The 262,411-nt window shown below is 32.9% G+C and overlaps 8 protein-coding genes across 13 annotated transcripts in view; 3 read left to right on the forward strand and 5 right to left on the reverse strand.

Moving 5' to 3' along the window:
- The window catches only part of mah (solute carrier family member mahogany), a 25,872-nt gene extending 24,670 nt beyond the window's left edge, over nucleotides 1-1,202 (reverse strand). The window contains exons 1-3 of the mRNA XM_088266119.1: nucleotides 1,010-1,202; nucleotides 373-493; nucleotides 157-269 (exon numbers count right to left, since the gene is read on the reverse strand). Coding sequence (XP_088122245.1) covers nucleotides 157-269; nucleotides 373-493; nucleotides 1,010-1,202 — 427 coding nt within the window. The remainder of the gene's footprint in view (nucleotides 1-156; nucleotides 270-372; nucleotides 494-1,009) is intronic.
- A 7,782-nt stretch (nucleotides 1,203-8,984) lies between these two features.
- On the forward strand, nucleotides 8,985-31,406 carry Drat (Death resistor Adh domain containing target). Its single transcript, XM_088266087.1, has 5 exons — nucleotides 8,985-9,182; nucleotides 24,574-25,312; nucleotides 26,240-26,387; nucleotides 28,868-29,020; nucleotides 29,186-31,406. The coding sequence occupies exons 2-5, from the start codon at nucleotides 24,582-24,584 to the stop codon at nucleotides 29,303-29,305; spliced, it is 1,152 nt and encodes a 383-aa protein (XP_088122213.1). The 5' UTR covers nucleotides 8,985-9,182; nucleotides 24,574-24,581; the 3' UTR covers nucleotides 29,306-31,406.
- A 536-nt stretch (nucleotides 31,407-31,942) lies between these two features.
- On the reverse strand, nucleotides 31,943-33,915 carry LOC148305794 (enkurin). Its single transcript, XM_088266088.1, has 3 exons — nucleotides 33,728-33,915; nucleotides 32,791-33,292; nucleotides 31,943-32,223 (listed from the first exon to the last, which is right to left on the reverse strand). Exons 1-3 carry the CDS (start codon nucleotides 33,811-33,813, stop codon nucleotides 32,053-32,055), a joined length of 759 nt encoding a protein of 252 aa, XP_088122214.1. The 5' UTR covers nucleotides 33,814-33,915; the 3' UTR covers nucleotides 31,943-32,052.
- A 5,191-nt stretch (nucleotides 33,916-39,106) lies between these two features.
- On the forward strand, nucleotides 39,107-42,738 carry LOC148305795 (ADP/ATP translocase 1-like). The gene is made up of 4 exons (XM_088266116.1): nucleotides 39,107-39,405; nucleotides 40,269-40,530; nucleotides 41,349-41,580; nucleotides 42,442-42,738. Exons 1-4 carry the CDS (start codon nucleotides 39,216-39,218, stop codon nucleotides 42,682-42,684), a joined length of 927 nt encoding a protein of 308 aa, XP_088122242.1. The 5' UTR covers nucleotides 39,107-39,215; the 3' UTR covers nucleotides 42,685-42,738.
- An 837-nt stretch (nucleotides 42,739-43,575) lies between these two features.
- LOC148305796 (uncharacterized) lies at nucleotides 43,576-126,282 on the reverse strand. Of its 2 annotated transcripts, none has more exons than XM_088266106.1 (6): nucleotides 126,143-126,282; nucleotides 95,242-95,470; nucleotides 69,532-72,044; nucleotides 60,397-69,313; nucleotides 53,703-55,734; nucleotides 43,576-43,726 (listed from the first exon to the last, which is right to left on the reverse strand). In XM_088266106.1, exons 3-5 carry the CDS (start codon nucleotides 72,041-72,043, stop codon nucleotides 53,709-53,711), a joined length of 13,455 nt encoding a protein of 4,484 aa, XP_088122232.1. In that variant the 5' UTR covers nucleotide 72,044; nucleotides 95,242-95,470; nucleotides 126,143-126,282; the 3' UTR covers nucleotides 43,576-43,726; nucleotides 53,703-53,708. The 2 variants fall into 2 exon arrangements, with proteins under 2 accessions (XP_088122232.1, XP_088122231.1); XM_088266105.1 differs by lacking the exon at nucleotides 43,576-43,726 and adding an exon at nucleotides 50,753-51,096.
- A 2,619-nt stretch (nucleotides 126,283-128,901) lies between these two features.
- Nucleotides 128,902-144,498, forward strand: LOC148305797 (uncharacterized). Its single transcript, XM_088266080.1, has 12 exons — nucleotides 128,902-129,175; nucleotides 129,504-129,825; nucleotides 131,770-131,981; nucleotides 132,333-132,545; nucleotides 133,816-134,018; nucleotides 135,924-136,025; nucleotides 136,806-136,891; nucleotides 136,976-137,059; nucleotides 137,365-137,555; nucleotides 138,132-138,299; nucleotides 140,326-140,449; nucleotides 144,104-144,498. Exons 1-12 carry the CDS (start codon nucleotides 129,047-129,049, stop codon nucleotides 144,250-144,252), a joined length of 1,983 nt encoding a protein of 660 aa, XP_088122206.1. The 5' UTR covers nucleotides 128,902-129,046; the 3' UTR covers nucleotides 144,253-144,498.
- A 9,804-nt stretch (nucleotides 144,499-154,302) lies between these two features.
- Nucleotides 154,303-235,863, reverse strand: LOC148305798 (uncharacterized). Of its 4 annotated transcripts, none has more exons than XM_088266096.1 (11): nucleotides 235,728-235,863; nucleotides 231,816-231,994; nucleotides 224,707-224,790; nucleotides 207,123-207,231; nucleotides 176,213-176,456; nucleotides 168,931-169,241; nucleotides 167,010-167,193; nucleotides 162,271-162,409; nucleotides 158,770-158,836; nucleotides 157,531-157,656; nucleotides 154,303-155,421 (listed from the first exon to the last, which is right to left on the reverse strand). In XM_088266096.1, exons 2-11 carry the CDS (start codon nucleotides 231,885-231,887, stop codon nucleotides 155,354-155,356), a joined length of 1,404 nt encoding a protein of 467 aa, XP_088122222.1. In that variant the 5' UTR covers nucleotides 231,888-231,994; nucleotides 235,728-235,863; the 3' UTR covers nucleotides 154,303-155,353. The 4 variants fall into 4 exon arrangements, with proteins under 4 accessions (XP_088122222.1, XP_088122224.1, XP_088122225.1 ...); XM_088266098.1 differs by having other exon boundaries at nucleotides 157,523-157,656; XM_088266099.1 differs by lacking the exon at nucleotides 224,707-224,790 and having other exon boundaries at nucleotides 231,816-232,066; nucleotides 235,728-235,860.
- A 5,331-nt stretch (nucleotides 235,864-241,194) lies between these two features.
- On the reverse strand, nucleotides 241,195-255,229 carry meigo (Solute carrier family 35 member B1 homolog meigo). 2 transcript variants are annotated; one of them, XM_088266004.1, is made up of 8 exons: nucleotides 255,085-255,229; nucleotides 253,941-254,149; nucleotides 253,242-253,364; nucleotides 252,483-252,710; nucleotides 250,092-250,153; nucleotides 249,251-249,398; nucleotides 247,554-247,689; nucleotides 241,195-243,963 (listed from the first exon to the last, which is right to left on the reverse strand). In XM_088266004.1, the coding sequence occupies exons 2-8, from the start codon at nucleotides 254,127-254,129 to the stop codon at nucleotides 243,911-243,913; spliced, it is 939 nt and encodes a 312-aa protein (XP_088122130.1). In that variant the 5' UTR covers nucleotides 254,130-254,149; nucleotides 255,085-255,229; the 3' UTR covers nucleotides 241,195-243,910. The 2 variants fall into 2 exon arrangements, with proteins under 2 accessions (XP_088122130.1, XP_088122131.1); XM_088266005.1 differs by having other exon boundaries at nucleotides 254,941-255,229.
- Nucleotides 255,230-262,411: the final 7,182 nt, after the last annotated feature.

Here is a 262,411-nt window from a genome sequence, read left to right on the forward strand (position 1 = left end):
TTAACTCGGATAAACTTAGGTTTACCTTTTCTTTTATTGCATTATCCGTAACATATTCACAACACTCATTGTAAAGTACAACATGCATGAAATAGGTTTATAAAAAACGGCTTTGAAATTCTGATTTTAAGTATTAATTAAATATTAAAGACTTGCCCACTAGAAGATTTGGTATTCCGCCTCCGAATACTGTCGCATCCAAAAGTACTGTTACAAATTTTCCCATCCATGGACCAAACGTCATTTCCGCCAAAGCTGCATATGGATATCTGTAATAATTGTCTATCAATTGATGTTAACTAATTTCGTTCGGCCAAACTTGTTTTAACTGTTTTTCACTGTTTTTTTAAGAATGTATGAACTTTCTCTTACCTACTTTTGTGGGTGATTCCTGGCTCAATCTGGGAAGCTATTGTCCAACATCGTCCTAATAATATGGCGGTGTATATTTGCAAAGAAAACACGAGGATCACCACGGGAATTCCGTACATACCTGCAATGCATAAGTGGTGCTACAAGAACTTCATTGCAATACATACAATCCGTATTCCATCGCGTATATTCCCCTTTCGACCCTTTAATCTCGAACGCAGGACTGAGCACCTTGACTTCATATAATTGAAGATCAAGTCAACACTACGTCTAATCGAAGCGGTGACCTATTCACCATCGGATTAGTACAGATCTTACAAGATAGACATGTATATATATATATATATATATATATATGTAATGAAAATAAAATGGGATAGTTTACACAGTGCCATTTTCGTAAATTACTACCTTAAAGGTACTTAAACAATATCAATCCTTTACTACTCACACCACATCTGAAAGCCAGCAGTTTCCAATTTTCATGTTGGAATTGTGAGTAAAAAAAGCAGTAAGATCAATAGCGTGTAACATAGTGAGCTTGAAGGTAGTCAAACCCTCATCCTGCGTACTCACAGGTATCTGAGCCATAATATTTGGACGATACGAGTATTAATACCGTAGACTTTTTTCTTACCACAAGAAATGATAACTTTTGGAAGCGTGATAACGGGAAAAACCCCAAATAAATCGACAATACACAGGATAGTATAAAACAATGACAGTCCACTGGTCGTTTCACTTTTTTTATAACTTGAATATTTTCTTTCGTCTAATACTAACGAAACATTACTTCTAGTTTCTATAAGTGGGAGTTTTTCTTCTTCCATATCAGAAAATCCCTAACCACCACAAATGATCGGAATAAAGTCATGTGTTGGAGACTCCCGATTGCAAACGAACCGACTATCGACAACCGAGTCAAGCAGGTTGGTTTACGCATCAATGAACAATTTAACGTGCGTTAAAAAATATTAGATACAGGAAGACCCTCAACTCGATGATAATGAAACATAGCAAGATTTAGGGCTGATGATAGCCGTCTACCCTTCGGTGTAGGTGAATCTACAGATTTTTGAGTTAATTACTCGATGGCATCATTTACTAATGCGATTTATTAGCATTGATAAATTTAACTGTCAACATTTTATTTTCGTTTTATAGAAATAACCACTTATACGCAAAACTTATTGAGAATGTAAGTTCAAATATGACTGTTGAATCTTATTCGGTCAGCCAAACAATAATCAACGTTTGAATATGTTTTTTTTTGTTGCTAAAGACGCAACGCCTACAGGCTCCGGGGAAACACATCATAACTTGTCTTAATGAGGATTGCCGAGCGAATGAGGTCCGTTCGCCCGGCAATTTTATTATACGTCCGGGAAAGGGCAAGCGCCTCAATGGTGAGGAGGTAAAAATCAGTAATGGGTCGCCTTCCCATTGGGCGGAAGCGGACCTCCATGGTGTACATATCCCGGGTCATAAAAATAAATCAGTGAGACGGAATTATTTTTTAAAAGCTGGACCTCTCCTGTGGGCGCCCGACTGCCATTTCGTAACTACCGCCTACTTTACACCGCTGCCCAGCGAGCCGAGTGGACCTGCTGCAACCAACCCGCCATACACTGCCTGCCTATGGAGGAGGACTCCAGACGGAAGGCACTTCCTGATTGGGACTTGTCAACACGGAAGATCCAAACCTCACTCCCGATACGGAAGACTGGAGTAACGCGCAACGCCCCACCGTTGCTAAAGGAATCGGCCGGAGACCTATCTGAGCTCTGCGCTCGGAGATGCTGGTACGAACCAAGTACGTTACGCGATGCGAATATTACATTTTTCGAAGATGTTTGTACGCTAAACTACTGTTAGCATGGTAAAATAATATTATTTATGACCACCTTGCTGTCATTGCGATACACACTACCGTGGTTTATACAAATACATTCACGTTGTTACAAAGAAGCCATAAAAAATACGTTATGTGTAAGAAGTAGATGTATCAAATTTCTTTAGCGATCTACACGTATACTTATGCAAATCCCAGAGGACGTCCTTACCGAATACATATGTTTAATTTTATCTTTTAGAATATACAACAATTATTTTTAATTGAAAATTTATTAAATTTACTTGTGAGAACGGGGACTGCCCAGTAAGACAGGCAATGCAATAAGAAAATAAAAATACAAGTAGAGAAAATATACCTTCTTATGTTTTTCCTTGTTTATTAAAAAATAACAATAAAACAATATGCTTATGCGTAAACAATGAAACCTCTATCAATCGTTCCTCAAATAATCGTTTTCCCGGATGTGTCGTTTATTTCATCTACTCCGAATACATTTCATACAAAAATAGATCGCATTGATCGTTTCTCTATCACCGTTTTACCGCATTCATCGTTAGAATTACGCTGCAAATTTGATATATTTTGGCTGTTTTTTTACATTCTCCTCAATGTTGTTACATTCGATGACAATATTCTAGAAGAAACTATCGAAAGCCTATGTGACGCAAGGTTGACGGATACAGCAGGAGAGGTCAATATTGATGAAGAGGAGCTGCTGCCTTTACCTTTATTTTCAGAAGCATGCACACTCTTTGAAAGATTGAAAACATTCTTTTACGCACATTCAATGCCGAAAAAAAATTGCAAAGATGAAAACAAAATGTTGACTTACGGAAATAAAACAGTAAAAAAACAAATCGCTCACTCCTTTCAAGAACGTCATAAATCAAAAATCGTCAATTTTCAGTTGTACATGTTTTCGGAATGCCCAGAAAATGTACTATATCTCGGCAAAAGAGGCATATTTTTAACTTAACATCTATCCGCTACAGGCCAGAAAGTGTTGTTTATGCATTTTGAAGAAAAGGTATTGTTTAATTATTTTTTTTAATATAATAAATAATTTTTAAAAGGAGAAAAAACCTTCAGGTTTTACCTAAAAAGGTCTGTTGCACAGTAAAAAGTTCAATAAGTGGTTTGATATTTATTTTTAATACATTGTATTATATTTTTAAACTTTAAAATCACTCTCCTGAAAAATCAAGTTTTTTGATTTATGACGTTCTTGAAAGGAGTGGTCGAAATGTCCATCACAGATTATTTAAAATAAACAATAATTTTTAGTATTTTTTTGGTTCTGATCAACGTTGTATTTTTTTAAAAATAAATACATTTATTTACATCTAAACGTTCCTCTTAAAATTTGAACCTACCAATGGTTATTCCGATTGGGAGGACGGTCTCTATTCAATCGATAACATCTCCTTGTGTATAATCCCGCTTTCATAGTATATATCATTAGGTACCTTTAAAAACGATAGATAGAGGTTTCAGTGTATATATATATATATATATATATATATATATATATATATATATATATATATATATATATATATATATATATATATATATATATATATATATATATATATATATATATATATATATAACGTGGTAATATTTTCCTTTTGAAAATTAAGTGTAAATAATATGTAAAGTGGGTGTATAATAATAAAATAAACAATGTGTTGCTTTGTAATTAAAGTTTATTCTTAATTTATCTTTATAATAATTTTTATATCTATCTATCTATCTATCTATCTGATTCTGACAGTTAATAATATTATCGGAAGTCTTTTGTTTTATTGTGAGCGACGCATGCGGCATCTGGTGGTAGAACTGTTTTATGTAGGTACTTTTTGTAAGTACTTAATAAAATGTATAGGTAGGTACCTAGTTATTTTATTACATCTCCCCCCTTGGGGATGAAAATTCATAGTAAAATTTTCACTCGTCCTCCGGATCATCTTCTTGTAGTGAAGGGACTGGTATAAGTTTAGTGATATGATAAAGTTTTTTTTTTTTTTTTTCTTTCTTTCTTTTTTCCTTCTTTTTTTCTTTCTTTTTTTTTGTATTTTTTTTTTTCTTGACCCTTTTAAAGTAAACACAGTTTTTTTCAATCCATTTGTTTTTTTCTTTTGAATTCCTTCATTTTTATTCAGATCTCTTAAAGTATCTTCTAATATAACCAAATGTACAACTTTTAATTGTTCATCTGCATTTTCATTCGATTCTAAAACTGGATTCCTGCTTAGACAATCTACTTCTAAATTCTTCTTTCCTGGAGTATATTTTGTTTTATATTTTGTAGTATTTTTTTCTACTTTATTTTTATTTTCATTCTTCAAGCACTGTTTCTGTGTTATTTGTATGTCTTCATTTTTATTCTGATCTTTTGAAATATCTTCTAATTTAACCAAATTTACAACTTTTAATTGTTCATTTGCATTTTCCTTCGATTCTAATACTGGATTCCTGCCCACACAATCTGCTTCGAAATTCTTCTTTCCTGGAGTATATTTTATTTTATATTTTGTAGAAATTTTTTCCACATTATTTTTATTTTCATTCTTCAAGCACTGTTTCTGTGTAATTTGTAAATCTTCATTTTTATTATTAATCTTATCATCCTCCTTTGTTTTAAACCAGCACGTTGCTTCAGAGTGATATCGAGTTCCCTTATTTAAATTTTCACAAATCTTACATGGACTTTTATCTTTAATTTTATCACTAGTTCTTAGATTTCCATGTCTTCTTTGATTATCTTTTAATCGTTTTCTTTGATCATCTTCTAATTTTTCTCTCTCACTCCGAACATATTGTAGTAATTGTTTTAATACATCTAATGTTTCATAATCCATTTCCATATTAACAAAATTGTCGTTTTATAACGTGGTAATATTTTCCTTTTGAAAATTAAGTGTAAATAATATGTAAAGTGGGTGTATAATAATAAAATAAACAATGTGTTGCTTTGTAATTAAAGTTTATTCTTAATTTATCTTTATAATAATTTTTATATCTATCTATCTATCTATCTATCTGATTCTGACAGTTAATAATATTATCGGAAGTCTTTTGTTTTATTGTGAGCGACGCATGCGGCATCTGGTGGTAGAACTGTTTTATGTAGGTACTTTTTGTAAGTACTTAATAAAATGTATAGGTAGGTACCTAGTTATTTTATTACATATATATATATATATATATATATATATATATATATATATATATATATATATATATATATATATATATATATAAGCGTCGTGGTGGTAAGTTAGTTTCCTTGTTTCTTGGATAGGCTTATAAGTACTTCCTCCTTGCAAACCTACAAAGTCTGGCGACGTAGCGACGGCTTCTGCTTTTGATATTGTACTATAGGTACCTACGCAAGGAACTTAATTGGCGCACCCACACGCACCCACGAATCATGATAATATGTACTAGGCTTCTATCGACGCGCCGCGACGCTATTAGAGGAACCGGATGACGTAAATAGAGTCGCCGCCGCCTCAGGGTGGCAGTAATATCGATTGTTTTCTCTTCAGATGATAGTGGCAGTTTCAATTATTAAGATGCAAGTAACGTTGCGTTTCAGTAACTGACATTACATATATACCGTAAAACATAAATAATATTTATATGAGAATAAACTAGTATTGATGGAATTGTTATAGCTATTTTTCAAACTCATAATTGAAATATTCAAATAACGTAATTACGGCTTTAATTACGAAGTTTAGTAGTGCATAGCTAGTGTAGCTTTAGTAGTTTTTTAGTGCATAGCTAAAGATTCTAAGGCCACAGTGCCAAATACCTACGTCATAGTAGCGTTGCGAGGCGTTACCAAAATTCCTTATATTATTGTACAAATATGTGCAATGTCTATTCATTAGTATCTCAACATCCCTATTACTTCAATGTCTGTGTTAAGATATCAATAAAAATCTTGATAACAGCCACACTGTGGGGTAAAAACAAGCATTTTTGCCATCAATTAAAAAAAATATGTGTTTTTTGAAGTGAACTCCTTAGGCAGCGATTCGACAATAGATAATTGGACGAGAAATGAGAGTAAATTTTCAAAGATGCGTCACTTTTTAGGAACATTTCGCTACATAAGGTGAAAAGTGATTAGTCGGGCCCACTTTTGCAAGCCTACTAGGAGTGGTTGTAGCGCCATCTACACACGGCGAACGCAATTAACAGTAGCGATAGCGTATTAGAATAGTACGTTCGCAGTTTTAGTAACACAAATTTTAATAAAAAAGTAAATTACTTTGATAAACGAAGATATTATGTTAAACAAACGTATAAATTGAGAAATGGTTTATTTTTTTGAGTTTTGATTCCTTAATTTTATGATTTGTAAGTTCTCGAATGTCGAGTTTTAAATTAATTGTTTTTTGTCTGCCTACGTTGAGAAGGGGTAAGCGTGTTTAACAACCGTGATGGAGGTCCCGGGTTCTATTTCCGGAGGGGCAAAGAGAAATACGAGTGATTTTATAATACAATATTTTATCTGACTGTTTATCCTGCCGTCATGTTATTGAAGATAACACTGCGTCGGTGCATGCAGTGTCAAATTGTGCACAGTACAGGACTGCATTGGTGGTTTCGCCAGGTTACAACAACTCATAATAGACAACTCCCTTCCAATCCCACCAAACACTTAACATTATATTGTTAGCCGATAATCCAGGCTTTGAAGTCGTTTGTGGAGGATCACCAGCCTTTGACCATGATCACATGCATTTGATATTCTCGTATTTCACCCACTTTCTTATGGTCTTAAATGATTTGCTTAAAAAATGGTTCGATTTCGTTGCGTTTGAGCAGCATTTCGGCAATTTTTTCGACGTTTTAACCCTTTCATAGTAAAAAAAAAACAAATCGCATAGCGTATTTCTTCAAATATTTCACTCATTTTCAATTCTATATAACTTTTTACAAAAGCAATGAATTGGAAATCAATGATTCTCAAAAATGTAGACTAAAATGTCCTCTTTTTAGCACATGTTAATTTAAAACAATGGAGTGAGTGTTACCTGACATATCGCTCACTCCTTTCAAGAACGTCATAAATAAAACAAACATGATTTTTCAGGAGAACGTTTTTAAGGTTTAAAAATATAATAAATTATGTTAAAAATAAATATTAAGCCACGTATTTAAATTTTTACTGTGCAACAGATCTTTTTAGGTAAAACCTGAATGTTTTTTCTTCATTTGAAAAATATAAAATATATTTAAAAAAATAATTAAACAATACCTTTTCTTCAAAATGCAAAAACAACACTTTCTGCCCTGTAGCGGGTAAATATTAAGTTAAAAATATGCTGCTTTTGCTGCTTCTTATATGACCTATTATATTATTATCATAGTGTCGTGTATGCGCGCATTGTTGATGTATACGTCAAACACACTATGTATATACATTTATGAAAAACTGAGGTACTATGCGTTTTGTAAATAATGTTTATTATTGTGTTGTAACAAATTACGGACATATTGTATATCTCATATTCAAGTTAACTATTAATATCAGTATTGCCAAATGAAGCGGCAATCAATGCCAGCGTAAATATTTGATAAACATAAAATTTTTAAACAAATTTTGTATTGTTGTTTCTTTTGAGATGCTCTCTCTCTATCTGTCATTGAATCTCTTTTATTGTTTTTTTAAAGAAATTCACGTTTATAACGTGCACGGTGCTCTGCACGCGCAATTTTTATTTTATAGTTGCTCCTATGGAGGACACAATATGTGTAGACTTCATATGGGTTTAAGTTGTAAGAGAATTATGTAACAACTCGTTTCATAATTTTTTTATAGACTGTGGTGTATTTCAGATACGAAAAGATATTTGTTCTTATATTTTTTTGGAAACTTATGAAATAATCGGCGTGCTATTTTTATTTATGGGGACAGCAAAGCTGCATATTATTTTTACTATAAGGTCTTTACTTACGAATGATTAATAATTCCGAATATTAAAATATGAAAAAATGATAAAATTAATCAAAATTTGCTAATAAATAACTAAAAATAATTTCGAGGTACAATATATAAATAATGTTGAAAAGAAAAAATATTGTTTAAGTAAAGTGTAAGTAAATTATTAGTTTTAAGTAAATAATTAAAAAGTAAGTTAAAAATGTAGGTAAATGAAGTGTGATTTGCTTTATTGCAATTATTTTACAATTTTATTCTTTATTTTTACGAATATGTACATATAAGAGCCGTAAGTAAAAAATATACACACGAAAATACTACGTACGAAGCCCATAAAACCATTCACGACATTAATATTTGTGATCAGTGTTGCTGATCACATTAATATTTGTGATCAGTAATAAAAAGCATTATTGTAATGCATTTGTTGAGATTCTGATTCCCTGGAGAAAAATGTGTAGTCAAAATGCTTCATTTCACGTCGATGTGGGAGAAGTCTTTGCTCATAATATTATTGAGATAAACTCATTTCCTTAATTTTAATCCAAAACGACGTATTTTTATATTTTGAAGGTAAGATTAAAGTTTAAAAAGTAATTTTTATCTCCGAACATGAAGGATTTTAACCGATTCCGGTAGACGTACTAATATTTCGATGGAGTTGGGAAGTAGAAATTTCAATTTTGCGCAGATACAAGTGCGCAGTAGAAGCGCCCCTAGCGACCACATAGTAAAGCTTTATAATAATATAATTCGCGCGCACCATTCGTGCGATGTTCATTTCAATTTCAATCCAGTTGGAAACTAATTTGCGTGGGGGTGGACGCCTGCTGAAAATTACATATTTTAACTGTTCCAATATAAACATTACATATATTTAATAATACGTAGTTTAATTTTAAATATATAATAATACGTAATTTAAATATTATATTTTCTATCTTCAGTGTGATTATATGGACAATATTCAGTGTTAAGAATCGATAAATCTAGGTAAGTCCTATGTTATTCTGTCAATTTTTCTTTCCGAATATCTCTGCCAGCTATTTTTGAAATTTATGTATGACATTTTGTGTTTTGCGTTAAAATAATCGTATGTATCCCGTTTTGTCGACTGCTTACATAATTCCGTTAAGAAAATCTCGCAACTTTTAGTCATGTCTAATGTGTTGATATTTCCTTTGCACGATTACTACGCTCATCACGTAACTCGCGTTTATTGTGCACAATTGAATCTGCCTCGCGTTGGTTGTCTTCAGGCCGAGCTCCCATCTCGCTGGAGTGGCTAATAGAACACTCGCTGGCGAATGACCTTCACATGATCACTAAGGACAAACAGATCGAAACTGAAAATCTCTTACTCACACTACCCCTTTATGACTTCTCATCTCTAAGATTCTCTTTTGTTGTACTCTTCGCATTATTTTCACGATTATATAATTGCAAATTAAATTTTCGCTGGAGAGTACCTTTTCTTTATTTGAAATTTGTATTATTTATAGTTTTATTTCCTATCTTGTATATTATTAAATATGTATACTGATACAAATATCGATTTTGTGTCACAAAAATCGAATTCAAACATATTAATCAATGATTTTCAACTCCTTGATTGTATGGGTATAATGAGGTTGTGATATAAGCGCCGAATAGGTAATAAGACAAAAACAGTATATATTTAATATTTACTATCCACCTTTGAAAGCTCGCTTTGTTTATAATATTATTCGTTGGTCATCGATAAAATATCAAAAAGTATTTTTTTCCGATTATTTAGTACAATATATGTATTCATAAGAAACTGATACTAGAAATGGATAAAAATTTTAAAAGAAATATTTTTGAAAATACGAGAGAAAAACAACTATAACTCATTAGCCACCCGACTTTCATATTATGTGCAGAAAACATATCGCTCACTCCTTTCAAGAACGTCATAAATCAAAAATTGTCAATTTTGAGTAGTGCATGTTTTCGGAATGTCCAGAAAATGTACTATATCCCAGCAAAAGTGGCATATTTTCAACTAAATATTTACCCGCTACAGGGCAGAAAGTGTTGTTTTTGCATTTTGAAGAAAACGTATTGTTTAATTATTTTTTGAAATATACTAATTATTTTTCAAATGGAGAAAAAACCTTCAGGTTTTACCTTAAAAGATCTGTTGCACAGTAAAAAGTTCAAGAAGTGACTTGATATTTATTTTTAATACATTGCGTTATATTTTTAAACTTTAAAAAGGTTCTCCTGAAAAATCAAGTTTTTTGATTTATGACGTTCTTGAAAGGAGTGAGCGATATATGCATTTTTCAATTGATAAAGTGTGTCTCATATAATTGTTGCTACAATTATTCTTCTCATTAAACAAAACTAAACAAATCAATGCAATTATTCGCAAATATTAAACAAGAACATGAATCTTCTATCGTGTCGATAGATCATTGAAAAAAAATTTCTAGTACTGGAAAAACCATTTTTGTGGATAAATAAAAAAAATTGGGCACTCAAAAGCCAGAATTTTAATACGGAGTGACCAGTTGCTTCAAGACACCGGTAATTGAATATTTTCCTTACAGTTTTAATGGCCACATAGTAGAAATTTTGGAAATTATATTCCTCTTTTTTCAAATGGTGATCTCGTGGTTAGCGTTTCTGACTCTGATACTCCTTGTTTCATCCCCACTCTCAAGCAAAAACTGCTCAAGTTTACCTGAAAGCAGTATTGAATTGAAAATAAGTGTATATATCATAAGGACGTGGCATAACATCTATTACTTATACAGTTAAGTGTGTTCTATTAGTAAAAAGTGTAAAATCTTTAACATTCGTTTTGACCCTAGAATGCGCTAGGTGTGGCGAGACTTCTTGGCCAACCCTTGTTGTTGGAGTGATTCTGGTTCTCACGACATTTCTTTTAATTTCCGAAGCAATGTGTTTTGCTGATAATTTAATGTGGACCATGACACTGGGAGATTTTAAACATCTCATTAAATCTTTGTCGCGAAATTCCAGTGCGCTTGGATTTTTGAAAACATCATACTTATCATCTCCGGTGATATGATGGCAATATGATATGATGACTTGGAAACAGCGTATTTCAGATGGCTATGTGCACGCCGGTTTTTATTTTTAACTTTTGAAGTATATTCCTGAAAGGATTGTTTGCATTCATATTCAATATCGGCCAGTTTCATCTAATAACCGAAATTAAATACGGATACATCTGATATTAATAGTTAACAAAAGCCTTGATAATTATTGTTTCTAAATATTCACGCGAAAAAGTCGTTTACTTTACTTTCTTTCTTTGTAGTAGTCATAAAAATCAAAAATTCACCTTTTATGTATGGACGTGATCATTCTATTTGCATTACAGTTTTGTTCGCATTAGTCGCCTCCCGTTGTGTGTACTGTATGTATTTTCTTTTCCCTCATTTACAAGACAAAGACTGAAGTGAGTTCTTAAGTTCTTTGTCGCCGGAAGACAAAAACGTGTAGTGCAAAATAATATTTGGGCAAATTACTTTTCAGTCGAGACTCAACTTTATATTTTCAATTTACCATTTGTACATTTTTTAATATCTTCTTATAATTTCTGTAGTTAAAAATATACACAAAATAATAACCATTACTATAATAATCAGCAATCAATAATTCTTTTAAAACATAAAACGTTAAGTTGCGAACTAATCCGCAAATTCGCACAGAGCTGAGATTTTTTTTTGCTCTTATATATACAGTATCTACTCAATGAATTAGGGCCACGCAGAATTTCGCGCAATTTCTCAATTCAAACAGGAATAACTCAGAGAAAACCTTGAATAAAACAACATTGAATTTTATTTACACATGAACACTTTATTACGCTTAAATTATGCATATATTTTCATATAAATATAGTTAGTATTTAGTATTTCCACCTTTGGCAGAAATAACTGCCTCAATTCTTTTTGGCATACTTAAAATGCACTGTTTTATCATGTTTTTTATTTCTTCGTCTTCTGACCAAATTTTTTGAACATTTTTTTTAGACAGTCTACTGTCGGATTTGGAAATGAGTATACCTTATTTTTTAACATGCTCCATACGTTTTCTATAGGATTAAGGTCCGGAGAATTTCCAGGCCAGGGGAGCAAAGGCAGATTTTTGTTAGACAAAAATTTTATTATTGATTTAGCCCGGTGGCAAGGTGCCCCATCCTGCATGAAGGTGTATGGACCTTCTATTGGGTCGAGTGTATGGTAGAAGGGCAATAAAATTCGTTCGAGGACCTGCTTATAGGAATTTTGGTTCATTGTTCCTTCCACGAAAAACAACGGTCCAGGTAAATTGTTAATAATACATGACCATATCATTGTTGCCGGGGGTTGTTTGATAACTTTTACCACACAGGCCTCATTGTAACGTTCCATTGATGTTCTCCTGACGAATTGACGGCTCTCTGTCACGGCTTCTAACCGGCACTCATCACTAAAGATGACCTGAAAAATAATGAAAATTTAAGTTTAATTCAAATATATAAGTTTATTTACTAAAATGATATGTTGAAAATTCAATTTAAATAAATACCTTTTTCCAATCATCAACCGAGTAATTTCGATGTAGCCTGGCCCATTTTAATCGATCCGCTTTCATTCGTGGTGTCAATTTTGGTACTTTTACAGGGCGCCTGCATTTCAGATTTACTTCGTAAAGACGTCGCCTCAGTGTTGATACCGATATATTTATACCCTCTTCTTCCAATTTTATTTTTAATGTTTTTGCTGATGCACTACGGTTTTCTAAGGCACTTTGAACGATTTTTCAATCAGTCCTCGGTGTTGTTTTTCTAATCCTACGACAGTTCTTTCGCCGATTGCTGGTGGCGGGTGACTGATTTTTTATTGATTTTGAAATTATGTCCACTGTTTGACGAGAAACGTTTTCTTTTTTTGAAATTTCTCTATTAGATAGTATTCCTAATTTCAGTAGCACTATAACACTAGACTTTTTTTCCTCAGAAATGTCTTTACTTTTTCCCATTTTGTCCTTTTCAAAAAAAAAACACTTGTGTTTACAAAAAAATTTTATACTTTATGAACTAAAATTAAAAATTAAGTTTTTTTCACAAGACACGATAACTATATAACCTCTCTGAACAAAACAACAACCAGAACTCAAGAAACTTCACTAATAAATGAGATAGGACTATTATTTTAACTTTCAACTATCTGTCTACCTGTGCTAATTAGGGACCTTTCTCAGAAAAAGGGTTTGAAATTTTGTAAAGGCTTAAATAATCCAGGTATATTTTACATATTATTGAAGGTAATATACATGATATTAGATGTCAATAGAAAACTTAAAGTATTTATGTAAAATAAATATAATAATCCAAAAGATTTCAGAGTATTCAAAAAAATAATGGGTGGCCCTAATTCATTGAGTAGATACTGTATATATATATATATATATATATATATATATATATATAAGATATATATATATATATATATATATATATATATATATATATATATTATATATATATATATATATATATATATATATATATATATATATATATATATATATATATATATATATATATATATATATATTTTTTTTTATGTTTAATAAAATATGTATATTTAAAAAAAAATCCTAAAATGTTTGTAATAGTAAAGTAAAATATTTATATTGCTCCTATGTAAAATTGATCCTCAAAAACGTTAGTTCGAGGTTGAGATAGTTGCTAGGGGACAAATGACTCCGCCCACACCGGAGCCCGGAGAGGGGTGATCTGCTCGTCTTCATTTTAACCTTCATTTAGGGGCGCAAGGTCGAATTGAGTTTCACTATTATCTCTCTTCTTTTTGCGTTATATTTTTAATATATTCGTATTATGAATTCATTTCTAACTGTCAAAATTATTTAAATACATATTATATACTATATACATATATATATATATATATATATATATATATATATATATATATATATATATATATATATATATATATATATATATATATATATATATATATATATATATGTATATATGTATAAATGTATATATATATATATATATATATATATATATATATATATATATATATATATATATATATATATATATATATATATATATATATCTGGCGGTGTCAAAAGTCTGCGTAATCGGAGGGCATGTATGACTAGATGTATGGATGTGAAGGAGGCTAGTAGTGTATGTCAGGACAGAAGAGTGTGGCGTTCCATCCTCTCTGCCTACCCCTGCGGGGAAACGGCGTGATGGTAGTAGTAGTAGTAGTAGTAGTAGTATATATATATATATATATATATATATATATATATATATATATATATATATATATATATAATATATATATATACACAGTGAAACCTCTATCTATCGTTTCTCAAATAATCGTTTTCCCGGATGTGTCGTTTATTTCTTCTAGTCCAAATTCAATTTCATACAAAAATAGATCGCATCGATCGTTTCTCTATCACCATTTATCGTTCGAATTAAGCTGCATATTTGATACATTTTGTCTGTTTTTTACATTACTTCCAATTTACTTACATTCAACGGCAACTTGCAACAAATCGGAAGCTTGTGTAACCGATAGCAGAAGAGGTCGATATTGATGAAAAGAAGCCGCTGCCTGTACTTGCATTTCCAGAAGCGAGCACACTCTTTGAAAGAAAACTTTCTAAAACGCACATATTCAATAACCGATGATGAAAAAAGTACTATTTGCAAAGCCGAAAATATACTATTGACTTACGAAAATAAAACACTGAAAAAACAAAAATATTTTTTAAAATTATATTCAGGTTTTTATTTTTTTTAATAACATTTGCATTTAAATACATTTGCATCTGAAACATGTATTCTTCTTAGAATTTTAGCCTACGAATGGTAATGCAGATTGGGAGGACGGTATCTTTACTCGGTCGTGTTTTTTTGTTGTTTTCCCGCATTCATAGTTTATTTCAATAGGTCCCTTTAAAAACGATAGATAGAGGTTTCACTGTATATATATATATATATATATATATATATATATATATATATATATATATATATATATATATATATATATATATATATATATATATATATATATATATATATGTATATATATATATATATATATATATATATATATATATATATATATATATATATATATATATATATATATATATATATATATATATATATATATATATATATATATATATATATATATATATATATATATATATATTTATATATATATATATATATATACAAACACACATAGTAAAATCAAATTACCCCCAAGAAGACGGACTTTGCGATTATTTTTCCTTAGCCTTTATCATTTTATTGTTATTACTGATAAATCAAATAAGATCTTATGGAAGATTACTAAACGTGTAAACCCAATCAGGTATTGTCCCGTTACATTTATTTGATCAATCATTAGATTGGTAATATTAACCTTTCCGGGAGTATGGACGTAAATGAACGTTGGTTTGAATTTTCCTCAAAGGAGTATCGACGTTAATGAACGTCGAAGCGAAGTCCGTCTGTCAGTTGGTATGATGTAACTTGTATACCAATGACATATGAGGATATTTGTGTGTAATTTGTCATAATTCAAAAATATTTCAAAGAGGTGGTCAATTTTTTAAAATATTTTTTAAACATAATTTTTTTTATCTTCATAATACATCGATTTCGTGATTTTTTTTAATGTAAAAAGAACCCACTCCCCAGAGAAAGTCGAACATAAATTATTGTACTCGCGGAAAGGTTAAATTTGACATTGTTATAGTATCGAAACAAATCACTGTACAATTATGTCAGTACAGATAAGTATAATCTACTTTCCGATATACCCACCAATCGATAAGGACACGTGCCTATTATGGTATGTACACGTGCGGCTTTAATTTTAGCAAGCAAAGGGAACACTGTTTATTTCTGGAACAGATATATTATTTTACTAAGCTTCCACTCGTTTACGAGTGATTTCAACATATCTCGGAACAGTTATAACAGTTACTTTCATAATTATCCAACCCAGCCACGAAAACTCCTCAGAAGAAAACGGACTGTCAAATGTCGCAACAGACCTTTCATTCCAGAGGGTTCGGCATTTTGTGACCTAGCTTGGTTTATGTTACTAATATACTTCACTATTTTTATCATGCATGATACCACCACTCGTGAGAGTTCCTTATGATCTAACACGGTTCCGGTGTAGGATAGGTCCTCACCCAGGCACCTGCAACGCGCCTCCGGCTGTTGTCTTTAGAAATGGGGGCAAGGATCAACAGCGAGGGACATCTCGAGGTATCTCATCATCACACGTACAGCTGTCGATCTCGGAAAGCTTGAAACGATGTCTCCCGTCCGGGCATCGTTTCTGTTATATCTGGAGTTATGCAGCTAGCACTTCCGCAAGAAAATTCCTTATCTTCCAGAACAAGGTGTCCGCACTGCGTCGAAAGCCCTCTTCTGGGTGAGAATCACTCAACTTCGTAGAGTCCGATTTCCCACGTTTTTATGGCTGACCCCGCACACGTCAACCCCGCGATAAATTGACTTTCCTCTTACGAGGTTCCCTCACACCGCCGTTAAAAAACCAAGAGATGCTACTCAGTTCCTTAGAGCCGGCATCTACTCAGATGTTTTGCTGTAATTCGCTTCACGATATTCGCTAGCCCACTAGGGTCCGTGGACTTGATCAACTCGCGTCCGGACCGTCGCGTTTTTTGGGATTCGCTATTAGTAACAACACTTTCAGTGCTCTTAAAATATTGCCAGAGTATTCACGACCCGAGGACGAGAGGCAACTTAAGTAAAAACCTGCCCTGCAACCGAATGAGAGGGCTTTGGGATTTCAAAGACAGCAGAGCTACAAGCGGGAAGATTTGCCAACGCAATCGGCATTCCGAAGGCTTCTGCCAAAAAAAGTTATTCAATAAATTATATAATACGTTTGTACTTACCTATATCTATATTACTAAAAATGTAAATGTTATTATTATTTATTTAAAACACAGAGTCCACAAACTGTCTCCAAGCTTTTCTGTCGGCTGCCAGCTCCTTTGCATCCTCCCATATCAGATCCGCGTCCCGAAATTAGGCGAAAATGTGTCACAACATTATCATTGAATACATTTGTAGCACGAATAGCAACTCCTTATTAGGGTGATGCTTCTAAATGTACGATGCGACAGTTTTTCATGCTTTCAGCATTTCTCTTATTGTGCTAGAAAATTGCTGTTCTGCTACTTCCTACTCCTCTATTAACAAGCTCTTCTCCATAATTTATTGTGAAATACGATGCAACTCCATAAGCTCTTCGGCGGTCAGCTCTTGACTGTGCTCTTTCACAATCTCTTCAATATCGTTGTATCCATTTCGAGTCAAGGTCATTTCGAGAAAAAGGGACTTGCCCTTTCTCTGTTACTCATACGAAATGTCGCTCGTTAATTAAAAGGGAGGTTTATTAAAACGTATTCTATCTCTTTTCTTTCTTTTCCATCTAACCAGACTGAGACAAAGTAACGCGTGGCCGAAAAGCTGGTTTGAAATTATACATATATCTATATATATATATATATATATATATATATATATATATATATATATATATATATATATATATATATATATATATATATATATATATATATATATATATATATATATATATATATATATATATATATATATATATATATATATATATATATATATATATATATATATATATATATATATATATATATATACATATATATATATATATATATATATATATATATTTTTTTTTTTTTTAATTTCAAATTACTTTATGAATTTGTGTTGTTATTAACTTCTTGTTAAGTAAAAGTAATGATTTTTTCAGACATAAAATTATAATAAATTTTGAGAAAATCTATTTCGCATATTATTTTATCACGATGTAAACAACCTCGAAAAAAACATTCCCACATTACATTAGGTAATTGCGTAGCGGGCAATGTCAATGTCCAAAAACTCGTTTTGAATGGAGGTGTAAACCGATCCATGTATGAAAATATTGCGTAAATTGTGTTTACGCGTCTCGACCATTGGGATATTGATATTCGAAGATCCTCAATCTCTGCGATATTTTGCAATCAGACAATATTCGTAGCACATGGTAGATCTAATAGTATAAGCACACTGATGCTCCGTTCTAAGAGAGAGACTGTGTTTTTTTCATGATTTCAGAATAAAATTCGACTTGCCATTACAAGCACTGGGCAACTTTTCTCGATATTCGGCCAATGTACAAATACCGCATCACGTATCGTTCACTCGGTTCCACAGACCTTGGATGAAAAAGGTCACCTATTTGCACCTCAAGGGAACGACTAATTACCTTACTTTAGTGCAGTTTCCGGTCATAATTACCTAACTTTAGTGCAGTTCCGGTCATGATAACGTTGCGTTATCTACCGCAGTGCCTTGTGCACCGACAAGGAAATTGTTCAATGACTGTTGTTCTCCATTGTAAATACTTTTAACATAGGGTATATGGAAGTTTGGGTAGGGTTTAGGACCCGTCATTAGCTGTTTCAAGTTAACAATTCATTCACTGCAACATTATCGTTATACTCGCAGAGACCGCAAGATATGGTATCTGGGAATCTTTCTTTTTTTGTATAGTTTGCAGTAGTTTCAATGAGAATAGTGCCGATTGTCTCTGGATTTTAATTTATATGATAACAACAACAAAAACTTTCAAATAATAATCTTCTTTTGTACCTTCCCTCTTTGTGATTATAAACAACTCTCCTGAAACTTCACAATGCAGTATTACATTAAGCTATCTTATACTGACAAAGATGGTCGAACGTATCGTGGTCCCTATATTTATCATATTGTAAATAAATAATAGCGCAAAATACGGCTAGCGACAAATAAAGGAATGATTCGAACTCGTTCAATTTGTGGGAAGCGCCAGTGAGTCGGCTGCCCTGTTTGTTCGATAAATGTAAAGAGATATAACAAGACGACTGATGGAACGTTCTTGTCGTTGGTGACCTAAAACCGAAAATAATTATTTCATACGGAGTGGATGTCCCCTCGCTGATCGTTACGTGAAATGTACGAGTAGGCATGGCTATGCAGACCTTACGTATGTATGATAATACTTTTTCCGTCAGTGAAATGATAATAATTACTGTCATAACCGGCGACATTGGAAGAACATTATTCCAATTCTCGATTCATTTTCAATAACAAAACGCTGGCGCTGCTTGCTTCATTTGACTTGGCAGTCCTCGTGAATCTGTCTCGTGAACTATGAACGCCAATCAATTGTGAAAACATTTGAAGCAATTGAAGCAATCAGTCCTAATCATTTTCATTACTCGGAGAATTATTAAAGCCCCCTTTCGGTGTTTTACAATAAACATATAGAAATGCGCCTGTCTACTATTCATAAGGCATCGAAATGTCAAACAGGAAAAAAAACTATTTACAAAGGTTTTGAAATCTCCTAAATAATGTATAAAACCTTCGAATGAACTTTTTTTATATTTTGGTTTCATAACTAACAACTAACTAACTTTTAGTTAGTTAGTTAACTAACAACTTGTGCGGATTTGCAGCTACAGTTTAATTTGGATTTTCAAAATTTCAAACAATTGAAAATTGCAGCTCTGACGATTGATGGATGGGTCGAAGACGAATAAGTAAAGGGTTGCATTTTTACTGATTTTCATTAAAATTAAAATAATCGTAATAACTTTTATATAATAGGCCTTTTTGTCTCATACCTTTTCACCGTTTGACAGTTAAAGTGTTAAAACAGTTACCGTATCTGTTTTTAATAAATAATAGTTAAACCAGTATAAGAGTAATAGATTGTTGTCACTATGTTGGTTTATTGGCTAATAAATTAATATGAAAAACCACAAGACTACCGATAACATTCTTATTGAAATTTTAGATATTTGAATAAAACGAAAAACGTGCCTTCGCATACGTCATCAAATTTCCATCATCGAACGTTTTATGAAGTCATATAGTTTATTGTCTATGGTTTATAGGTCTAATAGTAATAGTGTAGATTGTTTGTTTACTACACTACCATTTGTGTTATATAAATATGAGGGAGGGGGGGGGTGGGAAGGTGGACCATAGACATCAATAAATAGAGCCGCCAATAATTTAGTAATGTTACCAATATTAAAATAAGTCCATCGTTTCTGTGACGTCATTCATTACCAACTACGAAAACAACGTATTTACGAAGGCGAATTTTCCAACAGAAAATTATGAATGAAAACATTGATTTTATCGGCTGTTATAAACACAAAACGAGGCTCATACAATAATTTATGGGTTAAGTATGTTAAATTAGATATTCCTCCCGTTTGACAATGATCCATTATTACATTTTTTGAACATAAAGAAAGATAAAATTAACCTTAAAAAAATACTGATCCCGAGAGCATAGTTGACATTTCAATGTAAATTAATGCAAATAAATACAAAAAATATTATACTGTTAAATTTTTACCAACCAATATACAATAGTAAGTTATGTTAGTTGGACGCAATTCCCATTATCCCTCAGCTCCCAAAATTTTATGTGAATCTAAAAACATTCGTTTGGGGGGGGGGCATTTTTGGTGTCAAAACTCTCGACGATGAATGGGGGGGGGGGGGAGAAAATCACACTCCATGTTTAAATTTTTTCATGAACTTTTAGTCCATCAATCAAAAATAATGGTTTTCTTTGTACGTAATTGATCATATCTTGCAACGATTCGTTCGCGATATGTTAACTAATTATCGGGACATTTTGGAACCGTCGCGACGAGACTATCGTGACCACATTTTCATCGATATTTTTTATAATAATAAATAAACAATATAAAAATAAAACACTTATCTTGTTATCTGATAGAAATCTAAATAGAACGCAAGTAAAATAATCAATTTAGTACGTATTATGTAAATGGAATTTTAATTAATTATCTAAGTCACTTCCAAGAATTCAAGGCTTTTCGGAGCTGTTTTGGTTCTAGTTATCGTTTGTTTAAAAAAAAAACTTTTGCAGTCCATAGATTTGTAGGCTAAAAATTAGGAATTAAAAAAAAAATTAAAATAATGTATCACTTAATTTTACTCGAAGTTAATTAATTTTAATCAAAAGATCGAGGTTTTTATTACTGTGCTACATTTAAATACTCCTTATCCGCACCCAATGGTGCATAGGGCACTGCATCGTACTGATGCAGTGTTATCTTGATCGTTACTTACATGACGGCAAGGTGCGCTTCAGGGACCAGTCCAGGATAATATTAACCCACTGTTATTAAATCACTGTTATAGGTCTGACAGACTCCCATCGTAAAAATAAATTGTTGGTATCTCGTTCTGTTGCACGTGAGATTGTTGTACGCTTAGATAGCTTCGAATTAGGTAGTGCTCCACGAGCTGTCAAGTGGAAAAGCCGTTCCGTGCATTTTTTCGGGTGGATCGATCTTTGAAAATTTTGTGTAGGTCTGACAGACCTATAACAGTGGATACGTGAGTGTTTTTGACCAATTCGTATTTCATTTTTATGATGGATTCTAAGCAACCGGGTTGTTCCTGCTCACTCCGATCACGCGCAACAAGGTTATCAGACTCTGCATTTACTTCGACATTAAAAGAGTGGCTTCAAACCGACAAAAATGATGACTTTAGATGCGCTTTGGATATTGACGAAAATTTCGTTTTGAAAACTATTGAGTCAGATTCCGACTTTGATAGCATAATAATGTAGCTTTAAAAATGAGATCGAAACTGTTCCCGAAGATTCCGAGGACCATGCACATGATGTTGCCATACTTCTATGGTAGACTTAATTCTGATGTCAGTCAACCAAGTACGCTACGGTAAAAATAACTTCAAATGGAATAAGCAAGAACCAATCAGAAATACGCGTACGGCAGCTCATAATCTAAATAATATGAATTCATAAAGAATATTGCAAAAGGATTATTTCACGACCACTTGGAAAACAGATTTCGCAATCCTCGCGTTGTAGTACACATCAAGAGCACAATTTCACAGATTTTTTAACAAACTCAAGAAACCCGAATTGTGAATCCGGAATCCGAGAAATTACCAAAGAAAAAGTACTGTAGCATGTGTGGGTATAAGAAAAAGAGAAAAACACAATGCGTATGCGTGTTTAGCAAAGATCTCATTTGTTTGCAATGCTCCAAGCCAATGTGCATAAATTGCATAAGCTAAAAATGAAGTGATACTTAACCGCTGTCTTTTTTTTCTATGATCTCAAAATAAGTAAAATGATACTAGCTTACAAAGATTAGTTAAATAAGATTTACTGTATGTTGATTTTAGGGTCAGTTCGATTTGTTTAATATTTTAATTTTAAGGAATAAAAAACTGCATTTGACTGATTGTGTTACAAAAAGTTCCTATAAATACTTATTTTTATTTTACATGTCTCTTAATTTCAGGTTTAAATGTCATTATGTACTTTGTTTAAAATTGAAATAAAACAATTTTGTTAAAAAAAAAGTGTTAAGTATATTTTTTTCCAGTTTTATTTTTGGGAGTCTCTGAGACCTTTAAAAGTGGTAACGTTGCAAAAACGTTTTACAGTGCTTAAGGGTTAAATAAATATTGTCTAAAAGCACTAAATATTTATTTTTATCCCCCCCCCCCAGGGAATCGAACCCGGGACCTCCTGCACGGTAGCTAAACACGCTTAACAGTTTACCACGGGGGCAGAAAAATAGATAATTAAATAAATGTAGGCCAGTTTAAAATAAGCCTTCTTCAATTTGATGTTCTCGGGTGCCCTAGAATGAGGTTTAGTCGAGTTTTTTAATACTAGGGCCGTTTTGAAGTTTTGTTAGAAGACACGGTTATAAAGTATTCTTTGAACTGGTTCCGGTGAAGAGGTAACGTGTTGACTACGTACTTGTAGTGTACACAACTTAAACATCATAAATTTCTCTTCGGTATCATTAACTACCTGAAAATAAAATAAAATCAATAACCGGTTTCAAAATAACAAAGTCGTTAGAAATAAAAGTCTAAAATTGAAGTTACGGTTATCTACACTACGTAGTTAGCGCGTTATCTTTTTGCTGTAATTCCAGCCAAGGTCAAATTTCTGCCATATGTTACGCGTTGTTTACGTTCTAAAGCTATTTGAAGTGACCAAGGTAGTAATGCATCATTTTCAGACGGGAGGAATATCTAATTTAACATACTCAATCTATAAAGGATTGTGTAAAACTCGTTTTGTGTTTATAACAGCCGATATAATCAATATTCTCTTTTGCGAAATTCGCCTTCTTAAAAACGTTGCTTTCGTAAGTTGGTAACGAATGACGTCAGAGAAACAAATCCACACGACTACTATTATAGCTCTATAAAGCAGATACATAAAGGGATACGCCCCATAACACACCCGATGACATAAAATTTTATGACGTATATGTCCGTTTTTCGTTTTATTCAAATATCTAAAGTTGAAACCTTCATATCTCCGATTGTCCGATTTGTATATGTTACCGATTGTCTTGTGATTTTAATATCAATTTATTAGCCAATAATAACACATCATGAAATTGATCCATTATTAAAATGTAATGAGCTTAAAAATAAATATAAAAATATGTTTTCTCCGAGTTATATGTTCTAAAAACAAACAAAAATATCCAATACTTACATGTTTAAATCAGGCGTGAACAGACATGTGACCTCTCCGGTAACATCACATAAATGCATCTTACCATAACTCGGCCCCTTGTTTTGCGATCGCGTAAACTATAATAGTTTTTCACTTATTCTTTTGGTCTGGCGCTGGTTGATCATAACCCCTTGTAGCTCTATCATTGCCCCCTTGTAACTTTCGTTTGTTGCCTTCTTGTTGTTGCCTTTTTATGTATTAAAAAACGGTCGCCCTGTGCGAGACTCGGAATATTTCTTGTAATATTTTATTCGTATTTAATTAACGAGACAATTTGATTTGTGAGAAAACAATAATATGACTGTATCGAAAAGTGAATTTTAATCTTCTCATATATGTATTTAACAACTTTAATACAATCTAATTTATACTGATTAAAATTATTGGTCGGGGCAGTCATGATGTAGTTTAGGCGTTAAGATGTATCACCGGCTCAGAGTACAAAACTGCTAGCTGCCGAATAATATGTAACAAGATGTTTAGTAACGTATCTCGATAGCAAGCGTTGTCCAAATATAAATAATGCACACATATTGGCGAACATGAATCCACTGTAGTAAATATTATATGTACACCGGGTATGTAGAGAAACACGGCTCGTTCGAGGTGCACGTAGTAACAGGGCGTTTGGTTTGCAGGCAGCGCCATGAACAAGCTGTGTCGCCAGGTGTCCATCGAGTCCCCGGGACCCACGATCCGGGAGAGCGTGTTCACGTTCGACGTGCCCGTGCCCGAGGTGCCGCCGCTGGGCGCGCGCCTGCGCGTGGTGTGCGCGGGCGCGTGCTACCGCGCCAGCCGCGGGCGCTCCATGTCCGTGTGCTCCGCGTCGTCCGTGTCCTCGCTCAGCAGCCTGTCGGAGCTGGCGGACTGCGCGCCCTCCTCGTGCACGCCCGCGCACGCCGGCGTCAAGGACGGCGCGCTCTTCCCGGGCTACGAGGTGGCCGGCACGGTGGACCAGCTGGGCGAGCTCGTGGATTCCAAGAACAACTGCGGCCTGGCGATCGGCTCGCGCATCGTGCTGTACCCGTACGAAGGCGTCCCGCACGGCTACGCCGACTACATCGTGGTGCCGGACCTCAAGTACCTGATCCCCGTGCCGGCCGAGCTCAAGCTGAGCGTGGCGGCCATGATGCCCACCGGAGCGCTGCTGGCGCTCAACGCCGTCATGGCGGCCACCGAGTGCGTCAAGCGCTGCCTGGAAGGCCCGCAGCGCCGGCCGGACTGCAAGATACTGCTGGTCGGCACGGGAGGCCTGGCCTTGTGGACCCTGCGCATCGCCGCGCACCACTTCGAGAACCTCCCATACCGCGATGATATCCGCATCACCGTTGCTTGCCTCAAGGACGAGGGTCTAGTTGTTGGCAAGGGATCGGAGGAGTGAGTATTTCTTAACCTTCGCTACTTTGGATATTTTTATATTCATGTATATTTCTATATATATATATATGTATATATATATATGTATATATATATATATATATATATATATATATATATATATAATATATATATATATATATATATATATATATATATATATATATATATATATATATATATATTTTTATATATCTAAATATATACATATCCCTAATTATTCTATTTTTTATGTTTTGTGCTTATTTTTCATTGTTTATATAATGTATACGAGTATATGTACTATATGAGAGATTTTTCATCCTGAAATTTCTTAGAACCATATTTTTGCAGTTTGTAGTATTAACCTAAACGAAGACAATAATGATTTTCTAAATGAGAAATAGAAATAACTCATCGGGAGTATTATATTTATAAATGACTTATGTATGTAATATGTTTACATTTTTTTTTTGAAAATTGTTGTTTACTTCAAAGAAGTCAATGGTTATGAAGGCACCAACATATTATATAATTTTAAAAATTCCAGTCCAGATCAAAAGATAAATACTGTTAAAACAGAAGCAGTCAAAGAAAACGTGTTTTTTCTTACGAGTATATATGACTTATCTGAGTATTGACTGACAAAAAGAATATGTAAAAAAAAACTGGGATATTTGCAAAAATATAGAAAAGATAATCACTTATTACCACTGTATTTGGTATGTTTGCGTGATTACTATGTATTTTATATTAAAATAGAATCCCTTCATTAGACTTAGTGGCAGATAGATGTTGTGCATATTCACAAATATCCATCTAAATCCGTATATGATAACGTCATAAGTACAAACATTTTGAACTTTGAACGTTGGCAATCTGACAAATATTCACCCATTTAATTTTGGCTGGCTGGCAAATGTTTGCTGGCTTGTTTACTATTTCCAGACTGAACGTGGTTCAGTGGTCTGAAGATCTGTATGAGAAGCAGTTGATTGAGAGGACACTAGATGCTTGCAAGGGGCCTGTGGACATTGTCTTCGATTTCGGATCAAACCATCGCAGCTTACTACGTTCCATGAAATGTTTGGCTAAGGTAATTACTACTATTTGATGGGTAATGCAACCGAAATCTCTGTACAATTATACTTTATTTGTTGCAAATATTGCGAATAACAACTTAGGAGAAACAATATAATTTTTTTATTTTGTGCTTTCACTGTGCCGAGTTAAGATATTTTCCATATTTGTATGTGAGAGGTGTTTTTTGGCGATTTTATAATAACATTTATATATATATATATATATATATATATATATATATATATATATATATATATATATATATATATATATATATATATATATATATTCTTCTCCGTCTTAATCCTCATTGCTGAGGGTTGTGACCCTTGCAGAAGCAATGACTCTTCTCCAGTTATCCCTTGACTGCGCTGCACGTAGCGCTCCAACCACTGAGGTGCCTGCTGCTGCCTTAATTTGATCGGTCCATCGTGTGGGGGATCTTCCTCTCCCTCTCTTTCCCTCCAGGCTACCGATCACAACTAGTCGTTCCAGGCTATCCTCGTTGCCACGCGCAACGTGTCCAAAGAACTGGAGAATCCGTCGGGTACAGATATTGGCCAGAGACAAGCCATCCAAGCGTAGTTCCTGGCGAATATATATATATATATATATATATATATATATATATATATATATATATAAATATATATATATATATAAATATATATATATATATATACATATATATATATATATATATATATATATATATATATATATATATAAGTCATATATATACATATATATATATAAGTCATATATATACATATATATATATATATATATATATATATATATATATATATATATATATATATATATATATATATATATATATATATATATATATATATATATATATATATATATATATATATATATATATATATATATATGTATATATAAATATATACATACAGTGAAGCTCTATGTATCGTTTTTAAAGGGACCTATTAAAATAAACTATGAATGCGGGATTAATAGGTCATTACACAAGGAGATACGATCGAGTAAGGATACCGTACTCCAAATCTGCATAACCATTGGTGGGTTGAAATTCTGGGTTAAAAAATCCAGAAAACAAGTTCTAGATGCAAATAAATAAGTTTATTTAAATAAATAAAAAACAAAGCTGAACAGAATTAAAAAAAAAATAAAGTTTATTGGATGGCAAATAAAATTTATTTCGGCATCAGTTATTGAATGTGTGCAGTACAATGTTTTTAATCTTACAAAGAGTGTGCATACTTCTAAAAATGTTCAGGCAGCGGCTCCTCTTCATCAATATCAACCTCTTCTGCTGTATCTGTCAACCTTGCGTCACAGAAGCTATCGATAGTTTCTATCCCACACATTGAAATACTGTTGTCGAATGTAACTAAACTGAGAAAATTGAAAAGAATTTTTAAAAAAAATCAGACAAAATATATCAAATATGCAGCGTAACTCAAATGATGAATGCGGTAAAATGGTGATAGAGAAACTATCAATGGGATCTATTTTTGTATGAAATAAATTCAGGTTAGAAGAGATAAACGACACATTCGGAAAAACGATTATTCGCGGAATGATAGATTGAGATTTCACTGTATGTCATACAAAAATCCTTTATTCAATAGGACTAAGAATTTACTATTTTTTCATCAGGTTGCTCATATAGGCATATGGGTGGGCTCAGAATCCCCTGTTAAAGTATGCATGATTAGCGACCCCCTTGTAACAAAAGCAGAAAAAAATCATGATAAAAATATTGTGAAATATTAATCCTTATGTACCACAAACTTCTTATTACAAACCTAATTTTATCCCTGCAAGCGACGTATAAATATGTTTTTATTATTTTTTCTTAAATAATCATTTTATTTATTTAATTTTATTATTCTAACAAAAACTATCATATTTTAAGATTTTACATTAACATATTACAAATATGTATATATGTATATTGGTTAGGTATTTGCTTGAATTATTATTGTGTTTTAAGTACTGAGATAAAAATTCTACCCCCCCCCCTTACCACTAATTTTGCATTCCCCTGCGAATTTTGTATTAGAAGTTTTTATCAAAGTATTTATTACTTTTTTTCAAAAGTTTGAAGTCAGCCATCCAAAAGCATCAATTTGGTATAACTGCAATACAGGTACTCCATATTTGAGGACGATATTAAAAATAATTGGTAGCAAATTACATATAAAAAATTTTCTCTACTCGTGTGGTCAATGTAACTTGAAAGAGCTAACATTCGTCTACTATGTTCCGCAAGTCCGTGTTAGCTACTAAGACCTTTCTCTACTTTTGTATTTAAATTGCGTGGTCATCTGTGAGACATGAGGAATTTTTGCGTTTGTGAGATCAATCAAAAATTCAACATTGAAATGGTCAACTTTCATGCTTATTTTTCTTATATAGGAATTGAAATATTATGTATGTTCTTGCGATGTATAAGTCTTTTTGTTATTTTTGTTAAATTATTTTTGTGTTTTATTATAGGGAGGCGTTATTCTTTTGCCACAAGATGTGGGTGAGAGGTTGATACCGAAGTACACCAAGAAATCTGAAGAAATGGGGGTTAGGATCCGAGAGATTCCAAAGGGAACCATTGAACAACTCAAGACTCTTGTCAAACTTGTCGCTTCCAAGGAGGTATGAATAATGTGCAATTGTTTATTTTATTACATTTTGTTTCCTCAGCTAAATAAATATGTATTTTAAAAATTTACTTTGATACTCATTTGCTTAGGACCCTGTATGACGCTATTGTAGGGGTGTTCAAATATGGCTAGTATGTATATAATAATTTTGTTTTAGATCGAGCCTCCTCCACACACTGTGTTTCCTGCAGAAGAAGCTCAAGAAGTGGTGAGGAAGCTATGCCAATCCGAGATCCAAGGGCGGGCTATTCTTCGTTTCCACGATGACGTGGATTGAATCCCTAAACATGTTTTCATAGCTGAATAGATAGCAACTATTGCATGATAGGTTAGGTAGCGCTTTAGTTCGTCCACAGTGCTAAGTGGATAACTTTGAGTTTATTATGTGCCATATTGTCTCAATGGCAGCTACTGGCTTGTGATTTGCTCGACAATTTGAGCTTCTAAACTAACTTCATAATTACAAATGAAGACCATTGAGTTTACATACATCACGGCAAATATTATCTGTTACACTAAAGACATTTTGTTACATCAATTAATAAATTTATAACCTCCGTAGTACATGAGCGCATTTTTTTTCTTTACTTGTTACATGATTTCATTATCTCCATTATGAATATGGTTTCCACCTAACTTCTAATATTAACTAAATTAAAAAATATATATATTTTCATCAAATCAAAGACTTATTATACTTTATTTATTATCATAATCGTGATAAAAAAAGTAAAAATTTATCAAGTCACAATTATGTAATTTATTATTCTAACACTTTAAAATTATTTAACGTCACTATGTCCTAAAAAGTGTGTATATATTTGTACAATTTGTAATATTGAGTTTGAATTATTTTACTAAACTTTATATTTATTAAGTCAACTTCCTGATTTTATTTTATTTTATGATAATATTTTTTTGATGTAACTGTTCTTTATACTAAATTAAATACATATCCATATCCAAATAATTTTTTTATAAATTCAAATAGTCAAAATTATTTATATTAAACCTTTCGATTTGCTTTGATTATAGCGTAAGAAAAAATATGTTGTAATTTAATTCTTTAAGAAGAGCATAAGTATGCATACTTTTTTTATACTCTTGCACTTTTGAGGATTATTAGATTATTAATACTATGAAGATATTTTAGTATGAAATTATTGTTAAAAAAATGAGGCATTAAAATTTACACTGTATTTTTAAGATAAATGTTACCTATTTTTGTCTTGTGTAATAAAATGTTTATCAAACTTATTCAAATATAAATGTGTTATATTATAATGTAAATACATATAAATCGAAAAAAAAGAGATAATGTTTAATGTGTACTTACTGTTTAACCTAGTTTATAAGGCAGTTTTACAGGGCATATCAAATCACGAACTACATATTTTTAGTTTTTCCATCAACTCATATTTAGCTGGTTACATCGCAAGGTACACATGTACCTATTTCCTATCATTTTTACTTCATAAAATTACCGTGTTTCATGATACTTTATCAGAATTTAGTGAATTAAATAATATAGGAATTGATCAATGATGTCTTATTTGCTGGAAAAGTACTTAGTCATATTGTCAGCATGTGAGTATGATTGACATGAGTGGTTTTTAAAATCAAACACATGAAATGCCCCCGTATATCTGAATTGATACGCAGTACGGTAAATGAGCACAAATAATGGGATTCAATTTTTAATTTGTACTATTTTATATTTATTTATTCCTTAAGGAAAATTTTTACATTATTTATAATATGTTGATATTCTATTGGTTGTAAAGAGTATCGGGATTTTGTGTTTGTTTTTGAGAATCCTTTATACATTTCCAAGCACATTTATTTTAGTTTTTTCTAAATTTTTGTAAGTTAATGTATGCTACATATTTATTTTTATTGATGTAGCACATCAAATTATTATAAATTTAAGAGTAGATGGTAAAAAATTTCCCAAATTATAAATGTTCTTGTTTCTACAAAGATATTGAATATAGTACAAAAAATATTTAAATCCCAGATCTTTGATAAAATACAAACGAATTAAAAAAATAAAGCACTTTGCAAAACTGTAAGTAAAAAATATATTTTTTAAAACGGGTTTCATTACATCATAAGCAATATTTTTGATAGTTTCAATGTCCTAAGTTTATTATCCCGAAAACCAATAATTAAATTTTTCCACATAACTTATTTTGATGGAATTACTGTTTATTAAAACATATTGATATATATATACATATGCTAATCCATCTCATATACTCATAAGTCTTATTTAAAATAAAATAAAATTCAATATTCATATGTACCCTTTTTTTCATTTACATTAAATAATACCCCATTCTGTATTTTTTTTATTAAATAAAGAGATCTCAAAAACATCCATTTCTTTTACTGAATATTATATACTATTCAAGGGAGAGATGAAAAAATGCTTACAGATGATTTTCTTACTTTTGGCTTGGCAAAAAAAAAATATTACCAAAGGATAGTAAATTTAGTCATGTTAAGAGTTAGGGTGAATGGGGTTTATTTTCAAACAACATTACACTTCGCCCTAAGTAAGAAAACCGCTTGAAAATATTTATTTATTTAGTATCCCTTCCAAACTTATTATGAAAAGGCTCAATAACTTATTATATACTTTTTTACTCAACAGAAATATCACAAACACGCTTTTTTCACCGCTAGCCACTACATTAAAAAACAAAAAAATACAAAGAAAGAGTTCACAATAAAAGCTATTGGGTGGTTGAAATGAAGAGGTGTCTAGTAAGCTAATCTAAAAGAATGAATCAATATGACAACTGACCCCTTCTGCCTAAATAATGGCAGATTTAAAACAAGTAGGGGCCAAACTATGCCCACATCTATGACAATTCTTCAACGAATCTTCACTTAACCAGAAATCAAACAATTATTGAAATCCAAAATGAGTATATTACTAAAAATAAAGCAATAAACAACACATATGTAAACACAAATTCACAAAGAATTTGCACACTTTCACAATACATATGAAATGCATTATTCGTAAATATAAATGAAAGGATTAGATTCCACCATTCGAATGTCTTTCTCCAGTTCCAGAAGCTGGTTCTCCATTTTCTTTTTCTTGATGACTTTGGGAATTGTATCAGTTAGCATTGGTAGCAGCAAGAAACCCTTCTGTAGCTTTGCCCAGTTTTCTTTTAGTCCCTGAATAGTAAATTGAAATAATGTCAAAATACTTATTTATTGTAACTGCAGACAGTTGGTAGAATTCCATATTTAATTGTTAAGTAATATATCCAAAATTAAACTAGGTTTATTGTGACGTGACGCATTTCGTCTTATTAAAACATTATCAAACACTGCAGTGTTTGATAATGTCAAAACTCGTCACGTATTAACATATACATAAATAATTGTAGAATTCAATCTAATAAACCTTGTTTAATTTTGGATATATTACCCAACAAGTCAAAATACAGTTTAAAAAAGTCTTAAGGCCCAGTATTCAATCAATAATAACTTAATTTTCCTCAAACCCAGGTATCATTTGACGTAGTTAATTTTTTTTCTTAAAACCGTTTTTGTATTATAAAAAAATTAGTACTTCTAGTTATTGAAAGGTTTTATATATATATATATATATATATATATATATATATATATATATATATATATATATATATATATATATATATATATATAGAGCAAAAATACACTTTTTTGTTTTGTTTTACGCATACATTAGTATATAAGAATACATTTTATACGTACATCCAAAAGATCCTGGCGTTCCTCGGGGCTTATGGCTTTGCAGAGAGGTTCCTTATTTTCCAGATATTTTTTATATTCATTTTCAGTTTTTAAAATCTCATTATTCTGTTTCACTAAATAGTTAGGCAAACTGCCAAACTTCTTATGATAAACACATTTCAATTTAGTGACTTCTGCATTGCTAGTGTGTCCTCTAGGAGAATCCACCAACTTAGGTTGTGGTTTGCGAGGAATTGAATGGATAACCTGTTTAATATTTTTTACGCGAAAATTTACAGTTTCCCTTTCATCCTTTTTTGTTTCGATGATATGTTTAGGAACGGATGGTCGGCAAACTGGATTCAAACATTGCCTTTTGTTTTGTTTTTGTTTTTGATGAATTCCGCATCCCTTTTTTAGAAAGTATTCAACTGAATTCAGAGGGACTTCGGCATAACCCATTGTTGCGTGGGTTTTAGGATTTTTTTGTTGCTTAAGTTTTTTTTCTCTTTCAGAAACATACCTTGTAGTACATATAAAAATATAGTCAGTATTTGAAGTGTGAAATTTATGATTATACATTTTATAACTTCTGATTACTATATTCAACATTTGATGGTTTCACTACCTATATATTATATGATAATAACTTATTATAATTATGATCCAATTTCAAACAAATCTACAACTTTCTTGATGCTCATTTGAGAAAGGGGTATGCATCTTTAAAACCAGTTAATGATTGTAATAAACTATGCAAAACATACATGGATTTAAAGCTTAGCAATTTAAATAAGTTATGAAATACATAGATCTTAATAATTGATTTAGAAATATCAAAGATTCAATAAAATATCAATGTCTATGAAACAATAATGACATAAGTTCAAAGATCAGCATTTAATACACATTTAGAATAAAAAAAACGTTTAAAAAATGTACAAAAATAAAAACTTACATAGGTGATTTTGGCCTTGGAGGGGGTGGTTGGTACAGAATATCGTAAATTCGCTCATCATGTTCAACCACATTAATAACGGACATTTCAAAAATACGTTAATTATATATATTTATAATTTAAAAAAAGAAAGTAAGGATGACTCCCTGCTAACGATATTATGTATTCTGTACGCTTAAGACTGACATATGTTTGGTATCCAGGCAACCATGGATGTATTTCAAAAACCCCGATACAAAATATTGATTTATATATTTGTGCAAGTCCATTTCAAACAAAAACATTATTTACAACATTTTTGAGTGTGTCCAAATACTTATATTATTTATTGATTCGGCATTAACTTGTGGAATGACATGATGATTATTTTTTTAAAATTAAACACTTGAATATACCACTTTAATGAGTTTTATTTTTTGACATAAATTCTTCTTCTTCTTCAAAATCTTACCTGCGATCCAATGGTGCATAGGGCACTAGATCATATAGACGAAGTGTTATCTTGATCATTAACATACGAAGGAAAGGTGATCAGCCCTCTGCTTCAGGTACCAGTCCAGGGTAATATTGAATAAAGTGAATAAATCACTTAAATTTATTTTACCCCCCCCCCTCCTTGGGAATCGAACCTAGGACCCCCAGAACGGTAGCCGAGCGTGCTGACCATTACACTACAGAGGCAGATAGATTATGTGAATACTGGCTGATACTTAATAATTCACAGACTGAGCATGGTATAAACTGTATTTCTTTCGGATTCAATTTCATAAGAGGAAAATGCTAGTTGAAAACTTATGTGCTAGCTGCGAAAAGTAAATTTGTCTGCTGAATCTGTTGGGTGTCTAACCCCATCGAGGTTTACCCAATAGAAAAGAGTAAAAACATTATATTTCAGCCACCACGAGGAATGTACATAATTGTACGTTTCAATGTTAACAGGGATACAATAAAGTAAATCATTTCGGTTAGAGCATACGAAGATTGAGTTCTGAAATTTGTTTCCTATTTCTCTTTGGATGCCGTGACATCTGACACAACTGCTGTTTCCACATATCCTAGAAAAAAGAACATGGAGTTATCTCGTCCCTTCATTACTTGCCATATTTGTACAGCTATGAGGAAACTAATATAGCGCAACAGAGTAAATATGAATAGATGGCCTTAGGAAAAAGAATGAAAAATCACCTGAGCCATACCTGCTTAAATAAAAACGGAGAATATTATTATAAAAAGTTTATTCAAAACGAAAAAGTTTTTACAATAAAATATTTTTGTTGTTGTTTCTGTTAGATACAAGATACAACATTTTGAGTGTATCCAAATACTTGTTCACAAATCTGGATTATCTCCAATTGTAGGAGTTATTTTTCATATTATTTTTTGACATTTCAACATAGATGAAGAAGAATATGGAAGTCTGGGCATTTACTGGGCTATTCTTCATCATCTATGTTGAGATGTCAAAAGTAACTATTGTATAAGATAATAACTCTTTATAACTCCTTGGTGCGAAGTAGACTCGAGAGTGGCTCGATGATTTGGGGGCCACACGAGCTTAAGTACTCTCTTATGGTAGAGAAAGTCCAAAAAAAGTTTTTGAGGTATCTCTACATGAGAGAGTACGGCTATTATCCTTGGCTCTACCCGACCCAGTTTCTCCAGGGTATGCTTGGGTACAATAGTTTAGAGACTAGAAGGAATGTGTATTTGATTACGCATTTTTATAGATTGTTGCGCGGTATGATCGATAATCCTGAAATTATCCGGAACATTGGTCTGTATGTTCCCGATAGTTACCTAAGACAGCGTCGACATAGATTGTTTCACATTCCTATACAAAGGATCAACCTACCGATGGTTATGCCTGTAGGAAGAGCTACCGCTATGTTAAACAATATCACATTGGATATTGATCTGTTCCATATGTCCGAAGGAGTTTTCCGAAGCGGGATTCTTCTACACCTTTAAGTCTTCTTGCTTACTTTTAATATATATGCCTTGAATATTGTTTGTTATATATGTATATATTAATTTTTTGTTGTTGAATAAATTGAAATTGAAATTGAAATTGTAACAAGTTTTTTTTAAAGCTTTTTGATTATTAATATGTACTGTTATTAATAATTAATAATAATATATAGGGGGTGGGCACTCGAAGTGTTACCAATTGCGAATTCTATAATGTTGTCAATTTTGCTTTATGTAAAAGCGGGAACACCGAAAAACCACTTGCAAAATGATGCTCACCAGGTACTAAATAAAATCATTTCTCCATTGAATTGTGATTAGCAATAAACAATTTAAATTTGGAGAATCCTAATTGTAAAAGATGATGGGTGATTCCGAAGAAACCAGCAATATTGACTGCAAGGCCAAATCACTATGGACAGAAGACGAAGAAGAGATCGCTCCGTTTGGTGGGATAGGAAGGGTGTTATCAATTATGAGCTACTCAAACATGAAGGAGGTCTATTTTGAGAGTAAAGACAATTTGTAATACTAAAAAAGGCATCAAAAAGTTAGAGGAGCATTGGAATGAATCTATCATTCATGAAGGAGAGAATGTTGATGAATTAAATTGAATTTCTAAAAATTTTTTTTTAGTTAAACTGTAAACTTATTGACAGAAACAGATTAACCTTGTTATTTGCCAGTGGTTGACATGTTTTATCAAACTAAAGCTAGCTCTTTCCTCACCTTTCTTTGAAATCTTTCCATGTCATTTAATAGGTCATGTAAAAAGTCTGTGCGGTTATTTGCCACTAGATGATGTTGATGCCCATATATCAAGCAATACTCACCCGATTGTTTTAAATGAACATGTGCTTAGAAGGGGACATTTTAGGGGAAATTTCGTGAAGTGTAATGGCGAGAATGCTTTGAGTAAACAAAGGACCCAGGAGTTATTTACTCGATCCCATTCCTGAAATTTCAATGTCAAAGATACATCTCCCTCTAGTCGGCTAGTTATAGAAAAAGTGGATGAAATTTTTAAACTGGTGGAGCAAGACTGACGACATGCAAGCTATCAAGAAATAGCGGAGACGCTAATTATCAACCACATGGCAGTTTGAAATCATTTGAAAAGAGCAAGCTACAAAAAGAAGGGCAATGTTTGGGCGCCACATAAATTAAAGCAAAGAAATTTTATTGACCGAATTACGATTAGTGAAATGCTGCTGAAACGGAACAAAATCTAATAATTTTTTAAGCAAATCATTAAAGATCACATCAAAGTGGGTGAAATACCAGAATACCAAATGTATGTAATCGTGGTCAAATGCTGGTGATCCTCCACAAACGACTTCAAAGCCTGGATTATCAGCAAACAATGTTAAGTTGAGTGTTTGGTGGGATTGGAAGGGAGTTGTCCATTATGAGTTATTGTAACCTGGTGAAACCATCAATGCAGTCCTGTACTGTGCACAACTTGACCGTTTGTTCGAAGTAATCCAGAAAGAACAACCAGAATTGGCCAACAGAATGGGAGTTGTGTTCCATCATGACAATGCCCGGCCACACACATCTTGAAAGACTCTGAACTAATTGATGGTACTTGGTGGTTGGAAAGTTTTGATGCATCGTATAGTCCGGATCTTGCACTGTCTGATTACCATTTGTTTCGGTCTCTGTAAAAATCTCTTGATGGTAAAAAATTAGTCGACCGAAAAGCCGCTGAAAATCACTTGGCCAAGTTTTTCCAAGATGAACCACAGAAGTTCTATTCCGATGGCAAAAGGTCACAATAACAGTGGTCAATACATATTTGATTAAATTTGATTTTCAATAAAGAAAATTTTTGTTCAAAGATTTACCAAAAAACCGCTGAGACTTTTTATATGACCCAATCTTAATGAATATATTAAGTCCTAAAGGACGAAGGAAGAGGGCTGGACGCGTGTTCACACTCAATTTTTCTTTTTAGAATATATTTTATGTATTGCAATTTGACTTTTATTTTAGAAAATATATTGAAAAAACATTTTTTGAACTACTTCCGTTTCAATAACTTTTTTCTTTTCATAACTGTATATTTATTTCAAAGAAAACCTTTTTTTATTCAAAAACGGTATTTTAATAATAATAAAAAACAATTACGTCAAATGTTACTTGGGTTAAAATAAAATAAAGTTGCAATTGAACGTTTATTAGGCTTTAAATCGGACATGCAGAAAACCAAGATATTTATCAATATATTTAAAATCATGATTACGAGGCGGTGTTTTAGGCGGCCTAACTTCGCCAATTCTGTTGCCAGACTCCTCGCACTAGTTTAGACCCCCTGAGACCCCAAGAAACGAAGAAATATCTCGTGGCGAAATCGAGACGCTCTCTCAGGAATACTTAAACACCGCACAAAGTTCATAAATAGTTACTTTTTTACCTGGTTTCCTTCTCAAATAAGAACCCGCCACTTTTTTCGTATTTGACAGAAGACAAATACAAAAAAATATACATGACGTACAAAATGTTGCCATTCTGTAGCAAATAAAATATCAATTCTGGACTATGATCAAAGATTATATTATGATGAGAGATAATGCCAAAGATTATATACTAGTATAATACTGTAGAACAACTACAATAATTTCCTTATTTACTTTATCATACTATATTTAATTTTTAATATGAGGTGGGGTTTGTTATTTTACTTGTTTTTATTTTCTGTATTATAATTAGCCATGAAAATATATTTAACCTAATTAATTAAAAATGCCCGAATAAAAGAAAGAACTCGACTTACATCTATGATGAAAAACGTGCGTGGACGAGAAAATGATGGTATAGAAATTAAGTTTGATTATGAAAGTTGAAATAATCCTTGCCCATACATCAAATGAATGTTGAAGAAGCGAGGTTTGTACAAACGACGTGTTTTATCATCTTTGCTTACCCTTGTGGAAAGAAAAATGCATTTATGGACAATATTCCGGGAACCTGGTTTAATTAAAGAGATGTGCATATTTATTTCCCGTATAAAATTAAAAGGATTTTTTTAAGGTAACTCAGAAAGATAAATTGTTATTATTTGTCAAAGCAATTTTTTACTTAAGAATTCCTACAGAAATATAATGACCCATAAGTAATGTTATTTTGTACAGAATTACTTTTAAAAATCACTGCGTTATCGTTACAAACAAAGACTAGGTGCACAGTAAAAGGTAAAATACCTGCTTGTTTTATAGGAAATACATTTTTTGTAATTGTGATTTATATTGAAAGACCCTAGTGCTAGTGACGACAAAAAAATTGGTAGGTACCTACGTACTAAAGATTATTATATACTAGCAGTACGTACTTACCAAGTAGATATATTAAAATGGGGCTAGAAGTTTATAGTATCTACAATTTTCTTTTTGACAGTATTCAAATTTTTTTAAATAAAAGCGATCTACAGAGAATCTTTAAATGATTAAATAAAACCGTGTAAGTCTGTTAGAAAATGTTTTGAAAAGAATATTAGCAGTGTTGAACAAATTAATTGAAAATGGGAGATGGAGAGTCAGGAGGGTCGGGAAAAGGTCCCAAGGATGCTATGTCCTTTTTCAAAGATTTTATGGCCGGAGGAATATCAGCGGCAGTCTCGAAAACAGCGGTAGCTCCTATTGAAAGAGTAAAATTATTACTTCAGGTTCAACATGTTTCGAAGCAAATTTCTGAAGACCAACGTTACAAAGGTTGGTGTAATTATGTATAACTATTGAAGTGTGTTTCGGGTTTGACTTTTTTTGTATTTAAAACCCGGGATTTCTTGGGTTAACTTGGTTGGTTCTGGGGGGGTCAATATCAAAGAACTAAAATAACAAATAGTTTATTAGAAGCATTTAATTTATTTCTCAATTTCAAATAAATATAAAAAAATAACAGTAAATAAATTTAATCTTAATAAATATACATATATGTATAACGTAAGTAAGAATGGTACAAATATCCCATTTTTTATAAAACTGCTTTATGACCATCATTGGACTCAAGGTATCATCATTGATTTGGCTTCTGAGTTTATTAGCAAAGAGATTACTTTATAAAATAAAAAAAGAATATAATATTTAAAATTAAAAAAAATCATTATGTTAATTAAATAATACATATTACATAAAGGGATGGTTTTTCCCGACCATCCCGGATAATAGATTATATTTTAGTGGCATACAATGATGCCAATATATCTCCATCTCACTTCGTCTCATTGTATTTTTTATTAATTTGTTTGAGATCTGTACCGAGTCGGGCTAGTTAAATTCAGGCTAGGTTAATGAATATAATTGGTATTCTACTGTATTGGGAAAATAACTTATTTCTCAGGTTTACACTGAAAATTCCCGGGTTTTTGGGCTCGTAAAATCTTTGAAAACCCTGGGTTTCCAGGTTTGGGGAAACCCTATATATATCCTATTAATTGGGCTTAGAGGGAATGCGAAAATGTACGAACATTATTATTTAAATAATTTTTTTATAATTTATTTTTCTGCATGTAATTTGCACGAATTTCACAACAAACTTTAACATTATTGGAATTTAATACTGACATCTTTTTTAGGGATGATTGACTGTTTTCGGCGGATTCCTAAAGAACAAGGTTTTGCTGCTTTCTGGAGGGGAAATTTAGCAAATGTGATAAGATATTTTCCAACTCAAGCATTAAACTTTGCATTCAAAGACATTTACAAGTCTATGTTCTTGGAGGGTGTCAACAAAAATACTCAGTTTTGGCGATACTTTGCGGGAAATTTAGCATCTGGTGGTGCTGCTGGAGCTACGTCTCTATTATTTGTCTATCCTTTGGACTATGGTAGAACTAGGTAAAAATATATTTCAAGAGATAACTTTATACATGAATTTACGTTGATTTAGTCCAGTCTAGTCCTGGGAAAATTACAATATGCATGTCGCTGTTCATTTTAGCAAATATTCATATTTCTCTGGTTGCAAAATCCTCCTAATGACTACAATGAATCTATTAATGAACAACTAATGTTTGCTAATGGATTGCAAAATTAAAATCTAGCTGTTTTTGATGTACATATACTAACAAATGCGCGTAGGGTCCAGTAGTGGCCCTCCAAGGATGTGACTTGGATTTCGAGCAAGTGTATCACAATTATAGAGATTGTGGATGGGGGTTTCGCTATCCTCCATACACAATCTGCAGACTAGGGAATCATACAGTCCAATTTTTTACATGTACTTCCTCAGTCTGCAGTACTTTCTTGTTAAGCTTTTGAGCTTCTGTGGTGAATCTCCGTGAGTACCCCGTAATCAGTTCCTTTACGTGTTTCACCCCTATATTGATGGACCAAATTATTAATTATAATTACAAATTAGTTAAATTCATAACTCATACATTTGTTTCACATAATATCTTTGCTTATTGAAATCGTCTACATTTTTTTATTATCAAAATTTGGGTTAGTAAACTGTGAGCGTACTAGAACATACGGCGTCTACACAGATGGCGCCATAATCATTCCCAGTACAGTTGCAAAAGTGTGCCCTGAATTGACTACACTGTAGTCAATTCAGCTATTTTCAATTGACAATGATCTAAGAAGTTTCACTTTACAAAAAATATTTAAACGAGTTCCTTTAAATTATTAACTGATTACAATAATTTGCATAGGTTGGGTGCTGACGTTGGGAAAAGTGGAAATCGTGAGTTTACAGGATTACTGGATTGCCTCGTTAAAACTGTGAAAAGCGATGGGCCTGTCGGCTTGTACAGGGGGTTCAGTGTCTCGGTCCAGGGAATCATCATCTACAGGGCGTCTTACTTTGGCTGCTTTGACACGGTTAAGGGTATGCTACCAGATCCCAAGAACACCTCATTCTTCGTTTCATGGGGCATTGCTCAGGTAATCCTACATTGTAATCCCAATTAATCAAAGTCTTTTAGTACCAATAATTCAAACATCGCGTGGTCACTTCGTACGATTCGTATGTGCCCACCACTATTTGACAGACACAGAATTTTTTCATAAATATTAATTAAAAATGTGAATTATTTTGATTTATTTGTTACGAGGTGGGGAATGTCAGATCAATTTTAGAGCAGGTCAGTAAAAACAAACCCTCGAATTATCAACATATCTTCTAATAATAAAAAGTGTTTCTCAATTCGTGAAAAGGCGGAAATTATTCGTGAAATAGAACATGGCGTGAAAAATGTTAAGTGAATAAGAAGCGAAAATGTATAAAAAGTTTTCATCATTCTCAGTGTCAATATTGTATTTTTATCTGCATTTAAAAAGAACATCACGGAATAGAAACTGTAATTGTACAAATTTTAATGAAACTGTTACAATGGTTTTGTACTCAAGCAGCACAGGATTTTCTAACTTGTATAGGAAAACTGGATTTACAGAAAAATATGACATGTGTGTAATGGGTGAATTGTGTGAATTTTCTTTCAATTCCGACATATTGTGTTATGTGGGCATTCCAGCTAACATATTTCATGTGATCAGTATGTTTAAAAAAAAAAACCTATTCTCGGATTTAACGAGGAATGGTTATAACAAGCCAATTCAGTTGGTCCCTTCATCCTCATTATAACCGAGTTCGATTGTATATTTTAATTAACAAAGATTATTATTACATGACATTCGTTTGTTTTTCAATATTTTAATTGAATGAAAATATTTTACTTGCTTTTGTTGAGTTGCAATAAAAATAAACTTTTTCACTATGATAATTTGGTGTAACCTTTTCTTTAGGTGGTCACTACGTTCTCCGGTATTGTGTCGTATCCTTTTGATACTGTAAGAAGACGAATGATGATGCAATCAGGAAAAAAGAAAAATGAAATGCAATATAAGAATACCCTCGACTGTTGGAAAAAAATTTTGGCAACTGAAGGTGCTGGGGCTTTCTTCAAGGGTGCATTTTCCAATATTATCAGGGGCACAGGAGGTGCATTAGTACTTGTTTTCTATGATGAAATTAAAAAATATATTTGAAATAATTTCACGGAGTTATTTTGACTGTTTTAATAAATATATTCAGAAATAAAATGGTTTTATTATTACATCAAATTCTCATTTTTTATAAACTCAATTGTTGTGTAATGTTTGCTTTTATAGATATTTGGATATTTGTAGGAATTGTTAACTAATTATTCTTATGTGAGGTGTAGTTTGGGAATGAATTACGAAGGTCAGTCAAAAACTATTGCCTCCTATTTTTTTTCTACTTCAATAAAGTATGTTACGCATAAAAAATTAATTTGCCACTTTTCCGCAAAACTTTTTGTACTTTCTACTGCTGTAGTAACTTTCTGGCAACAAGTGGCAAACACTATAGTCGCTTGCAAAATGGACGGCATCGGTGTTCGTATTAGACAGTATTCTATGGTTCTTGTATGCAGAGGGTGAATCACCCATTCGCATTCATTAAAAAATTGAAAAATGTGTGCGGCGATGCAACAGTGGAGGTCTTCAGCAAGTTCACCTAGCAAAAGCAATTGCGGGTGTTCTTCTTTTGCATGCAAGACCATACAACAGCAGTCATACTACTGAAGAGATTGTAAAAATCGGATAAGTAATCTTGCCACATCCTTCATACACCCCTGTTGGGCCGCAAAAAGAAGCTCATTGTGAGATTCACTCAAGATGAGAATATCAGTGAGTCAATGGCTTGGGAAGCCATGCTTTTTAGCACACTGGGATCCATACCCTTGTTAAAAGATGGACCAAAACTGTGAAAATAGACGGAAGATTATAAAAAAAAGACAAATTGATCGTCAATAGTGTGGTTTTCAACCATGTAATTGCATTTTAATTTCTTCAAAATAAAAATATGAGGCATTACTTTTTGACTGTCCTTTGTAATATAAATAAGGCTAATTTGTACATTTATAAAGTATTTATTTTCAATAAATTCTATATTCCATAAATGACACAAATATACAGATAAATAATTTTCAATTTATTATAGCTATTTACATTTTTTTATACAATTATCTTAACAGTTCTGGAATATAAACAAATCGGCATTTTGCACCTGCAACAAAATAAACAAAGGAATTAAATGGTATTCATAAACCACAATTCTTTTCAAAATATAATAATTATTATAAACTGTTATTGGAATATCGGTAAACCAGTTTTAATTGGGTAAAAGCAGATTGAAAGTTCGCACAAAACATATAACTTTCGATTTAAGTTCTTAATAAAGGGCATTGCAATTATTTTATAAAACAGTATATTTATAATACAGGGTGGTCCAACCAAAACGCACGATGTTAATTGTGAGTCACACACTAATGTCATATTTTTTGCCCAACTTTATTTGACATTTCTTTGTTTCAGTCTTTAACGAATTCAACCATTGAGAGGTACACAATTGAGCAGCGTTAAGATTGTTGAAGCGTTTTATGGAAATAGGCGTTCAAATCAAAATGCATTTTGTGCACTTTCTGATTTTTTTGCAGGAAGTAGAATTTTTGCAACAAGCAGAATTGCCGCATTTAGCCAAATAAGAATCCATAAGTGATTATTGAAAAGCCGATGCATTCTCAAAGAGTGACTGTTTGTTGCGGTTTATGGGGTGGCGGTGTCACCGTACTTCTTCAAAAATGAGGTCGGCCAAGCAGTTACCGTGAATGGTGTTTGCTATCGCAAGATGATAACAGACATTTTGTGGCCAGAAATTGAGAAAATGGAGGTGGACAATATGTGGTTCCAAAAGGACGGTGCTACTTGCTACACAGCCAACGAAACAATGGCTCTTTTGGGTGAGAAATTCAATGGCTGTGTTATCTCACGTGGTGGCGATGTCAATTGGCCGCCACGATTATGTGATTTCACACCGTTGGACTTCTTTCGTTGAGGATATTTAATAAATAGTGTACATCAATAAGGCAAAAACAATTCAAGAGCTAAAGCATGGGTGGCCAACCTTTTCAGCAGTCGGGCCAGATTTTAGAAATGACATTTTACACCGGGCCGTAAAACAAAATTTCTCCTATTATTCAAAGCAAACACACACACACACACATATATATATTATATATATATATATATATATATATATATATATATATATATATATATATATATATATATATATATATATATATATATATATATATATATATATATATATATATATATATATATATATATATATATATATATATATACGATACAACGAAAATGAGAATCAAACATATTTATTAAATTAGTGTTAGGCAATACAAAAATATCAGCTGAAATTGTCACGATAGTGAAATACTTCCATATATGGGATATGATACGAACTACGCACGGTGAAATTTTCTTTTGTTGGTTTTATGTACACTCAAAGAAAAAATATGTGAAATGCTCTGCGGGCTGCATATAGACACTCAGTGGGCCGCATGCGGCCCGCAGGCCGCGGGTTGGCCACCCTTGAGCTAAAGGATGAGTATGGACTATCGGATAGAGGTATGTCACCGAAGCCGTGGTGAGCATTTGGCCATATTATATTTCATACATAATTGTCATAGATCTTTCTATCATAATACAAAAAAATAAGAAAACTCTCTGAAAAGTTTTTATTTTTATTTACAATCAACATCGTGCATTATGGTTGGACCACCCTTTACAAACCTGTTATGTTTTTTTTTTAAAAGAGAAATATTTGTGTTTTTTTATTATTTTCAAAAATACTTCAATTTCATACTATTTCTGTGAGCCTAAGAGGCTCATTATTAGAAATAGGTATCAAATTGTGGTGAATGGGTTCGAACCGAGAAACTCTGACTCTAGAGTCCGCGTCACTAACCACAGGACCATAACCCGACACTTGTTGATATTTTGTTATAAATAGTCGCTGAAAAAATACAGAAAGCTAAACATTGTGTGCAGGGCTTAATTCAATATTCAACTATGAATAAAATAAAGTAAGTCCACTACACTACAATGGTACCGCAACCAGTTTTTATTTATTTTAAAATAAGTATATATTTTTTAAAATTGTTATATTTTAAATCAGTACTTAATTTTATTTTATTGATATATTTTTTAATTATAGCAATGCTCTATGAAATGCAAAAAAATACTAATGTACATTCTCAAGGGGTTTGTACACTCTCGCGGCAACTTTCGCAAGCTTGTATGAGTATAAATATGCAACCCCGAGTGCTCTACTTATTGCTGCCATTCTCCATCACCTAGTTTACTTCCTTTATTTAAGCAGTTTTCTGTTGGAAATCATACCTATTGGAGGTATTGTATACGGTTTTCAATAATTGAAATGTACCTCTCTAGAGATTTAAAAAAAAGTTGAACGATATATTTTTTTCTTCTTATTGTTAGGGATATCTCCATGAATTTTGACACACTCCCCCTGAAACACGGTGTATAGTAAGTTTCGGACTTGTTTTATTAAAAAATCTCCATGCAATTTCAGTGGAGATGAATAACTTGCAGTTATTCCAAAAAGGCCCTTGGCTTCAATTTGCGCAATTTTCTGGATTATTTTGCTATTGTACATGTCATTAACGCTTTTTGAGTTAATGGACACCGCGCTGTCCAGTCTAAATGATGTCCAAAACATAATAGCCCAGAAAAATAATATCACTCTCTGCATTACATAAAAAATGTAATATCTGGTTTAAAAGAAAAATGAAAAGTGTGAAAATGGTGTTGATCTATCCTCTTCCCTTCAAGCAACATTCTGTAAAAGAGATGATTTCGGATTAAATTCATACACACATACAGTTGTTAATCGCAAAGCTTGAAAAATATAAAACATTACAGACATAGGTCGCAAAATTACTTACAAAATTAGATGTTGCTGTCGCGCTGTTTGTAAAAATAAAAATTAAGCCATAAAAATAACTCGACTTTTAAAACTACCTTGTCACTGTAAGGTTAGGTTAAGTGCAATTTTTGATCATATTCACAATAATGTTATCAAACACTAGTCGCCTCGGCAACGTATCAGCATAGTCTCGGCACGGGGCAACATCGTCTCTTTGACGGCACGCCATCATCAGCATATCACCAGCATCTTGTGCCGAGCATTCTTTAGCTCTTTATGATACAATGGAATTATCACTGCAGTTCTTTTTCTATTACCAATAATTTGATTTGTCACATCACACCTTTTATTGCAAGGCTATGCACTATTATGCCATAGTTATGTGGATGGACAAGATATTATTGATTGCCATTATTGGCTATTGGTGATCCTTGAAATAATTATTAATACCAATAATATATATATGAATGAGATAAACAGACAAAAGGTTTTTTTTAAATCATTTTATTTATTTTTATTATATAGATAATATTTTAGTAGATACACAAAGTGACTTAAATATTCTATCAGCCAAATATCTATGCATACAATAAATGTTTATTTCCTTTTCTTAAAGTAGTACAATAATTATAAATGTATATTTACAAAAAAAAACAAATGGTGATCCTTGATAATAACAAAATAGAAGCACATGGAAAAATATAAATCATAGTATCGATCTGATTAAAATTGATGCAAGGTAAACTGATTTGCAGTTTTAATTTGAAATAGGAAAAACAATATTTTTTTTCTTAAATATGCATACATGTAAAAATAAATGTGGCAAAGTTAAACCACATTAGCATGTTTTGCAAATGATTTTAATATAATAGACACATGTCTAGTAACTAAGCCTATTAAAAAGAAATCCAGTACTAATTTGACCACATGAACTTGACAATGCAAATGTATTCAATATAGAAGTAGAAATGTTGTAACACAGTCAAAATTGCAAGTCACAATGAAATCTGCGGGATTATAAGAAAGAAAAATAGAGGATACACATTCAACTTTTAAGAGCAGTTCAACCAATTCCACCAAGAGTTGAGGTGCCCCCACCTACATATAAACTAGAATGTTATGAAAATATATTTAAAATTAAAATAATCAAAGCAAAATGTGGATTAAACACAACTTTACAATTTAATTCAAACACAATATGGCCAGATTTAAGAGATTTGACTTTCGTTTGCTGTAGATTCTTCTAGTTGACCATGGATCAGCCGCTAATTGAAATTGCACAATGCCAAAATAACTGCTTCGAGGTCACGATTCATTAACGAGTTTTAAGTTAGAGTTACTAGCAGTTTCAACACCATATGCCTAAATGAAGATATAGTGATACCGATGTGTCCCTAGATATGGCATTGTATTAAATTGTATCAAGAAATTTATTTTACATACATTAAAAAACTGCAGTGTGAAAATTGGCCGCCATTTTGGACATAACATTATCCATCAATACGAATTGATCACTACCAAGATGAATTCCCCATGTAAGTTTTAAATAAATAAAGATAATAACTATAAAACACAAAGGTTACATAAGCAACCATATAGCGGCATAAATATGATAATCATGAATATTTTATTTTACTTTTAAATCTGGGGTATATTTTGGGATTTTAAATAGTGGTAAAATAACATGACTACGTATTATTTCATTAACATCAACACGGATTCTCCGTATAAATCTAAAATGTAAACTAGATTTGTCAGGACATAATATTATATGGACATTGAGTTTGATTTTAATAAATATTTGGGGTATGGATTTGAGGGAGACAACATTTATAACACTTAATTTGATTTTCGCTTTAAATTGCAATATTTTACAAACATATTGCAGAAATTTCAGACATAATAAAACAAAACACACACTTAGCTCCATACCAATAATGTGAAATGGAGAAAATAAGAAGCTCTAATATAAGTATGTACAATTTGAAGGTAAATATATTAAACATTCCGACAATTTTACATAGAAAATTATTTCAATACAGTTTTAATTATTAATATTCAATAACATTTAACATTTAATTGAATTCCAATTCTTAGCTAAGTGATTATTATTCTTATTAAAGAAATAATAATACGAAGATCATAAAATAATAGGCAACTTGGCCAGTAAAAAAGGTATGCACATAAATTTTGAGAATCTGAAAAATGTATTGAATTAAATTTGATGTGCAATAATTTTTATTACAAGTCTGCTTCACATTGAAGCCATATTACTATTTGACAATTTATACATAGTTTACTTAACACTAAACACAAGTAAGATGCACCGAGTTAGGTTTTTGTGTAAATATAAGTCTTTATTTCAGTTAGGATTTCTTTCCACTTTTTTATGTATTAAAATGTCTCCTTGGTAAAATTACTTTTCCAGATATTACATTTATCTCAAAACCATTTTGGGGTAAAGTTCTCACAACACCACTTCGGCATAATCAAATTGTCATTATAACTGAGTATCACATGGGCTGATCGATGAGTATAGTAAAAGACTTATAAACTGTGTTAAGGAAAAAGATCTAAATATTTAGGTTTTCTATCTATTCTCAGTTCAAAGACCTTTCAATACATCACAATAAACATTTTTTATCAAAGATTTGTTGGGTAATATATCCATAATTAAACACGGTTATTGCATTGAATTCTACTTTTATTTACATATATGATATGTGACGCGTTTCAGCGTTTGATAATGTCTTAATAAGATGAAACCCGTCACATATCATATATGTAAATAAAAGTACAATACAATCTAATAACCGTGTTTAATTTTGGATATATTACCCAACAATTCAATATGGAATTCTACCAAGTATCTGCAATTACAATAAATTTATCAAAGACTGCAAAATACGCACACTCAAAAAGAAAACAAATTTTTAAAAGACGGTCATGTCTAAAAAATGGAGCGAGTGAAAAATGATTTCAAAGCCTATATTAGTTATCAAGATCGTCTACCTGTGATAGAAAGAAAGTCTTTGGATGCCAACATTTGCGTTCCTTTTGATCAGTCTGATAGTATTGAATGAAAATACCATGAAAAGGTCTTGTTATCAATTCTTCCTTTTTGAACAACTGGGTTGATTGGAGCCAATTCAGAGAATGACACATTTAACAACCGTGATGTCGTCAAATTGTGACATCATCTCGTAGTTTGTATACTAAACTTATCAATCCGCCCTTGTATTTTATTTGAGCTTAGAATTAAACAAAAAGAAGGAACAGAATCCCAATGAATATTTCGCAAAACAGATCTACTAACGAAGATACTATCAATAATGCCTGGGAAACACGGTAACATCACTTGATGTCAAAACGTGGAATAGCCAATTCCCGGTCCATCAATACACGTAGTAAACATGATTATTACATTACTTTCAATATTGATACGGAAGCATGGGATTATTTGACTGGCCACGGTTTGTCGGTAAGCAATGTTACCGTGGAGTGAGTGTGAATATCCAAGAGACAGATTTATGGTTATATTCATAAAGAGTAGTACACCACACAGGTTTAAGTATTTTGTAACATTTAGCAGATAGTAATTGGTCCATTGATAATTTAGACACAAATGTTAATCTTTGATGTTCACACACAGTAATTATTTGATAATATTCTTCTTGGATTTTAACCCACTTACGCTGACACAAGTATATCTATACAATTAGAAAAAGATTTTTTTTTAGTAAAACATCAAATAAACTTTTTATAGAACTGCAGAAATACAGTTTTATCCTTGAATTTATAGTATATCATATTTTACATATACCAGACATAAATGAGTAAATCTCGAGGCGTCTATTCCTGTGCTATATTTGCATTCCCATCTACACATTATTTCATTTTTGACAGATAATAAAAATAGTGAATCTTTCAAGGTGTCAGTGTAAATAATGTAAGGGTAACTGTCATTTTACTTTGAATAAGTGCATTATTGGACGTATACATATCTCGGTAAGGGCTCAATAAATAAGATAATGATTTTTAAAAAGAAATGTGTGTACTTCTGATATTTTAAATGAATAAATAAAAAAAATAACAAAAAGTAATGAAATAACAAAAAACATTACTTGAATGTTTTTTATGAAGCAATTTACAAAACTGAATTAAAAGATAAACAAAAATTGTATGATTCGAACAAAATAGAAGCAGTTCATTCAGAAAATAACTATGTAATATTTTTTTATATAATCAGTATAAATATTTTTCTACTATGACAGTAAAATATTTTTTTATTAACTTTTATTATATGTACATGTTGAACAAAAGGTTTATAAATCGATTTAAAAAATATTCATTACAGAATAATTTTAATCATAAAAAATAAAATGTAATAGAAAACTTGATAAATTTACAGTTTACTTTTAAACTATTTTAATCCTATATTACATAATACATGTATGTGATATTATAGATTATCTCTTACTTTCTATACTAGTATTGTACATTTACAAATGAAAGTAATATAATGTACATAATGAAAATACTACATAAAGTGACCAATTATTTGGTTTTAAAATCCATTTGCCGATAAAATCTTTTTTAGTCCAACTTGAGGAGAAACGCAGTACCTAAAAATAACATCCATTATTAGAACATAGAAATGCAAGAAACGCAATCGCTATAGCAGTCGAATCTCGTTCATTTGAAGTTGAAGGGTGAAAATATTTTTTTTTTTTTATTTTAATTTTACCAATTTTCTGCCTATTTCTTTTAATTTTATTTATAATTTCAGGTAAATCATTTCTTAATTTTGTGCAGAAAATTCATCAGAGACCAGGTTAATTTTTTATTTTATCATCCTTGTTCAAATTAATGAGATTTTACTGTATAAATTTGTACAAAAATCGATGCTTTAGAGCAGAGATCTTCGATCTTACATATTTGAATCCACTGCCAACTACATTAGAGAGGTATGCGTATTTGTTTTTTAATAGTTCCCTTTTTTTTTACTCACCGTGGCCCACGGCACACCAGTTACAGAGCACAGCTCTAAGACATCAAAATATATTTTATTATAAAAAATATAATATTTATTTTTCATGTACGCTAAATTAAAAATAAATATAATGAAGTACCAAGGCAGTCATAGAAGTACCCAACATTTTTCTGATTTATTTATTTGCCAACGTTGTCTGCTTTTATCTCGATACATTTTTCTCTGCAATGTTCAACAGTTAATAAGGCTGTTAACTCATTATAGCCGTTAACTACAACTAAAATTGTTGGTAAGTTGGTAATTTTTTTTCCACTGCAGCAGGCTGAAAACAATCCGGAGGGACTAAATCTGACAAATAGGGTGCATGGGGAAGCAATTGGAAGCGTATCTCTTTGATTTTGGCCATCGTGTTACGGATACGTGAACTGGTGCATTTCCTTGATGAAACGGCACATTCACTTTCTCCAAATGCGGCTGTCACTGTGGGCATTAGAGCAAGCTGGTGGATCGGACACTATATTTAGTGCTACCTTATATGCCCCGCTGACAATGATAGAGCTTCATCATCGACAATGAAGCATTCATTCACAAAATTCATTTTTATCTTTGCTTGTGAAATATGATCGAATACCGATAATAGATTTAATCAAATAAATAAATAGTACTAGTTATTGCATGTTTGAGGCTGTATGGAAGCTAAGAATTTCTATACTAGATTCGGGATAGTGGCAAGAGCTTCCACAGATACACACTTTTGCCGATTCTTTCCTTGCAGTCCATTGTTTTGGTTGTTTCTTCATCTCAAGTGGGAAGTGACACACCCACGTTTCATCTATGATTATGAATTGATCCAAAAACTCAGCTTTATTGCTGCAAAACATCGCCCAACACTATGGAAGCATCCTCACGAGTCTATTTTTGTTCCATTGTGAGAAAATATGACACTTATACCGCTTTTACACCATTTTCCCGATGCACAGCACTTTTTGAAATGCTTACATGTCCGCTAGTTCACACACTTTCAGTGTACGGTCATTCAATACCATTTTGTGATTTTTCTTGTCTTTCCTTGCTTATCTCATTGCTTGACCACTGCAGTGCTCTTCGTGGCAGCTTGAATGGCCTCGTTTAAACTCCGCCAATCAATATTTTAATTTTGCAAACAAAAGAGCGGACACTCTCAAAGTAGAATCTAGCTGGCCTTTGATTTTTTTTTTACTTATTTAGAAATTCACTGAGAGTGTTCACTAATGATGAAGTGTCTTAAAATCTTCAAGATTCAGCTGGGTTAAGGCCCAGTAAGTCGCAACTTAATTTTCTATAAATTCAGGTAACGTTTTGCATAATTGATTTTATTCTTAAAACACCGTTTTTGTATTGAAAAAATAAGTTTTTCTTCAAAATAATTATACAGTTTTCAAAAGAAAAGAGTTACTGAAAAGGAACAAGTAAAAAAAATTATAAATAATTTTTGTTTTATACATATATTCTAAAAAAATATACACTATGCATACATTCTGAAAAAAAAATTGAGCGTGAACACATGCCCAGCCCTGAGCGCATTTTGATTTGAACTCTTAAGATCTTGGCCTTAAGGCAGATATTTTCGACCATAGTAATTTTTCCAAACAAAAATTGCCATCTTTATGTCAAGTTGGGTACTTCTGGGACTACCCTCATACAAATGCATTTATGATTGTGTACTTCCAACATAATTTGAACTCACGTTTCATTCAAATCAAAATACTCAACTGACTTTATTGTAAATTAATGAGGAACTAATTCACACAACAAAATAAATGCGAGATTTTGGTTCCCATAGATATATGCAGAATTTCACAAGGTCAAATCGTAAGCATACTGTGAAAAGTTACCAACTCAATCCGTATTATTTGGGCAGAAGTTCATTCGTAAACTCCGAAAGCTTTGCTTCCCAAATTCTGTAATGTTTAAAGGTTTAAGCTATTTTACCTTACGATACACGATTCAGAAGTATTGAAGTATTTAATCATGTCTATTAATTGAAATGATTGTTTGCACTCGATCAGTTTTCGCAGTATGCTGACAATAGGTTTAGACAATGTGTACTAGGTTCAGAAGCACAATCGCAAGAATCGCACAGCAGCAAACTGTTCAAATAGTACATCGCATGTATATTATAGGCTTAATTTAGGTTTCAAAGAATGATTGACACGGAGTTGATAAGGAGAGATAAATGTATAGAAAAGGAATACTTACAGATATTTAGTTACAGGGGCGGGACCGTTTCTCCTTGACGGAAGAGCTGTCAACTTTGCGTCCCTTGGCATGCGCCAGCATGGTAACCAGCTTCTTGTGGGAGTCGCCGACGATCCAGCCATGCTGCTCGACGGGCTCAGGATCCCGGCTGTTGGTGTCCGCCGAGGCGCTCAGTGCGTCGTCGTCACTGCTCGACGACCAGTAGTACAGCATCTCCGAGGCAGCGCGCTTGTTGCGCTGCTGCATGCCCAGCGGCTCTGCTATCCGGGTGGGCTTGAACTCGTCGTCATAGTCAAACGGCTTCTGGGACTGGCGTCGCTTGCGCCGGGAGGCTCGTCCCTTGGTCGTGCAGTTTGCTGTATTGGAGGGCACGCGTTTGGTAGACGAACTCGACTGTTTATCCGAATTCTTGCTACGATTCTTGTCGTAAGATGTACTCGCTCTATTCAAATCAGGAATGGTTTCCTCGCACTCTTGAAATTTGATTTTTTTCCCACTTTCTACTGAATAAGGATTTTTACTTCGTTTTTTACTTGAAGTAACTGTTTCGCACAATTCGGGCTTGGTGTTTGGTTCTCCGGTCGGTTTTCCATCTTCTGAATTACGGTTGCGTCCACTCCTTCTGGGTTTCCTTTGATGACGCTGCGGACGAGGTATAGAAGAATATTCCTCGAATTGGCGAAAGTCCTCGAAATCAGATTCCGAACTCCAGCTTTCAACAAGGACATTTTGTTTTCCGGTTGTACATTTTCGCTGAGATTTATGACTCGCAACACCTATTTCTGTCTTGTCAGGCGCAGTGTCGTGGCATGAGTTCTTGTCGGGAGAAGTGTTTCTAGAAGTATCGTCGTCTGACGACCTCGCTTTTAGCCGAGGGACAATTTTCCGTTGTCCGACCCTTGGGTATGGCGGAATGTTTTTATCGTTGGACTCGTTGTCCGAGTAGTAATCTTCCCCGCTGGGGCTCCCTGCAGTGTCCTCTGGCTTGTCGCCGTCTGCGTAGTCAACATCCTCCGAGTCAGAAATATCTTGAGGAGACTCCATATTCTCCGCAATCTTTTTGTCGTTGGTGCTGATGGTTTCCTCTAACAGGCTGTCGAACAATTGGTCCATATTAGTATGTCCTGCTAAGGATACATTGGACGATCTATCCCCAGGACCGTGGGTAGAACTCTTTTGATCGTTTCTAATAGCATTATTTTTAAATATTTTGCCCATTATGGCATTCTTCTTTAAATTTGTTTGCACTTTGGAACCCTTTTTTGATTTCTTGTGTTTAGTTTGTAACATGTCCATGGAACCCAAGCTGTGGTTTGTTTCATCTTCAGTCTCATTGGCTATATCTGACATATAGGTAAAATCATCTCGATCTGAAAAACTTAAACTGGAGATTTGAGAATCCTCATTCAGAGTATCCAGACTGCCCTTGGTGGGAAAGGACACGGATGCCGTGGTTAATGTGTCTTTTTTGTTGGACTTCTCTTTGGAAGTAGTCGGTATTCGGAATGTTAATTTGTCAGATATATCAACACCATTTTCGTCATCATAAAATTCATATACATCATGATTATGTTTGCCAGAATTTGGTGCTGTAGATGAAGCAGAATTACCCATTTTATTTTTGCTACTATTTTCAGTAGGAGTTTTGTTTTTCTTCGTTTTGCTGCCGGTTCTCTTAGTATTTAGCTTTTTACTGATTTTAGGTACACTAGTCTCATTAGAATCTTCACATTTCTCCAAATCATCAGCAGGAGCTTCTGTTTTATCTTCCGAGGTATCCAAATCCTTTACGGATTGTTTATCACTATCTACGTCAGGACTATCACTGTCAGGACTATCAGATAAAACATTGTCCAAATTAATTTCTTCTGTTGATATGCACACTTTAATTATGTCAAAACCTTTTAAAGCACCCTTTGTTAACACTTTTTGAGAGCTCGTCTTTTCGTCAGGTGAAGTAGGAGATTTCTTCTTGGTGTTAGTATGCTTAGATTTTAGTTTAGCATTCTCCCCTTGAGACGATTTATTTTTCCTGGAAAGAAATACAAAAATAATCAGACTTATAATACTAAACTTAATATATTAATAATACTCAACATTAGATCTGTATATTCTTCGCTATTATAAGCATACGATTTCTTCTGGCTTCATTTTGTTTTTATTATGATCATTCAATGCTTTCAAAACCTTCAGTTGCTTGAGATACATTCAATATATATTACATATCTAGATCTATTTGTGATCACAGGTGTTCTTTTTACTGTCATCTCCCAAACTATTTTCTGATTTATTTTCTGGATATTCAATTTAAATTCTCGAAACCTCTACTGAGCATAACGTACTGCCCTCGTCTTCCATGGTTACAATTCAGAGGCTAGAGAGACACATTCATATTTGAATGCAATCAAATGAAACTTTCTCGCAAAACTGCCCAGTATTAACAATATTTAGAGGGAACTGCAGTTATCGGTTGTTGCATCATTTTGGAAACATCCCTCATATGAACAGAATATTGGTTAAATATATTATATGTTAATAAGCATCTAAATAAATACTAAATGTAACATATGGGAGAGTGAAAGTGTCGTGGAATATGTAAAATTAAATCTTCAAAGCACCATCAGAGATCATAATGTGCAAGTCAAATGCAATTATTCGACTAATAGTTTCATTAAAAATGTATAATAGTTTCATCAAAAAAAAACATTTACCAATACCATTTTGATCAACTAATCTAGCTCATGTTCAAGAGGTTAATTTGCTTTTGAGTAATATCTGTTATACTAAATCTACACACAGTTGACTTTATCTTTGCAGCATGAGGCTTATTGGTACATTTTGTTACTCTTTTTTTATTATTGAACTGATCTGACATAAGTAAACACTTACCTACATCGGCCATTTTGAATCTTTATTGATTATAAGGGTTATAAATTCACAGGATATTTTTTTTTAATTATCCAAGCAAAATGTTGTACCTGCTTAGGTAATTTATTTCAGTATATTTTATTTTTTCATTTTAAAAACATCTGCTTATAAACCTTTAATTTATTTTTAATAACTTGAGATTTGTAAAAATTATTGTGTAACAATTTAATTGCATATTTGGTTTTTACTTAATCCAAAATGTGAATTAATTAATATTGCTTAGATTTATCAATACTGTTTTTTAAATCATTATAAAATACAAACCTCACTCTTTTGTATTTGTATGATTTATAAGATGTATATATTTATTATTTATACTATCATTTTGAGTTATCTTTAACTCAACCACTGTAATTGAAATCAATTTTGTGTGCTTTTTTTTTTACCTTTTTCTCCCATACATTAATTTTGCTTACTTATTTCTTGTTGGGTAATATACTCAAAATTAAACAAGGTTTATTGGATTGAATTCTACATTTATATATGTATATGTTAATATGTGACGCGCTTCGTCTTATTAAGAAGTTATCCAACACCATCAGTATTTGATAATGTCTTTTATTTATTGTTTCGGCATTAACTTTGTGGTAAGACATGTTACAATAATTAAAGAAAACACTTCGTTTTTTACCACTTGAGTTTAATTATAGACTACATGTTTCAGAAGCTAAACTTCCATCATTCAGGTCTGTATAATAACTAAAATATAAAATATAAAATTGTTCTATAAATAAGGATAGGGGGAAAGTAAGGGGAAGGGGTTAGTCAAGGAACGGAATTTGAAAACAAAGGAAAAATTGAAAGCAATGGCGAAGAATTTTGAAACAATATATTATTTAATAAATTATTATTAGAATTCAGGTTTTTTTGTATTTCTAAATTTTCAAGATAATTCATAATTTGGCCTTTATATGGAACAAGGTGTAATAATTTTAATTTATGGGAGTGAAATGAGTGATTAGTATCTATTATATGATTTGCAAATTCCGAAAAATAATTACTAACAAGACCGCTTTGATGTTCTTTAATTCTAATCTTTAAATTTCTCGCAGTTTGGCCAATATATTTTCTATCACAATCTCCACACGAAATTTCATAAACACCACTTTTTTGTAATAAATCAATTTTAGATTTTGAGTTATCGAGGATTTTATGTAAATTATTATTTGTATAATATGCAGGTTGGATATGGGAGGGTAAGATTTTCGAAATATTTTTAGTTATTGAACCCGTATATAAAATTTTTCGCCAAGATTTATTTTTTATTGAATCATTATTAGGTGCTGAATATATGTATTTTTTGGTAAAATTATTTTTAATTTTATTTTTTAACATTTTATCTATTAGCGCGCTATTATACCCGTTGTTTTTTGCTATTAGTTTAATTGTGTTTAATTCACGATTATAATTTGAGTTACTGAGGGGGATATTAATTAGTCTATTTAATAATGAATGGAAACTGGCCATTTTATGTGAAATGGGATGAATGGAATCAGCTGGAATGACTGTGTCAGTGTGTGTTGGTTTACGATATATATTAAAATCTAATTTATTATTTATAACTTTAATCGATAAATCAAGAAAATTTAGGGTATTATCGTCATTTTTTTCCATGGTAAATTTAATATTATTATGTAAAGTGTTGATGTGGGTAAGGAATGAATCTAATTGTCTATCAGTCCCAATAAAAATACAAAAAATGTCATCAACGTACCTAAACCATCTAAAAATACATGTTTTTACAATAGGATGATTAGAATTTAATAATTCTGTCTCAAAATCATTAAGGAACATATCAGCTAATACTGGCGAAAGAGGAGAACCCATTGGGAGTCCGTCTCGTTGTTCATAAATTAAGCTATTAAATTCAAAATAATTTTGAGATGTACAAATATCATAAATTCTAGTCATTTCTTTTACATACAAATCATCTAAATCTGAATCACATAATAGTTTCATAAAAACACTTTTGGCATCATCTATTGGGACGTTTGTGAATAAATTTACAATATCAAATGAAATAATTTTAGCATTAGAAGGAATATTTAAATATTTAGTTTTCTCAATGATAGACAATTAGATTCATTCCTTACCCACATCAACACTTTACATAATAATATTAAATTTACCATGGAAAAAAATGACGATAATACCCTAAATTTTCTTGATTTATCGATTAAAGTTATAAATAATAAATTAGATTTTAATATATATCGTAAACCAAAACACACTGACACAGTCATTCCAGCTGATTCCATTCATCCCATTTCACATAAAATGGCCAGTTTCCATTCATTATTAAATAGACTAATTAATATCCCCCTCAGTAACTCAAATTATAATCGTGAATTAAACACAATTAAACTAATAGCAAAAAACAACGGGTATAATAGCGCGCTAATAGATAAAATGTTAAAAAATAAAATTAAAAATAATTTTACCAAAAAATACATATATTCAGCACCTAATAATGATTCAATAAAAAATAAATCTTGGCGAAAAATTTTATATACGGGTTCAATAACTAAAAATATTTCGAAAATCTTACCCTCCCATATCCAACCTGCATATTATACAAATAATAATTTACATAAAATCCTCGATAACTCAAAATCTAAAATTGATTTATTACAAAAAAGTGGTGTTTATGAAATTTCGTGTGGAGATTGTGATAGAAAATATATTGGCCAAACTGCGAGAAATTTAAAGATTAGAATTAAAGAACATCAAAGCGGTCTTGTTAGTAATTATTTTTCGGAATTTGCAAATCATATAATAGATACTAATCACTCATTTCACTCCCATAAATTAAAATTATTACACCTTGTTCCATATAAAGGCCAAATTATGAATTATCTTGAAAATTTAGAAATACAAAAAAACCTGAATTCTAATAATAATTTATTAAATAATATATTGTTTCAAAATTCTTCGCCATTGCTTTCAATTTTTCCTTTGTTTTCAAATTCCGTTCCTTGACTAACCCCTTCCCCTTACTTTCCCCCTATCCTTATTTATAGAACAATTTTATATTTTATATTTTAGTTATTATACAGACCTGAATGATGGAAGTTTAGCTTCTGAAACATGTAGTCTATAATTAAACTCAAGTGGTAAAAAACGAAGTGTTTTCTTTAATTATTGATAATGTCTTAATAAGACGAAACGCGTCACGTATTAACATATACATATATAAATGTAGAATTCAATACAATAAACCTTGTTTAATTTTGGATATATTACCCAACAATGCAATACGGAACTCTACCAACTGTCTGCAATTACATTAAATACGTATTTCTTCGCTAATGACATTCCTGATTAAATGACTACACCGCTTGTGTGTATGTTCTGCTGGTAACCTTTTGTGCAAGTGCTGAAGACGAGATGATTGGTTTTGCTAAACTATATTAGAGTAAATAAGTTGTTGATGGGTCGTAATTTGATTTATTCTTGCAGTCAGACATTTTAACAAAATATTGTTTAGTAAGTACATGACTATTCACCGAGATTTTAGAATATTGATTTGTTTGTTGATTAATAACCATTTTAATTATGAACATCATTCTCTGTTTGATTTGACATCGTTGGTGCCTTGTCACAACCCACTCTCTCCGGAAAAAATAAATGTACATACATATATAATATATATTTACTTTTAAAGACCTTAAAAATAAATTTAGCAATATAACTTAATCTCTAAATAAAAGGTAACATATTGTGTTATTTAAAGAAATAAATTAATGAAATTGGAGAGTTGTAGTACCTGGATTTGGAGCGGCACTTTTTGGTTAGCTTCTTGGATTGGCCTCTCGGAGTGAAGACAGCCGCTACCGCCTCTTGAGCTGCTTGGGCCTTCTCCCTCGCTTTTCGTTTAATTTTGTCAAATTTATCTTCAAACTCATTTAGAACATTGAGCTGGTCAAACAGTTTACTATTACCGGAGGATTGTCTCTTGCTTAGAGTTTGCGGTGTCGGAAGTTCTGCTTCGTTACTAGAGAGCACACTGTCGCCATTATCAGAGAAGTCGTCAGAGTTAGACCTCACGATAAGAGATTCGGCCGCATAGGGATCAAAGTCTGCATCCCGCGTCTTGTCATCTGCTTCCTCCGAGCTGTTAGTTGTTTTGCACTCCTCGTTATTTGAATCTTTACCTTTTTGTATGACTGTTTTAATTGAGTCTCCATCAGGAAAGTCAACTAAGTGTGATTCTGGCTCCAATTTACTAGATTGGCTAATAGATTGTGTGTTTCCATCAGAAGAGTAACTTCCACTTTGGCTTTTTGTTGGATCATTTGATGCGACAACAGTAGGTGCATCGAGTATAAATTGACCACAGTCAGAATCAGTCAATGCATTTGTTCGAAGATCTTCGCTTGTAAATGTACAAATTTTATCCGATTCCGAAGAGGGAATGTTATCTGCTTCCTTGTTAGAGTCTTCATATTTTTCCAAAGTCTTAAAAGTTTCCACTATTTTAACATCTTTCCCAGCTGATTTAGATTCCTTAAGAAGACTGCAACACTCAAAAAATAATGCTTCGTCGCAGCTGAGTGTTTTCCTGGATACATCCAAATTATTTTCCGACAATGCTTCATGGATGATGTTGATATTATCAATATTATCGTGAGACATGTCTTTCTTTAATTGAGCCTTACTTACACTGTGGTAACGTTCCACTGGAATTGGAGGAGCTTCATTCAGAAAACTCTTTCTTTCAGCTAAATTTTTGTATGATCTAACAGAAATCTCTTTTTTGTTAACTTTCTCAGGTTGAGTGGCAGGTTTAGAAATAGGAATAATTTCTTTGGCTCTATCCTCAGTAAGTGGAGCACTATTTTCTATAACTTTTGTTTCCTTCGCTTCGATTTCAGATAAACGAGAAATATGCATCAATGTCATCTTGTGTTTCATAAGATTCTCGGGCCTTCTGAATTTCTTTTTACATAAAGAACAATAATTGTCTGATTTGCTTCCTTGCGAGCACTTGTTGGTAGGGCCAGATGTGTCATCTGCAGACAGGTCGTCATCAGCCTGTTGCGAACGGAGGTTTGAACCGGTTGAGGCAGCAGTTGGTTTTGTGGAACTTTCCCTGTCTACAGTGACAGATGCGTCACTACAACTACCTTCTTGAGTTGCGGGTGTCTTCTTTGTCTTCTTCATAGTTGTGGGTGTTTTCTTCCCGAGCTTTGGATTACTACCGCTTGCTTCCACATCGTCAGTGTCACTCGTGTCAGGTTTGAAAGTCTGCGATATCTTTTTTATAGCTAAAAGAGTGGATTTTCTAGGTCGTTTCTCAGTAAACATACCAAAGTCTGCCAGATATTTATTTTGTATGGTTGATTCATCATCACTTGAATCAGTCATGTCCTTCTTATGTATGAATTCACAAGCGCCCAAAGTATTTCTACGCTGAGATATTCGCCGTGCCCTTGTTGGTAATGGAGCTTTGTTTCTTTTGACATTATTGGACTTTTTCACACATTTGTTATTTTTATTCCCTTTTTCAGTTTCAATAAGAACAGGGTCTAAGTTTGCAGTTGATAGCACATTTCCAACTGAGTTGTCTTTCTTATCTGAGCTACTCGGAACTGGATCACTCGGAGCCATCTTCTTTTCTTCTTCACTTATCTCAACGTTTTCTTCGTCCGTTTTAGTTAAATTTATAGTACTGTTAATTTCACTCAATTCCTTCACAACACTAATCTGAGCAGTCTTGATGCCTAATATAATTTTCTTGTATATTTTTAATTGTTGTTCCAAATCTGATTTGGAGTTAAGAATACTAACACGGGTAATGTTATCAGATTCACATTTGTCTACTAAATTAACCCCACCTTTCCGCAAGTCAAAAGAGAGCTTAGGGCTTTTAGAGTCTTTTTTCTGTTTTAGCTTTTTGTAGGAACTTAAAATATCTGATAAAGTATCAAAATCACTATCATCAAAAACATATTCAGAACTTTTATCAATAGAATCCTCAGGATTATTTGTGTTAATATTAATGGAAGCGGTAGATTGTGTTGACAACTTATCATCAAGTATGTTGGCATCATCTTTTTTCTGAGAAGTTTCAGTGATGGATTTTGTTTCCTTTTTCTTACCTCCCTTCTTAATCTTTGTTTCACTTTTTGGTATCGAAGAGCTATCAGTGGAATCTGAAATGTCTTCACTAATTTTCCTCTCCTTGTTATTTTTTGATTTTGTGGTTTTATATCTTTTGTTTTGAATCGGTGATTTTGCTGATTGATTTTTTTCAGCTACAGGCTGTTTGTTTTCTGGGGTCTCGTTTAGAACGGAATTTTTGTCAAAATTCTTTATGGATTCTGAATTCTTGGTATTAATTTCATCATTTTCTTTATGCACCAAAATATCGCCGCTTAAAATTTCATTATTTTTATCAATTATTTGTAACTGGAAATTGCTTGTTGACTTATTATTTGCTTTTGCTATGTCTACTGATATGTTCCCATTCTTTGTTTGATCTCTAGGTGACTTTCTTTTAGATTTCTTTCCGAGCGAGCACTCTCTTATGAGATTCAAGTTGTTCTGATCTTCATCACTAGAAGATTGTGTAACGGGCTTTGATTGAACACTCGATCCTGCGCTGTTACAAATATTTTTTGACAGTTTATTGCAACCTAATGGTACATGACATGCCTTTAAAGTACTCTGCGAAACACTGTCTTCAGCTACTGTCTGCTTTGTGCAGCTTGTAACGATTGTTTTTGCACAAATATTTTCTTTCACATCTTTATTTCCCGAAGAAACTTTTTGCTCAGTGTTACATTTCTTAACCCTTTGTTTACTCGGAGTAGCTTTTGAACCCTGGATCTCTACAGATTTTCCCACATCAGGTGCGAGTACTTCATCAAATTGATAAATAACCATTTCTGCGGGAGCAATACCAGTCTTGGCTTTGGATTTACTACTCTGAATTAGTTTATTTTTCTTATTGTTCCTTTTAACTTGCGATGTGGCAGGGGAGGATACAACCTCCGCAGGTGTGGCTATGTCATAGACAGACGGAGAATCTTCGCCCTTTTCTTCTGTAGCAAGGGTATTACTAACCTGAACAGTTTGTATACTTGAAGACGACTTTAATTTTTCATTGTCCTCAATCTCAAGACTGGAAATTTGATCAGAATTTGTTGTTAGATTGTTTTTCTTGTTAGACCGGGTAACTTTTCTCAATAATCCCGAAGACAATTCGGGATCTAAAGCACAATTGAGGTTAGTTTTTTCATTTTCTTTTTTAGCTTCAATAATGCCTGCAGAGGAGGCATCCTGAGATTCCCTCTTATTAATTTCTAAATCGCTTTTCTTGTTGGTACGTTTAGATTCCATTTTAGTTGTATGATCTTGAAGCTCCAATATGTTTGCAGCAACAGGTAAAGGTTCTACTTGACTTTTTTTCGAAGACGTGAAATTGGCACTATTCCTAGGCCTAGATTTGGAATCATTCTTTAGAAGTCTCTCAGCCATTATGCTAAGATTTTTCTTCTTCTTTTTAGATTTTCCTTGGACACCTGAATTACGAACAATATTATACAAAGGAGTATCACTTTCAATATCACTACTTTTCTCAGAACTATCGTTCCGCTTTACCCTTCTGTTTATATTTTCATGTTTAATTTCTTTGTTGTTTCTTGCAGGTCTCTTGTTTACCTTCTTTTCTTGATTACTTTCCATATCCTTGGAAGACACCGAGACGGTGGCTTCCTTATCTTTATAAGATATGTCACGTCCGGAATCAGGGAGTTCTTCCAGCTGTTCAGTTTTATTGTCAGCACAATATTGATTAACCTCTTTTGACGCCACTATACTATTAGAAATATTTTTAGATTTTGGAATTTTGTGAGTTTCCATCACATTATTCTTATCATTTTTTTTATGCATCTTGAATATAAGATGGCCATTTTCATTGAGTTTGACAGAATTAACAGAAGCTATATCGTCACTTGCGCAAGACTCGTTGACAATTGGGGTACAAGATTTAGATAGGTCGGAAGCAATTTCTTCCTCGATGGCTTTATCTTTAGGAAAAGCATCTTCTGTATCAAATGGTTTGATTTTCCTCTTTTTCAGAGGAATTACACTTACATCTAAAATACTTATATTTGCATTCATTTTTTTCTTTTCTAAAGCCAAAGGAAGATCATCTAGAAGATCGAATGGTGATGAATCAGTATTATCTAAACTTGTTTTTGATCTTGTAACTCTTGCTCGATTTTTATTTTTAAATTTCATGTCGACTATAATCTTATTTTTGTTTGAGTCTTGACCTATACGATTCTTTTTTTCCGTAACAAGTTTTTGGGGTTTTCTAATTGTATTTTTTTTATCTATACTAATTACGTTACTCATGTTGTGATCAGAAAGTGTATCCAATGATGTTACATTGGATTCTTTAGTGATGGAAGATGATTCAGATTTCTTTTTAGCAACAACGGCAAGGCATAAATTATCATCTTCGTCATCAGATTCATCAACATCCACATTTGTTTTTAGCTCAATGCTCTTTCCCGATTCACCTAGATTTGCTTGGCAAGACTCACTTGGTATAATTGCAGCACCAGAAATATCAGGATTTAGCACAACATCACTGCAGATTTCAATAATTTGTTGAGATTCAGATTTCTTGTCATGTATTTTTTCAATTTCTTTTGTAGAAGACTTATTTCTACTTCTTCTTGAACTCCTTCGTACAGTTGACTTGGCTTGATCCAAGTCAATTTCCATTATGTCATTGACTCGTGAATCTTCGGACTTATCAGAATTATCTAGGTGAAATTCTACAGCGTTTGAAGGAGTTAAAGCTGTTTCTGATAATATGGTGCATTCCTCCAACAGAAGGCTTTTAAACGATGTTTTGTCTTCTTCTCCTAATGTATTGTCAAGTTTACTATCTGGAGCGTTTGTTAACTCTCTAGGAGAGGGGGAGTGACTGTTTATCTCTTTATGATCACCTTTAGTTTCTAATTCATCGGTTAACTTCTCTGACTCTGCTCCCAATGTACACGTTTCAGGAATATTCACGTTTTGGGAGTTCGTAATATTCTTTTTCTTTTTAAGGGATGCTTTCTTCAGTTTTTTTTCTTTTTGATGTTCATTAGCAATATCCGCTACATGCGTTTCCAAATGGTCATTCTTACCGTCAATATTTACTACAGGATTTTGAAGACTCGGGCTTGGGATTTGGCAAATAGATATACTTTCCGATCCTGAATCTTTGAAAACTTCATTAAGCTCCCTGTGTAGATTTGGGACGATCGCCAAAGTGGAATCCTTATTTGCCGAGTCATCAGAGAACTCATTGCCATTATCAGCTGTGGATTGCTGGGTGCTGCTAACTTCATCCTGTTGAATTGCAGGTTCACTAAATAGAACGGAAGTATTTAGTGGGCAATCGGCAGCATCTCTTTTCAAATCTTTTGAAGAGGATATAGTATATTCTAGTGGGATATTTATCACGTCCTTTAGATCAACAGTGTTGTAAATAACATCGTTAGGTGATGTGCTCAACATGCTAGGTGAGGAATCTGTATGGGATATAGTTGATGAATTTGGCATAGCCTCCTCTACCGGAATGGAATCCAAACACTTGAGTCTGAGCTTTTCAGTTGATGTTTTGATCCGCACTGACCTTAGGCTGACAGTTCCTTTCTCAGGTGAGATTTTAACTCCATCATATGAACCTTTCGAGGGAACATCAAAGGAGGGTGTAACAATGCTATTTGAAACGTCTTGAGTTTTAGGAACAATGTCTATAACAGGTTGAGTCGTTAATGGAGAATCGGATGTTTTATGGGACGGCTCATCTATATCGTGAGGTTCATTAGTGAGATCAATGATTTCATGGCACACTATCCCAGAATTTGGCTTATCAAGTGACTTCAGTGATGCATTTGAGATATTTAGTTTTATGTCTAAGGACTCTTTTTGTGTCGAGTTGATAAATCCACGATCATCAAATCCATCTCTTTCTATTATCCCTCCAGTCACAGGATCAATCAAAAATAAATCTGTGTTAATGGGATTGAATTCCGGCAAGTCTTGTACTACCTTCGCTTCCTTAGCAGAAATGGACTCGGTGGAAATTTCAGTATGTGGAATCAGTGAAGGATTATTTGGCTTAGCCTTACCAATCAATGACAAAGCAGAGAGAAATGGACTAGGCGTCTCACACGGAATGGATTTCTTGGACTCACTCTTTCTGCTTTTGGGGGATTTGAGGGTAGATTCTTCTGTCCTTAGATTTAAATTTCCCATTGTTTGAGCTAAAACTTTCGGAATGGCCTTATATATTTCTTCCCGGTAATGAGGTTGGATAGTTGCTAAAGTATGCGGCAATAGTGATAGCTCATGACTGAGACTTGATATTGGTACACTCTTCTCAGAACTAGATTTCAGCAGATGTCCCGCTGTTGCTGCATGGCTTATCTTTCTTTCTGGAACTGGCGGATAGCGAGTAACCCTTTTCTTTTCAACGTCCGAGTGTATATTATGAAGTGCTTTTGGAGGCGCAGTTACATTTGAGGCAAATTTACCTTGATTTAAGGGGAACTGGGGAATACGTAAAGAAGGGTCATACACTGGTTTCCTTACTGGTAATATTGACAGTACACTTTTTGTGGGTGAAATATTATTTTTCTCCAATTCAACAGGATTAAATTTCCGTCTTACAGATAAATCTTCTGGTCCTGATACCCGTCCAGATAAGTCCAAAGGTTGAAGACTTTCATCTTCATTTATTTTTTCGATAGATAAATCTATAGGTGGCAGTGGTGAAGGCGGTTTAGGAACATGTGGCTCAGATACAGCCAGTATCGGAACAGGTAGTATGGAAACAAATGGTTCGGAAATAGGTGTTTCAGGAACGGCCATTTTCAGAATAGGTTTTTCAGAAACAGGCATTTCAGAAACATGCGCTTCAGGAACAGGCTGTTCAGAAACAGGCATTTCAGAAGCAGGCATTTCAGAAACAGGGGCTTCAGAAACAGGGGCTTCAGATACGGATGGTTCGGAAAGAGATGATTTACTTGTTAATTTTCCTTTTAACATTGCGATACAATCATTCAAACCACGCCGAGATTTTTGTGTTTTAGCTTTGGAAAGATTTTTAGAAGACATATCAGAATTTGTCCATAAATTTGATGTTAATTCTGGGGATTCATTAATATTTGTAAAATCCGAGGAACATGGAAATTCTTCTGGAAACAAAAACACATTTGGCGGCTGTTGCGAGTTTATGCTCTTTATATAACTGAACAATGGCGGTTTATGAATGCTGTCAATATCAAATTCTTTAGCATTAGCCAATGTGCGGATGGGCTCAATAGACATTTTGGAGTCACTTATATTTGAAATTTGTGCAGACATGGGAAAGGGATCTGTTGAGGGATGACTGTAATTCTTTAAGATTTCATCAGTCACAATGCTTTTCATTTGCTTCTTGTTATTGGAAAGGGTAAGATCCCTATGGGTGACGTTGTCATTGAATGAATCATTTGATGTATTTTCTGGATGTGGAAAGTTAATGTGTGACCGACCTGAATGACTAGCGACAATAACCTTAGCCAAAGGGTTTTCTAAGCCTTCGGCTGTCATTTTGACCATTTCAACTTGAGGGGAAATGTCAGTTTCTAAATTTTCATTTACTTTTGATTCTTGACATTCGGTTATGTTGTTCAAGTTGTTTGCAATGTCAGTTTCTTTAACTGGCTCGGGGTTTGAATCTGAATCAGGAATCGAGTTTTCGACAGTAAAATCTGCTGCTTTAAGATATGTTTGTTCAACTGTCACCTCTACATTGTGAATGGGTTTTGACACTGAGCAAATCTTGGCTTTAGATTTTCCAGGATGATTTTTCTTCAATTTTCTATCGGAAATGTTATTTTCATTATTTTTACCTGAAGAAGGTTCTTCTGAAACACAGCAGCTTTTTTCTACAGATGTTTGGTCTCCTACTAATAAATCATTTGTAGGTTTTTTTTCAGTTGGATTATTTATTAAGGTTCTCAGAAGACCTCGATTCCTCAGAGATCTGGTTGTGTTGACAATTTTACTACTGATAACTGGTCGTCTTCTTAGTATTCTTTGTATTTTATGCCTTCTGAGTGGAATATCATCTTCATGAGTATCAGTCTCAGTTGAAGAAACATCGATTTTTGAAACTCTGTTATCATTTTTTGACTTTTTTTCTTCTGATAGTCTAGGAATCGATTTTTCCTTTTTGCATTTTGAAGAGATATCATGTTCAGACTTAGGAACAGAAAATTTCACCAATTTTTTCCTTGTCATTATAGGTTTAGGTGAAGATTTGGACGGTGATGAAGTACCAGGCGCCTCCTGAGGGATTTTATCCGCCTCTTTAACAGATTTTGATGAAGCATTGACATTTTTAGGATTTTCAATTTTTATATGTCTCAAATAATTTCTTTGCTGCAACGCTTGAACTTTGTTAGCTACAGATCTCGTCACACGGCGAATCTTTTTACCGAGACCTTCCTTCAATGTAATGACAGAAGAAGTGCATATCATTTGACTTCTTTGTATCCTAGATTTTGTGGATACCATGTGACGAACGATGTGTGCCTGTTGATGTTTCGGTGATGGCAAGGTAAATATTTGTCTCGATGCTCTTTTAGCGGGAAGATTAGCGAGCATTCGCTGGATGGTTTCGGCTGGAACAAACAACAAACAGTGGTGAGTGCGAGAGAATGTGGCAGCAGACTAAATATATTATCAAGTGGTTACATACTAATGGGAATAACATTTTAGATTGAATGGGTGCCAATTATATAAAAGGAGGCTAGATACTACAAGATAAGATACTGATCTCTCGAGAATTCAGCTTATGAAAGATGATCACTTAAAGACATAAAAAGAGTAAATAACATACCATCACTGGGTTTTGTCCGAGGTCTAGATGGAAGTTTTGGTCTGGCAACTCGTTCTTTCATCTCAGATGTCTCCCCATCTTCTTGTGGCCTCTCTCTTTTGTAAAGTCCTTTAAGCTTCCTTCGCCTAGCTCCAAAAGGTTTTTGTTTAAGTTTTTTCTTGGCCATAATCCACCCGTAATCACCAGCACATTCCAAAATATGCCTATAAAGTTCAGCGGGTAGAAGCATCTTCTTGCACTTTGTACACTCTTTCTCGGAGGATTTAATGTTACGAGTTGTAGTACGTAATATTCTGGTAGATTGATTCGCATTCAAGATCTTCCGTGGAATGCTTTTAATTTGTCTGGCGATGGATTGTTTGCGTAGTTTGTTTTTATCAACGCAGCTAGGAGCCCTGCGGATGCCGGGCAGGTACAGGTGCTTGTAGAGCTGCGTCGCAAGCAGCTCCTGGCCCACCAGCTCGTAGTGGGTGGCGTGCACGTGTGGGTGCTGCGAGACCTGGTGGGCCTCCAGCAGGCGCAGGCATGGTGCGCGCCGACCGCACACGCAGCACACGTAGCAGCGGGGTCGCGCCCATTCGCCCGTCAGCACCCGGCGTGCCGCGAGCGCATCCGACGCCTCGTCTCGCAACACGGGCACCAACCCCAGCCCGGCCAGCACGGGGCTGGCGCTGCTTGTGTCTGCCATCTCTCCGTCGCCCACTTCACCACCCACCGCTGCCTGCTCCTTTTTCTCTTCCTCTTCCCTACCAGAACCTAAATCCGTGTCGAGATACTCTTTCTCAATATCGGGAAACACTCGACTATCCAATATTGTGTTTAGTTCATTTATTTGTTTTTGTCTATCATTCTTACATTTGTCGCTCTCCGTACTTTTGGCTGCTTCACTTCCGACACATCTATCATACTTCTCCCGCATTGATAATTGAGTCCAGATATCCAATTTGGAAAGATCTCTCGGGCTAGCTTGTTGAAGTGGACGAATTTTCTTGATTACTTTTCCATCTTCGGTACAGTATTTATACTTCTTTATAGGATCCCATTTCCATTTCCAAGAATTTTTGGTTATTATTTTTTTGAATGTTTGGACTTTTGCACCGTAGGAATAATGAGGAATTTTATCAGATCCATACTGGTCCGAAGTGAGAAGTGTCGGAAATACAGTGATGGCATTGAGTCGTGTATCACTGCCATGTATTTCAGCAGGTTGTTCTTGGGAAGAAAGGGGTATAACAGCATGAGTACTTTTGATTTTTGGGTCGATTATATCAGGCACATCGCAAGCGAGATTCGCTCTGCCCAATTTTCCGTCTAAATGCTTTAGGAGATTTTCTCGCACATTACCACTTACTTTGGAATAGAAATCAGGATCAAATTTCGTACTAGGGTCATTCTTGGTTTTATTGATAGTGAAGTCATCGCTATTTTTCGATTTTTGTTTATCTTTTCGCGATATTTCTGACGTAGCCCTATTTTCAATTACCGGGGCTTTGCGGCAACGACGTAAACTTTGTGCTCTTGGAGATCGATTTTGCGTAAGTCCTAACCTAGATAATATTTGAGCATCATTGGAATCAGGTTTAAACTGTAGCCGCGGTAACGAAACAGAGGGTTGAATTGCTTTAAGATTTCTCTTACGAGTACTTTCAGATGCTAAGCCTTTCTTCTTATTAACATGTTTGACTATTTGATCTGAAACCTGATCAGAGACTCGGGAAGATTTAATCAAATTGGCGACTATCCTTTCTTCAAAATCCTCAAACCCATTTACTAACTGGTTATTTTCTAACGGTTGTTTGATGTCGAGGTGGTTACTAACATCATTAAATGATTGGTTGAAATTTTGATTCTTGGTTTTCTGAGTGGATTTTCCTTTGACACACTTTCTACTTAGAAAATCACTGTCCGTACCTGCCGTGTTCGTACTAGGCATATTAACAGTTACATTTTTGGCGGAACCGATAACTTTGCCTGCGGCATATCGCACAACGTCACATGTGAGGCGGTCAGTGACGCCGACAGAATCTGCCGCCGGCTGAGGCCTCTCCCGGGTGAATCCGTGCACGTCCCGGTCGTGGTTCGCGAGATCGTTTTCCGAGGGCAGGCGGAGCTGGCAGTCCCAGCATCCGAAGTAGACGAGCGGGTGCTCGGCCAGCAGGTGACGGAAGAGAGCGGGCAAGTCGGCGGCGGCCTGCACGCCCGAGCGCTTGCCGCACAGGTTGCAGCCAGGGTGAGCCGCGTCCGGCTGCGGCGCGATGCGCGAGCTAGCGCGCCGGCCGGCGGGCAGCAGGTGCGCGCGCCGCGCGTGGCGCTCCAGCGTCGCGCCGCCCACGAAGGAGCGCTCGCAGAATGGGCATAGCAGGCGTGCCGCGGGCGGCGGCTCGGCCGGCGGCGGGCGCGGCGCAGGCGGCGGCATGGGCGGCGCGAGGCGCGGCAGCAGCGCGGACAGCCGCGCCAGCGGCAGCTTGCAGGGCACGCCCAGTGCCCCGCGCGCCGACACATCTCTCTTCATCCTGGACAACAAAACAAAACAGGATTATGATCAAATTTTTGCTTTATTATTTTCCTAATTTGATAATTAAATAAATGTAAAGATAGATAACACTAGTCAACAAAAAAACTTTTTTTTTAGGTTTCTGTTCTTACGCTTGGACTCTGATTCAAGACGTCAAAAAACATTTAAATTTCCATTTAAAGCTTTTAAAGTTTGCTTTTGTCTGATTTACGTCGACAAGTAGGTTTTAAAGATTTTAATTGATTTTATGAGCAAAAGTTGGTAGCACACTGATAAACCGGAAAGCAAATTGCATATTATTTGTGAAAGGTACAGTAGTGAGTGTTTATTTGTCTATCATAGCTGTAACAACCACCCATGTGTATTTTTAAGTTAGAAAATGGCATCAAGATATTTACACAGGATGTTGATTTATTCTGTTTTATTTGCGACGAATTTATTTAAGTAATGATCAAAAAATTGCTTTGGTAACAAATTTTACGCTTTGCGAAGCTAATAAAGCCTATTTTTCACAGAAAACATGCCTGGGAGAGTCTTCAAGTAGTAGTTTATGGGTTTTTTTGGTAACAACAAAGCTAAAAATTATGAAAAGTTGACTGAAACAATGTTTAAAAGCTTTAAAATTATGGGCTGAGGAATGTCCCACAAACTTCATATGTTATATTCTCACCTGGATCAATTTTAAGACAATATGGGTTCATTTATGAAAGAAGATTGATATAATTTTCTATTACAAATATTAAATTACAGTATAAATAACAGCGGTGTAAACAATTTGGCATTCATGTCAGGAAAGACGAGTGCGGTGTTCCATCCTCTCTGCCTACACTTGCAGAGAAATTGCATGATCATAGTAATAGTAGGAATAATAGTACTCAATAAAGTTATAAGTAATAAGTTGTGTAAGTAATTAAAAAAATATGAGAGTAAGTTTTTTCAATGTTTTAGCTAATATCTCCAAACGATTAATTTCAAAATTAAAAATAATTTAGTATCTTAATATCATTTATTCTAAAAACGTAATTTTTCAATCATTACTCCTGTAAACGAGTGATGGGCTTTGAAAGACTTTACCAGGGGCAGTACAATGAGAACGTGATGGGAGATTACATATGGGGTTTAATACGAGAAAGCCCATACAAATATAGGAAAACTACTAGAAATATTCATTGTAACTTTTTTGTTGTTATTTTACATTTTTATGCTATTGTTTTTTATAATTATTTTATTAAAATATTTCGATGGTCAGAAAAAACGTTGTAAAACGTAATTAAACATGAAATTGTATTTTTTTAAATAAAAAAGTAATTTTTCCTGAAAATTCGAAAAATCGCTTTAGTTTTTACAAAAGCAAACTTTGATCGGATTTTTTTTCTTTATTTGTGACTTAGGAGAAACCAAAATATAACATACAGAACCCAGACCCAAAAATCGTGTTGACCAGTGATAAGGAATATTCATAAAATATCTTATTTTTATGTTGCCGTACAGGGGAAAAAATTAAGAGATGATAATAATAAGAATTAGCAAGTCTCAGAATAAAATCCTCATTTTTATATGTCACATCGACTTTACCCAACCACGCATTACTGTGGCTCAGTTTAATTAAATGGGAAAGAAAAAAACAGAAAGCACATATTTTTATTATGTATAATTTCATCCTGCTTACAACGCAATGGAAATATTAAAAAATATATATAAACAATAATGAAATCGAGAAGTGAAGGCATCTGTTAAGAGGTGTGCTGTCCGCCATGAGTAATGTTTAGTATCGCGTGCGTTGCTGTTACGTTTAACAGATGGCGCTGCCTTTGAGAATAAGATAACTGTTTTTCAATTAAAAAGACGCGTATTCAAATGCAACCTTGTGCCGAAATTTTAAAGTAATCGGTGAATTACTTTATAAGATTTTGAACAAACGAAAATTTCCATTTTTATTTATAACGATATTACAGTGCATTTATACAGTCACAACCCTCAGTAATGAGGAATAATACGGAGAAGAATTACAGTAAAAGCATAAAAACAGAAACATAAAAACACTTTTTATACATAATATATCAACTGATGGGCGGCGATAATTTCATTACGTATTTTTTTTTTCAACAAATGAAAAAGATAATTTCAGTCAAACAATATTTAAGGATATTCTAAAAAAAAAAATACATTGCTCTTTTCTTATTTTCGAAATACTTTTTCCACAATCAAATTGACGAGTTTTTTTCGCATTATCAAATGTTTTATATGAAATATCATCGGCGAACCAGAATTTAAAAATATTTTAAAAAATTATTTACGTTGTTATAACGACCACATACGATTTTTCTTCCACAGACAAAACTAACTGGAATATTTTTTCCTATTTTTATTACTTAAATGTTGACTTTGAATTTCTCGAATGTTTTTCGCAGATACATAGTTTGTGGCACATTTTATAGACTTTATAAAATTAAACAACTTAAACCACTTTTTTATTATTAGTAGTACACTTTAACCTACCGGTTTCGACAAGAACCTTGACATCATCAGGGTTTATTAAATTCTAAAACATTAAAAACATTGAAATACTAATAAAATAAAAATTAATTACATTCCCTTACCAAAAAATTGAGTGTGTGAAAGTTTTTGGTAAGGGAATGTAATTAATTATAAACCCTGATGATGACAAGGTTCTCGTCGAAACCGGTAGGTTAAAGTGTACTAATAATAAAAAAGGTGGGTAAAACAAAGTTGTTTATTTTTTTAAAATTAACTTTTAAATTCAAATCCGTCAATAAATTTCTAATATAAAACGGTATTGCAAAATAACGTTTTCTTCTGCATTCTATAATCTAATTTAACTAAAACAAACTTTATTCTAAGCCTCATCCACCTCGGTGGTCCAAAGGGTACTGCATCGGATTGTAGCGTATATAGATCGGTAATTACATAAAGGCAAGGTGATCAAGCCCACCCCCCTAGGAATCAAACCCGGTCTCTAACTTTTTGAATGTTTATATAAACATTTATACAAAAACTCTGTCTCGTCAAAAATCTAAAAAAAAAATACAAAAGGGCCACTGAAACATTTTTATTTTAATCAAGTTAATTGACTCTTTAATGGGGATTACCGCTTTATTTTATTCGCGACTAAATTTTACGCAGGAAAAGAGAAGCCTGGTTCCAACCCTTATGTATGGAAGCGAAGCATGGAATTGGTAAAAGAAGGATGAAAGTAGACTGAATGCAGTCGAAATGCGATCCCTCAGGCGAATGTGTGGCAAAACGATATTTGATAGATGTTCGAATGATGAAATAGAGAAAGAATGCAAGGCTGAGATAAGCATTATCGATAAAATTAAGAAAGGTGTGTTGAGATGGTTTGTACACGTGGAACGTATGAGTGAGGAAAGAACGGTTAAACAAATTTATGAGGCGAATGTAGTTGGAAAAAGAAGCAGAGGAAAACCGAGGATAACCTGGCACAATCAGGTATGTCAAATACTTGAAAGCGGCCGGGTCAGGAGTCGTAATAATCGTCGGGTATGTATGAGGAGATGCATGAATGTAGAAGATGCGAAGAATGTTTGCAAAGACAGAGTGGTGTGGCGTTCAATTCTCTCTGCCTACCCTTGCGGGCAAGGGCTTTTACAGGAACTGACAATATGTATATATATATATATATATATATATATATATATATATATATATATATATATATATATATATGTATATATATATATATATGTATATATATATATATATATATATATATATATATATATATATATATATATATATATATATATATATATATATATATATATATGTATATATATGTATATACAGGAGAAAATGACCAGGTGCATTTTTTACAGAAACGTGATTATTGACATCTAACTAGCTTAATGTTAACCTGGAAAAAATCCCAAAGCGATTTTAATCTTGGAAGTATAATATATTGACTTGTTAAAAATGTCTGACTGCATCGATGACAAGAGTGTAAAAACAGTTAAATGGCCCTCCTGAACATTTTATGTTTTGTTAGTTGGTCATTTTCTCCTGAACGATTACGATATATATATATATATATATATATATATATATATATATATATATATATATATATATATATATATATATATATATATATATATATATATATATATATATATGTATATATATATATATATATATATATATATATACACATAAATCATTCCATATACACACATACGTATCCGAAATATACATGCTTGTATATGGAGAGGTAGATAGATAGGATAGAAAATGGCTTCACATAACGATTAGTAATTTCCGTAGAAAGCAGTCCCACTTGTCTCTCTCGATAAAATGGACATGTCGTGAGGTGATGGAGCCGTGCGCGCGGTGTGTGCGTGGCGTCGGGTGTGTGTGTGTCGTGTTCCTTTGTGGCGCCCGCGGGAGTCGCGCATGCGCGCCCGCGCGCGCCCGGATCGATAGCGCCCGTTTCCCGGCAACGGAGTCGCCTCCTCCCGGCAACCGACCAACCCCGCCGCTTTTTATTATTTTTCTTTGCCCGCTTTAAACCGGCGCGGCACCGTCACCCGGACCGCCTATGCAGGCGAGCGGTGCCACCTCCGACGTGCCCCCCGCCCCCCCTCTCCCCGCCGATCGATCGGCCATCCGACCGAATAAACTGCCACTGCATACTTGTCGATTAGCATCACCTGTAAACACCGGCGTGACGATAACAACGTCTCCCTCGTGCGAATTCAACTATGAATGCGTAACGGACCCATTAGCGCCGTCCACAAAACGTCGCCACCGTTATCTCCGGCGAGATCCGATATTCAATCGATATTCAGATTTGAGACGTTAATTACACCGGAGTAGATAATGGCTAAAACTATCAATATATAAGAAAATACCACCAAATGTTTGAGAAAGCTTACTTTTGACGGTTTAAATGCCTCCCCCGCAAAATTTCCTTATTGGCACTTAAGATAGTTCTTCAAGTTTAATTAATTATTGCTAATTTAGTTATTTTTATCTAGAGCTTTTATACACATACACACACACACATCGCTCACTTCTTTCAAGAACGTCATTTCACAGAATCAAAAAACTTGATTTTTCAAAAAAATAATCCAATGTATTAAAAATAAATATCAAGCCACTTAATGAACTTTTTACTGTGCAACAGATCTTTTAAAGTAAAACCTGAAGGTTTTTTCTCTATTTGAAAAATATTTAGTTTATTTAAAAAATAATCAAACAATACATTTTCTTCAAAATGCAAAAACAACACTTTCTGCCCTGTAGCAGGTAAATATTATGTTAAAAATATGCATCTTTTGCTGGGATAAGGTGCATTTTCTGGGCATTCCGAAAACATACATAACTGAAAATTGACGATTTTTGATTTATGACGTTCTTGAAAGGAGTAAGCGACATCTCTATAATCCGAGCCCCGCTAATTCGAACACTTCTGTAATCCGAACGACCACCCGTCACTCTCGCGCCTCTTAAAAACGGAAATCCGCGCTACCACCAACATTGCTTAAGTTGTTTACGTACCAAGAAATGTTTGACGCTAAAGCAGTAGCAAGTATTCCTCATTCGAGAGCGGTGTCTACCTTAAATACGAGCACATGTCTAGAATGGGCTGATCAAGTGGATATTCCTGTACCAGAGGAGGTTGCTTTTACGTAAATTACGAGACAAAGCTTTTTACTTCCACCTCCGTAGTGTAATGATCAGCACGCTCGGCTACCGTTCTGGAGGTCCCCGGTTCGATTCCCAAGGGGGGTAAAATAAATATAATTTTTTTTCACTGTAATATTTATTCATTATTACCCTGGACTGGTACCTGAAGCGGAGGGCTAATGTGTAAACGATCAAGACAACACTGCGTTTAAATTACGCAGTGCCCTATGCACTATTGGGTGCGGATAAGGGTTATAAAAAAACTCAACCAACTAAAATATTCGATTTGTTTGAAAAAGTTTTAAAAAGTTGAAAAACAATTAACATTTCACAACACATATTTGTTTTATTTGATATAAACACCTTACAGGTTCTCTGTACTGTAATCCAAACGCTCCACTAGTCGGAACCGGGGGTGACTTTTCGGCGTTCGGATTATAGTCCTGCTGAATATATTCTTTTCTGGAAATATTTAGAACACTCGCATTCCAACACCGCGAGTTTTTGGTTCATCCTAGTTTGGTCCTAACGGGGCTATATTCCAGGTTAGTCATCGATATGCCGACTTATGAATTAAAGTTTGATAAAATTATTTTATACTAGCAGTACGAAATAGCTGATAGTACTTAAAAATAGATACATACACACGAGACATTCGAAATATTCTCGGTACAGGTGTGAAGGAGACAGGCTAACATTTTATCTATAGGTGCGATCACCCTTAGTTTCAATGCGATCCTTGCTTCTAGCAAACAATTTTTTTTTCTAGAATGTTTTTGCAGATACTATGTGGCACATTTTATAAACTTTATAAAATTAAAGTACTTTGTTTTAACCACTTTTTTTATTAGTACACTTTAACCTACCGGTTTCGACAAGTACCCTGTCATCATCATACTGTTTTTGGGTGATACCATTAGTTGTTATTTGGAGTTGCTACGCAATGCATAATAAAAATAACATTTAGGATTTTTTACGGAGTGTGTGGAAGGGAATGTAATTATGAGTATAATTATGTATAATTATGAGTATTTTAATGTTTTAGAATTTAAGGAACCCTGATGATGACAAGGTTCTTGTCGAAACCGGTAGGTTTACGTGTACTAATAATAAAAATGTGGTTAAAACAAAGTTGTTTAATTTTATAAAATTTATTTAAACCCTCAACAAAATGTGTTTATATTTAAATGCTCAATAATCAACGCCTTTAATGAGTCATCGTCGAAAAAATTGTTTACCACGAAGGTCTTTCTTTAGATTAGGAATTAGTAAAAGGTGATTTGTGGTCAAATCTGGACCAAGCAAAACATTTATGAATATTCAGCGTACGTAACTACGTGTCCCAGAGGAGCGGGATCCCTTTGGCAACTTTCTCGCGCCTGTTCTTTGATCGTCTTTCTCAGTAGGTGTGGAGTACTATTTGTAGAACTCCATTTTAATTTATAGATATATTAAATGTTAAAATCAAACATAGATTTTTTTTAGTCTCCTAAATTTTACAAATACATTTTTTGTTGTTTCAATGTGTGTTTTCTTTTCACATCTGGTTGTAGTAATGTTTTTTTAAATTCACAATTACCCTGATTGTACTTTTTGAACACCTCTGCATTCAAATTATTTATAATGTGTACTTACAAAAAAATCAATAAGTATGAAATACGTTGTTATAAAAAAATCTAATATCTGTATGCGGCCCTTGTGAAAATTTTAGGTCATCGATGCGGCCCGGGGTGCAATTCGGGTTGGCCAGACCTGTCCTAGAGGATAGACCAGTGATCTCATCTATCCTTTCGTCCTTTATTCTGGTATCCTCAAATCTATTTTTCACGTTTTCTTCATTACTGACTTCGATTAGCTAACCAAGAAGGCCATCTACGCACTCTCTATGATTCATTATTCTACTTCTAAATCTTTGATAATGAAGGAACAGACTTTTTGTATGCTCCTGACATCTCCTTGATGGATGGTTTTCTGACTTTTTCCTTGCTCGATCCGATTGTTATGAAATAAGGTATTAAAACTGCTAATTATAATTATAATACCAATGATAAGAATATGGGGTAGTTAACTAAGCATTCCTTGATATTGACAACGATAAAATATTTCACGTTCTTCGCACATACAGAAAAAATATATACCTACTTAGGTATTAAATCCTCGGACGAATGTGTGGCAAAACGATGTTTGATAGATGTTCGAATGATGAAATAAGGAAAGAATGTAAGGCTGAGATAAGCATTATCGATAAAATTAAGAAAGGTGTGTTGAGATGGTTTGGACATGTGGAGCGTATGAGTGAAGAAATAACGGTTAAACAAATTTATGAGACGAATGTAGTTGGAAAAAGAAGCAGAGGACGACCGAGGAAAACTTGGCACAATCAGGTATGTCAAATACTTGAAAGCGGCCGGGTCAGGAGTCGTAATAATCGTCGGGTATGTATGAAGAGATGCATGAATGTAGAAGAGGCAAAGAATGTTTGCAAAGACAGAGTGGTGTGGCGTTCGATTCTCTCTGCCTACCCCTGCGGGGAAGCGGCGTGATGGTTAGTTAGTTAGTTTATTAAATTAGGCGTCAGAAATATTAATGCTTAAAAATATGTATTCCTCACATTATGTCCATAAAATTCAGTATACAAAAGGAACTTGAAATTTGCCGTACGTGAAAATGGCAAGATGTATATATAAAATAATAAAAATAAAAACCTTGCCGAATACATAAATAAGACAGTGTCCTTTGCTTATTCCTCTAAGGACGAAAACAGGTTTAGACTGTAACATTATATATTTATGGTACCGGCCCGGCGACCTTTGGTTTTTAGGCAAGCGTGCTAATCGATATCAGGCGGGTCAATGGCTGAAAAAGTTTCGGATTCTCAACACACATAGAGGCTAATCTCGGCCATCTACCACCCCGGGATAAATAACTGAATCCGCAGATAGTTTGCTCGTTTCAATAACATCATTTATAATTTAATATCATATTGCTAAATTAAAATGATTTTATATTAAATTATCTAGGATTTTATTTTACATTTTTTATTGTACATTTTGTATACATTACCAATGTGGCAAGTTAACGCGCCTATCTCGAGCAATACGAAATTGGATGGTTATTTCAAAATGAGTGTAATGAAAATATTGGGATAAACGTTGATTTAGCTGTAAGAGGACAAATAAAGCAGATGATTGAATTTGTTTTATGGATTTTGTTGCTGAAATTAGTCTACGAAGAAAGATCTTCAGAAAGCAACTGATTTTGAAGGAGTTTCTAAAAAATCCAAAATGATTAATTGGACAGAATTTAACGTATTTGTCATGCGAGAATTTTATCGTAAAAATTTAAAGCAGACCTTTTTTTATATAGCACTATTTCTGAAGTGAAATGCTCTGCCGGCAATTTCAGCCACTGGTTACCTCTGGTATGGATATGGATTTTGAGGGGGGAAAATAGATTTTTCATTATTTAAAACTAGCTTTACCTGGCCACGCGTTGCTGTGACTCGGATTAAATGGAAAAATAAAAAAAATAACCACACATTCCAAATATGTTTAATTTCACAAAGTTTGTGAAGCAATCAAAATATTAAAAATCTATGAAGCAACCATACAATAAAAAGTGACAGTAGCTGTCAAGAAGAACGCTAGCCGAAATGACGAATGTATAGTATTGGGTGTGCTGCTGTTACGTTCAACAGATGGAGCTGCCAAAGCAGCAAAAATCTGTTTTCATAATAATAAAATATAACATAATTATATAAGCAATAAGCCCGCCAATGTACTTATTTCTTTTCTGTACATGAATTTTAAATAAATAAATAAAATAAAATAAAAACATGTTTTGTGATTTATTTGAGATTTATTAATTATTATTTATTATTTTTTTGGGATTTAAAATTTTGAACAAAAAAAAGTTTACATTTTTATTAGAATAGAATAAATTATAACGGTGTCCATACACCGCGTTTGATAACTTTGCAATATCTGGCAATTAGCTATATAAATTGAATACATGATTGTAATTGTTCATCCGTTATTCTGCTTGAGATAAGGTGAACTTGGAGTTTATGCCCGAGGAGCCACAAACGCCCATGCGAAGAGCTGCATGCGGCTTGCGAACCGCTGACGTAGGCAAATACCTTAATACGCAAAACACAATAAACAACTATGTAAACACGTTTGATTAACGTCCGTGGACGGAGGTTTTACCTGCATTTTCGATAACAGTAATTTGACTCAGTGTTGCACTCACTGCTTGGACACGCTGGATGAAACAAGATTTGTATATAATTATTATTTAATTTACACACACTCTACACCTATTTAGGGGTGGTTTTAGATAAAAGTTGAAATAATCAATTCGTAGATGAGATATGATTACGGAAAAGGATTTTTTCTATTATTGAACCTTTTTATAAGTCTATCGCGTGACGTCGATGGTAGGCATAGATCTAAACTATTGTACGAGCGAAGATAAGTACATAATGTGTACAATATATAGTTTCCTAAGACCATAGAAGTGAAGCGAGCCGATCCACAATCTTTGGAAACAAATAAAAGTATTTCTGCAAACCAGATCCAACGTAAAATTAGAAAAAAAGGAACACACTTTTGAAGAGCTAATAGTTCTGTATAAGTAAACTATTGGAAATAAGCATGTAACCATAAATTGAATGTGTTGATTCAACAACTTTGATCATTTGATAAAATAATCAAACTTTGGTTTTTACCACATGCATTTTTTGGACTATTTTTTGAACCGGTTTCGATAAACACGTTAACTTCTTCAGGGATGGATGCGTACTTAACCATAGTACATATCCATCCCTGAAGAAGACAAGGTGCTTGTCGAAATCGGTTGGAAAAATAGTATAAAAAATTAAAGTGGTTAAAAACAAAGTTGGAATTTTTTTTATTTCAGAAAACTCTTTATTGATCTTATGACTAGGTACTGCTACAATTAAAAAAAAAATACAAATAATATATGCTAAGAGAATCTTACAAAAGGATTTTCGCTTAAAACTGTATCGCATTGAAAAGGTCTATTCTGCGTACATTTTTATAAATGTTTTAAATTTACAAACAAATCATCCACGACCGCAATATTACCAACTATATTTTTATTTTTATTATTATTTATTTTTTTTAATTAAAAAAAAATAAAAATAATTTTTTTTTATATATTTTTTTATTTTTATTTTTATTTTATACACATTACATATTTTTCTTCAATAATATATCGTAGGTGATATTGCTGAGTTAGGTATTGGACAAGGTTTATCAGCTGAATCTAATCCTGATGAATATAGATTTAATTCAGATGGTAAATGGAATGATACCCTTATTCCAAGGCATTTTTACATTGAAATCAAAATCCAGAGAGTGGGAAATAACGGATGCTGAAATTTTAGCTGGCATAGATGGTAAGATTTTATTCAAGTATTCTCTATTAGGTACAGTATATTAATGAACCAATTTAGTATTTCTTCTACTATTCCTTAAGGCAGTGTTCTGCAAACTATATCGATCACACACATAACATTTCATAAAAACTGAATTAATGCGATATGAGTACATATACGTATGGGGGTTTGATTCTGATTCGACATTACTTACCTACATGTTAAGTTATCCAAAAATGATTTGAACACGGACGTAAAGCACATTTAAAAATTCGAATATCATAAAAATACCAATGGATATTATTGCTGTTTTTTAAGCGAGTACAATCTACCAAAATCGTGGCTAAATTCAGTATATAAGTACTTTGTATATTTTTTGTACATTTTTGTCCGCCTTCGTAGTGTAATGGTCAGCACGCTCGGCTACCGTTATCGTTCATAGAAGGTTGGTTTTTAAACTGACTAATATTTCTAATTGTGTTATAAAATATAAACATATTCTTCATGAACTATCCTGAGCGTTTAAATTAAAAAGAAGGCACGATTACAGTCGCTTTCAATTAATTTGTTTTTTTTTCTTTAATTTTTCTTATTCAAATATTTCCGCCTCATTTTTGTAGTACCGTTCAAGTCTCTAGAGAGGGAAGTGGAAAATGAGAAAAAAATTAAAAACAGCGGATTCTACATTGTCGTCTAATTTTTTTAATGAAATTCTTTACATTAGTGAGATGAGTTCTCGTCACAAATTATTATGAGACATGGCCCTTCAAAATTGTGTTATCATAAATGTTTCGCTAGTGGCGTACAACGTCAACAATTTGAGATTAGGAGGATCCTATGAATAATTAGGAAATTAGGAGAGTGGTCGTTAGGGCCAAAGTATATATAAATTAATTTTTAAAATAACGAATATTGTTGCTTTTAGGCATGCACTCAAAGGAGTCTATTTTCCCCTCCTCATTCAGTTCTAGAAATAACAAATTTAATTTTTAAAAAGTCGTAATAATACATAAAATTCGTAATACTAAATAATACATAAGTAAGTGTAATAATAAAACTAAATAATAAAATAATTACTGCCAAGTGCCTAATATTATTAATACGCATGAAAAAACACGTAATATGGAGTTACTTGGGTAAAATAGATGCGAATTCATAAATGTTTGTTTTTGTTGAATGAAAGTTAGCAAAGGTTCAGTGAATAGAAATATAGAGCAAGAAGGAATATACTGTAGCATAAAAACGGGCAATCAATACAACGTACCACCACCACCCCTCGAGAGACATGACAGTATGGCTAGCTATAGCTATAGGTCTATACGTACCACGCCATCTCGTCATAAAGTGTCTGATCCCAGCCTTTAAGGATTTATGAGTATACATGCACTAAATTTTTCCACAATTTGTACTTTTTAAATCATATTTCTTTCTTGTTATATTATTATCACACAATTCAAACATGTGGAATATATAACTATTTATATAGGGTCCGCCATCTAAAGTTTTTTTTTTCAACTAGTGCTTATTTCGTGAATGGTAACACTTAGCTCATGTCTGATTTGACAGATAATTAGTTTTATCCTTCCGCTGAGCGAATATGGTTGTGTATACGCTTGAACAACGCTGGGAAATATTGCGACATTACTTTGAAAATCATGGTAATGTTGCAGAATGTGTGCGAAAATTGCGTACGGTTTTTGGAAGAAGAGAAGCACCGTCAGCTCCGTATGTTCGTTATCTTGTGAAAAAAGTGAAAGAAACTGGCATCCTCATCGATAAACCAAAGCGTGAAAAGCCAAAAACAGTGCGTACACCCGAGAATATCGATGTTGTGGCAGAAAGTGTGCGTGAAGCGCCATCAACATCAATTCACCGTCGTTCTCAACAATTGAACATTTCGGAGACATCATTGAGACGAATTTTGCATAAAGACCTTGGTATGACGCCATACAAAGTCCAATTGGTTCAGGAGTTGAAGCCAACTGACCATCCAATGCGTTTTCGCTTCGCTGAGTGGGCCTGCGATCGACTTACAGAAGATGCCGATTTTGCCAAAAAAATCATCTTTTCGGATGAAGCTCATTTTGATCTTGGCGGGTATGTAAACAAGCAAAATTGTCGTATTTGGGGCACAGAAAACCCGCACGCATACATTGAAAAGCCGGTACACCCAAAACGAGTCACTGTTTGGTGCGGATTTTGGTCCAGAGGCATAATTGGGCCATTTTTCTTTGAAAATGAGCAAGGAGTGGCCGTTACAGTCAATGGCGATCGTTATCGGGCCATGTTGAACGGATTTTTCAAATTGAAGAGGAGGATATTGGCAACATTTGGTTTCAACAGGACGGCGCTACGTGCCACACAGCCGAAGCTACACTCGATGTTTTTTATAGCATTTTCAAAAAAAAAAAGTTATTTGGCGGACCCTTTATGTCTGACGCCCGGCAGGTTTTGATTATATTGGGTCATATAAAAAGTCTGCGATTTTTTGGTACATTTTTACGCGAGTTCTTTTGCCTAGAATTTTCACTCATGAATTACATGAAATTATAGTAACTTTAAACATAAAGAGTAAATCCACTCACGAGTATGCATAGGCTATGAAACTTAAAAAGTTGAAGCCTGAGTAGGGTCATGAAAAGCGGTGTTGCATAAGTCGTAGCAAGATTTCAGAGTCATTTGGACGTTAAGTAATTTAAAAAAAAAACCGTCGAAAAACTTGGCCAAGTGATTTTCAGCGGCTTTTCGGTCGACTAATTTTTTACCATCATGAAATTTTTACAGAGACCGAAACAAGTAGTAATCAGACAGTGAAAGATAAGGACTATACGATGGATGCATCAAAACTTTCCAACCAAGTACCATCAATTAGTTCAGAGTCTTCAAAAATGTGTGTGGCCGGGCATTGTCATGATGGAACACAACTCCCATTCTGTTGGCCAATTCTGGTCGTTCTTTCTGGATTGCTTCGTTCAAACGGTCAAGTTGCGCATAGTACAGGATTAAATTGATGGTTTCGCCAGGTTACAACAACTCATAATGGACAACTCCCTTCCAATCCCACCAAACACTCAACATAACATTGTTTGCCGATAATCCAGGTTTTGAAGTCGTTTGTGGAGGGTCACCAGTCTTTGACCATGATCATATTTATTTGATATTCTCGTATTTTACCCACTTTTACGGATTTTTACGGATATTCAAATGATTTCAAACTGCCATGTGGTTGATATTTAGTGTCTCCGCTATTTCATGTCAGTCTTGCTCCACCAATTTAAAAATTTCATCGTCTTTTTCTATGACTAGCCGACCAGAGGGAGATGCATCTTTGACATCAAAATTTCAGGAACGGGATCAATCAACTAACAACTTCTGGGTCCTTCGTTTACTCAAAGCATTCTCACTTTACAAAATTTTCGGCATTTTTTGCAAGGTTTGCAACCTTTTTTATAGTAAAAAAGCATCGCGTAGCGTATTTTTTCATATATTTAACTCATTTTCAAATCAATATTACTTTTTACAAAAGCAATGAAATGAAAAACTATTTTTACAATAATGTCCCCTTTTAAGCTCATGTCCATTTGAAACAATCAGGCGAGTGTTGCCTGATATATGGGCATCACCATCATCTATTTTTATGACATATTATTTTTATTTTGTTAACGGATATGCTGTTTTTAAAGGATTTACGGGTTTATACGACACGTGATTAACGATTATCAAGAATGACACAACGCGGAATGAAGGAATTATGAACTATATTTTATAATTTTAAAAAAAATAACAAAGTTTGACTACGGTCCTCAAATTATCCGAGGACAGGTATACCTGTAATCCGCCGAAATCCAGGATATCCCAGCAATTCATGGCACCACATCGCCGTAACACTCCAACGAGTATTTAGAAACTCGGTTATGAGTGCAGTACTTTACAGATTGCATTCTATGCACGAGTTACCATTCATCAATTGATCACTTATTCAATAAGCTGAGATTGATACGATAAACTGATGTGGTAATCAACTCCTTTGGAAGGGGGTGGCAAAACAGTTTTATTCACCTCGGTTGAAAAACAATTTAAATATCATCTCGTATTGAACGTTTTCTCCTCGTGAATTAGTAAGCGGAGTAATCTGGGTCTTACTTAATCCTACGAAAGATTGTTCAGTTCCAGATATACTGAAAGTACATAAACTTCCTTGCTTTACTTTTCATCCGATAGAAGATAACGCGAGGTAACTGTAATCCTCTTGTATTATTCGGATTAGACTCTACCGCGGAAAGTTTATGTTTTAAAGTTCCCAGCGGCGAATGTTAATATTTACACGTAAGATTTCCATGAAACAATTTCGAGAAATCGTCAATAATCTTCCATCACGAACTGCGAAAGTGTCCTTCGCTTAAACAAATATGTTAAGTACAGTGGGATGCAGAACTAAGTTGATACTTCGTACCAATGTGAATGTATTTCTCTCAAAATATTTGTAGTAAAAATATTTTATTTGTATTTATTTGTTTATTTGTAGCCAAAAGTATTGTAGAACGCTATTTTGAAGTTTGAAGTCCCCGTAACAATATTTTTTTGGTGATATGGTTACTATTGTATGTTTCTTGTGATGAGGATATCACGCTACGTATATACATGTATATGGGAGCAAAATTATTTATATTAAAAACAAACAAAAAGTTAAGTGTTGATATCATAAAAAGAAAGATAATAAATTTATTTGAAATTTATATGCATTTGAAATGCATTACTCTGATTTCATGAGATAGAAAAAATATTTTAACAAGGCGAGATAATCCAGATTTGTGAACAAGTATTTGGACACACTCAAAATGATGCCTTCATGTGTTCAACGTTCAAAAGAATAAAAAAACAATTATAATTAATTAAAATGAAACTTTGTTTTAAAATCATTATAAGTATTTTATTATAACTTAATTATAATGTCTACCGGTTTCGAAGCTAACCGCTTCTTTATCAAAACTGATTAATACTAGTATTAATAGTATTAATCAGTCTTGATAAAGAAGTAGTTAGCTTCGAAACCGGTAGACATTATAATTAAGTCAAAATAAAATATTTATGGTGATTGTAAAATAAAGTTACATTTTAATTATAAAATGAAAAATCACAAAGTTAGTGCTTCAAATATAAATTATACAATTATAATTATTCAAATGACCAGTGAAACTTGTTAACTCCACGTGAACATATCACACAATGAAAAATGTAGGGGCGTTTTTGTTTTTAATAATATTCAAAGTTTCCACAGAAAACATAGTTTACGAGTGCGATTGCGAAATGCTAAATGCAACTAAATGAATTATTGACAAATTTAAAAAAATCAGCAAAAGAATGTAATTTGTATTTACGATCCTATAGTTGTTCTCACTGTGTGAAATGATCATTAGTAAAAATACGAGTGTATAACTCAAAATTTACTTAATTCAAATAAAATTAGATAGACATACTCAAACGATTGTTGAATATCAATAATGTGTTTTTTTCCAGAAACTGCACATGATAAGATTTAAAAAAAACTTTAAACAAGAATTTTTTTTTTTTAAAGACACGTTTGACCATATAAACTAAATATATTGTATATTAAATTTTATATCATAACGCCATTCTTTACGTACGTCTCCTTGTTAATTAAAACAATGCGAGCACAAACGAAATAGTCCAAGAACGATATACAGGTTGACATTGGGATTTATGTACTTTAGTCAAACCGAGCCTCTATTATATAGTGTAATAAGATTGTAACTGTGATTGTTTTTAAACACTAATAAAATAAAACATGAACGTAAAATATGTACAGTGTAAATAACGATGGCATAATACAATAGATAACAAAAAATATAAATAGTCAATAGTTGCAACAACAATACTTCTCGGAAATAGAGTAATTCAACAGTTGGATCAATTCTGTTATCTGGGTAGCACGCTAACATATAACAATAAATGTACCCTAGACATAAAAAAGAGGATAACACTAGCCAAGCAAACTTTTATGAAAAAGTACAGCCTCCTATCAAACAAACATTTAAAAATTGAAGTAAGAAAAGGATTCATAAAGGCTTTTGTTTGGAGTGTTTTGTTGTATGGGTGTGAAACCTGGACCATCCAAAAGTACGAAAAAGACCGGCTTGAAGCATTTGAGATGTGGGTTTGGAGGAAGATGACCAAAACATCATGGGTCGTAAGGAAGTCCAACGAAAAGGTGTTGCAGGACGTTCGTTCGTTTCGTTCGTTTTCGTTTTCCCAAGAATCTTGGGAAAACGAATAAGAGGCCGCCCAAGAACTTCATACTTCCAGGATTTGAAGCGGCTCATGGACGTCTCCTATTCGCAGCTCAAGAGGATGGCGACTGACAGAGACAAGTGACTGACACAACAAGGCGCTGCCTTTAGAAAATGATGATGATGAGTTGCAATACTCAATATAAATAGTCAATAGTCAATAGTTGCAACTGAAGAGGGCAACAGGTTCTTGCCGAAACTAGTTGGCTAATAAAAATGTGAGTGGATCAAAAAACAGTCTTTTTATTTCTCAAAATAATTTATCAATATGATCCACAAAGTTAATGCTTTCAATATTCAAAACAGTCTTTAGTTGTTTTCAGTAAATTCACAGTGTATATCCTTTAAATTTTATTTAAAAATATTTTTGAAATAGCCGAAAATATTTTTATCAAATAGGTATAATTTTTATATTCAAACTTCATCTATAAATATAAATAACTTCGCAAAATGTACAGGTTTTTTTTTAAAAGTAACACGCTAACGAAATTTAATTCAGGGTAATATAATTGGTGGTACATTTTTTTATAATAAAGTTTTATTAATATGTCATTCATAAATAAATGGTTTATAATACACATATCGCTCACTCCTTTCAAGAACGTCATACATCAAAAAACTTGATTTTTCAGAACGTTTTTAAAGTTTAAAAATATAACACAATGTATTAAAAATAAATATAAAGCCAATTCTTGAACTTCTTACTGTGCAACAGATCTTTTTAGGTAAAACCTGATGGTTTTTTTCTCCATTTGAAAAATATTTAGTATATTTAAAAAAATAATTAAACAATACCTTTTCTTCAAAATGCAAAAACAAAAGGAGTGAGCGATATGTAAGTATGAAATTACTGCATTGCGATGCCTTGGGTGCGCGAAGCGGGAACCTTGCTTACGATGGCAAAAATAAACCTTTAGTGTGTGTGCGTGTTTTTTTACGAGTACCTATATGAATATGCGAGAACTGAGCAAATCTGATTCAATCTTTAAGAACGAGTATACTTAACGTAAAGTTAATACAACATTTTGAGTGTGTCCAAATACTTGTTTTTTTTCAGCCTATGACGGTCGTCAGCCCCGTAAATGCCCAGACTTCCATATTCTTCTTCATCTTTGATAAGATGTCAAAAAATCTTTTTTTTAGAGCGTACCATGCCATCGATACCGCAACTGCAAAGGCGCGCAAGCCAAATTTAATGCAATGCTTGCGAGCTATAACATTTGCAATTGCTATAACGTAGACGTCTGAATCAGGTAAGTCTGGTTCAGGTAGCTTTTTTTTAAATACTGTCGCTTTCTTGTATTGTAAGTCTTAGTTAAGGAATTCCAAAAAGTTTCCGTGCTGCATTTAATATTGATTGTGGGAAAACATTTTATTGTTCAGTAAATCCGAATATTTACTGTTTCAATAATCCACCTAGATGCCACAAATGCATCCGTCAACTGACGGGAATCAACAATCACAGGCAAAGTTTTGCAAATGGTCTGAGTTGACATTAGCTGATGATTTTTATATCTAGGAAGCATGTTCACAAGGGATGGAAAAGTGGATAAGGATAATGAGAAAAGGGTGAATGCAGGGAATAGAATAAGTGGTGCTTTGAACAGAGTGATTGCAAATAAAAATATGTCCATGGAAGCCAAGCTAGCGGTTCACAACGGCGTGCTGGTACCGGCACTAATGTATGGGAGCGAAACATGGAACTGTCAAAGTAAGGATGAAAGCAGAGTGAACGCTGATGAAATGCGCTCCCTCAGACGAATGCGTGGAAAATCATTGTACGACTGAATTAAAAACGAAGATGTAAGAAAGAAATGTCGATCGGATCAATCAGAATCTAAAATCTGGTGGTGTCAAAAGTCTGCGTAATCGGAGGGCATGTATGACATGTATAACAAATTCGTCAGAGATGCACAGCTTTCTTTAGATGCTCTGGAGCCGTATTTTGCATCGATTCATACACATGTAGACAGAGTTAACATCCTACCTTTTCGGGGAAGCGTAATCAGTGGAGTAGTGGAATGATGTGCCTGAATTTAGAAACTTCAAATTAGTTCTGACTAGATGTATGAATGTGAAGGAGGCGAGGAGTGTATGTCAGGACAGAAGAGTGTGGCGTACCATCCTTTCTGCCTACCCCTGCGGGGAAACGGCGTGATGGTAGTAGGAGTAGTAGCACATGTTATTTTGCTAATTTTAGTTCCGAAAGAAATATTAAAATCATTAAGGCGGAGACTGGCCGGAGCATTTCGTTGTAACGTGACACGTTACGATGCGAGCATTCAGGCAGTCAGCACACCGAACCGAGCGCTCCATCCATAGTTTCGGATGCTCGGTGATGCTAGCCGCGAGCGATGTTACCACGTTATGTTACGATGAAATGCTCCGGTCAGTCTCCACCTTTACAAAAACTAATTAGTAGATTAACAGGTGCTACAAACGATATTGCGTATTAAGTAGCGTCGTATTATAAATACAATTCTGCAGTTTGGGTGTGGCTTTCACAAGCAGTTCTGTTTTTGCCGAGTTCGATGCTAACTCGTTTTCAAGTATCCATTCTCCGATATCCTCTTTGCATTTATTCATGGCATCAACCAGTTCATCTTTCTATCCCGGATTACAATCAATTTTATAATAATTGTAATTTTATAACGTTCTCTACATCTCTAGTATAGAGAAGGTATAAGAGAGGACCTAGAACAGAACTTTCATTCATTCACAGAATTCATTCACAGTGAAGCGCCCTTGAGGTATTTTTTTAAGAAAATGGCGCTATATAAGTTATCCAAATTTATTATTATTATTAACTTTGGGGCGTTCCAATCGAGACTGGATGATGATATGAAATAAATTCTTAAAACACTCTCATTATCATTCATCGTTCACTTTATGTAATACCTCTTTAATATACACAAAGTGAACGATGAATGATAAGGAGAGTGTTATAGTGCCATACCACAAAGTTAACAATGCTTTTAGCTTTTACCATTTTCACTCATGAATTACATGAAATTATAGTAACTTTTAATATAAAAAGTAAATCCACTCACGAGTGGGCATAGGCTATAAAACTTAAAAAGTTGAAGCCGAAGTAGGGTCACGATAAGCGGTGTTGCATAAGCCGTAGCTAGATTTCAGTCACTTGCAAAAAAATGCTTTTAAGTACAAAATATAAATGAATACAATTCAACCGAATAACATATTTACGCTCGCGAAGGTAACATAAGCAACACCATGCACGTGCTTTATAACAAATGCCGAATGTTTTCCTTAACTGTTTCGGCAGAATATAATGGTGATCTGTGTAAAAATCAGCAAATTATGCTACCAAGATCTACAGCAGATATTTAGTTAGATATTTTGTAGATAATTGACAGTATTCTCACTAAGCCTGTCTGTAGAGTAGAATCGTGTGTATTCTGATTGCCTCTCTGAATAAATTTAAAAAAAAAACACACTCGTGACAACAATTATTCCTAATATTTTGGATACAACAGGAATATTTTTATGCTATTGTAATTTTCCTACACCGATAGGTAAATTTTTCTGCCTACACTCCTCGTCATATAATGCATAGAGTTTCCTTTTTTCAAACGGCTAAGGGCGCATGTTTGTCTATAAGGTTGAAACGTACGTATGTTATAATAGTACAAATCAGGCAGCTGGATGGCATTCTTTAAACTAGAATCAGTATACAGACCAATGAAAGATGTGCAAATGTAAATTTTTAATTGATTTATACCTTATTAATTAAAAAATATATATATTGAAGGTAACTAAAGCAGGACATTGAAATATATATATATATATATATATATATATATATATATATATATATATATATATATATATATATATATATATATATATATATATATATATATATATATATATATATATATATATATATATATATATATATATATATATATATATATATATATATATATATATATATATATATATATATACATATATATATCAGTTTAAGCAGAAAAAACTATATCGTATGCGTGAATAAAATTTTAAAAAACTTTTGTTTTTATAAATAATATTTGAGGTTCACCAACAATGATTGGTATTTGTTATTCGTATGTACAAGGACAAATCGATTGATCAAACAGTTTTTTTTGCTATCGCGTCCGCGGATTCCGAAAAAAAGCGGTTTTGAAAAAACGAGTTTAAAGATTTTAAAAACAAAAAGTTATAGGAAACTTGTTACACTTGTGATATATAAAGCAGAGCCTTAACATCCTTGCTACATTTGTTATTTTCAATTTATTAAAGTCTAGGAGCTGTTCAAGCGTCATAAGCTCTGGTTGTGTTACGAAGCTACTGCTATGTTACGTAATTGAGTTTCTGTCGAGGATTTTTGCACTGATGTCTAACAAAGACGTGTCTCGTTTGTTAAAGCCTTAAATTTGCATTTAAGCGTTCATTCAAAACACCAGCAGTTTAGCATAAGAGCGGGTATTTCGACGATTTTCATGTCGAATTTCGAATATTAATTAAAGCTCTTAAAAACATTAAAAATGATATAATTAAAGCTTGTCCGCCTCCGTAGTGTAATGGTTAGCACGCTCGCCTACCGTTCTGGAGGTCCCGGGTTCGATTCCCAAGGGGGGTAAAATAAATAAAAGTGATTTATTCACTGTTACATTTATTCAATATTACCCTGGACTTCATACCTGAAGTGGAGGGCTGATCACCTTTCCTTCATGTGTAAACGATCAAGATAACACTGCGTTTATATAACGCAGTGCCCTATGCACCATTGGGGTGCGGATAAGGGTTTTATTATTATTATTAATTAAAGCTTGTATTTCTTCCATATTTCTAATAAAAAATTAGGTGAAAACATTAGCGGATCCTTGATGCCAGAGTGTACTGAATCTGTAGAGAGAGCTAATAAGGAATTGTTTGACGCGAGATGGTAAACAAGGTTTCTCATTATCATTTGTACTTGTTATTTAGACGATCTAAGCCATAACTATTTTCGGATAGGCAAATAGTGTATATTAAATACCTACTAGTGCTAGGTTTGAGAAATAATATTCTCTGGCAAGGTTCGCGCGCCGCAAGTTGGCGAGGACTTGCTATAAAGGACCGAGGATAAAGTAACTTTACATTATGTGACCCAAGGTTAGTGTATTTAGTTCAACGAAGCAAATTGGCTCAAAGGAGTTTCGAACAAGTATATAAGTGGATACAGGACCGTGATTACAATGGCAAATATATAGGTACATTTAAAAAACGATAGATAATAAATTCGACACGATTGGGCCGCGTACAACCGGGTGCATGTTTAAACTGCTAAATATTGTGAATAATATGCAACAGACTGGGATGCTCAACACGTAAGATTACACACACAAAAGATTAAGACATTTAAAACCCGAATAATGGTGTTTTTAACTAACTTTAGTAATTTTGGGCACAATTTTTTTGCGTGTTGTCCATCTCCATAGAGTAGTGGTCAGTGCATTTGGCCACTGCACTGGAGGTCCTGGGTTCAATTCTCAGGGGAGTCAATATAAAGTGATTTTCACTCTAATATAATACCCTGGACTGGTACCTGAAGGGCAGGGCTGACGACCTTTCCTTCGTGTATTTAACGATCAAGATAACCTGCTTCTATAAGAGTCAGTGCCCCAAGCACCATTGGAAGCGAAAAGGGGTTAGAAGTAAGAACTACTTCTTTAATAAAAATAGAATAATAATTAGTTTTCTTTATTTTGAATACATATTTTGGGACTAATTTTGAGTCTTGGATCGTCAGTTGTCGGCTCCATCCGTGTAAACTAAATGTAGGGGCTTACCGAGTAGTAGGGCAATTGCCCCCCGAGGGGGCACGAGGGGGCCGTGGCGCGCACACCCTGCCAGAAAGTGCTCCGCCGACTATTCAGCGCCGCGCACTCCCGGACCCGACCATCTCACAGCTCATAGCACACTGCGCACAGACCGCGTCTCTAGTTTTTTGCACTCACTCCGCACACAGTAGCACGTCGCGCGAGAGTCTCGGCTTAACTAAGTCCATGTCGACTGCATCTGAAACAGAATTCATTACTTAGTACGAGAAATGACACCCCGACGATGAGCGCACACTGAAGTTCAACGCTATCCGAGTCAGGATTGATTCGATAGTATTAAGCCGAATAGATTTAGATTCAAGTCCTTCAGTCCAGGCGGATTATTTATAATATTGGCCCAAACATGTCACTGTAAAATCGACAAACCAAGGTTTTGAAAGACGGACGAAGGTTTTACATAATTTATTTCCAATTCGGTATTCCCCATCTGGGTTTGTCGCAAAAGCGTCCAGACAAAATTAAACGTGTCGTACCTAAAGTGACGAAAATAACATACATAATTCGTTCGAAACTCTGTAACATAACCAGTAAAAATGCAAATGTTGAATATTTTATATTATAAATTTCAGCACACCGAAATTTATTGACAAACAATAGTATTGTTAAACGTTTAAGACAGAAGCCAAGAATATAAAATATATTATACAAATATACCGTGGACGCACAGAACAAAACCATTTTATTATACGTAATCATTCAGTAATTTTCAGCGCCTATCGATTATTGACTACATACACTGAATTATTAAATAACATATCATCCATTGTTCGACATGACAATAACATAATTTGATACTACGTTTAAAACTTTTCTTTCACTTCCCTACAATATTTTTCATAAATCTAGTGTCCAAAATTTGTGTATATCCACTTTCCATTCCTTCACATAACGTATCATTCTTCAGTAATTCCTGACTACGAAGTAAATTATCCCTCCTCGTAAAAAACGCACTCTACGCGTTTTTAAGAAGCACCAGAAATATTACTATCTTACCACGGAATGCTGTCAGTCATACCATCTCCCTTGTATTCCTCTCCCTCTGTCCCTAACTAATCCTACTTCCAAGTCATCTTACTATAATCTTGGTAACATCCATGGTGAAGCTTCAGATATTTTATTCCAATTTACCTATCTCCCTATAAACTGGCATTACGCAATAGCTTTCTAACAGAAAGACTATTAATGTAATTTAGTGACAAATTTATGTAATGTAGAACATACTTTCTAGTAATATTATGTATTTGAATGTCTGAATTTTTTGTCTCTTGAATTTTGCTGGTAAAAGCCCTCCGGGCGTTTATGTATTTTTTTAAAATAAATCCCCCAGGTGCAGCAATGTAACTACGTTGAATTTATTAATTACTACCTGTCCACTAACCCAAACACTAAACTGACCTATAGGTACTATAAAAATGTCCGTCTCCGTAGTGTAAAATTGTCAGCACGCTGGGCTACCGTACTGGAGGTCCCGGGTTCGATTCCCAGGGGGGGGGGGGGTCAAATAAATATAATAAGTGATTTTTTCACTCTAATATTTATTCAATATTACCCTGGACTGGTACCTGAAGCGGAGGGCTGATCACCTTTCCTTCATGTGTTGATGATCAAGATAACACTGCGTTAATATGATGCAGTGTTTTATGCACCATCGGGTGCGGATGACGGTTTAAAAAAAAATGGTTTGCTTGGTTTCGTTTTGCAATAAGCCCCCCCAATGCACAAAAAGTTCAGTAAATAAATATTTACTCGCTATTTTCAAAAAATCACCGATATAAACTGAAAAAAGCGAATACTTAATATACAAATAACAGAGGCTCATATTCGCATATGTTTATTTGTTCTGTCAGCATTGTACGAGTATATCAAGAGCGTAGTGATAAATCAAATTTAAATACGTTCTTCTTTTTCGTGCCAGCAACACGGCTCTTAGATTACGCCGCGCAAAGTACGGCGACGTCAATTGCGCGACTGCTTAAATACGTTCATTTACACCAACCAAGGCGGCAAAATCATATGTACAGAAAGTTATATAAAGATAAAAAAGATATAAGCAAATAGTACGGTGATATATGACTTTTCAGCTTTTCAGTTTTTCAGCTATTCAGCTAGAATGTTAAAGCCGTACAATTCTGGTGGTTAATCGAAGGGACTAGTACCCACGGATCGAAAATCCTCAGAAGACAATCAATAAATAGTAGGTAAAAAAAGGTGCGTAACTACTGAAGGGTTTAACCTTCCCTTCCCGGTGTTGTGTACCTAATAAACATTGCTTCAAATAACCATAATATCTGTATAAATATAATAAATACAAGGCTAAGATTTTAGGTATTCCTCCATAGCATATGTACGCATTGATTTAAAAAATAATATTAATATTAATCAGAATTTATCGGGTACATCGGAGGTATTATACAGTATCTACTCAATGAATTAGGGCCACGCAGAATTTCGCGCAATTTCTCAATTCAAACAGGAATAACTCAGAGAAAACCTTGAATAAAACAACATTGAATTTTATTTACACATGAACACTTTATTACGCTTAAATTATGCATATATTTTCATATAAATAAAGTTAGTATTTAGTATTTCCACCTTTGGCAGAAATAACTGCCTCAATTCTTTTTGGCATACTTAAAATGCACTGTTTTATCATATTTTTTATTTCTTCGTCTTCTGACCAAATTTTTTGAATATTTTTTTTTAGACAGTCTACTGTCGGATTTGGAAATGAGTATACCTTATTTTTTAACATGCTCCATACGTTTTCTATAGGATTAAGGTCCGGAGAATTTCCAGGCCAGGGGAGCAAAGGCAGATTTTTGTTAGACAAAAATTTTATTATTGATTTAGCCCGGTGGCAAGGTGCCCCATCCTGCATGAAGGTGTATGAACCTTCTGTTGGGTCGAGTGTATGGTAGAAGGGCAATAAAATTCGTTCGAGGACCTGCTTATAGGAATTTTGGTTCATTGTTCCTTCCACGAAAAACAACGGCCCAGGTAAATTGTTAATAATACATGACCATATCATTGTTGCAGGGGGGTGTTTGATAACTTTTACCACACAGGCCTCATTGTAACGTTCCATTGGTGTTCTCCTGACGAATCGACGGCTCTCTGTCACGGCTTCTAACCGGCACTCATCACTAAAGATGACCTGAAAAATAATGAAAATTTAAGTTTAATTCAAATATATAAGTTTATTTACTAAAATAATATGTTGAAAATTCAATTTAAATACATACCTTTTTCCAATCATCTACCGAGTGATTTCGATGTAGCCTGGCCCATTTTAATCGATCCGCTTTCATTCGTGGTGTCAATTTTGGTACTTTTACAGGGCGCCTGCATTTCAGATTTACTTCGTAAAGACGTCGCCTCAGTGTTGATACCGATATATTTATACCCTCTTCTTCCAATTTTATTTTTAATGTTTTTGCTGATGCACTACGGTTTTCTAAGGCACTTTGAACGATTTTTCGATCAGTCCTCGGTGTTGTTTTTCTAATCCTACGACAGTTCTTTCGCCGATTGCTGGTGGCGGGTGACTGATTTTTTATTGATTTTGAAATTCTGTCCACTGTTTGACGAGAAACGTTTTCTTTTTTTGAAATTTCTCTATTAGATAGTATTCCTAATTTCAGTAGCACTATAACACTAGACTTTTTTTCCTCAGAAATGTCCTTACTTTTTCCCATTTTGTCCTTTTCAAAAAAAACACGTGTGTTTACAAAAAAAAAATATACTTTATGAACTAAAATTAAAAATTAAGTTTTTTTCACAAGACACGATAACTATATAACCTTTCTGAACAAAACAACAACCAGAACTCAAGAAACTTCACTAATAAATGAGATAGGACTATTTTTTGAACTTTCAACTATCTGTCTACCTGTGATAATTAGGGACCTTTCTCAGAAAAAGGGTTTGAAATTTTGTAAAGGCTTAAATAATCCAGGTATATTTTACATATTATTGAAGGTAATATACATGATATTAGATGTCAATAGAAAACTTAAAGTATTTATGTAAAATAAATATAATAATCCAAAAGATTTCAGAGTATTCAAAAAAATAATGGGTGGCCCTAATTCATTGAGTAGATACTGTATGTATAAACAGCGCGTGAAGACTGTGCGGGAACCGCGACACTATATTCGCATCTCACTCTTGCATACATGCACAATGTAAGCGTGAGGAGCTCAAAGCTCAATGTTCTCTAGCTAGCGGTCAGTAGCTCTTAAGCTCCCGACAAGAGCAGACCTATGCTTGTTTCGTGAGCGTTGTCAGATGGTTTTTAATGTTTTTAGCAAATAAATGTAAATTATTATAATTTTTGACTTCATTTATAATTAATTACGGGGCTTAGCTATGAATGTCCGTATTTTTCTTATTTAAAATCGCTAATATTTTACTGTATAGTGACTACCCAACACCGGGACGCGCGTTTTATTTTAGCACCGGAAGGGAAAGGTTAACATCTACCTCAATCACGTTTGTATAGATTCAAAATGACCTAGAAATGCATAGAAATGTAAATTGACCTAGACTTACATTTCTATTCTACAAATAGGAAACGGAGTGAACAAATTTTGATTTTTTAAAACAAAAATAAAAATAAAGTTTTCGATTTTATGAAATAATAAAGTAATCGGGACATTGTTTTTCCCCAATTTGGGTTAATTGACCTAGATTTTTGGGGGATTCTGAAAATTGGCATTGGCAACGCTGCAAATATGTACAATAATTATAAACGTACGACTGTACCTACACACGTGTATGCAATATCATTTAGTAACCCGGGTGTGCAAGTTTACATTTTATAACACACGGTATAAATCTTTATGAATACATTCATAACATACAATGTGGGGGGTAAGAAAATCGTTCTCTGAGATATGTAGATGTTTCTTAGAAAACAGTCATACCTTAAAGCGAAGTCGTTCAAATATATTTGTAATGTCTGTTTAATATATAATTTGTAATGTAAGTCCGCCTCCGTAGTGTAATGGTCAGCGCGCTCGGCTACCGTTCTGGAGGTCCCGGGTTCGATTCCCAGAGGGGGGTCTAATAAATAAGTTATTTTTTCACTCTCATATTTATTCAATATTACCCTGGACTGGTACCTGAAGCTGAGGGTTGATCACCTTTCCTTCGTGTGTTAACGATCAAAATAACACTGCGTTTATATGATGCAGTGCCCTATGCACCATTGGGGTGCGGATAAGGGTTCGAATGAACGAATGAATGACAAGTAATGATTTGGTAAATTTAATTAATAAACTGTCAGTATTTAAACAAACTACTATGTGATCAGTAAGTAAGTTTAAAAAAAACTTAATTACTAAATGTTTTTGAACTGAGCGTTTAATTTTTAACTGACCAACAACTACAGCCGTGGCTACCAGTTTGCTACCAGCGCAATTTTACCGAGGGTGCTTTTGCTGTTGTGGCACCTATGGCACGGAATGCATCATTCCACATGCAGTTAGAAACAGTGAAAGTGAGACGATCTTTAAAAATAAATGGAATCAATGAAATCATTTCCGTAACTTTCTTTTTCACAATATCACAGCGAAGCATCCTTGAGATAGTTTTTTTTACGAAATTAGCGCAAAATAAATTATGATTGGTTTATTATTTATTATTGGACGATTTTTTTTTTGAGTTACTATAAAAAGAATTCGAGGCGTATCTAAAGCAACATCTGTTCAAAACTGGTATAGATATTGACTTGATTCGCTCATCAATATTATGATTTTTTCATTCATCAATATTTGTCTTTCATTGTGTTAATTTTGTAATACTTTGTCAACAAAAATACACTTTTCTCTTAAAATTTCATTTACTAATATTTGTAGCGAATTAGATGATTTTTTCAAGTGGGGTAAATAAAAAATATTGATAAAAAGTCACCACTGATTTCAGTATAACAATCTACTTATATTATGTGATCATTTTTTTAAATCGTAAAGTTCAAAAATTCAAAGTTCCAGTTAAAAAGTCAAAATTGATCACCGTGCGTTAGTATGATTGTTAGTGTTTGGTCATCTCTTAAATTGGGCCGTAACAGCACAGTTAAAGTTCTGTTCACTAGTATACATGAATCCTATTCTCGCATAATATGTCCTATTTTTCAACCAAGCAAAGGAGTAGCGAGTACTAACCAAATTACTGAATTGAATGTTGCTGGATTGGCGTATTCGTTATTTGACATCACATATTATGAAGAGAAAAAGGAAATTAAGTGCATTATCAGTTATCACCCAACTGTCAATACGAGCTGATTATGCCAAATCGTCTTCCAATACCAGATATTCACGATTCGAGGGTTGAAAGAACGCAAGGTCATTCTAATATTTGATAGAGAAAAAAAAACATATGACAGATTAAAAACCGATTAAGTCTTCTTAGTTTGAAAGGGGGTTATTGCACTGGTGAGAACTGAAATTACGTTATCAAATCACGAAACTGATCGTACAAAGACCCTAAACTATGCGTTAAGCGCGAGACTATCCAACATGAATATTAAGTTTGCGAAATATACATACTGTATATAGCCTTAACATCCATATATATTATAACAGTAGCACGCGAAATAAATCAAATAATTTACTCTTCTTGGACAACGATTAGATAAGTATGTTTACTTAGAGTGAGAACGTTGAAGACTCCGAGGTGACATTGCGCGTAGAATAACTTTTCAAACATTACTACGTAGATAATAAATAAGAAGAAAACCCGAGCAATCTTAATCTCCCGTTACAAAGTTATGTATCAAAACTTAACCACATATTATTTAATGTCTAAAACCTAAACTTACTCTTGCAGAATTACTTGCTAAACTAGCTAGTAATTCTGCTAGTAATCACACCAACACTTGAAACAAATCAAACATTTTATTATTTTTGGAGCACGATAAGATAAACGTGATAACATTGAGTGAAAATATTGAAAACGCCCAGATGACATTGTGAGTAGGAAAAAAAATCATGTAAAAATTTACATTTTATAAGAAAAACTCTTATTTTTTGACATCTCATCAAAGATGAAGAAGAATATGGAAGTCTGGGCATTTACGGGGCTGACGACCGTCATAGGCTGGTTTAAGTGATCACTTTACACACGTGTAACATTCACCAATTCTACCCATTATTGACAACCACACTACTCAAATTCATGGAAGTTCTATATATATGAACCAATTTAGAAACCTTGTTCTTGAATCACTAGAACTTTACTAGAGACATCTATTGGTGAGATGTAAAGAAGCCTTTTATCAAGCAGAAACTCTTATATTAGTATGTGAGATCCGAATCCTGGATTATAATCTTTGGACACACTCATGTTGTAAAAAAACTGTCATTAAAAATAAAATTGATAATGAGAAAAAAAAAACCTTAATATTACGCACCAATTAAAAACGAAGGTATCCATATTTAAAAAAAATAAAGATAAACAAATTGTCTTTTTATTATACACACTTCACATTATTTTTGCAGGTCGAAGCGGTCCGTTGTTGAAAATAGGCATCAAGTTGTGGTAGAGATGGTTCGAACCCAAAAACTATGACGACAGAGTCCGCGACACGAACACAAGCTCGACTAACAGTATGGAATATAAGAAAAGGACCAAAAATCAAAAGAAAATGAGATAACCAACATACCGTTAATATATCTGAAGATATCTGACTGTTTTTGAGAAAAAGCCGCATAGAAAGATTTTTTTAGAACTCTGAAATTTTTATGCAGATTTCAGAATGGACAAGAAAAGCTTTGTTTCGAAGAATACAGATACGAGTTCACGAACAATGATACAAGTGTCATAATACTTTTATTCTGATTTAGCGACTCGGTGTCATTTTCATAAGTTCGTTCATTTGGCACTGCGTCATAATTCATACAATTAGTCCACGCTGCACGTTTTTTAAATTGATTTACAGGTAATTGCATTATAGTGCGTGCAACAGTAGAAAGTGAAAGTGTGTGTATACTTGAATTCTATCAATTTAGTATTGTTGAATAAAGGAGACATTCTATTCGCTCCCATGAAATGTTTGCAAGGAGACAGGTAGTCTATAGCAGTGGCGTGCTTTTAATATATGCATAAAGGCACTGCCCTAGCATATTATATATTTAATATAAACAACCACAATTTCCATTTGAAAGATCTGGAATTTCAAAATTAGTGCGATTTTGACTGAGCTACGTTAAATTAGACGCGAACGCAGGGTCACCGTATAGCTCGTGAAAGGCACAACCTAAAAATGCATCGTTTTACGCAGTCTTAAAATATTGACAGTATTTCACGCGAAATCATGTTTATGTTTGCGAATTTACTTTTAGGGACTTCGCGCATGTATTAGTGTGGTGCATCTCAGGCAGTGCTTGATTGAATGCCGGCTATGTAATTTTCTATAAGTACAGCTAATTTAAAGACGTCCTATCAATGCGGGGGTCCCCAAAAACTTTTTCTAAAACCCAATGAGAGTATTGTCCATTGTAAATTATTCGCATATTTTTTTTAAATTTATACTACGATAAACTACAATAAAATGGAAAACTGTTAAAATTGTGATTCTGAAATGAAATAAAACGAAGCGAAATTTACTATCCATAAATATATCTCTAACTTTATACATTAAAAAATTTCATTATTCCTTAAAAATGTTATAAAATAAAATTTCATATTGAAAAAAATATCTATCTTAATATCTCAAAAAGTGTTACATGTCGCTTAACATTATTTACGACCGACCCTCTCATTTGATGTGATTAAGGTAATCCCAACGTTTGCTGGCAGCCAGCGGCTTAGCGAGTTTTTTGAGTAGGTAATTCTGTTGTATTTTTTTAAAGGGAAATATTTGTGTTCTTATTATATACGCAAATATCACAATTTCAATACGATTTTCGAGAAGCCTAAGCGGCTTGTGTTGAAAATAGGGTACAGGTTGTTGCAAAGGGGAGGATTCGTCGACTTCAGGCGACAATAGCCGCTAGACCACTACCCGACCTATATAAATATGATGTTTTTCTTACTGCCTACCCTAAATAAAAGCCCTGTGGACACCACTGGTCTATAGTATAACCGCCGTAAAGAGTTCTTAATTTCAAATACAGTGAAACCTCTATCTATCGTTTTTAAAGAGACCTATTGAAATAAACAATGAATGCGGGATAAAGAAGTCAATACACAAGGAAATACGATCGAGTAAAGATACCGTCCTCCCAATCTGCATAACTATTAGTAGGTGGAAATTTCAAGAATACAAGCTTTAGATGTTAATAAATGTATTTACTAAAAAAAAATACAAAGTTGAACAGAACCCAAAGATCTTCAGACCTCTTCTGCTATATCCATCACACAAGCTTTCGATAGTCTGTATCCCACACGTTGAAGTATTGTCGTCGAATGTAACAAAATTCAGAAAATTTTTTAAAAAGTAAAAAAAACAGACAAATTATATCAAATATGTAGCATAATTCAAACGATGAATGCGGTAAAATAATGGATAGAATCGATCGATGCGATCTATTTTTATATGAAATGAATCCGGGGTAGAAGAAATAAACGACACATCCGGGAAAACGATTATTCGAGGAACGATAGATAGAGGTTTCACTGTATACCAAAACTAACTTCGTCCGCGTAGTAGTATGTAGATCATTTGGCCGTAGTTGGGGCCCCGGGATCGATTCCGAATAGGTCAAAACAAACATGAGTGATTTTTTCTCTCCAATTATTCTAGACGCTGTGCTTTACGCGCCGTGAGATGTGGCGAGAAGAAGTTATAAGAACTTAATAATTAAAAACATAATTTATACACTTTTTAATCATTTCATCTGGAAGATAAGGTAAGACTATGGATTTACTAAAATATTAAAACCACTCTGGTCTTTGAATAAATAGTTCGCAAAAAGAAACAACAAATGTCACTATAATATTTTCCCTCAATTTAGGTGTCATTAATTACAAAAATGTCCGCCTCCGTAGTGTAATGGTCAGCACTCTCGGCTACCGTTCTGGAGGTCCCGAGTTCGATTCCCAGAGGGGGTCGAATGAATATAGGTGATTTTTTCACTGTAATATTTATTCATTATATAATATTACCCTGGACTGGAGCGGAGGGCTGATCACCTTTTTTTCATGTGTTAACGATCAAGATAACACTGTGTTTATATGATGCAGTGCCCTACGCACCATTGGGTGCGAATGAGAGTTAGAAAAAGAATTACAAAAAAGTTTTAAGTAATAGGGACATAAGTTAACTTTATAAAAATAATAATATTAGACAGTTAATAATGCGCCACATTCGTAAAATACTATTTTAAGGGCGCTTTAACGAGACTAAAATATAAAATAAATAAGAGCGAAAATTTGTGAAAATGATATGCAAACAAATGCATGTTTAGTTTTTTCCCAAACGCGTCATCATCACGCTAAATCATCACGATCATCACGCTCTCATAAGTTGGTCTAACAGCTGGTCGTAGAGAGTTTCATGCCATCGAGACCGCAACAGCAAAGGTACGCTCACTAACTCAATTTATTGAGCTGATTGCGAGTTGGCAAGATCACACTATCTATGACATCTGATTAACAAATTCGTCAGAGATGCACAGCTTTCTTTAGATGCTCTGCGGCCGTATTTTGCATCGATTCATACACATGCAGACAGAGTTTACATCTTACCCTTTCGGGGAAGCGTAATCGGTGGAGTAGTGGAATGATGTGCCTGAATTTGGAAACTTCAAATTAGTTCCGACTAGATGTATGAATGTGAAGGAGGCGAGGAGTGTATGTTAGGACAGAAGAGTGTGGCGTTCCGTCCTTTCTGCCTACCCCTGCGGGGAAATAGCGTGATGGTAGTAGTAGTAGTAAATTAGTCCTGCGGCAATCGCGGCAGGCGTTTAATATTTAGCCAACTTTTTAAACATTAGTAAGATGAGGGTAGTATGTAAATGAGAATGGTGAATGAAATTATAAATATTTCTGATAGTTATGGATAATTTATGTAGCATAGCACGTAGAGCTTGTAAACTCCGATATAGATGAATATCAAGGGGAAGTAACTAGCACTATTTTACGCACTTTTTACTAATTTTTGTAGATATCACACTTAGTATCTTTATAATATGAACCACAACGGATGGGGGCATGGTTTAAACCGGTACTGATGTGCGAATGTAAAATTTTCTTAGTCGCCAAGAATTGGCGACCGGTACGCCGATGGATGAAATTAGTATTATGTTCGACATTAGCGAAATGGGACACTTTACGCTTGAACTAAATTGGGAAATATTGAAAACTTACTTCCAAAGTGGTGAGTCTTCTACCCAAATCGTAAGAAATTTACGAAAAAAATGGCAAAAAAGAATCATATTCATCACAATTTGTGGACCGATTTGTTAAGCAAGTTCGTGAAACTGAGTCGTTATTGGATAAAATAACCCGTTTACGTTTCGTCCAATACGCTCAGCCGAAAACATTTCTGGTATTGCCCAGAGTATGCTTTAACATCCAACATTAACTCGTCATCGTTCTCAAGAACTGAACGTGTCTTTTTGTTTTCAAAAGTTGGAGGATGACATGGACGACATTCAGTTTTAACGGGACGGGGTCACTTGCCACACAGCCAACTTAACCATCGATCTTTTGCGCATCGTTTTCGAAAATCAAACAATCAGCAGAGATTCTGATGTCAATTGGCCGCCTCGTAGCTGTGGCTTGACCCTGTTGAACTATTTTTTGTGGAGAGCTGTTAAGAATAAGTGTTCGCTAACCATCCAGAGACGATTGAGGCCTTGAAACACGAAATCGGAGTTGCAATTAATGGAATTGAAGCTCAAACAATCGAAAATGTACTGAAAAATTGGGTTGATCGAATAGGGTCCTGTAAGAACAGCCGTGGCAGTCATTTGAATGATGTTGTGTTTCATTCTTTAATGGAAAGGTACAATCATTTAAATAAAGCCATGCTTTTGAAAAATCTCGATAAGTATTTTTTATAGCCAGTCAAATTCCAAATGATAACGGTGTGTCAAAAAAACTAAAGCCTTATAGATATTTAAACGGAGAAACCACCCCAATCGAGTAAGCGAAAAAGTAGCAGTTTCTCATTATTCACACCTCTATTTGAACTGAAACATGGTAATCATCATTCATGTCCATAGAAATGCGTTAAAAACGACCATGCGCAATTTGAACTCCTGCCAAAGCCAATAGATTTGTTATCAGCTGAAGTTTCAGGAATTCAACAAGAGAGGAATACTTCAGCAATAAAAACGACGGAAAAGGGCCATCGACAAAAACGGCAGATACGGAATTGTTTTAATCGTTTTCCGTATTTAGAAATTAATGACTAAAAATGAAACTCGAGTAACGAAACGCATAACAGTACATCATCCCAGTTAAATCGTGACATTTCGTAGCCTCGACACGAAACACGTACTTAATTTTGAATTATGGTTTCACAAACCGATCGCAGTTAAATGTAATGTGTAACAGGCCCATTTTTTCAAGCAATAATATTCGGCGCTGTGGGCAAAAAACGTTACCATACCATTATTTTCTGGGTAATTGAGTTTCGTCTGAAGGGGGTATTGTGTTACGCGGGTCTAAATGGAGAATAAGATTTGTCCGTAGGAAATTTTAGGAACCCGCTAGGTTATGTTGGGTGTCGAGTTCATGGAACAATCAAACTCCTTCATAATAACGATGCAAGTAGTAGTACATGGAAACAGCAATGAAATATGAAGTCCGACGATATGACGAACGACTGCGGACCACGTCGTCGCCAGAAGTAGAGTTTATCCATGTTTATCGGACGTACGTGCGTGGTTTGACAAAATAAAATGACACGATAAGGCTAAATCCTACCCAGAGCATCCAATGAAGGCAAACACGCGGATTCATTAAACGAAAATAAATATAAAAGAAAGATATCACTTTTCTTTACGTAATAACCGCTCGAGATAACGCTGCGAAACCCTGGGTGGTCAAAATAAATATACCATGTGCGACTTTTCATTATAATCTTTGTATAACTTTATATTAATCACGTAATCACTACGTAACCAACCATAAAAATATTGCGTCGATATGATGCAGTGGACATTGCGCCATTGGGTGAAGATACGGGATATCAGATGAATATATTAACATCGAAGATTTAAAATATCAAGTTAGTTTGGATAATCCAAATAAAAATATATACAACGCTGTAAGCATCCAGTAAAACGAATAACAATGAATAATGCATGCGCAAATACTGTATAACGTACGTATTTAAAATTTAAAACATAGCACTGACTAGTTTTACACCAAATTAAATCTAGTTTGCAATTCGAACTTACCACGAGTGTAGTGCTCGGTGGATGCGTGATGTAACCCAGAGCGAGTGTCACTGACTCGGCAATTCAATGCGCAGGGTTAAAAGATCGAAGAAGATTATCGACATCTGTAGATAATGCGGACGTCGGGGATTATTTCTATCATTTAGCATATTTTCACAGAGGGTATAAAGTCGATGATTAAAAACGAATTATATTTTATGATTGATTATATTTGGATCAAGGGTCGCATGATGTAAAAGCTCAGGACATTCTAGAGAGACGTTGAAGGTCTTCTTCACTCGTTCGTATAAATAACTATCATTACTCCTCAAATGTTCGGATGATCAAATGAAGCCTTAAAAGCGTATATCAGTATGAGGTACGTCGTCAGCGTTGTACCGCTGAGAGGTCGAATTCGATATTTCTGGAATAATAAATACCTACTTTTATATTTTCTCGATAACTTTCTATATAAGATAAGTTTCTATTAAAATAGACCAATTTCTTCATCTAAAAACAAAATATCGATCTGAAATATTGAATATTGATCTGAGATATCGCAAGAGCAGTTACAGTTTTGCCTTATAACGAAAAATCGATAAAAAAAACACTAGGTGAATCTTTACCCCCTGTATCCTACCCTAATCCGATTTAAATTAGTAAATTAAGGTGCTCAGGACCAATACGTACCTATCTCAAAAATATATATAATCAAAACCCAATTCGTTTTGTTAAACGACAATAGCACACAAATTAAAATTTACGCATTTTATTGTAACGTGCATAGAGCTACAAAATCCAAAAAACAGAAACACAAAACGAAGTCTAACACATACCTCTTTTGGTCAAAAGACCTTCGATTATTAAGTTGTACAACCTGATTTCATTATCCATAAAGCTATTAAAAATATAAACTAATTTTAAAAAAAAGCTATTCACAAATGGATAAAGAAAGTGGGTAGATCTGAAATACATCGTACCGTTCGGCCATGTCGTTTTTGATTACGTAAACAATTTTCTTTCATGTTAATATAATTGAAATTTAACTTTGTTTTAATTTATCCATTTTATAATTAAAATATAACAAAGGTTAATTTAATTACAATATAAATAGGAAAATACTTTTATCGCTTTAAATATAAATTAAAATTTCTTTCATTATATTTTTCAATGAATATTGTAAAATGCGCTTTCGACACGGGAAACTCAGTGAGGGCACATTATTGTAATTTGTAAAATGATGAAATAAATAAGTAGAAATATTGAAAACTCGAGTATTTATGTGCTCAATGCTCTCGTTTTTTTAAGAAACGTTAGTTTGGCAGTAGTCTTTTGTTAAATTGTTATTTTTTTTCTCTAAATCCTTTCTAATATTATATAATACATATTACAAAATTTTACACACATTAAAAACGCGTGACATGAAAGGGATTTTGAGTTTTTTTATTTACTACTTTTTGCTAAGTCAAAAATTAATCGTGATTCCCTTCAAGTGTTTTACTTTTCGTATCTAGTATTCAACAACTCAATAAATATAATTAAATTTGTCGATTTGGCATACTTATATGTTGACCATTTGTGAGCTGAACAGAATGAGAAAATGAATCCCGACCATTCGCACTAAACTGTTTTGGGTCGATTGAAGATATTACTATACTTAATATGTACACCTCCGCCTGTACTGTCCGCCTCCGTAGTATAATGGTCAACACGCCCAGCTACCGTTTTTGAGGTCTCGGTTTCGATATCCCAGGGAGGGGTCACATAATTATAAATGATTTTTTCACTCTAATATTTATTCAATACTACCCTGGATTGGACCTGAATGAAAAACCTGATCACCTTTCCTTTCATGTGTATATGATGTAGTGCCCTATGCACGGGTTTGAAGAATAATCTCTACACTGAGCCAGCAAAGTACAGATAAAGCTACAAGATTCGAAAAAGTTAATTAAATACTAAATAAGACGGTAAATATGTACTTATATACTTGGTAATAGATAATAAATGAAAATTAATTTTAACACGTGTTACGATGCATTCAACATCATTATGATAAAACAAGGTCAATTAATCTTATAATAATGGCGCAATAATGTTGAATCAATTAATTACATGTTCCTTTGTACATTAAAGTCACGATAACATATTATTTAATATATTAGTCAATTGAAGTGCATAAACAAGCAAAATAAATCTAGAATAATACTGAACGATAATACAAGTAGATTGACCCCCTTATCTTCAGTCAACGACTTGTCCTTTAGCCTATGGAAAGGTCATAATAGTATTTTTATAATAATAATAAAGGATTAAAAAAATGTAAAATAGAGGTATTTTAGTAAAGTACCACAGCAAGGACGATTTTTTGAAAGTATGAAACTGTGATACGATGAAAAAAATATATACAAACGATTCTGTCAAGTAATTAAGTTTGCTGGTTGATGTCTTTACTTGATGCGTCTATCGGCTCATTTGTCTGGAATGCATATCTTTATTATTAATTTTATTTTGGAGCCGCATTATGCATTGAATTATACATAGGAATATAAACACATCGCATCTCCAAATAAGAGTTATTTATTATTATAAATTGCAGATTTCACTAATTCCCGTATTTACTTATTATTATTTTTAATCGTAGAAATAGTTCATGGAAATAGTTAATGGAAAGACAGCTGGGAGTCAACATCCCAAGAGCGACATGCGGAGGCACAAACAGATCCCTAGGATCTACAAAAAGAAGAAGAAGAAATAGTTCGCCAAATTTCGTTCGGCTGATTTTTCATTAAAAAACGAAGAGCGCTCTGGACGTCCGGTGGAAGTCGACGATGACCAAAAAAGGCTATAATTGATACCGATTGCCATAGTTCAACATAGTTTATAGAGCAAATTTACTACAGCAAAAGGTTTACGATGTTTTGCCGGAAAGGGTTGACGTGTTAAAAAAGATTTTATAATTTATTAGAGCTGACGAAACTCGGGCTATAGTTAAGAAATAAATTACGTCTGGGGCGTTGTGTAATAAAATATTATTACTAGGTGAATACAGAGACTCATTGACAGCATGGCTGCCTAACACCCTGAAATTCAAGCTGACGACTGATGACAGATTCCGTCCATATTTTATTGCCTTGCTGTTCCCTTCTCATAAACAATAGCGCTTTGTGTTGCTCCAACAGCCAGAAACTCAATCAATGGAGAGTAAATGAACCATTATTGAACCATTTACAATTGACGGCTGCCAATTTTCGTCTCCATACCGCAATAAATTAGACTGACACATGGGACATTATTTCGTCGAGTGGGAATTAAGAAAACCTATTGTGAATAATAATAAAAGATAAAAATTTGAGACTGCGTGTGGGCATTTCAATCACAATCCTTGTTAAACAACTATAGAAAAGAAATATTAAAAAACAGATACACTCTAAATGTTGAAAATTAACTGGTCAAATTATAAGCTAAAATAATAAAAATGAAAATGAAATTTTCTAGCTCATATATGTGATTATAATCCAGGATCCGGACCTCTCATACTAATAAAAGAGTTTCTACTCCATAAAAAGCTTCTTTTCATCGTACCAATAGTGAAGTTCTAATGATTCATGAACAATGTTTCAAAATTGGTTCATATATATATATATATATATATATATATATATATATATAGAACTTCCAAGAAAGTAATGTGGTTGTCAATAATGGGTAGAATTGGTGAATGTTACACGTGTGTAAAGTGATCACTTAAACCAGCCTATGACGGTCGTCAGCCCCGTAAATGCCCAGACTTTCATATTGAGATTACTTCATCTTGAAATGTCAAAAAATAATATGAAAAATAAATCCTATAATTGGAGATAATCCAGATTTGTGAACAAGTATTTGGACACACTCAAAATGTTGTAAATGCTATATGTTTGTTTAGGCCCAGTATCCGATAAGTCGCAACTTAATTTTTTTCTTCGTAAAATTCCTTTGTTGTATTGAAAATATAATTTTTTCTCCGAAATAATTATATGGTTTTGAAAATAAGAGTTATTAAAAGGTAAGGAGTTAATTAATTTTTCTTTATACTAAAAAACAAACAAAAAATCCATTCAGGTAACATTTTACAATTGTTTTCTTTCTTCAAAACACCGTTGTTGTATTAAAAGAAGAATTTTTTCTTCGCAATAATTATATGGTTTTGAAAATCAAAGACTTATTAAAAGGTAAGGAGTTAATTTTTTTCTACATATATTCTTTAAACCACAAAAAAACAATTTCCATTCTTTAAAAAAATCGTGCGCGGTAAGACTTGAATTCTGTATTTGCGACTATGGCCTTAACAAAGTTATTTGGTTTTACTGTCTTCGTAAAAAAAAGATTTTGTGACACGTGAAGATTTTGTGTTTTTTAAGAACTCAAAAGCCCCTCATACTGGAAGTCCTGAAGAGAAGAAGGTGGACATGGTTGGGACATGTCCTTAGAATGCCACCTGAGGGCATCAACCCCTCATGTCTCTTCTTCCAACCCCGAGGATTCCGGCGCCCCGGAAGGCCGCTGACGACCATTCACCGACTATACTCAGCGGAACTTCGAGACGCCGGACTGACCTGGGAGGAAGCCAAGGAGATGGCGCGTGACAGAGTGACTTGGAGACGACTCGTGTTGGCCATATGCTCCACCTAGGGAGCGAACATGGAAGAAGAAGAAGAAGAAGATTTTGTCCAAAAATCTTCAATAAAATAACGGTAAAAACAAACAACAAAAAAAGCGATTTTAATCCATGGGTATAACAATTTAAACATAAAACCATTATTTCTTCTTCTTCTAACTCTTATCTGCACACAATGGTGCATAGGGCACTGCATCTTACTGACGCAGTGTTATCTTGATGTTTACTTTAATGAAAGCTAGGTGATCACTTCTGCGCTTCAGGGACCAGTCCAGGGTAATATTACAATAGAAAGTAAAATCACCAATATTTATTTTCACCCCCTCCCCCCCGGGAATAAAACCCGCGACCTTCAGCACCGTAGCTAAAAACGATAACCATTACACCACGGAGGCGGAGACAATCCATTTTATCTAACTAAAATCATTATTCAACATTTTTGGTACTATTCATATACATACGCTGTTGAAATGCGCTCCCTCAGACGAGTGTATGGAAAGATCATTGTATGACGTAATTAAAAACGAAGATATAAGAAAGAATTTAAGGCTGAACAAGGGATAATTTAAAAGATTGAAGAGAATTCTTTAAGGTGTTATGGACACGGTGAGCGAATGGATAACCATAGTGTGACTAAGAAAATATATGTGGCGAATGTGAGCGGGAGAACAGAACGAAGACGGCCGAAAAAGACATTGGCACGATCAGATCTATCAGAATCTAAATTCTGGTAGTGTCAAAAGTCAGCGTAATCGGAGGGCATAAAAGACTGAGGAGTGTATGTCAGGACAGAAGAGTGTGGTGCTCCATCTTCTCTGCCTACCCCTGCGGAGAAACGGCGTGATGGTAGTAGTAGTTACTTCCTTTACAATTTTAACCTGCTTGATAAACCATTACCTGCTGGATTTAACCTTTTAATAAACATTGTACACGATAAGCAAGGTAAAATAATAAATGCAATTCCCATACAAAAAAAACCTGCCAGAAAAATAACTAACCAACTATCGATCCGATTACCCGTACGGGTAGGCAGAGAGAATAGAATGCCACACCACCCTGTCACTGCAAACATTCGCTTCTTCCACGTTTACGCAGTGATATTTTGAAAATAGCAGGTAATTATTTATTTACTGAACTTTTTGTGCATTGGGGGGGCTTATTGCAAAGTAAAACCGAGCCAACCAAAATTATTTTTTTAACTCTTATCCTCACCCGATGGTGAATAGGGTACTGCATCATATAAACGCAGTATTATCTTGATCGTTAACACATGAAGGAAAGGCCCTCTGTTTCAGGTACCAGTCCAGGATAGTATTGAATAAATATTAGAGTGAAAAAATCACTTATATTTATTTGACCCCCCCCCCGAACCCGGGACCTCCAGTACGGTAGCCCAGCGTGCTGACCATCACACCACGAAGGCGAACATCTCATTTTTACCTGTTCCATAATTTTCAAATCTAATAATATTTTACATCCAGATCTACATTCACCTCATTCAAAACACATAACTTAAGCTTCATCAGCGATTCATAAGCGATTAAATTAAGTGAACTGGAAACATTGCTGCCACAATATTGAATGTCTGTAATTCGGTCAATATTGAACAATGGGTAACTTTACCCTAAAAACAAATAAATTTATGTAGATAATAGGTCATTATCAGACGGGAGGAATTTCTAATTTAACCTCTAAAAGGATTTATTAGACTCGTTTTGTGGTCATAACAGGCGATATAATCAATATTTTCATTCATCATTTTCTTGTGGAATATTCGCCAACGGAAATACGTTGTTTTCGTAAGTTGGTAATGAATGACGTCACAGAAACGATGAAATTATGTTAATATTGGTAATATTGCTAAATTATTGGCGGCTCTATTTGTGGATGTCTATGGTTCACCCTCCCACCCCCCCCCCACCACTCATATTTGTATAACACAAATGATAGTGTAGTGGTTAACAAACAATCCACACTACTACTATTACAGCTCTATAAACCATAGACAATAAACCATATGACGTCATAAAACGTTCGATGACGGAAATTTGATGACGTATGCGAACGCACGTTTTTCGTTTTATTCTAATATATCAAGTTTAAACCATTAAGGTTTAAACTTGAGATATTTGAATCTCCCTTAGTACTCAACAGATTTCAATAAGAACGTTATTGATAATCTTGTTATTTTTCATATTAATTTATTAGCCAATAAACCAACATCGTGACAAAAATCTATTGTCGATCGATAACCTTTTTTCGTGTAGGTACATTACATATGCGTACATCATTTTGTTCTTAAATTTGGTGGCGACTGGACTGTACGAAGATAAAACTTCATATCTCAATAAACCTTATCAGTTATTTCTTCCACTCTAGACGTTGTCAGATAAAGAAAAAAAACATTTTGAATCTACAATTACAAAAAAGGTAGTTTTAGATTAAACTAAAATAAATAATGAAAAAGGTAGCAAGTATGCGATAGTTACAAATTATAAATATACAGCCCTGGCCAAATGTAAAGGGTCCGCCAAATAACTTTTTTTTTTTGAAAATGCTATAAAAAAAAAACTAACTAGCTTCGGCTGTGTGGCACGTAGCGCCGTCCTGTTGAAACCAAATGTTGCCAATATCCTCCTCTTCAATTTTTGTGAACAAAAATCCGTTCAACATGGCCCGATAACGATCGCCATTGACTGTAACGGCCACTCCTTGCTCATTTTCAAAGAAAAATGGCCCAATTATGCCTCTGGACCAAAATCCGCACCAAACAGTGACTCGTTTTGGGTGTACCGGCTTTTCAATGTATGCGTGCGGGTTTTCTGTGCCCCAAATACGACAATTTTGCTTGTTTACATACCCGCCAAGATCAAAATGAGCTTCATCCGAAAAGATGATTTTTTTGGCAAAATCGGCATCTTCTGTAAGTCGATCGCAGGCCCACTCAGCGAAGCGAAAACGCATTGGATGGTCAGTTGGCTTCAACTCCTGAACCAATTGGACTTTGTATGGCGTCATACCAAGGTCTTTATGCAAAATTCGTCTCAATGATGTCTCCGAAATGTTCAATTGTTGAGAACGACGGTGAATTGATGTTGATGGCGCTTCACGCACACTTTCTGCCACAACATCGATATTCTCGGGTGTACGCACTGTTTTTGGCTTTTCACGCTTTGGTTTATCGATGAGGATGCCAGTTTCTTTCACTTTTTTCACAAGATAACGAACATACGGAGCTGACGGTGCTTCTCTTCTTCCAAAAACCGTACGCAATTTTCGCACACATTCTGCAACATTACCATGATTTTCAAAGTAATGTCGCAATATTTTCCAGCGTTGTTCAAGCGTATACACAACCATATTCGCTCAGCGGAAGGATAAAACTAATTATCTGTCAAATCAGACATGAGCTAAGTGTTACCATTCACGAAATAAGCACTAGTTGAAAAAAAAAACTTTAGATGGCGGACCCTATATTAGGCACCCCATACAGAATTAGTTTATGCCTTTAAATACTGCGACTAGAATTCTTGCGATCTTTTCGTATTGTATCGTACTTTGATGGATTTTACCTACTACTTACTACCTGCTATCCCAACCTATGACAATTAGGGGAGTGGTTTATTTAAAAACACTCTATTTACTAATTTCAAGGGTCAGTTTTATATGTGAAACATTTCTCTCCAGTTATTTTAATCAGTGAATAAGTGTTTTTTTTTTTAAATAAGTGGAATGCTCCAGCCCAAGAAGACCGAGAAGACTACTTTCCCCCCTTCAGACTCAGCGGATTGACGACGTTTTCTTTAATTTATTTTTTATCATTATCATTTCCATATCATAATCCATTCTGTACAAGCGCCCTTGAGGTAGTATTTTACGAAAATGGCGCCATATAAATCATCCAATATTATTATTATTAAATAAGCAGAACTGCCGCTACTGGAGTGCAACGAATCCGAAACACAAGCACCAGAAACCCTTCATTCGCCTAAATTCAATTTCAATTCAATTCAATTCAATTTATTCAATAATTAATATATACATTACAAGCTAACATTTAAGGCGTATACATTAAAAAAAAAAAACAAATAAAAAAGTAAGCATAAAGACTCTTGTTAAATGTGTAGAAGAATCCCGCTTCGGAAAACTCCTTCGGACACATGGAACAGATCAATATCCAATGTGATATTGTTCAACATAGCGGTAGCTCTTCCTACAGGCATAACCATCGGCAGGTTGGTCTTGTGTATAGGAATGTGAAACAATCTATGCCGACGCTGTCTTAGGTAACTATCGGAAACATACAGACCAATGCTCCGGATAATTTGATGATTATCGATCATACCACGCAACAATCGAAAAAAATGCGTAATCAAATACACATTCCTCCTAGTCTCTAAACTATTGTAGCCAAGCATACCCTGGAGAAACTCGGATCGTAAAGTGACCGTATGGGCCGCGAGGTTATCAGCCCTTATGGTTCCAACAGAACGGAGCAACGTCACACACTGGAAATTGTCCCTAGCGAACCATCTCCAGGAGAGGTGGCATAAATTGGCCTCCACGCAGTCCAGATTAACTCCTATGGACTTTTTTCTGTGGGATTATATCCAAACCTAAAGTTATCCCTAATAAACCGACTTCCCTGGCGCATTTGAAAGAAAATGTTCGTCACGAAATGGGAGCCATCACGAAGTTCATCTGCCGAGCTGTCGTAAGAAATATTAATGTTCTACTAAATAAATGCAGCGAACGCGAGGGTTAACATTTGGATGTTATTATTTTTAAGAACTAAATTCCCAAATTGCGTGTTTAATAAAAATAAATAATAAACATTTTTAGATAAATGGTCAGCTTTTTTTGATCGATCTACTAAATATACGACACTTGTATAATAATTTGTCCAATAAGCCCAAACTCCACATTCTCAGCACCAATATAATGCGCAATCAGCACAACATACCCAAACACGAAAGCATCAATAAGGATCGTGAATGTAAGACAGTCAATCATTTGAAACTGAATAGTCCAGGAGAATTAGACATCAATCTCTTTTTTTAATAGTTTTGATTTTTGACATGTCGCTCACTCCTTTCAACAACGTCGTATATAAAATTCGTCAATTTTGCATGTTTTCGGAATGCTTAGAAAATGTACTATATCCCAGCAAAACAGGCATATTTTTGACTTAATATTTACCCGCTACAGGGCAGAAAGTGTTGTTTTTGCATTTAGAACAAAAAAGTATTGTTCTTTTTTTTTTGTTAATATACTTAACATTTTTCAAATGGAGAAAAAACCTTCAGGTTTTACCTAAAAAGATCTGTTGCACAGTCAAAAGTTTAATAAGTGGCTTGATATTTATTTTTAATACATTTTATCATATTTTAAAACTTTAAAAACGATCTCCTGAAAAATCAAGTTTTTTTTAAATATATATATATGACGTTGAAAGGAGTGAGCGATGTGTTATAAGGACCTTAGAAGCATCCCTTCGAAGTCTACCACGCCTAAATGAGTCCCTGTCCGGGTTTTTCCCGCTAAACCGTTTGAGTTATAAGGAAACTGCCAAAGGCAAAAATGATCACCATCAAATTATCTACAAAATGGTGTATATTTCATTTTGATAATACGATAAACCACTGATGGCAAGCTCAGACGGAAAACCCATACCGACAAGACGAGAAAATTGATGTACAGTTACAAGACACCGGGGAATGTGCCGAACCTGCAATGGACGTGAGATATACACCTCTCGCTCTGCGTCGGAGTATCGTAAAATATTGGCAGCGTGGGGAGGAGAGGGGGAGGGGAGAAGGCGCGATCAATCAACCCGATCCGCTGACCAAAGAGCATACATAATGTATGCTAATCTAAGATTTCCTATTCTACAGGAGTGGTTCTTCTAACGTGTTCTTATAATCACGCATTGATTTAATTAATTGCTCCAATCCCCGAGGGACTCATACAAATCAGCAGTTTAAAACTTCGAAAGCTAGACGATTACCGGTATCAATTAGCCATCGGTGCTATTCTAATATTCCTACGCATTTATTTCCCTCGCCCTGAGCTCTTTGACTGATGTGTGTACACTATCTAATATATTCCACTCCAAGATCCGATAGTCTGGAGCGCAGGGCTGGTTAAATCTGATATTTCCCAAATAGAAATGCCCCGTTCTACTACACAGCCGGTTACATTACAGGCTGGTTCATCAGGGGGGGGGGGGGGGGGTAAATACCCTGAAATAATACATTTAGCGCCAGGCCATCCATTTGACTGGACTTAAATGAACTCGTAAAAACGCCCTTCTCCACCTTATTAAGACACCGACCGGATCAAAGCATCATTTCAACGTTCAGGATCTATCATTTGGCCGCTACGGCTCCCTACTGCAACCAAAACTAACTAACCATCACGCCGCTTCCCCGCAGGGGTAGGCAGAGAGAATAGGACGACACACCACTCTGTCTTTGCAAACATTCTTCGCGTCTTCCACGTTCATGCATCTCCTCATACATACCCGCCGATTCTTCCGACTCCTAACCTAACCGCTTTCATGTATTTGGCATACCTGCCAAGTTTTTTCTCGGTCTTCCTCTGCTCCTTTTTTCAATTAAATTCGCCTTATAAATTTGTTCTTTCCTCACTCATTCGTTCTTCATGTTCAAACCATCTCAACACACCTTTCTTAATTTTATCGATAATACTTATCTCAGCTTTGCATTCCTTCCTTATGTCACTATTCGAACATCTATCATACATCGTTTTGTCGCACATTCTTCTGAGAGATCGCATTTCGACTGCATTCAGTCTACTTTCATCCTTCTTTTGCCAGCTCCATGTTTCACTTTCATACATTAGAGTTGGAACCAGGACTCCGTTGTGTACTGCCAGTTTAGCTTCCGCTGATAGGTTTTTATAAGCTATAACTGATTTCAGTGCACCATTCACTCTGTTTCCAGCAATATTATTCAGCCGATATATCGATATATTATTAATTACTTTTTTAATGTTGGTTAAATGCCATTTGCGCGCATTGAGTGATCCCTAAAAGTTTAACTCTGTAACGGAAAATCCATACAAAGATTAACCAGTATCCTACTTTCATCTGTTCGAAATCATCAGCTTCGTTAGTTAAATTACTGACGTCCAGGAGTCGTCAAATAAATTCGCGAGAGATTGAAAATATTAATACATAAAAGTACAAACGGCGCAACAAGCTTTTATAATATTTGGGTTAATTTTTATTTACCCTAAGAGTGGGTAATGGCGTTTGTGCACTACACGGAATTACACGGAATTTTACCGTCCGGCACGTCAGTTAGCGTTTTAAAACGATGATTCGCTTGAATTGGCTTGTGCTTTGGTCCATCTTTCTTCGGATCGGTGCGTGAACACGTTGTGCGTAAATTCGATCACGCACTGTCGTAGTCGCTTTCATTTTTCAAAACCGGACTGCCGGACGGTAAAATTCCGTAGTGCACAAACACCCTAAGAGAGAGACCAAAGGTCTTTCAAAGTACAGTGAAAACAGTATTCTTTTGTTTTAGTGTTTACAAGATTACGCTACTTTACGCATGACTAGACCTTTATTTAATTGAATTCTATGTTATGTCTTAAAATGGGAGGTTATGGCGCAGACATATCGTTAAAATGCGTTCTAAACCTAATTATTATTATGATAGGATCATCATTTCATTATTACTGTATATCTACCATTTTCCATTATTGGCTAATATTTATTCATTTAAACATATAATATACATACATATGTCACATATCGCTCACTCCTTTCAAGAACGTCATAAATCAAAATTCTTCAATTTTCAGTTGGGCATGTTTTCGGAATGTCCAAAAAAATTACTATATCCCAGCAGAAGCGGCATATTTTTAACTTAATATTTACCCGCCACAGGGCAGAAAGTGTTGTTTTTGCATTTTGAAGAAAAGGTATTGTTTAATTATTTTTTAAAATAAACTAAATATTTTTCAAATGGAGAAAAAACCTTCAGGTTTTACTTTAAAAGATCTGTTGCACAGTAAAAAGTTCAGTAAGTGGCTTGATATTTATTTTTAATACATTGTATTATATTATTAAACTTTAAAAACGTTCTCCTGAAAAATCAAGTTTTTTGATTTATGACGTTCTTGAAAGGAGTGAGCGATATGTAATTTCATTACAATATATTGCTAGGACCTTACTACAAACTAAGTTGTCTTTATTTATTGATTTGGCGTTTAATTTGTAGAACTCCATTTTAATTTATGTATTAATTTTAAATCAAACACAGATTTTTTGAGTCTACTAAGTTGTATTTTATTAACAAAAAACACAGAAAAAATTATATTGTGACAATTGTTTCGCCTTGTTAGGGCATTATCAAACGAATGTGAAGATCAAATGGACTACGGTCCTTATGTAGCTATACAATTCTAAGTGACAGTTTTATTAACACGTGCAGCAATAATTTATGGGAGACAACAGTAGCTAATGGGGGATGTAGGTATGTACCCTTATATTTATTTTCTTTTCTATTTATATTACTGTACATCATCTCTCTCTATGTAAACGCTTGCATGATGCGTTATTGATAAACTAATAATTACATCTACATATAAAAATTCTTAAAAATAATATTACCAACAATTGTATAAGCTTTAAAATATTAATTCTCTAAAATATAGCCATGTCAATAAATTCTTCCTTTCCCACAAAATAGTATGTAGGTATGTACCCTTATATTTATCTTAGAACCCCGAGGTACTCCACGGGTTATCTTACCCGGACCAATTAACTCTCCATTCAACTCAAAAATAATATTACATTTATTGGATTTAAAATATCATTTAACGGTCTCGATACATTGACAGCCAATCAGGCGACACATCAAAAAATACATACATTCTGGGTGAAGATACATTAGACACATAAGACAGAATTACATATCACTCTGCTTATCATGCATCGTTCACTTTGTGTAATACCACTTTAATAAGCACTAATTCGTGACTACCGGTTTCGGAATAATCATTCCATCATCAGGTCATTAAAATGAATCAACAAATGAATCAGTCTTCTTCCTCTCTTTCAAAATTTTATTTTGGTATAAATGGCAGACGGTAATAATTTTCATTTTAATGACGTGATGATGGAATGATTATTCCGAAACCGGTAGTCACGAATTAGTGCTTACTAACCCATCCACATATCAGTTTTTTTTAAAACATGTATATAAAGACACTAATTGTTTGTATCCCCGCAAGTAAGAAAATTGCCCCGCCCGGAAGGGAGGTGATATGGGTTGTCAAACAAGGGGGCGCTAATATTTTGCACCTGATAAAACGAGAACAAACATAGAAATAATCTTTAATGTAGAAAAAGATACCGCGCACTAAACATTTGATGTTAAGTGCGCGGTCCAACAGCCGACCAATGACACCGCGCGCGTGGCTGCGGTGCCAACGGTGTTCAAATTCAACCGAGTTTTAATAATTAAATAAATTTAATGAAATTATAACTTTTACTGTTTTACCGATAAATATGGTACATATAACTATTATGCACGTATTTTATCAGGAATGTGATAAATTGACATGAGAACTTGAAAAAATAACTCAATAAAACATTACTCCTGGGATGTACAGTTTTGATTTCTCACTGATTTTAGTTGATATTTCAGTCAAAAGGATAATTTTATCCTTACAGGGACATCTTTGGTCAAGTGTCGTCAGTAAATTTGTATTAAAATTTTAAGAAATAATGCATTACAAAAAGCTTTCTTTACTGATTTGTAGATATCACACGAAAGTATCTTTATAATATGAACTACCACGAATGGGGGCGTGGCTTAAACGGCGGCTGATGTGCAAATGTAAAAAGATACCTACCGCCAACGGTTGGCGGCTGATAGGCCGATGGGTTAAAGTGGTATTATACAAATTGAAAGATGAATAATACGCCTGTCCAAACTTAAAACACAGTAAGGGACATTTTTTTTGTAGTACTTTTTTTTTGCATTTTTGGACTAAGTAGAATCTACTTAGTCTAAAAAAGCAAAAAAAAACGTACTACAAAAAAAATGTCCGTTACTGTGTTTTGAGTTTGGACAGCCGAATAAGAAGGGTGTTATATTACCATACCACAAAGTTGACAATGCTTTTAATATACAAAATAGAATTTCATAATTCTGCAGTAAACCGTATTATTATAATTTGACCAAGTAAGTACCAAAAATAAAATGGGCAATTTGGCAGTCACGGCTTTCCGTAGTGACTTCAAGGGGGGCCGTGTGGCTAAATAACCTATTTAAAGATGTTTGTTTACTTATTATTATAAGCCCTTCAGTTCGAACGTTCAGTAAGACGGAAGAGACCCAAACATAAATAACCTATTTAGTGACTGAAGATTTTAGGGGTAATTTTGACGTAATGCCCCCAAATTATACAATTATTCTTCCGAAGACGTCCCGGGGAGGGTTGTGTCTAGACTTCTCTCTTCAATGAACGTGTTTACGCATTGGGTTGTAAATCGCATGAATGGCAGTGATTTCTTATTGTAATTGTGCCTTTGGAAACTGACGAAATGCTTAATCCATTCATATTGTAGATTATCTTATCCAATTACCATTTTACGGCTTGCAGAAGGTCATTGACATTTGCCCGATGAGTATTCCGGTGTACAAATGAATTTCACGGGGAAATTTAACCTTAGATAACAAAACTATATTTGTAGATACAATGCCATTCGTGGATCGCACAATATTGACATATCGCTCACTCCTTTCAAGAACGTCATAAATCAAAATACTTTATTTTTCAGGAGAACGTTTTTAATGTTTAAAACTATAATACAATGTATTAAAAATAAATATCAAGCCACTTATTGAACTTTTTACTGTGCAACAGATCTTTTTAGATAAAACCTGAAGGTTTTTTCTACATTTGAAAAATATTTAGTTTATTTAAAAATAATAATTACACAATACCTTTTCTTCAAAATGCAAAAACAACACTTTCTGCCCTGTAGCGGGTAAATATTAAGTTAAAAATATGCCTCTTTTGCTGGGATATAGTACATTTTCTGGGCATTCCGAAAACATGCACATCTGAAAATTGACGATTTTTTATTTATGACGTTCTTGAAAGGAGTGAGCGATATGTAGTAGCTGTGCGGAATATAGTTTATTATTAAATGTCTCTTACATTTATTCCGAACAAACCAAACTTAAGTGCCATGTAACCGGTTCCTATTTTTAATAAATAGTTTTGATTAAGTTTCACGTTTTTAATTGCGTAGTCCGCCAGACGAATGTTTAGTTATTAGGGATTAAATCTGCATAAATTGCTGAATTCAAAACATGATTTCATTGTTCTTATTTACGTGTTAACTTATTATTTTATTTTACTGCACGTGATTTCACATATTTTTCTAAATGTTATTTTTTATTTATTTATCTTTTTTTTCTGATTTAAATTTATTCCAACTAGATTCATACCTACGTGCCCTTGAGGTGATTTCTCACAAAAACACAGCTTTATGAATTGTCCGATAAATAAATAAATGCCATAACACGTATTGTACAACATATGGGCTATGTGGGATTTGTTGTTGTTTATGTTTTGAAGATACGTACATAAATGAATGCATATTTCACGAAATACAGTAACATTAAATGAAAAATAAATCGATTTGAAAAAATTCACCTATTTTTCAATAAGCATAAAGAATATTTACAACCACGCACATTATGTTCAAGTGGGATTGTTTGTTTATGTACTGTACATAGTATATCGAAAATATGAACATGTTATGTCATGTATGTCAAGTGATAATAAGAGCAGCAATAGTGACGGCGCTCGGATATGCTTACTCGTACTTGTACTAGCTGTTCTAAGCTGCACACTGCTAACATGTACAGTCCCTTGAGAAAATTGGTATCTTAGATTAAAGTTGATTTATTCATAAAAAATAACTACAGTAAATCATATGGTTTACATTTATCAAAGTACATACATACCTACGTCAATATGTAGGTTTTGGTGGTATTTTTAAGTTTAATTAAAGCATTTTGTTTAATTATTCTACATGACAATATTAACAACACGATTCAAATGCTATCCTATCCCAAAGAAAGAAATGTTCAAAAAACGCCTTTCACTAAAAAAAAGTTACACAGCCGCCATTAATGTATTTAATGGACACTCGACACCTCCATGACATATCGACTCGGACACTGAAGTATATAGAGAATGAATTTTCAGTGTTAAGATTAATCATATTGGTATTTGTAAATAAGGAAGACCTACAAGAGAAACCAAAGTTCTACGAAAACCTAGGATACCAAAATATAAAATCGATTACGAGCAAACAGAACCATTTATTATGGTGAGTATATGTATATGTGTAGGTACTTAAGTTGTATGCGTGAGGTCAAATAACATATAACTTACAAATGACTAAAATAATTGTATAAAAATGCAAAAACAATGCAAGAAATAACATCAACAAATCTTAGAGGTATCGTAAATAGACAAGACGAATGTCGAGACTTGAGTGCAGGGACGTCCACGAAATGGCCTGCCTATTGTACCTTTCGTGCATTCAAACAATGGCAAACACTCGCCTCTTTGTCCAATAGCATCGTATGAGTATAGAAACAAAAGCAATGTAAAAAATAATAATCTTAATAATCCGGTTTATCCACCATTCAAAAGAAAACAAAGTCAGTCAAAAAAATCAGTTTATATGGTCCGCGAGTACAGTGGCCGTCTGGCCAACCATGTACCAAAGAACGGTAGACAGGAATTTCCTTTTAATTCACTTAGATCTTATAAAATTATGCTTCTAACTTACCAATTTCAATGTAGATAGTAATCCGTCACAAATACACATTTTCACTGTCAGTCACTATTATTCTAAAACAGAGTAACTATTCGATTCTTCAATATGCGAAATGCACGGGCATCACCTTCCTTGTGTACAAGGCCAACTGCACCGAAGTTGTTCTAATCAACTCTGCAATAAATTTCACCAACATTAGAAAAGTTAGAAGGGCGTATACCAGGATGACCAATACCACGCCAATAAAAAAAGTTTCTGTCCCGTATCTGCTAGGTGAGTACTTTATGGCCAAGAAAATAGGACTTTTCTATGGAATATATTGCCAGAACGTCAAAACCTTTGATGCGTCCTCCAGATATATAATGCTAAATCCACACACACAGAATCTTCGAAACGAATGCAAATGGCGCAGCTTCCATTTTTTTCTGTATTGTCCATGGTACATTCTGTTCAATTTCGACTTTTCTGCCAACGTGGGGAAATAATAACTCGACACTGGCTATAACACCCAAGATCGGTGAAAAGCCATAAAAAAAGAAGAAGAAGAATGTTGCGAAATGACGCGAAATTAGATATATCGCTTCGATATATCGCTTCGAAATCAAAATAAGGTATTTATAAACATTGTGGCTCAAATGAGCCGCCGTGCTTAATTGTAGACAAAAATACCCTAAGTGCCGCATAATTATATAATTAATAGGATTATTAGTTAGTGCGCATCATTGTGAACGTGGTCGCTACCTTTGCCATTGATTAAGGAAGGGCTTACACTAATTTTATTAGTACATATTGTGTGATGGTAAAAAATGAGAAGGCAAAAATGAAATCGTTGTTATATATATATATATATATATATATATATATATATATATATATATATATATATATATAAATATGTATTTTTATTAATTAATTTCTTAAGCCGGGTTATTTCATGTTGACGTTCGTCACATAAATGTGAAAGAGCGGTATAATATTGACCAATTAGTAGTCCTCGTCATCTCAAAATTTACACGTGAACGTGATGGACCAGAGATAGTACAGAAAAAAATACAGCTGCCATATGCATTCCGGCTCCGTCTGTACTAAGCATTTACTGAACGGGATATATATATATATATATATAGGAGGACTCGGGGTGGAACGGGAAAAAGCTCTCATCTATAGTGGGGTGGTGGGGAATGCAAGACAATTGTATTTTATCGCTCAGTAGCCAGCCGCAACTCATTACGTTTAGTTAGTGTCAGTGCTACACTGCACCACATCGTAATATTCCAAGCGTACCAAAATTCACGCACCATTTGTAAATCGCTGCTGTAGTCTTCTGAGGTATATCGTGTCATTTTTATCTTCTATTGAAATGTTATTTAGTCATGTGTTTCGTCGTGAAGTCTTGCATGTAATATAATACATTAAATGTGTAAAACATTTTCTAAAACCGTTTTATTCGACATAAAATGCAAACATACATATTGGGGCAGAACGGGGTGGAGCGGAATGGGATATTGTGCCCCAGAATTTTTTTTTTGTTTTTAGATCAAGATATACGAGACTTTATTGCAATTTATTTTGTATATTGTTTAAAGATATTAGGTCAGAAAAACTAACAGACAAAAACGCTTGTCAGAAAATATGGAACAAGCTGTGAAAATTGTTATTACTGGACAAATGCGGTATAAAAATACATGTGACAAATTTTTACTGATTTTCTGCCCTCACTGACTACTAATATCGAGTTAGACACTACACCTACTACGTCAACTGAAAACTTGTTCCTCGATTCTCAAATAAAGCCTGAGAGAAACAACAATCCTACTCCATTTGAAAATATACAACCGAGTATAACCTTAGTAGAAGTTCACAAAACTCCTGAAAAACACGATGACCAGAATCTGTAACCTTTCCAAAATCCCCAAGATTTTACAGTTTCCCAGACTCTTCAAAAGGTTACAAATATGGACATTGATGTTGAATGCCCTGGTTGTTCATGGATGTCTAACACCCTCACAGGTTCTTAAAAATGTATTTTTTTCGGATGTGCTTCATCTAAAGATTTGAGACCTTTACCTAAAGTTAAATCAGCACAGAAAATATCCATAAAAAATGAGGAAAAGCAGCAATTTTGACCACATCTTACAAGGCTGAATTAAAAGAAGCAGGAGAAAAAAGAAAAAGGCAAGAAAAAAACTAGATTGAATGAACAAAAGCCAGTAAAATGAAAAAAAACAACAAAAACTAAGAAGAGTAAAATTTACGACGACTCAAAAACAAAGATGCCAGTTGTCTTTATTGCAATGAACCATATTCCAAGTCGAGTGAAAGCTAATGTTCTTGTTCTTGATTTGTAAATTGCTACAGATAGAATAATTTATTTTGTGCTTACCTAGGCAGTGATAATGATGATTCTGCCCCTCAAAAATAATGAATTTTAAGTCCACCTTAACGTGTACCCCATTCTGCCCCGCACCTGGGGCAGAATGGGAAAATTATAATTTCGTTTTTGTTTTATGTTGCATGTTATAGTTTTTTAAAATATTTTTATTATATCATATTGTCCAAAAATTACTAAATAATGAGAATTTAAACAAGACCCAACCACTTTTTTTCAAATTCATTATCATATTTCATATCAAAGATTAGGTACTCCGTTCCACCCCGGGTTCCCCACCATGCACCATAGAGAAAAAACGGAGGCTGCGCCAATCCATTCGATTGAACATTTGTTAGTCTGTAGACCACATAAGACAATCTATGATCTTTGGCTATGGTATGAATTTGAAACATGGCGACTCTCAATATACGTGTTTATACAATTAGTCAGGCTGTGCATGTATATAATTTTTGATGTCGATGGCGTTGCTGGGGTTCGTGGTGTCATAATTTGAATTATTCCGCTTGTTTCATTAAACCACGAAAATGGAGATGGATTTTAAGAAAATGTGCCGTACTTGTATGTGCGAAGGACAAACAATGTTTCCTTTATTCGCGACGGAAAAGGATTTGCCGTCATTTCCTGAAATGATTATGACAATTGCTTCTGTCAGGGTATGGATAACTTAATTTATCTTTTTCTTAATGATTTATCGTTATTAATATCGAACACTGCCCTTGTAAATTAAAATAATATAATTTGTTTAGTTTATTTATTTTGCTAATGATACATTTAAGATGAGTTTTAAGTACTAATTATTGAATTTCGAAATTAATCAAACAAAATGTGTATTTCAACCATGTTGTAAATAATGGACCGCGTTGTTGATATTTAACTATAACTGTGTGTTAAATCACTTTGAAAAAAGTGTAATACGTAGTTGATAAAAACATTAACAAATTTTTATTTGATTTATTTATTTAATCCATGTTTTTCTTATAGATCTTTCGAAGTGATAGCTTACCTTGTCAGATCTGTATGCAGTGTATCACATTGTTAGATACTGCTATAAATTTTAAAAATTTATGCGAAAAGTCCGACACAATGTTTCGCGAGCACATAATCCGGAAAGCAGCTGACAGTGAAATATTAGAAATCCCCGTTAAACTAGAAACAGTTGGTGATGCAGCCTTCGATGCTGATGAATTGATATTGGAAAACGACTATGATGGAGATTTCTCAATATTCAAAACCGAACCTGATGTAATTGTTAAAGAAGAAAAATCTCCAATCAATGCTGAAGTAAAAAACAGTCCTCGTAAATGTATGTAATTCAATTTATTTGTATTGTCATCCAAATTTTGCCATACATCTATCTTGTAACTTGGTTGAGTTGAGATTCATTCTTTTGTCCCTTACTAAAAAGTAAATAAATTTTGGAAGAAGTCGAAACCTTTATTTTTCCTAATACAGTAAAACTTCGATATAACAGACTGATTGGGTTATGGAATGTCAGTTAAAGCCGGAAGTCCGTTTTATAAAAATGGGTTTAAAATAAATCAATTAAAAAAATATATATTTATTGTATTTAGATACAAATAAACAATACAAAACACAAACAAAATTTCTGTTTATTGTCTTCGGACACTCATTGTGACTGTTTGATATTGACGCGCTTGCTTTCGGTGCTTTGAAAACGGAATCAAATTTGTTTTTTTTTTTAAACTTTCTAAAATTACAAGAATTTGTAAAATATTGTTGAACCTCGTTGTCTGACGAATAGTCAATAAATGTTATTAGATCGTCGAGATGTGATCTTACCACTTAATTTTTGGCAGTGTTGTTGTTAACGGGACGGCATTGCTTCTCAAATTTTAGTGCCGAGACATATGATGTGATTATCATGGCCACTAAAAATTGTTCATGTAGCAAGACTTAAATTTAAGCATGCATAATATTAATAGGACTTTTTCAATTTCTTTTACATTTGACCGTTTTTTTTTGTCTGTTATATTCGAAGTTTGTTAAATATAGGTCTGTTATAATAGAGGTTTTACTGTAATATTGTATAATATATTGAGCGCTATTTTCGTGAAAACTATCATAAGGTGGCCTTAACTAAACTGTTAAATATGAATCTGTGATTTACTTAAGGGGGAAATATATGGAAATGAATTGGCGAAGAAATACATTTTTCCGAAATTCATATCATTCTCGCAGTTTCTAACTGTTGGTAGAAGAGCATTTCATTCCATCAACCTGCAACAGCAAATGCTCACCAAATTAAGTGCACTAATGCCAGCGAGTAAGATCGCTTTACCCGTGGCAATCGTAGTAGCCGATTGAAGCGTGAGACATCTATCAGCTGAGGTACACAGCTTTCTAGATACTCTGGAGCCGTATTATCCGTTGATTTATATGTAAGCAGACAAAGTTTATATTCTACCCTTTCGGGAAAGCATAACCAGTACAGTCAAAGTCTACATGAAAACTAACTTTTTTTAAATATTTCTGTAACCTTAACCTTTTTGTTCTTTTAAATGTTATTTTTGGATAAAAATTGATAAGATAAGAAATAGCTTTCGCAGTGTATTTTATATTTGACCCGTGATTTAAAAGGAATGATGCTTAAATACAGATGATCAAGCAAGATCTGCTTATGAATTTAACACTCGCAACAATTAAACCATGCAATGGCTTTGATGTTGAATTGAAGTCTAAGCAAAACTGACAACTTGTTTACGACCCAAGTCACTAGTTGAATTCGCCCGGGCTATAAGATCTTGTTTCACAATGCCAATGGGATTTTTGTTTTAAATACTTTGTGATATTGTAGAATGCTGTATGGTAACGTATTACAATTTTATATTCTGTGAAATACACAATGGTTATGAACTGTAGAAAGTTAAGTTAATTTCTTATGCAATTTAATCTGCAGCACAGTTCTTGCGATTTAAAAAATAATTTTCATACCTTAACCTTTTAACTACCAGATAAGTATTAAAATGGCAGTGCCTGCAATGCTGCAAATTTATTTTAGCAAAAATTGACATCTTGTCTGTTATAATTATTCCGCCAGAAGTGTCTGCTTGTTTGAATTTAACACAATTTAAAAAAAAAATCTTGGCTAGTAAAATTAGTAAGAAATTTGTTTATATAGATACAGATGTATGTGAATATGGATATGTGAGACTAAAATATAGAAAGATTTGTAAAAATGTGATATACTTTTGACATTTTTTAATTTAATATTTGTAATGATTTACAGGCAAAGTCTCGAAGTATTCTTGTTCGATTTGTGGTAAAACCTATATGGGCAATAAGTCTTTACGGCGACATATGAATACTCATAAAGGAGAAGGTTATCGGTGCAATCAGTGTAAAAGAGTTTTCTCCAGGAGGGATAATCTACGAAAGCATTTAATCAGTATTCATTCAGTTGCAGACATTGAATCAGCAATGAACTCTATATCAACAAAGGTACAAATACGTAGCATGCTTATTCTTCTTTTTATATTATCTGTAGATGAGCTTTTTAATAAATCATCGTAAGTTTTGAGAAATAAATGGAAGATAAATTTTTTAAACTCATAAATAATGAGCTTGATAATTATAAACATTGCTCTTATCACCCTTATCTGCATCCAGTGGTGCGTAGGAATGGATGCAGTATTAACTTGGACCTAGTACCCTGAAGGCTGCGTAATAAGTACTGCGCGTCAGGTACCGGACTGATATTCAAATTGCCTTTATAAAGATCATAATATCGTTCATATGTTGTTTACTTATATATTTTTAGGATATCAACAATAATTTTTATTTTGTTTTCAGCCTGTACTTAAATATGACTGTGAATTTTGCGGAGTAGACGCTCCCAGTAAAGTTTTAATGGCAAAACATATGCGGGCTTGTCATAAAGACAAACTTCCAAAAAGGAAAAACAGTGTTTTGAATAATTTGGATGGCTTGGACAGTTCTGATAGCAGTGAGGGTGATAATCCTGACACGGAAGACATTGACAGTGAAGTTGACAACCGGCGAACTGTAATTATAACAAAATAATTTTTAAACCGATTAGAGTGTTCTCTTAAGGTGGGGACTGACCGGAGTCATTTCGTCGTAACGTAACACATTACGATGCGAGCATTCGTGCGAGCAGTACAGCGAGCAGAGCTGCTTGCCGCTTGTTTACATTCTCCATTTGATGTCGGTTTTTCGGCAAATCCCTTTGAGTGTTCCGTTACGGCTCAATTTTAGGTTAGTACAGCTTTCCGAGAGCGACGCGAGCATATGTGTTGGATATCGTTCCAAGTTGAACCATGCGTAGTTTCTTGCAACTCTTTGCTACTATGGATAAGAAAAAAATATGTTTTATTCAAAAATATAAAGAACATTAAATTTTATGGGATCCCTCTCACGCTGACCATTACCATAAAATAAAAAAAGACACGTGGGTCGAATTAGCATCATCAGCCGAAACTCAAGTGGAAGTAAAAAAATCAAAAAATTAGTAAAGAAAATTACAAGCTTAATAGCTTCTCTGAGGAAGAAAAGACAAAAACAAAAAAATCCAGTAACAATTATTTATTTTTCTTCATCTGGAGTAAGCTGTAATTTATCATATTAAAATCACAGAACCAAGCATCACGTTTTCGTCGTCCGACATTTCAACTAAAAATGCAAAAAGGATATAAACGTTTTAACAAATATGGAGCACAGTCGAGCAGTTGTGTTCCAAAGTCGGTAATGCCGTGACGTGATATGCTCACTGCGAATCTTGCGTTATGATGAAATGCTCCGGTCAGTCCCCACCTTTACAAGTCTTTGAGCAGGCAACAGCGTTACAGTTTGCATTTGGCGATGATTTCTTGTTAGTGAAAAAGCTGTTCGCATTACTAAATAGTCCTTGTATATTTCTCATTTATTTTAATCTACTTTATGTAATATTCTCTTATTTTTTAGGAATAGTCATTTCTTTCAAAACTTACCAAACTTTCTTTGAATCTTAACTTCATTGATTTTTCATTCATAATATGTGAGGCTAGTTCCAGAAGTATTTGACCCAACGAGTAAAGCACAATTTGTTTCTTTCTTTATTTTTGGACATATTTTCCTTTTAGCTTGATACACTTCCCAGCGATATATAATAGTTTTCAATCCCCTGTTTATATTGAGAACCGTCCAACTTCTAAAATGGCTAGTGACTGTAGACTCCACCTTTTCATTGTTTGATTTTTTTTACCGCATCATAAAATATTTGTTAGTTGTTTCTTTAGCTTGTTGGATATTAAATTAGACATATTGTTTACACAAGGTGGGCCAGGTAACGGCGAGTGGTGGTGGCGCGGTGGCTACAATCAAGGAGGAGAAGGGGGAGGGTGAAGACCCTTCGCATTTAGTTCTGGAGGTGCGCTACCAGTGCTCGCTGTGCGGGGCCAATTACCAGAACCAGCACTCCTACGCGGCCCACATGACCAAGCACTCGGGACCCATGCCCAAAGGCCAGACTGACTTCAGGTAATGCCATTCTTATCCATTGAGAAAGTGTTTATTTTGTAAATATCTATTTGATGGTACAATACCAAAATGTGAATAATGTGGTTGTCAATCATAGGTAGAACGGTAAATATTACATTGTATGTAGTGATCACTTAAATTCGGTAATGACCCACCTCAAATAGACTAGTTCATCTATGTTGAGATATCGATAAAAATCTTCATATAAATAACTCCAGAGTGGAGCAAATCCAGTATTAGTTAACAAAAATCTGGACACACTCAAGTAGTTGTATGAGTATTTGTGACAATTTTTGTACAAAATGGATGATTTTCAGTATTCATTTGAGTGGATTCACTTGAAATAATAATATTACACATTCAAAGCTCAACAGTTACGTAATGACAGTCTTACAAACAAATCGACCCAGCATTAACACCAATTTGTTAAAAGTTTCTTCTTCTAACCCTTTTGCGTACCACTTTATCATCGTAGGTATTACGCTAACAAAAGCCGTTTCCAATTATTATAAAGACAGATACTTACATATCATATCTACCATCCATAATACAATTTGTTATTATTGTTGGCGTGATATAGGGTGATGACGCGCAATAAACCCCGTAATTGTAAATCAAAGAAAATTGGAATATTTATTGGCATCAAGTGCAATTAGTACACATGGAAATAATGTGTGGAAAATGATATCGGCCATTTACTTCCTTGTCTCATTCCACCGATGGTTTTTGGATACTTGGCATTATTGAGAACATAACCCAAACATTAAGAAATACACTCAGACCTCGCTTTGCGTCGTTTCACTTTGTGTTTTTTCGAAGTTGAGTCATTGCTGAATTAAGACTCATTTTCGCTGTGCATTGTTGTTTTTTCGAATTGCGTTAATATTACACCACGGAGGCAGGCAAAAGTTTAGTTGATTATTTACATTGGACATTATTAATAGTGTAATTATTGTTGATTTTTTTCTCTGTAAATGCTTTTTGTAAAGCCATATGCTTTCTGAATTAAACTAACTACGCATGCGTGGAAATAGTTATTTGGTTTTGTTGTGGGAGGCAAAATAAAATCTGCACTTATGATTAACTAGCAACCTATAGCAAATCCACTAATCAAAATTTCGATATATTGGCCGCATATACAGTCATATGACAATTTTTATGGCCACCCTCAATTTCGGTAAAACCGTGGTAAAGTATGAATTTTTTATATTTAATGAAATTTTTTTTCCTAAAAAGTTATCACAAAATATAATGTAGGTTTCTATTGAAAAACAAAACACATTTCACTTAAATAAAAAATTATTACGAAAATTGGTAAACAGAATTAATATTTTGTTCTTCCCTGTTTTGCGTCTATTACCGCCTGGACTCTTCGGCATGCTCACAACACAATTTCGTGCCATTTCTTTAAGTCCTTTTTTAGCAACTTCAAAACATTCTCTATTGGATCAAGGTCTTTCGCGTATACTTACAAAGCACACCACACGCGCACAAACAGAAACGTTTGTGTATTGGTGATTTTATTCCCGGTTTTTTCACAAATTATTTATATCCGTCGCTGCAAATGAATACCTTTATATTAAAATACTTTTATGTAATACATAATTATATCACGGAGGAATACAAAATTCTGAGCCCGTATCTATTGTATTTTATATTGATATTCTCATTTTAAAAGTAAAATTGTAGTAAATACTAAATAAAACATAAAAAGGTTAAAAAATTAAAAGATGCAATTTATCCACAGCATCTATGAATGGAACATGGTTAGAGGCAAGTTATTTGTGTTAAAAGCAGTGAGTTTATTTGAAATGAAAATTCACCATTCACTTACACTCTTTGGCGGGAAACAGGGATATGCTTTTATCAATTATTTTTTTAAAGAAAAATGTAATTTTGTTTCAGGTGTAATATTTGTCCAAAAATTTTTGAAAAAAGAAAAAATTTGAAGCAACACATTCTCATTCACAACAAAGAAAAAGCAAATAAGTGTACACTTTGTCACAGGTAATAATTATTATATATGATTTTAAAACTGGAAAATAGATGAAAAAAAACAGTAAAAATCATAGAATAGATATAGAAGTAAGAAACATTCTACTAAATGTTAATTTTCAAATATAAATAAGAAAAAAAACGTAGGGATCAATAATGAATTACAAGTCAATGTGAATTTATTTTATAAATTCATTTGTACACCAAGCTTCGCATGGGATACATTCTGACAACCTCCTCATGCAAAGTGTTAAGTGGTAATTTGATAGATTAATGAATCCATCAGCAACTCAACAAAAAGAAATCACTGTCGTCATCTGATGTTCAATCCAACGCATAGACACATTTCTCCAAGGAAATAATCCTATGTTAACAGTCCGTGCCATGGCATCAAAGAAAGAGTTTAAGTACAATTCAGGGGTAATGAGGTTGGTGTATCGATTTACAATGTTGTATCTCCAGCAATTGATTTTTTCCATGGCTGTATTGGTTTAGGTTTTGTGGAAACAAGTGCCAGTGATTTACCTTACTGGAGAATTGTATTACTTTCAAAAGTTAAGCTTCTTGGAATAACTCAATTGAGTGATATTTTTGTACTATTTTAAAAGGCTTGAAATATTTTTACTATGCATGTTTCTTATTTATTTAGATTTTCCACGAGTTGACAATTTGATTTCATTCAAATCATCTATTCTCCAAAAATAAGATCACAAGTTTTTAATACCTACATATTTGAGATGTAGCAATGTTAAAGTAATAAACTGTTCTGTTTTGAATAATGTTTAATTTCAGAGCATTCACTAGACCAGATCAGCTAATTCTACACATGAACAATCACACTGGTAAAAAACGCCACCAATGTGCTCATTGTGATAAAGGTTGTTATTTCAGTTTTATTTCTAAATACAATTGCCTTATAATGTTATTTCAGTATTATGCTAACTCCTAAATTTTTGCTTTAGGTTTCAATATGCTTTCAACTCTAAAAGATCACTTACGAACCCACAGTGGAGAAAAGCCTTTCTTGTGTTCAATTTGCGGAAAAGGTATTCCTAATTGATTCAATTTTGTAGGCATATTTTTACAATCGCTTATTTACCTGTTGAAATGATTTGACTTGTTTACTTATTTGCATTATGGCAGTAGTAATGATAAATGGTGTAATAATCTAGGCAAAATATATCAGTAAAAATCCTAGTATCCTAGTAAAAGTCTTGGAAATATTATTGAGTTAACCAATTTATTATTGCGCTCCGGATGATTCTATTACATCAGGCCTTACTGTTTGTTATCACAACACAAAGTTTATTCATGAAAAATTTAAATTAATCAGGTACATGTAAAATTTTAGGCTTTACGCAGAATACCAACTTGAAGCAGCATCTCATGAGACATTCGGCAATAAAGCCATTTACGTGTGGAACATGCCACGCTAAATTTGTATCCAAAGGTGAACTTGATGCACATTTAAGAAAACATACGGGAGACCATCCTTTCGTTTGTGACACTTGTGGTACAGGTTTTACTACTTCTAGCTCTTTGGTAAGTTCTTTGTTTCTATTAAAAAATAAATTACACGGACTGCACTATAAAAAATATCTAATATTAACTTGTTGGTTTTTTCTTTAAATTATTTAAAATTAATTTTTTTTATCCAGCTTTTTTATCCATTCAAGGTCATTACATTATTATGATATTTTTTGATTTTTATTTAATAATTTGAGAAACAACTAATTCTGAGTCCAGTATAATGCATCAGACTTTTACAGCGTGCATTTTTAAATACTTCGCTGAAAACAGCAAAATTTGTTGATCAGACTGATGATGTCATTAATGACGAATTACGATCACCGGTCAAATAAAATAAAATTGAAAAAAAACATATAGTTGTTGTTTTATTATATTTTATGAAAATTCCTTATGCTTTGCAAAAATTCACTAATATTTAATCAAGATTGAAAAATTATTACCCAAAAATATGCAAAAACACTAATATTGTTTAGTATCCTCAAATTTTAATTGCGTTGAGCATTGATTTTTCAGATAGTAAAAATTTATTTCACCTATGTTATTTAAATTGAATGCGATTTTTGGAAATTATTCCGTTTTTATGTACAGGTGAAACATAAAAGAATCCACTCTGGAGAGCGTCCATACGGGTGTGATTTGTGCCCCCTACGGTTTACTGCTCTCGGTACTCTTAAAAACCACAGACGGACCCACACTGGTGAAAAACCTTTTGCCTGCACACATTGTACCAGAGCTTTTGCCCAAAAAAGTGATTTGGTAAGTTACTGTGTAATAAATTTCTAGAAATATATTTTTTTCATCAATATTAGAACCCAGTGGCAAACTGTGGTTTTTGAAGTGAAACTTTTTTAGGGACGGTAGGGTAAATTGGTCTGGATTAGATGAAATAGTGAAACACTTTCCCTTTTCCAAATTTAACCGGCAGTTGGAAGGAAAGAGTGGAAGAATCGTTACTACTCGCATACATAGCAAGCCGTAGGCGCTTGCATATTACATTGTGTATTAGCTGAACAAACATAACCTCACAACGACTTCAAACATCCTGGTTTCACCGATAGCGTCGTTAGGTGAAGATACAGTAAGTGTTATGGAGAATTTGAATGCCAATAACTCAGGAGTGGCATCAACAAGTGAAAATACATGCGGGATAAGAGATCAATAAAATTAACCTAATACAGCTGAGCCAGCTGAAATATTAACAATATAGTAATATTAACAATATGTAAAACCTGTTGATCCTCTCGGTATTCAGAAAACTCGTAGTCTAAATTATCTGTATCACACTTCAACTATCATAAATCCAAAATTTCTTTTTGAAAGACCGAAATAATGGAGATTGAAAAATAATAGAAATACTTAATTTAATTATGAGAGATCTCTTCAATTCAATTCCACATAACCATTTTCTAATCCTGAAATGATAAAATCGCCAACAAGTGCAAATAGCAAATGCATAAAATCAACTATTTTTAGAACTAAAAAAGTTTCACTTTTAACACGCGAGAGTCTCATGCATAATTTTCTTATATATAAAATGAATTGCGGCTGTTTTATTGATAAATACACAGGTTAATAAGCGATTATTAAAAATAATACATGAAACATAAAAATAATTACAGGTTAATAATTTTCTTATATATAAAATGAATTGCGGCTGTTTTATTGATAAATACACAGGTTAATAAGCGATTATTAAAAATAATACATGAAACATAAAAAAATGCCTTCACATTAAAGCTTAGAACCCAGGTCAACAGTGCAGGAGCAGACCGTTTTCTTAATGACGCTGTCGTCACAACTTAACGGAGTGAGAAATTTGATTAAATTTCATAGATTTTTATTATATCAGGCTGTTTTGGCTAATTACTGTTCATAATCGAGCTCAACAATTTAAATGATATATTAATTAATATACTGAAAATTCTTCACATGATGTTCTAGAGGATTCCAAACATTTAATATAAATGATATTTAGTGTTTAAATACAATTTTCAAAGAATTTATTGACAGCTTGGCTGCCATCAATAACTTATTGTTTTTATACCATACTCTTCTATAATTACATTAATAAGGACCTGTTTGAAATAAAATCTTGCTCTGAAAGAAATAAGTGATATGTTTGGAATTAATCTCCCAATTTCAAAAATAAATCTATAATTACATTTTCTTTTTATTCAAAACTCATGGTTGTCCTGTGTATATTATTATATTCAGTTTTATATAAAATGATAATAAGGAGAAAAATGTTGAATTGAATCCATAACATATAAGTTATAAATGTAATATGAATACATGTAAATATGTATATATATATATATATATACTTTATGTATTTTCAGATATCTTTTGTCTATTTTCCATAACAAGTGTGCGATTAAAAAAAACCATTCAATTTAGGGGTAATTTTTAATATTCTTTTTGCGTAGCGTTCCTTTTTTACTCTTGTGATTTTTCATCGCTGCTGTTAGAAATTTTAATGAACTACATTGAATATGAAACATGATATTAACCTCCTTCCCTAAACTACCTTTTTCCTTTGCCTTCCTTATTATCATCAATTTGTAATTTATGTTTTTTTTTAATGTTCAATTACTGTCTACCCTCTGATTGCAATCAGCTATATATGGTATCAAACGTTTTGATCAATATCACTAGTCTGTTTTTGGTTGCTTGGGAGATATTGCTTTTTAGCAATAAGCCCGCCAATGTACTCATTTCTTTTCTGTACATGAAGTTTAAATAAATAAATAAAGAAGTAAATATTGTGTGTTTTTATTTTCAGGTATCTCATATAAGGACCCATACTGGAGAAAGGCCATATGTTTGTTCGACGTGTGGTGCACCTTATCAGCAGTCTTCAGCCTTGAAAGCGCATATCAAGGCCCATCACCCACTGACTAATAATGGTTACTAATATTTTAGTCTACTTTTTCATGTTTTACAAATTGTATAATATTCACACATGTTAAATATTATATAATTTTAATAGAAAATAAGAATATGTATAGGTATTCCCGAAAAATTATATTCTGAAAATCAAAATTTAGTATAAAGTAAAGTGGAACCTCTCATAACGAACAAAAAAAATGTGAAAAAGTTGCTCCCAAACGAGCAATGTTTCCTATAACGAGTAACGGAGAAAGGGCAAGTCCCTTTTTCACAACATTAACTTGTGAACCGGGACTTTCGCGGCTTGGTAAGGAGGTTCACCAAGAGGACCCTCACTTCAGCAATATCAGATATTGAAGACCTTGTGAAAGAGTACAGCCAAGAGCTGACCACCGAAGAGCTCATGGAGTTGCATCGTGTTTCGCAGCAAGAGATTATGGAGAAAAGTTTGTTAGTGGAGGAAGAAGTAGCAGAGCAAAAATCTTCTAGCACAATAAGAGAAATGCTGAAAGCATGGAAAACTGTTGCATCGTACATTAAGAAGCATCACCCTTATAAGGAGGTGGCTATTCGTGCTACAAATTTATTCAATGATAATGCTGTGATATATTTTCGCCAAATTTTGAAGCGTCGGCAAAAACAAATGTCTTAAAACAGTTTTCTAATTAAAAGGGATTATTTATTTGTCATAAATTCACGTTTTGTTTCAAATCTTAATTTTATTCCAATTTTTGACACTCCTCAACAATTTAGTAAGTAATTTTATATGAATAAATGTTTAAAAAAAATTCATATAAAAAATAAGTTTTCTTTTGGCCTGGAATGCATTATCGTATTTTACATTGATTTGTATTTGGACAAGGACAACACCAATCCCAAGAAATGCTCACCGTGCAACTGGGTGCTTCTCATCCGGCCATTTCCAAGCGCTTGCATGCCATGGGAAAGATTCAGATCGGGAAGTGGGTGCCTCACGAATTGGACGAAAGGCAATGACAGAATGATGACACAACACCTACGCAATGTAGCTTATACATAACTAATGAAAGTGTTTTTTACATCAAATTGTTACTGGTGATAAATAGTGTATATTATTCAACAATCCCAAGTGCGTAAAGTTGTGGGTCGACTGCAGCGAACCAACTACTTCGTCCTCCAGACTGGATCACTCTGGAAAAAACAACGCAGCATGTTTGGTGGGATCAGAAGGGTATCGTCTACTATAAGCTGATAAAGCTAGGAGGAACTGTCAATCCTCATTGTTACCTTAAATGATTGGTCAAACTCCCGATTACCAGCAAAGACATAAGAGGCTAATTTTCCTCCACGATGACGCACCGTCACTTATATCAACTTTCATTCACAACTACAGTATCTACTCAATGAATTAGGGCCACGCAGAATTTCGCGCAATTTCTCAATTCAAACAGGAATAACTCAGAGAAAACCTTGAATAAAACAACATTGAATTTTATTTACACATGAACACTTTATTACGCTTAAATTACGCATATTTTTTCATATAAATATAGTTAGTATTTAGTATTTCCACCTTTGGCAGAAATAACTGCCTCAATTGTTTTTGGCATACTTAAAATGCACTGTTTTATCATGTTTTTTATTTCTTCGTCTTCTGACCAAATTTTTTGAATATTTTTTTTTAGACAGTCTACTGTCGGATTTGGAAATGAGTATACCTTATTTTTTAACATGATCCATACGTTTTCTATAGGATTAAGGTCCGGAGAATTTCCAGGCCAGGGGAGCAAAGGCAGATTTTTGTTAGACAAAAATTTTATTATTGATTTAGCCCGGTGGCAAGGTGCCCCATCCTGCATGAAGGTGTATGGACCTTCTGTTGGGTCGAGTGTGGTAGAAGGGCAATAAAATTCGTTCGAGGACCTGCTTATAGGAATTTTGGTTCATTGTTCCTTCCACGAAAAACAACGGCCCAGGTAAATTGTTAATAATACATGACCATATCATTGTTGCAGGGGGGTGTTTGATAACTTTTATCACACAGGCCTCATTGTAACGTTCCATTGGTGTTCTCCTGATGAATCGACGGCTCTCTGTCACGGCTTCTAACCGGCACTCATCACTAAAGATGACCTGAAAAATAATGAAAATTTAAGTTTAATTCAAACATATAAGTTTATTTACTAAAATGATATGTTGAAAATTCAGTTTAAATAAATACCTTTTTCCAATCATCTACCGAGTAATTTCTATGTAGCCTGGCCCATTTTAATCGATCCGCTTTCATTCGTGGTGTCAATTTTGGTACTTTTACAGGGCGCCTGCATTTCAGATTTACTTCGTAAAAACGTCGCCTCAGTGTTGATACCGATATATTTATACCCTCTTCTTCCAATTTTATTTTTAATGTTTTTGCTGATGCACTACGGTTTTCTAAGGTACTTTGAACGATTTTTCGATCAGTCCTCGGTGTTGTTTTTCTAATTCTACGACAGTTCTTTCGCCGATTGCTGGTGGCGGGTGACTGATTTTTTATTGATTTTGAAATTCTGTCCACTGTTTGACGAGAAACGTTTTCTTTTTTTGAAATTTCTCTATTAGATAGTATTCCTAATTTCAGTAGCACTATAACACTAGACTTTTTTTCCTCAGAAATGTCTTTACTTTTTCCCATTTCGTCCTTTTCAAAAAAAACACTTGTGTTTACAAAAAAAAATTATATTTTATGAACTAAAATTAAAAATTAAGTTTTTTTCACAAGACACGATAACTATATAACCTCTTTGAACAAAACAACAACCAAAACTCAAGAAACTTCACTAATAAATGAGATAGGACTATTTTTTGAACTTTCAACTATCTGTCTACCTGTGCTAATTAGGGACCTTTCTCAGAAAAAGGGTTTGAAATTTTGTAAAGGGTTAAATAATCCAGGTATATTTTACATATTATTGAAAGTAATATACATGATATTAGATATCAATAGAAAACTTAAAGTATTTATGTAAAATAAATATAATAATCCAAAAGATTTCAGAGTATTCAAAAAAATAATGGGTGGCCCTAATTCATTGAGTAGATACTGTACCTGGAAGCACTCATCTGGGAGGTCCTACCCCACCCGTCTTATTCACCAGACTCGGCCTTTTCCGACTACTCTAGTATTTGTTGATGAGCCGTATATTTGCTGAGCAGCATTTTATTCATATGAAGACATCCGAAAATGGCTTGATAACTTGTTTGCTTCACTGAGAACTTTTATTGGCAGGGTATTTATAATTTGCCAGAAAGATGGGAAAATGTATAGCTAGTGAGTGCCAATACTTCGAATCAACCATTTCTTATTTTTCATTAAGTATTTTTGTGTTTTTCTTCACAAAAAATAAAAAAAATTTAAGTTACAGACCCGGTACTTACATTATACACAAAGCTTATCAGTATAGTGAAAGTGTAATGCTATGATACAGCCAGTCACAAGTATAAGTTTGTCACATGAGCGCTTGTTTGTTTAATACACTATTTGGGGGGAAAAATTTATAATGTTTTTTTTCTGAAGCATATGTTATCTTTTTGGGTTATGAGTATTTAGATCTAAAATATTGATTGATTAATTTTTTTCTTCTAAATGGTATATTGAGATGTTATTTAATATTTTATTATAACTACAATATATATTTCTTATCTGCTTACAGGTGACAAAATGTCATTACAACCTGGGGATCATCTATCGGCACATTCTTCAGATCGTGATGTATGTGTGGTGTTTAAATCATCTCTTGACAACTCCCAAAGTCCGGTCTTCGTTAATACAGATTCGGATAATAAATTTTCAATCGAATAGTGACAATTAATTATTAACGTTCAATGCATTCGCAACCGAAAGGATTTAAATATACGTACACCTATACACTGTTTGATCAAATGGTTGTTTTTTGTAAAGCATCTTTTGGCATTTTCCATGCCGAATAAATTAAACAATATTCGCCATTTACATACAAATGTAATTAGTGAATCCTTGAATTATGACTTTATTGATCTTTTGATTTATAGATTTAGGAAGAAATTTTTAATAAAAAAAAACCCCAAAGAATCTACAGAAAATTTAAGAATTATTTTTAAATCATATTGATCAAAGTTTGTTTTTACTTCATTAAATTTTTGGCAGAATTTGTGTATCTAACAATTCGTTTATCAGATAATTGAGTATTAACCTGTCCGGGGGAGAGTTTATGTGGACAAAACTATCTACGGAGTGTTTTCTATTTTTTTTTTTTTTTTACTTTTTATACTTTTATATCATAGTCAATCCTATATGCAATATATTTTATTGAAAAAAATTGTATTTATACCAGTAAACATCATAACTTATATAAAAATTATTGATGTTTCATGTTTTCTTTGACAGCGTCATTACGATGAGTCACAAACTTTGTTTTATGTAAAATGTTGTAGGTCACATAAAAATAAATATGGTTTTAGTGTTTAAATACAAGCATAGATGGCCGGTACATGTGCCATTTTAGAAATAAATGTCACCGGGCTTAAGTTAGAAGCGCAGCCGTTCATGTATGTCCAAACTCCTTTAAGGAAAGTTTGGTTTGAACCACCATGTACGGCCATACTCCCTGACAGGTTAGTATAGTCATTTTTTTAACATTCACTTTGTGCAATCATTTTAGTTATTACATTTACATGTTCCTGTGAATAACATGGATATTTCAATTAATACACAAATATTTCAATTTCATGCTATTTCTGTGAGCCTAAGCGGCTCATTATTAGAAATAGGTATCAAATTGTGGTGGAGTGGGTTCGAGAACCCAGAAACTCTGACTTAAGAGTCCGCGACACTAACCACGGGACACAACCTGACACGACTTCTGTCTGTAATGTTTTATTTTGATATTGACAAACTATAATGCTTAATTGTAGGTAAAGATTCCTTAAATATTATTAATATACTCACTATTTTTATATCCCCTCGCAAATTATAGGAAGCTGCAAAAAATGACAAATGCAAATTTGAAAAGATGATTTTTTTAATCATTTTTACCGTCTTAGAAAAAATTATAAATATAGCATTAAAAAATACTTTAATTAACATTATCTAAAAATATCAACTCATTGTGTTTTTTTTTAATATTTATATTTGATAACTTATTCTCTCCATTTCACTTTTCATATAAATAATGATTTAAATTAGTCAAAAAAAGTTCTTTAACTAAAGTCAAATAAAATATATGTGGAGAAAACTATGAAGTTATTTTATTATTTCAATGATATTAAAAAAAAAACTAAATTATATGATTCATGCATTAAAAAAATAAGTATTGAACATTAAACTGGAGCATATTTTATATGTTTTTCCGTTTGAGTTATTAGTATTCATCCTAATTTATGAATTTGGGCTTACGTTTATTATTTGTGTGTATGTGTGTGTGTGTGTAAATAAAAATTGTTTATATTTTAGAATTTTTTATGTATGTGGCGTGAATGTAGGATTATTAATTTTAGCTTTAAGGTTACTTTAGATTATATTTAATGACATTCCATGCACTTTTTATAAAGAATCCTGCACTTATAGTAACAATAGTAAACAAAATATTATTACAATAACATTATTCATTTGTTTCAATTAACAAATCATTATTTTTAATTTTAATGTTAATAATTCCTTAAAAAATATTCATCGTGTTATTTTTATCTTTTGAAATCTCATTTTCTGTTTTCTGGGGATCAATATAAAAATACCACTGCTACTGCTACCATCACGCCATTTCCCTGCAGGGATAGGCGAAGGGGATGGAACGCCACACCTTTGTCCTACACTCCTAGCTTCCTTCGCATCCATACATCTAGTCCTGCATACATTGCCGGCTCATTCCTATACTTACATTATTGACACTATTTGCTGCAAATCCTCCACGCTGTTTGTTAGCAGTACGGCGTCATTTGCATACAGCAAGCAACTTACATTACTCAACCTTGATATGGCAAACCACTATGTAATGTCCCCATTGACTCGTACACTAGCTGTACCTTCCTCGTCGAGAGAAGCAACTGCTGTAATCATTTATGATTTACTCCGTATTAGTTTAGCACGTTCCATAGTTTCATTCTATCAACTTTGTCAAACGTTTTTGTCAACTTGCAGAGCACTTTCTGTTTTTTTTTTTAGCCAGAAACTTCTCCGATAGCATTCATAATGCAATAATTTGGTAAGTGCAGTTTCGTCCATTCATAAAAGCACCTTGCACATCCCAAATCCGTTATTTGTCATCATTCTATTTCAATTATAATCTTGCTATAGAGTTTACGGACAGAGCTAAACAGACTTATTGCCCTATAATTCCCAAACTCTGCGCGAGACCCCTTCCCTTGAATAGAGGCATGACTACTGCCCTTCTCCAATCCAGGGGCGTGTATCTCTCCTCTAGACTTGAGTTAAATAGTCTGTACATCCATGTGAGAATGGCTTGTCCACCACATTTTACTAACTCTATGGCAATATCGTCATCCCTATATCCGTCACTCTATACCCATCAGTCTTACGGTTTTGTATTATAATAATTTTAAAACATTAGTTATTTCTGTCTTACTTATTTCTCATAACATACCCTCACTCATACTTCCCTCTATTGGTATTTTGGTGGAGACATTGCCATTACTTTTATAAACTTCCTGAAGTATTCTTTTCATATTTCTTTCATTTCACTCTCATTTGAAAATATTTTACCATCTTAATAAATATTATTCCATTAGATAAATACCTTGTGTACCATATCTTTTTAACCAGTTCTCTGCCTTAAGCGCACTTACGCGCTCCCTAATGCTGTGCTCGCCAGGCCAGCCGTACAAAATTAGCGTGTAAATGCGCTCATATTTGCGCTTGTTTCTAGCCTGTCAATCACTAACTTTAATAATGTAAAATATGTAACACCTATGTACATATTTAATCTCACACAGCCTACATATTTGGCAAGTATTTATAATATCGTTTAAATACATGTACAATTATTTTAATAGATTTATATTATCCACTGACTTTTCGTGATGGAATTGCATTTTTAATATATTATTAGATTAAAACCAATATTTTTAGCTTTTTCACTTTTTTTATTTGACCAGCGACCGGGTTTCGTCTGTCTGATGATGTCGGTAACGACGAAACCCGGTCGCTGGTCAAATAAAAAAAGTGGAAAAGCTAAAAATATTGGTTTTAATCTAATAATATATTGCAATTTTTTTGTTATTTTTTACTTTTCTTAAAATGTTACGGCCTACCAGGAACAGCCTAACTTATACCTCCTGGCACTTAAAGGGTTAAGATAGCATCGAATTCTATATTAGAATTAAATATTTCTGTTGGGAATTGTTACCAACACGAAATTTTATATAGGTATTGAATAATGTTTAAAATTAAACACCACATTTAAAACCACTGATACACAATTTAAATACTGTTTATTTTTATTAGTTGCTATAGAATCTAGTTGCACAATTTTTGTATTCATTTATATATTTTAAAAAGAGCTAAATTAGATAAGTAAATTTTTCTTTATATTCTTTGATATTATATTTTTGCAGCCGTACTAAGCAAACTATGTTGACTTCAAAGGGTACAGTTTCTAAACGGACACTTTTATTTGAACTTACATTTTCACTTCACGTTTTACTCTTTACTTTGCCTTGATGTGTTTGCTGTCTAGTGATTTGACAGCTAGTTTTGTGTAAACTTTTTCTGTCAACAGTGTCTGTCTGTCGCACAGGTTCTTAACCTTTTTGGGCCAATTACCCCCTTCAGCGATTCTAACTCTTGGTCCTAAAGTGACTTTAAAACAACAACAAAAATTACCCAATACGGGACGATATTGCCCATGTTGGGAATCACTGGTCTATTAAAACAAAGAAATATAGTTACATATTGGCGAGTATCTTTATAAATTCATTATTTTCAGCTAAAATAGTATCTTCATAAATATAGCTTGATCAATTCATGGAATCTTTGCCGAGTAATTTGGGAAGTGTAATAACCTTTTGGATTTTGTCAAAATAAATTAAAAATGCAAATCTATTACTAAACCATTAAAAACAGTATCGCTTATCCAAACCAGCCATAATAGGAATTGATATTTAAAAAAAAAGTATTACAAGGACTCGCTTTGTATTACGATAATATAATGCTCACCTTGTTCATTAATCGTATTGTAAAACATTTTTAAGAGGGAATTTATAAAGTGAATGACAAGGAAGATGTTGCCAGTAATTTCTTTCATTGTAGCTTTCTTCATATATATTTATATAGTCCAAAACAAGATTTAATTTCAATTATATTATGGAGAATGCTTTTAGGTGATATAACGCCAATGACTGAATATTTTGTATTCATTAAGTTCTTATTATTGTATATAATAATTTATATTCGGTTTGGTTTCTGCTCTGAAAAGTGTAATAAATATTATGTAATTAAATAATCTGATCTTGATTAAACAAAATTTTTGAAATACGCCAATGTAGTTTTATTAAACTTACTTTTTATTTATAAAAAATAAAACCTTTCGAAATATTATATTATTAAAGCTATATTTTATTATTTTTTGACATCTCATCAAAGATGAAGAAGAATATGGAAGTCTGGGCATTTACGGGGCTGACGACCGTCATAGGCTGGTTTAAGTAACATCACCAATTCTACCCATTATTGACAACCACATTAATCAAATTCTTTATATACGAACCAATTTTGAAACATTGTTCTTGAATCACTAGAACTTCACTAGAGACATCTATTGGTGAGATGAAAAGAAGCTTTTTTATTGAGGAGTACTCTTTTATTAGTATGTGAGGTCCGAATCCTGGATTATAATCACATACATGAGAAACGCCAGAAGATACCATTTCCATTTTTATTATTTTAGCTTATAATTTGACCAGATAATTTATCTACAACATTTTGAGTGTATCCAAATACTTGTTCACAAATCTGGGTTATCTCCAATTATAGGAGTTTTTTTTAGAAAATAATATGAAAAATAACTCCTATGATTGGAGATAATCCAGATTTGTGAACAAGTATTTGGACACACTCAAAATGTTGTAAAGCTATAGTATATTCAAATTATTATTTTTTTCCTCTTATTTCATAATTAAATCTTTATATCAATGAATGAGTTCATATTGCGTTCCTAACTTTAAACTCCATTATCTCCATGTTCAATGTGGACTGGTTTCTTTCAGCAAAAGAGCTCATTTCACAATGGGGCCTGCTGTCGGGTTGGCGCAGAGGGTATGTGGCCAATGCTCATGACTTCTTATAACGATATTCGAATGTTGAGATGTTTAAAATATTTTCATGTTGAAAACAGGTAATTTAAAAGAATGTCATAAATATGTGCTAAATATTTTATATAGGGTATTTTTTTAGAGGTATACAAATTCAGTTTTCACTCAATATTGACATTTTGAAAATTTTGTTCACCGATGAGGCACATTTTTGGTTAAATGTGCCTCATCGGTGACTTAAAAACCTAGAAGCCTTTGTTGAGACGCCCTTACATACATAAAAAGTCACTGTTTGGTGTGCTTCATGGGCAGGTGGAATCATTGGTTCATATTTTTTTAAAGATGATGCCGGCTAGAATATTACGGTCAATGGAGAATGCTACGGAACCATGATTATTGACTTCTTCGTACTTCAGTTGAATAGCATTGATGTGACAGAGCTGTGGTTTCAACAAGATGGCGCAATATACCACACGGCGGGTGCCACCATCAATTTACTGCGGGAAATTTGAATTTGTATACCTCAACAACAACAATAAAACATACATATAAAACATTACTCTGATTATTGCAAGGACCCCATTAAAACCGAAATTCTCCAATAACAATCTTGTTACTCACAATACAATTTATTTTGGGTGATAAATAAAAGTCTGTCTTTTGAATAATTTGTCTTTAATTCAAACCATACATATTTAGTAACATTTGCATTACAGTAATATTAAAATATTGACATTGGTTTATGTGTTCATGCATACAGATCACAGAATAATAATAAAAGAAGAGTCTTAAATAAGGTAATAATTATTTTTCATAGGTTTCAAATAAATTATTTACTATTGATCCATCTTGCATCGTTATGATTAAATGCAAATAGACATCGCTTTTCTGGAAAGAATATTGAATCTCCACCCTTAGCTTTTGAGTCACCCATTTTTAAATGCAGTGAAACCTTTATCGTTTTAAAGGGACCTATTGAAAAAAACTATGAATGCCGGAAAACAATGAACGCGGGATTAAGAGGTCAATACACAAGGAGATACGATTGAGTAAAGATACCGTCCTCCCAATCTGCATAACCATTGCTAGGTTAAAATTCTAAGAAGAATGCAAGTTTTAGTTGCAAATAAATACATATGTATATTAATTTTAAAAAAATACAAATCTGAACAGTACTGAAATACATGAAAGTTTATTGCATTGTTTCTATGATAGACATTTGTTTTTTTTACTGTTTTATATCCATAAGTCAAAAAAACATTTTCGGGTTTGTATTGTTTTTCAGCATTACTTATTGAATATGCATAGTAGAAAGTTTTCAATCTTTCAGAGTGTGCATGCATCTGAAAATGAAGGTACAGGCAGCGGCTCCTCTTCATCAATATCAACCTCTTCTGCTGTATTCGTCAAACTTGCGTCACACAAGCTTTCAATAGTTTCTATCCCACACGTTGGAATATTGTCATCGAATTTTACAATCTTGAGAAGAATGTAAAAAACACAGACAAAATATATCAAATATGTTGCCTAATTCAATGGTGATAGAGAAACAATCGATGCAATCTATTTTTGTATGAAATAAATTCGGGGTAGAAGAAATAAACGGTACATTGGTGAAAACGATTATTTGAGGAACGATGGATAGAGGTTTCACTGTACTTGAATAGTAAACATGCTGTTCAATTTCCATTGTTCGATCAGTTTCTTAAATTGTATTAACATGAAACAAATTTGAAAGATAATACTATGTGTAAATACAGTGAAACCTCTATCTATCGTTCCTCGAATAATCGTTTTCCCGGATGTATCGTTTATTTCTTCTACTCCGAATTCATTTCATACAAAAATAGATCGCATCGATCGTTTCTATCCACCATTTTACCGCATTCATCGTTTGAATTGTGTTACATATTTGATATAATTTGTCTATTTTTTACTTTTTTAAAACTTTTCTGAATTTTGTTACATTCGACAACAATATTTCAACGTGTGGGATACAGACTATCGAAAGCTTGTGTGATGGATACAGCAGAAGAGGTCTGAAGATCTTTGGGTTCTGTTCAACTTTGTATTTTTTTAATAAATAGATTTATTAACATCTAAAACTTGTATTCTTGAAATTTCCACCTACTAATGGTTATGCAGATTGGGAGAACAGTATCTTTACTCGATCGTATCTCCTTGTGTATTGACTTCTTTATCCCGCATTCATTGTTTTCCCGCATTCATAGTTTATCAATAGGTCCCTTTAAAAAAGATAGAAAGAGGTTTCACTGTACATACATTTTATTGATTAATGAATATGTGAACACTCATGGCCAAGTATTGTATAATAATTTAACATTTTTTTACGCTTTGCCATTTTTATGTACCTTTTAATAATTTAAACACAAAACGTTTTAATTTGAGTATGCCACAAACGTAATTTCTGATTATTAAGAAACATGTATTGTTGATGCAAGTCTAAAAACCTTTATTTAAAATCTATTTTAATATAAAAGAAAGCTTACAATAACCATTTTTTTATCTCAATGTAGTTAAATAGAAAATTAATAAACAGTTAAGAAAGTTTTGGCTTAAAAAGTTGATAAAAGTAGAAATGGATGAGATCAATATCCAAATTGTATTCTAATTAAGGAAAGTTAATAATAAAATACTATCTTTAAACAAAGTACTTAATTATAACTACATATAATTGTAATCAAATGTTAGAATATGGTATCAATATAATATTTTATTTTAAATTTCTTAAAGTGTAATTATTATTAATTTTAAACTTATTTGACTGGTGTTTATTTTGTAGAACTGCATATTAATGAACCTTTTGTGAAATTAAATACTGTTTTGTTTGTTGTACATAGATAAAAAAAATTATATGGGGTGTTTTCAAACAAAAGATTAAATAAAAATGCCCTCAGAAGATGAAACAGTTGTCACAAATATAAATAAATGATTAGAATCAAACAATCATTATTTGATATTGCATTAAGTCCTTTTGTCTGTTACATAAAAATTAAATTGTTTTATCTAATGTTTAACACAAAAATATTGTAATAATAATAATAAAAAATAAAATAATACCTGTAAAATTACCATATAATCATTCAAAGTGTACTAGTACATGCTGAAAATGTAAACTCTGTCAAATGAAAATTATGTACTAAATTAAAGTCATTAAATTGTGAGGTAATATTGAAAAATTAATATTCAGAAATTAAGGAAACTAGCGCTTACTCTCTTTTTCATTTCTCCTAGTGTGTAGATACCACTTCTGTAGTTTATATGATAGTACACAAATATTACAGAACAGTAAACTAGTCAGGAAATTTTTCATAAAGAAATTATTGCAACAATGTGAAATAATCATATCTCCCAAAAAAGTAACTGCCTTCAGCTAAGTAACTGCCTCAAGTCAGTTAGTTTAGTCGAAAAACTAATCGTACCCCATTAAATATTGTTTTTATCAAACTATACCAATCACTCTTTTTAAATTGGATATGGTAATCCTTCACCATGCCCATAGATGATGTTCCAACTTATTACTTGCACACATTTATTAATAGGTGTTGTCAACGATACAATTAAATAAATATTTATATTTTTTACAAATTCGTAAGTACGAAATTCTGATAAGGTGGCTTCACTTAAAACATTCAAGGTTTTGGCTCGCTATGACTATACAACATGTTCAATCAATTAAGTTGAAGGCAGTTTGCTTCTATTCGTTTCCTTTCTACTTCGGACAACTTTTCTTGTTTGCCTACGAGTAATATTTATATAATCTTTTGAAAAGTTGTTACGGCCATTTTCTCTTTGTATTTTTTTTGTTAGTGAAATGTATAGCATTTTTATCCATTGTTTTGTTTGCACAAGTATTTATATCAAATCAGCTCAATCTTACAGGATAATGATTTCCACGAATATCGATTTTGGGTTATTTAGGGTGTGAAATAAATATGAATCAAAGAGCATATGGTGGGTGTACTGGCAAAAAACTTTAATAGAAAATATGCAGTTTTGACTTCATGATGCTTATTATAAAGTTTTAATGTTCCATAAACTGGCAAAATATACTAAGTATGAAATGTCATATGTATGTGGTTTTATAAGTAAATTCAATTTTAAGTTCAATAGCGGGTAGTTTATTCAGGCTAAAAGCTTTAAATAACAGGGATTTTTCAAACAAGGATATAAAAGTTAATATTTTTTGGCAGTATACCGACTATATAATATTAAATAAACAAAATGAAAAAACATACACTTTTGTGGAAAAGAATATCACATACATTTCCTAAGTTTACCTAAAATAGTGGTTGAATAATATTTACAAAATAATCTAAAAAGTCAACTTCTAATGATAAGAAATAAAAATTGGTATTTCGTTTAATTGCATTATCAAACTATAATGGTTATGAGTACAAATGTAATTACTCTTAATTTTTATTGCTACAGATAAGAAAAAGCAGAAAGATGATGTCGTCGGCTTTATCATCAAAGTATCTAACTCCATCTGGGCTTAGATACTTTGCTGATAGCACTGGTTAATTAAAAAAAAAGTCTGGATTGATTTTTTATAAATCTGGGGGGCCGGACAAAAAAAATGGAATAATTTTTTTTTTTTGATTTTAATTATTTGTTTAACTGCATGCTTCAAGAATATCGTACTATCTGTATAATCACAATTACACATAATTTTTTTTTGGAATTATCTATGTATGCACGACTGGTTTATCGTGAAGTTATGGTATGGGTGGGCCGAAGGTAGTTCGTGTTTACTCCAGCGACCCCTTCGTTAACACCTTAACAACCGCATGTAAATGCATGAGATATACGCCTGGCAAAACCATCTACATTTTCAGAGTTTTCTGAATATTTTTTAACTCCTGGAGTTCCACGAAAGGCTAACTATGATAACAATTCTGAGTGTATACCACACATAGTACAAAATACGCATCAAGATTTACAAGATTATATATATATATATACATATTCGCTTCGGAAGTTTCCCGACTAAATGCGCCATTTCTATTGACATGAAAGGAATCCAAGACCATTACATATATACTAATTTCCAAAATCAATATGGCAGAATGGTGAACTTAAAATAAGTGTATAAAGTGATGTTAAAAAACAGATAATTTATAAAAAAAATTAGTTGAAGTAATACGCAAACATTTTGCCGAAACACACCAAAAAGTACAATACATTCAAAGAATATATTTCATTATCCTTTTTAAAAGTTAAATACCTAAAATTTATGCAAAAAAGGGAGGAATCTGCTAAGGGTAACATTTATTTATTGCAATAAAACAATTATTATTAAAAAAAAATTGTAAACATATTTTACATTACATCATCAATTTCGTTTACTTAATTTCCTAGGTTACTTTTTGTTGACAGAAATGTTAAACTTTTATATTTTAATATAGCAGTTCATGAATTTAGAATCCATGTTAATATATTTTATATGGTAGAAGCCGAATTAATAGAAAGGTTATTCTAAGTTCATTACAATTTAATTATAATTGGCTATGTATCAAAACAAACAAAATGAATTTGCTATTGAAAATATTGATTTAATTTTATAGTCAAAAACAGTTTTTTATGCATACATAAACAAATTGTTGCTTATTACTAAAATTTAACAAAATTAAAGTTCTTCACATATATCCCTTGGGAAACACATAGGTCGTGCTCATTGAATTTGTTGGCTCTTCTTTCACAACCACTGGAAAAAGGTAATGTTATTATCATTAAGTAAAAAAATATTGGAACAATTTTTAAACTGACTTCCTACATAAGTGGGCAACTAAAAAAAAACATTGTTTCATAGGGAGCAATGTGCACGAAAAGGTTGAGAACCTCTGATTCAAAAACAGTAACTGACTATCGCGCCGGTTACCTTAGAGGTTGGCAGAGAGGATAGAACACTACACCGGTCAGTCTTTGTATTCCACACATTTGTGCATCTCCTCATACAAACCCTAGATTACTCCATATCCTGGCCCACCCACATCCATGTACCATTAGGTTATTTTTCCTTGGTGCTTCTATTTCCGACTACATTTGCCTCTTATATTGTATTTGTCTTACTGTTCTTTTTCCCTCATTAGTTTCACATTTCCAAACTATTTCAACGAGCCTTTCATAATTGGATCGATGATAATGCCATGAATTTTATTATTTCACTGCTTAATTGTATCTATCATATCGCTCACTCCTTTCAAGAACGTCATAAATCAAAAAACTTGATTTTTCAGGAGAACGTTTCTAAAGTTTAAAAATATAATACAATTTATTAAAAATAAATATCAAGCCACTTATTGAACTTTTTACTGTGAAGCAGATATTTTTAAGTAAAACCTGAAGGTTCTTTCTCCATTTGAAAAATATTTAGTATATTTAAAAAAAAATTAAACAATACCTTTTCTACAAAAATGCAAAAACAACACTTTCTGCCCTGTAGCGGACAAATATTAAGTTAAAAATATGCCGCTTTTGCTGGGATATAGTACATTTTCTGGGCATTCCGAAAACATGCACAACTGAAAATTGATGATTTTTGATTTATGACATTCTTGAAAGGAGTGAGCGATATATTATTTCATCACATTCGTCTAAGTGATCGCATTTCAACTGGATTCAGTCTCCTTTGATCCTTCTACCGACTCCATGCATTATAGTTGATACCAAAACTGCGTCATGCGTGCTGGTTTGCCTTCCGCTGTTAGGATTTTGTTTGCTACACCCGATTTCTGTGCTCCATGTAACTTTTTTTTAGCATTCACTCCCTTTTCTATATTTTTTATCAATATACCAACCCTACAAATTACACTCTAAATTTACCTCTTACACATACAGCACAAATATACATACATTATAAATACACCCAGACCTACATATAGTACCCCTGTTTCAAAAACCATACATAAATATATTTTTTTAAATATTATTCTCAATATTATTAATATTTAAAGCATTTACTTTGTGGTTAGTCATTTTTACTTATTTATTTTTTTACAAAAATGTTAATAAAATTAGTATATAACCACTCACCGAGATTTTTACGTCTACCGGTTTCGAGACGTACCCGTCTCTTCGTCAGGACAATCACTAACACAGCATGCAAACAATACTACCCTTCACCACCATAGCACCATTTACACACTCAAAACTACACAAAATGTAACACATGCGATTTTTGGTCGACCCGAAGACCAACATGCACTATAGTTTTCAATACAGACATGCGTTACGAGCCGAGGTTAAACGTATATTTTTTTTTCTTAATTGACTATTTGATTAATTTTTTTCAAACCCTTATCCGCACCCCAATGGTGCATAGGGCACTGCATTATATAAACACAGTGTTATCTTGATCGTTAACACACGAAGGAAAGGTGATCAGCCCTCCGCTTCAGGTACCAGTCCAGGGTAATATTGAATAAATATTAGAGTGAAAAAATCACTTATATTTATTTGACCCCCCCTGGGAATCGAACCCGGGACCTCCAGAATGGTAGCCGAACGTGCTGACCATTACACTACGGAGGCGAAGTTTATTATTTAAATTTTATTATTTAAAGATCATGAATAATGTGTTCCATCTACTAAATTTTAAGAAAACGATTTTAGCTTAGTAATGAATCGCACCAAAATTTACTTTCCGCTCAGACCACAGATGTCGTTAGCCCATTCGTCGGAACCCGCTACAACTAGATACCAATCTCACCAAAAATCCGGTAGATCTACCAAAATTGAGCTAAATCTACTGATTTGCCCTAAGTAAAATCGTTTCAAGTAGATGTTATTATTCTGTAGATAAATACCTGATTACCTTCTGGGCAGTAACTGTAGCGAGCCATGTTATCAGACGAAGTCACGCTGTCGTGGCGACGTCCGCAAGGTGAGAAGCCTGTAGTTATACTTCCAGAACCATATCCGGGTCCAATGTTACCGGAACCTAGAAATTCGGCGCAATTGAGTAAAATAGTCAATTATTAATTTAGATTTTATTTTACTTGCTTCCTGTAATTTTTTAGATACTTTTCCCGATCTGAGCGTACAGCATCAATTACATATACAATTTATGTAATTGATGCTATTTAATTTACAGTTTTGCACTCAGATGGTCATTGTCATTGTCCATAGCTTTCTTCATGGGCAATAAAAGTAATTAGAAGTTAAAATATTAATTAAAATATCATTTTGTATAATTTACATAGCGCCATTTTCGAAATATACTTCCGCAAAGGTGTTTCACTGTGATTAAATTGGGGAACAAAAAATTATGGAAATTATTTAGTACCTTTTGTCCTTCACACATCGCATCCGAGGTCTAAAATATCCCTGGCGGTCCTTATATACTTATGAAAAGTGTTCGTTGACAAAGAAGAAAAGCTGCCCAAAAGAGCTCGGCTGTCCAAACTCAAAACACAGTAAGGGACATTTTTTTGTAGTAGGGTTTTTTTTTTGCATTTTTGGACTAAGTAGATTCTACTTGCAAAATGCAAAAAAAAAAAACTAAAAAAATGTCCTTTACTGTATTTTAAGTTTGGACAGCCGAGCTCTCTCTCTAATTTGGTAGCCTTTGCATCTATGTGCAGACAAAAAAAAAACAAAAATATTTCTTCATCGGCTTAAATTGGATTGAATCGCCATTGTTTTTATGTGAGGTCATTGCATCTCACAAAAGGTTTAAAAGGATCGCAAAACGTAGCGAGAAATCACATGAAGATTTTTCATTAGATAGAAAGGAACAAGACTACAGAGTGTGTTCTAAAATTACATATAAATCAGCACCAGAATGGTGGGAAAATGTTGAAACATTACTTCAACAACTAATTTAACAACTTGGCAGAGTGATTTTTCGGAAGAACGCCTACGGTCTGCAGGTAATGTGAGTAGGTCAATCAACAAGCATACAAATCCGCTGAAAAATTATATTTTACCAATCAATTAGCTTTCTTTTGACTTGTCATCAGATACTCGTATACCGCTAGAGTCCGATATAGTGCTCTGTGAACAGTTGGAAGCCGTTTTAAAATAAAATATTGGAGAAAGATAACCAATTTACCTAGGCCGGAAAGCGGACTGAAGGGAGGCATCTGCAATGTTTGAATGTGCTGGGAGCCAGGATGAAGCTAAACAAATAAAAAATCTATTATTAAATTCAACTTAAGTAACAATAACTTAAGTGACAGCTATATTAAATGTCATATTCATAAAACAATAATAAAATAAATATGGTAGGGAATAATAATATGGGCACAAATAGTTAAAAGCCTACGTAGAATTCCAATAGTAAAGTAATAGTTAAGTCATTTTAAATGATTTTGAGCAGCGGTTTTCAAAGTGTGTTCCGCCGAGCCCTTTGGCTCCGCAAGGCCCTTGCGAGGGCTCCGTCGCGACAAGCAGCATACTAGATCTAAAATAATGTTTCAATTAATTTACAGTAGAATCAATAATGTTATTTTGTGTATTGTATTATTATGTGTTGTTTTGTATACTGCTGTAGAAGTCAGTAATGTGTAATTATGACTTTTATTAAATGATTATAATTGAATAATAAAAGTAAAATCAGGTATTGCTTATTTCAAGTCTCCGTAAAATATTTTGCGTTTTGAAAGGGTTCCGTCGCTAAAATATTGAGAACAGTTGATTTAGAGAATGGAAGACGACATAAGCATTTTATATTTTCATTACTAAGATTACGCTTGCATACACATACAGTTTTGGTCCATACAAGTCGATCCTTGTGGAACTCCAGATAAATATTTTTTGCCTTCGCTGAAGACCTTTTTTTTATTTTTCTTCACATTAGATATTTTTTTTTAAATGTTCAGCAAGTTTCTCCTTTTATTCCTATTGTTTGTAAAATATCGATTTGTTTTGCATGATACATAATTAAGAAATGTCCATCGGCGATACAATTCATATTAGTCCAACAAATATGTCAATGTTTTATTATTTAATTACGGCGTTCGTGATATTTATGCAATGACAGTTATTTGTACTATTGTGCAAATAAACATAATACTTGTTATACTTGAACTTGGATATAATTAAGAAACTGACTGGTTGACAGTATTGCGTCCTCATTGAGAAAATTAGCGGTTGAATTTGGTGTTACCAATGAGTTGTCCTACGTCTTTTTAATACGGCGAAGCAGTTCGCGAATATAAGATTATTTGCAATCTACGCACAGAGATGAAATTCCTATTTTATTGCCACGCCCATCGTCGTTAGAAATCCAAAATGACGCAACCGCCACAAGCTAAATCAACAAAAACTCCGATGCATCTTAGCGAGTTTTATATAAAAATGAATACATTAACAATACAACAAAAATTGTTCCTATGCAGCGATTCCATACGGATCACAGATTTAATTACGAAGTGTGTAAAATCTTAACTGTTGGCATTTTATTTTTAATGATTTTTTAGTGTTTTGAACTAAAAATTTGGTCACAAAGATACCAAATATTTTTTTTATCAATATATGTTTTTTTCGAATACAGTGGAACCTCTCATAACAAGTTTTTCGCATAACGATAAAAAAGTGAAAAAGTTGCTCCCTTAACGAGCGACATTTCGCATAACGAGTTACAGTGAAAGGACAAGTTCCTTTTTCAAGGCATTCTTGTGAGCCGGGACTTTCGTGCCAGTCAAAACGAAAAAAGTTTCGTTTAACGAGTATTTTGCATAACGAAGAAGATTATGGAACGAATTATGCTCGTTATGTGAGGCCATCCGTAAAGAATTCCCTCCCTGTCTATCTAATCCTCATTCCATATCAAGAGCCGTCAAAATAATATATTTTTTTGTATCATTATTACTTTCTGAATATTTTATTTAAAATGATCGACATAAAAATGTCATAACCACAAAAAAACATAAAAAGAAAAAAAAAGAAAATCTGATTTTACTGCCAAATTTTAATAAAATAAGAAAAACGATGTGTATTATTAGGTGAAAAGTATATTGTAGGTTTTAACCGGTTGTTTGAATTTTTCAATTTTTACTTTTTATTTCGTGTTTATATATATATATATATATATATATATATATATATATATATATATATATATATATATATATATATATATATATATATATATATATATATATATATATATATATATATATATATATATATATATATATATATATATATATATATATATATATATATATATATATATATATATATATATATATATATATATATATGTATATGTCGCTACTGATTACTTATATTAAGCAACATTTAACCAGTATTCATCTCAAGTCGCGGCGATTCAATATGGGATTGTTATTGTCAGCTTTGTTTGGACATTATTCGCTTCGTTATTACAAAACTGGGTACATACATAATATCGCCACCGATAAGGTGAAATCCAATTCTAAATTAGTAAAAATCTGAAAGTACCAAGCAAACGAAATTATGTAAATACTTATATATCATATTTCAAGAACGTCATAAATCAAAAAACTTGATTTTTCAGGAGAACGTTATTAAAGCTTAAAAATATAATGAAATATATTAAAAATAAACTTTTAACTGTGCAACAGATCTTTTGAGGTAAAACCTGAATGTTTTTTCTCCATTTGAAAAATAGTTAGTATATTTAAAAAAAAATAATTAAACAATATCTTTTCTTCAAAATGCAAAAACAGCACTTTGTGCCCTGTAGCGGGTAAATATAAAGTAAAAAATATGTCTCTTTTGCTGGGATATAGTACATTTTCTGGGCATTCTGAAAACATGCACAACTGTAAATGGGCGATTTTTGATTTATGACGTTTTTTGAAAGGAGTGAGCGATATATATATATATATATATATATATATATATATATATATATATATATATATATATATATATATATATATATATATATATATATATATATATATATATATATATATATATATATATATATATATATATATATATATATATATATATATATATATATATATATATATATATATATATATATATATATATATATATATATATATATATATATATATATATATATATATATATATATATATATATATATATATATATATATATGTGTGTGTGTGTGTGCGCGTGTGTGCGCGTGTCCGCGCGTGTGTGCGCGTGTGTCAGTGTTTGTGTGTGTTGTTACCCAAGAGGCAGTAGGTATAATATTTTGTTTTAAATATCTTTGTTAACATTATAATGGTATAATACGAGTATAATATGATTTCTTACAAATCGCTGTATTTCGTAATGCCATCCTCCATATCATAAGAGGAAATTGTCGCTCTCTGCACGCACGAGCATTATACGAGACTATGTAGCAAAGGTAAATAAGGAGAAAAGAGTATGTGAAGACACGTCAAGGTGGAGACTGACCGGAGCATTTCGTCGTAACGTAAAATGTTACGATGCGATCATTCAGGCAGTCAGTACACCGAATCGAGTGCCCCATCCATAGTTTTGGATGTTCGCTGATGCTCGCCTCGAGCGATGTTACGACGTTATGTTACGATGAAATGTTCCGGTCAGTCTCCATCATAAGTCGCTAGATAGGAATACTTGCCCCTGTGCCGAAGATCCTCTGGGAGTCCCCGAGCTGCAGCTGCGGAGGGCCGTAGCCTGCCAGTCCACCCTGACTGTAGGACGGCGCCATCCTGACCGACGTCTGGCTGCTGCTCGCGTACGTCTGTGGGATCCAAGGGCTGAAAAACAATATTCGTTAGTCACTCGATGAACACACGTCTTTTCATACTCACATATTTCGATGGCCTTAAATTAGATATTCCTACCGAGTGATAATACCCCATTGGACGAAAATTAAGAGAGAAATTTCCAGCTCTAAGTAAGTCCACTTCCGTAGTGATTAGCGCGTTTGTCTAGTATACTGGAGGTCCCAAGTTCAATTCAATTTTTTTTTTATAATTTACATACCATACACGTTACAAAATAAAATTTAAGGCATAACATTAAAAAAAAACGAAAATAAGCAAGAATACTCTTGTTAAAGATGTATAAGAATCGCGCTACGGAAAACCCCTTCAGACATATGGAACAGATCCAGCGTGATATTGTTCAGCATAGCGGTAGCTTTTCCTACAGGCATAACCATCGGCAGGTTGGTCCTGTATATAGGAATGTGAAACAATCTATGCCGACGCTGTCTTAGGTAACTATTGGGAACATACAGACCAATGCTCCGGATAATTTCAGGATTATCAATCATACCGCGCAACAATCGATAAAAATGCGTAATCAAGTAGGTACACATTCCTTCTAGTGTCTAAACCATGGGTAGCCAACATTTACTGTAGCCGGGCCAGATTTTAGAAATGAGATATCCTACCGGGCCGTAAAACCAAATTTATTTTATTATTCAAAGGAAACAAGATCAACAAAAATCATTGCATGTCAGGCATTTTGGCTTTGTTTAAAATTGCACGAAAAAAAAGTTTATAGTCCACCTGTCTTATAAACTTCTCAATTCTTCTGTTACTATTCTCTTCTTTCGTCCAACGTCTTTACTACTTGACGCCATTATGGGTCTTGAAATTGTCAGGATAGTGAAATACTCCCATATATGGGATATGATACGAACTACGCACGATGGAATGTTCTTTTGTTTTGGTTTTGTGTACACTTAAGAAAAAAAAAGTGATTTGCTCCGCGGCCGCGGAGCAAATCACGGGCCGCAAGTAGACACGCGGCGCGCGGCGGGCCGCATGGGGCCCGCGGGCCGTGGGTTGCCACCTTTGCTCTAAACTGACTTTAATATTTATTTAATATTATTTTATCATTTATAGGAATGAACTTCATTCGTATATTATTTACTATACGCATTCACTATCATTTTAAGATGTTTTTCAGTCTTGTTAACCTTAGGACCAAAGTGAGTAATGAAAATTACTCATCGGGAATATTAAATATGTGACTTATTTATGTAATATGTTTAAATAAATAAATAAATTAAATTTTAACGGCCATGTTTGAGGCCAAGTATTCAATAAGTCGCAACATTATTTTCTCTAAATCCGGGTAACATTTCACGTAAATGATTTTTTTGTCTTAAAACGTCGTTTTTGCATTGAATAAGTAAGTTTTTCTTCGAAATAATAACATGGTTTTGAAAAGAAAAAGTTATTGAAAGGTAATGAGTGAAAAGATTTTTTTCCATATTGCTCACTCCCTTCAAGAACGTCATAAATCAAAAAACTTGATTTTTCAGGAGAACGTTTTTAATGTTTAAAAATATAATAAAATGTATTAAAAATAAATATCAAGCCACTTATTGAACTTTTTACTGTGCAATATATCTTTTTAGGTTAAACATGAAGGTTATTTATCCATTTGAAAAATATTTAGGATATTTAAAAAAATTATAAAACAATACCTTTTCTTCAAAATGAAAAAAAACATCACTTTCTGCCCTGTAACGGGTAAATATTAACTTAAAAATACGCCTCTTTTGCTAGGATATATGTAGTACATTTTCTTGGCATTCCAAAAACATACACAACTGAAAATAGACGATTTTTTATTTATGACGTTCTTGAAAGGAGTGAGCGATATGTATTCTTAAAAACAAACAAAAAATATTCAATTCACATTTTTTTCAATTGAACGTGAGCACACGTCCAGACCTGAGCGTGGCTGAAAGCATTCTGATTTGAAAGCTCGAGACAGGCTTGAGATCTAAGCCTTAATGTAAGTATAATACTGACTCAGAAGAACGTTACGTTCCGCGATGCCTGACCAATAGGATTTCTCGTGTACAGGTAGTGCCCATTATCTCGGCAGGTAGGCACACCTATAAAGACAGGTACTATACATGTAGAGTATATAAGACTTACAGTAGGTATATAATGATTATCTCCAATGGGCGGAGTAACGGAGCGGATGTTCATTCATCGTACGCGGTCGTTAAATTATGCCACGGTTGGGTGATCCGTAATACTATTTTATTTATTTATTTTATTTATTTCAAAACATATTACATGCATAAAAAATATATACATTTAATATTCCCGATGAGTAATTTCTATTTCTCATTTGGGACATGGGATTAAGGTTAACAAAACTGGAACACAAATAATAAAGTTACAAAAAAGATTTTATTTTTTAAATAACCAAAACTAATACTAATACGTGGCAAAATATAAAAACAAAAAGTATAATAAATAGGCACAAGAAGCATATTTAAAAGAAATAAATGAGAAAACACAAGGTAAGAAGCATATTTAAAATAAACAAATAATAACAGTGTCCAATCCAAAGTATTTTCTTTAGATATTTATAGTGCAACATACGTAATGAGCTCTAACGGCTGCCGTGGGTCAAGGTTTGAGTTAGATCCCCAATCGGGTGAAGCATATTAATGAATTATTTATATTAAGCTTAAACATTTTAATTAAAATTAATTTTAATTCATATTACTCGTGTAGAATATATTCAAATATTCGAATATACAAATGTCCATCGTACATAAATAGAGATGTAAATGTTCGTTGCCACACATTCGTCTGAGGGATCGCATTTCGACTGCATTCAGTCTGCTTCATCCTTCTTTTGCCAACTCCATGCTTCGCTTCCATGCGTAAGGGTTGGAACCAGGACTCCGTCGTGTACTGCTTTCGCTGATAGATTTTTATTTGCTAAAACTGATTTTAGTGCGCCATTCACTCTGTTCCCAGCATTCACTATTCTTTCTTTGTCTTTATCAATCTTTCCATCCCTAGAAAATATTCCACCCAAATATACGAAATCATCTACCTGTTCCAAAATATCCCCATTTACCAATATTTCACACTCAGATCTACATTCATCTCTTTAAAAAACCATAATATTGGATTTCCTAACATTTATCAATAAATCACTTTCCTTGCACACATTATACACTTTTGTCACCAACTTTTGCAGGTCTTCTCTGCTATCGGCAAGAAGAATAGCGTCGTCCGCATACAAAAGGCAACATCAGTCAAATTTTAATTCTAGCTCCAACATTTAAACCTTTCAGCACTTTCATGCAGTTTTCCATGTAAAGATTAAACAGCCAAGGTGATATTACACATCCCTGTTTGACACCTTTAGAGATGTCAACACGACACAATGTGACAGACACGCTCTGTCTGACTCAGGGAGTCCAGACCAGAGGACCAGCGAGCCGTCGTGCTCCATCGATCCATTTCCTTTCTTCCAGCTTTCCGTTACACATAGTAAATCTATTATGCACTTACTTTTCCTCACATCACACCGTTCATTAATTTTTCCATCCATACGTCCTCTGATATTCCACGTCGCAATTCTACACTCTTGCGTTGTTCTCTTCTTTGCGCCCCCGCGGGAAGAGCGGCTGACTGGATTGTGAGTCTCAGCGCGGCATTTTAAATGAGTAGACAGAGTTTGTACTCAATCCTTTAGGGAAAGATTTAGAAAAAATCCAATAGAATCATTTTATTGTTTGATGGACCCGTGTATATATACCATAGAGATGGAGCATCTATTTTGAATACGAAGGGAATATGGAATTTAAGCACCTATTTAGTTAATTAATTTTATATCCAACCAAGTTACGAATTAGATTGTTTTAGCACTATCTATATAAACATACAATGCCAGAAAATGAACATGGATTGTCAATAATGGGCAGATTGGTAAAAGCTATACGGTAGTCAAAGTGGTTAGGCTATAAGCTCTGGAAAGCGAAGACTTTAAGTTCCCTTCTATAAAAATATATTATTCTTTTTCTCCTTTTTATAGATCCTTAGGATCTGTTTGTGCCTCCGCCTGTCGCTCTTGGGATGTTGACTCCCAGCTATTTCTTCACCTTTTTGGAGGTCTGCCTGGGGGTCTACGTCCTTCGGGGTTTCCGTGAAGGGCGATACGTGGAAGTCTGTCTTCTGACATTCTGTTTACATGTTCATTCCAGTATCGCCTTCGTTGTCGTCCCCACCTCACGATATCTTCCGTCTTACACATGCTCCGGATATATAGAATTTTCATCTCGAAGTCGATTCGAAGACGAGATTTGACAAAAAATATGATTTTCCGTATCAAATAGCCAATAATCACGTTTTTGTAGAAAAATGCACTTGGTCACTTTCTCCTGTATGACTACGATATAATCAATAGAGTATGGCGACTTATAAACATACCCGCTTTAACGCGCGAAAAGTGTTGTTCGGGAATTCAGTGTATGAGTATATTGCACGCATCTTGGCTCTGTGCAGCTTATCTTGAACAACAGAATGGACTGCACTAATCGCGCGGTAAAGTTTGTCTGTGTAAAGGGAGGCTGTCTCGTCTCACCTGGACTCGTATCTCGGATAAGGGGAGGAGTACGGGCTGGAGGGGCCGAACAGGGGGAGGTGCTGGGGCATGTGCGGATACCCTTCATAGAGCTTGGAGAATCCAGCGGGCGTTCTGTAGGGCCTCTTCATGCGCCGCCTTCGCCGGTAGTTTCCGTTCTCGAACATATCGTCGTAGTGAGAGTCTGAAAAAGAGATACAGTCAAAATATGATACAAATCAACTCCACGTGCCATGAAATCTGTTAATATAATCATAAATTTCATTCATTCAAACCCTTACCCACACCCCAATGGTGCATAGGGCACTGCATTATATAAACACAGTGTTATCTTGATCGTTAACACACGAAGGAAAGGTGATCAGCCCTCCGCTTCAGGTACCAGTCCAGAGTAATATTAAATAAATATTAGAGTGAAAAAATCACTTATATTTGTTTGTCTCCCCTGGGAATCAAACCCGGGACCTCCAGAACGGTAGCCGAGCGTGCTGACCATTACACTACGGAGGCGGACAAAGAAAAAAAACATAAATTAGGGACAACATTTTGAGTGAGTCCCAATACTTGTTCACAAATCTGGATTTTCTCCAACTATAGGAGTTATTTTTCATATTATTTTGTTGAAGATTCGGACCTCACATACAAATGAAAGAGTTTCAGCTCAATAGCTCAAAGCTTCTTTGAACTCACCAGTACACGTCTCTAGTGAAATTCTAGTGATACAAGCATAATGTTTCGAAACTTTTTCGTATAAAGAACTTCCAAGAATTTGAGTATTGTGGTTGTCAATCATAGGTAGAATTGGTAAATGTTACAATTATAGGATTATATTATTTAACATATTATTTTTTGACATCTCATCAAAGATGAAGAAGAATATGGGAGTCTGGGCATTAACGTGAAAGTTACACGTGTATCACTTAAACCGGCCTATGACGGTCGTCGGATGATTTTTCAGGAGATCGTTTTTAAAATTAAAAAATATAATAAAATGTTTAAAATAAATATCAAGCCGCTTATTGAACTTTTTACAGTGCAAAAAATCTTTTTAGGCATAACCTGAATGTTTTTTCTCCATTTGAAACATATTTTTAGTATATTTAAAAAAATAATTAAACAATACCTTTTCTTCAAATGCAAAAACAACACATTCTGTCCTGTAGCGGGTAAATATTAAGTTGAAAATATTCCGCTTTTGCTGGGATGTAGTAAAGTTCTTCTCGGTCCCATATCTTTTTAAGCCATTCATTCCTCACTCATTCGTCCCAGATGTCCAAACCAACTCTACACTCCCTTCTTAATTTTTATCGGTAATGCTTATCTCAGCTTTGCATTCTTTTCTTATTTCACCATCCGAACATCTATCATACATCGTCTGAGGGATTGCATATCTACTGCATTTTTGTCTACTTTCATCCTTCCTTTGCCAACTCCACGCTTCACTTCCGGTTTAGCTTTCGCTTTATCTCGGTTTCCGTACTGCCCACTTTTGAGTAATCTTAAAATTAGATGAGTAACCTTAAAGTTAATGTGGTGTTGGAGGCGCATGCTCCGAATTCCATGGACAGCTAGACGCACCAATGAGTCCATTCGCCAGGAACTACGCTTGGATGGCTTGACTCTGGCCAATATCTGTACCTGACGGATTCTCCAGTTCTTTGGACACGTTGCGCGTGGCAACGAGGATAGCCTGGAACAGATCGGTAGCCTGGAGGGGAAGAGAGGGAGAGGAAGATTCCCCACACAGTGGACCGATCAAATTAAGGCAGCAGCAGGCACCTCAGTGGTTGGAACGCTACGTGCAGCGCAGTCAAGGGATAACTGGAGAAGAGTCATTGCTTCTGCATGGGTCACAACCCTCAGCAATGAGGAATAAGACGCAGAAGAACATTAGGTTAGTGGTTAGCGATATAGGACTCACCCAATGTCCAGTAATTCCCTTTCTTCTCCGCGCCTCCTTCCCTCGGCTGCTTCACGAAGCACTCGTTGAGGGACAGGTTGTGCCGGATGGAGTTCTGCCAGCCCTTCTTGTTCTTCTCGAAGTAAGGGAAGCGGTCGGTGATGAAGGAGTATATCTCGCTGAGGGTGGCCCTCTTGCTGTCGCTGCTCTGGATGGCCATGGCGATGAGCGCCACGTACGAGTACGGGGGCTTGGCCTGGGTGGCGGAGGCCGGGGGCGCCGCCTCCGAGTTGGACGGAGTCGACGGGTTCGTGTGGGACGTGGACGATCCGCTGGACCAAAAAAACATTTCATTTTATTTTATTTGTTCAGGAACCATACAGCTTTATATATATATATATATATATATATATATATATATATATATATATATATATATATATATATATATATATATATATATATATATATATATATATATATATATATATATATATATATATATATATATATATATATATATATATATATATATATATATATATATATATATATATATATATATATATATATATATATATATATATATATATATATATATATATATATATATATATATATTGTATATAGGCGGACATAAAAAATGTTACAATAACATTAATAAAGCCAATTAAATAATTCCACATTTATGTTATAATAAGTTGAACATTAAGAGATTAAAAAATAAAAGAGAAGGTGGGTGTGTGTGTGTGTGTGAGTCGAAATTATCGGCGGGTATGTATAAGAAGATGCATGAACGTGGAAGAGGCGAAGAATGTTTGCAAAGACAGAGTCTTGTGGCGTTCTATTCTCCCTGTTTACCTTTGCGGGGAAGCAGCGTGATGGTTAGTTAGTTAGTTAGTTAATTAAAAGAGAAATATTGGTGTTTTTATTGTTTGCGAAAATACTTCAATTTCACACTATTTCTATGAGTCTAAGCGGTTCATTATTATTGTAGAAGTAGGTATCTAATTTTGGTAGAGTGGGTTCGAACCCAGAAACTCTGACTCAAGAGTCCGCTACACTAACCACGTGACCACAACCCGACACTTCTATACATAAATTCATTGGCGGATACAATCGCGGACCATCCGGTTACTCTATGATGTCCAGTGGCGCAAACCCGATTGGAATCGGCTTTCTTCTAGTAGGTACTTATATCGTATGAAATATGTTCTGTTGTTGTCATTTACCCGGTTATATCGCACCATCACCTACCGATGAATAATCATAACTTCTTCTTCTAATCCTTATACGCATCCAGTGGTGCATAGGGTACTAGATCATATCAACGCAGTGCTATCTTGATCGTCAATTGCATCAAAGGTATTACAGCCCTGCGCTTTTTGCGGAGGGATTAACTAGTGTAGGCCAATGAGGAACTTCACAGCATTTGCTCAGTGCTGGGAGAAAACCACGTTGCACTCCTCAGGAGAAGGCGGACTGTTGACTGTCGTCAGCAGACCTTCCGTTCCACTAGATGAAGGTTCGGCATTTTGTATCCTAGCATGGTTTTACTATTTTATTCATAATGCGGATAAGGGTTTTAAGAAGAAACAGTAACCAAGGTTATATTTTAACTCTTTGCAATGTTCGATATAATAATCAAACTATGCGAGTTTTGTAAATTTCGGTTATACGAGCATATTCTTGCTTTAACCCTTTCCACTCTGACCATTTTTTTCTCAAAACTGATCAGCTACTCTGATCAAAAAAATGCGACGTTTTTCAACCATAAAAAAATATTATGGTTCCCTAATTTTGGGACACTCTGTCTGGCAATTCGTATGACCATGTTAATTAAGATTAACTGTATTTATCTGAAATATTTTTTGGTAAAATATTATTGGGTGATAGAGAAATCAGTGATTAAAGTTATACCTGCGCCGGGCCACGTGGCCATTGTGGCCCACGGAGCTGCCTACTAGAATCATACGGGCCAGAATGTCTAGCCTACAGAGTGGTAAGAGTTAAAGATTTAAAACTTTTCCTAAACCTTTAAAATTTCTCTTCATATATGGTCATTTTTTTAAAAACCTTTCTGTTAGTATTTTATTACCCTCGATACAATTCATATCCATAGTTTGAAAACCGTAAAATAAGTTTTTCAAAGATTAACAGCCATCAATAACTGTCGCTATTTATGATCGTAAGTTAAAAATAATGTCGTGGAGCGTCAAACAACGCACTCGCCGATAAATCATTTTGAAATATCACGGCCATGAAATAATATCAAAAATACATATAAGTATGTCAAAATCAGGCTTATGGTCAGCAGAAATATTTTACTCGATTCGGTGCCACGGCTAAAGGAAATTTATGAAAGCTAAGCACGCCTGAAAAATGTTGATGTGAAACGTTGAAAAAAAAAATACAACTGAAAAGTCATCAATAACTGTCGCACTGTTATTGATGTATCATAAAAAAGATAAGATTAATTTAATTATACGATAAGTATACGATGAAGTAGAATTATACGATAAGTATAGATGTTGTTAGGTGGGGAAGGCAACGATGAAGACAATGGTATGCGCATGTGAGAAGAATGGAACCATCCAGACTCCCCCACATCGCATTGCACGGCCAACCCCATGGTAGACGACTCCCGGGCAGACCACCAAAGAGATGGGCCGATAGCTGGGAATCGACGTCGCAGGAGGCTAATCCCTCTTAAAAACAGGCCGTAAGGCCTACAATAAGAAGAAGAAGAAGAAGATAAGTATGCGGATCTTTTTTATGCGATTTTGAGTTATGCGATTTTCAAATGTAATGGAACCTATCGATTATTTTTGTATGTAGTTCAAGTCTTTTTTATGCGAATTCGCATTAAAAAAATCTAAAATTTAGACTAGTGCAGGTTACGACCGTTATAGTGTGATTGTGTCAATCGATGCTCGGTGATGCTCGCCGCGAGCGATGTTACGACGTTATGTTACGACGAAATGCTCCGGTCAGTCTCCACCTTTATATTTAAAGTACTATTGACTGTGGCATGTTGAGAGCGTTTATGGACCAGAATTTTCATAATGTATAGGTACTGTATGATTGTCAATAACCGAATGATGTAACGGCAAAGCAACCGGCAGAACAAACTTCAAATGTTACCTCGTCGATATTTTAGTCGAAATACGATCTCTCAGATGAATGAGCGGCAAAACGATGTACGATTTTCGAATGGCGATGTAAGGAAAAAATGCAAGACTAAGATAAGCATTATCGGTAAAAGAATAAAAGGTGTATTGAGAGATGGTTTAGGCATGTGAATCGGATGAGTGAAGAAGGAAGATCTTCTTTTCACCCTTATACGCACCCAATGGTGCATAGGGCACTGCATCGTATTGACGCAGTGTTATCTTGATCGTTACTTACATGAAGGCAAGGTGATCACTCCTGCGCTTCAGGAACCAGTCCAGGGTGATATTAAATAAAAATTAGTGAGTAAAATCACTAATATATTTATTTTCGCCCCTCCCTCACCTGGGGATCGAATCTGGGACCTCCAACACGGTCGCTAAACCCGCTAACCATTACATCACGAAGGCGGACGAAAAAGATCAGTAACATAAATTTATGAGGCGAATGTAGATGGAAATAAAAGCAGAGAAAAACCGAGGAAAACTTGGCATGACCAATTACCTGAAAGTTATCAGGTAAAGAGCCGGAACAATTGGCAGGTATGTATGAGGAGATGCATGAATGTGGAAGACGGGAAGATTGTTTGCAAAGACAGATTGCTGTGGCGTTCTATTCTCTCTACCTACTCTTGCGGGGATCCAGCGAGATGGTTAGTTAGTTAGCTCATTTCTAATTTGTTGTTTATAATAAATGTAGCGTCTCCGAGATATAATAAGGAATACCAGGAAAAGAGATATATATGCAAGATTCAAGACGTCGTTAGGTGGGGAAGATAACGAAGAAGATAACGGTATGCGCATGTGAGGAGAATGGAATCATGCAGACTCCTCCACATTGCACTGTACGGCCAACCAGAAGGACATCGGGGCAGACCAACAAATAGATGGATTGACAGCTGGGAATCAACATCGCAGGAGACTAATCCCTTTTTAAAACATGCCACAAGGCCTATAAAAGCAGAAGAGGAATAATAATAAATGTAGAATATATTCATTAAAGGCTGGCAAGATTTTTTTGAACGCTCAAAAAATATTGCAAGAAAATTTCAACGCTTTTAAAATGTTGCTATGTTTTACCGAAGAGTTCGTTCTTCGACTGATTTTAAACAGAAAAATGTTACTTAAAGCACATTATGTTGCATATATCTTAACAAGTTCCAAACAAAATGAAATATCCTTTTTCAAATAAAGATTGGCTTATTCTCGCAGCTAATCTTATATGACCAAACATACTTTGGTTTGATTTTGTGTATAGGCTGATATATTGGTTCATTGGCCTGGAGTTTACCCGAACGGAGATGTATGACGTAATATATACTGTTACACGGCAACGATCGTTATGGGTACATAAATTTAATATTATTTATGAAGCAACAAGGACCTTTTTCTTCTTGAAACAAATGTAAAAGACTTTTTCGTCACGGTTTGTCCTGTATCCCAACTATTGATCTGCTTAAAAACCCGACCATAATTATACTCAGACAGTCTGCTTTTCGATTCTTAGTATAGGTACTAATCACAGGTAACCGCCAACTCAATTTCGATCTGCACAATGTTTTTTGGCGTCTTTCGCGCTTTACCACAAGTAAGCAAATATATAGAAGCTTATAAGCGTCTTCCGCTCTCTACCAATAGAATGTAAAAGACGAAGTGTTAATCAGTTTGCGCTGGGTACATTTATGACAATTCAAGTGATAATTTTAAAATTTTCAGAGCAGAACATTTATATATAAATATATATATATATATATATATATATATATATATATATATATATATATATATATATATATATATATATATATATATATATATACATATATATATATATATATATATATATATATATATATGTATATATATATATATATATATATATATATATATATATATATATATATATATATATATATATATATATATAACCAAATTTACAACTTTTAATTGTTCATTTGCATTTTCTTTCGATTCTAATACTGGATTCCTGCTCATACAATCTGCTTCGAAATTCTTCTTTTCTGGAGTATGTTTTATTTTATATTTTGTAGAATTTTTTTCCACATTATTTTTATTTTCATTCTTCAAGCACTGTTTCTGTGTAATTTGTAAATCTTTATTTTTATTATTAATCTTATCATCCTCCTTTGTTTTAAACCAGCACGTTGCTTCAGAGTGATATCGAGTTCCTTTATTTAAATTTTCACAAATCTTACATGGACTTTTATCTTTAATTTTATCACTAGTTCTTAAATTTCCACGTCTTCTTTGTTTATCTTCTAATCGTTTTCTTTGATCATCTTCTAATTTTTCTCTCTCACTCCGAACATATTGTAGTAATTGTTTTAATACATCTAATGTTTCATAATCCATTTCCAATTAACAAAATTGTCGTTTTATAACGTGGTAATATTTTCCTTTTGAAAATTAAGTGTAAATAATATGTAAAGTGGGTGTATAATAATAAAATAAACAATGTGTTGCTTTGTAATTAAAGTTTATTCTTAATTTATCTTTATAATAATTTTTATATCTATCTATCTATCTATCTATCTGATTCTGACAGTCAATAATATTATCGGAAGTCTTTTGTTTTATTCTGAGCGACGCATGCGGCATCTGGTGGTAGAACTGTTTTATGTAGGTACTTTTTGTAAGTACTTAATAAAATGTACAGGTAGGTACCTAGGTATTTTATTACATATATATATATATATATATATATATATATATTTATATATATATATATATATATATATATATATATATATATATATATATATATATATATATATATATATATATATATATATATATACTGAAATCAAAAGTTACAAGGGCATACCTCAAAAGTTTTATCCAAAAATATATCCTTCAATTCATCGATTCATCCGTCCTTTACGAAAAGGTTCGGGGATGAATAATCCCTAGTATAAAAATGCATTCGGGGACAAAGAATACCGGTGCTATTCATTCACATTACATATTAGTAATTTCATTCAATTCAAGGGACTTCTACATGTTACTGTGTCCAAAAAAGCCAAGCTTGTTTGAGTACAGGCAACCGAATCCCAAATCCCCTAGCCATTGCTATAATTCTCCTATCCTGCCTCTTTTTCCTTATAATAGTAGGTACTCTACATCTCCTCTTTTTCCTTCCTATATAGTAGTTATGTAATTCACCATAGGTTCCTTCACTTGCAACGTCAGTATTTCTTCAAACATATTTCTGTCATATGTTTAAGATTTTGGAGTGAGGGACTGATTAATCACGTTTACTTTGTAAAACAAAAAAAAAATATTTATTAAAAAAAAAACAAAACGTTGGTTCGATGCGATTTAACAGTTAAAAAGGAAAAAATATATAATTGACAAAAAATGTAAATGTATTCGTGTTGTAAAAGAAAAACACTTGTTTTTTACCACTTGAGTTTATTTTATGAAGACTAGTTTCAGGTCTAAATGTAAATTAAACTCAAGTGATAAAAAACAAGTGTTTTTCTTATGAAATTTCATCATGTCTTACCACTAAGTGGTAAGACATGATGAAATTTCATAAGAAACAACAAATAAAATGTATACGTGTTTGCATAAAAAAATTACAAACCCTACATTATAGATTATTATATTTATCTTTAAATATAATAATTTCAATTAACGAGGTGGGGCCAGACGTGATGATCATTCGCAAGCAAGGGAAAGAAGAGAAGAAACTTGAAGCAGATATGCAAGTCGCTCACTCCTTTCAAGAACGTCATAAATAAAAAAAACTTGATTTTTCAGGAGAACGTTATTAGAGTTTAAAAATATAACACAATGTATCAATTAACAATAAATATCAAGCCACTTATTGAACTTTTTACTGCGCAACAGATCTTTTTAGGTAAAACCTGAAGATTTTTTCTCCATTCCAAAAATATTTAGGATATTTGAAAAAATAATTAAACAATACCTTTTCTTCAAAATGCAAAAACAATATTTTCTGCCCTGTAGCGGGTAAATATTACGTTAAAAATATGGGTCCTTTTCTGGGATATAGTACATTTTCTGGACATTCCGAAAACATGCACAACTGAAATTTGACGATTTTTGACTGATGACGTTCTTGAAAGGAGTGAGGGAAGTGTCCTTACCTGTTGGAGCTGTCACGATCATTGTTAGATTGTTGTTGATCCACGGTTAGTGGAATCAGCTGGGCGTTGAGGCGCTGGTTCCTGCTGATGAAGGAGTCCCTCAAGAGCAGCTGACTCAGCTGAGAGTGCTGCTGGCTGAGCGAGGGTTGGACCACTTGGGGCTGGTGGAGTGCGTTTAGAAGTCCCGCATCCATCCCTTGCTTGCCTGCCAGGTTGTGACTAAGCGGTGAACGGTATGCCAGACCTGCACATACAAGAAATACATATGTAAATACTGATTTATTTATCTTATAGACGTCGCCACCGATTGCGATTCAAAAATAGATTCATCTATTTTTCTTATGGTTTTGAACTGACTCAAGTATCATATGAAATATGCATTTTTTTAAACACACATTATTTTGGTGTTGGTGTTCCTTTTTCACACCCTGAATCCTGAATCTTATATTTTATTTATAATTTTTTTCTAATTAATTACCGTCGTTCAATGTCCCATGTACTTAAGCAACGTAATAGAACATTTCAATGTGGCTATTACATCCCAACTTATAATGTTTAATTTTGTTTAGCTTATTTTCTAAGACAGTTTGTATTTGTCAACTTTCCTTAATTCGGTATCCATATCTTGACTGATCGGATCCACGCTCATTAGAAATAAAAAGACACAGTCCAGTTAAAGTTATCTACCCTACGAAGTCATATCCCAGCCCGGAAGAATACAAAGTGAGGAGTACACAACATCCTGTTAATTCTGGAATAATGTTTAAATAATTACCGCGTCTCTATTCTGCCGCCAATCACTCAATCATATTTGCTTGTAATCGATTATTCTTACCGACCTATAAACATCCAGCCTTTCAAATTTGAATTTTCCTCTGGCGAATGCGGTTCTCCTTTTATTGAAGGCATTATCGTGTTTACTATTACTCGATTGATATCCATAAGTCGCCGCGGAAATGTTTTTTGTTATAAAATTTCCCCAGCAATACAGAAGGCATTGTTGTATAAACACGCGCATTGTGTTATAGGTAACAATGGTAACGGATATTGCTAACTGCAAGTCCTGGCCAACGCACGCTAGCCTTTCAAAACCAATAACAGTCGCAGGTAAGCCGTAATATGCACGTCAGATAAATCACCTCAATTTTTGAACCATTGGGCGCGGGTAAGGGTTAGAGAGAGAGAGAGAGAAGAGAGAGAGAGAGAGAGAGAGAGAAGAGAGAGAGAGAGAGAGAGAGAGAGAGAGAGAGAGAGAGAGAGAGAGAGAGAGAGAGAGAGAGAGAGATAACGAAAGAAACGAAATAAAATAATTCTAAATATTTTCTGAAATAGTAAGCGCTGTGGATGTTTTCTAATTCTATGTATTTTACTTGTTTAGAAATTTCTAGAGTAAAATCTAATATTTGTAGTTAGTATATTAGCACTTTTAATTTAATTTTATTTCTGATGATATCTATTGTATTCTTGCCAGTGCCCTTTACTAAATTATAACGTATACCCACACACAAGCCATGCCTATGTGGGATCTTTTTTGTATTCATATTATCTATTTTATGTACTTGTAATTATATTACGTTGTAAAATGTAAAATAATTTAAAATGAAGAAAAAAAAATTGATGTATTAAGTAATACAGAATTATTAATTTTACCAGAATTTAATGCACGCCATTTTACATACTTTAAATAGTAATTTTGGTTCATTAGTTTCTTATTATCGATGTAAAATTTGAGGGTGGCAACATCAATTCGAAAAAATAGTTAACCCTCCCTAAACAGACTCTTATGGAGTTTCGTAAATAAACAATGCTAGATAGACTTTCCACACACCACCAGCGTGATACAAGGATCAATAGTGTTGGGGCGTTTTCTGTCAGGGAAATATCATCTCAAAGATGAGGAATGGCCAGGTCGTGTTGCAGCCAGGATTTTGAGAATTGTCTGTATGTACAGCTAAACGAAATATTTATTAAAATGATTGAAGAAAACACTTGTTTTTTACCACTTGAGTTTTACTATAGACTACATGTTTTAGAAGTTAAACTTCCATCATTCAGGTCTGTATAATAACTAAAATATAAAATATAAAATTGTTCTATAAATAAGGAGAGGGGAAACTAAGGGGAAGGGGTTAGTCAAGGGGCTGAGTTTGAAAACAAAGGAAAAATGGAAAGCAAAGGTGAAGAATTTTGAAACAATATATTATTTAATAAATTATTATTAGAATTTAGGTTTTTTTGGATTTCTAAATTTTCAAGATAATTCATAATTTGGCCTTTATATGGAACAAGGTGTAATAATTTTAATTTATGAGAGTGAAATGAGTGATTAGTATCTATTATGTGATTTGCAAATTCCGAAAAATAATTACTAACAAGACCGCTATGATGTTCTTTAATTGTAATCTTTAAATTTCTCGCAGTTTGGCCAATATATTTTTTATCACAATCGTCACACGAAATTTCATAAAAGCCACTTTTTAGTAATAAATCAATTTTAGATTTTGAGTTATTAGAAATATTTATTATGGGCGGAAGCAAGTCAAACAACTTCTTTTCCCTATTCGATGGTTCATTGGTAGCTCAAAGTTTTTAAACTGGGTTTTAAACGGGCTCCTCACAAATTATATATGAATAGATATCTGCATATCACACTTTTCTAAATATAATATCTAAATAACTTTTTTATCTAGGGATGAATTTTTATTTTTATTTTTTTAAAATAGTATAAATTTTATAATAGTATAATTTATTATGAGGAATAGACAATCAGTTAACTGTTATATCCAAAGAGCAAAGTAGCTCAACTACCGAATAGAGAATTCCATCCGAAAGCTCATTGCATTGCATTTTTATCATGTACCTAATCGTTTTCCTTTTATCGCCATTAACTTCCAGATCAATCGGGTCCTCGGACTGCGCGAGCCAATTACAATGACCTCATATCTATAGGTGGCACTGGTTTTATTTTTTGACACTGTGATGACAAATAACCAAATAATTGTACTTCTTATAATGTTTATATGTTAAGTTAGAGGTATGTTGAAAACAATGGTCAGCATGCTCGCCTACCGTTCTGGAGGTCCCGGGTTCGATTCCCAGGGGGGTTTAATAAATATAAGTGATTTTTTCACTCTAATATATATTCAATATTACACTGGACTGGTACCTGAAGTGGAGGGCTGATCACCTTTCCTTCATGTGTAATCGATCGAGATAACACTGCTTTATATGAAGCAGTGCCCTATGCACCATTGGGGTGCGTAAGGGTTATATATATATATATATATATATATATATATATATATATATATATATATATATATATATATATATATATATATATATATATATATATATATATATATATATATATATATATATATATATATATATATATATATATATATATATATATATATATATATATATATATATATATATATATATATATATATATATATATATATATATATATATATATATATATATATATATATATATATATATATATATATATATTATTCCAACCGCTCTCAACAAATAGCTTGTTATCATCAATATGTATTTATCATTAGGAAGACGAAAATTGTCGAAACCGATTGTTAGTACCTATGTTACAATACCAAAAAAAAAGTGATTTAAAACGAAGTTTGTATCAATTTTATAAACGTTATAAAATGCGCCACAAAGTATCGGAAAACAAAACTTTTGTAAAAGAGAAAAAAATATATTACGCGTTTCATTTGCATCTTTTTGAATGATATAAAAAAAAAACAATAAAATATATAAAATAAATTTTGATAGTTTACAAGTAAAATATTTAAAAAATGGTATGAAATATATTTTTTTAAATACCCTAATTTAAACATATTAAGTACGTTGTAAACGGATATGTGTGCCAAAGTTTGAGAATTTAATATGCCGAATGTCAAATATATTTTATTACACAGCAACAAGTCACGTATCGTGCATTTATAAATATGCGAGTGTATCATGCGTGTGTGTACTATGTGTATTCATTTATAAAAAACGATTTGCTCGCATTCAAAAATAAGATTAAGGATCATCGAACCTTATCGCCTTGGCGATGGCGCACGGTGATCAATTTTGACTTTTCAACTGGAAATTTGAATTTTTGAACTTCACGATTTAAAAAATGATCAGATAATAAAAGTAGATAGTTATATTGATATCAGTGGTGACTTTTTATCAATATTTTTTATTTACCCCTCCTGAAAAAAAATCATCTGATTCGCTACAAATATTGGTGAATGAAAAATTAAGAAGAAAGTAAATTTTTGTTGACAAAGTATTACAAAATTAACATAATGAAAGACAAATATTGATGAATGAAATAATCATAATACTAATGAGTGAATCAAGTCAATATCTATACCAGTTTTTAACAGATGTTGCTTTAGATACGCCTCGAATTTTTTTTAATAACTTAAATTTCTCGTCGTGTCGGCTTGCCGGCTCACTGAAAAACATTTTCGCTCTCTGAAAGATATTTTCGCTATCAAAACTTTTCGAGAAATATAACGAATGTAGTTGTTTAGTAAAAGGATACCGTTATCTTAAAAAACATTATTTTTTGACATCTCATCAAAGATGAAGAAGAATATGGAAATCTGGGCATTTACGGGGCTTACGACCGTCATAGGCTGGTTAAAGTGATCACTTTACACACGTGTAACATTCACCAATTCTACCCATTATTGACAACCACACTACTCAAATTCTTGGAAGTACTATATATATGAACCAATTTAGAAACCTTGTTCATGAATCACTAGAACTTCACTAGAGACATCTATTGGTAAGATGTAAAGAAGCTTTTTATTAAGCAGAATTGGTGAATGTTACACGTGTGTAAAGTGATCACTTAAACCAGCCTATGACGGTCGTAAGCCCCGTAAATGCCCAGATTTCCATATTCTTCTTCATCTTTGATGAGATGTCAAAAAATAATATGAAAATAACTCCTGTAATTGGAGATAATCCAGATTTTGTGAACAAGTATTTGGACACACTCAAAATGTTAAAAAACATGTTTTTTAATAGAGAAAATTGGAGCACTATTTTTAAAACTCAATTTCAAAATTGACTTTAAAATATGTAGTTAATTACTTAATAGCAACCAAAACGTAATAATTTTATATTTATTTATTTATTTGGTAAATGCATGAAATAAATCATATCTTTGTCGATATTTTACTTTTTTTACACTTTTCGTAATATTTATATTAAAGCACAGATACGTAAACTTACACTGCTTTTAAAATAAAATTTATTACCTAATATCCAAGTGACTCTGAAATCTAGTTACGGCTTATGCAACACCGTTTATCATGTCCCTACTCAGGCTTCAACTTTATATGTTTCATAGCCTATGCCTACTCGTGAGTGGATTTACTCTTTATGTATTTAGTTACTATAATTTGCTGTCTTCAACGATACTTATTGATTTTGTCACCCAACGGAATTAGCAAGCACTTTACAACTTTGCCAAACCTATGCGACAACAAATATATTTTTTTGATCACTGTTTCGATAAATTAATATGTTTTTATGTGATTTGTGCATTTTTTTATTTATTTCAAGACCGTTAAATTTTTAATAGTTTCAAGTTTATATTCTTACATGGATCACCGTGTGGCGGTATGAATTGAATTACGTTTATTTTATCTTCAGGGAATTGAACTGATTTCAGGTTGAATAACTTATACATTGTTGATAACTGTTAGCAGATGGAATTAACAATCATTTATTAGATATTGTGCATAAATGTCATTGCCCTCCGACTAACTGTCGTGATACTCAATTTTGCTAAATTTCAAATAGGAATAGTATAATTTAGATTTTGGAGCGTGCGTGCGATCACTTAGTCGTACTATTTTCTCGTGTGCCATCAATAGATTTTTGTCACGATGTTAGTTTATTGGCTAATGAATTAATATGAAAAATCACAAGACTATTGATTACATTCTTATGTAAATCTGTAGAGAACTAAGGGAGATATTAAGGTTTAAACTTTTAATCAAGCCCCTTGTTAAAAAAATGGCAGCCCACCCCTGATTGTATGTCTTTCGCGAAACGTATTGTAAAATAATAATACTTATATCATATTTTCCAGCGATTTCTATTACTGACTGCAAACATATCAATCGTTGGAATTTGAGAACACAATGGATAAATATCACGATGTGTGATTATTGGCTAATAAATTAATATGAAAAATCACAAGACATTCTTATTGAAATATTTAGAGAACTAAGGGAAATATGAAGGTTTAAACTTTAGATATTTTTATAAAACGTTCGTTCGCATACGTCATCAAATTTCCGTCATCGAACGTTTTATGACGTCATATGGTTTATTGTCTATGGTTTATAGAGCTGTATTAATAGTAGTGTGGATTGTTTGTTTACCATTACACTACCCTTTGTGTTATACAAATATGAGGATAGGGGGGTGGGAAGGTGGACCATAGACATCAACAAATAGAGCTACAAATAATTTAGTAATGTTACCAATATTAAAATAAGATCATCGTTTCTGTGACGTCATTCATTACCAACTTACGAAAACAACGTATTTTTGAAGGCGAATATTCCACAAGAAAATAATGAATGAAAATATTGATTGTATCGGCTGTTATAAACACAAAACGAGTGTAATACAATCCTTTCATAGGTTGAGTATGTTAAATTAGATATTCCTCCCGTCTGATAATGTTCCTTTTTCTTTGAAAATGAATTCTACTTTCAACTACGGTAAAACCTCTATATAATGAAAATCTATTTATGGAACTTGGGATATGACGAACAAAAATCCGCCAAAAGTTTCTATTAACATTATACAATACATGCTTAAATTTAAGTGTCGTGAAGGTATATCATTTTGAATATTTATATTTCACCTGTATAGAAAATGGAAAAAATATTGCAATAAATAATTTATATGTCTAATTAAAAAAAAACTGCATTATAATAATTTCCAGTGTGTATAAAACATACTTAATAATTATAATATAAAAAATCGCAAACAACGGTTTTGACCTGAGTCATAAAAAAATAATCTAGATTGTAAAAATTTTATGAACCGTGTGTTTTACGATTTAATTCGTAATTATTTTTACTGTTAAAAATAATTTTATTTTAGAAAAATCATTGAATTGCGTACACCTACCTACACACGAATGCACCACGGAAATTGTAATATGATGCGTCAAATTAAATCCGATACACAATTTTAACTTTTCTGTACTCAAATAAATTTCATTTATTGAATTGAATTGATTTGTGGAAAGATATACATGTAGCGTTTAGTCATATTTTCTTATTTTGTTTTTACCTTATGTTTTTTTTATATTTTCTCATTTGTTTATTTTTAATTTGCTTCTTACCTTATGTTTTTCTCATTGATTTGTTTTAAATACGCTTCTTATGCCTATTTATTATACCTGTTTATTCCTTTTATATTTTTCCATGTGTTAGTTTAGGTTATTTAAAAAAAATCTTTTTTGTAACATTATTATTTGTGTTCTAGTCTTGTTAACCTTAATCCCATGTCCCAAAATGAGAAATAGAAATTACTCATCGGGAATATTATATATCGCGCACTCCTTTCAAGAACGTCATAAATCAAAAAACATGATTTTTCAAGATAACGTTTATAAAGTTTAAAAAGAAATCACAATGTATTAAAAATAAACATCAAGCCACTTATTGAACTTTTTACTGTGCAACAGATCTTTTTAGGTAAAACCTGAAGGTTTTTTCTCCATTTGTAAAATATTTAGTATTTTTAAAAAATAATTAAACAATACCTTTTCATCAAAATGCAAAAACAACATTTTCTGCCCTGTGGCGGGTAAATATTAAATTAAAAATGTATATAGTACATTTTCTGGGCATTCCGAAAACACGCACAACTCAAAATTCACGATTTTTGATTTATGACGTTCTTGAAAGGAGTGAGCGATATGTGACTTATGCATGTAATATGTTTTGAAAAATAAATAAACAAATCAACCAGCCCAGTTTGGTTTTACTTCAATTTACGATATGTAGATTGCCATTCTTAAAATACACTCAAATGGGGGTATACTGGGTGGTCCACAAGGAACAAAATATGGAACGGGATTGGTTTTTAGGTGATTGAGTTTTAAGCGAACGAGGAGTACGGTATCGTGACGTGTCAAACGGATCGTGCAAATGTGAGATCCAGTCAAGAGTCTCACAGTCGTCATATCGTGAAGCTCAAGAGCCGACCTATGTAATCAACATTTAGATTAAGCGTTCAGCAGTAATTGCTACGAGACCTTGAAATTAGAGGTCATAAGGATAAGGATCGATCTATCTAATCGCAAATTTACATTGACATACTGCTTACGGTCAAAGAATAATTGGCGGGATTTTGAGGGCAATGGGCCACCCTGCAGTGTAGACGTAGGTAAGTAACGATTTAGTCATCAATGCAAAAAAAGCATTAATTTGAAAACTAAATATCTAGCCAATTCAAATAAAATAATACAAATAAGGTACACGAAGCTACTCCTGGGCCATATACAATATATATATATATATATATATGTATATATATATATATATATATATATATATATATATATATATATATATATATATATATATATATATATATATATATATATATATATAAATAAACTTGCCTTTTTCACTAAACTCATCAGCAAATCAGTTTTTTTTTTAAATATGTAAAATACAAATAAACTAATTGAATGTACCTCCGAAGGAAAAAAAGGTTTCCCGCCCTGAGAGGAGGTGACATGGTTATTCAAACAACGACGGGCTAATATTTTGCGTCTGATAAAACGAGAACTAACATAAATAATCTTTAAATGCAGAAAAAGGTACCACTCACTAAACAGATTGATTTTTGTAGTATAAATCAGTCCAACAAATCATAACGCTCACGTGTGACTCATGCTTTTGAAGGGTCAAAGGCGTTCAAATTTAACCGAGTTTTAAAAATAAACTAACTCACAAAATTATAACATAGTTGAATTTGACACTATGAAATAGTTTTAATATAATTAATATATAACCAGACAAGTTGAAAATGTCAATGTAAACAGCGTTACCCAACCAATGCATACTTGGTATTGGACAATCATCACGATAGCACAATAGTGCTGACGATAAACTGATGCATTTTCTCTCATTTTTAATGTTAGTACATTGATGTCCATTAAATCCAGGAGTTCACAACCATCTTTTAATTGTTCTGAATTAATTGTTCTAAATAATAGTGTTTCTTGCTTCTTGCGATCTTCCTAAGTAAGTTAATTCATAAAGTTAAATTAACATGTGTAGTTAATTAGTTCTTAAGACCTTTGTAATTAGAAATGTAAACTTCTTCAAAAATTTTCGATTTGCATTTTCATCTTTTTATGCAAATTTAAAAAAAAACAACCTTCAAAGCAAAGTTGCACAATAAAACTATGAATGGTACCCAAAAGTTTAATTAAAATTATTGACTCAAAGTCAATAATTTTAATGAAATTAAGTTAAGTTAGTTGCTTATATCTATACAAGGCTTAATTATTTTATTTCATGAATCTTTTTCGCAGATACTTTGTGGCACATTTTATAAACTTTATAAAATTAAACAACTTTGTTTTAACCACTTTTTTATTATAGGTTAGAAACCGGTGGTTTCAAGTGTACTAATAATAAAAAAGTGGTTACAATAAAGTTGTTTAATTTTATAAAGTTAAATTATTTTTATTTTAAGTCCTGTATAGATATAAGCAAGAAACGCAAAACTTTTATGATTTTATTTAGTTTATTTTATTTCTCGTAAAAAAATTCGAATCTCTATCATTCTCCAGTATTTTCTAAGACCTTAATTCACCCTGTCTTCATTATATAACATGAACAATGTACCTACCTAGGTATATGTAGCGTATTGCGAATGCTTAGCAAGGACTTCGTGTCATTATCTAATTATGATAAGCTGCTGACCTATTCAGTATAATAATCATATCCATTTTTTAAATGGTCGTGAATTGCAATAAGTGATATATTTCTATGTGTGTCTATAAACGAATAATTACGTAAGTAATGGATGGATGAAGTTAGCATGAGGTAACTCATAATAATGTTGGAATAATTTAAGCGTGAAAAGATAAAAAAGAACGCAAAAAAAAACTTTTTGCTTGTAGATTAAGAGACAGGTTGGCAAAAACATACAATAATTAAATACCTCACTATAGAAATAGACCTACACCTAGCTCACTATTAAAGGATGGGTCTACGGATATACACAGGGTCATTCATTTTGTGGTTTTAAGATGAAAGCGCTGGCATTTAAAGCCTGTCGAATTCAGCTGTCATTTGAAGTGTCATCATATTAGTTAAATGTTTGCCATTCACGATAATGCATCGTTCAATAAACAAATAATAAATCAAAATTATTAAAACATAGTATAAAAGTGGTGATTTAAAGTAGCCACTTTTCGCGCAATATACGCGCTGATTATGGTCGTCATTATCGACCAACTACGAAAATAATCGGTAAAATTGTGAAGATTTTTGAAGAAAGTAGAAGCGTTACTGATGCCGTAAGGTTGTCGTAATGTCGTTACTGATGTTTGGAATGCTCTATGGTCGAAAGGTTTTCGAAAAAAATACAGGCCAATGGGCCGCCGGTTACAGTCAATTCGGAGCGATATGGTTGAATGATAACCGATTTTTTTGGCCGGTGATTGAAGATCTGAACGATATGTGGTTAAAACAAAACGGAGCAACAAGCCACCTAACACGACCAATTATGGGCTAATGCGTGAAAAGTTTCCTGGTCGCGTAATTTCACGTTTTAGCGACGTCAATAGGCCACCAAGATCATGCGATTTGTCACCGTTTGAATTTTCTCTGTGACGCAAAAGACCGTGTTTATGCGAATAATCTCCGAGTTCTAGACGCATTCAAAACCAACATTACTAAAGTTATGGCTGAGATACCGCCCAAAATGTACGAGAAAGTGGTTAAAAATTGCCTCAAAAGAATCGCATGCATTGAATCTGCCCGAGGTGCCATTTCAATGATATTGTTTTTTACACTTAATGGTAAAGTCCAAACATTATAATGAAATAAAATTTTCATAAAAAATATATCGCTGTGTGTGTTTTATTTAGCTTTTCTTTCAAACCCGAGAAATGAATGACCCTGTATATATATATATATATATATATATATATATATATATATATATATATATATATATATATATATATATATATATATATATATATATATATATATATATATATATATATATATATATATATATATATATATATATATATATATATATATACATATATATATTAGTGTGTGTGTGGCTATTTATTATTACTGTTTAATACAGTATTATTACTTTTTTCTTGTTATTTGAATAACTTTTTAATAATTTTACTTTTCTGAGTCGTCTTACATAAAACTGTTTTTCGTTTTTGTTTTTATTTTACCTTTTATCAATTATTTCGGAAGCAAGTGATAACAAGAAAAGAAAATACTCGATATATTATATACAGAACCGGCTAGATGGAAACATTGAGATTGAGAAAAGGTTTAAACAAAAATAAAAGCAGCTAGGCACATATTATACAATTTTAACAAAATCACAGAAGAGGAAAGATGATACTTCATATCCTGAGGCACGATGGATACAGAGAAAACATCGGAATATATGTTCCAGGCGTTGTATCGTAAAAAGATGCAAAAATCCTGGCTTTGTATAGAGAATGGCAGACTAAGAATAGATCTAAATAAAAGTTTAATAAAAATATCTATCAAGTAAACAATTCATTCAATTAATTCATCACGAGCAGTCGTTAACGGATAATTACGGATGCGTAATTTAATATTCCTGGCCAATTAGGCAAGGGAAGGATTTATCGCTCAAGGCATCGGGGATCAACTCGTTAAGGGTGCAAATGTTCTATAATATAATATTCGCCGAAGGGATACAAAGGAGGATTTTATGGACAACCTGAAAATACGACAAAATTTTACCTAAATTTTGACGTATTTCGTGAACGTATCTAACTTTAATTTTCTAATTGCAGTCGATGCGCATAGTGCAGTTACACTGTAAAGTGTAAAGTATTGAATGTGGAATCAATTAGTGAAAAAAAAACTTTCAAATGGCAAGGTTGGTTGTTATTAAAATGTCTTTAAATGTATTGTCCCTTTTTTCATTATTTTAGTAAAACTAATATTTTAGTAAAAATAATATCATATAAATAATAAGCGAACTTTCCGAATAAGTAAGTCATAACATATGGTAGACATTAGGCCCTTGATGCCACGCATTATCCACGGAATATTTCCATTCTAATATGAAATATTTCGCTACAACTTTGGGCCGAGAAAAATTCTCTGATATTAAATTATTATGGATTATCTTAGTGCGCATGTCCGAGGCCCCCTCTGCTTTGCGCCGGAGGGCGGGAGAGCCGGTAGGCGGGCTAACCCGTTTGGGCGGGCCAATGGCAAGCCCACTCGGCCGCACTATCCACTTTATTATATTTGCCACGGACTGCTTCTATTTGCCACGGACTCGCTCGCATTTTCGTCCGATTTCCATTTTTCTGACACGTTCATTTCAGCTACGAGTAAGGTTATATGTTTGCACATTGAATGAAATATATAATAATTTTTATATTAATTTATTTTGAGTATTTCATCATTGTGGCATTAAAATCTTATATTGAACCCAAAACTGAAATCGTTGATGATACAGTAAACCATTTATCTAAAGAACAGAAAATCATAAATATATAAATACACACATATATATATATATATATATATATATATATATATATATATATATATATATATATATATATATATATATATATATATATATGTATATATATATATATATATATATATATATATATATATATATATATGTATATATATATATATATATATATATATATATATATATAATCATCTAAATAAACATCTTTATATGTATATTTAGTTGAAAATTTATGAAGTATGCATATCGCTATGTATACATATATATATATATATATACATATATATATATATATATATATATATATATATAATATATATATATATATATATATATATATATATATATATATATATATATATATATATATATATATATATATATATATATATATATATGTATACATAGCGATATGCATACTTCATAAATTTTCAACTAAATATACATATAAAGATGTTTATTTAGATGACAATTTGTGAAGTATACATATTGCTATCTCCAATTGAACACTTAGTCGTCGAATTGATCACTTAAGCCAGCCAAGTGCCAGGTCACAAGCCCAGGGATGCTCAGATTTCCATTTTTTTCAATATAAAAATGATAACAGATGTTTCGTTTTAAGTTGAGACACCTATAATTTAAATTGATATATCACCCGTAAAGTGAATATATGTGAATAATGCAGTGTCTGCATAAATAATTGAGAAGTTAATAAATACCTTAAGTTTTTAGTCACTACGCTGATTATCTTTGGGTAATGCCATCACATTACCGTGGGTTAAGCTAAAAGTAATTAATTAAACTACCTACGATAATTACTTGACACTATTATTATTATGGAATTATCCTAAATAAAATATCAGCTTCTTTCTTCTTCTTCAAACCCTTATCCGCACCTGATGGTGCATAGGGCACTGCATCAAATAAATGCAGTGTAATATTGATCGTTAACACATGAAGGAAAGGTGATCAGCCTTCCACTTCAGGTACCAGTCCAATATTGAATAAATATTACAGCGAGAAAATCACTTATAAAATTTTTGACCCCCCCCCTGGGAATTGAACCCGGGACCTCCAGTACGGTAGCCCAGCGTGCTGACCATTACACTACAGAGGCGGACAAGAAAACAAGCTTCTTTCTGCTCAACATTTTCTAGCGTTTCTCGTGTACCTATGTGATTATAATCCAGAATTCGGACCTCACATACAAAAAAGAGTTTCTGCTCAGTAAAAAGCTTTTTTATAAGCAATAGATGTCTCTCGTCAAATTCTAGTGAGTCAAGCACTATGTTTCGAATTTGAACAAAATGTATAGAAGTTCTAAGAATTTCAGTATTATGGTTGTCAATGATGTGTAGAATTGGTGAATGTTACAAGATAAATAAATATATACGAGTACATATCAGTATCGCATGCGTACTTTATGTAGTACAACAGAAACATTAGCGACTCCAGGATAATAAGTGAGAAAGGTCTTATGCAACAGTACAATGCTACCAAAGTGTAAAGTACTTAACCCCATACAATGTTGTAGATAGCAACTTCTAACACAGTAAATCAATTTAATATTACAAAATTAAAGTGGGTTACTACCTATTTAATAAACACGTAATTGAAATACAAACAAACTTATGCAACGATAAAACATGATCCCATATCACTTGTGAGAATAAGGTGCACGCATTGATTTGATGTACATAACCATACTGTAGGTACATAATATTTACTTTATACGCGTGTGCGGATGAAACCCACGTTATAAAATACAAAAATAGTATAGGGCGAAGCTTTGATATTTTTTGAGTCGTTAATCACAGACGTGAATATTATTTTGTAAATATTAAACCTATAATATTAAAAATGTCTTCCTGAAGTTTTTTTTTTAATTTTATTTGGAAATTTTACAGAAAATATACATAAAAAATTAACAAAAAAGGTATTTGTACCATTCTACAAAATTTCACATTTGTAATTTAATATAAATACCTTTGTTTTTTTTTTATATCACTCGTCCATTTTTCGATGTCCTTTTATTAACTAGTGTCATTAACATCCTTATTCCAACAGTCTAATTTCTTCTTCTTTCCTTCCATTTTTATCCTAACTAAAAGTTTCGTTTAAATCTGGCAACAAGTTTGTAAAAAAAAACTTAAACATGATAAATATGTATGTATTATGTTTTGAAGCTACTTAGAGAAACATTTAAACCACATTTATTATAATAACGTAACTTATTATTTAAACGTTATTTTTGCGTCAATTTTTCTTCAAACCCTCACCTGCACTTAGTGGTGCAAAGGGCACTATATCGCAATATTTAATTAACGTCAATTTCGCGAAGGCAAACGTACTTAGGGATAATAACTTTTAAAAGGATAATATTAGTTTTTATATTAATTTTAAATCAAACACAGATTTTTTGAGTCTACTAAGTTAAAAAAATACAGCTTAGTAGACTCAAAAAATCTGTGTTTGATTTAAATTAATACATAAATTAAAATGGAGTTCTACAAATTAAACGTCAAATCAATAAATAAATAATATTCGTTATTTGAATACGTTACTATTTCAAATATTTATGAAATTATGGATGAAAAAAGCAGATTTAAATCGTTTTTTTCCTGTTGAATGGCATATACTTTTTTTTTGCTTAAAAAAACAGTTGTGATCTTAATATAAACTACATTCTTTTCTTTTTAATACCTGTCGTATTCTTAAAGTAGCTTTACTTCAAACTTTAACAGAATGCAAAACCCATACACAGGCCAATCGTTAGTGGATTTCGCAGTAGTATTTTATGTACATATATTGTAAAATGCAAAAAATATAGTAGCTTTCATGTGCGTTGCTTTGTTTTTGTTCCTTTAACTAATGTTTTGTAGCAAGTTATTTGAAGCCCGTATGACGGCGGCGCTTCTAACAAAGCCTTAAAGTATAACAAGAACATGATACTCTCTGAGCGTGAAACTTAACTTGTGCATAATGAAGTGTGCTGGGAAGAAATGCATTATCTTCATTAACGAAGCCAAATACGTGACGTAAAAATCGTAAATATTTTGAAAGGCCATTAAACATTAAATATTTATTTAACTTAAGACGTGCTCTTCCGAAAGGGTCTCAAACCCTGCAACCATCTGCAAGGGTGTTTAAGAAATTTTATAAAACTGACGACATGTATTACAGACGACTACTTATTCATTGTGGATTATTTTCCTCTCTACTAATTAACATCGCTCTTTACCCATCGGCATACCGATCGCAATATCTTGGCGGCTAAGAACATTTTACGTTCCCATATCAGCCGCAGTTAAAGCCACACCGGAGGTGTGGCTTAAACTGCGGCTAGTTATTAATTAATCTAAATCCGTAGGTAGTTCATATTATAAAGATACTTTGGTATGATATCTACAAATCAGCAAAGAAAGTTTTTGGTAATGCATTACTACAATGATTAAAGAAAACTCTTGTTTTTTACCACTTGAGTTTTATTATAGACTACATGTTTCAGAAGTTAAACTTCCATCATTCAGGTCTGTATAATAACATAATAATAATAATAATAACATAATAGTATAATTTAGTTATTATACAGACCTGAATGATGGAAGTTTAACTTCTGAAACATGTAGTCTATAATAAAACTCAAGTGGTAAAAAACAAGTGTTTTCTTTAATCATTGTAACATGTCTTACCACAAAGTTAATGCCGAAACAATAAATAAAATGCATTACTATTTATTATTTCTTTAGAAATTTATTTAAGGCACTTTATGTCCAACAATGATGTCCCTGTAAGGACAGAATTATCCTTTTTATTAAAATATCAACTAAAACTCATAACTTTACATTCCAGGCCTAATGTTTTGGTAATTTTTTATAATTTCCTTAAGTTGAGGGCAATATGATTAGGGCCTGCCACGTTTTTCTGCATTTAAAGATTATTCTTATGTTTGTTCTCGTTTTATCAGGTGTAAAATATTAGCGCATCATTGTTTGATAAACCATGTCACCTTTCCTCCGGGCAGTTGCCCTGCCCGGAGGCAGATTTGGGGATACATTCAAATAGCATATTTGTATATATATATTTGAAAAAAAAAAGAAAATTGAATCGTAAATTCAAGGTCGGTTGGCTCTCAGGAGGATTTCTTTTTCATTTGGGGTTTTGGGGGAGGAAACGGACTACCGAGGGGTGGGGATATTTTTGAGGGGATATTTGTAGGGATAAATTGTCATAAATATCCCTACAAATATCCCTTTTGAGGGGATATTTGTAGGGATATTTATGACAAAATCAAAACTATTGATTTAATTCTGAGGTTTGACTAAAATATGCGTAATTCGCCTGGACTAATAGATTTGTTCAAAAGATGTTACATCTCGCTACCTGTAAAAACGTCAAAGACCTACTTCTTTTTACTAACTTCTTTTTTTAACTAATTTGCATTGTAATAATAATAATAATAAATCTTTATTCCAGCTTGACTAAGTGGTGGGTGCAATACTTAGTCAGCCATATATGTTTTACAACATTTTTTTTATAAAATGAAATTAAAATAATAAACAAATAAAAATGAAAACAATGAAAAGAAACGGCGAAAGAAAAAAAGAAAATTTAGAGAGATATAGATGATGATTAGCCCGCTGGCAAACGCAGCACTGTGCTCCAGTGCCGCCACATGTCCAGCCTCCATCTGTGCTCCACAAGCCGCTTTATGACGAGGTTGGAGCTCTTCATTAGCCTCTCCCGGAAGCCTGCCACTCGGTGCCTTAACAGGCCATCCTAATGTGGTAGGCGTGCTGTGGAAAACATACCACTCGCGCTGCAGTGTCGGGGTAAGTTCATTAAAGCTCTGTAACCGTTATTATAACATATTTTCATGTTCTTTAAGCTTCGTTGTGTAACCTTACACCACAGCTCTAATAATGAGTTTAATAAAACCGTTCATAAAATTGATATAATGATAAAACTTTATGTTTATGGTCAATTAGTTCATGTGTACGTAATAAAACAGTCTTTATACTGAAGTTGAGTTTTAAATGTGTACATTATTTTTCACAAATGAAATGCATAGATTGTTTTCAGTTTCAGTCTTATTTTGTCATATTTCAGTTATTTTTAGTAGTTGGGAAATATTATTCGAGTTTAATTTTTTATTATGGAAGTACGTTATTCCAGAAGCGTTACATAACGTGTGTACGTAACATAGCTCTTATCGGTGATTTTAGATCTTGAACTACCGTCAACTGCCCTCGCACCGACCTTACGTGAGTAAAGAATGATACTAGAAACGTGACACGAGGTTAAGGGAACATGGTCGCCCCGTTTACGTCATAATATCATGTTTATGTCATAGACAATAATCGATTATGGTTAGGTTTTTAAAACCTTTTTTTCTTTTGCGTTTAATTCAGACATTAAATGAAAACTTCTCCATGTTTACGTCAGTCAGTCGATCTAATACGCGTTAGCCAAAACTGTCATTTTATCTCTCAATGAAAGGCTACATACATCAATTGGTTGCATTAATTGGGTCCTTAATATATGTAAGTGAAGCATAGAATTGGTAAAAGAAGAAAAAATAAAATGAAAGAAATGGAGTATACGCGGCAAAGCGATGTATGATGTGTTCGAATTGTGAAATATTATATGAATGCGAAGCGAGATGAAAATTATCGATCAATTAACAAAGAAATACGTTTTGTCAAGGCTTGGACTAGAATAGTTAGAAGATTTATGATATCGGACAAAAACTGAAAAAAGTAGACGGACAGTAATAAACTAAAGATCGTTATTAATTTTAATGGCTATTTAGTGCTACAACGTTTGAAAAATACATGTCATGTGTCTTAACTTCGCCTTTTGACATTAAGTAAATATATTATAGACAATATCTAGAGGAAAATACTAGGTAGGTAGATACCTTAAATTCTTTTGTAATTGGTTTTTGAAAAATCATTTATCAAATCGAATCGTCTTCTTGAAAGAAACACAATCACTATGGTTGTTGAATAGGTACATGAGTCCCGGGTGAGGGTGATTTGCTAAAGAAATTGATCCTTTAAAATAAATGAGAACATAAGATACGGGGCGACGAATTAGTTGCTATTACTTTTGTGTTCGGACTTTTTGAAACTGGTGAACTTTTAATATTCTATTTTAATAATACGGGAATTAATCCAGCAAATGAAATTGATTACGTATCCGGTATGCTTTATTGATTGCGCCTAATCGATATTATAGTTTATACCCGCTATGAATTGTAGGTTTCCCTCTTTATTTGACTTGCATAGTCAGAATTCCTTATCGATTACGGAACTCTGGACTATACGCGGAAATCGAGTCGTATCGAATAACGATTTCTAGCCTCGTTCATATTTCTAGATTAAATTCCCTAAACAATTTACGTAGTTCGAATTCTGCTCCGTAATAATAGTTTTGATGGTTCAACAACGAACAAAAATTACAACATAGCCTGTTCCGTGGTACACAACGGATCTAGATACTAATAATATTGAACCTGATCATACTATTCGCTCGTGCTTATAATCTAGCTATGTCAATACTCCGCAAAATACTCAGCGCATTCGTACATATTGCGCACTCCTTTCAACAACGTCAGATATCAAAAATCGACAATTTTCAGTTATGTTATGTTCAGTTATGCATGTTTCCGGAATGCCCAGAAAATATACTATATCCCAGCAAAAGCGGCATATTTTTAACTTAATATTTACCCGCTACAGGACAGAAAGTGTTGTTTTTGCATTTTGAAGAAAAGGTATTGTTTAATTATTTTTATATACTTAATATTTTTCAAATGGAAAAAAACATTCAAGTTTAACCTAAAAAAATCTGTTGCACAGTAAAAAGTTCAATTAGTGGCTTGATATTTATTTTTAATACATTTTACTATATTTTCAAACTTTAAAAACGATCTCCTGAAAAATCAAGTTTATATTTTATTTATATATATGACGTTGTTGAAAGGAGTGAGCGATATGTGCACTGTGAATGACGTCTTAGAAAAAATCTAATCACTATAATGATGTAGATTGGCTGCTAAGCCGTAGATTTTAATTTAGCTTTATTATTATATTGGAGATCCAATAATGATATTTTTGATTAATATTATAATCTGACCCTAATAATAGGTTCACCACTAAAGTTTGATGAGAAAATTGAACCCGCCCCTTATCTAAATTGAGTCTTTAAATCGTCACAATGATTGCATATAAACAGCAAAAATATCGAAAACAAGTTTATTATAATACATATTGTACCGTTAATTTAGCAGAAGCCAATCAACTTACGATTTTATTAAATATGGAAAGAACAGTACAAACCCGCGTGTATTAAAAATCTCCCTCTCTAGTTTCAATCCTGGGATTGGTTTGCAGCAATTTCTTCTGTTCTTCTCTTCACAAGAAATTATGATTGTACATATACAATCATAATTTCGATAAAATTGACATCTCCGTTTACTCATCATCGGTCATCGATTTCGAAGGGAAGTAGAAGATTTAAATACCTTAAATAAAGCTAAAAACAGAACAACAGTCATATGCCCTAGTAAAGCGACTGTTTTTGCCTAGGATTTTCAGTTATGAATTACATGAAATTATGGCAAATTTACAGATAAAGAGTAAATCCACTCATGAGTAGGCATAGGCTATAAAACTTAAAAAGTTGAAGCCTAAGTAGGGTCACGATAAGCGGTGTTGCATAAATCGTAGTTAGATTTCAGAGTCACTTAGACGTTAGGTATTTTTTTAAATACCCTAGTAGTGTGTAGTTTAAATACCCTATGTAGTAGTAAGCGACTTAAAATTTTTTTAAATACCCTATGTAGTAGTAAGCGACTTATCGAGGACATGGGCTGCTCGACGTATGAGGAGCGGAAGAGGGTTTCAGGAAATAGACTAGAATGGCGAAGATGTCATCTGTTGCTGCAGACTAATCCGCAGGATCAGAGAGAGAGAATGGGAGTATGCAATTTAAGTATAGGCACTCTCAAATTCGACTCATTCATAAACAATATATCACATCAATGATTATAATTTAGCATCAATTATAAAACTTTTTCTTTTCTAGCGTCGATATTTTACCGAGTGTCAATTCAAGCCATTCGCACGATGTAACGTTTTTGTGGGTGTTATTTTTTTCACGGATTATTTTAAGATGGCGGATTCTGGGCACGTTTGTGTTCCATAGGCCTACCCCAAAGTGAGTACACGCATCTTTTAGGTGTTTACTGTCAGCCCTATTCCCTGTGGGAGATCGCCAAGTGGTTCAGGAAGCTATTCGTCAGGACCGCGACTGTCAGCGCTAATGGTTACACTCACAATGCGCATGCGCTCTCTACCATATTTTTTCTCTCGGTGGAATCGATATTAATTTAACTAACTTACTAACTAACCATCACGGTGCTTCTTCGCAGGGGTAGGCAGAGAGAATAGAACGCCACACCACTCTGTCTTTGCAAACATTCTTCGCCTCTTCTACATTCATGCATCTCCTCATACATATCCGATTATAATATAATTATTATCGGAGTAATATCGGAATATTTTATAAGTAAAAAGAAGAACCATATCGATACTGGATATAAAAAATAGAAAATGTTGAACCATGTTTCTAAAAAAAAAAGTATTACTTTACAATTATTCGGTTTTAACAGGAACATTCTGTTAATACGATGATTATAATAATAATTGCAAGTTCAAGTGCGATAATAGAATTACTATGTTTTATTACAAAAATGAAAAAATAAGAACACCTATGAAGATACAGAAATCGCCTTTTAAATACGTAATTAACATAACTATGTTTAAATCACGTAGTGTGGTAAAGTCAGCTTATAAAAATAAATTTTGTGACAACTGTTTCGCTTAGTTGCAGCATTTTCAAACGAATGTCATAACTAGGCGAAACATTCGTTTGAAAATGCCATAAGTAGGGGAAAAAATTGTCACAAAATTAGTTACTGCATTTTCAAACGAATGTCATAACCAGGCGAAGGATTCGTTTGAAAATGCCGTAAGTAGGCGAAAAAAAATGTCACAAAATTAGTTACAGCATTTTCAAACGAATGTCATAACTAGGCGAAGGATTCGTTTAAAAATGCCATAAATAGGGCAAAAAATTGTCACAAAATTAGTTACAGCATTTTCAAACGAATGTCATAACTAGGCGAAGGATTAGTTTGAAAATGCCATAAGTAGGTGAAAAAAATTGTCACAAAATTGATTTTTTTATGCGTTTCCTTCAAACAATAAAATACAACTTAGTAGACTAAAAAAATCAGTGTTTGATTTAACATAATATATAAATATATATTTACAATTTTAATTACGATTTTCTAAATTCTACTATTTGCTTCAACATGTACAACGTGTCGGGTTGCAGTCCCGTGGTTAGTGTCGCGGACTCTTGAGTCAGAGTTTCTCGGTTCGAACTCACTCTACCACAATTTGATATCTATTTCATTTATTAAAAAAAATATAAATATAAATAAAAATAGAGTATGGTCGCCTACTTTTGGGACTCAAGTGAGTTTGATATTCACTGAGACATTTGTCAGTGATGTATGGTGGTAGCAACAGCGTGACGTTTTCTCTAATAGTCGCATTACCGACTGCTGGTGTGGGTGTGTGCGTGCAGCATCCAGGCCCCGCTATTAGCCGAATACTGACTAAACCGAATCCCTGAGACTACTTGAGCACTAATATACTGCGCCAGTGCTTCTTAACCTTTGGGAATTCAATATTATAAAATATTTTCAAACACTCTTATTAAACGTAATTGTGCGGATAAGGATAAGAAGAAGATTAACCAACTGACGCACCAATCATTGACAGTGTAAATATTGAATAAACAGAATATTTTTTATCCAAATTTTGTATACTCTTTTACTTATATGTTTTCCTTTTGGAATCTCTCTCTCTCTCTCGGTGTCTCATTATTAAATCGCTCTTATTCTTTATTTTAAAAGAAGTTTCACTTCCATCACGTGTACGATGTTGCACGCGAAACGTTTTATTTATTCATTTATCTGCTAGTCAAAAGTCGAAAAATAATGTATCGTGGGTGTACTGGAAAAACACTCGAAAATATGCAACATTGACTTAATGATATATATTATAAAGCTTTCAACGTTCTATAAACTGACAAAATATGTACAATAAGTAGTTTGAAATGTCATATATATGTGGTTTTAAAAGTAAATTAACTTTAAGTTTCATAGGGGGTATTTTATTCAGGCTAAATGCTTAAAATAACACGGATTATTCAAACAGTGATTTTAGAGATAATGTTTTTTGCCAGTATACCCACGATATGGATGTCACGAACATACGAAAACTGACTAAGTCATCAAATTTAAATTAGTTGACATCAATTTATGTTTTGCTGACTCTGAATCCTAGATTTGACATATTATTTTTAACCCTAAACTAGAATGGTTGAGTAATTTTATAATTCAATTTGACAAATAATTAAAGCAAGTTAAAAAAAATTATGAGCATAAATTATGTCACAATAGATTTTTGTCACAATGTTGGTTTATTGGCTAATAAATTAATATGGAAAATCACAAGACGATCGGTGACATTTTTATTGAAATTTGGAGAGAACTAGGGGAGATATTAAGGTTTAAACTTTAGATGTTTAAATAAAACGAAAATCGTGCGTTCGCATACGTCATCAAATTTTCGTCATCGAGCGCTTTATAACGTCATATGGTTTATTGTCTAGGGTTAACAGAGCTGTAATAGTAGAAGTGTGGATTGTTTGTTTACCACTACATGTGTTTTACAAATATAAGGGGAGGGGGGAGGGGTGGGAGGATGGACCATAGATCAACAAGTAGAGTCGCCAACATCTTCTTCATCTTTGATGAGATGTCCAGAAATAATATATCCTTCTAACCCTTATCCGCACCCAATGGTGCATAGGGCACTGCATCGTAGCGACGCAGTGTTATGTTGATCGTTAATTGCGTGAAGGCAAGGTGATCAGCCTTGCGCTTCTTGTACCAGTCCAGGGTGATATTAAATAAATGTGAGAGTGAAAATCGGTCATATTTATTTTGACCCCCCTGGGAATCGAACCCGGGACCTCCAGCACGGTAGCCAAACGCGCTGATCTCTGCGCTACGGAGGTGGACGAAATAATATATACGTATCTAAATATATTTTTATTATTTATTCTTAGAAAGTATTCGGTACAATTGCGGACAATAATAAATAAATCAAACACGTCATTGGGAGTATTAGAGTAGCCCGGTTCAATTTCACTAACCTAATTTTAAGATTACTCAAAAGAGGGCAGTACAGAAACCGAGACAAAGCGAAAGCTAAACTGGCAGTACACGAGTCTAATGTATGGAAGTGAAACATGGAGTTGGCAAAGGAAGGATGAAAGTAGACAAAAATGCAGTAGATATGCGATCCCTCAGACAAATGTGCGGCAAAACGATGTATGATAGATGTTCGAATGGTGAAATAAGGAAGGAATGCAAAGCTGAGATAAGCATTACCGATAAAATTAAGAAGGGAGTGTAGAGTTGGTTTGGACATCTGGAACGAATGAGTGAGGAATGAAAAAAAAGAAAGCCTAAAAAGATATGGGACCGAGAAGAACTTGGTATGATCAGATATGTCAAATACTTGAAGCGGCCATGAGAAGATGCATGAATGTGGAAGAGGCGAAGAATGTTTGCAAGGACAGAATGGTGTGTAGTTGTTCTCCCTGCCTACTTCTGTGGGGAAGCAGCGTGATGGCTAGGTAGTTAGTTAGATAGTTTATTACAAGTTGATTTTTTATTTCTATTTTGTTGTTTATAATAAATAAATAATTACAAACTCTCGAAATACCAGCCAATTGAAGGATATATTGTACACTTTTAATTTTGATGGATGGAACGCCACACTCTTCTGTCCTGACATACACTCCTCGCCTCCTTCACATCCATACATCTAGTCATACATGCCCTCCGATTACGCAGACTTTTGACACCGCCAGATTTTAGGTTCTGATTGATCTGATCGTGCCAAGTCTTTTAATTTTACGCTTGATATAATTAACAAAGATAATGATTTTATGACTTTCCAAAAAGAATAATGACAAAACAGTTTCTAAAGGGTACAGTCATAATAAGAGCAAATGGCTTTTTTATGATTAGCCCTGATGTTTCGTTTTATTTGTTAGGTCAATCTTTAATGAAAGGAAAATTAATTCAAACCCTCATGCACATCCGATGGTGCATAGGGCACTGCATCGTATAAACGCAGTGTTATCTTGATCGTTGACACTTGAAGAAAAGGTGATCAGCCCTCCGCTTCAAGTATCAGCCAGGGTAATATTGAATAAATATTAGAATGGAAAAATCACTTTAAAAATATTTATTTAAACCACCTCCCCGGACACGGGACGTCTTGAACGGTAGCCAAGCATGCTGACCATTACACTACGGAGTCTAAAAAATCAGATATAAAATTGAAATTTTTTAATGTTGGTTTTTTTTAATGTTTGCTGCTAATGTGCAAATTTAAATATCTTTTGAAATTGAAGCCCACTATACTTAAAACATGATTAATTTTCTCGGTGAAATTGGAAGTTGGGTCGAGATCAACCGTTGGCATGAGACGTGTAGTTTTAAATCAATGTCTGACTGCATAAAAAAGCTGGATTAACTTAGCACTAAACGCGCTTTATTTATTCAGAATATATGTTTGTCTGACATCTGTCGTGGCTGAAAATCAACATCATTTTGTATCGAAATGAATATAATTTTATAAAATGTATTGTGTAATATAATGGCTTATGTTTAGTATAACGTAATACAAATACGATTTTTAATGATTCTTTTTTTTGCTGTCTTGTATATATTTTTCGTCGACGTAAATTAATGTGTAGAATATTTTGCTCTAAAATGATATCCGGTTTCGATTTCAAGATAACATTTTACCATTATTTTTAAATTTGTTTTAATGTCTATTATTTTTACTATCGTTTATCTCCGTAGTGTAATGTTTAACACGTTTAACCTTTGTGGAGGACCCAAGGTTCGATTCCCGGGGGGGTCGGGAATTTTTTTCCCCTCTTATATTTATTAAATACTACCCTGCTGGTGGTGTCTGAAGAGCTATTTGATCACCTTACCTTCTTGAAGAAGCAATTAAGAAAACACTGCGTCGATACGATACAGTGCCCTATACACCAATAAGGGTGCGAATAATTAGAAGAAGAAGCAGTATATTATATCTAAAGAGGAAGAACGGTCACATTATATATATATATATATATATATATATATATATATATATATATATATATATATATATATATATATATATATATATATATATATATATATATAAGGCTTGAAGAAGAATGGAAACCAAAGCAAGGAAGTAATAGTTTTTACGTCTCTTAGTGAAGATACTAGAAATTGCAAAAATTCCTAGAAAAATATGATATTTTGCAATAAATATAGTTTGTCCTTCTTATTATAGTGTGCTATAAAAACCATCCCCATACAGTTAGTTTTGATATTTGCAGCTTAAAACTTTAGATAATTCCAAATTTCTTCCTTCCAAAGACTTCCAAATTCTTCTTTATCTTTGATGAGATGTCAAAAAATAATACGGTTACAACGTAATGTATTATTAAATTTAAATCTATTTAATATGGGATTTCATTGGTCATATAAATACTAATTTATTATTATCTTAGAAGTAAATATGAACATATATGGTATTTAGAATCATTATTAATTTATATTAGTATTTATCACATCTACTAAAATAAATACTTAGTCCTTGACCTGTCAGTCTATTAATATAATAATTTTATCGTTGTATCATTTGTAAATAAGGAAGATAACGATGTATGTGTGAAGGGTAAGAATGAACAAAACGTCTGTCAATTATCGCCATTGCATTGTCTACCTGTGAAAAAAATCATCAGAACCATATTCTTGTAAAAACCCATCCAATAAAATAAAAGAGGGAAGATGATAGTGTCTATTAGTAACATCAGAGAAAAAAGGAAAAACAGAAGACAAGGGAGGAAGAGACAGATTACGGAGTCGACTATGTCACACAGAGAACTCAATATACTTATGTATACATATATGAGTCGGGTTGTGGTCCCGTGGGTAGTGTCGCGGACTCTTGAATCAGAGTTTTTCGGTTCGATCCACAATTTGATATCTATGTTTTTCTAATTATGAGCCGCTTAGGCTCACAGAAAGTACGAAAGTAGAGGTTCTTGTAAATAATAAAAACACAAATATTTCTCTTTTTGATAAAAATGAATAAAAATAGTTTTGGATTAACGGTTCATAAAATTATTAATGATAATAATAAATATTTTGAATAATTTATTTATCATTATTTTCTTTAAATACTACCTCAAGGGCGCTTTACTGAAATTAAATTGGGGGACTGAAAATTGTGGAAATGGTTTAGTAAACAAACGCCTTATAGTTTTTTTTCTAAAGATCATCTTACTCTCATTGTTCTGTTAGTGGAATACCATTCCATGCCATCGGTCCCTCAACAGCAAAGGCACGCTCGGTTGCTTTATTCCTGAGACGTCTATTAAACAATTCGTATTATGTATCGATTAATGCAAAATCGGAATGAGTTTTTATTCTCACCTTTCGGAAAGGCGTAACAAGTGCAGTTCGTGAAGTAGTGGAGTGATGTGACTGAATTTTGAAATTCCAAATACGTGTCGTTCTCGATAGTCATTTTATTGCTTGGTAGACCCGTTTTTTTTACTGTCACAATAAAAGACTTGAATTTATTTTACATGGATACAAATTATGACCAGATTTTCTACATAAAGCGAAAATAATAAATTTCATGTTTTTTTTTAAATAAGAGAAATATTTGTGTTTTTATTATTTACACAAATATTCTAAATTCATACTATTGCTATGAGACTTAGCGGCTCATTATTAGAAATAGGTATCAACTTGTGGTAGAGTGGGTTCGAACCTAGAAACTCTGACTTAAGAGTCTGCGACACTAACCACGGGACCACAACCCGGCACATTTGTTGATAGTAATTTTTCTTCGTGCATAGCTGAAATAAAATTCAATCAAGCTTTATTAAAATACCGGAATATATCGTCCACACCTTCTTCCTCCCTGCGTGAACTACTACAATAGGCGATTAAAGTCGAGAAATATTCCGATTCGATTATTCTTAGTGGCGCAGCTGTTCCGCAGAACGATTCATTCATTATTTTATTGCTACATAAACTGTTTTATGCGCCCATAAGTGTATTCGCCTATTTTCGCGTGAGATTCGTCATTCATCCAAATCTCGAATAATAGTGGCCACACCGATTCCGGAGTAATATAACGATTATGCGAAACTGGAACCACTTTCTTCGTAAATAAATAGTTAGGTGACAAATATTAGTCACTTTCCTAGTGTCACACTCGGAGGTGACATTGGAAGGTCTTCGAATAATTCTCCGCGTTCCAAACGGTATTACGTTGTATGTATCGCACGGCCACTTTAATGAATTACAAAAATATACGATTGATTTAAAGAATCGCAAAAGTAATTACGAGGAGATGAACGATTAGTGAGACATTCATATTACCACCGGGAGATAAAATTTTCACAGAGGCAGAGCTAGTGAGAACATGAAATTAGCTTCACAAAAATACGAACATAAAATCTTCTGGATGGGATTTCGTTGAGATTTACGACCATTGACAGTGGCGGTCCGTGACGAAGGTTACAGGCCATTAAAACTATATTTTATATCGTTCAATTGTAATAAAACACCAAAAGTTAGTAGCGCCCTAGCTTTGAAGCTGATTTTACTTTTGTTAAATTTCTTTTTGCTAACATTTTTTTTTATTCCTTACCTACATTAGATGAGAATATCTTTTTATGTTTGGAAATGTAAAGCACACGCGATATCTAGTAAAAACTTATCACATTAAGGACACAATAACAGTTGAGATCGTTTTTTAACTGTTTTACTTTTATAAAATAAAACTTTATATAATACAATTATTTTCCAATAAGAATTCTAAAATTTCTGGCGGTTTTCGAATGTCAATAACAAATCTTGGTCTTTTTTTGTTTAATTATTTATTTGAAAAAATAATTAAATTAACAAATTAAGCTTATGAAAATATTACAAGATGCTAAAAATGAGGATATATTTAAAAAAAATGTTGCTATCGATGTTAGTGTAAGTTAAGTAAATGAAGCAAATAAAACAATACCTACATATGATATTCTAAGTAAAATAAATATTAATCTGATCAAAATTTATTTTATTTCCAATTCGAGGGGGATTTTTGTAATTATAAAATCAGTAAACGTAATTCCCGAACAGGAAAAAAGCAACAAATTGTTTTTTTATGTTACAATTTGTGTGAATTGTTTGGTGTCAAATAGTTTTTCTTTGGGACTCAATGCGTTAAAAATTCGTTTTTGTATGAATCTTGTTTACGAACACAAATATCTCAATTAAGTAATATGTGAATTTATAGTTATGATTGAAAATTTTAATCACTGTTTTACATTTGTAATACACAGGAGTTTGTAGTTTGGAAACACACTGAGCGGCGGGTATTTATTCATAACAAATCAAGCGAAGTTTTGCTGTGGCAGATCCTACGTTTACTTAGTGCCAAGAACGTCAAACAACCAATTATTATGACGGAGTAACACGGACCATAACCTACCCCACTTCCCTGTTATTATTTCGAATCCAATTTTAAATAGGTTCATTGGGTAATAGAAAAATAACACGCTGCTTCACTCGAATAAAAACAGACAAAATAATGATCTTTTCAAAATCTATGCACCGAAATATATCTCGTAACTTGGCAAACAAAATTATTTTCTTATTATTTTTTTGACATTTCAACATAGATAAAGAGGAATATGGAAGTCTGGGCATTTACGGGGCTTACGACGGCGTAGGCTGTTTTAAGTGATCACTTTACACACGTGTAACGTTCACCAATTCTACCCATGATTGACAAGCACACTCATATTCTCAGAAGTTATATATAGGAGTTTGGTTCAATTACGAAACATAGTGCTTGAATCACAAGATTCAACTATTGGTGAAATGAAAAAAGATTTTTACTAAGCAGAAACTCTTTCATTTGAATGTGAGGTCAAAATCCTGGATTATAATCATAAACATGAGAAACGCAAAAATATCCTTTTCATTTTATTATTTTAACTTATAATTTGACCAGTTAATTTATTTACATCATTTTGAGTGTGTCCAAATACTTGTTCACAAATTCTTATTCATCTATGTTGAGATGTCAAAAAATAATATGAAAAATAACTCCCATAATTGGAGATAATCCAGATGTGTGAACAAGTATTTTGACGCACTCAAAATTTTGTAAATTCTATTCTGTTTATAAGGGCATTTTCAGGCGAATTCATTTAAAATTAAGCTCGTACAAAGGTACCTAATTATTTATATCTTTATTTTAATTTTCACCAAAAAGGAAACGCATGTTGTCTAAATAACTTTTTTTTTAAATTAAAACATTTGTTAAAATTTTACATAAACACGTTCAAAATATGGTTGTCAAATACTTTTATATTTTGTGCATTAATTATGTTAAAACCGTTTAATACCGGTTTGATATTTTTTATCAAAATGTTTTTTTTTCAATCGACTAAGCTAGCGAATGTATGAATTATGTTACTACTCACTTACTAAACAAAAATTTAAAGATCATGCATTGATTTTTGTACCATTTGTATAATTTTTACTCATAGACATCTCCGAAAGTATTAAATATCATTGGAATTCAATAAAATGAATTCAATAAAATGCATGCAAATTTTACAAGGCAGGTATTGACAGGCGCCGTGGCGTAGTTGGTTAGACGCCCGGCGTCTAACCAACTACGAGTGCAAAATAAATTCAAGAAAGATTTATTTTCAATTGGTCTGGATATTTGTGATGTATTTTTCAAATTTACCTCCCTATCCTTACCATCCTACCTGCAGACAAGCCTCTAATAGAGGCTTTGCGGGTTATACTTAAATAATAAAAATAATAAAAAAGAAATCTTACCTGATTGGGCCAAAGCATCGCTTAACCCACTGCTGGTGATGGCGAATAATGCCTCCCCTTTGGCATCTGTTAAATCGTCAGTCGAATCGACTGGATTTATCGACATTTCCTGAAATCGAAATTAAAACATATTACGCAGTGACCTAATGGTTAAAAAATAATGTTCCCTAAATTATAAACTAAAATGATAAAATGAAAAGGATATTTTATAGCTTTTCTCATGCATGTGATTACAATTCAGGATTTGGACCTCACTTACAAATTAGAGTTTCTGCTCCATAAAAAGCTTATTTCATCTCACCAATAGATGTCTCTAGTCAAATCCTAGTGATTCAAGCGAAATTAAGCAAAATCGGATAATATATATTCCAAGAATTTGAGTAGTGTGGTTTTCAATCATGGGGAGAATTGGTGAATAATATAAAAGTAATATAAGAGTTTCTGCTTAAAAAAAAGCTTCTTTACATCTCACCAATAGTTGTCTTTAGTGAAGTTCTAGTGATTCAAGAACAAGGTTTCTAAATTGGTTCATATATGTAGTTATTCCAAGAATTTAAGTAGTGTGGTTGTCAATAATGGGTAGAATTGGTGAATGTTACACGTGTGTAAAGTGACACTTAAACCAGCCTATGACGGTTGTAAGCCCCGTTAATGCCCAGACTTCCATATTCTTATTCACCCAGTTAAAACGTAAATGAAGCGTAACGATATGACATCATTTTATTTTGTGGCCGCGATGGCAGCGCTATCTGTTGAACGCAACAGCACCTAACGCAATACTTTTGACAACTGCAGTCACTAAGCATTTCCAATGTTTTCGATTGGATTGTTGTTACTTAGATTTTAAATATTTACATTATTTCACAAAAATTGTGGAATAAAACATATTAGGATTGTGTGCCTTCTATATTCTACTATTTCTTCTCAGCAACGCGCGGCCAGGTACAGCTGAAGTTTTCGAATAAAAATATGAGTACCTACATAATTTAATCAATTCTCAATATTATTAATATTCAAAGCATTTACTTGGTACATGTCAGACCTCGGGTCGACCAAAATCGCATGTGATCAACATTTTATGTAGTTATAAGTGTGTGAATATTGCTATGGAAGTGGCGAGTAGTATTGTTTGCACGTTGTAGTGATTATCCTGATGAAGAGACGGTTACGTCTCGAAACCGGTAGACTAAAAATCTCGTTGAGTAGTTATATACTAATATCACTTTTATTTACTAATATTACTTTTATTTTTGTAAAAAAAACATCTAAAAGTAAAACATTTTTTTTTAATAGGTATCTACCTAAAGGATTTTATTCCTCTCCTATAAAATGGATAGATATTACTTTAAAAAAAAAACACAAATGTGTTGAAAATGTATTTTTACGTATTCTGGGATTATTTTGGTAAAATTCGTACTCAATTAATTGTCCGCAATTTTGCTGGGGATTAATGGAGATTTGAACTCGGGAATGTCGCCGCGTCAACGGGACAATTAGAGGAACGAGGAGCCGTTTTTTCCTATAATTTATGTGACATTTTAACGCTTCATACTCCTGCAAGAGGGGGCGGCGGGGCGAGGGGCTTGTCAGTCGCCGCCTCCCGCTTACCTATGCGATTTATTTGTATCTAAATTTATTTTGAAGTAATTTGTCGCCTTGCACTACAAGGCGTGCTGTGCGAGGTGCCCCTAACTTCTAACAAATTAGAGTATTTTGTATGTCGTTTCGCCTTTTGGCCTTTTTTCTCATCTTAACTCGGTCAAACGAATGCGTATTACGTATTCACATATACCTTAAGTAGATATCATTGAAAATACTAATTAATACAAAATACTTGAGGAGAAATTCGTCATTAGGTATTTTGTACATATTCCGAAGAAGAGAAGAAGAAGAAGAATAACTGAGGTATTTTTTTACGAAAATGGCGCTATATAAGTTATCCAATTTTATTATTATTATTATTAACTGGGTCGAGCGAATGCGTTTTACGTATTAACATGGATATTTTAGGTAGATATGGATGGAAATACTAATTAATACAAAATACTTGTGGAGAAACTCGTAATTAGGTATTTTGTATATATTCCAAAGAAGAGAAGAAGAAGAATAATAATAATAACCGGGTCAAACGAATGCGTATTACGTATTAACATGGATATTTTAGGTAGATATCGATGGAAATACTAATTAATACAAAATACTTGAGGAGAAATTCGTAAGCAGGTATTTTGTATTCCGTTTGGCCTTTTGGCTATTTTTTGTTTGTTTACTCTGTCAAACGAGTGCGTATTACGTATGAACATGGATATCCTTGAGAGATATCGAAATAAATACTATTTAATACAAAATTCTCGAGGAGAAATTCGATATTGGCTGTAGGTGTATGATAAAGGAAATTTAGAAGCTAGACGAAATTAGAATGTTGTAATTTGAACCTTTGTATAATTAGAAGAGCACCAATTCCGATAAATAATACTGCCAAGGGCGATTAAATTAAGATTTTAGTTAATTATTTATTATTCTTTTGCAGTCAATCAGTGAGAAGATGCTTCTGCTAGTGTTCAGAAATTAAACTGTGGAAGAGTGGGTTCGAACCCAGTGCCGAGTCTGCGGCACTAACCAAGGGTCCAAAACCTGACTTTTTTACGAAGGGTTTGTAGACTTTTTAATGCAGGTGGAGATTTTAGAAAAAATGGAAATGATATTAGAGTCAAAATATTTTAATTTTATTTAATTTCTTATCCGTATTCAATGGTGCATATGGCACATTATTATATCGAAGCAGTTCAGGTACCAACCAGGAGAGTGATATAGAAATAGCTATTAAATTTATATTAAAAAAAAATTAAATAATAAAGAAAACCGCTACCCCGCTTCCCTCAGGGGTAGGCATAGAGAATAGAACGTCACCCCAATCTGTCCTTGCTAACAATGTTCGCCTCTTCTACCCGCATGTTCATGCGTTTCCTTACCCGCTGATTACTCCGACTTAGAACTGACAACTTTCAAGTACATATTCAATATATGTATTTGATCTGCCAAGTTCCATCGATAATGAAATAGAAATACAAATATTTTTAAATTGACGAGACTTTATCCATGAAATAACACACACGCACGTTTCAAAAAAAGAGTTATTTAAAATGGTATGGAAATGTGGAGCGAATTGATAACGAGAGAATGACTAAGAAGAGTATATTTGGCGAATAGTTCAAGAGAGTATTGACAAATATATATGTTTTTTGTCAATACTCTCTCAAATCTGAAGGGTAAGTGGGCGCTAATAAATCAATACACTTATTTATTTTTTTATTATTTTATACGTTACAACTAATATACGTTTAACCTCGGCTCGTAACGCATGTCTGTATTGAAAACTATAGTGCATGTTGGTCTTCGGGTCGACTAAAAATCGCATGTGTTAGACATTTTGTGTAGTTTTGAGTGTGTAAATGGTGCTATGGTGGTGAAGGGTAATATTGTTTGCATGCTGTGTTAGTGATTGTCCTGACGAAGAGACGGGTACGTCTCGAAACCGGTAGACGTAAAAATCTCGGTGAGTGGTTATATACTAATTTTATTAACATTTTTGTAAAAAAATAAATAAGTAAAAATGACTAACCACAAAGTAAATGCTTTAAATATTAATAATATTGAGAATAAATCAATACAATACAAGCTCCAAGTGGCGCCGGACTAAAAAAAGTGTGAGAATCAATGATTTAAGTGTCTAAGAAATGTGTAATTTAGCATGAAGTGCACGTAAGACCACTGACTAACTAACCATCGTATTGTGTCATTTCACCCTAAGCAGGGAGGGTGTTTTTTTTTAATTATTCAAAGCGTTTATACCAGCACATTTCGCTTCTTACATGAATTTATTACTGAGCTTGTTCAACTTCAGTATTTTTTCTCTCTACCGTAATTTTGATTAATATTATTTTACTAACCACTTGGAAAAAATTGGGTCAAAAAAAGCCATCCTTTTTTGTTACTATCATGTTATTTAATCATATTTTCTAATATAATAAATCAGAATGAAAGATAAATAAATAATATTAGGAAGGAAAAAAAAAACAAAGAAAAAATGGATATATCTAGACTAATGGGGGAATGACCCGAGCTGAATTCGGGCAAATCACTATAAAAAGTTTCGTGTACGATGTGCCCGAACTGGATTCGGGCAAACACTATGTCAGCAAAATACCTACCCGAATTGTATTCGGCCAAATCACACAAGGTGTTAGTTAATATATGATATATGCTCCGACCTACGAAATACGTAGATTAATAACGGGCACATTAATTATGTTAAAATTATTTGAGTTAAACTGTTAAATATAGGTGTCAACAGTTTAAAATTTAAACGGCTCTTAGGGCGTTTTGAATTTCAGATGTGCGCACATCAATTACTTTCTCATACGAATACCACAACAAAACGTTATTTTCTAAATTTCTCTCGCTGTAGAATCAGCGTGCTGGCACTATGGCAAAGGTGAGAATCCCCGGCGGTTAGTGAACCGGGGAACTTGGGATTCGAGGGATTTTTTTGTGCTGTGTTTCCGAATTGCTGGTACGGACTGTCGTATCGCGGATGTCGCTTTTAACATGCATTCTTAATTTAAAAACGTTCTCGCCCTCGAGGTGGCGGTGCTAATAGATCTCCAAAGTGTACGAAGCAGCTGTTGGGAACAAATCAGCAACTCTATTGAGAAGCTTAGTCCTGATTCATTCGGGCCCAAAATTGTTCAGTGAAGGTTCAGCGTGAAATACATTTTAAATTAATGCATTTTAAATTTCGAATATTACTGTAATCCTAAATTACAGGATAGAATACAATATTTTATATTTTTTACATTAACAAAATATTATTCATTCTTGCATGTTTTTTTAACTAACTAACTATTTAACTAACCATCACGTCGCTTCTCCGCAGGGGTAGGCAGAGAGAATCGAACGCCACACCACTCTGTCTTTGCAAACATTCTTCGCCTCTTCTACATTCATGCATCTCCTCATACATACCCGACGATTATTACGACTCCTGACCCGGCCGCTTTCAAGTATTTGACATACTTGATTGTGCCAGGTTTTCCTCGGTCTTTCTCTGCTTCTTTTTCCAACTACATTCGCCTCATTAATTTTTATTTAACCGTTCTTACCTCACTCATACGTTCCACATGTCCAAACCATCTCACCCACCTTTCTTAATTTTATCGATAATACTTATCTCGGCCTTGCATTCTTTCCTTATTTCATTATTCGAACATCTATCAAACATCGTTTTGCCACACATTCGTCTAAGAGATCGCTTTTTGACTGCATTCAGTCTGCTTTCATCCTTCTTTTGCCAACTCCATGCTTCGCTTCCTCCATCTTCACAAAGAAACTAAGAGAAGTGTTGTTGAATAATAATTTTTTTAACATGAGATTTGCACTAATTATTTATCTTGCTTATTATGCAAAAAAAAAATTTAAAAGAGAAATATTTGTGATTTTATTATTTACACAAATATTTCAATTTCACACTTTTCTGTGAGCCTTAGCGGCTCATTATGAGAAATAGGTATCAAATTGTGGTAGAGTGGGTTCGAACCGAGAAACTCTGACTTAAGAGTCCGCGACACTAACCACGGGACCACAACCCGCTTGGTTTATGTCCTTCACTATTTTTATCATGTATGATAAAAATAGTGAAGGATGTTATGTGAAGTACTGTTGTTGAATGCCTTAGACAAATGTATGGAAAAAATCGGTGTAAGGCAAATAAAAATTAAAATATTAGAAAGAAATGCAAAGTTGAGTTAGGAATAATTGAAGAGATTAAGATTTTTTAGATGGTTTGGACATATGGAGCGAATAAATAACGAGAGAACGTTCTAACCAGCGCGCAAAATTTTGTTGGTGTGCCTTTTTTTTCAGGCCCGGTGGCATGGGATCTTCTTCCGCCAGCAATGGGAAACTAAGAGTGAGAAAAGATTTACAACAAAATTAACATAACGTTGTTTAATTTCATTGTGTAATTTGTAAAAATTTCTTTTCTCCTTAATTTTACTTTATTTTACTTTTTTAATAGCACCATTTTGTAAGTGTTTTATGAAAATATATATTTCTTAATTATCAACAGTTTGACTTATAATATTTTTCTGTTTTTGGTTTCATAACATTTTTTTTTTAAAATTGTAAATATTGTTTTTTCCACATAAAAAAGACTTTAAGAGATTTTTTTTAATTACCTAAGGTCCAAGTGACTCTGAAATCTAGCTACGGCTTATGCAACACCGTTTATCATGTCCCTACTCAGACTTCAACTTTATAAGTTTCATAGTCTATGTCTACTTGTGAGTGGATTTACTCTTTATGTTTAAAGTTACTATAATTTCATGTAATTCATGAGTGAAAATTCTAGGCAAAAACACTCGCGGATTATACAGTGTATTTTTTAATGTTTTATAAATACGAGTATATTTTGAAATTTCAAAGCTAATGTCTAGTTGTGAGGACATGGTTGATTTTTTTAAAACGTTTTCAGTAATTGAAATACATGCATTTGAAACGTCAGAAAATTCAGAAACTGGAGAGAGATGTCAGGGAAGAAAGGCAAACGCAAATGCCACGGAAACATTCACGTGAGACATTATTAGCTGTGTGTTGTGTGCGTGTGAGCGTAGGGATCACTTGACGCTAACCGAACCGGGGCCCATTTGTCACGAGAAATGACTGAAACTGGATTGTACTTATACTGAAAACATCGGTATTCGTAAATCAAAGTATCCAGTAGTGCAATGGTCAGCACGCTCGGATACCATACTGGAGTTCTATTCCCGGGTTCGATTCCCAGGGGGGGTCAAATAAATATAAGCGATCTTTTCACTCTTATATTTATTCAATATTACCTTGGACTGTTACCAGAAGCGGAGGGCTGATCACCTTTCCTTCATGTGTTAACGATCAAGATAACACTGCGTTTATGTGATACAGTGCCCTATGCACCATTGGGGTGCGGATAAGGGTTCGAATGAATGTTTTTTTTTAGTGGAGAATTGCACTAATTATTTACCCTGCTTATAACGTCCTAGGTTTATAGGTCATTAAGTGGATTTTTGTTTCATCTAACTAAATCAATATGTTTTTATTTAAATCTGTGTTGGGAACAGGATGGATAATCTAGTGTGGCCAAATAAGGAACTTCTCGGCATTTGCTCATTGCCGGGAAAAAACCACGTTGCACTCCTCAGGAGAAGGCGGACTGTTGACTGTCGGCAGCAGACCTTCCGTTCCACTAGATGAGGGTTCGACATTTTGTGTCCAGCAGTTTCAAATGTCCGCCTCCGTAGTGTAAAGCTTAGCGCTACTATGCTGGAGGCCCCGGGTTCAATTCCCAGGGGGGGGGGTGAAAATAAATATGAGTGAATTACACTATAATATTTATTTAATATTACCATGGACTGGTCACTGAAGCGCAGGAACTCACCTTGCCTTCATGTAAGTAACGATCAAAATATCACTGCGTCAATGTGATACAGTACCCTATGCACCATTGGATAAGAATCAGACGAAAAAGAAGAAGTATCAATGGTTAAAATGTACATGTAAAAGTCTCGTTAGATAGTGATTAATTATCGTGTAATAACATTTTATGAACCGTAATAATCGCTTTTGTTCAATGTTTTCTTTAACCTTTCCGGAAGTATGGGCGTAAATGTACGTCGGTGCGGTAATGTCAGTACGTTTGTTTTTACCTGTTAAAGGAAAAAACTTTTTTGTTAACTGTTTTTGACGGCAATGGCAGCGCCAACGTAACAGCAACATACACTAAACATTTATCACCGCGGAAAGCGTTGTTCTTGACAGGTGACATGGTGATACATTTTTTTATTATTTTAATTTCTTCATGTGTAGTGTTCATTGGGAAATGGAAAATATAAGAAATGTGTGGTTTCTATTTTGTTTCTTATCTATTTAATAAGACTGAGCAACAACAACGTGTAGACGTGTAAAATCTTAATTTATTTATTCAAAACTTAGAACAATGAACTAAAACCCTAAACTTGCCTTTAAATACAAATTTTTATAATAAGTTATGAACGAGTAATTTTATAATTTTATATTATTTTTTGACATCTCATCAAAGATGAAGAAGAATATGGAAGTCTGGGCATTTACGGGGCTGACGACCGTCATAGGCTGGTTTAAGTGATCACTTTACACACGTGTAACATTCACCAATTCTACCCATTATTGACAACCACACTACTCAAATTCTTGGAAGTTCTAAATATATGAACCAATTTAGAAACCTTGTTCTTGAATCACTAGAACTTCACTAGAGACGTCTATTGGTGAGATGTAAAGAAGCTTTTTACTAAGCAGAATCCTGGATTATAATCACATACATGAGAAACGCCAGAAAATACCATTTTCACTTTTATTATTAATCTTATAATTTGACCAGATAATTTATTTACAACATTTTGTGTTTTTATAATTTTAGTTTTGTTTATATACATAAAGTACGGTTTTATACACCAGGTTAACCAGAATTAATGACGGTTCAATTCATAACTTTATATCGAGCGATGCACAATGGATACCTATATAGAGTTTTGTGCCATTGTTTCAATCAATACATGAAACAATCGCGCAAAACCACTCACTTTACTTGAATTCTGGAATTCGAAAAAGTCACATGAAAATCATTTTAAAAAACAAATTACGTATGCACATTTTTTCACTTGAACTAAGTTTAATACAAACATGTTATAGGAAATCTAACCCGAAGGAACTCATGCACAATAGAAGTAACTTATTCAAGAATTAAGAGGTTGTATTAGGATGATATTGCAACTTCAAGTGCCCTAGATGCTGCTGCTTTTCCGATTTGGTGTTTGTATCCATATCATATCGCTCACTCCTTTCAAGAACGTCATAAATCAAAAAACCTGATTTTTCAGGAGAACGTTTTTAAACTTTGAAAATATAATACAATGTATTAAAAACAAATATCAAGCCACTTAATGAACTTTTTACTGTGCTACAGATCTTTTTAGGTAAAACCTGAAGGTTTTTTCTACATTTAAAAAATATTTAGTACATTTAAAAAAATAATTTTACAATACGTTTTCTTCAAAAAGCAAAAACAACACTTTCTGCCCTGTAGCGGGTAAATGTGAAGTTAAAAATATGCCTCTTTTGCTGGGATATAGTACATTTTCTGAGCATTCCGAAAACATGCACAACTGAAAATTGTCGATTTTTTATTTATGACGTTCTTGAAAGGAGTGAGCGATATCTGAGTCCTCATACATATATTCCTAGATCCAAGAAGTAGTGCATAGGCTACCGCATCAGATCGACCTAGTGTTAACGTGATCATCCGTTAGACAAATATGGGAAGGTGATCAGTCCGATGATGCATATTCTTGGATCTAGGAATGGAATAAGTTTTATGGGATACAGATGACATAAGTAACGGAGTTCAGAGACATTGCCGCTTTGTGGGAAAGGAAATGAAGGAAGAACAGTAGGTAGGAAAAGAAGAATAGAAGTGTTTCAGTTGTACAGTAACAATTTGTACGAGTCCTTAGAGCAAAATGACGTGAAAGTCCAAGGAAAACTTTTCCAATATTTTCAGGTGATATATTATTTAATTATTTATTTTTATTGTTTTCCCACAATATCATGGTAACATTTACTCAGAGAACATTATAAACCGTTAAACCGTATTTTTGTTTTTACGAATTAATTGTTTAATCAAACACAGATTTTTTGAGTATACTATACTATACTTTTATAATCCAGCACCATCAAATAACTATTTGAAAAATTCCTTTATTGATCGAAGTTGTGTGAAATTCAATGAATGTTGTACCCACCTTGATATGTTTTACTCCAATCTTTCATATTTTAAAGCTAAATTGTTCGAAATCTTGCTGAAATAAGCCTAAAAGGGTAATTCTATTCCCTGTCCTTTCCTTTTCTTCTTTTCCTATCACTGTCATCTCCTTTTCTCCTTATCCCATCCTTGTCTCATGTCTCTTCTTGTATATAAACTATTCTTATGCATAGGTGTGAAGAACTGTAATTGGTACTCATGATTTTTTTTTGTATTCTGATTTATCATATATTGTAACTGTTGTTGTTCCTTCCAATAAAATAAAAAGTAAAAAAATTAAAAAAACATTAAGTTGTATTTTATTAAAATAACATCAAAATTAATATTGTGATAATTGTTTCGCCTAGTTATGGAATTTTCAAACGAATGACATTGACATTCGTTTGAAAATGCCATAACTAGGCGAACAATTGTCACAATATTAATTTTTATGTGTTTTTAATAAAGATACAACTTACTAGACTCTGAAGACTAGAAAAATCGCTGTTTGATTTAAAAATTAATTAATAAATTAAAATGGAGTTCTACAAATTAAACGGCAAATCAATAAATACGTATTTTTTGTTATAATTGTGGACAAATGCGTAATTCGCTAAAATACGTATATTGCCGCATTTCTGATCAGCTGTCGTTCCTGGATATGCAGTATTCGCACGAATTTCGCAGAAGATGTGTTTGCGGCGTTATTTTTATAAGAAATACCAAGATGAAACCTTAGAATACATATTTAAAGCTATTTTTAAAATACGTAAATACGTATTTTTGATAGATTTAGACATCTGTCAAAGAGAGAATGGGACAAGCATGCTTAAAAAATAAACTGTTCCTAGTTAGGAACAGTTTATTTTTTAAGTTTATAATTTTATTTCAGTTGAAATTCTACAAAAGTGTCAATTACGACAATTATTTCGGAGAGCGATTATAAACGTGTACATTGTGCATTCCTGTGTATGGTACGGCATTCCCTCGTTTACTGCGGTTTTGGTATCTTTATTAATTCTAACTAAGATAACATTAGGTAGAAACACCTTTGTGGAAAATGGAAATGGGCCCGTATAATCCTATATCATTATTTTTCACAGGGAGACGTTCGTGACCGTTCTAGCATCGAGTGCAATTTATGGTACAATGTCGTCTTATTTTGCTATGGGCTATTTTCACTCGACAAGAATATCAGATGCAACATACTTTTTACATAAAAGTACTCTAAAAATCCGAAATATATTTGAATTCATTTTCTATTTTCAGTTGTAAAATTCGCATCGCGAAATATAGTATATTTTCAGGTTGGCAATACATTGCTTCATTACAAGTTTAGTCAATAAAAGCGTCGGGTTGTGGTTTCTGGGTTCGAACCCACTCTACGACAATTCGATAACTATTTCTAATAATGAGCCGCGTAGGCTCATAGAAATAGTATGAAATTGAAGTATTTTCGTAAATAAAATAAAAAAACACAAATATTTCAATTTAAAAAATTAAAAAATCAAACAGAAAGTAAATGTTCGCTGAGCCGTCAGTTGCCCGCTTCGTCAACGTTTTGCGATCTTAACGAATGACGCCACACTTGATGACGTTGTAATTTATTTGCCTTATAGATTGATAGTATTAAATAAAATGTGTTTTCATTACATCTGTATATAAATATATGAATTTTTGAGATATCACCAGAGTGCGAAGTTAATGATATATCATTAACTTCGATATATAGATATATATTAATGAATATGTCAATATATATTAATATATTCATATATAATATATATTAATATATTGATATATTAATGAATGCATGGAAGTCTGGATTTTTACAAAATTTACGATCTGTAATTGTCTGGTTTCAGTGGTTACATGGTAAAATGATTTTTTTCCATGAACCATTAGAAATGTACCAGCAACTACAAAAAACTTAAAGGTAGAATTAATTATTAAATATAAACCTATTTAAATATATATTAATCAGTATTTTATTTATTTTTAATTAAATAATGAAGAATTCAATTAAAAGATAACATAATAAATTATTGAGAATCGGTATGTGTAATAGTCGTGAAATTAAAACCATTCCATAAAAAAGTGTAACCCCTAGTCTCACCCAATGGTGAATAGCAATGGCAACATGGTCAGTTCTGAGCTACAGATTCTGTTTAGATATATTCATTAGGATAATAGTGCAACATGCGCAAGGAAATAGAAATGGACTTGTGGGTAGAAAAAGGAGAACAGCTGCGATGTCTAGGACGCTCGGAGTCGCACAACCGTACTCGTATAATATAGTGTAAGTCCGAGTCTACGAGACGGAATAAGGAACGCCAGGACAAGGGAATATCCGAGATCGAAGATGTCGTTAGGTGGGGAAGGCAACGAAGGAGACTGGAACCATCCTGACTCCCCCGCATTGCACTGTACGGCCTACCCCAAGGTAGACATCGAATCAACATAGCAGGAGGCCGATCCCTCTTAAAAACAGGCCACAAGGCCTGCACCAAACAGAAGAAGAAGAAGATATTATTAGAACGCAATCATTCGGGAAACATTTTTATTCGATAAAGATATTGTAAACAGAGTGTATCTTGTAGCATAATAATATACATTAGTGCGCATCTCGCTTCCGACATTTCGACTGATTTTAAATGACCCCCAATCTAAAGACCGATAAAAAAATGTTAAGGATTGAGTTTTATCTTTTTAGCGTGTTTATTATGAAGCTGATGTTTTACAATTTGTCGCGTAATGTGATTTAACGTCAAATAAACTCCGCTTTTAAATGGTTTCCATATTATAAATAAGATAATTTCGCCTATTATGTTTATAAACAAAATCACTTTATTTGTAAACACGGTAAATCAAATCTAAATTTAAAAAATGATGTTTTATATTTATGACATGATTTACTCTTGAATTATGGCGAGAAATTAATAATAACCGCCGCCATTATTTTTATGAATGTAGTAACTTTTTTGAAAGTAATTATAATTTGGGTTACAACATTTTGAGTGTGTCCAAATACTTTTTTCAAATAAGCTTCTTTACATCTCACCAATAGATGTCTCTAGTGAAGTTCTAATGATTCATGAACAAGGTTTCTAAATTGGTTCATATATATAGAACTTCCAAGAATTTGAGTAGTGTGGTTGTCAATAATGGGTAGAATTGGTGAATGTTACACGTGTGTAAAGTGATCACTTAAACCAGCCTATGACGGTCGTAAGCCCCGTAAATGCCCAGACTTCCATATTCTTCTTCATCTTTGATGAGATGTCAAAAAATAATATAATTTGGGTTATTGGTTTTATACGCCTGATAAATTATACATACTAATTTTAGATTTATTTTTATTTTTTTATATGGGAATTGCATTTATTATTTACCTTGCTTATTATGTACAAGGTTTATAGATCATTTAGTGGATTTTTGTTTCTTCTAGCTAATTCAATATGTTTTTATTTGAATCTGTGTTGGGAACAGGAGGGATAATCTAGTGTGGGTCAAATAGGAACTTCTCAGCATTTGCTCATTGCTGGGAGGAAACCACGTTGCACTCCTCAGGAGAAGGCGGACTGTTGACTGTCATCAGCAGACCTTCCGTTCCACTAGAAGAGGGTTCGGCATTTTGTCTCCTACTTTGGTTTATGTTACCAATGTCCTTCACTATTTTTATCATGTATGATACTACCTCTCGTGACGGTTCCTTTAGAACTATCATGGATTCGATGTTGGATAGGTCCTCACCCAGGCTCCTGCAACGCGCCTCCAGCTGTTGTCTTTGAAAGCTGAAAAGGGGGCAAAGCATCAAAAGGTGAGGGACATCTTGAGGTGTCTCATCATCACACTTGAGATCTTGAAACGATGTAGGTAGCTCATGAACCCACCGTGACCCGTAAGGATTTGAGCTCAAAGCCAGGTTTCTGCAGTCTCACTAATTTTAGATTAATAGTTTTAAGTTAAATCAATTTTCAGCACCAGTTAAGTATTTAAATGCCTGAATGAGGTCGAGTGGTAAAATTGCATCTCAGTTTAATTTTCTGAGGTCCAGAAAATAAATCCCATTTGACGGAGGAAAAAAAGGGTTTGTATATTTGTATATTTTGGTGTTTCGCGAATACTGCGGACGTAAAACTTTTAAAGGAAAAAAGAGGAATAGTTCGATAAAAAAAACAGCCGCATTATGTGTTTTTTTTTCTTTCAGAAATTGAGCAATTCTTCATAACTTTAAGTATCATAACTACATTTCAAGGTTTGTTAGCTCCTGAGATGAAATACTATTTTTATGTAAATGTCAAACGGCGATATGTATATATATATATATATATATATATATATATATATATATATATATATATATATATATATATATATATATAATGAAAATACTATATATGCTATAAAATATATATAATATATATATATATATATATATATATATATATATATATATATATATATATATATATATATATATATAATGAAAATGCTGTTATTGACAAAAAAAAATTATTCCATTTTACTTTTAATATGTGTAATCAAAAGTTAATATTCCCACGATAGTAAATACGGCCTCCGGATTGGTTTTAAGTAGATTTTAACTTTCATTAAATTTAAGAAAATGAACTTAATTTCATTAATTTATTCGTCTGTCATTTTTTGGCAATATGATATTAATTAATTTTCTAATTGGTAAATACCATTATTTCTAAAAATCTATTTTGGCACGTGTTTCGATGCATTCTGCATCATTATCTAACACCGTATGTAAAGTCCCTTCAACTCTAAAATTAATACTAAGCTTCACTTACGTCGCTTGATATCGATGCTGAACGCATCGAAATATGCGTCACAATAGACTGACGATAATAGTGGTATAAATTAAAAATATTTTTTCTCCTTATTCAATGAAGAAAACTGTATAGTAATGTAGTAAAAACTGATACATATTAAAATAATTAAGTTTTAGGAGTGTATTGGTTAGTGTTTCCGTGATGGAGACCCTGCGTTGGATTCCTAGTTGTGTCAAAATAAATAGATTTTTCTCTCTAGTATAATCTGAGCATCATTACTAATCAAAAAAGTAATTAACGATCAAGATAACACCGCGATGCCGTACATTGATATTTATACCATTGGTTATTTAGAATTTAAAAGATTTTACCTTACATTATATTAACTATCAAAAATTAAGACGTACGGTTAAGGTCAATTTAAGTACATAATATAATATTATATAATAAGATCAAGGTCAAATTAATTTTGTCTTTGATAATTATAACATCCATAAAAAATATATGTCACGTTTTATTTTATTTTCAATAAAGCATATCTCAACATTTTGAGTGTGTCCAAATACTTGTTCACAAAATCTGGATTAACTCCAATTACAGGAGTTATTTTCATATTATTTTTGACATCTCATCAAAGATGAAGAAGAATTTGGAAGTCTGGGCATTTACGGGGCTGACAACCGTCATAGGCTGGTTTAAGTGATCACTTTACACACGTGTAACATTCACCAATTCTACCCGTTATTGACAACCACACTACTCAAATTCTTGGAAGTTCCATATATATGAACCAATTTAGAAACCTTATTCTTGAATCACTAGAACTTCACTAGAGACATCTATTGGTGAGATGTAAAGAAGCTTTTTATTAAGCAGAAACTCTTATATTAGTATGTGAGATCCGAATCCCGGATTATAATCACACACATGAGAAACGCCAGAAAATACCATTTTCATTTTTATTATTTAAGCTTATAATTTGTAAATGCCCAGACTTCCATATTCTTCTTCATCTTTGATGAGATGTCAAAAATAATATGAAAATAACTCCTGTAATTGGAGTTAATCCAGATTTTGTGAAAAAGTATTTGGACACACTTAAAATGTTGTAAATAAATTGTCTAGTCAAATTATAAGCTTAAACAATAAAAATGAAAATGGTGTTTTCTGGCGTTTCTCATGTGTGTGATTATAATCCAGGATTCGGATCTCACATACTAATATAAGAGTTTCTGCTTAATAAAAAGCTTCTTTTCATCTCACCAATAGATGTCTCTAGTGAAGTTCTAGTGATTCAAGAACAAGGTTTCTAAATTGGTTCATATATACAGAACTTCCAAGAATTTGAGTAGTGTGGTTGTCAATAATGGGTAGAATTGGTGAATGTTACACGTGTGTAAAGTGATCACTTAAACCAGCCTATGACGGTTGTCAGCCCCGTAAATGCCCAGACTTCCATATTCTTCTTCATCTTTGATGAGATGTCAAAAATAATATAAAGCATATCTCCTTGCAATATTTGAATCACTAATTTATCAATTCCATGTTTATGTATATCGACCATGATTTCTTGTTTGTATGTATTTTTACTACGATTATGATTTGAAATTTAGCGTACTTCAGCATAATGGATTATGCTATTACTTTTTATAGTTAATTATTTCATTATTTACGAAGGAATAAAATCATTGATGAAAAGTACAAAATATCTTGAATGAATAACACATGTTATAAAATAATTTCCAAATGTATTATTTTAAACGTGTATATACAATATATTAAGATTCTTATTAATAAACTTATCCATTTTTACTATTAATATAGAGTAAAAATTCTTTGATCTTTGATCAGCACAATCGGAAAAGCTAGCTTTCTGGGTCAAAGTCAAACAATGATTATAAATAAGATTATTAAAATTTTAAAAATAAATACATATATTACAATAATTTTTTATATGTATATCGCTTCATGTGCTTATTTTTTTAATAAAGATTTTTTAATTAATATTGTCGACATTGTGAGGACAAACGGCTATCTCAAAAAATTTCTTTTGAGACTTTAGACGTATTAAATTTTTTTTTTTTACAAAATACATATTTAAATAACACAAAATAATTGGTAAATATACAATACATCGTTACGTAATTTATAAAATTAAAAAAATATGAATATTACATTTCCACAACTGTAAATTCTTTGCTCACGAATGATGTGTTTATAAAATTAGATGCGCAAAAAAATATATCTTCGAATTCCAATTCCATTAACATTTTATATAGCAAGAGTTGAGCTGATCAAAGCAATTCTCGATAAGCGATAGCAGTAATTGCTTACTCACATTTAACACGTTTTCCTGGTCATATTACATACATACATACATAGCCCTAGGACTCGCTAACCTTATGACCGTACTAAGGTAAGTCCCTACTTGCGTCATGAATACGACTTTTGTGTACAATATCTAGTAATAACATACAGTAAAGGTTAGACTTAAGAAACAATTGGACGAAAACGCCATAAACTTATATTTTTTAATGTTCTTCTCAAACTATCGTCTTCAGGAAAGGCCACTGGGTTGAAACAAATCTGAAGGTTTTAACGAATTACGTCACAGAAGCTGTGGACGCGGGACATCAGGTAGACTGTTCATACGATGACTTAGCCAAGGCATCATCAAGGATACAGTCAATCATGACGTCTTATTGAAGAGAAATGAATGAGATCGGTTTCTCGGATAGTATGCTAAATTTAATGGCGAGCTACATTAAAAACAGAAACCAATACGTCTTCTACGGTATATTTGGGTCAGAGCCCTTCAATACTTTCTCGGGTGTCCCGCGAGGCTCTAACCAGGGTCCATTAATGTTTTCCATTTTCATTAATAATACCAAGAATGTAATTTTAAACTCACGATTTCTGTGATTTGCGGAAGATCTAAAGCTTTTTTTAAAGGTGACACCCTTTGACGATTTTCATCTTCGCCAAGCAGATATATCTGAAATAAATATATACGAAGATATATATTTGTTAAATAAATATATATGAAATATATATCTGAAAATATCTAAGTGTTCTGTAACGTCTTTCACTAGGGCCCAAAAAACTTTTTTATTGCTTCAAAGTGAACGACCCAAATCTGATGCTGCAATGATGAAGCGAACGTCGAATTTTAGGGAACTGGGTGTTAGGTTTGTGAGCACCTTGACATTTCACGATCACATAGAGTAATATTTTCCATCGTCATCGAAAACAGATTATTTTACCGTAAGTGCGTTTAAAAAAATGAACTGTATCATTTAGTTCAGTGGTAAAGATGAAAAAAAAACTTAATATACAATACTTGGCACAAACAATTGCAGAATGATGTACTATAATATTCGATGACAGAATAATGATACGAAAAATCAGTATGATTGATTAATTTTATATCTATTTAAACATAATTAGATATTTTTGCAATCACCCAAGGAAATTAAGACCAGCACTTCTATTAGTATTCTCATTATACTTGTGCTTTCTCATTTATTTCTTTTAAATATGCTTCTTGTGCCTATTTATTATACCTGTTTATTGTTTTTATATTTTGGTATTAGTTTTGGTTATTAAAAAAAACTCTTTTGTTGTTTTGTTATTTGTGTTCCAGTCTTGTTAACCTTTATCCCATGTCCCAAAATGAGAAATAGAAATTACTCATCGGGAATATTATATGTATATATGATTTATGTATGTAATATGTTTTGAAATAAATATATTAATAAATATATAAAAGTATGTGGTTCTAAATGCATATACTTTTGCGGTATGCGTAAACATACTCGTAATAATTTAAATCGATTATCTTCAGGTGAGGACGTAGGTATTCATTATATATAATATAATAAGGCGTAGTCGAGAAGCGGTCACGCCTTCCTGATCGGATGCGGATTAAAACACACGCGTCATCCGCACAATAGTACAAATACTACGCCATTAATGGATAACATTTCATAATGATAACCTCAAAATCTAAGTACGTAAAAATGTGATAAAAGGAACCTAGGAAAGCGTTTTTAAAACCTGACACGCTTTATGGCAACGATACGAGATAAGAAGAAAAAAACGAATAACAATCAACGTCATAAGCTGAATTAAAATTTGTACTATTAATTTTATCAATAAATTAAAATCGGTACTGCCGAGAGGCACAACTCAAACAAATTATAACGATATCAAATTATAAACGTAGATTTTCTCGCCTACTACTTACTATTTATCGGAAATTTATTAACGCGGGATAATCAAAAGCCCATACTTAATTTTCTTTAACCCAGGTAACATTTAACGTAATTTAACTTTTCACAAAACCTCGTTCTTTTATTGAAAAAAAAATTTTTTCTTCTAAATAATTACACGGTTTAGTTAAAGAAAGGAGTTATTGAATGGTAAAAGTTAAAACAAATTACCAAAAAAGACATTACCTTAAAATACCCAAAAAAATTGAATAAAGTGTACGTTGTTTTTTGGTTACCAGTTATTTGATTTTTTAGTCTTAATTGAATATTTTTTAATACATTTTTAACGATGAAATTTTATCCGATCAAAATCCATTGTTTGAATAACCAGATCTTATGTACCCTGATTAATATCCGCGCATGCTACTCTCAACACGTATTGCAAGGAAGTCAATTTTGAAATAATAATAAAATAAAAACTTATTTTATTTCCGAATCAAAGTAAACTAAACCTTACCGTCGCGACGGTACACTTAACGATATCGATAATAATTCATAATTCCATCCTCGATTTGGATCCATTTTTCGTATGAAATGACTCGATGAAAAGTTAATAATCTTACAATAAAAAAAAACATGTTATCGATTCCAACTACATTCGAATTTACACAAAGAATGTCATAATTTTTTAATCGCAGTTAGAATAGTAAAATCAAAATACATTTTCTGGGAATTAGGGAAATTTATAACGCAAATCACGAGCAAATTAGTTACACACTCCCCGTGGTGAGACGGACATAATGAATTCCAAATTACTACTATGACGACGAACAATTTCGTGCTACACATTTTTTCTTGACTCGATTGCTGTTGTCTGTTCTTTATAGATTATACGCGTAATCGTAAAAACTAGTTACATATTACGTAGATTTACCACATTATTATCGTGTTGCTGTCAAATAAAAACTATTAAAATAAACATTCTAAAACTACACATGTATCTCACGATATATATATATATATATATATATATATATATATATATATATATATATATATATATATATATATATATATATATATATATATATATATATATATATATATATATATATATATATATATATATATATATATATATATATATATATATATATATATATATATATATATATATATATATATATATATATATATATTTATATATATTATATATATATATATATATATATATATATATATATATATATATATATATATATATATATATATATATATATATATATATATATATATATATATATATATATATTGATAATGTGTTAAAAGTGGTAATAAAAAAATTGGACTATGAATTGCAGTAGTGCGTGAAAATGTATTTTTATTATTACAAATCTCCCACTTTATCTTCCGGTTGTATGACAGGAAAATTGAAAAATATTTACATAATAAAGTTAACCTCAAACTGCGTGTTTTCCAAACACACGGGACTTGTTTAGATAACAAACTTTTTATGTCTAAAACATGGATACTTGACATTTCAAAGAGTAGATTATTACAGGCGAGGTGCAAACTAACAGTTGATCATTATTTTATTTTACTTCTGTTGAGAATACATGCATACTGGCCGGCTCATTGTTGACAAGCAATATCTTCCAACAAACTAAAGGCTTTGATTCGGAAGTAGAGGAAGGGCCATTCAAATTATTCATTTGAAGTAGCAGGGACACAATACATTAATCTGTGTTTGCAAACAATCTTCGCCTCTTCCACATTCATGCATATCCTCATACATGCCCGCCGATTATTCTGACTCCTGACCTGACCACTTTCAAGTATTTAAAATACTTGATCATGCCAAGTTTTCCTCGGTCTTCATCTGCTTCTATTACCAACCGCATTCGCCTCATAAATTTGTTTTACTATTCTTACTTCACTCATTCGAATCACATGCCCAAACCACGAATAAAGCCCGGAAAACCATTACAACACGGGGAATTAAGGTTAAACTCCATTTTGCAGAACATAAAACGAACGCGATGTTTATTACCAGAAGAAAGGACCTCCAACAGAAATACACATAAACGGAGTCCGGTTGATATTTATGGACCATTTCAGGGTTTGGGCCTCACCACAGACCAAATACGTTGATAACGTTTGTAAAAAAAGCCACCGGTATTACGAACAAACTCTTGATAGCTGCCAAATCGACATGGGAAGCGTCACCGGAGGTTATGCAGCAAATATATTAAGGCACTGTAGAACCTCTGATAATATATGCTTCAGGGATGCGGATGGAAGCGGTTCGAAAGAAAGTTATCGGAAAGAAAATAGACTCCATGCAAAGACATATATAAAGTCGTACAAAGGTTTCAGGACAATCTCCCTAGTGTCGGCTCAGGTTGTGAGTGCATATAATGGCATAAGCCACTCAATCTGAGGATAAGGGAGCCTGCTGAAGCATACACTACCCAGAAAAGTCTCATCTTGCGGGACCTGCCAGATGACAGATTTTATCGGGGAGTCGGAGACTATTTCTCCCTCCCTCATCCAGCTGAACGACTTTCTATAGATCACGGCTACGAGGAAGGAGTCGAGGATCTTTACCGACGGTAGTCTCTTGAACGGAAAAGTAGGTGAGCTTTTGTACCTTTCATTGCCGTGAGAAGGCTGCCGTCAAGGAAGTTGAATCTCGACGACTTCCTTCACTTCACTCACGCTGGGAATCGAATCCAGGACCTCCATCTCGGTTGCTAAACAAGCTAACCATTACACCACGGAGGCGGACAAGAAAACTATTCACTTATACCACGCCTGTATTTGTAAATGGTTGAACAAATTTGTCTTGCAAAATATTTTGGTATATAATCGGAATGAAGTGAGTATTATCTTTATAAAATTAACTTTGTTTTCACCACTTTTTTTCACAAAACAAAGTTGATTAATTTTATAAAGACATTATAAAATGTGCCACAAAGTCTCTGCGGAAAACATTCAAGAAATGAAGCGAGCATTCGTTGAATGGCATTAATCCACCATTCCGTGCGCCCATAAGCCAGGTAGCTTGGTGTATTTTCTTCGAAGCGGAATGTGTCACGAAAAAATCATTGTAATATGAGAGGCTATTGTGAAGTACATTTCTCGGCAGGTCAGACCCGATGAAATATCGTTCCAATGAACTTTACGCATGCGGTGCCAATGATCGGCATTTCTGACTTGCGAGCGCGTGTTTAGTTACCATGGACCCCTAGGTCCACGATATTATACCATCTTCTCCTGACCCGTACCCTCACGCGGTAATCAGTGGTGGGATTCAGCCGGTTCGCTACAAACGGTGCCTAAAATTTTTAGAGTTCGCCGAACCGGTCCTTAACCCTTTGTTATCATACAATATTCCGATTGAGATCATGTCGGTAGTGTATATCTGTCGCAGACCAAATTTTACAGGAGAGCAAAAACAAGCTTGTGAAATAAAATAACTCCTTTGTTTTATGTATTTTTAGATGTAGATATCCTAATAAAACTAAATAAGTATTGCAACTACAGCTACATCCTTTTGCCAGATTATGGAATACACCATTTTAGACATTTTGTGGAAGAAACTTAGAAAATGAAAATTTTGACAGATACCCCTTTGCCATTACACTACCGATATATCGAAGCTAATTTGATGACTTTTGATTTGATAGGCCTCCCATTAGATACCTGGTACCCATCAGTACAAATTTGGTTGAGAAAACATGAACACACAGCTGATGACACTATGATTAAAATAGGACAATTAAAGCATGACAACCAAAAGGCAATCTGGAAGTATTTAAATAAAACTGACTGAATTATATTATTTTTGACATCTCATCAAAGATGAAGAAGAATATGGAAGTCTGGGCATTTACGGGGCTGACGACCGTCATAGGCTGGTTTAAGTGATCACTTTACACACGTGTAACATTCACCAATTCTACCCATTATTGACAACCACACTACTCAAATTCTTGGAAGTTCTGTATATATGAACCAATTTAGAAACCTTGTTCTTGAATCAATAGAACTTCACTAGAGACATCTATTGGTGAGATGTAAAGAAGCTTTTTATTAAGCAGAAATTCTTATATTAGTATGTGAGATCCGAATCCTGGATTATAATCACACACATGAGAAACGCCAGAAAATACCATTTTCATTTTTATTATTTAAGCTTATAATTTAACCAGACAATTTATTTACAACATTTTGAGTGTGTCCAAATACTTGTTCACAAAATCTGGATTATCTCCAATTACAGGAGTTATATTCATATTATTTTCTGACTGAATTATTTTTTTAGTTATTTTCTTTTATATACTCTGTTCATTATTATTTATATATTTGTTAGAGTTTGTATATATATTATGATTTATGTTCTACAACATTGTTACATTACTTTTAATTGACTTTTAAATCTGTCCGTACTATTATAATTGGAGTATTCTCAGTTTTTATGTGAATGTTCTGTTTATGTGCAGAATAAGAAACAAACAAATTATTAAATGTATAATTTAAAAGGGGGGGGGGGGAGGATATGGGTAGTACCGAAAGGGCGAACCGGTTCTTGAAAATTTTGAATCCCATCACTGGCAGTAATGCATAGGGCACCGCATCGAATCGAATGGATCGTCATAGATTATTCAACAGTAATGGCATAATACTCGCACTAGAACGAAAAACCTTGAAAAATAATCTCAATATCATCGCTTTGTGTTAATTTGTCTAAAGAGAATTGAAATTATGCAATTTTAAACACTTTTGATTTTAATCTAATTTTATTTTTGATAATTTCTATTGTATTCTTGCCAGTGCACTTTTCTCACCCGCTACAGGGCAGAAAGTGTTGTTTTTGCACTTTGAAGAAAAGGTATTGTTTAATTATTTTTCAAATATACTAAATATTTTTCAAATGGAGAAAAAAACCTTCAAGTTTTACCTTAAAAGATCTGTTGCACAGTAAAAAGTTCAGTAAGTGGCTTGATATTTATTTTTAATACATTGTATTACATTTTTTAACTTTAAAAACGTTTTCCTGAAAAATTAAGTTTTTTTATTTATGACGTTCTTGAAAAGAGTGAGCTTTTGTATGTATACCTTTGTAAAATTAATTGTTATCGACATACTTCGTACTACAATTGAACACGAATAACTATATCATAAGTTATATTGTACTTTTAATAAACGTATGCATGAGGAAAGAACGGTTAAACAAATTTATGAGGCGAACGAAGTTGGAAAAAGAAGCAGGGGAAGACTAAGGAAAACTTGGCACAATCAGGTATGTCAAATACTTGAAAGTCCGGGTCAGGAGTCCTTATAATCGTCCGGTATGTATTTTGTCCGCCTCTGTGGTGTAATGGTCAGCGTGTTTAGCTACCGTGCTGGAGGTCCCGGGTTCGATTCTCAGGGGGGTGAAAATAAATATTAGTGATTTTGCACTGCAATATTTATTTAATATTACCCTGGACTGGTTCCTGAAGCGCAAGGGTGATCACCTTGCCTTCATGTAAGTAATGATCAAGATAACACTGCGTCAATTCGATGCAGTGCCCTATGCACCATTGGGTGCGGATAAGGGTTATAAGTAAAATTGAGTAAAAAGTAATGTATGAGGAGATGCATGAATGTGGGGAAGAGGCGAAGAATGTTTGCAAAGACAGAGTGGTGTGGCGTTAGATTCTCTCTGCCTACCCCTGCGGGGAAGCGGCGTGATGGTTAGTTAGTTAGGGGAGTTATAGAATCGGAGTAAACGTATTTGAAAAAATAATTATTGATGTCTTACCGTATGTTCATCAGAGTATTGAATTATCCTTCTCGCGTGGTCTCCGTAGGAATCGGCTTGCAACTCGTTCATATTCGCTGAACACGATAACACTGCTAGTAAGTCAATTCTTCTTCACAGTTTCTGATGAAAGTTCAACACACACTGATCCCAAATCACGACGTCTAAGTCTTTGTTTTCTTCACGACAAAAAACACAGTACATATAGCGAAAAAATCACTTTTATTTAACGAAAACGATTTTTCTAGAAACTTTACATTTAAATTTTTAATTATATATGAAAAGAAGAGTACCATATTAAATATGTAGGTATATCTTTAAAATAAAAATAGGGTCACCAGTTTTACTTTTTATTTTAAGTATCTATTATAATTATTTTGTCCGCCTCCGTAGTGTAATGGTCAGCACGCTCGGCTACTGTTCTGGAGGCCCCGGGTTCGATTCCCAAGGGGGGTAAAATAAATATAAGTGATTTTTTCACTGTAATATTTATTCAACATTACCATGGACTGGTACCTGAAGCGGAGAGCTGATCACCCTTCCTTCATGTGTAAACGATCAAAATAACACTGCGTTCATATGAAGCAGTGCCCTATGCACCATGGGGGTGCGGATAAGGGTTTTATTATTATTATTATAATAATTATATAATTAAAATGTAATTTGTTTTGAAATCACTATAAATATTTTATTATAACTTAATTATAATGTCTACCGGTCAGCTTCGATACCGGTAGACATTATAATTAAGTTATAATAAAATATTTATAGTGATTTTAAAACAAAGTTACATTTTAATTATAAAATGGAAAATCACAACGTTAGTGCTTCAAATATAAATTATATTATAATTATACTTTTTACGTTTTTATACAGGTTTTGTTTTAGCTTTTGATTCTTACCTAGCACATCTATCTGTACACCAACCAATATTTACATTTTGATCGCAAAACGTACAAAAATATCAATATAAAATTATTAATAGAAGTTAAAAAATATTTACTTCTGTAAACGTAGAGTCCGCGTAATGGTCAACAAGCTCGGCTACCATTCCGGAGGTCCCGGGTTCGAATCCCACAGGGTGGTATAATAAATATAAGTAATTTTTTCACTCTAATATTTATTCAATGTAACCCTGGACTGGTACTTAAAGTGAAGGGCTGATCACCTTTCCTTCGTGTGTTAGCTATCAAGATAACACTGCGTTTATATGATGCAGTGCCCTATGCACCATTTGGGTGCGGATAAGGGTTTATATTATTATGTGTATAAACGTAGAAAAGTTATTATATATTACTTGGGACAGTTGTTAAAGAGAAGGAGACAAACCGGGGAAATTAATGCTTGCTAGGGATGGAACAGAGTTGGAAGTCGATCAAGACGGTTCGATGTTCGACGCATGACAGGAACTCTGCTGTAAATCGCGCAAAATAATACCCAGATGCACCCGATGGTGCATACGGCACTGTATCGCATCGACGCAGTATTGTGTTGATTGCTTTTGAGTTTGTAAAACGCAAAAGGCCTTTGCAAGGAAGAAAATTTGAGACGATTACTGAGATAAAGGCAAATGCGACGAAGGAGCTGACGGACATTACAAAAGAAGCGTCCCGGGACTGTATCTAAACGTGGAAATCCGTCGGGATAAGTATGTGCATCGGGGAGGTGACTACTTTGAAAGGGACCATGGAATATGGACATGGAACTTCTACGTAATTGCGTTTTATGACGTCAGTCTAAGCATTATTTGAAATTAAAATACCCCTAAATGCGTCATTGGGAGTATTTTAATTTCAAATAATGCGTAGAAATCTGTTTTTCATTTAACTGTGGTACACACCGCCCAGGAATATAATGTAATTGTTATTTCAATATGACTAATGAGAGAACAAAATTTAAATTCATTTTGATGTTTAGCTCTCATCGAAATCATAAAAAACTTAAATAAACAATTTGAATAAGCTATTAAATATTTTAAGTTGCTATATATACTTATTACTTACTCCGTGCTTTAAAACGTCGATTAAGGAAAAATTCTGTTATAAAACATAAACAAATAAAAATGTAGGAAAAACTATGTATGTGTATGTATTTTTAAATGTATATATTTTAACAGTAACTTTTAACTTTTGTTTTATCATTGTATATTATATTATGTATTGTACATGTGAACCTTTGGAGGCTTAGACATTTCGCATTAAAGTATAGAACTTAGTTTATAGAATTTTACCTTAATCGACGTTTTAAAACATGGCGTAAGTAATATGTACATATACATATCAGGCGCTACTTGTCTAAATAAGGTTGCACGAGCATTGTTTAAATTATCCGATAGTCAGGAATATCACATGTGAAAACTCGTGTGGATATGTATTGGAATTATTAAGAAATTAATCAGGTCGTTTAATATGATGAATATGTGAGAATGACTTTTGTAAGAGAAGGTTGAAATTGTTTTGTAATGAAATTATTAAAAGTAATTCTATAATTTTTCGGTAAAATAAAAGAGTCAAAACTTCTTTCATTTAAATAAAAATACAAATAAAGGTGTTAGATTTTCTTTTATTTAATTTGTATTTTTTAAATAAATTATATTCATTGTATTTGATTAAAACGTAAATCATAATACAACAAACCTAAAGATGGGGACTGATCGGAGTCATTTGGTCGTAACGTAACACGTTACGATGCGAGCATTCGAATAGTAATTACAGCGAGCCGAGCTGCTCGCCGCTCGTTCCGAGTACTGCATCCGAAGTCGGATGCTCGCCGCGAATGGTACGTTATGACGTAATGCTCAATGTCAGTCCCCACCTTCAATATACAATTTTTTATGTAGGGTGTATGGTTCGTGTTAAGAGTAATAAATTTTAATATACTTGATGCACATAAAAATATATGTCTTTAATCGCAAACCCTGATGCTTTTAGTCATGATATAGAATAATTATTTGCAGTGTATTGATATTAACATTTTTTTACAAATTGTTTACAAAAACAATACAAGAATTGGTGGTCCGGCTACTGGAAAAAACAGCGCACAGCGCAGAAGAAATCTCACACTTTCATACTAAATTTTACTGTATTTATTATTCATACGATCATAATGTTTTCTAGTAGAATATATATTATTTTAGTATTTTCAAATACAATTTTCCGCAAATATTTTCAAATTTAATTAATATTTAACAAATTGTCACAGTATAAAGTATTTAATAGGTTTTTTTTAATATCAATTTTGATGACACAATATTAAAGGATTTCAGTTCAAATCCAAAAAAGTATAAATGATTAAACCTTCGTTTTCATTTATAATAATTCAAAATATTAAAAACAAATAAAATCATATTCTTTTCTTTAGGCAGATGTCTGCTTATGCGGACATCATTATGCCGAATCGTTTAAAAATATAGATATGTATATAAATTAAACTAAAAGAGTTTATTTCAGTGATTTTTTAAAATTTTATAATATTTTTGTTCTGCTAAAAGTATGCGCGGGATTAATCATCTTTCTTTTATTTATTAAATAGAGCTTGCTTTATGTCCAATAAAATGCTAAATCAAATACACATTACTAATATTTCTTTTAAAACGAGAAATATTGTTGAAGTCTATTTGACAATTTTATTAAGAAATGTAAGATATAATATTATATAGTTATACTTATGTACATGACAGTTTTTTATTATTATATTTAATTGAAAATCTGTAATTGGGATTTGAATATGATTTTTTTAATGATATTTCGTTATCTTTTGTAAATATTGTGTTGGTTTTCCAATTAATAAATAAATAAATAAATAATAAGGGGAGAAATTATGCTGTCATGACAATTTGAAATATTTTAACAATATGTACATAGATTGAATAATAATTAAATTAAATATTAATTAAAATAACAAGGAACTTACGAGAATATTTCACTAAAAAGTACGAATGTTAATAAACACTTATCCGGCACTCGAGTCGTAGGGGTAAGATTCAACGCGAAACGTGCACTTCGCTGACGAAACGACCTGAACAGCGCGCGTCGCGAACACATATGGCGCAAGAAAATCAAATCGCCGAGTTAAGTGTGGTAGGTACTCTCGAGCAAAATTGTTCACAAATTTCCTAGTATTGCTCGAGATCAAGAATTGTGTTACATACATATTATATATATATATATATATATATATATATATATATATATATATATATATATATATATATATATATATATATATATATATATATATATATATATATATATATATATATATATATATATATGTATATCTCACTCTGGCAAAGGTTTTGCGGTCCATTTTGTTTTGTTTATTTTTAAATGTAATGTTATAAATTCTATACATCGGCCGATTAATAAACTCATTTTTATACCGGAAGATATCTAAGATATTTTGATATTTCGACTGAAAGATTTTCAGTAGTTATCTAAACTTTTTTCATTAACGAGAATATAATTGTTCAAATTTGATTTTTGTGACTCTCAAAATTTAACAATTCTTGTTATTCTTATATAGAATCGTCGATAACTGTAGTGAAAATCTAATTCAGACTATTTCCAAAAAATATCTGGACATTTTATGGGTCAGGACACCATTGTCAATAACTTGACATATCCCACTGAAATTTAATTGAAAGGTAGTAAAGTACTTAAGATTTTCTATTTTTTATTTGTTGAAAACTGATCGCATTTTCTGTATTAGAAATCATCACGACGAATTTCAGGTGAAAGCTCAAATCTTATCCCTTTGGCAGGGGTCGTTAATTTACCTTATGATTTAGGAAAAGATTTAGATTCCGCAAATTATATACACGTAGCTTTCATAGTGGAAAATACTGCAGACTATAGATCACTTTCCTGCCTTCAGACTCAGCCGATTGATGACGTTTTTCATTAATACTTTTTTTTCTCTCATTATCATATTCATATCATAATCCATACCTGTATAAGCGCCCTTGAGGTAGTTTTTTACGAAAATAGCGCTATATAAATCATCCAAGATTATTATTATTATTTATCAACGGGGATGAAAGGTAAATAAATTTCCTGGAAAAATTGATTATTCAGTTAGATAAAGGACATAATTTTTTTTAAATGATTTATTTGTATTCCCTCTGAAAAATAAATATGAACCTAAAATAATCCTATAAGTGTTGAATAACAATGTTTTTTTAAAGAACTTGACTTTCATGTTTGATCCGCTCAATCACGTATTTAAAATAAAAAAAATGAAGAATTTTATACAGTCCGTATAGTACTAATATAACTGCGCTGAGAGCCGGTTGTCACCTCACGCCCGTTTTTTTGTATTTAATATACACTGTATTTTTTTGTTGTTTTTTTATAATATGTATGTTTATTTTAAAAAAATAATGTTTTTTTTAACTCCTTAACTGTCAATAACTATTTTCTTTTCAAAGTCACATATTTATTTCAAAGAAAAACTTATTTTCTCAATACAAAAATAGTGTTTACAAAAAAATTCAATAACGTCAAATGTTACCTGGATTTAAAGAAAATTAAGTTAACTTAATAATTAAACGATAAGCGATTTAACGTATTAATTCATCTGGATACTGATCGTAGTTAGAAGAATTTCATTTTTGTGGTTGAGTACTGTGGTTGTCAGTCATGGGTGGAATGGTGAATGTTACACGTGCGTAAAGTGATCACTTTACCAGCCTATGACAGGTCATGAAACCTGTAAATACCCTGGCTTCCAGATTCTTCTTCTTCTATGTTAAGATCTCAAAATGTGAAGAATGTCGTCCAACTAGCTGATTTACACAACGGTGTAGTTTTCAGCTCGATAGACAAACGTGCGTCTGTCCACAAAAACTGTTTGAAAAAAGAAACTGATGCATGGGTGTCGACGAGTGTCGACAGAAAAGGGAGGAACTTCAGCGTTTTGTATATATGTACAAACGGCTTGAGGTGATAACCGCTAATAGGTTTTTGTTTAAAATCAAAGCACTTAATGTATTGGAATGCAACTTCATTATTAAAAAAAGACTGCAATTTGTGAGAGTGCCTTACAATATCTGGAAATTTTCGAATCAACGTTAATAAGAGAGGTAACGAATATTATTAATGCTTTGCAAAACTTTTATACATTGTTTGTTGGACTCATTACCAACATGATTTTGGGAGAAATTTAAAACGAAATATTTCCGTTTTTGAATAAATTGAAGAGAAAAAAGCATTGTCATAAAAGTCGTTAAAAAACATTATACCTCTTATGAAGAATTCCCATCTGGAATTGGGGACCTGCATTTTGGGACGCCTATATGATTTATCAAGTATGTATTGTAAAATGATTTCTTTAAGCACAATTGCTACATTCAATATAAGTAATTTTGAAATATTTCTATGCAAAATGGAATTATACTCTTTCTATACTCGAAAAAACAAAAAATTAGAACTTAAGGCAGGGGTGGGCTACCAATTTATTAACAAGAGGCTCGCGGGTGAAAGGGGAAGGTTTGTTGTGGATAATTTTGTTCGAAAATATATAATAAAAAAAATCGATAAAATATAGATATGACTTATGTATTTTTCACAGTAAAAAAATCTTCAATTCAGAGAATCAAATATTTAATATTAATTGTAAATATATTTCTCGAGAAATTTCAAAAGGTATCAAAGTTTTATGTGTCATGTTACATTTAAATCAACCACTGAAATTGCATTTATGTACTGATTTAATTAGAGACTTGATTTCTCTTAATTTGACAAGGGGCTCGCGCGACCTCTCCGAGCCCCCTGCAGCCGCCGTTGGCGTAGGGGTAAAAAATAGGATACCTTAATGTTTGCGGAGTATTTGACTGATTTAACCCTAAGGTGTGAAATATGATAGGTGATCTTTGTGCCCAATCAGTGATTGGCCCGAGGCAGCTCGGCCGCGTAACATAACCCGAGAGAAGCATTAGGTAAGGGAGGAGCCGCACACTTGGGTAGTAGTTTCTGATAATAGCTACCTCGTACAAACTCAGAAGGGGGGGGATTGCGCAATACCCGAGGCACTGGAAGCGCTCCAGCCAGAGCGAGTGTTTTTGCCTAGAATTTTCACTCATGAATTACATGAAATTATAGTAACTTTAAACAAAAAGAGTAAATCCACTCGCGAGTAGGCATAGGCTATGAAACTTATAAAGTTGAAACCTGAGTAGGGACATTTTAAATGGTGTTGCATAAGCCGTAGCTAGATTTCAGAGTCACTTGGACGTTAGGTAATTTAAAAAAAAAAGCGCAATATCCGAGGCACTGGAAGTGCTCCAGCCAGATCGGCAAAGAAGGCGTCCTAAAAATATGGAAGTTTTTACTTCTTTACTCTTTTTAGAGGCAACTTATGAAAAACCGATAAGAAGATAACCTTCAATGAAAGAAGACAAAATTAACTAAAGGGAAAAATGCTTATTTTGGAACGTAAAAGCACTATGATTTGAAAATTTTTAGCCGGCATTTTTTTTCTGTTTTTAAGAGGGATTAGCCTCCTGCGATGTCCTCTTAAAAACAGGCCACAATGCCTACAACAAGATGAGGAAGATTTTTTTTCACCGTCGATAAAATTTCATAAAAGTTAAACTATTTTCAAGCATTTCGAAAGCTTAAAGGCTTGAGGATGTGCCGGCACTGGCGATGCCTAATTTATTGGAAAAAAGGGAACACTACCTTTTAATTACCAATAATAAAGGTCTGTTACAGCATATCTCTAAGGTTTCAGGTGCATTTACAAAAAAATATCAGATGACAATTGCAATTATTCTTATGACTAGAGAATAAAAGCTATTATTGAGGCAAGTTTTTTAAAATAATATTTAAATTAAAGGAAATGTATGGATACTACACCTACTCCAGCATCTTCTTCTCCGTCTTATTCCTCATTACTGAGGGTTGTGACCCTTGCAGAAGCAATGCCTCTTCTCCAGTTATCCCTTGACTGCGCTGCACGTAGCGCTCCAACCACTAAGGTGCCTACTGCTGACTTAACTTAATCTGATAATAGATTTATATTATCCACTGACACTTCGTGATGGAATTGCATTTTTAATTTATTATTAGATTAAAACCAATATTTTTAGCTTTTCCACTTTTTTATTTGACCAGCGACCGGGTTTCGTCGTTACCGACATCATCAGTCTGATGATGTCGGTAACGACGAAACCCGGTCGCTGGTCAAATAAAAAAGTGGAAAAGCTAAAAATATTGGTTTTAATCTAATAATTAATCTGATAAACTATCAGATTAGATTTAATTTACGTCACTGGGATCTAGTATATACACATCTTCTTCAAACCCTTATCTGCACCCCAGTGGTGCATAGGGCAATGCATTTTATAAACGCAGTCTTGTCTTGATCGTTAACACACAAAGGAAAGGCCATCAGCACTCCGCTTCAGGTACCAGCCCAGGGTAATATTGAATAAATATTAGAGTGAAAAAATCACTCAGAACTCCCTGAGAATCGAACTCGGGACATCCAGAACCGTAGCCGAGCGTGCTGACCATTACACTACGGAGGCGGACATTTATACATCTACATACACTTAATTTTATATATACATAATTTTATATTTTGACTGTAGTGCAGTCCATCCATAACCAAAACATAAATATATTTATTTGTTGATAAATTCATCTCACAGGTATACATACTAGAAGTATAATGGTGGAGACTGACCGGAGCATTTCGGAGGTCGTAACGTGTTACGTTATGATGCGAGCATTCAGGCAGTCAGTACAGCGAGCCGAGCGCTCCATCCATAGTTTAGGATGCTCAGTGATGCTCGCCGCGAGCGATGTTACGGCGTTATGTTGCGACGAAATGCTCCGGTCAGTCTCCACCTTAAGGGACAAGAAAAGGAAGAACGGAGAGATAGGAAGAGAAATTTGTAATTCTTCTTTAATATATGTATATATGTTACAACATATTTCTAAAATAATAAAAAAAAAACATATGGTAGTATTCATAGTATAATTTATTTAATACACATACTTTAAATAATCTTTGAATATTGATAACATGTATGTAAAAGGAACATGAAAATATACAGAATGCAAGTCATTTAAAAATACTGTTTTATGTAGATTAACAATAAATAATTGTATGAACAACATACAGTGCCACAATCCTCAAGTGAAGTTTATTATAATCTTTCAATTGAAAATCTACTAATCTAGCAAAATTGTGCTTATCACTTCTTTCAGTTCAACTGAATTCCTAACGCCACGGAGTTAAGTTAGGAAATGAGTTATGTGATACTGTATTACCTAAATAATGGAGCTTTAGATGATTCAATAATGTTCGTAGACGTTTGTAAAAACAATATAGTTAAAATTGCAAACGACACCAAAAAAAATAACCAAAGGTGTAACATTTTCAATAAATTTAATACAGCAAATAATCTCAAACATATTTTCAAAGTACTGTGTCTTAAATATTTTATTTTAAATACTCTTTTGTATCATTAACCTATGATCCAATCTGAATTTTAAAAACCTAAAAGTTTAATCATATGTCATTTATCTTGTATTGATATTGGATGGATATCTTCATACAATTTCATTAAGTTTCAAGATTGATTTGAATTTAAAAAAATATATAAGCATATAAATAACAGGTCAGTCGGTACTATTTTTATCTAAATCTCTTACCAAATAAAGGATTCAACTGTCTATATTTGAAATAGTGCGAATACTATCAGATGAGATGTTATTAATGGTTAAAATTCCAGAATTCGCTTACACGAACCTTGCGATCTGTACTAACGGCGTATATGAATGGATAGTGAAATTATGCACAATGACGATGCAATTTATAGTAAATAGTATAATACTTTTTGTATTGAAAGAGAAATATTGCAAAAAAATAATATTAAAATTAATGACATTACAAATTCATATAAACACAAAGAGAACCTAAAAAGTCCTTTTATACTCGTATGTAAAGTACGATAAATCTTATATTCTTCCCAAGTGCAAAAACTTCCTTCGGGATATTTGAAGTTGCAATGTGAAGTGTGTATAAAAAATCGGGAATTAGGTTGCAGCACATTAATGCTCACTTAAATAAGAATGGTTAATACGTGTTTATAAATAAAACAATACTGTGGGCATGCTTTCAGCATGAAAAATACTTTTGTTCCAACTCTAATGCAATATAACAAGTAACAATGTAATCACAAAACAGACAGTACAACTACAATATACATTTTATTAATTTTATTATAAACATAAAGGAGAATTGCTTTATAGTATTTGCGAATATATGACATATACTATTGATGAACAATAAAAATAAACAATTGAAAATTATCAAATAAATTTAAGTTAATCAAACATCAATTAAATACTTCCAATGAAAAACTTGAATTTATATTCAGCAATTAATTATGAAAAAAAAAAATATGTTTGTAATAGCAGTACATTAATAACATTTGGTTTACAGTATAATTACTCAATATTAATACTTCTTTTTACATCTAATTTTGTAAATATGTACATCATTTGTAAGTAAAGAGTTTATGGTAAAAGATATATAAATGAATATTACGATATTAGGATGTCTATTAACCCTTAGAACACGTCAAGCAAAAAATAAAAGTTGATTTGAAAAAAGCAAATTTTCCATTAAAAATAAAGTATTCTATAAAATTTCTTAAATTTCCTTTTATTTGTTTGCTTTAGTCCATGGCTTGTAAAAGCCATGGATTATAGTCGATATACGCTACCGAAGGATAAAAAAATTCGGGCGACTAGTCAATTTACGCATCCAAAGGGTTAAACACAAAAATTAATTTGCTATATAAATTCAATATGTATTAACAGTTTGCTATATATATTCAATATGTACTTATTAATACACAAAATGTAAAAACAATTAAACAAAATCATATTTTTCTCAGATATCCAATCAAACAATTTGTAACATAATGTGGAGTAGCACATTTAAAAAAAAATTATAAATAAAACCCAACATTGGTTCTGCTACTTCATATTTTATTACAAATCTAACAACAATAAAGAGTTAAAAAACATTACACAAAACAAAAGGTTTTTAATACACAAATATAAATATAATAGGTAATACACAAAAGGTTTTACTAATAAATATATGGAAGAATGGTTCATTACAGTTTGAATTCAATAAATACTGTTTGTTACAGGAAAATAACACTGAATGTCTGGATAAATGTTTTAATACTTTTCTTTTCTTTCTTAAATATTAACATTTACTAATAAATAATAATAAAAAACTGGTATAACGATTTAATCTAACGGGTAACTTTAAACTCCATAATTTCTAAGAGAAAACAATATTTTTCATTTCTAAAATTACATTTATAAATTGATATTTTACACCAATTAAAAAAGTTCAAATGTCCAGTCACAAAACTGCTTTTTTCATTAATCTTTTTTTCATTAGTTTTAATTCTGATATTTTATTTTAGGGAGAAGAGAATTCACAGAAGTCTTACAGAAGAAAGTGACCTACTAACAAAACGTAAAATGTTCAGGAGGGCCATTTGAGTCACTTTTGCTTGGCAACAAAATAAACATCAATGCAGTTAGTCATTTTTAACAAGTCAATATATTATACTTCCAAGTTTAAAATCCTTTGGTATTTTTCCAGGGCAATATTAAGCTAGTAAGATATCAAATAGTCAATGATCACGTTTTTGTAAAAAAATGCACTTGGTCACTTTCTCCTATATGACTACGATATGTATAAGCTTATGTCTCACATCATAAAAAATGTAATATTTTATTAGGATTTACATTAAGTAGTCAATTGAACTATTTTATACCCTGCGTGTACCCGAAGTGTTATTATATTTGATTAAATTTTTCAAAATAAACATATGTAATGGCAAAAATAATACAAAAAATGAGTTTAAAGTTACCCAAATTATTTTTTTTAATTTGTTGATTTACCATTTGGAACGTTATATTTATAATACTATTTTTTTTATATGTATTTCAGAAATAGCATTATCTGTCACTAAAAGATTGAGCTTTGGAACTTTTTCGTGTGTAGCTGAGACGGATCTGCTTAGGATAAATATTTTCTCTAAATGAATCATAATGTTATGATTTAGATAAAGGTTTTCCCTTCCCGTAGAACATATCCAAAAACAATCCTGGAAAAATAAATAATCATATAATTTTTTCATAAATTCATCAAAATCAAACATATCACATTAGATCAATGGAACATTGAGTATCATGCAATAAAGCTGTATAATTAACTTCAACTATTCATAAAGTCAAGAAATGATTAATATTTTACTGACGAAAAAACTTTTAACCCTTTGCACTGGAGTGCTGCCATAGAGGCGGCATGCGAGGTTTGCCATATTACTCGAGTGCGGCCGCTATGGCGCCAAGAAAATAAATTCTGATTCCTCAATATTTTTAATATATTTTTTTTTGTTACTTTTCAATATAATTTAACTAAAATATTATTAATAAAATTAAATTAAATTTGAATTTGATCGAGAAACAAGTGATAAGTCATTAAAAACCAAAGAGTGATTCTGTACGTAAATTTATATTATTTAAACTTCATGTACAACAAAATAAATAAGTACATTGGCTGGCTTATTGGTAAAAAGCAGTGTCTCCCAACCAACCAAAAACAGACTATGTAGTGATATTGGTCAAAACATTTGATACCATATATAGCTGTTTGCGATTAGAGGGTAGTTAGCGCTTTTAACATTAAAAAAAAAAACACAAATTACAAATAGATGATAGATAATAAGGAAGGCAAAGGAAAAAGAGAGTGTAGGGAAGGAGGTAGAGGAAAAAACTAAGGAAGGCAGTTTGATGGACAGTTAGGATTCTAATGATAGATGGTAACGTTTCTTAAAAGTTATTAGAGAAGGTGCAATTTACAAGGAGAGGTAATTCATTCCTTAGTCTGGCTGCTTGGACAGAGAAGGAATTACTGAAGAATGATGTGTTATGGCGAGGAATGGGAAATATTCTTTCTTGGGAAGAACGAAGTGATAGATCATGATATAAGAGGTATATAAAGTTTTCAGGAGCATTGGGGTTGTGAAAAATATTATAAAGTAATGTGAGAGCTTGAAGATTTGTGCGCTGGTTGAAGTGAAGCCATTTTAGTTCCGAGCGAGATGGTGAAACATGGTCATATTTTTTTAATTGAAAATAAAACGGATGCTATGATTTTGTAGACGATCCAGACGATTTATAAGATCAATGTTGGCATCAATGTAGCAAACATTAGCATAACATATGGAAGAAAGAAGAATGGATTGGGACAATTTTGTTTTCGCTGTGGTCGGGAGAAACTTCTAAAGTCTTTTTAAAAAGCATGAAGATTGTGGTAGAATCTCTTTCCGACCTCGGTGATTTGATCAACCCAGGATAAATTTTGATCAATAATGATCCCAAGGTTTTTTTACAGTTTTAGTAAAGGGAATGACATGTTAGGTAATTTCAAGTGTTGAGGTGGTGGTGAAATTGATAAGAGAGATCTGTCTATCGCTACCGATTATGATTGCTTGAGATTTTTAAGGATTCATCATTGAGCCATCGTCTTTGGTCCATGAGGAGATCAAATCAAGGTTTACGTTCAATTTATAAATGCCATTGTTAATGTTTTTAATGTCAGTGTGAATATAAAGCTGGAGATCGTCGGCGTATAAGTGTTAGGAACATTTTAAAGTTGTTGATATTGTATTAATGAAGGTGGAAAAGAGGAATGGAGATAGAATACTGCCCTGAGGAACTCCTGTGCCTAAGTGATTGAATGATAATGATTTATTTTCTATTATGACACATTGACATCTACAGTTTAAGAATGAAGAAAATCAATTTATGACAGAGTGCGATATATTAAGAGAGCAGAGTCTTGCCAGAAGAATAAATAATTATATATATATATATACATCTGTAAAAAAATTACTTGTGCGTAAAGTTGTTCATACTATTCATTGGTATGCTAAGTATTCACGCTTATGCTTGTACATAAATTCAATCCACTGGTTGCAATAAACTATACGAACAATGTGGGTGGAGTTAATCGGGGCAATCACTAAGCACCAATTAATTGTTTTATACGTAAATCCCTAAAATGGTGGAGGAAACTTTTTTTGGGGGATGGAGGTGTGTCATAAACTCTTACATACTTTATAAAGTTTCCAAGGATAAAAGAATGGAAAACTGATGACACATTTAAAATTTGTATAATTATTGGTCAATCAATGAGTAGGTGATTATTGAGGAGGTACTCGATTTGGACGATACTCTGATACTCCCCCTATAGAAGACCGACTAATAAATAAATTGCACATTCTACATTTTTAACTAAATTTTTTACTTAGTAAATACTACTTTTTCTTAAAATCTACTGTGACACGTGTTTCAATGCATTCTGCATCAGTTTCAAACACCGTATGTGAAGCTAATTCTAAATTTTAGAGTTGTGTCCTTGGTGTCTATGTTCCCACTGATAAGAAATAAAAATAAGAAACAGCTCCTACCCCTTCTTCATCCTTCAACGTCCCAAGGACACAACTCTAAAATTTAGAATTAGCTTCACATACGGTGTTTAAAAATGATGCGGAATGCATCGAAACACGTGTCACAGTGGATTTTAAGTTATAGTGGTACATATTTACTTAGTAATTTTATTTAATAAAAAATGGATAGGTTTCAGCACAACGTGACTGCCGAATGAATTAATGCACATTCTACATTCTGAAACTATGCAGTATGTTCTAATAGAAAAATTCAGAGTGGAAGAAAAGAAATACGATTGTATTGCAAAACCTGCCAAAGTAAACCTGGACTTTGCATCGGGGATTGTTATTTAAAAAATCATGCAGTGAAAAACTTCAAATAATCAATTGTTGTTTATCCTACATTCCTGTTTTACTAATACAAAAACGACATTAATAAATTTTTGTATTTTAATTTTTAATTTTCCTTCGATTTGGCAGTATGCACATACTAAAAATCTTTCAATAAAATAAACTGTGTCATCAGGCCACGTCATCTATGATTGCATAACTCGTTACTGACAAGTAACAAACAAATATATTATTTTAAATGTGCGAGATGCCAGAAATTCTAGTGAGAACTAGATTTAATAATTAGTGAGAACTATTATCAGTTTAAAATATAAATTTGTAATAATAAATAAATTCCATTTTGGTATATATTTGTGGGATGAGAGTATCAGCATATCTTGTTGAGAGTATCATCATATAATCAAATTAGTGTAAAAATCTTTTCAAAGAAATTGAAATTCTCCTACTTATGTATTTGGTGTCCTTAAGCCTGTATGACTAAAAATTTTATGCAATACGTATAAAAAATATCATCGTTTGTCAATTAGGTTAATACCCTTTTGGAAAATAATAATTTTATCCTTAATTAAGAGAAATGTAAACTACTTTTGGATAATCCAATTGATTAAAAATGTCATATTCGATATGAATGTTGCATTTTTATAGTTTAGATTTTAAACAAGAATTATTAGTATTATTATTGTATTGATGTCAAATATGTAAAATAAAATATCTAAAGATTGGGGACACTTGCTGAAACTTAATGACTTATGGAGTCAAATGGTAGCATACATTAGAAAATGAATCTGAAAGACAAAATTATCATTTTCAATAATATAATAGCTCCATTAAAGATTAACGTCAAATCCTCACAGTAATTACTCACAAATTAAATGAGCTACATTATTTACCTGAGAATACCAATATGGCACCAATCCACTGCCGAGGCAAGAGCACATTTCCAAAAATGACTACGGACGCTAGAACTGTAAAAAATTTCCTGGTTGTAGTGACCACAGAACAGGCCAAAGGTCCAAACTGAGATACCTGCAAGGTAAAACAAATATCAAGAGATACATTCGACATGAAAAGAAGCATTCAATTTATCAAAAGTTTAATAATTTAATCTCAGCAGTTATTTATAAAAATTGCTTTATGAAAAGGGATTGATCTAACAATCAACTATTAATTAATAGATTTGGTATTCACTTTGTGGTAATCGACGTGCCCTACATAAAGTGCTCTAACTACGTTTTTGTCAATTTTGAGATATTTGGTGTACGTTATCAACTGACCGTTATCTACAAATATAAATAAACAAAAATATATAAAATAAATTACGCATAGTTTTCAGGCGAATAAGACGCTATCTACATCGAATTTTCGAAATGAACTGAACTAAAACGCTAACTACTTAATTTTGACAAAGCATAAAGTTTTAAAACGATTTAATACATTATTTTATCGTGTTTTTAAATGTATAATACTAGTTTAGAATTTCAGATAAAACCGTTAATAATTGAAAAATATGTTGAAAAAATCTTCTAAGATCTCTCCTGTAAAGTAACAGATTACGTAGGGGTTGTCGATATATTCATTTTTCACTTGGTAATTACCACTATTTCCTTAAATCTATTGTGATTGTATCTCAATGCATTCCGCATCGTTATCAAACACTGCATGTGATAAGTCTAAATTTGCATGTGCTGATGAGTTGTGCCATTATTTTAGGCACAATTTATTATTTATTATTATTTTTATTCTTATTTTATTCTTATTTTTTATAAGTCGTAACAAGGACATTAGAAGTGAGGCACAGTAAGGAAAAATCATTATATTGTTAATTAAGGGTATATTATTATTTACACTTTTATGAATTTTGATTATTTCAAAATGTTGAAGAAATGAAAAGTCATACATTACAACATTTTGGAACAATATAAATTCACAGAAATAGATTATAATAAAACCATAATTAAAATATGGTGATGACTGAAGCCTTCCCCTTGTTCAACAACATCCTTCAACATGCCAAGGGATACCTCTCCAATTAAGGCTAAATTTCACATATGGTGCTTGATGAAGTCGGTAGAATTTAATAATATGTATGTAGTATTTTTTTTCAATCTAATATTTATTCAATATTACCCTGGACTGCTACCTGAAGCGGAGGGCTGATTACCTTTCCTTCATGTGTTAACAATCATGATAACACTGCGTTTATATGATGCAGTGCCCTATGCACCATTGGGGTGCGGATAAGGGTTTGAATAAGTATTAATTAAGCAAATAATAAATTTAAAAATAACAAACACTTACATTTTTTACTATAAATCAAGTTGGTGTTATGGTAATGGAGATGTTAGATTGTCTTTTAGTAAATTATGTGAAGAGACATGAGCTGGTTATAACCAAGTTAATATTCTATTTCGAAAAATATGACATAAAGATGGGGCTTCAATGTTCGTTCATGAATAAATCCATGTACATATTTGGGAATAACAGCATCGGACGTACCTAGTGCAACCGGCCTCACTCGTAAAGATCAAATATGTATTTCAGTGAATCTATTGACAAATTATTATAAAACAAAATTGTTTAAACTTACAGCAAGGAAAATAAAGAGTTGGCCAAGGGCACCAGCAACAGCAAGTGTAGAGAGATGCCAGATGACAACAGGATGACGGGATACAAATGCCACAAATGTAGCAATCTCTCCACTCAATACAACAGCCGTTCCGAGAATCAGGATAGACCTGAAATTATTTTTAAAAAAGTATTAATTAAACACATCATTATTCAATTATAAACAAAATGTTTACAAAAGCAAAAAAAATATTCCATACTAAACAATAGATATAAAAAAAATTATAACAATCAAAATCGATAGCAGTTCTAATGCTTACCGTGTTTAATAGCAAAATTGATTTTAATATGGTGGTGCCTGGGAAATTATTAAGCGGAAAAAAATCTTGGACACATAGGGTTATCATTATCTTTGCATATTTCAATATTAATAATGATAACAAAAACCTTATCCGCACCCCAATGGTGCATAGGGAACTGCTTCACATAAACGCAGAGTTATCTTGATCGTTTACTCATGAAGGAAAGGTGATCAGCCCTCCGCTTCAGGTACCACTCCAGGGTAATATTGAATAAATATTAGAGTGAAAAAATCACTTATATTTATTTGACCCCCCCCTGGGAATCGAACCCGGAACCTCCAGAACGGTAGCCGAGCGTGCTGACCATTACACTACGGAGGCGGACAACATTAAGACAAATAATACTTGACTCTGGCTTGTAAAACGAGTAGTAAAGTCATATAAAAACATGGAAGACTTTATGCTGTTCACGGGAAAACATATGATGTATAAACACGGATTTTAAAGTAAAAGGTTTAAACTAGCAATTTTATGTTAAAATCTAATGTTTGTAAAATGTACCAATAGTTAGTGCTTATCATCATTTGCTGGGCAGATGGAGAGGATTCAGCGCGCATTCGGTCCTACAAAAAGGAAATTAGTTATTTTTGGACTCACATCATCATTATAATATAAAAGTAAGTACTAAAGTAATATATGGTCTAAACCAGGGGTTCCCAAAGTGTGCGCCGCGGCGCCCTGGTGCGCCGTAGAAAGTAAAGAGGGGCGCCGTGAGTCGATCCTCAATCATTATCCGAAACCACAAATATTCTCGGGTACCTATAAAGCAACAATTTCTTTTTTGAGAGCTAGCATCTTCCTACCCAACTACTATTATTGTAGGTAGGTACCTACCTATTTATTTCGACAATAATATATGTAAATACATATAGTCACATTATCTATTCCAAATAGCTTACTAAAGTAGGGCGCCGTGACAAAATACTAACTGACTGAAAAAGATAGGGAACCCCTGGTCTAAACAATATTGTTTTTTTTCATCTAACATCATCAAACACTAAATATATAAAAAAATATCAAATTTTTAAGCAAATATTTTTTTGCTCAAAATCGCAGCATTGATATAAAATTATTAAATTTTTTGATATAATGATGTTTTTAAACCCTGACTTACGCACAAAACATGATAATGTATACTTAATAAGCAAATCGCAAATAAATAAATATACTTTTTATTTCACATAAACTAATGCAAGTAAAATATGAAAAACATAATATATAATGCAAAGATTTAAATTTTAACAATCGCAATTTTCAAATAAAAGTCACTTCAAAAATTCTTAAAAATTTTTAAGGCTTGCCTAATGATGTATTCTACTGGCAAGTCTGGAATACTATAAACTAAGTGTGTTGATGTTTTGAATATCGAAAGCATTAACTTTGTGGACCAAAACACAAAGTGAGTGGATCAAAACCCAAAGTATTTTTATTTCTCGAAATAATATTAAGTGTGTTGAATTTGGCAGCTAGAGAAGCTGTCTTTATCAACAGTTAACCTTTTTATCGTTGTAAAACCCAACTTTGAGAATATCAATATAAAAGACAGGAAATAAGATATCGTAGACTTTCAAAACATGAAAACACAAGTTACTCATTTGTTACTAAAAAAATTCTTGTCAATCTTTATCGAGTAAATTATCACCTATATATATAAAATCACTAACAACTTGTAATACAAATGGTTGTTAGTTCAATAGAGAAAAATTGCAGTAAGTTTATTTCTAAAGCATCTTTCAATGCTAATTTTACAAATCCATTCTAGAGAAAAGTGATGGTTGAAATGCTGAGTATTTAATATGTAAATATATTTAATAAATGAAGAATGAAAACTCACCATGACAATATGAATTCATCATATCGCAAATAGTGACCGCTCAAGGATTTGAATCCAATAATTCATAATAATAAATATTTACAGGCAATTTGTAAAAGCTTTTAACCTCGTTTGGGTCTTGGGACATGCACATATTTTTATGGTTGATGCTAGAGGTCCTCTTCAATTTGATAGAAGGCTATCCTTAATTTAAGGTGGATAAAATCACTTTTTGTGATATGATGAATTTATATCAATTTACATAACCATAGTATGTTTTATATCTTCATTTGTTCAATACATATTCTACTACTTTGAACACATTTCAAACACAAAGTATTTATTTATAAGCTGAGCAAATATTATCAATTTGTTTTATGTGGATCGAGAATTGTGCATAGCAATGTACGGAGACACGTGTCGTATGTAGTATAATAATCAATGTTATTTACCAAGTGGAGTTTAAATATCAAATGGATGAATATAACAAAATATTACCACACAGTGACTGCCAAATCAACTCAAAAAATTATCTGTGTGGATTTATAACTAAGTATTTTAGGTTTAAAAAATAACAGATTTTTTTGCCTTTTTTTTTCTAAATAGTCTATTGAATAAACACATCGTAGTCGTACAGGAGAAAGTGACCAACTAACAAAATGTAAAATGTTCAGGAGGGCCATTTAAGTCACTTTTGCTTGGCAAAAAAATAAACATCAATGCAGTAAGTCATTATTAACAACTCATTATATTATACTTCCAAGATTAAAATCCTATATGATTTTTTCAGGGCAATATTAAGCTAGTAAGATATCAAATAATCAATGATCAGGTTTTTGTAAAAAATGCAATTGGTCACTTTCTCCTGTATGACTACAACATACTCATGCAATATTAGACAAACACTATACACGTGGATGATTTTAAGATTTTCCATGTTTTAAAGATCTCCTTTCACATACTGCTATATGTTTGTATGTAGTCCTTTTAGTAGGAAAATCTCAATTACTATTTAAAAGATAATATATTATTGAAATGGATGAACAAAAATGAGTAGTGTAATATACGGTTAACAAGACCTGCACTGCTCCAGTCAAGCCATCCATGGTCAGGGAGAGCAACAGAAGTAGTTCACCAATCCCAGAGCTGGCAACTTGAGTTCCTGGTTTGGTTTCCTTATACATGAAGGCGATGACACCAGTTACAATCAAGAATACAAAAATATATCGTCTCATAGGGTAATTCTTGCGGCCAATCAGAACTCCGAGCAGCATGACTGGAATAGGTTTTGCCGATTTTCCAACAACCTGTAAAAAGTCACACGTGCGCAATAGTGCAGTTACCTTAAATATTTAAAAAATAATCAATAATAATGAAAATAATAATAAATAATTAGTAACAATGAATGGTGCCTATCTGAAAGAGATAAAAATAGGCTGAATGCGTTGGAGATGTGGATCTATAGAAGAATGCTCGGGATATCTTGGAGAGACCACATCTCCAACGACGAGGTACTACGATTGATCAAGGAAAAAAGCACCTAGTCGCGACTATCTCCAAAAGACGCGCCGAATGGATCGGCCACGTGCTAAAACAAAAGGGTTTCCTGCACCAAATAATAAAGGGGACGATCGAGGGAATAAACGCCAGAGGACGCCCACGCCGCGAATACCGAAGCGACTTATACGAAGACATGGGCAGCTCGACGTATGAGGAGCTGAAGAGGACTTTGGAAAATAGGCGAGAATGGCGAAAGAGATGTATCTGTTGCTACAGACCAATCTGCAGGATTGAGACCAGAGAGAGAATAATAAAGGAATAATTATATATTTAAATACCTGAGTAGGGTAGTTTACCCATTGTAGAGCCATATTAGAGCAAACCATTGCTAGTAAGTAAGTCAATGCGGAACTAAAATAGTACATGGTTTTTGTGTTATCAGCTTCTTGCGGTTGTGCAACCTGAAAATCAAATATTACAAGTTGAAGAACATTTGACACAGAAAATTATTTACTAAAACCAAAGCTTTTTTGTCATTCTTTTTTGACAGATTTTCAAGTTTTAGAGTATTTTTGGTTTTCATGAATATGAAGCTTCGAGTGTTTAATAATTATAGTAACTAATGAAATTAACATTTATAAAACAAAAATAATTACAAAATCATATTTACGACAATTCTTACTTTAAGTAAATAGTCATACCAAAATTTGACAATATTTCGTTTACCAAATAACTCAATAATAAAGTAATGTTTGATAGAATAATTTTGTAAGAAATCTCAGCTAGAGAAACACTAGTTGGATCATTATTTTATATATAAAGAAAACATCCTAGAGCTACTTCTAAAGTAAATTACTAGGAGAATAGCAGTGACGGGTAGAGCACCAATACTCGTACTCACATGTGCAACTTCGACAGTCCCTTAGTCCTATTAAGGCCCGAGTGGTTATCGTAAGAAATTGCAGTCTTTCTGCAGGAGAAGGGATTACTATTGTGTGCAAAATAATTTGTAAAGTATATAATTGGATGTCACTTACCAACATTCCTTTTGCGAAGATATAGTTGCAGATACATTGCACAAGAACAAATATCAAGGCGCATGTGAATTGTTCTCCATCACCACTGCCATATCTGCCCCGTGTAATTTTTTCTTGCAACATCCCGAAGCAAAAGTAGCAGAAAAATATGCCAGAGGCATATATAAGAAACTTAACATTTTTCTGCATTTTGCCCGCTCGAGTCTAGTCTGGAAGTGAACAGAATTGAATTAGGACACGTGATTTAAAAAGGCAGATTGTTTATACACTATGTTTAAACAACTGAATCAGTTACGCGTATGCCAACTGAATATACAGAGAATTTAGAAATTAAGACACATCGAACAATAAATAACTTCATCAAACATCAAAATCAAATAAAACTATTCCATTTTTGTAATATCATAAAATGTATTTTAGAGCAATAACAACTGTAATAAGGTTAAACTGACATATCTCTCACTCCTTTCAACAACATCATAAATCAAAAAACTTTTAAAGATCGTTTTTAAAGTTTAAAAATATGATAAAATGTTTTTAAAATAATATTAAGCCACTTATTAAACTTTTAACTGTGCAACAGATCTTTTTAGGTAAAATCTGAAGGTTTTTTCTCGATTTGAAAAATATTTAATAAATTTTAAAAAATATATAAAACAATACCTTTTCTTCAAAATACAAAAACAACACTTTCTGCCCTGTAGCAGGTAAATATTAAGTTAAAAATATACCGCTTTTGCTGGGATATAGTACATTTTCTGGGCATTCCGAAAACATGCACAACTAAAAATTTACGATTTTTGAAATATGACATTGTTGAAAGGAGTGAGCGATATGTTCATCTTTACATTTTTATACAAAGCAACATATAAAAGTACATTAATCTGAATATATCTTTCTGGGATTCAAGTGATGAAAAATGGGTATTTGTAATTAAATGTTTTGTAAGTAAATTGCCCCTAAAACGTTTAAATACTGAGTAAAAATGCATTTAACATACTTATATTATATTTTATAAAAGCGCGGCTAATGTGTATGAAACTTCTTTTTAAATTACTTGGCGGTTTAACTAACTTTTTGAACGAATCAAGTTGAAAAAATAAAAATGTTTTGTAAACTGACATAAACGTGATACGATACCAACCTAATTATCGGCAATGTAATTTAATTTAAATGTTTCTTCTAATTGAAAAACTCAAGTAATAAGTGATTTACGAACTAGCGGATAATAACGAACTAAATGTTGCTCGGAGCTGTCAACCACACGCTAGCGAAACGTACACGTCAACGTCAATTATCCATAGAAAAAGAAAAGGCTAAAGATGTCCATGCTCATACCATACTGAAAAAATAAATTTCGTATCTACCTTCTATTTTGTGGCGAATAAAAAACGGGAGAGCATATTTACGACTAATACTTGTGTAATAGACTTTTAGTTACGTAGAGCTTTTTTTTTTGCAAATTATAGATTTCTCACAAGAACAAAATAATTCAACAGAAGGGAATATAAAAAAAAATTATGGGCATGTCGAGACTTACGACTAGTCACCAGCAGGCTTAGGTAAGCACTTATAACACTTGTTTAACTTTTTCATTAAACCCACGTTTGCCCATTCATTTCACGGGATTTGTGGAACTTGTATATATTCAAAATTTAAGGGCCCATTCGCATGCGTGTTAGCAAGATAACGACCAGCGATATTTCTCCCGAGTGAAAATCAATCAAGTACTAGAAAATAATTATAGTGAAATCCGGATTTTATGTCCCCGGATTTAATATCTCCCCGCCGATTGCGTGTGATTATTTCAGTCACGATATATTTTCGTACATTCATTACGTTTTTCCCCCAGTTTACGTTAAAAATATCCTGTCATTCGATTTTTGACTCGATCTGTCACGCTTCTTTTTTTACATTATTTTTTTACATATAGCTTTTGTTTGTTTTGTTAGTTTAAAAAATCATCATAATTAGGTATTACAAAAAATATTTCAAATGTTTTTTCAAACCCCCAATTTATACATTCCCTCCATTTAGGTTTATGTATGCAAAAAAAATAATCTACATGATTTTCACAAAAAAAAATTAAAAGTTTTTTTTTCATTACCTAACATTTACTATATAAACTGCTATTTTGGACAGTAACATATTTTTTTCACAATATTTCAAGATACCATTTACTTTTTTATCTTAGTGTAAAATATAGTGCAAAAAGTCTTTGAACTTGTTCATACAAAAAGGAAAGGGACATAAATAAAAGATATTGATATAAAAAAACTTACAAAAAATACTTTATTTTAAATTCCAACACATTTCACACATTTTACTAACCATCTCTGAGTTACTTTGATGATAGACAGTGCTATTTTTAGCATAAAAAACAAATGTGTGAAATATCACTTCAATTTCAAGAGCAATTAGAATTCTCACAGTAGGACATTCAAGATCAAGGAAAATTCACTAAAGAGAGCATTGGAGTTGTAAGCTTTTTGATGAAATTCTTTCATAAAACATATAATCACAACACTCGTAGGAAATCCAACATTGTATGACTAGAACTGTAGTGTCATACAGAGCCCAAAGTGCAGTAAGCCACAACTTCTCCACTTACAATGATGAAATGTAAAGATTTGAAAAGGCTGCAGGGTTTGTAGGTGTACGACGCATTGTGAGTAGGACAAGTGTTGTAAATAAGCATGTTTAAAAAAATATCACATTCAAATTAATAACACTATAAGAAACCTTTGGTCAATTCCTTGACTTGATGTAGTAATGTGCAAACTCTGGTTATCCTCCATAATCCAACATACCTTTAACTGATACTCCATAAACGTGATACAAGAAATAATAATATGTTAAGATCATGACTAGAGATCTCATCCAATAAAAATCCTCATAAGAATAATCTTACAATTTGATTTGGCTTAACTAACAAATAAATCAATATATCTATTTGGGAATGTTATAAAATATATTTATCCTCCTAAGACTTGGGAAAATGTTGGTAACAATGCTTACTCGATAACACTAGTACTAGTCAAAGTTTGACAAGAATATCAGACATCACAAGAGGTACCGAGAACTGGACATAATATTGTAATTACTGTAGGCTGATAAAGATATTATCGTGAAAACTTTTATAATTTTTCATACTTTCCTAGAACTGCATTGTAAATTACATAGGAGTGGCATAAACAATCTTTGGATGTTACAGAACGAAATTTTAGCTACTGGTGGATCCTATAGAAATATTATGTCTGAGGAAGATAATATGCCCTACAAAATAAAAAAAATGTATTTCATGTTTCACAAACAATTAATATTATATTTAAAAGTTTATACAATTTGCCACATTTCAAAAATAATTTCATACAGGTACTTAACTAAAATAAGAATTTGAGATTTTCAAAAGGCTAAATATCTATCCAAATGATCTCGATAATTGTATGGTTTTAAATTCTCAATGGGGCAGTTTTTCAAAACAGAGTTTGATTACGTGTATATTTTGTATTGCTATAATTACTTCAAAAAATGCTTATTAAATTTAACACTAGCACTACAAGGAAATAAAACATTAACACTATACAGCTTGTTATAAACATAAACATTGTTACTGTCCGAGATTATACATGTTTTACTTATAAAGGTAATTTATATCTATAAATGTTTTTAATATCATAATGGATATGTAGTACTACTCTACATAAAAAAAATGTTAATTAGTTATTAATTTAAAAATTAAAATCTTATTTAGAAGGAATATCGTTTTTTTACCAACCACAAGGAGTAGATCAATTTCAAATAATTTATTATTTTTAGTATTTATTGTTTAAATGCAAATTTATTCAGGTGCCATTTTCATCCTTTTTGTAAATTCCTGTATTGTGAAGTATTCCAGCCAAGAGCCAAAATTGTTGTAAACAGAGACAGTGAATGAACCAGTTATCAAGGAAAACAGTGTAACAAGAAGCCAGGGGATGATCTGGGTTGGGCGAACACAACATACATTGGCACATAGAGAAAGGAAACCTTCATCTAGAAGTCAGCAGAATAGGGTAGAAATTATTGCAACTGGTTGAATGGAGAAGTCGTCATCCAAAAGTGTTGCAATCCAATTAAGTACTTTGAATATCCTTCTTTTAAATTTATAAGAAACAATAAATCGCCATTTCTAGCCCAAACTTCTAATGGAATTCATACCCAACCAGAGATTAAATTTTACAAGAGATATAGCAAACAGTAATAATGATAAAATTGATGGATATATCATACTTATTTTAGTATTATACAATAAAAGTTAATTAGGTTAAAGACTTTTTTTAAATAAGAGAAATATTAAAAAGAGCATAGAACAAATTTTTAATAACCTTTATTTTAATATTGTGCTTAAACTAATACATATAATACACAGTATTTTAACATTAACATTTAGTACCATTTTGTTAGGATTTAAAGAGAGCCAGTACCGTTTTTTTAAGACACAAAAATACAAATTCATATTATGTTTTGAAGAATGTAAATTAAAAACAAAAATAAAAGTAATAGATTCAACAAGGAATAAACTTGGAGGCGCCAGAAAAGTAAAAGGTCTCATTAAATCTTATGTCATCTCGTTCTTGTTGAGTATGTCCTTGGTTTTTTGTGCCAATCAGACAGACGCTTCACTCGGTAACAATTCCACTTTATAACAAATTGATAACCACATTCATAAACATTTTAATGTATCAACTATTAATAACAATTAATTGATATGTTACTAGTACATATAAAAAAAATTGTATTTTATAATATATGTATATAAGTACGAAATGCAACACACATGTAATCAAATTATTAAAATATTCTGTTGAATTTAGTTCTAGCTACATAGGTATACTTTTCCATTTAATCAATAATAGGGTTAGAAAGGTATATTTAATATAATAATAAAAAAACTTTATTAAGTGCAAATAATGCAACAAAAAATAATATTTAACAATATTTAAAAAAAAAAAAACTGCATGTGTTCAAATAAACAAACTCTAAAGTAAATAGTAATGTCCAAAAGTTTCTAGCCTGATAGGGTTAAAAAGGTATTTTTGATCAATTTTAACTGATTTATGCCTAATATATTTATAAATAAAAATTTCAAAAGAAAGACGCCAAAGAGAGTTCAGTTGAAGAGTACAACCTTTGTCTGAGAATGCACCCATTCACTCAGCAGTACTTACAAACCCAATTAATAAGTGGGATTTCAAAAAACTGTGTCTTAAAATCTAAATTTGATTTCTAATAACAAATATTATTTATTATAATCAGAAGTTAAGGCAGATTTTTTGTTGTGTTTTAGGAAAGATCATGTTTAAAGATGACCTTTTTTAACAGTTTTACCATGTGAATATACCTTCAGACCGGAAACTTGAGAACGGAGAAACGGAAATATAAGATAAGTGCAATAAATTTAGTAAAAGTTAAATTTACATTTTTATAATAATCTTTTTTAAATTTTGCTTATTATTGATGTTAAAATTTTATTGTCAATAGTTAAAAAATTTCCAACAAATGGTTTGTCATCTTAACAATGCTTTATATAAAAATCTTGATTTGGCAGCGAATATTGATACAATTTAAAAGTAATCTCTAATCCAGCCATACTCAACATGCAGCCTGCGGGCCGCATGCGGCCCGCCAAGCTTTTTTGTGCGGCCCCCAACACATTTATTATCAGGAACATGATTTAAGAAATCTGGCATTCTATAAATATAGAATCGTATATCTTGAGATTTATTTCGACTTTGACGTACAGACATGGAAACCCGAAGAGGATGGTCGTTGTCGTGTCAACATCAGATCTGGTATAAGAGTGTTGCTACTGCACACGCTAGATGTATTCCCAAAAAACAAACATTTGACAGACAAATATGCGCGCTATTATTTTCTGTTTCGGTCATATTTTTATAAATCTCAAATGGTTTTCCAAAAAAACGGGAGTGGTGGGTTTCATGATATTTTTTGTCATACCAGTATAGTGTTGCGGCCCGCGTAGCTTTACAAATATATGTATGCGGCCCGAAGAAAAAAAAGGTTGAGTGTCTTTACTCTAATCAGACGTTATGTATGAACCTATTAAATGAGAAATGAGTACTTAACCCCTTCAAAATGGAGATTCTGAAGTTTCGTAAAGTCATTGCTGTTTTTTAATAGCATTTTTAACACATCACCATCTCAACATCGAGAAGGTATTGACATAAATACTACCGCAAACTGTAAAATGATATTGCTAGTCTGATTGATTATATTTGATAACATACTATTTAAACAAAGACAACGGAAGAAATAAAGAATAGGATTTTTAACTTAAAAATTAAAATTACTCATTACATATGGTAACCAACAATAAAAAAATATTTATAATTATGAAAGAAGCAAATATATGAGCTCCAATAGTAAAACAAATACATTTTAAAAGTATGCTTACTCAAAAAAAGATTATGTGTATTTTAAAACACATTTTTTCTTTTATTTTTTTCTTTCATTTTTTGTGTGTATAAAAAATAGATAAAAACAGTAAAAAAAAAACATATTTCAAAAAAACTCTACCGACATGACATAAGGTGGCTTGGCGAGTCTCTGCAAAAAAAGTTAACTGTGCTTATAAATTTTTTAATGAATGTATACAGTTATAGTTAACAGTTTTTTTAAAAAACTTAATTTTTTTTAAATCATAAAAAAATTAGCAAAATAACTTTGCTTTATCAAATCAGCACCTCAGAGCATTAATGTCCGTAATAAATAAGTTACAGTACTCTAATGAGAATATAAAGTCGGGAAATTCAATATGCACTTTTTTATTTTGATGACGGATTTATTTTAAACAGAAAAAATACATATAGAGAATAAAGTAAAAGATATTTAGAGATTCAGTCTTTAATGGGGTATTTCATTTTTAACTGAACTCAGTATTAACTTTTTGGTGTTAAAACTCTAGCTGAATGATTCCTTTTTTATTGAAATAGAAGATAATACAGTAAGTCCTCTACGTGCGTGATTATTTCGTTCGGAAGGTTTATCAAAAAATCGATAGGTTGAAAAAAAATATTTGTGATTTTTATACATATATGATATGTATTATATGCACTTGTTTCAATGGATACAGTACATATCGCTCACTCCTTTCAAGAACGTCATAAATAAAAAAACTTGATTTTTCAGAAGAACGTTTTTAACTAACCAACTAACCATCATGCCGCTTCCCCACAGGGGTAAGCAGAGAGAATAGAGCGCCACACCACTCTGTCCTTGCAAACATTCTTCGCCTCTTCCACGTTCATGCATCTCCTCATACATACCCGCCGATTGTTACGACTCCTAACCTGACCACTTTCAAGTATTTGGCATACCTGGTCGTGCCATGTTTTTCTCGGTCTTCCTCTACTTCTTTTCCCACTAACATTCGCCTCATCAATTTGTTTTACCGTTCTTTCCTCACCCATTCGTTCTACATGTCCAAACCATCTCAACACACCTTTCTTAATTTTATCGATAATAAGAAAGTTTTTAAAGTTTAAAAATATAACACAATGTATTAAAAATAAATATCAAGCCACTTAATGAACTTTTTACTGTGCAACAGATCTTTTTAGGTAAAACCTGAAGGTTTTTTTTCTCCATTTGAAAAATATTTAGTTTTTTTTTTTTTAAATAATTAAACAATGTCTTTTCTTCAAAATGCAACAACAACATTTTCTGCACGCTGCTGGGATAAAGTACATTTTCTGGGCATTCTGAAAACATGCACAACTGAAAATTGACGATTTTTGATTTAAAAAAGGAGGTTTGAAAGGAGTAAGCGATATGTGAAAACAGAATACATCTATATGCATATAAAAATGAAAACGCGGAAAGAATCCCAATGGCAACACGCACGTAACTAAACAGGAAGAAATCTAAATTATGACTTAGTCGTTAATCACATCCTAAGGACAGTAAAGGTGGAGGGAAAGGGTGCGAGGCATGTGTCAGTGTTGTTTCTTTCTTTTCCTATCAACACAATAGTATAAGTAAATAAAATTTGATAATATTATATTTTAAAGTCATGTTAGTACAAAATCGCGTAAGTAGATGACTTACTGTGAATGTTTTATTTACCATTATGAGTAAAGATAAGTAGATAAAAGCGCGTAACTTCACGCAGTGATATGTTTCAACTCAACCGTCATATTAAATATGTTTTAGCTATTAATATGACAAAGAAGAGGAGTATCACACGTGGATGGTGTATCGAAAGAAAATCTTTACAGTGGAAGTTATTAAGAAATAAATAGTAACCGCTATTTATTTTATTCAGCCTATGACAGCCTATGACCACGTAAATGTCCACACTGCCATATCCTCTTCATCTATGTTGAGGGGTCAAAAAATAATATGATCAATAACTCCAAAAATTGTAGATAATCCAGATTTGTGAACAAGTATCTGGACACACTCAAAAT

This window comes from Brachycentrus maculatus, unplaced genomic scaffold (assembly GCF_059751285.1).
Source record: "Brachycentrus maculatus isolate JH-2025_06_01 unplaced genomic scaffold, ASM5975128v1 h1tg000261l, whole genome shotgun sequence".
In the NCBI taxonomy this organism is placed as follows: Eukaryota; Metazoa; Arthropoda; class Insecta; order Trichoptera; family Brachycentridae; genus Brachycentrus; species Brachycentrus maculatus.

Excerpts from the sequence above, each read along its gene's own strand:
- LOC148305795 (XM_088266116.1), top strand. The coding sequence starts at position 39,216 with ATGGGAGATGGAGAGTCAGGAGGGTCGGGAAAAGGTCCCAAGGATGCT. Across the intron at positions 40,531-41,348 it reads TTGGACTATGGTAGAACTAG|GTTGGGTGCTGACGTTGGGA; the intron begins GTAAAAATATAT and ends TAATTTGCATAG. Across the intron at positions 41,581-42,441 it reads TTTCATGGGGCATTGCTCAG|GTGGTCACTACGTTCTCCGG; the intron begins GTAATCCTACAT and ends CCTTTTCTTTAG.
- LOC148305796 (XM_088266106.1), bottom strand. The coding sequence starts at position 72,043 with ATGAAGAGAGATGTGTCGGCGCGCGGGGCACTGGGCGTGCCCTGCAAG. Across the intron at positions 69,314-69,531 it reads TCGGACAAAACCCAGTGATG|CCGAAACCATCCAGCGAATG; the intron begins GTATGTTATTTA and ends TGTTTGTTCCAG. Across the intron at positions 55,735-60,396 it reads AAGTGCCGCTCCAAATCCAG|GAAAAATAAATCGTCTCAAG; the intron begins GTACTACAACTC and ends ATTTCTTTCCAG.
- Drat (XM_088266087.1), top strand. The coding sequence starts at position 24,582 with ATGAACAAGCTGTGTCGCCAGGTGTCCATCGAGTCCCCGGGACCCACG. Across the intron at positions 25,313-26,239 it reads GTTGGCAAGGGATCGGAGGA|ACTGAACGTGGTTCAGTGGT; the intron begins GTGAGTATTTCT and ends TACTATTTCCAG. Across the intron at positions 29,021-29,185 it reads AACTTGTCGCTTCCAAGGAG|ATCGAGCCTCCTCCACACAC; the intron begins GTATGAATAATG and ends ATTTTGTTTTAG.
- LOC148305797 (XM_088266080.1), top strand. The coding sequence starts at position 129,047 with ATGGAGATGGATTTTAAGAAAATGTGCCGTACTTGTATGTGCGAAGGA. Across the intron at positions 129,826-131,769 it reads AAAAAACAGTCCTCGTAAAT|GCAAAGTCTCGAAGTATTCT; the intron begins GTATGTAATTCA and ends AATGATTTACAG. Across the intron at positions 132,546-133,815 it reads AAGTTGACAACCGGCGAACT|GTGGGCCAGGTAACGGCGAG; the intron begins GTAATTATAACA and ends TGTTTACACAAG.
- meigo (XM_088266004.1), bottom strand. The coding sequence starts at position 254,129 with ATGCAGAAAAATGTTAAGTTTCTTATATATGCCTCTGGCATATTTTTC. Across the intron at positions 252,711-253,241 it reads GGGTAAACTACCCTACTCAG|GTTGTTGGAAAATCGGCAAA; the intron begins GTATTTAAATAT and ends GACTTTTTACAG. Across the intron at positions 243,964-247,553 it reads TGCCATATTGGTATTCTCAG|GATTGTTTTTGGATATGTTC; the intron begins GTAAATAATGTA and ends TTATTTTTCCAG.
- LOC148305798 (XM_088266096.1), bottom strand. The coding sequence starts at position 231,887 with ATGAACGAGTTGCAAGCCGATTCCTACGGAGACCACGCGAGAAGGATA. Across the intron at positions 169,242-176,212 it reads GATCGTGACAGCTCCAACAG|CGGATCGTCCACGTCCCACA; the intron begins GTAAGGACACTT and ends TTTTTGGTCCAG. Across the intron at positions 162,410-167,009 it reads TATCCGAGATACGAGTCCAG|CCCTTGGATCCCACAGACGT; the intron begins GTGAGACGAGAC and ends ATTGTTTTTCAG.
- LOC148305794 (XM_088266088.1), bottom strand. The coding sequence starts at position 33,813 with ATGTCCGTTATTAATGTGGTTGAACATGATGAGCGAATTTACGATATT. Across the intron at positions 33,293-33,727 it reads CCAAGGCCAAAATCACCTAT|GTATGTTTCTGAAAGAGAAA; the intron begins GTAAGTTTTTAT and ends ATGTACTACAAG. Across the intron at positions 32,224-32,790 it reads AACGCCAGGATCTTTTGGAT|GGACTAAAAGAAAACTGGGC; the intron begins GTACGTATAAAA and ends TTTACTATTCAG.